The sequence below is a fragment of the Tasmannia lanceolata genome, unplaced genomic scaffold, assembly GCF_043159265.1.
Source record: "Tasmannia lanceolata isolate RefF3 unplaced genomic scaffold, GAP_Taslan_0.1 ptg000004l, whole genome shotgun sequence".
Classification (NCBI taxonomy): domain Eukaryota; kingdom Viridiplantae; phylum Streptophyta; class Magnoliopsida; order Canellales; family Winteraceae; genus Tasmannia; species Tasmannia lanceolata.
Genome location: NW_027518681.1, coordinates 4,238,611 through 4,526,968, shown reverse-complemented (window position 1 = coordinate 4,526,968; position 288,358 = coordinate 4,238,611). Strand labels below are relative to the sequence as shown.

At 38.7% G+C, this 288,358-nt stretch overlaps 13 protein-coding genes, 1 long non-coding RNA gene and 1 pseudogene across 24 annotated transcripts; 9 read left to right on the top strand and 6 right to left on the bottom strand.

The window, feature by feature from the left end:
* The first annotated feature begins 3,803 nt into the window (after positions 1-3,803).
* NPGR1 (no pollen germination related 1) lies at positions 3,804-11,347 on the top strand. Of its 3 annotated transcripts, none has more exons than XM_077377711.1 (6): positions 3,804-4,009; positions 4,852-5,133; positions 6,089-6,347; positions 8,553-9,772; positions 9,933-10,080; positions 10,574-11,347. In XM_077377711.1, the coding sequence occupies exons 2-6, from the start codon at positions 4,942-4,944 to the stop codon at positions 10,882-10,884; spliced, it is 2,130 nt and encodes a 709-aa protein (XP_077233826.1). In that variant the 5' UTR covers positions 3,804-4,009; positions 4,852-4,941; the 3' UTR covers positions 10,885-11,347. The 3 variants fall into 3 exon arrangements, with proteins under 3 accessions (XP_077233826.1, XP_077233828.1, XP_077233827.1); XM_077377713.1 differs by lacking the exon at positions 3,804-4,009 and adding an exon at positions 4,232-4,247; XM_077377712.1 differs by lacking the exon at positions 3,804-4,009 and adding an exon at positions 4,254-4,417.
* A 10,128-nt stretch (positions 11,348-21,475) lies between these two features.
* On the top strand, positions 21,476-28,513 carry LOC143875738 (uncharacterized). The gene is made up of 9 exons (XM_077377341.1): positions 21,476-21,885; positions 21,986-22,170; positions 23,667-23,942; positions 24,046-24,104; positions 25,446-25,482; positions 25,928-25,999; positions 26,564-26,714; positions 27,654-27,824; positions 27,984-28,513. The coding sequence occupies exons 1-9, from the start codon at positions 21,712-21,714 to the stop codon at positions 28,341-28,343; spliced, it is 1,485 nt and encodes a 494-aa protein (XP_077233456.1). The 5' UTR covers positions 21,476-21,711; the 3' UTR covers positions 28,344-28,513.
* Positions 28,514-31,422: 2,909 nt separating this feature from the next.
* On the top strand, positions 31,423-44,345 carry LOC143876085 (Arabinanase/levansucrase/invertase). Of its 3 annotated transcripts, none has more exons than XM_077377710.1 (3): positions 31,423-31,716; positions 32,738-33,228; positions 43,233-44,345. In XM_077377710.1, exons 1-3 carry the CDS (start codon positions 31,677-31,679, stop codon positions 44,085-44,087), a joined length of 1,386 nt encoding a protein of 461 aa, XP_077233825.1. In that variant the 5' UTR covers positions 31,423-31,676; the 3' UTR covers positions 44,088-44,345. The 3 variants fall into 3 exon arrangements, with proteins under 3 accessions (XP_077233825.1, XP_077233823.1, XP_077233824.1); XM_077377708.1 differs by having other exon boundaries at positions 31,424-31,716; positions 32,638-33,228; XM_077377709.1 differs by having other exon boundaries at positions 31,425-31,716; positions 32,659-33,228.
* Positions 44,346-50,408: 6,063 nt separating this feature from the next.
* LOC143876084 (protein SHORT-ROOT-like) lies at positions 50,409-53,266 on the bottom strand. The gene is made up of 2 exons (XM_077377707.1): positions 51,880-53,266; positions 50,409-51,460 (listed from the first exon to the last, which is right to left on the bottom strand). Exons 1-2 carry the CDS (start codon positions 52,645-52,647, stop codon positions 50,786-50,788), a joined length of 1,443 nt encoding a protein of 480 aa, XP_077233822.1. The 5' UTR covers positions 52,648-53,266; the 3' UTR covers positions 50,409-50,785.
* A 16,528-nt stretch (positions 53,267-69,794) lies between these two features.
* On the bottom strand, positions 69,795-81,151 carry PUB49 (plant U-box 49). The gene is made up of 11 exons (XM_077377340.1): positions 80,796-81,151; positions 80,619-80,681; positions 80,427-80,530; positions 76,356-76,447; positions 76,159-76,248; positions 75,996-76,071; positions 75,532-75,902; positions 74,731-74,987; positions 74,348-74,636; positions 70,332-70,445; positions 69,795-70,241 (listed from the first exon to the last, which is right to left on the bottom strand). The coding sequence occupies exons 1-11, from the start codon at positions 80,921-80,923 to the stop codon at positions 70,035-70,037; spliced, it is 1,791 nt and encodes a 596-aa protein (XP_077233455.1). The 5' UTR covers positions 80,924-81,151; the 3' UTR covers positions 69,795-70,034.
* Positions 81,152-87,981: 6,830 nt separating this feature from the next.
* On the top strand, positions 87,982-105,281 carry LOC143876083 (CHY-type/CTCHY-type/RING-type Zinc finger protein). 2 transcript variants are annotated; one of them, XM_077377705.1, is made up of 12 exons: positions 87,982-88,246; positions 88,342-88,438; positions 88,536-88,592; positions 88,779-88,811; positions 88,914-88,991; positions 89,140-89,183; positions 89,290-89,330; positions 92,897-92,979; positions 93,058-93,149; positions 93,239-93,308; positions 104,349-104,390; positions 104,865-105,281. In XM_077377705.1, the coding sequence occupies exons 1-12, from the start codon at positions 88,197-88,199 to the stop codon at positions 104,988-104,990; spliced, it is 813 nt and encodes a 270-aa protein (XP_077233820.1). In that variant the 5' UTR covers positions 87,982-88,196; the 3' UTR covers positions 104,991-105,281. The 2 variants fall into 2 exon arrangements, with proteins under 2 accessions (XP_077233820.1, XP_077233821.1); XM_077377706.1 differs by having other exon boundaries at positions 87,986-88,246; positions 88,342-88,429.
* Positions 105,282-106,840: 1,559 nt separating this feature from the next.
* Positions 106,841-148,093, top strand: LOC143876082 (uncharacterized). Its single transcript, XM_077377704.1, has 12 exons — positions 106,841-106,991; positions 107,750-108,067; positions 116,116-116,244; positions 123,056-123,207; positions 123,352-123,445; positions 131,472-131,542; positions 131,643-131,749; positions 135,683-135,804; positions 140,117-140,205; positions 144,881-144,940; positions 145,894-145,998; positions 147,589-148,093. Exons 2-12 carry the CDS (start codon positions 107,833-107,835, stop codon positions 147,706-147,708), a joined length of 1,284 nt encoding a protein of 427 aa, XP_077233819.1. The 5' UTR covers positions 106,841-106,991; positions 107,750-107,832; the 3' UTR covers positions 147,709-148,093.
* LOC143876319 (18S ribosomal RNA) lies at positions 143,608-143,873 on the bottom strand (annotated as a pseudogene).
* A 5,360-nt stretch (positions 148,094-153,453) lies between the features above and the next one.
* Positions 153,454-172,130, top strand: LOC143876081 (Pentatricopeptide repeat (PPR) superfamily protein). Its single transcript, XM_077377702.1, has 3 exons — positions 153,454-155,966; positions 171,410-171,504; positions 171,627-172,130. Exon 1 carries the CDS (start codon positions 153,469-153,471, stop codon positions 155,866-155,868), a length of 2,400 nt encoding a protein of 799 aa, XP_077233817.1. The 5' UTR covers positions 153,454-153,468; the 3' UTR covers positions 155,869-155,966; positions 171,410-171,504; positions 171,627-172,130.
* A 1,104-nt stretch (positions 172,131-173,234) lies between these two features.
* On the bottom strand, positions 173,235-187,561 carry LOC143876079 (adenylyl-sulfate kinase 3-like). Of its 6 annotated transcripts, none has more exons than XM_077377701.1 (9): positions 187,433-187,514; positions 187,200-187,228; positions 186,989-187,094; positions 186,490-186,630; positions 175,143-175,292; positions 174,774-174,892; positions 174,600-174,684; positions 173,785-173,831; positions 173,235-173,664 (listed from the first exon to the last, which is right to left on the bottom strand). In XM_077377701.1, exons 3-9 carry the CDS (start codon positions 187,074-187,076, stop codon positions 173,566-173,568), a joined length of 729 nt encoding a protein of 242 aa, XP_077233816.1. In that variant the 5' UTR covers positions 187,077-187,094; positions 187,200-187,228; positions 187,433-187,514; the 3' UTR covers positions 173,235-173,565. The 6 variants fall into 6 exon arrangements, with proteins under 6 accessions (XP_077233816.1, XP_077233814.1, XP_077233815.1 ...); XM_077377699.1 differs by having other exon boundaries at positions 187,200-187,261; positions 187,433-187,506; XM_077377700.1 differs by having other exon boundaries at positions 186,989-187,228; positions 187,433-187,561.
* Positions 187,562-195,746: 8,185 nt separating this feature from the next.
* Positions 195,747-197,571, top strand: LOC143875736 (Galactose oxidase/kelch repeat superfamily protein). Its single transcript, XM_077377339.1, has one exon. The coding sequence runs from the start codon at positions 195,923-195,925 to the stop codon at positions 197,021-197,023; it is 1,101 nt and encodes a 366-aa protein (XP_077233454.1). The 5' UTR covers positions 195,747-195,922; the 3' UTR covers positions 197,024-197,571.
* Positions 197,572-208,539: 10,968 nt separating this feature from the next.
* LOC143875735 (uncharacterized) lies at positions 208,540-216,339 on the top strand. Its single transcript, XR_013250180.1, has 3 exons — positions 208,540-209,118; positions 210,181-210,421; positions 216,111-216,339. It is a non-coding gene; the product is annotated as an uncharacterized LOC143875735 (long non-coding RNA).
* Positions 216,340-217,341: 1,002 nt separating this feature from the next.
* Positions 217,342-241,550, bottom strand: LOC143876078 (mitochondrial outer membrane protein porin 2-like). The gene is made up of 6 exons (XM_077377695.1): positions 241,410-241,550; positions 241,241-241,317; positions 218,908-219,018; positions 218,733-218,819; positions 218,396-218,604; positions 217,342-217,919 (listed from the first exon to the last, which is right to left on the bottom strand). The coding sequence occupies exons 1-6, from the start codon at positions 241,456-241,458 to the stop codon at positions 217,613-217,615; spliced, it is 840 nt and encodes a 279-aa protein (XP_077233810.1). The 5' UTR covers positions 241,459-241,550; the 3' UTR covers positions 217,342-217,612.
* Positions 241,551-246,587: 5,037 nt separating this feature from the next.
* LOC143875734 (pentatricopeptide repeat-containing protein At2g33680-like) lies at positions 246,588-249,547 on the bottom strand. The gene is made up of 2 exons (XM_077377338.1): positions 248,884-249,547; positions 246,588-248,484 (listed from the first exon to the last, which is right to left on the bottom strand). Exons 1-2 carry the CDS (start codon positions 249,307-249,309, stop codon positions 247,159-247,161), a joined length of 1,752 nt encoding a protein of 583 aa, XP_077233453.1. The 5' UTR covers positions 249,310-249,547; the 3' UTR covers positions 246,588-247,158.
* Positions 249,548-273,649: 24,102 nt separating this feature from the next.
* Positions 273,650-276,836, top strand: LOC143875937 (uncharacterized). Its single transcript, XM_077377519.1, has 2 exons — positions 273,650-276,703; positions 276,828-276,836. Exons 1-2 carry the CDS (start codon positions 273,650-273,652, stop codon positions 276,834-276,836), a joined length of 3,063 nt encoding a protein of 1,020 aa, XP_077233634.1.
* Positions 276,837-288,358: the final 11,522 nt, after the last annotated feature.

Sequence of the window (288,358 nt, the reverse complement as noted above, 5' to 3'; positions counted from 1 at the left end):
CCTGTCTATCCCGTCTTTTTCGAATTGGGTCAGGTTGAATTTGGTTGGGTTTAGGTTGGCCTGCCTGGGGCAAAAAAAACAACAAAGAAAAGAAAACACAACCCTAAGATATTGAAAAACGAGATAAAATCAGAAGATAAGGCTGGGATCGGGTCGGGTGGGGTTGCCCAAGGGCCAAGACCTCAACCCTAATCCTACTCAAAATCAAATTGGGTTGGGCTTTCTCAACCCTAACTCAACCCAACCTGAGGAAATGTCAGAACCCGAGGAAATTTCAACCAAACCCGAGCTAAAATAGTGTTGAACTTGTCGGCTTTGGCTCAGATCAGGTTGCCCAAGACCTCAACCCGAACCCTACCCAAAATCAAATTGAGTTGGCTTTCACCAACCCAACCCAACCCAACTCAACCTGAGCTGAAATATGGTTGAACTAGTCGGGTTCTTGTTGAACCCAGTCCAAATTGCACCCCTAATTTGCACTAAAAAAGGTTACTAGCAGTTATCCAAAAGCACCTTTAGTTTGAATTTGTAAGGAAAATGTATCATATGACATCAAGAGGACAAGATCTGATAGTGTACTGGTATTGCCACCCTTGCGACAAACTGATAAGGGTGGCAATTTCTAGAAAAAGACATTGAATCTGATCAGCCCATGCTCACACGTGACGATCATAATCCTCGAGCACCGTGTAGAGTTTAAAATCAAAAGAAAATGGAGGCTCATGGGTAATTATCACCCATTTCTAGTACTACATTTCTAAAAATAATAAATAAATGATATTTTCACCCCTTTTATTTGACGCTTTTACGTGGGGTGCGAATTATCCTACACGGGGTGCGAATTTTTCATTGCCATATTTAAAACCCTAATAAAATAGACAAACAACATCTCAATATTTCCCTTAACATTTCAACAACAGTCATAATAGTTGCAAAACGAGTGTTGCTAATAAGAGTGTGGAACCGAGAGTACAACCTAACAAATCCTTGCATGCCACATGGCACGGAGGGTAGTTGTGCTAAGAGGCTATTTGTTCGGTTCCACTCTTGGTCCCCAACTGGGTTACCATATCATATTCCTGAAAAAATGATAAACAAATGGCTTCCAAAGAGGCCTTAATGTCGTCCCATTTAATTTTAAGTAGGTGTGGCCAAGGTTTAAAATTTCGGTTTCGGTAACCGTTGCGGACCCCACAAAAAATTGAATTTTGGAATTTTTCGGTTTCGGTCCCGACCGGTTTCCGAAATTTTAAACCTAGATGCTCAAAAAATTAAGCAGGTTTTAGACATTATTCAATTTTCACTTGGTTTTGGTGTTCATTCTAAGGAGAATGATGCGAAGATCATGTTTTCAGATTTTCCAAAACTAATGATATCACGTGCAATGCCAATTTGTGAGTCGTAATTATAGAGAATTCATATGGTGGATGCACATGCAGCCCAAAAATATGGTGGAGCCCACATTATTTGGGTGATCCAAACCATTCATATGTTGGGCCCTGACATAGATAGGACGTATCCAGCAAATCTTTTCCATAGGATGATCCTAACCCTCTGACCCGTGGTGGTTTCTACATTGTGCCGTCAATTTTAAACCTCCACAAATCGGATGGTTAGGATTATCCCATGGAGAAGATTTTCTTGGCACACCCTATCCTCATCAAGGCCGAACAAATGAATGGTTTGGATCACCTAAACAATGTGGGCCACACTTTTATTTCTGGGCTGCACTCGCATGCATTGCCTGCCCACAATATAATATCTGGTAATTATACGGCGATATCTAAAAATATATCTTGGGGATGCTCTAAGGCCCTAAAGTGCTCATGGTATCATCACATTGTAGCTTAGGTGTTTTGATCTCTCATAGATTAAGGAGCTCGATAAAAAAAAGAGATCTTACTCAGTCGAAGTTGTAGGATTGTCTGAAACTAATAATACAATGTGCACGCACAGATGTCTGGGTATGTTTTTAATTTTTGGGATTAAAATTATCAATGTAGTGTTTGGCACATGGCACAGAAGGATGGCCCTTGTTTAAACAATGAAGATCTTCTTATTTTACATTTTCTTAATGAGAAACGATATCTCTACCCCCCTTTTCAAGAAATTTCACCCCTCTTGTTTGTATTTTTCTAAAAATGGCTGTATTTCCACCTCCCTTTGTTCGTCTTTTCTTCATTTTTACGAACATACAAATAAAAATATGGTCACACTCATACGTCATATAACAACTGAATTAAGAAAAGTAAATGAGGTGAAATTACCATTTACTTATCCTAATTCAGTTGTGATATGATGTACGAGTATGACCATATTTTTCATTTAAAACATATGAGCATGCAAGTGCAAGCAAGGTTTAAAATTTCGGTTTCGGTACCGGTTTCGGACCCTAAAATTTTGAAATTTCAGTCGAAATCTGGTACAAAATCCGAAACTAATATTTTATTTCGAAATTTCGGTGAAATATTAAATTAATATTTTAAAAAAAAAACAGATTTTTTGGGTCAAATTTTGGAAAAACTGAAATTTTGACCGAAATTTCGGCCGAAATAAATGACCGTTTCGGTTTTGATCGATTTCGGTGTCGGTCTCGGTCGAAATTTAAAACCATGAGTACAAGCAGATCTCAATTTCCTTTTCTTAATTCAGTTGTTACATGATGTAAGACCATATTTTAGATTCAAAATTATTTATTTGCAAGGTCATTCCCACAGATAGGTGACTTTTTAATGTTATTTTTTTCATAAAAAAGCTAAAACAACACAAATGTGTTTTATAAAATGAGGAGTTTCATTATCAAAACAAGGGGATGTCGATATCAAAACTTGGGGTCACACTCAAAATTCTGGTCATGCACAATTCCCATTGGTGCAATCAATGTAACCTATCACAAATACATAGGGTATCCCCCAAAGGTCAACCCAATGTCAGCAGGACCACCTTAGATCTCCATATTTCCTAGATTCTTATAGTTTATTATTTTAAAAAGAATAGGGGCATTTTAGTCATATCAAAAAGTGTCATTTGGGGCACCCCTTGTCAGAAATCCTCTGTTTTCCATACCCTCTGTTCAAACATAAGCGGGGTTTCTCTCTTTTTGAATTCAAAACCATCATCCAAAATCCCAATAAAGAAATTAAGAAGACTAATATTGGCACTACAATGTTTTAATAATTCCACAAAATCAGCTTGTCTTTTCTTGTTTAATTGGCTTCTGACTTCTGAGAACCTTTTGGGAACTGTATAACCTTTAACAGGAGTTAAAATAATAAAAGACAGGATGAGTTAGTGTCATTATCAAAACATTGTAGTGCCAATATCATTACCTTACATAAATACCTAAAATAGGCTACTGATGTTGGCACTACCATGTTTTGATAACTGCATAAACTCAGCTTGTCTTTTCTGTTTTAAATAGCTGTCAAGTGTCGATTACGGTTCCCAAAAACTATTTGGTGATGATAAATTCGCACCCCCTGCTGGATGATTCACCCCCCCTGTAATGTGAATTGGCGTGAAAAAAAAACGTTAAAGTCTAACGCTTTTTTATGCTTTTTGGCGTCAATTTAGGTTACAGGGGCGCGAATCATCCTACAGTGGGGGCGAGCTCATAATCTCCCAAAGTCTTTGAAGGCAAATAAAAAGAAAAGTCCAGTTGAGTTCGTGCAATTATTAAAACATGGTAGTGCCAATATCAGTAGGCTAAAAATAAAAATAAAAAACACACAGAATCTGCTGCAGGAACTGCCTGCAACTACCCATTTTAAGGAAAGTTTGAAATAAGGTTAACCAAAAAACAGAGGAAGGGCTCCCTTCAGTCTAGAATTCCTCACAAAAAAAAAAGGGGTAAAATATTTCTTTAAGAAACAAACAAAACAAGTTCAGTTCTTTGGGATGTTCAAATCAAAAGAGGGAGAAAAAAGCAAGAAAAGGGGAAACACATAGAAGGTGAAAATCTCCAGAAAGTTGCTTTCATGGCAATCACATCTATTCCCCAGATTTCATGGTAAGTCTTTGCTTGTCTCGCCCTTTTCACTCTTTTACGTTTCGTTTTCATCTCTGTCTCTTCTTGTCATATTATGTAACTCTTTTCTGTCCGTGAATTACTTTTCTTTTTACCATTTGAAAAAGATTCCACCTTTGTCTATTCTTCTCACTGGGTTTTGCATTTTTGAGGGTTTTCTTGTATTGATGAATGTTTATATATTGTTTGGTATTTTGAAAGGGGGAAGGTGTTTTTGAGGGTAATTTTTTTTTTTTGGGGGGATTTTGGAAAATGGACTTGATGGAAGAGTGATTCTTTTGACTGGGAATGAGAAACTTGATTTGGATTTCAATCACTGCAAATGGGTTTTTTTTTGCTGATAAATGATACTGCAACTTGAAACTTGGAGCTTGATTTTAAGTATTTTTGGTGGGTTTTCTTTTGTAAGCTTTAGCATGGTTTTAAATTTTAGTTCTCAAATTCTACATCTTAATGGTGTTTTTGTGGATTTTGTTTTAGATTTTTGGAAAATAGACTTGATGGAAGAATGATGCTATTTACTGGGAATGACTAACTTGCTTTTTTTAGTTTTTAAAGAGAAAAATACCAAACTTTTAAATGAGAAACTTGCTTTAAGGAGTACATTTAGTTATTCGACTTTTATAATTACAAATGGGTTTTTTGGCTGATGAAGATACTGGAGCCTGATTTTAAATATTTTTGGTGGTTTTTCTTTTGAATGCTCTAGGATGGTTTTAATTTCCAAATTCCATCTCTTGATGGTTTACCTTAATGATTAGTGAGACTCTGATTGGAAATCTGGAAATGGGTTCTGACGGGCATACATTTGTTTCAATTTTCAGATGTCTTAATTGGAGAATTTGCTGAGAACGGATTGGTTTCTCTGTTTCTTTTACGTTGAGTTCGAACTTTTTGGTTAAAGATTAGGCATTATGTTGTGTGCTTGCTCCGGAGAGCAATTCAAGTTTGAGGAATTACCTCAGTCTCCAGAATCACTGGCGACTAGGGATTTCTCTGTGAGTGGCCTCTCGGCGAGAACTGCGGATTGGGAAACAAGGTTTGATGATACCCAAGTGGATGATGTAGAATCTACACTGAAGGAAACTCTCTCTCTAAATTATGAGGTGTGTTTTTCTATAGTTTTTGGTCTTCCAACTCTATGTCCTTGCTGTTTTTGTTGAAATATAAATTATTAAATAACACCAACTCTAACAGCTTAAGCTCTTGGAGTAATTGGTTGTTTCACATGGTATTAGAGCCATTGCCTCGCGGCAGGTCCTGGGTTCAAAACCCAACAACTCCTTCATGTTAAAAATCCATGTGCACGGCCAACCCAAAGAGAGGCCGCATGTGCCACGTGCCAACCCAAAAAAGAGGGGTAATTTGGGTGCTTAAGAAGGAAGAAGAAGAAATTAGAACTCAAGAACACAAAGATGAGAAGAAAAAAATTAGAGCAATGCTCAACCCAATTGATTTTTTTTGTTGAAATTGCTGCCCAACCCAATTGATAGATTTTTCAATTACATAAGTTTATCAAAATCCAAAATCCCCTTCTATAGATGGTTTTTAACTTTTTATCCCTTTAAAAGAAAAAACCCGAGAGAAAATTCATTCAAGCTCCTCCACTAGCTAACTTACGGACTTACATATCATAAATTGCTTTGGAACTCACAAAACTTGCCTAGTTTGAGAACCCACAGACAGAGTCTACTAAAACTACCATAACTCTCTAACTACTTGTCCGATTTTTGAGCTCCTATACTCGTTGGAAACAACACAAAAATACCTACAACTTTCTAGTTTACCATTTTTCAAGATTCTTCCATCTAGAAGTCCAAAAATCAGTTTCAAAATCTGGCTGCTGCATTATAGCGGGAGTGCACCTTGGAACTCCACCCAAGCCACGTAAGTGTGACATGGCTGCCATGTTGGCACCGCATCAAGGGGCCACACTTGAGGGGGGGTGTTGAAGTATAAATGATTAAATAACACCGACTCTAACATCATATGCTTTTGGAGTAATTGGTTGTTTCACAGTTTTCAGTTTGATTGTATTAGTTTGTTCTATTTCTGTTGCAGGAAGCCAGGGCATTATTGGGCCGGCTGGAATATCAGAGCGGAAATTTTGATGCGGCACTTCAGGTATTTCAGGGAATTGATATACGTAGTTTAAAACCAAGAATGAGCAAAGCAATTACAGAAAGAACTCGTCAAAGAAAAGGGAAATCCAAAGGAGAGAACTTGCAGTTGACCACAATGTCACTACATTCTGTAAGCCTGCTTCTAGAAGCAATCTTGCTTAAAGCAAAATCATTGGAGGAACTTGGGCGCCCTAAAGGTATGGTTTTGTTTTGCCCTGGCTTAATTCATTGGTTCGCCATGAACAATAGTTCCTTATTTTCAATTACGGATCTTAGAATGCCTTATAAACTTTCTTATACTTTGCTGAGTACATACTGGCTTTTTTTTCTTTATACCTTAATTAAGTTTCAGTGTGTCCTGGACCAATAGTTTGTTTGGACTTTGCTTCTTTTTTTTTCTTGTTAATATTGTAATTCTATTTCTGGCCTTTGAAGAGATAAATTACTTCAAATTGAAACTTTATTGAAGGTGAATTCATGCTGTGGATTGGATTTGGTAACGTTGATGTGATAAGATTTTGTTGGGCAAGTTTAACTTGACCTCAGCAGTAGGGGGAACTTGGTACAGTAGAATGCAGAGCCATACCCATCCTTTGATGATTCAAATCCCAACTATTTTTCTTTTTATTTATCCTCATAAATTTTTTATTATTTTGAAACGAAAACATTAAGGCATAAGAGTGGACATTGCTGAAAGCAGTGTTCTTCTTGACAACATTGAAGAATCCACAGCCTTTACCTAACCATTTAAAGAGGTTTTAGAAATTTCATAACTATCCTCAGTTATGGTGTTATCTGTTTTCTGGACATGATTGACTGTGAACCTGGTTTAGCAAAAGGGTTACATTAAACAGTTGTTAAGAGATGTCCACCTTTTGTAGTTACTATATTTTCTGTTGGTTTTAAAAAACACTGCTTCTTTTGGTACCTTGTGTCTGATCTCCAGGTATTTTAAGCGATAATAATTTGTTTAGCGTCATTTGGGTGATACTAGTTTCAGTAAATTGTCTTTTATTTTTTTGAAACGTTGTCAGCGATTTATTAAAAAGCAATGAAGAAGCAACACATATCGGGACCATTCTAAAAAAGAAAAAGAAAAAAGCAACACTTATCCGAAAAAGGGATCTTTAAAGCTTGAAATTTTGAATCATAGATAGCATCAAGTGAAACGGACTCAATTGAGCGAAGATTGTGTACTTTAAGCAATGTTATGCAGTCATGTGCATACATGGAGATGTAGTGTTGGATTCAAATGTGAAGTGTCTGACCCACTTTCAAATATGGGTGCAATCTTTTTTTATATTAAAAGAATTAATATTGAAATAGTCATTATTTGAGAAAATTGATAGAAAGACTAATAACATGAAATGATATAGAATGTAATGTAGTTTGCCTTCTATCATAATATTGTTGAATCTATATTGTATACTGTTCCGACATCTGGACTCTGGAATGCAATGTAAAATAATGTTTTCATGTTTGCATTTTCAATGTTAAACTTAGTTATTTTAATAAGATCTAGGGAGTTTAAATTTCTTTGTAATATATAATTTGCAATTCCTTGTGAACTTGTCATTAATGTTTAGATGCACATGCCTATAATACATGTAAGTATGCATACATGCCTATATATACATGTTTATTAAAATCAGTTACAAAAACAGCTTAGGCCGTCTAATGCCATTTTTATATTCCTAGATCCGTAGTAGCCACGTGGTGTTGTCCTTCGTGACATTGCTAGGTAGTAACTTTACAGCATTGTAAAGTGTAAACTATTGCACTTTTGAAAACATCAGTGAAGACCATTTCATTGTGCTTAAATGCGTAACTGTGCGCTCCTCTCTGTTGATATGCCATTTATGCTACTTAATGGTGGCTCGGTATAATTTATCATTTTTTGAATAATTGGACTATATTTTACTACTACATTTCATTTTCGTTAAGTTTGATGTTTGACTTTTACACCCTTTTCCAGTATGCATTGACTTGTGACTCTGTAGCGAACATTGTATGTCAAGGATATATAGCTCCATAGTTACTGTAGTAGTCCTTTATCCATACTTCTAATCTGAATTAGGAGTGCAACTTGGGTCGGTCGGGTTGAGCTGTTGCTAAACAATGAATTGGAATCAACCCAAACCAGCTTGACATTTTATGGTAAAAGCTTAACATGAATTCCCAAAAGCGACCCAAGTTGCACCCCTAATCTGAATACTTGGATGCTTCATGAGCTTGGTGATCCACTTCTTTTAGTTTTTAATAACAAAATGGTTAATGCTGTAGGAAATTACACCATAGGAGAACACTAGTAGGTGGTACAATCCAGATATAGACTTTTACTATTGTTTATTATGATAGTCAAATTAAATTTCTCAAATGATTTTGAGTTTTGAACTTGGCAGATGCTGCGATGGAATGTAAAATTATTCTGGACACAGTTGAATCTGCACTGCCAAACGGAATGCCTCAGGGTGTTGTTGATGATTGCAAGTTGCAAGAAATGTTTCACAAAGCATTAGAGTTGCTTCCTAAGCTGTGGAAACAAGCTGGATTTCTCGATGAAGGTATTGCCGCATATCGGCGAGCTCTTATTAAACCCAGGAATTTGGACTCCCAAAAATTGGCTAGTATTCAAAAAGACTTGGCTTCACTTCTACTTTATGGTGGTGTTGAAGTAAGCCTGCCTCCAGAGTTGCAACTATGGTGTGGTCCTGTCATCCCTAAGAATAATACAGAGGAAGCAATGCTGTTGTTATTTATACTCACGAGAAAGATAGCTTTTCAGGAAATACCTTGGGATCCTGAAATCATGGATCATCTGACCTTTGCATTGTCAATATCTGGGCAATTCCAAATATTGGCGGATCATATCGAACAGACACTGCCCGGTATCTATAGCCGAGTTGAAAGATGGTACCTTCTTGCTCTTTGTTACAGTTCTACAGGTCAAAATGACATTGCATTGAACCTTTTAAAGAAAGGCTTATGCCTTTCCGAGACGAATCACAAACACCATCTCCCATCACTTCTATTAGGAGCAAAATTGTGTTCTCAAAATTCAAATCATGCCAGTCAAGGGATTGAATTTACTCAGAGAGCAATTGAATTTGCCAACTATCAACAAGAGGATCATTTTATGGATATTGCGGATCACTTGCGTGGTGTTTGTTATGGAAATAGTGCTAGATCTTCTGTCTCCGATTCACAAAGGCTATACTTTGAGGATCAATCTTTGAAGACTCTTCATCATGCTGCCGAGACCATGAAAGATGATCCAGAAGTGATATTTAGCCTTGCATTGGAGAATGCTGTCCAACGAAACCTAAATGCAGCTTTAGAAAATGCAAAAACTTATTTAGACATGGTGGCTGGAAGCTCGGCGCGAGGATGGAAGCTATTAGCCCTAATAGTATCTGCAGAACAAGGGCTTCAGGACGCTGAAGCCATAGTTGATCTTGCTTTAGATGAGAGTGGAAAACATGATCAATTAGAATTTTTGAGGTTGAAAGCAATACTTCAAATAGCCCAGGAACAGCCCAAGAAGGCTATAGAGACCTACACAGTTTTACTTTCTCAAATTCATGCACAAAGACATCGTCAAATAGGAGAATCTGACTGCGAGGTAAGCAGCATTCGTTCTGTAAATAGCCTATTGGTTTGGTTCGTTTTCATTTGATGATTGTATGGTTATATTACCAAAATATATATATATATATATATATATATATATATATATATATATATATATATATATTCTGCTAACTTTTTCTCAATTTCAACAGTCAGTAGCTGGTGGAAGTTTAGAAATGCAAGCATGGCAGGATTTGTCAACCATTTATACGAAACTTGGATCATGGCCTAATGCAAAATTGTGCCTGGATAAAGCCAACCCTACTGGATTTTATTCTCCGAAAACTTGGCATGCAACAGGTTGTGATATATATTTCCTTTCGGAGTTTGATGAGCTATATCACTCTTACTTTCATGTCATTCTGAACATAGGAACTATGCTGCCTCATGGTTTTTTTTTGAATGGCAAAGAATTATATTCACAGGGCGAAGGAAAACCCGGGGAGCACCTCATGGTTTCTTTGGTCCCAATTCCACATATTTTTCTTTATTCTATCTAGTTAAACTTTTCATTTTCTTCATTTAAATATTCATTGGGTAGTCAGAATTACTTGTTAATACCATCTACTTATTGATGAGTACCATCTGGTTAATATGCCTCAGTTTCTTTTTCTTTTTTTCTTTCTTTTTATTTCTTGAATTTTAATTCACTTGATACTTATCGAACTGGTGCAATTTAGTGAATATTTTCTGATACAATCATATCGCATTCAGAGTCTTTCAGTTCAATTTCAGTTTTCATTTTGTGCCATGGATCTGTTCTTCATACCTGTTGCTTGAATATGTTTTGCAGGAATGCTGTTCGAAGCCCAATCATTATATAAGGAGGCCCTTGTGGCCTTCTCCATCTCATTGTCAATCGAACCGGATTATGTTCCTTCCATTGTATCAACAGCCGCACTAATTAAGACATTTGGGGGAAATTCGCTACCAATCGCAAGAAGTTTCCTAATGAATGCTTTACGATTAGAACCCAGGAATCACGATGTATGGTTGAACCTTGGATTCGTCTTGAAGATGGAAGGCTCGCTACAGCAAGCCGCAGACTGCTTCCAGGCAGCATTTGATCTCAACCACTCATCTCCTGTACAGGATTTTGTATGATCTCCTTCCATTTGGGCACACTAAAGAGAATGTCAGTATTTCTATAAGGATTTATCATTCGTATGGAATAGTCAAAGAACCTTGCAACCGTAATGGAAATATGGTGGACGGCGAGGAGGAATGTGAGAGATGAACTCTCCAAGCATTGTTATCGAGGCAAGAGGATTGGGTCCTTCAGTTTTCCATTGTTGAATCTAAAATGTACATAATTTAGTTTCTATGTTACTTGAGTGCATGTGACTGAAACACAGTACGGACTATTTTAGGTGGAAAGGAACTCATTCTTGGACTAGGGTTTGGTCCAGCCAAGCAATGTAATGTAGTTTTCAAATTATTCAGGTGGAAAGAAACTGAAGGTTGGCCTTGGGTTTGATCAAGCAAAGCTATGTAATATAGAACTCAGTCATTCAAATCCAATCAATATATAACCAGTGTCTGTTCAAGAGGGAATTTTTTTCTTTTTAACGGAACTTGGTTTGCCGAATGGGATGTGGACATATGCATGCACTGTACTGTCTCCTCTCATCTCTAACAGAGAATGACTGGAAACCAAAGCTCAGAAAAAATGGTGGTAGGCCCCATTTAGATCAACATTCATTTGGCACATTGCCACTGGTCTCACGTTGATTGAATGATCCTACCTCCTTTCATCACCACCTTTGTCAAAAAGGTGCAACTCTTAGGCCATGTTTGGCAGCCATGAATTTTTTTTCTAAGGAATATTGGTTTATGAAGTGGTAAGAAAGGAGTGGTTGTGGGGAATTTAACCGGGTAGAACTCACCCCTAAAAGCTAGCCATTAGAGAGCATTCCCTTATAACCCACCCACATCCACGACAGAGTGTGATCAAGTTTGCGGAAAGTCTAGTGTTTCATGCCAGAACGAAGCACGTGGAAGTACGTCATCACTTTGTCAGAGAGAAGGTGCTTCATGGAAAGATTTCTCTCATGTCAGTTAGTTAAGAAGATCAAGTTGCTGACATATTTACCAAATGGCTGAACTACAAGAAGTTTGTGAAGTTTCGAAAGGAACTTGTCGTGACTTGTAGAGAGTCAGCGCTGAGGAGTGTGGAGAGTCATCGCAGACTCTACACACATGTCGGAGGGGCCGGCCCGGCGTGATGCGGTGCGGGTCAGTGTGGGCCCACATGGACTAACATCAACCACATGGGTAGTCGAGTCCTAGTCAAACTAGGAATTCTAGTAGTTGTAGGATTTTGCTTGAGTTTTAATTAAAGATAATAAATAAAAGTTTTAAAGAAGTGGGCGTGTGGTTGTTAGAGTCACCGTTTAGGATAGAACTATAGAAGTATAGTTATATAAGGAATCAGTTAGAGTAGCAATCTATTTGTTTTGTTTATAAAAGAGGCACATGTGCCATAATGTGAATAGTGTAGACAAAGAGGATAATAGCAGTGAAGAGAAGCACGTCAGTGTGAAACGTGAACAGATAGAGTAGATTAAACGTGGAAACGTTATTTGGAAGAGAAGGGTGTGTACGGCTCCATTGGAATTATATTAAGGTATCTCTCTCCTTGTAATTTGTATTTGGTGAGCTTTGCTTTTATTGCGTTGATCGTGTCTTCTAGAAGTGGTATCAAAGCGTTGGGTACTTTGGTCTCTTGATTTTCTACATGTGATATCAAAGCTCTATTGCTTGCTTTGATCCTTGATGTTGAAGAAGCTACTAGTCAGGGACTAGTGAAAGAAAGCCAAAGGAATGAAGATCATGTTAGAAAAAATGATGTGCAAATCTGTAATTTAGGATTCGAGAATACTTTGAACAGAATTAATCTCCTATCTTGTGCAGTCAGAAATCAACAGTAACTATTCTGCCAGAATTAATTGTAAACAAATAAACAAAAGTCGTTAGATCACTTATTGAGTTGAGGCACGAAGGATGTTCGCTGTCCTTAACGCAAATCTCGCCCCCACTATGACAAATCAATGGTGCAGATGGACATCTTGGCGTATGCCTCCAGGATTCAACAACTCTCGCTCCAGGGGTGTGCCTCACGCAGCCCGGATGCCTTAGAACTTACTTATATGAGCCAAATCGCCTTGATAAGAAAGTTTAGGGAAAAATAGAAGTTCCAGAAAACAGGAAAACGGAGAGAAGAACAATAGAAAAACAAAAAGTCGTTCAAAAAAAAAATGTCTTTCTGTTTTCCACAAATCTGAATAAATAGACAACTAAGAGACACGTTAGGTTGAAACGTCGCACTCATTAGTGGGTGAGAACGTTTCCCAACGGTCACTAAACCACGATTAGCGTTTTCTTAAACGGCAAAACTAATTAAATAATTAGTAAACCAAGAGAAAAGAAATAAAAGAAAATTAAAAGGCTTTGGGCCCACTCGCGCGGCCGGGCGAGCCAAGCTGGGCCGGGCGGCGCGCGTGTGTGGTAAGACCAAAAGCCAGCCGGACCCAAGTGGGCGATCCGTGCGCGTAGGATCCCCATAAGCTCTTGCTCATTCACAAGGCTAAGAGAGTGAAAGTATATGTATGGCCACTCTCACCCTCTCACACTTCCCATCTAGGACTAAAGTTTTTTAATGGCTTTAGTCCTTTTGGAGGGAAGCCCAAAAGTATAAAACAAGAGAAACATATAATGACTAAAAACACCCCATTATAAGTTTGAATTACAAAAATACTTTTTTCACATAAAAAGTCAATAATCCCCCACTAATTCAAAATTACAAGAAATAAATAAATCATAAATGTAAATAGATTTGACCAAGGCAAGATGTGTTATGCATCAGTAGAGGTGTCTTTTGGACTTGAACCTTTACTTAGTATAGGTATATCGAGTTTATCAAGTACTCGGTGAACATACGTCTTGAACCAAGCACTTTTAGTAACAAACTGAGACAACATACCACACACACAACACAGAAGACATAAGCAAGTTCATACGGTGTCGCACTTTTCGGCCATGTACTTTGTCCTGCTTTCATGAGCGCTCTAGAGAAATTAGCCCATTCTCATAGGAAGCAGCCACACTTCCACACTCATATAGGTGTATCTATCAAGAGTGCCATGTAACTACGCACCCCACTGACAATCAGCTACTCAGCTAGTCAGCTATAGATAACATTAAGAGTCCTACAACTCATCATCTTTTCGTTACAGGTTGCACCCACACCATAGGAATAGGCTTAGTGAACTTAATTCACATACAACTTGGTGCAAGACAGATCACTCAAATAACTTGTTTTTCCCATTGAACCTACTTCTTGGGATCTCCAGTCAGATAGGTTGGGTTCCTGTTATAGGTGATCTAAACTGTGGGCTTCAGCCCCATCCCCCTCGATGTGCTCATGACTAAATTTTTATTTAGTCCTTTTGTAAGACAATCTGATATATTATCAATTGATCTTAAATAATCTATAGTTATCACTCCATTCTTCAACAACTGTCTTATGGAGGTATGCCTCTAACGAATGTGTAGGAATTTACCATTATATACATTATTACCTGCTCTTCCAATAGCAGCTTGACAATCACAGTGGATTGTAATACCCGGTACTGGTTTCTTCCAAAGTGGAATATTAGACAGAAGGTTTCTAAGCCATTCAGCTTCCTCACTTGCTTTCTCTAAAGCAATGAACTCAGACTCCATAGTGGATCTGGCAATACACGTTTGCTTGGTAGATTTCCAAGAAACCGCTGCACTTCCTAGAGTGAAGACATATCCACTCCTAGATTTGGTCTCAAATCCAGATACCCAATTAGCATCGCTATACCCCTCTAGTACAACATAATATTTAGTAAAAATGCAAACCATAGTTTATGGTTCCTTTAAGATATTTCTATACTCTAATTAGTGCTTCCCAGTGTTCACTACCAGGATTACTGGTATAGCTACTGAGTCTACCCACTGCATAGGCTTTGTCTGGCCTAGTGCAGTTCATCAAATACATTAGACTCCCTATAACTCTAGAGTATTCAAGTGGATTTACCCCACTTCTTTTATTCTTACATAATCTTATACTAGAATCATATGGGGTAGCCACAGGTTTACAATCAAATTGATTAAACCTCCTAAGAATTTTTTCTACATAATGAGACTGAGTTAAAATTATTTCTTCTGGGTTTCTTTTTATTTTGATACCCAGGATTACATCTGCCTTTCCCAGATCTTTCATATCAAAATCATTTGATAAAAAATTCTTAGTGTCTTTAATTACACTTATGTCTGTTTCGATGATCAACATATCATCTACATACAGACAAACAATAACACCACTATCCCCACTAAATTTGCTATATACACACTTATCTGATTCATTTATTATGAATCCATTTGATAACATCACACTATCAAACTTCTCATGCCATTGTTTTGGAGCTTGTTTCAAACCATATAGAGATTTTATAAGTTTACACACCTTTTGCTCTTGGCCTTGGATTACAAAGCCTTCAGGTTGATCTATATAAATCTCTTAATCTAATTCACCATTTAGAAATGCTGTTTTGACATCCATTTGATGGATTTTCAGGTTATAAATTGCAGCTATGGCAATAAGGATTCTAATAGTGGCTATCCTGGTTACAGGTGAATAAGTGTCAAAGAAGTCAATTCCTTCTTTTTACTTGAACTATTTAGCTACTAGTCTAGCTTTGTACTTATCTATAGTTCCATCAGTTTTTAATTTCTTCCTAAAGATCCACTTGCAACCAATAAGTTTGCAACCAGGAGGTAGATCTGTCAAGATCCATGTCCCATTATTCAAAATAGATTATATTTCACTCTTGACAGCTTCTTTCCAGAATGAAGAATCTAGAAGTGATATTGCCTCTTTATATGTCTTTGGATCTCCTTCTAAAAGATATGCAATAAACTCTGGATCAAAGTTTTTCTCTACTCTTGCCCTTTTACTTCTTCTAGGCTCTACTGATTCTTCAGACACATGATGATCTTTATCTATAGATTCAATGGGTCTTTTAAGTGTGTTCTCACTTAGACTAGTCTTATAAGGGAATATTGTTTCAAAGAATTCAGCATCTCTGGATTCTATTATAGTATTAGGTTGCATATCAACATGATCTGATTTATAGATTAAGAATCTATAAGCACTACTGTTTTGTGCATATCCAATGAATGTACAATCTACAGTCTTAGGACCTAACTTAGTACTCTTAGGATCTGGAATCCTAGCTTTAGCTAAGCACCCCCACACCTTAAGGTATTTAAAATGAGGTTTTCTATTCTTCCATAACTCGTAAGGAGTTTTGTCAGAATCTTTAAAAGGTATCTTGTTCAGAATATAACAAGCAGAGAGAAGAGCCTCAACGCCACACCTTAAGGTATTTAAAATGAGGTTTTCTATTCTTCCATAACTCGTAAGGAGTTTTGTCAGAATCTTTAAAAGGTATCTTGTTCAGAATATAACAAGCAGAGAGAAGAGCCTCTCCCCATAAATTTTGAGGTAATCCTGAACTTCCTAACATAGAATTTACCATGTTCATTAGAGTTCTGTTTTTATGTTCAACAACTCCATTTTGCTGTGGAGAGTATGGTGCAGCAACTTGATGTATTGTGCCATGGTTTTCACAACTCCATTTTACCATGTTCACAAAATACACCTCTATCAGATCTTAAGATTTTGATCTTATTTTCTAACTGATTCTCAACTTCAGTTTTATATGTAATGAATTTATTAAAAGATTCATCTTTGTTTCTAATAAGATAAACAGTACAATATCTAGAGAAATCATCTATAAATGTAATGAAATACCTTTTACCTCCTCTAGTTAAAATATTGTTTGAGTCACATACATCACTGTGAATTAAACTAAGGAGTTCTGTTTTTCTTTCTTCTACTTTATGAAAAGGCTTCTTATAGTACTTTGATTGCACACATACTTCACATTTATCTACTGCTTGATCATTCGTAGGAATTAGACCTATGGTCATCATTTTCTTTAAAGATGCATAGTTAACATGACCTAGTCTACCATGGCATAAACAAGAAGAATCAATAATATAAGTAGAAGAAGATGAAGCTTTATGCATAAGGTTCTCAGTTACATTCAGTTTGAATAAACCCTCACTAGAGTAATCCTTTCCCACAAATTCACCACTCTTAGTGATTACAAATTTATCAGCCTCAAAAACTAGTTTGAAACCTTTCTTGATCAGGAGTGACCCAGACACCAGATTCTTTCTTATATTTGGTACATGAAGGACATCACAGAGCTTCAGAACTTTTCCAGATGTAAGCTTCAACAACACTGTTCATTTACCCGCCACAACAGATAATGACGAGTTTCCCATGAAAAGCTGCTCTCCATCACCAGTGTCCACCTACCAGTCCTTCACGTTACTAACCAGGTCCACTTCAGATACTACGGTTGAAAGATATTGATCTTCAACCATATTTGCCTGAGGCGCATTGCTTCCTTGAGGATTTTTCTTCTTATCATTTTTCCGACAATTTTTAGCATAGTGACCTGCTTTCCTACACACAAAGCAGTTACCCTTCTTCTTCTTAAAATCCTTATTATTTTTCTTAAAATTTCATTTTCCTGATCCAGATCCAGGTTTAGAAGAGGCTTTCTTTCCAGATGAAGATTCAGTGAGATTTGCCTTAGAGTTAAACTCATAGGCCTTCGACTTCTGTTTTTTGAAACGATTTTCATCTTCAGTTCTTAGATAAACAAACAAGTCTTGAAGAGAAAAATCATTTCTGTCATGTAATAGGGTGTCTTGAAATTTCTCCCATGAAGATGGTAGTTTTTCTATAACTGCACAAATTTGTATATGTTCTTCTATTTTGATCCCTCTAGCAAATATATCAGAAACAATCAACTAGATCTCATTCACTTGATCCATAATAGATTTTCCATCTACCATCTGATATCAAAAATATTTTTCAATAAGATGTTTCTTAGAATCCGCTGCTTCGACTAGATATTTATGCTCTAGAGTTTCCCACAACTCTTTTGCAGACTCAATTCTAAAAAACACATCAAACAATTGATTACTGAGACAACTCAGTATATGTCCTTTACAGAGATAATTATCTCTTTTCCTCTTTTAAGAGAGATGGGTTCTTGCAGGTTCTTCCTCATTAGGTGACGGTTCATGATCATTCAAGATATAGTATAAGTTCAGAAAGGTCAGAAAGAATCGCATCTTTTCTTGCCATCTACTGAAATCCGATCCGTCAAATTCTTCCAGTCTTTCGGTTTGGGAAGCCATGATGATTAATTTCCAATAATCGAAATCCCAAAATTACAGATCACAGATCAAGATTTGCCTTAAGATTGTTAGAAAAAATGATGTGCATATCTGTAATTTAGGATTCGAGAATACCTTGAACAGAATTAATCTCCTATCTTGTGCAGTCATAAATCAACAGTAACTATTCTGCTAGAATTAATTGTAAACAAATAAACAAAAGTCGTTAGATCACTTATCGAGTTGAGGCACGAAGGATGTTCGCTGTCCTTAAGGCAAATCTCGCCCCCACTATAACGAATCAACGGTGCAGATGGGCGTCTTGGCATATGCCTCCAGGATTCAACAACTCTCGCTCCAGGGGTGTGCACTCACGCAGCCCGGATGCCCTAGAACTTACTTATATGAGCCAAATCACCTTGATTGGAAAGTTTAGGGAAAATAGAAGTTCCAGAAAACAGGAAAACAGAGAGAAGAACAGTAGAAAAACAGAAAGTCGTTCCAAAAAAAAAGATGTCTTTCTGTTTTCCACAAATCTGAATAAATAGAAAACTAAGAGACACGTTAGGTTGAAACGTCGCACTCATTTAGTGCGTGAGAACGTTTCATAACGGTCACTAAACCATGATTACGCGTTTTCTTAAACAGCAAAACTAATTAAATAATTAGTAAAGGCTTTGGGCCCACTTACGCTGCCTGCCGGCGCGCGTGTGTGGTAAGACCAAAAGCCCGCCGGACCAAAGTGGGCTATCCGTGCGCGTAGGATCCCCATAAGCTCTTGCTCATTCACAAGGCTAAGAGAGTGAAAGTATATATATGGCCACTCTCACCCTCTCACACTTCCCATCTAGGACTAAAGTTTTTTCATGACTTTAGTCCTTTTGGAGGGAAGCCCAAAAGCATAAAGCAAGAGAAACATATAATGACTAAAAACACCCCATTGTAAGTTTGAATTACAAAAATACTTTTTTCACATAAAAAGTCAACAAATCAAACCCTCCAGGGACAAGATCCGACATGTCTGCGCTAAGGGATCAGACGTCGAAGTTGTAGATCCGGGATCCAACTTCGAGATTCGACACGTCTGCACTCAGGGGCCAGACGTCGAAGTTGTAGATCCTCTTTGATCAAGGAGATGGATTTCGTTAATTCCGTCAACGGAATTGAAAAAGTGGAAGAGATCAAAGTCGGTAAAGCTATGTTCGTGTTGAAAGCTAGCCATTAGAGAGAGGGTGCCCATTCCCTTATGATCCAACCGTGTCCACCCATTTTTTTTTCGGATGTGGGACTATTTGCTTTTGCGTCGAACCCTAACAATCTCCCCCTCCACGCTAAAAAGCAACATGGACAATCTCGCCCCTCCACGCGGGAACCACGAGATACTACACTGGGGTTTATGAGATCTTTCCCGAGAGACATTCCCGCCCTCGGAGGCAAACCGGTGTTTCCACGCCCTGAGCTCTGATACCATTTGTAGGGATTTAACCGGGTAAAACTCACCCCTAAAAGCTAGCCACTAGAGAGAGGGTGTCATTCCCTTATAAGTTATAACCCACCCACATCCACCCACTTTTTTCGATGTGAGACTATTTGCTTTTGCGTGGAACCCCAAGGAGGAGAGATTTGAGAGGGTATGAATGACTAGAGGCATTTTTTGAACCAAATAACGGAACCAAGTAGAATCATAATAAGATACTGATTCCATTACCTGATTCACTCATTCAAAATGCACACAAGGAGCAATTACTCAATGCCTTTCACAAAACAAAATAAGATCCTATACAAAGATTCATATGAATATTCGGCGTCATGATCCATAGATTTATTTCCCATTTCTTCTTCGCTCAAGTTTCTAGCGACAAACGCATTTGATGTGAACATAGGAAACTGAGATATACGTTTGCATTGTAATCATGCGTTGGAATCAGCATCTTATTCCGATTCCGATGTCTAGTTCAAAAATGAACGGAATCAAGGGGCAGAAATGATACGAGGGCAGAATTAAAGTCGGGAAAATGCTGGAATCTATTTCCTGCCCCACGACGTGGTATTCTGATCCTACATCAGCTAATCAGAATGAAATTTTTATAAGAATTTTATTGAATTATTATTATTATTTTTATTTTATCTATTTTTTTCTAGAATCAGAATTGGATACCGATTCTGATTCCTTAATCTTAAGTAGTTCTCTGAAATCCAAACATCCATTTGGGTAGTTTGTTGTTCAAAAACTTTCATTACCCAACTCCATTTTGGATTCAAAATCAATTTTCAAAATCCAAAAAAAGATGGTCTAAAAAGATTCTAAGGTTTTATGGAAATTTATTCCAACGATTTGTTTCCATAAAACATGGATATCTCAAGATAGCAAGTAGAGCTTGTTTGTAAATAAGATTAATTTATGTTAATCTTTTTCCAAATAGGATATTAAAACCTCTTAAGAATCCAATAAATAAGATAGATATAAGAATTTTATAACCATAATTTGCATATAAGATAGCATACAAATAATGGGAAGTTGGGCAGCATTTGATTACCATATTTTAGTGATTCTCTGATTTTGTAGGTACACAAAATGGAAAGCTGAAAAAGTTATCTTTGGTAAAAAGTGATTTTCAAGAGCTATTTTTCAAAATTTCAACTTCTTGTGAGCAAAGTTTGGCCACTTTTACTGCAAAATGGAATGACTAAAAAAGTGATTATAATAATTTAAGAAACAGAAAGATCAGAAACAAAATAATAGGTACAAAGGAAAGACCCATGGGGAGATCCCCAATTGTGTCTTGCCCAATTTCTATAGCAGATGTAAGAACTTATGAGTTAGTGAAACAATATTTGCTAGCGTCCATCGCAGAAGGCATTTCGCGGATGGTCTGTTGCATCTGACAACAGCCACCTCCTCTGTGGCTGCTGTCAGATGCAACAATGCAACAGACCATCCGCGAAATGCCTTCTACGATGGACGCTAGCAAATCCCTTTTTAAAAAGATAATAATTTCATTAAATAAGAAGGGATTAAAAGAAGTTCTGGGTTAAGGATTTCCCCACATAAAATGAGGCCCAAGAAGCTCATAATTTGGTTAGACGATAAGCCAGACCGTTGGTGCCTTTTTAGGAACAAGTAAAAAAGGGCAAATGGACGACTATGATCATTCCTATCATCAATTTTTTCAAGGCCCATTCACAAATAGGACCCACAATTGGATGGTCTAGATCATATGTAAGGAAAGTCAGGGTCCCAAAAAGAAACCATGTTAGAACTTGCAAAGGACAAAAGTAAAAAAGCAATCACTAAAAAATCAACAGCTCCCAAAAGCAACCTTTGAAAGCGGAAAAAGGAGACCAAAAAAAAATTAAATAAAAACAGAGATCTTGAATAAAATGTGAGTCAATTCCTCGAATCTCATGAAGCCAAAATCTCGGGCTCTATTCATCACCTTTTACCAGTTTTTTCTCATATTTGAAGAGTACAAAGAAGACCCAAACCGGAGCCACAAGCTATCCTTAACTTGCTCAATAAGTCAAAAAATCCCCACTTCTCAAATCCCCTGTTTTCCTCTGTTTTTCATAATTCTCCACTTTCATGGAAACAAAATTCCATGCCCTTTCTCTTTCTCCACAAAAACCCACATCATTTTCACCATGTTCAAATCAAATAGAATTCTCCTCCCTTTGATTCTCATCCTAATCTTTTTACCAAAACCTTTCTCTTTGGGTTCCCCTGTTCAAGAACAGAGCTTAAACAGACCTGATCCTTCGCAAAAATTCAGACCTTATCATGGTTATTACGATGTCAGGAACCTTCATTACTGGACTGTAAGTTTGTTTTCTCTACAAATTCCATGGAAATTATTGAAAATGTGGAAATTATCTTTCTTTGATGTTTTAAAATGATGGGTTTTTTTTTTTTGGATAGTCTGCAGTATTTACAGGAGTTCATGGTTATGCAATGGCGGGTTTTTGGATTTTGTGTGGTTTTGGATTTGGGATTTTCGTTATGGTTTCGAAGAATTTGAATGTGGATTCTGCAAGTACAGAGCATTCGGATTCTTATAATTGCATTCTGGTTTTTATCCTCGTTCTCTTCACCTCTCTCGTCATGTAAGTAGAAGATTTTCGTTTTCTTGTTCTTTTTAATCTTTTTGGTTGTAGAATATATGATATCAGCACAACCATGTTTTGATATTTGCACTAAACCTTCTTGTCTTTTATTATTTACAGAGCTGTTGAAAGTTATTATTGTTCCCAAAAAGCTCTCACAAGCCAATTAAAAAAAAAGATAAGTTGGGTTTGTGCAATTATTAAAACATGGTTGTGCTGATATCATTTTGGGCCATGGTTCTTTCCTAAAGTCATTTTGGGCCCACATTTGCTACGTGGACAGGTTCAGATCTGTTGATCTGATCAGTGAGACAAGCCCGGCCCATTGACAACTACACTGCCTTGTTTTGATAATGGCACTCCTAATCTAGTTAAACTCCTATTGATTAATTGTTAATAGCATTTTGGGATCATAGCATCCTATAGTAATTAGTTGGAGAAATTTCAAGTAAGGCACAGAGTGCTATTAGCAAAAGATGGGGGTGCAGGTAATGTTTCCCCTAATTAGAAAAGCGTAGTGATATATTCGCCCCTTTTTCTTCCCCGCCACCCCTTCTAGTGTATCTATGACTACTTTTTTTACACTACAAGGAGGTGGCTAGGGGAAGAAAAGGGGGTGAGTATTCCCATTAGAGGAAAGTGTTAAATAAGTAGGGAGTGCAATTATTTTAGCAAATGAGTGCTGTCCCTTGTTTTAATATTGGCACTCCTTTCTTTTATTTACAATTCTATGATTGGTCACCATAGACTGCTACAATTCCTACAAACCAAAAAAAAAAAAAAAAACAATTCCTACAAAACTAGGGATTTGCTAGGGTCCATCGCAGAAGGCATTTCACAGATGGCATGTTGCATCTGAGAGCAACCACATCATAAATGAGGACAAAACCTGCTGAGAAGTGAGCTGGTGTGGCTGCTGTCAGATGCAACAGGCCATCTGCGAAATGCCTTCTACGATGGACGCTAGCAAATCCCAACTATCAAACATCTGATAGAAAAGGAAAATGATATCAGCACAACCATGTTTTGTTATTTGCGCTAATGCATCTTGTCTTTTATTAGTGTTAAAGAGTTGTCAAAAGGTTATTAAACTTCCCCAAGAGCTCTTACAAGCCATTTTTTTTTAAAGATAAGCTAGGTGCTATTATTAAAGAGAGGAGCACCATTATCAAAACCAGGCCCTTGATTAATTTACTCCTGTTTTCATTGTATGCGCGCGTGCTTACTCTTCAAATGAAAATCTAATTTTTTGGCAAGCCATAATTTAGTTGACATTTCTTTCAATTAATACAAAAGAATATTTGGATTTCTATAATAAATTCTCATAAATATAGGTTAAATTCCAATTATCATCCAATTTTTATTCTTCTTTTTATTGAATAATTGAAGAATTGTAAGGATATTTCGATTTCTATAATAATTTTTTTCATAAATATAATTCAAAATCTCATGTATCATCTAATGTTTTTTCTTTTTTCTCTCTTGAATGATTAAAGAATTGTTTCCGGCATCGTCCTTGCCGCGAACCGAAGCTATCATCGGAGAGCATGGAAATTGAAGCAAACCTTGTTAGGGGGTGTCGATGATGCTCGCCGGACTATTCGAAGAGTGACGGGCGCCATGAACGAAATGCACCAACGTCTGTACCCTTATGACGAAACCATGTGTTTCCGCTTGAATTCAACATCCATTAAGCTCAAAAATGAATCAGAAACCATACGAAGAATAGCAGCTAAGAATCGGCATTCAATTGATTTAGCTCTAAGAATCTCGTACTTGTTCAATCCTCTAACTTTCTTTCTTTTTTTCTTTTTTTACCATATTTTCTTAGTAATTAAGCAAGTTTTTCTTTTTTATTTATTTACTTATTTTCAGGTATGGAACAACTGCTGGAGTGGTATCCATTAGCCTGATCACGGTTGTTGCAGCATTAGGCAAGTTATTTTGCCAAGGAAAAATAATACAATTTTGGGTACTTAAATTTTGAGTAATAACACAATCGTTTTCTTTTATTTATACCATTAATAAAGGACTCGGGCCCAAGGTTATATAGAGATTTTATACGGTGAGTGGCCTATAGTCCGATATCTTTCAAAAGTAATGTACGGCCCACAATGTAAATAGGTTGTCTCCCCAAAATCATTTCCATAGGATGATCTTAACGCAAACCACAAAGTAAATGGGTTAAGATCATCTTACGGAAATGGATTTGGGGCACAACCGATTTACATTGTGGCCCAACAAATGAACGGTTTGGATCATCCTACGAAGTTGGCCGTACCTTACTTTTTGAAAAATATTGGACACACCATATTGAATCTTAAGTTATTTGAAACCTTATAAATGCAAAGTTTCCTTTAATTATTAAATACCTTATAAATATAAATTCCTTTATAGCTATTATTAAATATCTTGTACATGTAAATTTCTTTGTAGCTGTTATATAGCTTATGTGTTGATGCTTTGGTCTATATTTATCTCATAAAAAATAGACCTAAAATGACGTATTTTTTGCATGAAATGTGCAATTTTATATTACGACTAAGAGGAATGCTAGACTCACAAGCGCCCTTGCAAAAAAAAGGGGTAAAAGGGCGCCCCTATTGGTCATTATCCATTAATACACATATGATCGTAATTTTCTGTGCCATTATCTGGTCGGGGTCGTGCTTAACCGATCTTACTCATAAAAAATTAATAATGTTGTGCCATGTTAAGGGAAATGATAAATGTGCCCCTTTTCATCACTTGGGACACCCAGCTACGGCTGATGTACTTCACATTTGAAAGAGTGAACGGGCCTGATTGCCACGTACAATGCAACTGGGTGTCAAAAGTGATGAAAATGGGCGCATTTACCAATGGAGGCGCCCTTTCACCCATTTTTTTTGCAAGGGCGCCTATGAGAGTCTAGCATTACTCTATGACTGATATAAAACGCCCTTGGCATTAATCTAAGGGGTTGATATCTAAATCATGGCTGATCAGATAGACGGTTCCGATCAACTGAAGGTGGGGGCAAAGTAAGCCATAGTGTGCCCACATTGTTTTACAATGAAGTGGTGCCCTACTAAGGCAAACCTCTACTAACAAAAATCCCAAAAAAATCTGATATCTACCAGATATTTTTCAACATATCATCAATTCATCATCTTTCTCGTAACATGGTGTGATCCAAAATACGTGAAGCAATTTCAATCTTTTTCATTATAAATTTTGAATTATTTGGCTATTGTTAAATTATTATTTTTTTTTTCTATTTTTCATGGGTGCAGTTCTGTTGTTGCTACACTGGCGCCCCGGGTTCATCATGTAAGAAAAGATTAGAAATTTCATTTTGTAAAATTGGTTTTCTTTTCTTTAGATTTCTTGGTTGATCAGTCGCCTTGCCAATGTACAGATGAGATCAACGCTCATGATTTGCTGGGCCACCACTAGACAATACAATCAAAGGTCATCAAAACTTTCAACAATAAATGTTCCAAGTACATATATGAAAAACGCCTCAAAAAAAAAAAAAAATTCATCTTAATTGAAAGGCTAGGATTATCCTTTCAGTGTGGGACTTGCAAGCTTCTTATACTCCGGTGGTGGCCCGCCAAATCAAAGCCGTTGATCATCATACATATCTACACTGAATGGCAAGGGGAGCAAGCAACCAAAAATTGTAAGGGAGAGTGATATTAGCAAAACTCAACTTTCATTTTCTATAACAGTTTAGTCTATTTTTCTCACTATTTCTATTTTTTTGGTCCAGGATTATTTTCATTTGCTGGTTCTTAACAGCTCTATGTTGGGCCCTTGCTGGTTTTCATTTCTTTCTCCACACGTAAATATATAGTTCTGTTATCAAAGTTTTAAGGAAAAAAGAACTACATAATACTAAGGCGAAGTAAAATTTTTTTAGGGGAAATGATATCAGCACTCTCTTGTTTTAATAGTGGCACTTCTCTAATTAGCTATTACAGCTAATACAATCCCCAAATAACTATCAACACTCAATTAAAAAAGTGTTCAATTGAGTGAGGGGTACCTTAATCAGACAAGGGTGTCTAAATATCATTTCCCCATGTCAACATATAATGAGGAATGACAGAATGAAGGGCACCCTTGCAATAATTAGCTTCAAAGGCTGATTTTTGCAAGGCCGCCCTTCATTCTATTATTCCTCACATATAATATACATATGAATAATATGGTGCAAATACTTGCACCACATTTTCAGCATAATCTATTATTGAAAACCGTTGTATATTGATCAGACGGTTGTCATATGTGAGGATTACAATAACCTTCACTGATTACACTTGATCATTTTTTAGAATAGAACTTGTTTGGTTAATTTTTTTAATAAGCACCACATGATGCAAAAATTCCGATTTTGATCTTGCAGTTTCACCGAAGATACTTGTGCGGCTCTCGATGGATTCGAGCAAAGTCCTAAGAACAACAGCTTAAGATCGATCCTACCATGTGTCAACCATGTCTCAGCGGATTCTATCATGATCGAAATCGGATCTGGAATCCATAGTTTTGTTAATGAGGTGCTAATTAGAACTTAAGTAATGTTTCTTTTTAATTTACTAAATTTAATCATTATTTTTGGTTGATCGACAAAAAGGTTATAATATGGTAACTCAGCTAAACACTTGATAATGACTCAGTCAACTCGAACAGGGTACGGGTCAACTCGTGTGGATCGAAGATTCGGAAATTTCATAGCATTAATAGCATATGTAGTACTTTTACTAGGTTGCAACTCTGGTTGATTTTTGGAAATTCGGGTTGAGCTTTTACCAAAAAATTGGGTCACGTTGGAGCTGAATCCAATTCAATTTTTTTTTAGCAAAAGCTCAACCCGACTCGACCCGAGTGGCCAAGTTGAACCCCCAGCTATTACTACTAGTAGTAGTATTTTATGCTGAAGGTTAAGAACATCATTTTGGATTTTGAGTCCAAAACTCATTATTTAACCCTACAATCGGATGTAATAATCTTAAAAACGAACAGGGCCTTAGACAGAAGGGGGTATCAATTATTTGTGTATCACACTACAAGGAAACAGCCTCTCCGCAAAGCAGGGGTAAGGCTGCTTACATCTAGCCCTCCCCAGACCTCGCAATGGCAGGAGCCTCTTGCACTGGGCCGCCCTTTTTTTACTACAAGGAAGTAGGGTTTAACTAGCTGCCATAACACCCTGTAAAGGTTCTACCAACAGTTTTCTGGCGACCCAAAATCTGCTGCTCAAAGTATCATCAGGAGGGTTCTATTGCAAGACAAGATGGGTCGCTGAAAATATCAGAACATAATTGTGGTGATATCATTTCCCTTTATTTATTATCCATATATAAAGTTTTAACCCCCACTTAAAGTTAGATCCATAAATTTAATATTTCGCTAAAACGAAGAACAATTCTTTGTATATAGTCTAAATAAAGGATGGTTTGTAACTTGGACCTGATCCTTGTTGTGGGTTTATGCAGTTGAACAAAAAAATTACAAAACTAGATGGTCTGATGGGGCTGGATGACCAACATGAAGAACCATTGAGAAAATTTACAAAGGTGTGTAACCCTTTCTCTGGCGCGCCGGAGTACAAATTTGATCCGGGAAGATGCTCCAAGGATACAATTCCAATCGGCGAAATATCCGAAGTAAGTTAAATCCACTTTCTAGCAAACTCCATGCTTTAGAAGTATGTTTTAAGATCTGTTACGTGCCAAGATGGGTCCCACTAAGATCATTGGATTACTTGGATGGTAGATTAGGCAGGTAGCATATATTAGGCAGCTAAGATCATTTCATCTGTGTAGGTATTGGAAAAGATCACATGTCCAAGAGAGAATTCAGCCGGAATTTGCGACGGCGGCCGGAAATTTCTATCTGAGGCCTCTTTCATCATGGCGCAAGCCTACACTCTTTCGATACAAGGATTAATAAATGTTCTTCCGGATTTGCAGAGACTAACACACTGTTCATTCATTGAGGAAACCTTCTCTGATGTTCTCCATCATCAATGTAGGCCTCTTAGGGTTTCTGTTAGGTTGCTTTGGTCATCCATGGTTTCTCTTTCAATTGGGATGATGGTTTTGGAGGTGGGTTGGATAGCTAAAGCTTACCAAAATAAAGGGAGAAGCTTCTCCATGGGGTCCATCATACCTAAAGCAATATAATAAGGAAAGATGTTGTACAGATGCATTTTGTATTTTATTTTTAGGTTTAGTAACAGCACAGTCCTTGGGGGTCGTAAGACTAGTTAACCATGGACAAAATTGTATATGATATGTATTAGTTATAAATGGGAAATCATGTATGCACTCCTTGTTTTAATAGTGACACCCTTTTTCTACACTTTTGTAGTTGTTAGAATTCACAAAAATCTATTATCAATGACATCTAGGAGAATTATATGGTGCTTTGAAAAATAACTAGAGCAAAAGTAGGGTCAGATTGTTTGGTGGTCCGAACTATTACAATAGGTGCAGGTTCCTATTAGACTTGAATCTACATTTAGGGTAGGTAAGTTTATTTATGAAGGGGCCACAATGAACAAAATCTTGAATTAGGTCATTGAGTCACATATAGTATAGGCAATTAATTGAGTTCTACTTGATTTTGTACTTTATGGTCACACACATATTGTTTTTTTATGAGCATTGTTAGGGATTAGCTCAGCTTCCCATAATAGTAACCTCACTAATACACTTAGAGAGTTGAGTCCTTCAATGGTGCTCAGCGTCCTACATCATGCAGAATTCCGCTTGAGTTCATAGAGATTTAATACTCATCCTATTCACCGTTACCACAATAAGCATTGTAACTATAGAAATGAGTCTATGGAATACGTCTCAAAATAATCAATACTCCCCCCAACTAATCTATCCCTTCCGTTTTACCTTTTGAACCTCATTCATGGGATCTCTAATCACAGGTCGTGACTAACCTTTACACTTCAGTGTCGTTCCCTTCGATTATTTTATAATTGGTCATCACACTAGTTCTTTTGTAAGTGGATGGTTTGGTTTTTTTTAAAAAAAATTCCAAAATTCAAAGGGGATTATGGGATTTGCTAGTGTTGTTGCATGTCAAAACAGCCACACATGCTCACTTTTCAGCAGCTTTGGTCTCGATTCACGGGGTGGCGGATCTGAAATGCGACAGACCATCTGCAAAATGCCTTTTGCAATGGATGCTAGCAAATCCAAATTCAAAACTATCACTCCTTGATTCTAATATGTCTTACTTCCTCATTAAAAGTAGCATTTTTAGCTCCTGCTATGATAGCTTGACTATTTAATTGTAAGATGACCGCATGCATGGGCATGCTCCACCAATATTGTGGTGTATCTAATTAATTTTATGGGCTCGCTCAACAGAATATTGTTATGTGACTATTAAAGTATTAATGTGTTGTGTATCTAATTAATTTTCAATGAGATCATTCCCTACTTAATCAAATTGTCATAATGTAGGGATTTTTTCCATGAAATTTTTTTTTTTCTAGTACATGTAAATTTATTTCTAATGGATTTTTTTTTCCAAAATAGAAATTTTCCATTCTTTCAAGAAAAAAAATGCAAACCTCTTAGAACTTGAATTTTATTTTCCAAGGAATATTTTTTTATGAAAATATTATTTTCCATATTCTTTCACTTGGGGCAAGTTTGGAAACCATGGAAAAATATTCCATAGAATATTGGTGGGGCCAGTTGTGAGAGATAAGCCAATAGGGACAGACTTGAGAGGGTGGGAGATAATTAAAAAAAAAAAAAAACCCACTAAAAAACAAAACAGAAAACCTTAATCTGAAGTAGCTTATATTTTTCACTGTTTTTTTGGGATTTCTCATGCTCTGAGTGCTCTCTCCACTCTTCCTTCCTTCTCAAGTCTCTCCCTTTATCCTCTTCACCTGCTATCTCATCATTGGACAAGCGGATATTCCATGAAATATTTTTTCATGGTTTCCAAACATGCCCTGTATTCAAACACCCGTAAAGGGAGGTGACTACTTTATCATCAACTTGTAAATTAATAGGGATTTGCTAGGGAACATTGCAGAAAGGCATTTCGAGACTGGCTGTTGCATGTGGGAGCAGCCACCGCAGTTGAATTAAATGAATAAGACAAAATCTGCTGACAAAGTGAGCAACCACCTCAGATGAATTAAATGAATAAGACAAAATCTGTTGACAAGTGAGCTCCCACATGCAATAGCCAGCCGCAAAATGCCTTCCTGCCATGGTCCCTAGCAAATCCCAAATAAATTAGGATACATTGTACAGAGTCTTAAATTCACTCATGAGTCATGACACCTAAAACGAAATCAAATAAAACAACATGACACGGTCGAAAATATCTAAATTTATGGGTGCCAATAGTAATTCCCAATAAACAAACTTGAAACATTGGGAATATAGCTTCTCTTATAAAAAAAGACTCTGGATATTATTTCTCTTAATGCCTAATTTCCGTATAAAAACTAAACTTTTAGGGCGGGGATAAATTCACCCCCCATTTTTTCAAAATGGTATGTACAGCCCACACCATAGGATGATCCAAACCGTCCATTTAATGAGCCACAACGTAAATAGGCCGTGCCCCAAAAATCATTACCATAGCATGACTCTAACCCTATGATCTAATTAGGGACTCACATTATGGAAACTTCTATAGATCGGATGGTTGGGATCATCCTATGAAAATGATTTTTGGGGCACAACCTATTTGCATTGTGGCCCATCAAATGGACGGTTTATATCATCCTATGGTGGTGGGCTGTATAATCCATTTTGAAAAATAGGGGGTGAGTTCATCATAGAAGGGGGTAAAATTATCACTGCCCAACTTTTAACTCACTATAAAAAAATAGGGAAAAATACACTTAGGTCCCCTTTGGTTTCTGACACATTCAACTTAACCCTAATGTTTAAAAAGTTACAAGTAGACCTCCTGTGGTTTCAATTTGTGCAAGGTAGACCCCCTCAGTGACGGTTCGTCCACAGATTGAAGGGTTAGGATGATCCTCTGGAGCTGATTTTTTGGGCACACCGTATCTATTTCAGGGCCCATCAAATGAACGCTTTGGATCATCCGAACAATGTGGGCCCACTGTGTTTTTGGTAGTATTAGGGGTCAAACTATTTAAACATTAGGGGTTAAGTTGAATGTAACTTTTTAAAAATATCTGTCTATGTCTTCTATTATTAAGACCAGATATATGTTATCTTCCCCAAGTACCCCAATAAATGATCATTGAAAAACATAAGAACTTAATAAAACAAGAAAAAAAAGAGGAGGAAATCCTACCTCTACTATTCATAAAATGAGACATGAGACCAAAAGGAGAAAGACCCTTGGTTTTGAGTCATGCCCAGATCCACCAATGAACAAAATCTACCCTTCCTTTACAAAACCCTGCTTCCAAAAAAGCTGAACTGGGGTTCTTTAGAAATTTCACAAACCTTGCTGTAAATAAGTTATCTGAATCAGCTAAGCTTGGATTGCCCATGTCTGCAAATGCTCCATTCATGATCAGGATCTTGTCAGGTAGGTTCTCTAAACTATTCAGCTTCTTCCTTCATTTATAGAGATGATTCCATGCTTTTATTAAAGCATCTTTTTCTTATGTTTTGTTTGATTGGGTTTGCCTCTCTTTCTCTTCCCTGCTTTTTTTTTCTCTCTCTTTTTTTTCTTTGTGGGTGTGCATGCTTTTTGTTTATTTCTTATATCTGTAATCTGGGTTTGAAATTTATGCTTTTTGTTTGGTTCTTTCAAATGGGTACCTGAACAATAATGATAAAGCATGTTTAGTTGTTGATCTAAGTCTTAGTTGCAACTTATGTAAGGGGAAATTTGATATTTCATTTTAATTCTAGAGTTATGTTTGATTTCTTCCTCGAATGGCTTTTTTCTCTAGCATAGTTCAAGGTAATATCATTTTCTATTTCAATTAATGGATTAACTATCTCTACATTTCGGTGCGTTCTTAATTGGATTGGTGCTTTGATTTCAAGATTTGTTCCATGTTATTTTTGGTAAGAGGAAATTCAATGGATGAATGTCGCTACATTCCTCAAATGAAAATTAATTGTGGAAATTTTTGTGTCTTTGATTTCTGGGTATGTGAATCTGTTAGATTTCCAATGATTCCATGTAACAGATTTCCGAGTGTTCTTACGCAAGGCTGGAAATTCCTTTTTATTTAGCTTTTATTGGGTTGTTGTGAGTTTTGCTTCTCAAGTCAGCACTAGTCAATTTAGGGTTTTTGTGTTACCATATGTAAGTGAATTTCTGCTCACTGTTTTATTCAATGGTATTAGGCTAGTTTCATGGGGACATGTATTCAGCAATTCTTCTACAACGAGTGCTATAGATTTTTTTTGTTACAATACGAATCTTGTGCCTTTTCTTTTCACTCTGTTGAAAATATAGATGCCGGGGATGTAACTTCGATTCGGATCTATATAGGTTGATTTTTCTTTAATGCAGCATTATCTAGAAGATGAAAGGGAGAAAATGAGGGTGAGGAACAAACAGAGGAAATCATCTGCTGTCCGTTGCAATGCAGGAAGCAGATGTACACTGTCTACATTTGTCTGGAGCATGGTAGGATGCATTCTTATGATTCATTTTTATTCCCTTGTGAGTCACAAGGATGGGGGAGAGGTCCACGTGCGCGTGCATCATCATCCGTTGGCCAGAGAACTTGAAGAGGTTGAGGAGGAGAACTTCACAATCCAGCATAGAGTCAGACGGTCCCCACGTGCTGCTAAACGATTGGGAGGAAGGCAACCGTCGCTAATTGATGAATTCCTTGATGATTCTTCTCAAATCAGGCTTTTGTTCTTCCCTGATCATAGAACGGCAATAAATCCGATGAAGGGAGGGAATGATAGTATGTATTTCTATCCAGGTCGGCAGTGGTTGGATACGGATGGGAATTGTATTCAAGCACATGGGGGAGGAATCTTGTATGTTGAAAATTCTAGGACATACTATTGGTATGGAGAAAATAAAGATGGTCCAACCTACCAAGCACACAAAAAAGGACCTGCACGGGTTAGTCGCAATTACTTTTCTAAATTTTGCATGCCATTTCCTTTTCAGAGGAAATATGATATATCATATTATCTGAAAATAAATTTTCAATTCTTTTTAAAATGATGTCATTGTTTTTTTTTTCCTTCTTTAATTTACTCTTAATGAGAAGTCTGGTGCAACCTATGTTTTGTCTCAACTTGTATTCCGTTTCCTTGTGTATGTTGATTTGAAGTCCTGTTGGTTCTGGTTTTTAGAATTTTACCTTGCATCTGTAATTTTACTGCCTAAGTCTATGTCTTTGATTTCCTCATCCGGTCATACATGTTAATAGTCTCTGATCATGGATCATGTTTATTCCTCTGGTCTTTTTGTGTCACTTGGTTGTCATTGATTTTTTTTTTTTCTTTTTGAATGGTTGTCATTGATCGTTATTGAATCTATTTTACTGCTATTTGATGCTGGTACTCGTCAGTATGCTTGAACATTTTAACTTTTATATGTTGGAGAGAGAGTGAATCAGAAAAGTCATATTGAGGGTCTTTTCATATGGGTTAGGAAGGAGCATATGGATGTTCGATGAAATCATGAAATGATGTGGTTAATATAACGATTTTCTGGTTAGCTGGACACTGCTATCTATATGCGTGTCTCTGATCTGATCCTGGCTTGCTTGACACCATTCTTGTGCCTGATCTCTAACTACTTAACAGGCAATTGAATTCTGGATAGAATGTGTTGCAGTTTGATGGAGCTATACTGATGTATAAAATCTATTCGAATGATGACGAGACCTGCAAAATAATATGTTCTTTGATCTATGCAAGTAAAGAACTGTTTCACCTTGCGCTATAAATCTTAGTAGTAAGTTAAATGAAAACATTGAAGAGAACCTACAGGAATGCAATCCAAGCTAAACTGCTGTAATTGGACCTGTATTTGATCTAATGGCTCATTTTACTCCCCTTGCAACTGGATTAATTTTCAACTGACCAAAGTAGATTTTGGCTACTTGATCAATTTTCTTAATCTAATATAACATTTTCCACTTCTAAAAATATCATTCTCCCATAGGAAGTGGTATTGCACATTATTATTTTTCATGGAAGCATGGAACAGTGTACTTGGGGCCGACCTGTAACTGACGAACGATGGGGGCGAAATGATCGATACATGAGTGATATATCAGCAATGATAGTCCAAGGACAATCTCTCTCTCTCTCTCTCTCTCTCTCTCTCTCTCTCTCTCTCTCTCTCATGCTGTCCATGTGTGTGTGTGTGTGTGTGCTCGAGCGCACCAAGCTTATGGTGCGCTCGAGGGCCCAATCACTTGTGGGCCCACTTTGTTAGGATGATCCAAAGCATTCATTTGAAAGGCCCTTACATAGATGGGGTGTGTACAAAAAATCAGCTCCATAGGATCATCCTAACCCATTTAAAGTGGAGGGCAAAATGGACAGACACCGTTTGCCTAACAATTTGGGCCCTCGAGCACACCATAAGCTTGGTGTGCTAGAGCGCACAATCTTTTTCCTCCTATATATATATATAGGAGGAAAATGATTGTAAGCTTGAGCGCACCAAGCTTAGGTGAGCTTGAGGGCCCAAAACTCGTGTGGGCCCACATTGTTAGGATGATCCAAAGCATTCATTTGAAAGGCCCTTACATAGATAGGGTGTGTACAAAAAATCAGCTCCATAGGATCATCCTAACCCATCTAAAAGTGGAGGGCAAAATGGACAAACACCGTTTGCCACAAATCTGCCCATTTTTTCCCTCCGCTTTTGGAGAGGTTAGAATGATCCAATGGAGCTGATTTTTGGTACACACCCTATCTATGATGGGGCCTTGCAAATGAATGGTTTGGATCACCACAAAAGATGTGGGACCCATGAGTCTTGGGCCCTCAAGCTCACCTAAGCTTGCTGCGCCAAGCTTACAATCATTTTCCTCATATATATATATATATGTGTGTGTGTGTGTGTGCACGCGCGCTATACTAATTAGGGCTGATAGGCCATAGGGCTCAAAAGCGCCCTATCACCTTTTTTTTCCTATTAGTACGGAAGGTACTATAGCAGTTGCACCAAGCTATGCTCAAGCAACATAGAAAGAATCTGACTCAATGGCAATTCCATTGGGGTAAACTTACGATGTATTTCATAAATCAAACGACTTTTCTTCCTTCAGAATCGTGCTTTTTTTACCGAAGAACAAATGTTGCTAGGCACTCCATCCAGCCTAAGCATTTAGATAATCTGGAATGCGATGTGGCATACCCGAAAGTCCTAAGAAATGCATTGGAAAAAGGGTCGGTGTATCCCTTTGCCAACACGCTATCCAGCGGAGCCACTGCTATTTTGGTTGTTTAGGTCGACAATTCCTAAACCCAACTTTGGAGGAGCAACCGTTTAAGACTCGAGATTCATTCCTCATTTAGCTAACTGTCCATTTTGAAGAGTAGAGCGGAAGAACTTCGTAATGACAAAGAAGGCAGTGCCTATATATGCCTATATGTGTGTGTATAAATTTGTGTATGCATATATGCATATAAGTGATAGGGGCATGTTAGGTCATTTATAATTAATCACTTAAGTAGTTAAGTGACCACAAGGGCCACGTTGCAACATAAGAAAGTCGTTGTATTTGTGGGGCTTGAAGTGATTTTGTTTCCATGATGAGTTAGGAGTCCTAGTGGGTTTGAAGAGTAGCAGGGAGAATCCGTATAATAGTTTTATTTCAATGAAGACATGAAGAGTTAGTAGTTTTAAGTATAGTAGAAGTCCTAATTAGACTAGGAGTTGTTTTTTTTTTTCATTTTTTTGTATGAGGATATGTTGGTTGAATCTTGCAACCTTTGGCAAGTTCTTTATATCCTTTACTATTAGGGGTAAAAAAGTGATTACTATAGTTCTTGTTCATACAAATTACTATACTGAAATTCATCATTACGAATTTTTGGGTATTATTTTGCTCTCTCTCTCTCTCTCTCTCTCTCTCTCTCTGTGGAGTAGAAAACGTCAATAGATTGATTCAAGTGATGCTGAATCTCCAATTATCTTCATGCTGTCTCTTTTGACAACATAATGTAGGTCTCACATATCTGAGGTTTCTTTTCTTGTTGTGTTGTTTTTGTCAATCTTTTCCTTCAGTAAACATGCCCAAGATCTAAAAATGGTGTTGATAATGGATGTCAAGTTAGAAAAATGGTGTTAATGAAAACTCGTCCACAATTTTGTTGCTCCATTTTCTAAGCATTTTCACTTGGACAACATCCTAGCCCTTGGACGTCTATAATCAACTATGTTCTTATTTTACTCAGGATTTGAAATATTGGCTGATACATATCCCTATTTGTAGGGTTCAATATGATTCAGAGCATCCCTATTGGGGTTCACAAAAAAATGACAAGTGTATTCGCCGTCTAAGATGATTTGGGGCCAATCTGGGGTCTGTATTGGGCATGTGAATTTTCTGAGGTGGCTTTGTGATAAAGGGCATGGACACAAGAAAATTCCTAATTGAGGTAATAGGAAATGCAATTTATACCCCTTAGATGCACCCAAGCTAAAAAGCTTACTTCTCCAAGAAAAATTGTGTAGCAATAGTGGAAATGTCGCATGGGCAGTTAGGGCCCACAAGATAATATTGAGCTTTTTTTTGAGTTTATTGAACTCGCCCCCTTCGAATAAGTTTGTCGGTTTGTAACAATTGTCAATTTGGAAAGATAGTCTATTTACCTTAATTTCATGTAAACAATTTTTGATGAACCTATTGCTACTATTCATTATGATTTATAGGATGAAACACTTGTTATGTTATTCGACAACGTCATTAAGCAGTTATCTCAATGAATGCACTGGATTTAAGTGGTTTTATTCCCTCAAATTTAATTTAGATTTCTTTCGAAGTTCTCTTAACTTTCAAGATTTGCTTGAATGACAATTTAATATCAAAATCAAAATATTCCAATCTATGGATGAAGAGAATATTCATATGGAAAATTCCAATCATATTTGAACAAGAATGGAATTTGCACCTTATATCTTATCCAGAAACCTTTGAAAATAGTGGCTCAGAAAGAAAACATCTTAATCCTATGAAACTTCGGCTGACAATGCTAGATAACACTAATATAGCTAGGCACTTTTGGGTTTAGGCATTTTTCAAGGAAGTCTTATTGATTACCATCATCAGTTTTAAATATGCAATCTCCATATCAACGGCAACGACTATTTGGGAAAACTCTGAACTTTGATTTATTTCGAGTTTTTGGAAGTGTGTTCTCTTTATTTGAAGGATTATGCCCCAAAAAAGTTTAGATTGAAATACTTACCATGTGTATTCTTGGTTAAAGTAATAGGCACAAAGGATGTATGTGTTATACCCTCTTGCCACCTTGCTTGTCGAACCAACAATTATTAGGCCAGCACTCAATCATCACGGATGGGTCGCGGCCATGCAAGAAGAGATGCATGTCCTCCATCATAACAACAATTGGGACATTATCCCAGATCATCTTATCATGAAAATTTCTCCAATCATCAAGCCGAAGAGTATCATTCTCTTCCTTACCATTGCTATAATCTACAATTAGGATATACTCCAGATTAATGTGAAGAACCTACATGGGCTTCTCCACGAACGAGTATTTATGGATAAACCACTAGGGTTCATTACTTCATTGACTCTTCTAGGCCCAATCATGCCTATAGATTATGAAAGGAACTCTATGGTTTTGAACATGCATTGTGGGCTTGTTCATTTTAGTGGATACCTTCTTTCTCTTGGCTTCTATTGAAGCGCTATAACACCCTTGGTACATTGGTTCTCCTTCAATATGTTTAGAATATGATCGTTACCTGATGGTGGAGGTGGCCAACCATTCAGGTAAGTTTTTTTTTTCATAAAATCATGTCTATGATTTTCAAGTGATGCATAGAATCTGGAATGAAAAACAACAGTAGGAATCAGATGTGGAATGAAAGGCTACTACAAGAATTAGATCTGAAATGAAAAACAGCAGCATGAATCAGATCTGGATTGAAAAACAACATCAGGTATCAGATCTGGAATGAAAAGCAGCCGCAGAATCTTGGATGATTGTAAAGAACAATCTTCTATCCCATGACGAATGATCTTGCTATGATACCATGTCAGATCAAATCTAGAATCTTGGCTTTTTACAGATCAGAATGATCTTTCTATGATACCATGTCCGATCAAATCTAGAATGATGAAACTCTGAAAGACGAAGGAGAGGAAAAGGAGTGTGTGTGTGTGTGTGTGTGTGTGTGTGAGAGAGAGAGAGAGAGAGAGAGAGAGAGAGAGAGAGGAGAAACACATTTAGTCAATTAATTAGAACAACTAATGTATATTTATTGCTAGGCTCTGTAAAAAAATGAAACAGACCCTCGGCTTAATACACACATTACATCATGCTTTGACATCTTGTAATTTAGGTTGAATCTATTTCCACTTTTAGTAAACGCTCAACCAAACCAGCTACCTCTTTAACTATGGTCATAAGAAAGTGGATTGATGGCGATGGGATAGTCCAAGATGGATGCACATGCAAGTATGACCAGCTATAGGTTTGCCCTAAAATTGAAAACTTGGAAGTCTAAGATCCAAATATGGTGGAAGGAAAATCTTGACCATGCTTCTCAAGAACGAAATAAAGTTTTTAATTGAAATGGTGGAGTTGATACGAAGATTATCTTTGAAGTAAATGTTTGAAATAAACGATGACAACATTGGTGAGAGAGCATGTGGATGGGAGCAAGTGAATTCATGTCATTTTTATTTTTTGTTGGTAATCCATGGTTATCGTGTTTTTTCCCTTTTTTGTTGATAATTCATGATGAATGTGTAGGCTGTCAATTGCCTGTTGGAGCCTTGGAGGTACCAACGTTCCATGGCAATTAGTCTTTCAATGGCTGCAATGGAGGGCGGAAATGGGTTTGGTAATTATAGAAACTATTGGTTGGCCTACTGACAATAGCAATTGTGAGCACTGCTATGGATGCCAGTGACAGTTGGTTTGCTGTTGGTAGAAGTGGCTATCACTGGTGGGGATTCCTGATGATAATATTAGTAGGTGGCAATGTGCATGTTAGTGGGGGCAACAAGTGGTAATGCCTTCAACATTGTTCTCTACGGAAGAGGCCGAAGGTGTTGTGAAGAGCATGAAGGGCGGTAGAGCTCTTAATCATAATGGATTCTGCATTGCCTGCTTCTAGCACTGTTGGGACTTTGTGAAGGAAGATATTATAGCGGTGTTCAACGAGTTCTATGAGGACGCTGGCTTGGATAGGAGCATTGGCACTTCATTCACCACCTTAATCACCAAGAAAAAAACAGGATTGAGTCTCTTAGGGACATTCGGGCTATCAACTTGGTGGGAAGTATCTATGAGATTCTTGCCAAGGTTCTTTCATTGAGAATCAGGGTAGTGCTACACCATGTTATGTCCATATATCGGAGTGCCTTGTGGCTGGTTTCCAGATTCTGGATGAGATCTTGATTGCCCAGGAATGCATTGACTCCCATGCCAGGAGTAGAATGGGAGAATCATCTCTAATATCAACATTGAGAAGGCATATGATTGTGTGAAAAAATACAAGTTGTTGGGAAATACCATATTGCTGACTGAAAGATTGTCCTCCCAAAAAGATGTGAATATTTAAACTCTTACTTTTATGAGGGATGTTGATCATAGTGTATTCCTCTTCTGTAGGGATTTCTTTAAGCATGAGATCAACTCAGTGGTTGACCTCGTGCCAACCTGGATGCCATCTAATTAGGGACAAAAGGAGGATTGGAAGATTTGGATCCCTCCCCCCTCCCCAAACACCAGCATTACACCCACCCACCTCGAGATCATTCACAGCGAAATTCTGTATGCAATTGCCTGGTATTTGGTGCCTATCTTTCTTGGCTTACTGACTCTAGATGATCCTTCTTTCCTTGAGTATTGTGGCCTTCTGTTCAACAACGTGCTTTGACGGGATCCTAGCTGTGGAACACCTAATTAACCACAGGAGGAATTTTTTTCAATCACTTTGTTATATGTGTGATTGATTCTATCTGTGGACCACCTTCATATCCGTTCTTCGGTTGTTCAAAGTTATGTGCTCACATTGTTTAATGTGGAGTGAGTCATGTCCGGTTCAATGACTAATCTAATTGATGCTTGGTATTTCTCTTTGTGGAAGGCACTAGGGGGAAGCTTTATGGAGTCTTTGCCTTCGGCTGTTCTCTGGACATTGTGTAATGAGAGGAAGGGGAGGGTATTTGATAGTCCGGTCAAACCTATCGATGTTCTCAGGCATGGCATGTTTAAGCCCATCATTCAATCGGCGGTCAACACTAAGTTGTTCGCCTCAGAATTAAGGAGAAAGGGGGATGTTTAGAGGGTTGGCATTATCAGTAGAGATACCTCTTTCTCTCATTGAGTTTCTCTTTCATTGGGTCCTCTGAAACTTAACTTTGATGAGTTCCGTCATCAACAATTCTGAGCCGATAGGTGTTTGTTGTGTGTGTGGGGTGAGGGTGGGGGTGGGTGGGGTTATCTTTAGAGACCTAAAGGTTGTGGTCAAGCTAGTAGGAGCCTACTTAGCCCGATTGGCACGAAAGACTCCAATGAAGCCGAGGGTCCTGTGGAACTAAACTTTGACGAGTTCCATCATCAACAATTCTGGCTCTCATGTGGGATATTATATTCTAGAAGCCTAGCCTTTATGATAACTTGATCTTGGAGGGAGATTCAAGAGATGTGATTAGGTGGGTAGAGGATAAGGAGGGCTATACGCGAATTTCGCAACCCCATCTCTGGCTAGGGATCTGCTTCCTCACTAGCAGATCGACAGATGTGTTGAAAGATCATAGGGTACACATTGTTTTTTCTGTTGGAATCAATTTAGTGATTGGTGTGTTTTGTTGTTTATTTTGAATGTGACAGCTGGTGAGCAGTGTGTTGTTTCCTATTTCTTTAATGCATTTCTACCATTCGAAAAAATGGCACTTGGATACCATAGTCAATTCTATGTGATTGAGGAAATGCATAGATATGTGTAGGCGCATTTCACATGAGCATCCCTATTGTCATTCTCTACATAAGCCCTTATAGCTCATTAGTCAGGCTTTTTCGTTGGTCTTAGCTTAGTAGTTGTAGTTTCATGTATTTTTCATGTCATTTTACATTAGTAGGGGTAGTTTGGGCATGACATTTGCATTAGGGCTATTTCAGACCTTTTATGTAGTATTAGGAGCTGCCTGTATACAGCCTCTTCCCTCTCATTTGTAATTGGTTTTTGAGATTTGAATTTGAGATGGTAAAGATTCCTCCTTGGGAGAAATTAGAGAGATTTTCTCATCTTTTCTATCCTTTTCCTTTCTATTGAAATTGAAAATTGACATTAGGCTCTTCTAATCTTTAATCCTTTTTCATCATCTTTTATCTTGTTTTCCTGTATCCCCTTGCAAGAATTGAGATTTTTCGCCGAAGATCCGTTCATCCTCCGAAGATTGAAGAACGCACTTCCGCAGCGACCGTCATCAATCACACCTATTGACAACATGTGGAAATATACACATGCGATGGTCTAGGGATTGTAAAGTAATTCAACAAAAATATAGGGTTATGATGTTCTTTAATTTTTTTCAGAATATGTTGAATTACCTGCACGCTGGAATACACTTAATTAGAAAAGCCATTGTGATGAACTCTAGCGTGCGACATATAACACTAAACTGAATTGATTACTGATTGCCCATGTTGTGACTCATCGAAATGTGGTAATTGACATTGAAGAATTAACTGTAGAATTCCCATTTTTCATATTTAATTGTATATGATTTGAGTTAGTTAAGAGTGCTCAATAGATGCACGAAAAATAAATCCAATTTCTTTGATAATACTTGATAATTAATCATATCAAAATGGGAATTCGAAAAGGAAAAACATATTACTGATGTAATTTTAGACATTGATAATACTCAATAGAATTTTGTTTTTGGTAGATTTTTGCAAAATATTACTGATGTAATTTTAGAAAAAAAATAAAATATTATTATATATTTATTTTCATCAAATAATTAAGTCATGAAATTTTTTTAAATACCAGTTACATTATTTTGGATGGTCAAACGAAGGAACATTTTAAATAGAGGAAATTCAGAAATAAACAGATAGATGGAAGAAGAGCAAAAAAATCTCATATTATATTCAATTCAAACTGGGGGCAATTACTAATTGGAAAATTTTTGAGGGAATTGTGCACATAATGGTACTGTTTGTAATTACCAATTTTATGATGGTTATTTTGGCAATTGCAGTACTGGTGATGCGATGCATTTTTTCCTCTCAAAAATGGTAATTTACTAGTGGAATTCTATAAAATCTATTATTTCTTCCTGATAACTCTGGAAAATAACACATCTCTGAAATCGGATTGGAAGAGAGCACCACGGATCTCGAAGATGGACATGGACTGGATTGAAGTCAGTGACAGTTCAATCTCCATTAGTTAAGTTTTCCTCTGTGCGGATATCTTGAAAACCTCCGTTTCATTTGAATCCAACATCTTTTTATCATGTCTCCATTGTTTCCCATCTTTGTATGAGAGCAATTTTAGAATAGGAATTTCCCTAGCTAGTTTTGGTTGTTAAATGCTTTAGTTCCTAGCTTCAATACTTTGTGTTTCAATTTTCATTTGTTCATTAAGTGGATTTCAATCTTTTTACATTATTTTTCTTTGTATGTATATTTTTGCTAGCGATATAACAGTGGGAAAGACACTGTCTATTTTTACCAGCAATATCAACAGTGGAAAACTACCATTCAAAAAAAAAAAAAAAAACAGTGGAAAACTGTCCTTTTCTTCCACTTTGATACTTGGACTGAGTATGAACTACGAAAAAAAATGAAAAAAACTAACATTTTGCATGTGGTTCTTTTGGAAACTTGTTCTATTCCAGTACCAAAATTGTAGTAGTAATGAATGTTGTTGGTTTGCACCAGGTTGACATTATGGGAGTCAGTTGCTACTCTTCTAAGGACTTGTGGACGTGGACGCATGAGGGTGTCGTGCTTCCAGGAGAAGAAGAAAATATCACCCATGATCTGTACAAGTCCAATGTGCTCGAGCGGCCAAAGGTGATCTACAATGACCAGACAGAAAAGTATGTGATGTGGATGCATATAGATGATGTTAATTATACCAAAGCCTCTGTGGGTGTGGCCGTTAGTGACTCTCCTACAGGACCTTTCAAGTATCTCTATAGCAAACGCCCACACGGGTTTGACAGTAGAGACATGACTATCTTCAAAGATGATGATGGCAAGGCCTACCTTATCTACTCTTCGGAGGACAACAGCGAGCTTCACATAGGCCCTCTCATGGATGATTATCTTGACGTTACGAGAGTAATGAGAAGGGTTTTAGTGGGGCAACATAGAGAAGCCCCCGCTGTTTTCAAACACGAAGGGACTTATTACATGATCACTTCAGGTTGCACAGGGTGGGCTCCTAATGAAGTATATGCCCATGCGGCGGAGTCTATGATGGGTACATGGGAGACAATGGGGAACCCTTGTGTAGGTGGGAACAAGGCCTTTAGGGCAACTACTTTTTTCTCACAAAGCACTTTCGTATTGCCTCTGCCAGGGTTGCCAGATTCTTTTATCTTTATGGCGGATAGGTGGAATCCGGCCGAGTTGAGAGACTCAAGGTATGTGTGGTTGCCTCTGACCGTCGGGGGAGCGGCAGACGAGCCTCTAGAGTACAATTTTGGGTTCCCATTGTGGTCTAGAGTATCTATATACTGGCACAAAAGATGGAGACTTCCAGACTGGTGGAGAAGAACCCAAGGTTGAGTAATATCTCTAGAGTTTATCTAATACTTGATGCTTTTGTTTACTGATTACAATTACAGTGTGTATTATATCTTCAGTCTTGATTCCAATGCATTGGTGTTGTGGCTCAGTAATCTCCCTTTTTACAGTAACTTTTGTAATGTATTTGGATATGTATCTCCTACTGAAGTCATGTTTATATACTTGAAGAGGGGTGAGGGATCACCCTTGTCATTAAAGATCATTTAATAATCAAACCATGGCTTTGTTCTTGCCTTACACTGGTGGGTGGATTTAGTGTCAATCATGATGAAAACTCCATTGATCCTTTGTTATGTACTACAATATTTCTTCACCCAATGTTATGTTGGCCAATTTTTCTGCTTGAACAGGCACCACTGAACAAAGACAATTTTCCTTTCTGTCAAATTTAAAGAATTGGTCTGCGCACTCCATTATTTGATAATGGCACTCTATTAATTAGGATTTTTTATAGCCTTTACCTGCTAACTACAACAGTTAAAATAAGAGTCATCATTAACACAAGGGATCGCTTGTTTTTTGGGGGTGGTGATTTGACAGCAGCAGGCTGTAAAGTTGCTTTGTTACTCATTCCATTAGGAACAACACATTTACCATCCACGTGACTAAAGATACTACTGAAAGGTGTTCTATATGCCTATAGCTCACGATCAATACCTGATAATGAAATTTTTTGTTTTGTTTCCCTTGTGATGGACCTAGAACTCTAAAAGAAAGGGGACATGCCATGCAGTCATTATGGAAATTCCATTCTCGGGACTATTGGCATCTTTCCTGTAAGAAAAAAAATTAGCAAAATCTCATATACTATCAATTCATCTAATATTTCCCTAGAATGGAAATCATCTTTCATACTTCCCTATCTATCTGGAAATATTGGTTCACACTCTCCAACCATGGGTTTACTTTTTAGAATGTCTCTTATGCATGGTTTTAAAAGTCGACCGAAATTTTGGGTTTCGGTCGGTACCGACACCGGAACGTCACATACCCGAAATGGTATTTTATTTCGTCCAAAATTTCGGTATTTCGGTCGAATTTTTGTTTTTTCCAAAATTTCACCCAAAAATCGGTTTTTTTAATTAATTTAATATGTTACCGAAATTTCGACTGAAAATTTGCTATCGAATAAAATATTCTTTTTATCGTTCAGCCGGATTTCGGTGAGGTCCGAAACCGGTACCGAAACCGAAATTTAAAACCATGCTCCTATGTCATGCAAGATATTTCAAAACCTGGGCTTACCAGTCATACCCATTTGTGGAGATTCAGGATCTAAAGTCCCATCAGGTAACCCCTATATGTTACAGTAATGAACTTTCTCATTTTTGTCTTTCTCATGCTACCAAGTATGGTCTGGTTCACAGGGCACATGTGTGCATGATCTAGTCTATTCATCTAGTGAGCAACCAACAAAATAATAAAAGACAAGGGGACTTGGCGTAGTTATCAAAACATTGCAGTGTGAATATCAATAGCCTTCTTAAAACCATAACAACAATAATAACACAAGCACACTCCAATCCTTCCCAAAGGGGAAAAATCAGGAGACCATTGTGCTGTCCTATTAGAGGGTCTACAGGACCCTTGACAAAATTAGTGGGGTGACCTATATCATTTTAGTACTATGTAAAGGGCTCCCTTTCACCTTTATGAAAAGGAAAAGGGAAATGTATATTTGCCCCTTTTTCTTACTTGGGCTAGAAGCGTAGACATACATACATTTGAGGGGAGTGGGTAGGGGTTGGCCCAACGAAAAAAGGGGTAAAGTAGATTCCCATTTCTCTTAGGGTCCGTTTGGATGTACATTGTATAGAAGTAGATTCCCATTTCTTCACTTCCTTTTTCCTCCAAGTTTGAGAGGAAAGTCAAACAGTGAAATCGACTTGCATTTGGAAAATTTGCATCCCACAAGGACTCTCGCTTGATGGCAACCAAACAACCTTAGGAAAAGGAAAATATGGGCATTTTTGGCAACCATGAAAAATATTCCATGGAAAATTAGAGGAGCCAGTTGTGAGACAGGGCCAAGAAGAAGAGTCTTGAGAGGGTGGGAATGAGGGGAGCTTAAAAGGCCTCAAAATATAGGAAAAAAAACCAAATTTGAAGCAGTGCATTTTTATTTTCCGATATTTTATATGGTGGATGCGCATGTAGATCGGTACTGGCGGTACTGCCCTTGATATTTGATTCGACAGCAGCAGCAGCTGCTGGATCAAATATCAAGGGTGGTACTTCCATCGTACAACCGATACTGATTTACATGCGCATTCACCGTATAATTTCTCTTATTTTTCATTTTTTTTGGGCATTTCTCATGCTCTCTGGATGCTCCCTCCACTAGTACCTTCTGAAGTCTCTCCCCTCCTCCTTTCTCAACTCCTTTACAATTACGCAAATGAATATTCAATGGAATAATTTTTTATGGTTGAAAAACGCGCCCTATATCTTTTTACTTTGATTCTCCCATATAAACATAAGTGCAACCAAACGGACCCTTAAGGGCTGTTTGGATGTAGAGAAAAAAATTCCATGGTAAACTAATTTTCAATAGATTTTTCTAAAATAAAATACTTTCCATGTTTTGAAGGAAACCTGCACACCTACGCGTCCTTCGTATTTTTTTTTTCCAAAGAATATTTGTTCCATGAAAAACATTATTTTCCATATTGTTCTTTTCCTGGATCCAAACAACCCCTTGGGAAAGTCAGTCTAAGCAAAGGTGTGTTGAGTAGTTAATTTTAAAAGATGTTTGTTTATTCCTCCACCCTCTAACTGACGCACTCCACCATACCTAATCAAACTTAGTTTAATAAAGTTTTATACATATGCCCTCTATGAGAGAGGACCTTTTCATAAATAAAATCCTTAAACCTAACTCAAATCTCTATCCCAAACCTAACCCTAATTTAATTTACACTACAAAGAATACAAACCTAATATTGTCTATACTGTCATGGTGGTTGCCATTGTTTTTCTATTAATTTTTCACTAGTAGTACTAAACTTTTCTAGTTAACTCGAAACTCAATGAGTTGATTTGATTTGCTAGTGAAACTACATGACTTACTAATAACTCGTCTTAAATGAAATGTGAAAAAATTCACTACATGTTTTGGACACTAGGGGCCATGTTTGGGAACCATGAGAAATTATTTCATGCAATATTAATGGGCCCAAGCTGAGAAGGAAGGAGGAGGCGAGATTCAGGGGTGGGAGTAGAGCAGGGTTGCGAATCGGGTCGATTTTTCAGCATTCAGGTTGAACTTTTACCTTAAGATCAGGTCAGGTCCGGTTCTAGTTGATTCCAATTCATTTTTTAGCAAAAGCACTACCCGACCCAAGTTCTCAACTCAACTCAACTAAGCCTTTGTCCCAAACTGCACCGATAAAAATCCCTAAAAACTAATGAAAATAAAATACCTATTTAGAATTGGTTTTTTGTTTTCCTGATTTTTTAGGAGCTTTCCATGCTCCCCTCAGTCCCACCCTCTCAAGTCTCTCCATCTCCTGCCCATCTCTCACAACTGACCCCGCAAATATTTCATGGAATTTCTTCCGGCCAAATATGGCCTAGACCTCCTATTTGGTGTAAAAAGAGCATAACAACTAGGGTCTATTCTTTAATTGTGATAGAACGTTTGAACAAAAAAATTTATCTATAAAATCTCTCTACATTAATGGGGTTGGGCATGTAGCACAATGGTTGAGGCTTTGTTTCTCAACCTTGAGATCGCTATCCCAGATTACCAACCAAAAAATAAGTAGGCATTTACTCATTCGAGTTGACTCAACTTGAGTCATTTTTCGAGCCATTGTCGGTTGGACTCGGTTCTAGTCTTTGAAATTTGAACTACGTCCACGCGCCTCTTTGGATAAGTTTAAAAATTATTGGCATATAATCTTATACATCAACCATTTTGAATATTTACATGATTATTTTCAAATAATGGTTATAATAGTCACAGAAATAACGTAATTTATGGCTTTTGGAGACGCATTATAGTCACAGAAATAATGGTTATAATATTTTTCTCAGATTACCTACTTTTGAATTAAGCGACATGGACAATAGTATACCAAAAATTTTCATTAATTAACTGATTAGTATATAATAGTTTAAAATCCTCTTGAGTCAATAAAAAAACTCGCTGCACCAATCTTTGACTTGTCTGAGTCAACTCAATTTTACCTTGAGCAAGTTTCATCTGAGTCCGAGTTTTTAAACATTGATTAGATTGATTGATTGGGGCCATGTTTAGGTTATATCCCATCCAAGAGGTGTCTGCCGTCCCGATTGACGAGCATGTACATTGATTAGTGTTAGAGATCGCATGTAGTTTAAATACATGATTAGAGCTTTCTTCTGCCTTATCACTTCTTTTTTGCAACTTTGTTTGATCTCCTATTGTTAAGAAAGACACCAACTTCATTTGCCAGCTAGAAAGTTAAAAAGACTAGGTTCCCAACACTTTCATGGCCTAGTTTCAATACAAGAACAAGGAAAAGACTAGAACAATGAGTTTCCTCAAAACCCGAGCAAAGGAAGAGACAGGGGCGATGGCACTTGAAAGGGAAGGGGGGCAATTTGCCCCCCTTAAAATTTTGGGAAAAAAAAAGAAAGAGGAACGCTAGCGTCAGGCGGGTAAATACACTCTTGAACGTACTCAGGACTCTATTGGCCATAAATTGCCTTGTTGGCACTCCCTTCTTTCACTACGATTAATAAATCGGCATAATAATCCGTCAAAATAGTGCTAGCATTCCCTTGTTTAATGAGTTTTTCTCGTTAAAGTGATATTCTTGACGGTACCCACTGATGGAGTAAGTATATCACGTCTCAGTTTGTTGGGGGCTATTTCAGTCAACAAAAAAAACCATCAAACGAGATTATATATGGTGGCCGGCCCCACATTGTTTGGGTGATCTAAACCGTTCATTTGTTGGGCCCTAATGTAGATAGCGTGTGCCCAAAAAATCTTCTCCAAACAGTTAATCATAACCCTATGTTATGTGGGGATTTCTGTACTGTACCGTCAATTTTAAACCTACATAAATTGGAGGATTAGGATCATCCTATGGAGAAGATTTTTGGGGCACACCCTATCTACATTAGGGCCTAACAAATGAACAATTTGGATCACCCAAAAAATGTGGGCCCACAGTAATTTTGGGCTGCACGTGCATACATGGCCGGCCACCATATAATTTCGGGCACACCCTATTTATGTTATGGCCCATCAATTGGACGGTTTGTTTCATCCTGTGGTGTAGGCCGTACAGTACTTTAAGAAAAATAAGGGACCATAAGGGCTTACACCATATAAAATCTCATTTTGAGGATAGTTAAAGAGAGATTTTATATGGTGTAAGCCCTCACAGTCCCTTATTTTTCAAGAAGTATTGTACGGACCACACTATAGGATGATCCAAACCGTCCATATGATGGGCCATAACGTTAATAGGTTCTCCGATCGATAGAGTTTCCATAATATGCAGTTCATCTATAGAACGAGGGCTAGGATCATCCTATGGAAATGGTTTTTTATGCACTACTATTTACGTTATGGCACATCATATGGATGGTTTGGATCATCCTATAGTGTGGTCTGTACAATACTTCATGAAAAATAAGGGACTGTAAGGGCTTACACCTTATAAAATCTCAGTTAAAGAAGGCCACAGATTGAAAGAAGCCTAGTGGTTTACCGTAACTCATTAAGAGAAAATTGCCGACATTTTAGGGATTCTATTGATGGTATTTTCAAGAAAGATTTTATTTCTAAATTAATGCCACCCTGTCTGTTTTATAGTAAGAGGAAGTGGGCGATTATTTTGCCGTTGTATAAACCATAGTTAATGCCAGCAGGGTGTTTTATGGCCAATAGAGTCCCGAGTAGCTTCAAGCGGCTTTTAACCGCTTGACGCTGTATATTTTTTTATACTTACCCCCTTTTTAAAAAAATATGCCCTCCTTTCCAATCATCCCTAAGATAGAAAATAAGTTTAAAATTAAAACTTACTATAATTTTTGCCCCCCTTGTGCAAAATTTCTGGCATCGCCCTGGGAAGAGAGAGAGAGAGAGAGAGAGGCATGTGTCTTCATCAAAGGACTAAGCATTAAAAAAACACTAAAAAGCAGCTCCCACTATTAGTCTTGTGGGCCAAAGACTCTCCCCTCCTCAAAACATGCCAATCAAGGTTGTGGATTGTAATGGAGTCTTTTGAGGGTGAGGGACCCATCCCAAATCCACTCACACACAAAAAAAGGCAAAACAAACACCCCCACCGTGCTTCCCACTATAACAAACCTCTCTTTCTTAGATTCCTCTCTCTCCTCTCTACAAGAAAACAACATATTTTCTCTCTATACTCATCATCTAATGCAAACACAATTCCATAATTAATGTCACTCCCCACAGTATACACCTTCTCTTCGGAGTGTATAAACTGAAGAGAGTAGTCCCATTATTTAAACTCAAACCAAGGTGTAAATAACTAAACATATAGCACATACCAATAAAACAATACCACTAACATTTTTTCTTTTCTTTTTTCTCAATCAATCCCTCTCTTCTTTTTTTTATCTCATGTAAACTCATAAAAAAAACATACCAAATTCCACCCCATGCAAGTGCCAATCCTCTCCATCCCTTCGCCGGATTCCGGCCGAGTTTGTCATATTCCGGCCTTCCACGCCGAAGCCCAAACCACCGGTTGTTCCTTCCACGCAAGGAATATTCCGGCGGCATCTCCGCCGGAATTCATACTCCACCCCTCTTTATACCTCCTCAACAACGCTCTCACGTCATCCGCCACGTCATCACTAAACACCGCCGGAGCAAACCCGGCTCGTAGGAGCCTCCCTGACCACCGCCCCGCCACCTCCCTTCGCTCCCTCGACTCCGCCTGAGGACAGGCAATAAGATCCACAACAGCTCGGCCCGCCACACGCTCGAGCATAAATCTCTCATTGCTCGCACGTGGGAAACTCTCCTCCAAAGCCTCCAAATAAACCCCAAACCACCTCAAACACTCCTCAAACCCCCTCACAAAATCATCATCCCCACTATTATTCTCATAACAAAAATCAGCTTCCTCTTCCACCACCGTCACAATCTTCGGCCGGAGATGCCGGAAAGCTGACATCACACCATCCCGCCGGGACGCCACTGGTGCAACAGAGTGCAATGTCCCCACACAATTTATTGCCAATGCCTCATCCTCATTGATCTCTAACATATTAAAGTTCAACTCTGATAAGTCTCCTGCATGGCGCACTACATTAAATTTGAACGGAACACCCATTAATCTTGCAAACTTCTCCATCCTGTTTCCAATTTCTTTCATTACCTGTTGAAGTATATAAAAGTATAAAATGATTAAATAACAACTCTAACAGCTTAAGCTTTTGAAGTAATTAGTTGTTTCATACGGTATCAGAGCGCCTATTTGCCTCACTACAGGTCCTAGTTCAAAACCCACCAACTATTTGATATTAAAATTCATGTGTAGGGCCAACCCAAATACAGGCCACACACACGTAAGAGAGTGTTGAAGTATAAATGATTAAATAACATCAAACTCTAATAGCTTAAGCTTTGGGCAATGATAAATTCGCACCCCCTGTAGGATGATTCGCACCCCTTTGACGTTAAAATAGAGTTAGAGCCTTCCACATACCCTCCTTGATAGGGTTGCGAGTTATCCTCCAGGGGGTGCGAATTTATCAACTCTCTAAGCTTTTTGAGTAATTGGTTGTTTCAGATCACCTTCTGGACTCCGGCGGCATCTCCGACCACTGTCGTGAGACGAAGGTGGGGCGTGTCGTCGTTGCGGGTGGCCAAGGACTCGAGCAAAGTGGGCCATTGTGTGCAAAATGTGTTACTAATATCAATAATATGAAGTTTGTTCTCTCCTTCAAAAGCTTCAAGAATTGCACCATTAGAGGCTACATGGCCAAAAGTAGTCCATGGGCTAACTTCTTGGAATTTGAGAATTGTTTTTCGGGTTGATTCGAAAGAGCAATTCTTCTCCGAGGCTGCGGTGAGAGTGTGGTGGGTCCGCTCGCCGGAATTGGTGATCTGGCAGAAGATGGCTTGGAGGAAGTAGGCCGCAAGTTTTTGATCGGTGTCTCCATAGGGAGAACTGAGTTCATTGAGCATCCACATAAGTTGTTGAACTCGGTTGCTATTTTTTTCGGCCATTGCGCGGCCGCATTCGAGGAGGAGACTTGAAGCCCATTTGTTAGAAGATGGGAATTGGAGGTTTGGAGTGGAGGAGAAGTTGAATTGTGAGGGCTCAAAGGGAGGGGTGATGGGAGTAGAATTGGGGGGGTGAGTTGGGGAAGGTCGGAGGTGATAAGGGTTGAAGTGTTTGGAAGAAGAAGAAGAGAAATCGTCTTCATCCATGAAAAGATTGATGCATTCTTCTGGGTGGTGGTGATGGTTTTGTGTTGAGGATTTTGAGCTGGTTGAGGTTCTGCTTGAGTTGTAAGATTGGTCGGATTGGAGACTGACTAACCTAAACAAGGTATCCATGTAAGCAAACCCAACTCAAAACTTACAACAACCCATGTAGGAATGAGACATTTTGGGTTGGGGGTGTGAGTGTTTTGTGTTTTTAACAGTGGAATGAAAAGGGGAGAAGAGAGAGGGAAAAGGAGGATCTTGGGGTGTGATTCTGGTTTGGCTTTTAACATTTTAGGGTTAGAGAAAGAGAGGGGAATCTGAGTGAGTTGGTCTTGCCTTTCTTTTTGGTGGAATCGATGAGAGATGAGTGGGGTTTCTTTTCTATATGGTAGGGAATGAATCTTGCCTTGAGAGACCTTTTTCTTCTTTCTTCTCTGTCACTCTCTTTATTATTTTATGGTGGGATTACAGATATGGGTCTTCTGTTAAAACTTAGATTGGGTGGAGAGACTACCTGGTTTTTAGAAATCGAATTTGCTCTGACAAACTAGCATGAAAAATATATGAAGGGTGAGTGTTTAGTGGGCTGTTTTTGCTTTCATGTAGAGAGAGAGAGAGAGAGGGGGGGGTTGTGAGTGGGAGTAGGCGTGCCAAAAGGTTTTGGGAGGAGGACGTCAGAAAAGTGACAGGCGTGCATCATCATCAAACCCACCACCACTCCACCCTTCAAATTCCCTTGCCCCCTAATCCCTCTCCAAACTCTGCCAAAATTCCCACCTTTTTCCTTTTCTAGACATACCATTGCAGCCCATACATGTGTAAATATATTTATAACATCTACCACCCTTGGCTTTGAATATTTATTTCTATGAATCTATCTCCAAAATCGAGGACATCTTCTCTCTCCTCGTCTTTTCCTTTTTTTCCTACATGTTTTATCTCTCTTTTATTCTACTTTTTAGCAGTATATAGTATTTATAAAGTCCATTCAAGTCTTCAAAACCTAACTCTAAGCTACCCATCTAAGCTCTAGCGGCTCTCTCCATCTCAAAACCCTAAAGCTAGTCTTCCCACAAGTAACTAGAACATCTTGAGAGCTATGAATCTCCACATTACTTCTCCATCATCTCTCTCAGAATCACACCACTATCTTAATCTCAAATTCCAGTTTCTCTCTAAGTAATTAGCTAGGCCTTCGTAATCTAAGAATTCTTTCAAATTACATTGAAAAATTTACTACAGTCCAGTAGTTTCGTCGTCGAAATCCAATCCTTATCGTGGACATCGGAGGGGACCCGCCGATCATATTCGAATCGAAGTATTTATTTATTTATTTAATGGAATAGACAAAACATGGATGGAGGGTCTATATCTGTGTAGGTTTAGGGGGACTTTCCTATTCTTGGGTTCCTTCAATCATTAGAGGGTATCCATGCTTGGGGATCTTGTCCCTTGTTATTTGGATGCTATCATGGCTGTTATCTGGGAGAGACCTTACCTACCTTTCAATCCAAGGAAGCCCAGGTACATACACAAAAGAAATGGTGTGGGTCAAGGGCATTTTAGGATCACCATGAAAATTTTGGACGGTTTTGTCTTTGCCTTGACTATTTTGAACTCCATGACAATGCATCTTAAGAATTATGTGGACATATTCCTTATGTCACCTATCTCTACTTGGTTTATAAATACATTTGGCATTTTTTAGGTTATATACAACTAATTTTAGTTTTAAACTTAAGGATATGTGTGGATGTGATGTGGGTCCCACTCAGTTACTAAATTGATGAGATGGGTCATGTGGGTCACACCAGTGCTTGATAAATTGATGAAAAGGATTATAATTGTGTAGATGAAACGTCATTGCATTAACAATAATATGATTTTTGTTTTGGGATTATCTTTTTAATCTATTAAATTTTAAAAGAACATTGTTAGTATGATGGATTTGAGGGTAGAGACAGAAGTGGTATTCCCATAATCATGTTTCTTTGAGGACATGTTGGGATTATGTCTTGTGAATGTTGTTTTGAAGTCCCCTACATCTCCATCCTCATATGATAATTTTTTTCATTTTTATTTTTTTATTTTATTGTGGAAGGTGTGTTGAAAAAGATACCTTAGTCAAGCTGATTATGGATTAGAAAAATAAAATAATAAAGAATCAAAAGCATACTATTGGGAACGCGCTCATGTCGGCCCCATATGAGGAATTTTTATATGGTGTTCGATTTTTTAAGAGGCTTTTGTTGTATCAAATATCAAAGGGTAACGCACAAACACCATATCATTTCACCCAATATCAGATCCTGTAAAAAAATTCAAACCTTTTGTATAGCACCACGTGTCAGTTGAGTGGGGAAGGCGTGGGAGGGGGCGGGGGCGGGGGGGATGTAACTCCCCTAAACAGAAATTATATACTAAAAATTGATATTGCCTTCAAGAAGTCAAGGCAAGTGAGGCCCACTTCCTATCACATTCTATCATGATCAGAGGATGGATGAATGATCAAATCCCACCCGGACTTGTCCTTATGCACGCGGTTTGTGGGCCACTGCGTGCATCCGTATGGGAATAGTCCTACTCCCAAAGGGGGAGGGGACACCAGGGGGAGGGGAGTAGGGGACACCCTGCTTCATCAAAAAATTAAAAAAAAAAAAAAAATGATCAGAGGATGAAAAGATGTCAAGATTTTGAATTACATGCTAACACTCAGGATTAATCCTAATGTTAAATTGTTGGGTCCCATATGGAGACATGTATGTGCAAAGTTCACTCGAGACCGTTGACCTTGTAGGCCATTTCAACGTGAATCACGTGATCTTAGTCCCACCCCGAGTGGTCATTCCATCCACAAGATATAGGGCAATAAAAATAAGCAGTTTGGCTTTTCTCTGAAAAACTCGATAAATCGGCGTCTTGAAGTGGAGATGAGGGTGATGTCGCTAAAAATCAGGAAACAAAATCAAGAAAACTAGTGTATCTGGTGATGAGAAGTTGCTAAAAATCTTCGATCCGATTTGGAGTATAGTTTTTTGCGGACATGATTATTGCCACATGGGACACGTGGGATACAAACAGTCAGTTTAGCATTTACTTTTTGAGAAATGAAGTTGTGGGGTACACGGTAGAGATTCCTTCTTATTTGAGAAGCAAGCTCTCCTGTTTTGACAAGTGGATCGTTCAAATCATCTCGTAGATGACCCACAACATTATATTTTTTCCTTTTGAAAAAAAAGTACCACCACTGTTACTTAGTCTATAATCAGCCTAATGACGTGTTTGACTGTCAGTCGACCTTTGAATCGCCTAACGTCTTTGATTGTAAGATAGTTTAATGACACAAATTTTCGCTTAAGTTTGATTCCACTAATCAGTTTTGGGGTTTTTTACTAGACCAAGGAGGTCGGGGGAGTGGATACAGCACAAGTGAGATGATAAAGGAAAAGAAGACCACAAATTACGGGGAAAGGAAATAAAAAATCTCCAAAAATGCCAGATTCACCCCATCCCTAGCTAAGCGATCTGCCTCACTATTGGCCGAGCGGCCGACATGCTGGAAACAGACAAGATGCCCATCAACACGGTCACGAATCTCGTCCATCAAATCCACAAATCTCCCACGACATAATGATGTTACGATAATCTCCATAAAAAATCAATCTATCAAAAAGCCAATCGTCTACTATCCTCTCATGCCCTAAAGAACAACTCTAACACCTGTCGCATTGGCATTCTTATCCCAATAGGTCCCGAGAATGCCCATTTAACTACACCCTTCTCATCTCTAAAAAAGCCTCCTACTCTAGCTAGCTCAGGATTTCCCATACTAGACCCGTTAAAATTTAGCTTGAAACATCCAGGATCGGCACCCATCTAGTGATAATCAGGTCCTCCATCCCTTACTAACTCAAAGCAAATCTCCTTCCAACTTCTATTAATATCAGAGCTAGGAATAGAACTTGAAAGGCGATGGGATCCTCACCCGAGAAGAAACGATGGCAATGATATTTGAGAATGTAAGAGAAGGGCTTTTAGCTCGGTTCTTGAATAGCCTGGCATTTCTTTCCTTCCATTACTATTGGACGTTTCCTAAGTTTGGAGTTTCCAAACTTAGAGTTTTCTCTTTGTTAGGAATTCTAGAACATGGGCTTCTAAGTTTTAGAGTTGCTAAATTGAGAGTGACCTCAATTCCATGCCTTCCAATAGAGTAACATAAAATGAGGCCGCTTCTTCGCGTTTTTCGATCATTCTACTCAGAGCTTCTGCTGCTAACAGGAAAAGGAAGGGGGACAAGGGATCGCCTTGACGGAATCCACGGGAGGATTTGAATTAGAAGAATCATTCACTAGAATTGAGAACCAAGCTGAAGAGATGCATATTCTAATCCAACTTCGCCACCGCTCATCAAACCCCATATGACCTAGTACATAATCAAGGCATTCCCGTTCAACTCGGTCATAAGCTTTCTCCGCTTGCACACTATTCCTTTCCTCCCTGTCTTAGAATAGTAATCCACTAATTCATTAGCTATTAATGCACTATCAAGAGTTTGTCTTCCCGAATGAAAGTCGATTGATGTGATGAGATAATCTTCGACAACACCTTCTTGAGTCTGTGTGCCAAAACTTTTGCTAGCAGTTTGTAAAGGCACCCAACTAAGCTAATCGGCCGAAACTCCCCAACTTTGTCTGCACTATTAACTTTAGGAATTAACATCTCAAATGCCTTTTTATAACCCCAATCCATCGTAAAAATCCTTTAAAAATTGCAAATATCACTCCACAGCATCCCAGCAATGTTGGAAAAAGGGTAGGCATAATCCATCAACAGCCGGGGCACAATCCTGGCTCAAAGAAAAAAAAGCTAGCTCTGATCTCCCCCTCAAGAAATGGTTTTTCCAGGTTGCAGTGGTCAGACTCTTTAATAGTTTCAAATTCTACTCCATCTGGCTTTAGAAGGCCTTCATTTTCAGATGAATATAATTCTAGAAATCAACTATATCCCTAATGATGATGTCCTTATCCTCGCATCTGGTACCATTCACCTGAAGGGCACTGATCATGTTTCCTCTTCTCCTAGCACTTGTGATATCATAGAAGTAGGGGGTATTTTTATCTCCCTCTTTCAGCCACTTAACTCGGGATCTTTGTCTCTAATGGATTTCCTCCTGTAAGATTAAACGCTTGAATTCTTCCCTTAAAAGGCCAAGCTCATATAAATCCTCCTGACTTGCTTCAGCACGCTCTTCTACGAACTCGATCAAACACCCATGCTTTTCTTTCCCCCTGCACTCTAGAATTGTTCTTCTTTTTTTTTTCCACTCCTTTAGCTTTCTTTTGATGTATCAGAGTTTTTGGGTGGGATGATCACATCCGCCTTGCCTACACGTGGAACGTGTCATTCCACCAGTCAGCTAGCATATCTTCCATTTTAGGGGTTTCCAACTAAGCAGTTTCAAATCTAAATGGCGGTGGGCCCCATGACTCCAGTCGGGGATCCAATGATCAGTTTTGGATTCACAATGATTTCTCAAAATCCAAAACAAGCAGCACCTTAAGATTATCAACCTACTCCTCTTCTACATGACCTTGAATAAAGATGTGAGTGCCTTCAATTCTAAAGTGGTTAGGAAGGACAACACAGATTCTAGGACCATCCATTTTGCTGAAACTTCTTCGGGCAGGCTGGATTTGGAGGCTGGGTTACTGGCGAGGTATGATCTAACAGTAGGAGTGAGCGCAGATGGCCAGCTGTGGAAGTATAATCTGAAGTATAATTGTGGTCCTATAGTCGGCCAGCAAATAGAGGCCGAGGACCTGTTCGTTTTAGATACTAAAACCGATTATAATTTCGAGTCCAATAATCGGTGGTTTTAGACTCACAATGGGTCTGTCCCATACCAAAACAGCTAACTCAAATGTAGCCTGGATTATCCCACTGTAAAAGCATGCACAGACAAGAACTTGGTCAAGGTAAAAGAGTCCACCTGGGTGAGCCAATGATTAACTAGATTAATTTCCCTATAACTCGAACAAGTCAAAGGGGTTTTTTGGTAGACTTGGTGGGGCAAAACTTGAATAACAACAAGAACTCGGCCAAGGTATCGGAGTTGGTGACTGACTCGAGTTCTTACACAGAAATTATACACTAAAAATTGATATTGCCTTCAAGAAGTCAAAGCAAGTGAGGCCCAGTTCCTATCACATTCTGAATGATCGAATCCCACCCGGACTTGTCCTTATGCAAATGGTTTGTGGGCCACTGCGTGCATCCGTATGGGAATAGTCCTACTCCCAAAGGGGGAGGGGACACCCTGCGTCATCGGAAAAACAAAATGATTAGAGGATGAAAAGATGCCAAGCTTTTGAATTAGATGCTAACACTCAGGATTAATCCTAATGTTAAATTAATGATTAGAGGATGAAAAGATGCCAAGCTTTTGAATTAGATGCTAACACTCAGGATTAATCCTAATGTTAAATTGTTGGGTCCCACATGGAGACATGTATGTGCAAAGTGCACTCGAGACCGTTGATCTTGTAGGTCATTTTGACGTGAATCACATGATCTTTGTCCCACCCCGAGTGGTCATTCCATCCACAAGATAAAGGGCAATAAAAATCAACAGATTGCTCTCCTGTTTTGACAAATGGATGGTTCAAATCATCTGGTTGATGACCCACAACATATTTTTTTCCTTACCACCACTATTACATAGTTTATTTATTATTATTATTATTATTACATAGTTAATTAGTCTATAATCAGCCTAATGACGTGTTTGACTGTCGGTCGACCTTTGACTCGCCTAACGTATTTGATTGTAAGATAGTATAATGACACAAACTTACGCTCAAGTTTGATTCCAATAATCAGTTTTGGATTTTTTTTTCCTAGACCAGGGAGGTAGGGGAGTGGGTACAGCACAAGTGAGATGATATAGGAAAAGAAGACAACAAATTAAGGGAAAGATAGTAAAAAATCTCCAAAAATGCCGGATTCACCCCATCCCTAGCTAAGCGATCTGCCTCACTATTGGCCGAGTGGCCGACATGCTAGAAACAGACAAGATGCCCATCAACACGGTCACGAACCTCGTCCATCAAATCCACAAATCTCCCACGACCATGGCTTACTGTCATCCATACATATAATGATGTTAGGATAATCTCCATCAACAATCAATCTATCAAAAAGTCAATCGTCTACTATCCTCTCATGCCCTAAAGAACAACTCGATTGAAGAGAGATTGGGTTTTTGTTCATGAAATATGGACGTTTCCCCCCCTTTTTTTTTATAAAAGTCGTTGGTACTTCTGTCGCATTGGCATTCTTATCCCCAATAGGTCCAAAGAATGCCCATTTAACTACACGCTTCTCATCTCTAAGAAAGCCTCCCACTCTAGCTGGCTCAGGATTTCCCATACTAGACCCGTCAAAATTTAGCTTGAAACATCCAGAATCGGCACCCGTCTAGTGATAATAGGGTCCTCCATCCCTTACTAACTCAAAGCAAATCTCCTTCCAACTTCTATTAATATCAGAGCTAGGAATAGAACTTGAAAGGCGATGGGATCCTCACCCTAGAAGAAACCATGGCAATGGCTTTTAGCTCGGTTCTTGAATAGCCTGGCATTTCTTTCCTTACATTACTATTGGACGTTTCCTAAGTTTGGAGTTTCCAAACTTAGAGTTCTCTCTTTGTTAGGAATTCTAGAACATGGGCTTCTAAGTTTTAGAGTTGCTAAATTGAGAGTGACCTCAATTCCATGCCTTCCGATAGAGTAACGTAAAATGAGGCCGCTTCTTCGGCGTTTTTTGATCATTCTACTCAGAGCTTCTGCTGCTAACAAGAAAAGGAAAGGGGACAAGGGATCGCCTTGATGGAGTCCACGGGAGGATTTGAAGAATCCTTTAGAAGAATCATTCACTAGAATTGAGAACCAAGCTGAAGAGATGCATATTCTAATCCAACTTCGCCACCGCTCATCAAACCCCATACAACCTATTACATAATCAAGGCATTCCCGTTCAACTCGGTCATAAGCTTTATCAGCTTGCATAGTATTCCTTTCCTCCCTGTCTTAGAATAGTAATAGTAATCCACTAACTCATTAGCTATTAATGCACTATCAAGAATTTGTCTTCCCGAATGAAAGCCGATTGATGTATGAGATAATCTTGGACAACACCTTCTTGAGTCTGTCTGCCAAAACTTTTGCTAGCAGTTTTTTTTTTTTTTTTTGAAAAGTAACTTTATTAATGAGAATAGCACCAAAATACATCAATCGGGGACAAGATGTTCCCGAACATCAGAAGAAAAAACAGAAGCCCCTAATTGGGATGAGATTCAGATACTTTTGCTAGCAGTTTGTAAAGGCACTCAACCAAGCTAATCAGCCGAAACTCCCCAAGTTTGTCTACACTACTAACTTTAGGAATTAACAGCTCCAATGCCTTTTTTAACCCCAATCCATCGTAAAAATCCTTAAAAAATTGCAAATATCACTCTTCACAGCATCCCAGCAAGATTGGAAAAAGGCTAGGCAGAATTCATCAAAGGCCAGGGCACAATCCTGGCTCAAAGAAGCTAGCTCTAATCTCCTCCTGAAGAAATGGTTTTTCCAGGTTGTAGTGGTCAGACTCGTCAATACTTTCAAATTCTACTCCATCCGGCTTTGGAAGGCCTTCATTTTCAGATGAATATAGTTCTAGAAATCAACTATATCCTTAATGATGATGTCCTTATCCTCGCATCTGATACCATTCACCTGAAGGGCACTTGATACCATTCACCTGAAGGGCACTAATCCTGTTTCCTCTTCTTCTAGCACTTGTGATATCATAGAAGTAGGGAGTATTTTTATCTCCCTCTTTCAGCCACTTTACTCGGGATCTTTGTCTCTAATGGATTTTCTCCTGCAAGATTAAATGCTTGAATTCTTCCCTTAAAAGGCCAAGCTCATATAAATCCTCCTGACTTACTTCAACAAGCTCTTCTACATAGCATATTTCCTGAACTCGATCAAACACCCATGCTTCTTTCTTTTTTTGAAATATTAATATATTGAAAGAAAGAACCGAGGAGGTTCACAAAATACAAAGAAAAGGAAAAAGAAAATACAATTTACGGAGGGAGATAATCAAACCACTCTAAACTAGCCCTGCTAACCCCAGATTTGGCAAGGGAATCAGATTCGTCATTTGCCGATCTCCGAATATGTGAGAAAACTGCAGCCGAATCAGAAACGTAATCCGAGATCTCATCTATAACTAAGGAATCTCCACGGCGGCGGAGCAAAACCCAAAAGTCATTTTACCACATTTGTTGAGTCCCCTTCTACTATCACCTTGCCCAGGATGAGATTATCTAAATGTAATATTCCGGAATAAGCCGCTTTTACTTCCGCCTCAGAAGAATCGCTTATACCGATTGGACCGGAAAAAGCCCAAACCACTTCACCTCTATCATTCCTAAGAAGACCACTAATTTCAGCTGCACCCGGATTCCCAAAAGAAGCACCATCAAAATTAAGCTTGAAAAAACCAACGGGAGGAAGAGCCCACTTTTGAATCACCTTTGATTTGGAAGACGCCTTATTGCATATGATCTGCCAACCCTCCCACAAATCATAAGCAGAAACGGAACAGAAAAGAGGAGAACTTTTCGCCCATAGAATAGCCAGGGCAATAATCTTCAAATATAGACCATAGGAAGATTTTGCCTTTCCATTAAAGATTCTCTCGTTACGCTCTTTCCAAATGAACCACTAGACTGCCAATAAACAATTTTTTCAAAGAACCTTGCCTTTTTTCTTCCAAGGAACAAAATCCCACCTTTCAAGAACTTGATCAGTAGAGTACGGAAAAAACCCACTGAATACCGAATCTCACCAAAATCAAACCCCAAACTTCGCGAACATAACTACAATGTATGAATATATGATCAATTGATTCTCCATCCTTAAAGCATAAAGAACAATGATCAACTAGCCACGTACCTTTCTTTCTTAAGAATTCAATAGTCTGAATGCGACAGCAACTAACAAACCACCCAAAGAAACTTACTCTTGGAGGACAATAGAAATTCCAAACCTTGGCCGATAAGGATTCCTCAGAGTCGATAGTACCCCAATCATAAAATGAATTAACCGAGAAAAATCTGGACGAATCCAACATCCAAATTCTTTTATCCGAACCAGACTTCTTTATAAAGCATTTTTCAATTACATCAAATAATGAAGAGCCACTCTACTTTCTGATCCACTCTTTCGAAGCAATCGCAGACAAGAACATTCTTTTCCATAGCTACAATAAAAAGATCAGGGAAAACAATATTCAGAGGGTCCTTTGAACACCACGAATCAATCCAAAATCTTATCCGATTTCCATAATAGACTTTGAAGCAACACCCTTTTTTGAATTCATGGCTCAAAATAATAATATCCCTCCAGGTAGTTGTACCTTTCTTTTCAAACCAATCGTCTGACTCCCAATTTCCGGAGAGAAAACCATATTTACTCCCAATAACTCTCACTCATAAAGCAGACCTCTCTTCTCCAAATCTCCACAATCATTTGCTCATAAGAGCGAGATTGAATTGCTTAATTCTACGAATACCCAGGCCTCCATTTTTACGAGGAAGGCAAACTTTATCCCATTTTACTAAAGCAATTCCACCCCCATGATTTGATCCGCCCCAAAGGAATCTACGCTGGATTTTCTCAATCCTCACAACCACACTAGCCGGGCACCTGAAGAAAGATAGAAAATAAACTGGGATGTTAGCCAGCACCGATTTAATCAGAGTTAATCCCCCCCCCCCTCCCCGAAACTAATTTTCTCTTCCAAGTTTCCAATCTCCTCTCAATTCTATCCACAATTGGATCCCAAAGACTTTTGTTGGTCTTCCAACTCCCAAAGGCAGACCAAGATAAGAAGATGGGAAAGAATCCACCTTGCACCCCAAGATTTCTGCAAACAAACCAATTTCTACAGAAGAAATATTAATAGCAAAGATTATGGATTTTAACAGATTTGTCATCTGCCCTGTTATCAGTTCATTGCATCTTAGGATCGCCTTAAGGTTTAAAATATTGTTGTTCTTCGGCACACAGAAAAGCAAGGTGTCATCTGCAAATTGCAAAATAGGCACTTCCACTTTATTCTTACCAACTTCAAAACCTGCAATTAAACTCTTCTCGCAACCTTTTTGGATGAATTTACTGAGAGTTTCTGCGACTAGAACAAAAAGAAAAGGAGATAGTGGATCACCTTGCCTGAGTCCTCTGGATGATTTAAAAAAACCTTTAGGAGAACCATTAACCACGATAGAGAACCAAGCCGAAGACACACAATTTCGGATCCAACCTCTCCAAATACTTCTGAAACCCATTCTCCCCAGGATATAATCTAAATAAACCCATTCAACTCTGTCATATGCCTTCTCCATATCCAACTTACAAACCACTCATTTTCCACCACTTCTCGAAAAGTAATCGATTGCTTCATTCGCACTCAGGGAACAATCAAGAATTTGTCTGTTGCTTACAAAACCACTTTGAGTATCGGACACCACCATAGGAAGAACAACTTTTAAACGATCAGCGAAAACTTTGGACCAACAGGATTGGAAGAAAGCTAGGCAGAAACCGTCAGGACCAGGAGCCTTATCTCTCTCCATAGAAAAAAGGGCAACATTCACCTCATCCTCTTCAAAAGATCCTTCCAAATTAGAACTCTCTTCTAAAGATAAACTATTGAACTCCACATCCTCCGGAATTGGACGAGATAAATTTTCAGAAGTGTACAGGGATGAGAAGAATTCAACAAAGGCTTGAGAGATATCATCCTTATTTGTGATCAAATCATTACCAGCATTAAGGACTTTAATTTTGTTTCTTCTCCTTCTAACACTCGCCATAGCATGAAAAAATGCAATGTTTTTGTCCCCTTCCTTCAACCATTTAATTCGGGATTTCTGCCTCCAAGATATTTCCTCATGTAGAAGAAAAGCCCGGTGTTCTTGATTAAGTTTACCCAATTCTTTCCATTCCTCTCCCCCCCCCCCCCCCCCCCCACCCTAAAGCACTATCTTCTAGAGCTTTTAATTCTTGCATTCTATTTTCCAGTACTAATTTTTTGTTTAAAATCAGTTTTTTTCTTCTCCCACACACACTTTAATGTTCTTCTTCACAAATTTGAGTTTCTTCCCTATTATCACATCCGTTGGACCTTCCACATGATAAGACGACCACCATTCTCCCAGCCTGTCTACCATCTGTGGACAATTCAACCAAGCAATTTCAAATCTAAAGGAGTTGGGCCCCAAGATTCTAGCCTTGGATCAAGCAAAATAGGGGAATGATCTGAAACTGAATGAATCAAAGCCTTTTGGAGGATGTCCGGCTCCATAGCCATCCACTCAGTACTAATAAGAAATCTATCAAGTTTGCTTCGACTTTCTCCTCGAGATCATGTAAAAGCTGATCCCGATAAAGGAAGATCGATCAGTTCATTAACCGCTATGAAATTAGCAAAAGACCTCATACATTGATAATATGATTGCATCCCACCCTCTCTCCTATAGATTTTATCTCATTAAAATCACCCCCAATGCACAATGGATAGGAACATAAATCTCTGATTCTACCCAACTTTGACCAAAAAACCTCTTTGTCTGCCCTTTGAACCGGCCCATAAACAACAGTGAAGAGCCACAAAGACTCATCCTCCAGCCTCCTAAGAGCCACTGAAATGAAAAAGAAGCCTTTCCACACTTCAATACTTTGCCAACTCACTTCATCCCAAGCTACAAGAATTCCACCAGAAGCTCCCAAAGAAGGAACAAAAGAAAAATCCTAATCTGCCTTTACACCACAACTTCTAATTATTTCTCTAGAAATATCTTCCAATTTTGTTTCTTGAATGCAGACTAGATCCGGCTTTGAACTTCTAATTAACTCCTTTAATTGAATTTTTTCCCCTGAGACCGCAAACCGTTTGAATTCCAAGAAATTATCTTCATAATGGACTAACAATTGTGAGTGAACCTCCCCTTTTTACCCCCTTTTTTCTCCCATTCTAGTCTGATTTTGAAACTTCTCCCGAAAAACCCCCTTCATAATTAATACCAAATTTCAGACGTTTCAACTCTCTTGCCTTTTTTTTAATCAGATCTTCAGCCTTATTAGCCGAAATCCGAGCTTTCAATTCTCTGATCTCAGCTTCTTTTATTTGCGCCTTGAAATCTTCCATACCCCCAAAATCTGGCATACACCTACCGTGTGATTGACTACTAAATCCACCCCTCCTTCCAAACAAAACTTCCCTACTTCTTAAGAGCAGACAAAATCATCCTGCTTCGATACCAAATCCCCCGAAACACTATTCACAGAAGATTCCGGTACATCCTTAAGCTCTACTGACTGATGAGAAGACTGCAACAATCTTCTTCCTTTAAGCCATCCTTGAATTTAAGAGAAAGGAAATTTGAGGTATGCTAAACCCTCCCAAAAACTATTCATCAAGGCAATAAGCGAAATAACATAAAACATGTCTCCATCTATTATATCCATATTAATCTTAAAACAAGAGTTGGACACAAATCTGGAATCCTCCCAATGAAAGAAACTCGTCTGTGACTTCTGATTCTTCCTATGAAATCCCTCTATTTAAGAGAACCTATCATCCCTAGTGAGTATCGGAAGATGGTTCTCGCACAAAACCCCGAATTGGACTTCACCAATCTCAGCGCAGTCATCCAAAATTTCTACCGAGTCAAAATCCAGGTGTGAGACTATCTCCTTTGGAAAACTCCTTTGAAGATCAGACTCGTCGTTGGAAATTTCCTGAATAATGACTGAAAGGCTTTGACTGAATTTCACGGGATAGGAACCAGGGACCTAACAGCCCAGACCAGAACAAGAAAACGAAATACTTGATTTGATAGACCCAAAGCCAGAAGAGGTAATTAAAGTGGATCCAGAGATATAACTTATTGCTGGGCTTTCTTCCGATCCAGGTTGATGTAATAAAGAGTCCAAAGCCCATGGAATATTGTTACTTTGTGGACTAACAAAATCCACGAGCTCAAATATAACCATAGATGATGAAGGCTCTGGAACAAAACAGCTGGCCTCAATAAAAGATTCAAAATATTCGTTTAATATAGAAGTGGGGTCCACCACAGTCGCATCACCAGAGCCTTTCCCAATCAAGCTTTTCAACCTGTACTCTGCAGGAGAAAAGTCATTTCGAAATTCAGAATCACCGTCATAAGGACAGATATTAACTTGCGCCACATGCGTAGGATAGCCAACAGAGCTAAAATACGCTTCTTCGATTTCTCCGGTCGCCTCTGGTTCAACCAATCCCCCACCAGCCTCATTATCGATGACTAGAAACCCGCTTTGAGACTCAATTTCTTCCTCTTCTTGATAAGAACTAGAGCCATTCAAGCTACTAGATTGATCACTTTCCTCTGAGAATACTCTTATGGGTCCTTTAGGTTCATCTTCTTTGATCTCTTTGAAAACCCTCACCCATCTCAAAGACCCCTTCAGGGAAACCCGAAAAGAAATTTCCTTCCCCAAAATCCCTTCAGCAGATATTAAAATTTTAGCAATTGAATAACCCTTACCAGCCTCACAAGAAGAATCCAAGTCCAAAACTTTCCCAACCCGTTCTCCAATTCTACGAAAGTTTTCTTCACACCAAGCATCAGGGGGAACGCCTTCAATACACCACCATTGGCTCCTGTCAACGTCCAAAAAAATTTCCGTCCACAAAGAAATCTCAACAAATGGGGAGTTGATGGCTTTTTTCCACTCCTCCATCGATTTATTTCTATCTCTGAAATCCTATAAACTAGAACCTCCCCCTGAGAAAAGTTCCTCCTTGTCGACCATAATTCCATAGCAACAAAATCTCCAGACCAACCTGGGCTAAGTTTACCCCAGATACCCAAATTTGCTTTGCAAATAGATTGAAGAGGTATTGCTTCCAGATTGATAGTAACAGCCTCAGAGATCATTGGATCTATTTTCCTTGAAATATTCATGACAGACTTGGGCCTTTCAAAGGATGTGGAACCAACGTTCACCATTCTTAGCTGCGATGGGAAATTAAAGTCTCTTCCTAACCAAATCTTTTTGCAATTCCAGCATTCCAACCGTTTTTTGAAGTTTCTGAAACTGCATTTGCAACAACGCCAATCCCCAAAACCAGCTTCCCTTCTCCTAGTTGCAACCCTGTCAATCCTCTTTGCTCTTTTACCTTTAGCTTGAATCCAGTGACTATTTGACCCAGAGGCTTCTTCTACTCTCACAGTTCATAGTGGCACTAAATTAGCCCCACTGGCGAAACTGGGAGGGATTCTAGCAGACATCCTTCTCTAATAGGTTACTTGAAGGGCTTGGGCCCTAAACCCCTTGGAAAAAACACCAAATAGCCACCCGAGGAAGCTCACTCCGCACTACCCGAGAATATGTGCAAACCACTCCTTTGGGGAGATCCACCAGGGTCCGAGTCCGACACCAGTGAGGACTCCCAAGCAGAGAATGATTCCGAAGAAGACACAGAAGAATCAGAAGAAGAGCTCGATGAGCCCTTTGTGTACGAGGTTGAAAACTCTGCAACAGAAACTTCCGATACCGATTCTGAATGGGAGGAAATTATGGCTAAAATGAATGAAACACCAAGAGGGGAGGAACAAAACACCACAGCCTCGATAGGAAATCGCCGTCGAAGAAACCCGTCTCCTCTACCACCCGATTCCAACACCAGTGAGGACTCCACCTAACCCTGCCGTCGCAGAAACCCCGCCGTCGAGCACATGCCACTATGTGTTTGACCTTTATTTCCCGTTGCCGCCGTCGAAAAAACACCCATGCTTTTCTTTCCCCATCCACTCTAGAATTTTTCTTCTTTTTTTCCACTCCTTCAGCTTTCTTTTGATGTAGCAGAGTTTTTGGGTGGGATGATCACATCCGCCTTGCCTACAGGTGTAATGTGTCATTCCACCAGTCAGCTAGCATATCTTCCATTTTAGGGGTTTCCAACTAAGCAGTTTCAAATCTAAATGGCGGTGGGCCCCATGACGCCGGTCGGGGATCCAATGATCAGTTTTGGATTCACAATGATTTCTCAAAATCCAAAACAAGCAGCACCTTGAGATTATCAACCTACTCCTCTTCTACATGACCTTGAATAAAGATGTGAGTGCCTTCAATTCTAAAGTGGTTAGGAAGGACAACACAGATTCTAGGACAATTCATTTCGCAGAAACTTCTTCGGGCAGGCTGGATTTGGAGGCTGGGTTACTGGCGAGGTATGATCTAACAGTAGGAGTGAGTGCAGATGGCCAGCTGTGGAAGTATAATCTGAAGTATAATCTATTAGAATTCCTTCTCGGTGTGGTTCTATAATTGTGGTCCTATAATCGGCCAGCAAATAGAGGCCAAGGACCTGTTCGTTTTAGATTCTAAAACCGATTGTAATTTTGAGTCCAATAATCTGTGGTTTTAGACTCACAATGGGTCTCTCCCATACCAAAACAGCTAGCTCACATGTAGCCTGGATTATCCCACCACCGTAAAAGCATGCACAGACAAGAACTTGGTCAAGGTAAAAGAGTCCACTTGGGTGAGCCAATGATTAACTAGATTAATTTCTCTATAACTCGAACAAGTCAAAGGGGTTTTTGGTAGACTTGGTGGGGCAAAACCTGAATAACAACAAGAACTCGGCCAAGATATCGGAGTTGGTGACTGACTCGAGTTCTTAAACGTGGCATAAACTACAGGAAAGCATATTCTACTACTAAAAATTTAGTCTGATGCTGGGAGATGGGATGAAGCTACTAAAGTCAGGAAATCCACCAGAAAAGGGGGCTAATAAAGTTGAAAGGGAAGAAAAGTTTCTAGAGCATATTTCGATTTCGTGCCGGGTGAAGTGGGGAAGGAACAGGTTTCTGGGATCAAAATAAGAAACAGGCTATTGCTTTCTGGCTTATGGCCAGAAAAAACACGTTGCTTCAACTAACAATTAATGAATTTAATTCACCAGTAAACCATCACATGTTATTTTTTCTATATTAAGGCCCTGTTCGTTTGAGATTATGACAACCGATTGAGAGCCCCCAAACCGATTATTGGACTCAAGGGGGCTCTCCATCGGTTGTCATAATCTCAAACAAACAGGGCCTAAGAAGGGCTAGTTGAATAAAGTCCAAATGCTGACAGAAAAGAAAAGGTAAAATGTAAACAACAAAGAATGAGAAGACATCTGCCAACTAGAGATTCCAACCAAAAGAGAAAACAAACAGAAAATCTTCAACATAAACCAAAACTGAATCATGTGAAGTGACTGCATCTCATAAAACAAGGAGATACAGCCTAAGAAATCATATATTCCAAAAACCTATTAACTTTACAAGAATGACTATATCACAGTTTTGCTCTACCCACTTACAAAGCATTTGGGTTCTAACTATGGTACAACTTTGGGAATACTTACCACCCAGAAAAATCGCTATACTCCACTGCTGAAACACCCAATTTCCTTTTCTTGGTAATGCTCTTTCCATCCGACCCAATGTCAGCCGCGGCTTCAGTCTGAGTAGTCCGTGCTTTCAAATACTTTCCCACTCCATTACCGATGGCTGTGGATCCCGCCATTCCTGGTGTAACCGGATTGCTATACCAAGACCCCACCTTATCCTGAAGAGTACCAAAAGATAATCAAAATCAACAGGATTTCCAATACTACAGAGTAATCTAATATTCTGCAATTGAGTGCATGCAACTTACGTTTTCCTCATCACCAGCATTTTTCTCTTCACCTTTCTCCTCTTTCTCTTCATCTTCATCTGGTTCAGTGTAAGGATTAACGAATACTGTAACACTATTTATCTTTATGTCTTCCTGCACAAGAACACGGAAAAATATAAGTAAAACAAAACAAAGAAATATGGAATATGCATAGGATCCAGAAAGCTCAATCAGGTTCGGAATTAACCAGTTACATTAGACATGACATGCAACTGTGCAAGTAATTTAAAGAAAGGCTGATCTTAAGAACGGCACGAATAGAAGGATTGAAATAGAAGCAAACTACTCTGGCAAAAGAACAGAAAGCATGAAATAGGACTCTATATAAATAAGAAATATTTAAATGCTACAATTGGATATTGATAGGAGAAGCCAGGAAGAAACCAGGGAGAAAGGTTACATAAAGCAAAAAAGGGACAAATCAGGCAGTATATAAGCTTCTACTTCCACTCCATCTTCTCTATAATTATATAAAGACTTACATCTTATAGAAGCCAATTAATTAACACTCTTCTAACAAGCATCAAAATTTAAACTGGAAATCCTAGGTTCATAATTAGTACTCAAGCTGAGAATGTAAGGAGGATTTCAAAAATGAAAAGAACTGCTCCTTTCTAATCTTTTGCTTCAGTAACACAAGTGATGAAAGGAGTCAAAGGACTATGATGCACTATATTATATATAATACATACTATAAAAACTTCATGACCAGGAGAACCAATAATGGCCCCAAGTACAACAAAGAAAAGGTAAATGCAAATACATGACGAGCCCAGATACTGGCAATAATATCCTTCTGCCATCTCAACTGGAGCTCAACTGATAACTCAAGGATCTCCAAATGTATTTGCTGGCCTCCATAGATACTTGCCCCTTTTACTCACCCAACTTATCAAATCAAAAGAACTGCCTACCGTCTCCATTTACAACTTAATGGGAGGCAAAAGACTCGACTTTATGCACGAGAGATGGAGCTTCCTCCTTGCTAGAATTTTTCATGCATAGCCAAATACAGGTCAAACCCCCAATATTGGCTGAGTCTAGATTACCAAGGGAGCTCCTGCTAAAAGTTCAGTGTTAACCATTCTCTAGCTTTCATCTCTCAATGACTTGGTTCAACATTCTCTAGCTTCCATCCCTCAATGACTAAGTTCTCTCTCACCACTCCACATAACATCTACCCACTACCCAGCTTCTTTGGAAGCCCTCACATTCTTAAACCACTAAACTCTTTCCACACTAATGCCCACCAAATGATCCGTTTATCTCCCTTTTACTTCTGCAACACATTGCTTTTTCAGTCCTAAAAGTCATATCAGTCCTATAAAAAATCCTATTATTCCATTCCTTCCGAACGGATTATAACATAGCTACTAGACAAGGATGTCATAAGATGATTCATTTAACTGGAAATGGACTGCTATAGTAGACCAAGCATCCAATAACAAATCACAAATCAAACAGGCTACCATAGCCAAAGCCACATCAACAATGCAAGAACAGATGACAATAATTCTGTCACAGATGGACAGTGCATAAGAAAATGATCCACTATTTTATTTTATTTTTGAGGCCACACAGGTGGATCCATCACAAACTTCTGTTGCGTAGATATATGTTACTTGGATACATTTAAGGGATCAAGTACAAGGGTCCCTTGAAGACCAAAATGTTCGGATACGGGTACAGTACGGATCCGATTTGCTTTTGCTGGATTTGGGTAAGAATCCTTGACACCTAGCATATAAGGATACATTTTAACTACTAAATGAACAAAATATTACAATTGATTCAATTTTCAAAATAATCATTCATAAAAAACAAAAAAACAAAAAAAAAATCCAAATTCAAAATTTAACCTATCATTAGCAGAAAACAACGAAAGGCAAATAAGAGCCCCCGAGAAATATTGAAGCGGTCCAATCAGGTATGACTAACAGTACGATTCTTTGATCTAGCACTGAACTCCAAAACCTCAATATATCCGCTCATATACAAGGTTTTAGTGATGTGAGAATACATGAATGCAATTTTCGCTAAACTCTTGAGATGAGATAATGATATCTTTCTAAAATACAAATAAAAGGAAAAAATATTCTTGAGGAAATTCTCTACGAGAGTCTGGACGATGAAGGGAAGCTTGAAACCTGAAGATAAAATATTCTACCCCAACAATACTCTGAAAACAGTTTCGAGCTGAGCAAGAAATTCCAACTGAAACAACTCTTTTGTGGATCTCAAATCCATGCTCTGAAGATCTAAAGTATCTGGAGCTACCACTCGCGATGTACAAAAATCCGAAAGGCGCAAGGATGCCCTTGAGCGAATGACTTAAAAACTTCATGGGAAAACTGGTTCTAAAGAAAATAAAGAACGGAACGAATACTCAAAGTTGAAAATAACGACAATTAAGCCAAATAAATGTTACACCAAAGAAATGGCAACCGGTCAAAGAGATCCAAACACACTTTATGCAATCCTATAGGTTTTCAGATGACTTTATGGGAATTTAGGAGTAATGTGCGGATTTTAACTCAACAAAACAGCAACATTCATTCCGACTTCAACATAAACAGATCGTTAATAATTAAATTCATCAAGTATTTTCAAAGAAATGAAAGCTTAAGAGTTCGAGCATCAAAGAAAATAAATTCATCCAAATTATGTTCCATACAATAATCCCCAAAAGAGAAAATAGCTCTCTAATGAATAAAAATCAGATCTCGGTAATTTGTCCCATAAAATCATGTCTAAAAAAAATACCTAAGAACCAAACAATGTTAATAGGGGGACGTAATGAAAGGATCAAGGTAGGTTGTGTGGGTAACAAGGGAAAGGTATATTGGGTTAAATCGTAATGTAAAAAATGATGAAAAAGGGTTGGCTTTGTAGAAAAGAAAGGAGAAAGTTCAAAGTATGAGATTTTAGGAAAAATAGGTTATAGAAAATAAAAGAGAAATAGAAATAGTAATTGGGAGGGCATGTCGGGCTCCTAGCGATAGATCACTTCAATTCCACTCATGTGGACATATATAAAGAAGCTTTGAGGACATATATAAAGATATGATAGAAGGAAATAATTAAACTATTCTCAACAAGGAAATGAAGAAAAAAATGTCACTCTTGAGATACATATGCTGAACTAATGGGAAAATGGTTTCAAAGAAATTAAAGCCGCACAGTTAAGTGAGTTCAAGTAAAGAACAGACCAGAAAATGTCCTATCTGAGTTAAATAGGCATAACAGAGATAGGGATTACACTAAGATTCGACCGAAATCCATAACTAGAAATAAATCATAGTGTTAAAACTCATAAGCAGATACCACATCAGGAAAAAAAAAAGAGTGCAATGGACATTCAGTGCTTCAATGTTGAATGGAAGTATGGAGCCTATAAGTACAGCATATGGAAAATAATATTCACTGCATAACACACAAGCAACCAATTGGATGCTTGCGTTTTTTCTGTTCCAAAAAAGAATCCAATTGGCATTGCCATTCACTTATTGCGAAAAACCAGGATATCAAAAAATTTGAAACATGACAGTACTAAAACATTATATGTTAAATTCTATTCAACTTCGTTGAATACCCAAAAGAAACAGCATAATAGAGATTAGTTCTCCGGGACTTCCACAAAACTTGACATAAATATAAGAAAACCCAATGCTTGCTTATATCCCGAGAGAATGAAAGAGTAATGTTTTCTATCAAAAATATCAAATATGTAAAGACAATCTAATCATTAAGTGAGACAGTGATGCAGAATCAGATGAAAAATTTGTTGTGAAAAAAAGCAGGGAAATGATAAATTTAACCTTTTATTTACCAGGGCCACCCCTCCTAGTAATTTCATAAGTATGGAAAGATGTCACAAAACAAAACTAACGAAGGGTGGTCAAGGTTAAAACCGGGGGAACATTTATCACCAGCCAAAAAGAAATACCCAGACCTTTTCTCATATAACAGAATATAAACCAAAGAATTTCACTTACCAAAGGCCGGTCATCGTCATCCACAGGCACCTTCTCCATCAGTGCAAGGGTGGTCAAACCACCTACAACTCCACCAAATACTGTATGTTTAAAATTCAGATGATTTGCGGACTTGTACAGGATAAAAAACTGGGATCCATTTGTATGGGGGCCACTATTTGCCATACTGACAACACCCCTGCCTGAGTGAAGCAATTTTGAGTTGACCTCATCTTTGAAAGGCTTTCCCCAAATAGATTCCCCTCCTCTTCCAGTGCCAGTGGGGTCACCACCTTGAATCATGAAGTTTCTACATAAGGCAGAAGGTGAATCCTCGTCATTCAACAAAAATTGAAAAGAAATATAATATAAAAAATCTAAATTGAGGCAGTTTGATACTATACCTAATGCTACGGTGAAAAGCTATTCCATTATAATAGCCACGTTCAGAGTGTGTGATGAAGTTTTCGCACGTCCTTGGAGTTATATCACAATGCAGCTCTATGTTCAAATCTCCATGTGTCGTATGCAACTGAACATAGCCTTTCTTCTTCGGATTTTTTTCAACTTTAATGTACTCAAAATCATTTTTGGTGACAGGATCATAAGAAGTAGATGTGAAGGATCGTGACGCAGCACCAGACGTGAAACGGCTTTTAACCTGAAAGACACAAAATACCTTCCAGTGAGAATCCAAGTGTCAAAGAAAGAAGTGAAAGATATTGTTCATAGAAGTCAGTTCTCTCATATGTTTGAAACTCAAACAACTTGGAAGTATGCAATTGACTTTCAAGTTTAGCCATCCTTTCAAAAACTGTCACAAATATCGTTCTCGGAAATTTCTCGGCAAGGGAAAATCTTGGGATTGATTAATCTTTTTTTATTTTTTTCAAGTTTATATCGGGAAAAAACGATAAAATAAAATTATTTAAAAATATATAAAATATATAAATAAATAAAAAATAACATGATATTATCGCGGTAAATGAAAACATCGCTACATTTTTTAAGTTCTGGGGATTATTTCGGGATTTTGTCGTTTTATCAAAATATCGAGATAAAATCGCTATATTGTGAAAATATCGGAGACATTTGTGACATAGTTCAAAAACTCCAACTTTGGTGTTATGTCCCTGCCTCTGATCAACCACTTTTCCTATGTCTCAAGTCAAAGCGTTAGAACTTTTACTTAGAGAAAAACTAACCATTTTTGCATTCACGGGCATGCGTTCACCTGCCATGTGCATAGCTATGCGGGCAGCGGTCTTATCACTAGATGCACCTTTGGCTGCTTCTGCACTCCTACCATGTACAGAAGCAGATGCAGCATCCACAATGCTATAGGACTGAGTGGCTTTAGGGCCTCCATTAGGGCTTGATTTGGAATCCTCTTTGATGCGAGACCTCGAAGATAGAATGGCAGCAAGTGCGGCAGCTCTTTCATTTTGTGCTTTGTTGCCACCTCCACCGTGTAAGGCAGTTTCCCTCCCCTTATCAGTTCCAAGCTCCTTCAGCATCTGTTTAAGATCTCCCGATGATACATTTATGTCATGTGATGGATCTGCATTTTGCAACTCTGTTGAAAACAAAGAAAGAATTGTAATAATGAGAGTAGAACAAAAAAAAAGATAAAGATAAAAAGTGGGAAACACATTTCAAACTAACCCACCTTCATCATCAAGTTTCAGACTATTTTTCACATGGTCAAAATCCGTGAGGACCTTGCTATCGAGATTATTTGGATTCTACATAGACAACCAGAAAAGCATCTGTAGGAATGTTGGAAGATTGATTGTCAATGAATAGAGAAAGACAAAATTCAATTTTATAACCTGGATTGTTATCAGGTCATCTTTAGTGAATGGATCATCTGTGAGGAGCTCTTTCCAATTCTTTGTTTTCAAGTTCAGTTCTTTAATTGCCTGCAGAGAAAAATCAACCCCAAAATGCTGAGCTGTAGAGGACAACGTGTGTAAGAGAACTATAAAGAAAAGGATATTTTCAATGATGAGCAGCAGCAGTAACAAACCTCATAACAAAATACGTTCCCTGTTGTTTTCACGGCAACTATGTGTGTAAATTCAGTAAAGACTTTGTTCAGAACAGGGCAATGGTACTCGCCTATAGTGACATAAGAGCATATTTGAACATCATATCATAAAAAGTAAAGACATACATTCAAGCAGGCATCAATTCAAAAAGATGAAAAGAAAAGGGCAGACAAGGATCAACAAGCAATAGAACTACTATAAGGAAACTATAAGGCAAAACTCAGCAACATAAACATTTGTAATTTAGTGAATCAAACAAGCTCCGCATACAACCTTCTACATCAATATGTGTTACATAATTATATTTATATGAGTTGCATGTGATATGTGTTGCATGTATTATGAATACAAATTTACATGAATTACGTGTGAAATGTGGTGTGCATTGAATTATCGATCGACTATGGAAGCTATCTTCTTGATTAGGCGGTTAATGAAGAGAGAGAAAATAAAAAGGACCTTCATATGGTTTTCATTGATTTGGAGAAAGCGTATGATAGGGTTCCCAGGAGTGTTATGTGGTGGGTCCTTGAAAGGAAAAAAGTGCCTACTAAATATGTTGATGTGATTAAAGATATGTACGATGGAGCAGTAACTAGTGTCAGAACCACAGATGGCACGTCTAGCGAGTTTCCAATTACAATAGGATTGCACCAAGGATCAACTATAAGCCCTTATCTTTTTACGCTAGTTATGGATGAGCTTACAGAAGGTATCCAAGATGAGGTGCCGTGGTGTATGTTATTTGCAGATGACATAGTATTAATCGACGAAACCAAAGCAGGAGTAAATGCTAAATTAGAGTTATGGAGAACTACTTTGGAATCCAAAGGTTTTAGACTGAGTAAGACTAAGACAGAACATATGGAATGCAACTTTAGTAATGTAAGGATGCGGGACGAGGATGTAGTAAATATGAGTGGTCAGAAGGTACCTAAGAGGGATATCTTTCGCTATCGTGGTTCAATTGTACATAAGGAAGGAGAGATTGAAGAGGATGTTAACCATAAAATAAGAGCAAGTTGGTTGAAGTGGAAGCTTGCCTCAGGAGTTCTGTGCGACAGTAAAATCCCTACCAAGTTGAAGGGAAAGTTTTATAAGACAGTTGTGAGGCCAGCTATGTTGTACGGCTCAGAATGTTGGGCCACGCAGCATGTGCATAAGATGGGTGTAGCGGAGATGCGAATGCTTAGATGGATGTGCGGCCACACAAGGTTAGATATAATTAAAAAAGAAGACATTCGTAAGAAGGTAGGGGTGGCACCAATTGAGGAGAAGATGAGAGAGCACCGCTTAAGATGGTTTGGACATATCCAACGTAGGCCTTTGGATGCTCCGGTGAGAAGAGGCAACTTGTGCCAAATTGATGGAGTAAAAAGAGGTAGGGGCAGACCGAAAACAATTTGGGTAGAAACAGTGAGGAAAGACTTGATAGCTAGGAACATAACTGAGAACATGACCATGGATAGGATAGAATGGAAGAAAATGATCCACGTAGAAGAACCAGGATTAGAGCCAGGTAGATTCCTTTTACCTTCTTTTTTTTTTTTGAAATGGCGCAATATATTGAATAAAACGGAACAGAGATGGTCCACCAAATACAGAGGAGCAAAGAGCATAAGAAAAAGGAAAATACAAATACAATCAAAATAAAATCAGGGCGGCAAATAATCAAACCACTCCAAACACTGCTTATTCACTCCTGATTTAGCTAGATTCCTTTTACCTTCTTCATGAATTTCTTCTAAAGGATTCATTTAGCCGACCCCAACTAGTTTGGGACAAAGGCTTTGTTGAGTTGAGATGAGTTGAGCTATAACACTTCACAAGTTGTTCGATGTTAAACCATTATGGGTAGTTGTCTTGCTTATGTGATGGTTTCTATATGAATTGCATGTGAAATGCAGTGTATTTATCATGAATACATGTTTACATGAATTGTATGTGAAATGTGGTGTGCACTGAATTATCAGACATGCGCTACTGCACATGTCACGAGGTGTTCAATGTTAAACCACTATGGACTATGGGTAGTTGTATTTCTTATGAGATGGTTCCAATATGTTTCCTCTCACTTTTCCAAAGGGGAGTAATTTTTTCTCATTGGATAATTGGTACGCAGAATCGCTGGTTATGTCATTTCCTTACCTTTTCGTTCGTACAGTCTACCCTAGGGCCTCGGTAACTAACTATATTGATGGAGGGTCCTTGACAAGTTATTACCCCACTTTTGCAGGAAGGTAACTCCCTCAAAATATCCAACAAGTTCTAGATGCTATCTGCATCGATCCGTAACCAATACTTATCTATTGTGGATTATGAAGACAAGTTTTTCTGGGCTCCAGAGAAAACTGCGTATTTTCTATTAAGTCATATGTGATGACTAATTCTTGTTTCCCTGGTTCAAGATTCCCCAATGTTTGGAATTATCTCGACTCTCCTAGAGCCATGGTTTTTCTGTGGTGTCCGCTTCATGTTAAAATTCTTACCAGGGACCCAACTTGTCAAGAGACATACTTGTGATGATTGGGATTGCGTGTTCTGTTGCTCTCCATTTGAACCCCCCCACTTATCTGTTTATTCTCTACACAAGAGAGCAGAAAATATGGAGTTATTTATTTGGTTTGTTCAATGTATGTCGGGATACATCTACCATATCATCGGTCAAGGCCTTGTGGGAGTTGTGGCGCAAACCCGCAAGCAATAAGAGACATGACAGCTTGTAAAAAAAATTGTTTCCTTCAACAATATGGATCATATGGAAGAATAAAAACAATTAGATCTTTAAAATTAAATCCAATTTGGTTGGTCAGTTTCAAAAAAAAAAATCTAATTTGGTTGGTAAAATTATAAACTGGATTATAATCAAAGTTTCTGAGCAGGTTTCTAAAGCTAAGCAGTTTGATGGTGTTGCAATCCAAGATATCATTTGTAACCGGATTCATATTAGCATGGATCCCTCCCCTAGCCTCTTGATGTTTGGGATCTCCAGTTGTTGACTGATGGATTGATATGAATTTTGATGGTAGTAGTAAGCTCCTTACTTGGAGTGGCACTACGACCAATACGGCGGGCATTAGGGGGGTCTGCTCTAACCCTAATTACCAGATTGTTCTCTCCTTTTTACGCCCATGTGGTGAGTGTGATGTGGCAGTGATTAAAATTTGTATTGTGTGGAATGACCTCAGATTGGTGTCTTAGGTTCAAGCCACAAAGTTGTGGGATGAGGGCTCTCAACAATATTCGGTGGCTTAGGAAGGAGGCCCCTTCTCCTCGAAGATTTAGGAATTTATTTAGGAGAGAATTTTTATGTATTGAGGACAATTGAGTGTTCCTTCTCCCATATTCATTGAGAAGGTAACACTCCTGTTCACCATCTAGCAAACTCTGGAGTGTTCGATGTAGGATTGATAATTTGGCCAGTCAGGTTGTCTTCCGGGTTAATAAATTTCCACTTGTTTAAAAAAAAAAGCATAGTTTGCACGTTCCAAAACTTCCACACAATAGTTAATGAGATAAATCCTAGCTAGAATGTGATGAATATGAATAGATGAGAGAAGAAAAAATTCCGTGTGGGGTATCAACTCAATTCCATTCATCATCACGATAAATGTGTGCGCATGCACACACGCACACACGCGTGCATGCACACATAGACAAAACACATGCACACAAACACATGGGAGTGGCTAAAATTATCAAAAATACCCCCAGTACTAATTTTGAGGAGAGTCATGGTTCCTCTCGAATTGAACTCTCAGGAGGTACGGGGTTGCCCCTCCCCCCCCCCCTATTTGAGTTACTGCCAATTAGGCACGTAACAGATACTTCTTCCAATAAGTATTAATATGATTCAGAATTTAACAATGACTTTTGACTTTTAAGAGTGTTGCGTGGCACGAAGTCCAATGGAGAACAGTCTTCCTCGAGTATCATAAATTATTCACCAAATGCAATTTCTATATCACCAGGGAAATCAAATACCACAAAACAAAAGAATACGCAAAGATGATTGGCATCATGAAATGGACAGAGAAAAGGCCAATTACCTTCAGAATTCTTGTGGAAGGTAAGAGGGATAAGATCCTCCACCTTGAGAGGAGCTCCAGTTACAGGATGCTTTCCATATTTTTTTATGTAAGGGATTATATGCCTGAACCCAAAAACCAAATCAAATTCAAACCAATGAAGATAAGAAAAAAAGGCAAATTGTAAATTCATGAATTGAAGAGATAACTCACACTACATCAAACACACTGCCGTCTATCGTACAAACTGCGTCTTCGAATGGAGTGAATACAAGCCTAAATCAAAATCCCCAAAAAGAAGTAAAACCAATCAAAACATAATGAAGAAGATAAAATATGAAGCTGGGAAGAAGAAAGGAAATGAAAGGGAAATTAGGGTTTGTGAAGTACGCGCAGCAATAGAAGGGGAGGCGCTTGAATGGGGTGAGAACTTCTTTGGATTTGGCTCCGCCCCATTCGGTCGCCCACTCCGTTTTCGTTATGAACATCCGATCTTTGCTGTGTTGTTTCTTCCCCATCTCTCTCTGTGAAAAATTAAGGTTTTTTTCTTCTTCTGAATCTGTGAGCAAAGCTCAAATTAGGGTCTTTTTTCTTCTTCTGAATCTGTGAACGAAGCTCAAATTATGGTTTTTCTTCTTCTTCTTCTTCTTCTGAATCAGTGAAAAAACTCAAATTAGGGTTCTTCGGAAGGGTGATTGGGGGAACGTATCTTCGCCCAACTTTTAAAGACCAATGATATTTGCACTACCATGTTTTGATAATTGCATTATCTCGCCTTGTCTTTTAGTATTTAACCAGTTGGCAATGGTTATAAGGGTTGCAACTCGGGTCGGGCGGGTCGGGTTTTCTAAAACCCTATGCTACCCGATAAACTATCTCGGGCCGGGCCGGGCCGGGCCGGGTCGGGTTTTCTCATCTCATCACCTTTTGAAACTTAAATTGCATGAATGAAAAGATCCCAAATATCAGAGTTGGATGAAGATTTTTCATGACATAATAGTTGAAGAAGAGAATTACCAGTGAAGAAGTTTCTTAATTTTATTCATCATGCTACCAAAACTCACTCTTCCCAAGCCATAAACAGAATGCCTTGCTTAAATTGGAGCCTATGGAAGCATGATTGCATAAATGATTTTAATGAACTGTTGAGACAGAGACTATGAGAACTTGGAACCAAGATGATATAGTATGAGAAATTCAACACAAAAACAAAGGAATAATCCACCGGAGACAAACAAGGTTCTAAAAATTGTTTCAACACAATAATCCATCCATCCAATTGGTTCTATCCAATAATCCAACCAATAATTAATTATGGGCTCACAGTTGGTTCTAAAAATCCAAACAAACAAAGCCTTATAGACACGAAATTAAAACTGAAAAGGACACAGAAAGCAAACTTATAGTAGAATTGTGACAAATATCTTCTCTGATGTATGCCTAAGCTCAAGAATCCCCCTTGTCGGATTCTGGAAAAATCCATCGGAGAAGATGGTCAGAGGTTGGAAATGGGTAGCCGATCTTCTCTACTCTTCTCTCTCACATTTTTATAGCAAAAATGAAGAAGAAGCCCCCTTCTCTATTTCTACCTCTCTATTTCTCCCCTCTCTAGTCTCTGATATTCTCTTGGCTCTTCCCCAGCTCAAACCTCTCTTAGATCTCTCTACTCCCTCTACGATTAGGGCCTGTTCAACCCAAAAATCCAAAAATCCTCTCACGAATTCCCTCTCTGGTTTTGCAAAATGGAAGAGGGTTTGATACTTTGATGAGTTTTGAAATGGGTTTCAGAGACAAGCTGAAAGATTGAAAGGTCTGTTAAATAGAGTTTGGTGAAATTACCGGTCACCAGAGATGGTGGAGATGAGGGTCACCAGAGATGAGGAGGGGCGACAAAGACTGCAAGTCGGAAGTCGGAAGTCAGATATATATATATATATATATATATATATATAGAGAGAGAGAGAGAGAGAGAGAGGAATGAAAACTAAGGGAATTATTTCAATTTCTCCCAAAAATTTGTAGGAATTACAGATCACTTTTTTGACTTTTTTTAACAAAGGCACCCATTCAACCCACATATTTACAATCCTACGCCCTCCTTTATGCTTTCTAACAAAGGCACCCATTAAAGCCACTTAATTTCAATCCTACCCCCTCCTTTATACTTTTTAACAAAGGCACTCATGAAAGCCACATAATTTCAATCTTACCCCCCCTCCTTTATGCTTTTGTAATAAAAAATCTATAGGGTGATCTTAACCATCCGATGTAAGAGGAACAACATATTATGGAAAACTCTATCGATTGGACGGCTAGGATCAGCATATGGAAATGATTTATGGGGCACAACATGTTGATGTTGTGTTCCCTCACATGGACGGTTTGGATCAACCTGTGATGTGGTCCGTACAGTTCTTGGGCCGGGTACGGGTCCAAGATTTGTGACCCGTAGATTTTCCTCGATCATTTTCACCTGGCCAGTGTCACCCGGACCCTTACGAGTCAGGTCAAACCCTCCCATATTTTTTAAAATCATTTTGATGGGCCCAAAAATTAATCTCTTCAAATCTTTGAACTGGTCTATCCCCCACAGTTGGTGAGCCCAAATATTAATTTCTTCAAATCTTTGAACGAGGTAGGCCCCATCTGTATTTTTCAAAATTAATTGTACGCACCACCCCATGATCCAAACCCTCCATTTGATAATCATAGCCCTCTGATCTAAAGAAAAACTGCACATTTCGGAAACCTCTGTAGATTGGAGAGTCGTGATCATCAAATGGAAATGATATTTGGGGCACGACCTATTTACATTGTGGCCCATCAAATGAATGGTTTGGATCAACCTATGGTGTGGGTCGTGCATTAACATTAAGGCCAAATTGTAGGCCCCACCCAGATTTTTCAAATTAAGTTTGCTATCAACGCCATAGGATGATCCAAGCCGTCCATTTTATGAGCCGCGACGCAAATAGGTTGTGCCCCTAAAATCATTTCGATGGGATGATCGCAACCCTCCGATCTATAAGGTTTCTGTAATATGCAGTTTCTCTATTGTCTATCATGAGAAGCTAAATATAATGTTTTCCCACTCCCCGTGCATTGCATGGGGTGTCCCACTAGTGTGTGTGTGTGTGTGTGTGTGTATAGAGAGAGAGAGAGAGAGGGGGGGCTAGGGTTACGTTTTTACTTTTTAACTTACGTTGATATAACTTTATAATTTTTTATAATTAAAAAAGGAAAAATGCGAGTTCTCGGGTCGAGCCGGGTTTTCCACCTTTAAAACCGGCCCAGCTTGATAATCACTCGGGCTTTGTAAACATAAATCCGATCCACCTCGTTACCAAAGCATTTTGAACCAGACCCATGCTTTTTTCGAGCCAGGTTGATGGAGGTCGGGTAAAACCCGACCCAAGTTGCAACCCTAGGTATAACAATTTCCAAACAGAAATGATATAGGCACGACCATGTTTTGATAATTGCACATGCTTAGATCGTCTTTTCTTTTAAAATTGGCTTGTGAGAGCTTTTTGGGAAGTGTTATAATTTGACAACTCTTAAAATAATAAAAGACAGTATGGATTAGTGCAATTATTAAACATGGTTTTGCTGATATAATCTCCCTTTTCACGAGGCTATTAATATTGGGACTGCCATGTTTTAATAATTGCACAAACTTAACTTGTCTTTTATTTTTAAATTGATAGCTTTATGGGACCTGTATCAACCTTTGACTGATGTTTAAATAATAAAATAAAAGACGAAATGAATCAGTGCAATTCTAAAATCATTACATTAATAAATTTTAGGGAAAAATACAATTAGACCCCCTGTGGTTTCTGACATATTCAACTTAACCCCTAATGTTTAAAAAGTTACAAGTAGATGCTCTGCGGTTTCAATTTGTGTAAGGTAGACCCCCTCAGTTGACGGTTCGTCCACAGATTGAAGGGTTAGGATGATCCTTTGGAGCTGATTTTTTAGGCACACCCTATCTATGTCAGGGCCCATCAAATGAACGCTTTGGATCATCCAAACAATGTGGGCCCACTCTGTTTTTTGGTAGTGTTTGGATTCGGGTATGGGGTTTGGGCCCACTACCAAAAACACAGTGGGCCCACATTGTTTGGATGATCCAAAGCGTTCATATGATGAGCCCTGACATAGATAGGGTGTGCCCAAAAAATCTGCTCCATAGGATCATCCTAACCCTTCAATTTATGGACGAACCGTCAACTGAAGGGGGTTTACCTTACACAAATTGAAACCACAGGGGGTCTACTTGTAACTTTTTAAACATTAGGGGTTAAGTTGAATGTGTCAGAAACCACAGGGTGTCTAAGTGTATTTTTCCTTAAATTTTATTGAAATTTTACTCTCAACTCAACTCAACTTTTCCTTAAATTTTATTGAAATTTTACTCTCAACTCAACTCAACAAACCCTTTGTCCCAATTTTCTCTCTCAACTAAACTGAGCCTTTTTCCCAAACCAGTCGGGGTCAGCTAATGAATCCTTTAGAAAATTTTCATGATGAAGTTGAAAGAATCTACCCCGCTCAAAAATGACTAAGTCTAATCCTAACACTAGTTGGGTTCATCTACATGGATCATTTTCTTCCATTCTCTCATATCCAAGGTCATGTTCTCTATTATTTCCTAGTTTTTTCTCTATTTTACAAAATTACCATTATGGTTTTAAATTTCGATTTCACTAAAATTTCAGTCCCGGCCGAAACCGAAATTTTGGCCGAAATTCTGTAAAGAAATAAAAGGGTTTTTCCGAAATTTTCCCCAAAAAATCTGTTTTTTTAATATTAATTTAATATTTCGATTGAAATTTAATATTGAATAAAATATTAATTTCGGGTTTTGTACCAGATTTCGACCGAAATTTCGAAATTTCAAGTTCCGAAACCGGTACCGAAACCGAAATTTTAAACCTTGATTACCATGCCATGGATATTTTTCATAAAAAATAAATTTCATGGAATTTTTTCCCCCCATAATCGTATTTTCATTGACGAAAACATCCCTGCATTCTCCAACTAAATCTATGCGTAGTATGGGGCCCACAACTTTACACCCCATGTTCTAATGGGGTGGGGCCCACCCTATGCAATTCTAATTTTACGATCAATGCAATGTTTGTTTGTTGGATGTTAGCAATGGAGCAATACCGACGATCAATGAAACTTGCATTATTTATTATTTAGTTTCTCTTAATTGCTCAATTTTAGTTCCTTTGGTTGGCCAAAACAATCCATAATTTTATACCATGACTCAGATATGGGTTAGCAGTTTATATTGAGAATAGACTATGCAAACCAAACTGTGAGATCAATGGTGACGGTGGATTATAGGGTCCCACATGGACTTGTTTGTGCAATCAATACCGTTGAACTTGTACATCATGAGCCGACCCAACACATGCATAAGATAGAGAACTAAAAAGAATCAACGGTTTAGATTTTCTTTGCAGACCCTGTATAAGATTTGTTTGATCTAGGGGCCTAGAGTCATGGGATAGAGGTTGATATCAACCGTCATTTGGCTGGCTTTATAGTTGAATTCAGTCAAAGGATGTGATCATCAGGGGGTGCCTACTAATTGTCTTTTAGGAATGATTGTGAAAGTGACTTTCTTGTAAGCATATTCCATTTTTTTAAGGGAAATGATATCACCACTACGGTATTTTCTCTATAGATCGGAGGGTTAGGATCGACCTGTGGAAATGATTTTTGGGGCACAACTTATTTATGCTGTGGCCTATCTAATGGACGGTTTGGATCATTTTACGGTGCTGGCCATACCGTACATTTTAATAAAGTGAGGAGTGCGATAAAAATATGATAGCGGTGATATCATTTCCCTTTTTAAAATTCAATTCTTGTTTTTTTTGTCAAGAAAAATATCCATTTGTTTGAATTCCCTTTCCACTCCTAACTGTAATCAGTTGCAGAATTAAGACTTCCAATCTTCCTTTCCTTCTACGCCATTTCCTCTCTTCTCTCCTTTTTTTGTGCTCTCATTCCAACTCATGACTTCAATTCCCAACAGACCATTTACTATTTTATTCATTTATTGTGCTATATCTTCTGAATGACATCTTCAGGATCTGAACTCTTCTGCCTTTCAATGTAAACTCTATTCAATGCAGATTGCAACCTAACTTCTAGAAGTCAGAGCCAGAGATTCTGTTTCTCCCCTTTTCCTCCTTGATTTTTCCTAGAATTAGAGAATTTTCGGTGTTTAGCAAAGCCAAAAGAAATCATCCAAAAGTGGTGTGCCTTCATTGTCTTGCAATAAAGTCTCACTCTACAAAGCATTCTTTGTAGTTAATAATACCTTAAAAGTGCGTATCTTTGAAGATGAGCATCGTTTCATTTTTGTTAACATGACCATATACCATATAGCGTGTATGACAATCACTTTCATGAATATTACTTCCCATCACAAGTCTTGCCTATTGCTGTTGATCCCACCTTGGTCAGAGGATTCAAGACCTTTGATCAAACATGATAAAGAAGACTTCCTAAAGATGTCTTTCAATCTTTAATTGTTACATGTCTTAATCCAGTAAGATTCTATTTGTATTCCAACTAAAAAAATTATCATAGATGAAGGTTGCTCTAAGTAAAAATCAAATGGGAAAATTGCATAAATATTGTTTCTTTCGAAACTTTTCCAAAAAATTCCTGCAATCCAAACAGGGCTTAAAACTTGGATCTCTGTATTGGGTCACCTTGTGATGGCCCATTAGATCAATAATTCCGATCACCAAGTAAATATGACATGTGTGCATTGGATCACGATATCTTTGTTCATCAGAGCGAGATCATCTTAGTAGTAGATCTCCACTAGAAAAATCAAACATCCCATTCTCTACTTGCACTAATTACACGGGTCCACTATAATTACTAGATCGTTTTATCGATTAGGCCATACCATGGTTGATCAGTCACAGTGTCAGAAAGAAAAGAAAAAACTAATCAATCCAGGATAGTGAGGCGAGCCCAACCCGACTCAAGGAACCCATTTTTCCAACCAGACGAGGTTCAGCCCCGACCCGAGGAACCCTTTTTTCTGACCTGACCCGACCCAACTCGAGTTTTTAAGCCTAAAAAACATAAAAAATCATAAAAAATGTCAGGTTACACATGGGTCAGGTTATCAAACCCTCAACCCGACCCAAACTCAACCCAGATCGGAAAAGTCAACTCAAACCTGAACCTGACCCGACCTTTTTCCGAGTGTTGGGTTAGGTTCAACCCCACCCGAGTTGCACCCCTGAATCCAGGATCATATGTTTGGTTCCAAAAATGCCCTTCTTAAAAGACCTTTGCCCTCTTCTAAAGTAATTGAAAAGTTACAGGGACCTTAGTGCCAAAAATGCCCTTCTTAAAAGACCTTTACCCAACTCAAGGGGGGCAGCTCCCCTTACGTTACATGTAGCTCCGCCCCTGCCCCCGGGTCCACCTTTCTTTACAAAAATACCTACACGAATCCATTTGATTTGGACCGTAGAATTGGGAGGTTTGTGTTTGAACCATAAAAAGGTCTTTCTTCCAATCCGCAGAGTCCTGTCTGGTACATTTAATGGGATTTCAACTGTTTTCCCTGGGCCCCATTCAAGGGCCATAACTCTCCTTTTTTTAATGGAAAAATCTCATTGGATTAGAACACGGCACCTCCAAGTTGGTTTACAGATACCGAACCAATCCCATATCTTTCTCTATTTTTAAAGTTCTCTGCTCAACCCTCTTTCCTCTTAGAAATCGTTTTCCAAATCAATGGAAGGTTCTGCTAATCAGCGTCTTGATTTTGGAAAGATGGGTTATGGGTATATTTCATAAACTCTTCTAAACTTGTATTAGAAACTGGTTATCTTGTTCTTCTTTTTTCATTCAACATAGTTTTTTTTTTTTGGGCATTTAGATGCAAGCACTATAGAAGAAGATGCAAGATCAGAGCTCCATGTTGTAATGAGATTTTCCCTTGCCGGCACTGTCACAACGAGGCAATGGTAAATAGGGTATTCTTTCTTTTTCTTGTTTGGTTTTCTCATAAATTTGAATTTAGGAAGGTTTGGTTTATGGGTATTGATGGATTTGTTGATTTGATTGTTCTAGAGCACGCTGAGCAATGTTCGCGATCGACATGAACTTTGTAGGCATGATGTTCGGCAAGTGAGTTTAATCTGTGAAACAACCTATTAGTCCAAAAGCTTAAGCTGTTAGAGTTTATGTTATTTAATCATTTGTATTTCTACAGAATCCTATGTTTTTGTTATGTCTTTTTTTTTTTTGTTTAGCTTCTTGGTTATTCAATTCAAGCTGGGGTCTGATGGTTTTGGATTTCTATTGATATTTCAGGTCATTTGTTTGATTTGTGATACAGAGCAACAGGTGGTGTTGGCGTTATTTGGATTATAGTTTCTCTGTTTTTTTCTCTATTGTTCTTAACGTAAAGAGTCTAGCTCCTGATCTTTTATTTTTGTTTGCCCATAGGTGGCACAAGTCTGTACAAACTGCGGTGTTAATATGGGAGAATATTTCTGTGAAATCTGCAAATTCTATGATGACAATGTAAGATAGTTAATGTTTTTTTTTTTCTTTTTCCTTCTTTAACTTTTTAGAAACATCATACTTTGGGGAAAGATATCGAGTTTCATGTGGGGCAATTATGCTTGGTTATAGTAGAATTTTGATGTTAAAGACTGTTCTCTCGTTGCAGACAGCAAAAGAACAGTTCCATTGCGATGATTGTGGTATTTGCAGGTTAGTAGTCCATGCCCCCTATTTTTGTGTTCAAGGTCTTGATACATGCTTTCTATTCACTGAGTTCTAAGTCGTGGACTGATCTTTAATTGTAAAACTCAATCAGAGTTGGTGGGCGAGAGAACTTCTTTCACTGCAAGAGATGTGGTATGCACACTTCACGCTGTGCCATATTCGATCATCATTCATTTAAATTTGTTGTTGTCATAATTTGGAGTTGAACAAAGTCCTCTCCGCAACAGCAATTTGGAAACAGATTGTTAATGGATCTTAATTCCTTATCCAGCTCAGAAACCAAATGATGTTTTATGGTTAGTTCGAAAAAAGAGTTAGTGCTCGCTCCAACCAATATGACCACATAAACCTCCAGCAACTAAGCCCTTAAGTGGCCAATATGATGTCTCCTTTGGTGCCTTATCCTACCAGATCTTTTGACTAATACCAGTCCTGATATTTTTCCGTGGTTTCATTAGGATTGGGAAGACTAAACTGAAATTGTTTCCCATTCGTCCTCTGTCCCTAGGCCATAAACAAAATCATACGAATTTCTATGTCCAATGAATCTTTCTCATGGGGATCATTCATGACCTATTTGGGGTTTGAACTATTGGGAATCTACGTTGTCTCTATTTTGTTCCCCTACTCCTTTAATTTCGTTTTAATTTTTAAGTTTATATTTCGGGATTCAATTAACGACATACAAATAAAATAAAATAAAAAAATAAGAGAAAAATCTTTGAAAGACATTACTATTATTTTTTTAAAGGGCAAAATATATAATATATTTATAAACGAGACCGAGGAAGTCCCGAAGGGATTACAAGATAACAACAAAAATAAATATAAACTCTACATATATCAAGAAACCGGAATCTTAAGGGGGAAGATAGTCAAACTATTCTAAAACCTCCCTAAAAACTCCTTCTTTGGCTAATTTATCTGCAGTCCCGTTTGTTGATCTTTTCACATGATATGCCTGAAGATGAAACCCTCCAATCATGTCTTGAATCTCATCAAAGAAATCCTCAAATCTCCAAGGAGGTGAGTGTGATCCATTAATCCAACTTATGACATTTTTTGAATCACCTTCAATCTCCACCCTATTTAAGTCATTGTTAAGAAGTTTGATACCATGGTGTACTGCTCGAACCTCCGCCTCATTCGAATCCGAGATCCCAATTGGACCCGAAAAGGCCTAAACGACACTCCCTTGATCGTCTCTTAACACCCCTCCAATACCAAATGGACCATGATTTCCCATGCTAGACCCATCAAAATTAAATTTCAAAAGACCTTTTACAGGTGGTTCCCATACTTGATCCACCTTAGGATTTCCCATAACTCCATTGCATATCACCCTCCAACCATGGCACAAATCAAAGCCGATACAAAAGCAAAGCTGGGTATGAGTCTCACCAAGGAGATGATAAGCGCTACCACTTTATTGAAGTGGAAGGAGGGGCACCTTGAAAATCCTTTGAAAACTCTATCATTTCTTTCCATATCACCCATATTATAGCTAGAAAGGAGACTCTCCACAGAAATTTTCCTTTACCATTCCATGGACACCATTCCCAATGTTCAAACAGGTCTGATAATTTTGCTGGGTGAACCCATGTAACACCAAATCTAGATAACAACCTATTCCATAACTCTGTAGCTACCTTGCTATTTCATATTCTAGATTTTTGGTAGACAAGCTGGGATCAGACTTGCAACCTCAACGTCGAGGTCAATCTAGTTTATTATGCTATTAGCTCTATTCACATTTGTTTTCTGCCCCATTATTTTTTGGGCATCATATCAGAACTTTGATATAAATATATGCCCAGATTCAACCTCCTACATATGATAATGAGTTTTTTCATGCTTATTGCTAAATTTCTATCATAAGACAGTATAGTGTCAATAACCACTTTTCCCTCTAGTATACCTTGTGCTCATCTATAGATACATTTTTGGTGTGAAACCTTCAAGTTGTTTTGTAGGTGAATTGAAGGAAAATGTGTGTCCCTCAGCACATGCAAGATTCAATTCTGTCTCCTTTTTCAAGATTGTACTGAAATCTGGGGTCGTTTTGGATATAATAACCAGTGCAACATCCGGGACTGCATGCGTGAGAAACTACTCAAGGCGTTATTGTGTAGCTAGATACTCATTCAAGGCCCACACCTTCCCTATATTTGAGAATTTAGATTTTCCTTTTAAAAGGCATAAGTAGATCTCATCAAACAAACTATCAAATCTCCATGGTGGTTTTAGTATTTAAATGTCTTTACTATTTTTATGTTCATTTACTTAAGATTTACATGTAAATAAGGGAGCACTCCTCATTTGGATCTATTAAAAATAATTTCAAGACCCAAATCTGAAAGGATAAAAAGTCAACTTTCCAGTTCTAGTACAAAATTCGTAAAAACGGGTCGGGTCGAAATCTTAACTTCCAAACGATGAGGTATTTTTTCAATTTTAAAAATTCATAAATTCTATCATGTCCAAACATTATTAAATCCCAAAAGTTCGGTAAAAAAATCTCATCATTTGGTCTCTAAATTTTTTTCCAGCTTGTTAGGCACTGGTCAACACAGCTATTTCAGCTAATAGTGATTTTCCTTTAATTAAATATTGGATCTTTTATATATTTGGTTCATTTAATTATTTCTTATATCTTTTTAACAATTTGTGAGTTTTTTCATATTTTTAACTATTAAAAAAATTTAATCATCGTAGCGGAATGAAAAGTTTCGAATGAAACGGACGAAACACCAAAACGTTCCATTCTGGTCACCAAAACAAAACAACAAATGAAACAGAAATTATGACTAAGGTCATAGTAGTACCAGGAACTGTAGGAGAAGAAACTGGCATAGGAGAGAGAACAAGACTCTTCAACACCACTACTCTTCATATGAAGAGAGTATTGTGATGAAAATAAAGGGGTAGATTCAAGGAACGTGACAATCATAGTAATAAAATTCTTACCAGTGGAAGGTTCATATCGCTTATACCCTCTTTGGATAGGAAAATAAATCAGAAAGACGCCTTTAATAGCTTTATGATCCATTTTTTTTCTTCGATTAAGGCACAAAGAGGGGGAACAATGAATGAAAAGTTAGTGTTTGCTAACAAAGAAGAAAACATTGGCTTCAATACTGATCACAATGCACATGTGTGGAGTAATATGTACAACTACAGAACTTGTTCAGTGGTATAGGGTGCTTTAATGTACATTGGCCTCGTAGTTAATAAATGGTTAAGCAGCTACTGTTCTCTCAATCTGTTCATGTCAACATTATGGTCCTTAATTTGTTTAACATGGGTTATTTGTTGTTGGGTGTAGTAATATTTATAAAGTTCTTTTTGTTCTTACCAATATTTGTCTCTCCCTTTCATGAATTAGTGGCTTGCTTATGTGATATTGTCATTATTGCCAAAATTCTTCCTTTTTTTTAATGGCGCTAAAATTCTCTGTTATTCTGACAATGATTGAAATCTCTTATTACTTAAATGGCTCTCTATATTAGCCTATTGCACACGCCATCAACTACTGCACACATGTTATGTGTAGGCAATGGATATACTTATATACCTTTGCAGACTTCCTAGTAAAAGTCCCTGTGCATGCACCAAAATTATGTTTACTCCAAATTACAGTGTTCCTGTTCAAATATATGTTTCCCTTTCCCTCTAATAAATGATTTATAAGTGCACAGGATCTTGCTACTCGGTTGGCCTGAACAATAATCACTTATGTGTGGAGAACTCAATGCGGCACCATTGCCCAATCTGTTATGAGGTTTGTGTCTCTTAACTGATTCCATCATCTTTTGAAAATTGGAATTTTGTGCATTAAAGTTTATTCCAATATGTACAGTATCTTTTTGACTCGTTGAAAGATACAAGAGTTATGAAATGTGGGCACACAATGCATTCCGAATGCTTTCATGAGATGAGAAAGCATAATCAGTAAGGCACCATATCGCCTTGAATTTTATTTCATTTTATTTTATCTTCTAGCATTTTAGGCAAATGTCACCTTTGGTTTTGTCATTCAGGTATGCATGTCCAATATGCTCCAAGTCAGTGATTGACATGACCGGAATCTGGAGGAAAATCGATGAAGAGGTAAGTGCATGATGAATACTAAGACTCTAATATCTTTAGTTAGTTTCACTAAAAAACAAGTATGAATTGATTAATAAAGTCTTAAAGAAGCAGATTTGTATTGTTTCTTAATAATATGCATGCCACTAAATTGAGATATGCTAGGAAGATGTGGGTGGCTCACCCTTGTGGCTAACATTCCTCGAAGAGACTCCACGTTTCCAACAACAACCAGAATGTCTAGTCTAACCTGTTGTTATTCCTTTTTTAATCTTGAAATGGACAAGTTGCCCAGCATGGGTGCCGAATTCAGTGCTCCTGCTAACGAAGGAGGAGTTTCAATGATTCATTGTCACTAATTAGTGACCACAAAAGCCACTAATGGGAGTTTTTTTTCCATGGACTCCAACATCTGTCCATTAGATCAGGCCAGTGCCGGCCTGGATATCTTCATATGGTCAGACGACGGAGGAGACTGTCTTCATAAGAGTGGCTCACCGACTGGCTGAAAATTTTTATCCACTAAGAATATACAATCGAAATTGGTTAGGAATTATGAAAACCTAAATCTAAATTGCCAAACACTAAACCTGAGCCCATAAACCCCCCCCCCCCCCCCCCCCCCCCCCCCCCCCAACACACACACGCTTCTCTCTCTCTCTCTCTCTCTTGCATATATATTATATATCTTTTGTCACCTATCGCAAGTGCATCAAGTGTAACTTTTTAATTTTTTTTTTATATCTTTTACTTGATTTGCCAATTTGTTCAGTTTTATCTAGACATGTGACCTAAATTGAAGCACTAAATCTAAGCCCTAAACCTCTCTTTCTCTTGCAAGTGCATCAATTGTAACTTTTGATTTTTTTTTATATCTTTAATCGGTTTTGCCAATTTATTAGGTTTAATCTAGACATGTGGCAATGACCCATGGCAGTTAGCCATGGTGGTCAACAAATGTCACTTTATCCTTTCGGGCTGAGTTCTGCATGTTCTAAATTTAAAAAAAATCTGAAATTTCGTGTGGATCCTGCATTTTTGAAGATCAATTTTTATCTATGCTTGGATAGATTTCAGTGCTGAAATTCTGAGATCTAGATTTCAGCAAAATTTGAAGTTATTGATTTCTTGAAATCTTAAAACATCTGGGGGAGACATTTTGTATGAGGCGGAAGATTAGAAACTTACAACAAAATTGTTTAAGTAACCCTTGGATTATTTGTGAATTTGTGGCTGTAACTTTCATTAGGAGCCCCTTGCTACGATTTACATGATTTAGTTAATGATTCCATCTTGACAAGTACATAGACAAGACCGATGCAGCAAAATAATTCAATAATAGAACTGGACCGTGGCGGTTCCGAATCCTAGGGAACATAAAGTAGATAGAGATTTCCTCATCTCGATCATCTAGTAATGAGCTCACCCATTCGCAAAATCTTCACGAGATCACAGAATGAGTAAAAGCATAGTAACATTGCTATTTTGAGGTTAACTCATATGGATGCAATAAATTCTTTTGAATCCTAGGAACAACATTACCACCTGGAACATTAGGAAATCCAATAGAAGAACTAATAGAGGGCGGAGAAAAATGAGTAATGGGAAGAGAGATCTTCTCACCCATAATGATCCTCGAAGAACTGAATACAGAACAATAGGAGAGAGAATATTTAAAGAGCTTCAAACATGGAAAGTGAAGACTACCGATCTAAATGTGCCAGAGCTGTCTGGACATGATGTTGATAGTTGTCAATGAAGCAAAGATAACATTCTACAACAGATTTATTATACTTCCCACAGCAAGCCTTCTTGTGATGTTTGCATGGTGGGTGTCTTAGACTTAAAGCTTGGGAGGCAAGAAGTCCAGCATATTGAAGTAAGACTACTCGAATTTGGAAAATTTAGGAAGCAATGTCTAGGTGAGGATAGAAGTGTTGATGATCATGCAATTTCCATCAAGGCTATTGAGAGCAAAACACACTTTGTACTTCTCATCAAGTGGACATTGTATGACATCAAACTGTTACTAGAGAGTCTTATGCTTGTTTAAGTACCCTTGGATCAATGAGGTCCCTTTTTTTCAATTATGTAATTATGATGTGAACTTTATAATGTGGGATTCAGGTTCTTGAGCATAAGAGTTATGAAGCACCTTCCAAATATCCAGGAATGATGAATGGTTGGCAGTCGAGACCTCAAGAATGATTGTGGAATTTATCTATGAAACAATGAGTTATCCTTGTCATACCAAGCATCAAACCTAGGGGTTTTCTCCAAGTCAATCAAAGATGGTCAAGATTACCCTAAGCTCTACCTATAGGAAGGATATGTCTGATTGCCCTTCAAGACTAAAAAATTATCATGAGATAATTTAGTAGTCACAAGGTTCGGAAGAAAAGAGAAAGATGATGACAAGGAATAAGAGAACAAGGCGGCTCTGGAGATGTTTGCTCCCCCCCCCGCCCCCCACACACAGACCCCCACACACACCCCCACATTTCCTTTTGTGTTTTATAACTCTTCCTTTGTGGGGGGAAGCTTGGTTTTAATCTGTATTTTCCTTCTCTTTGCTTTCTTTCCCTCTCCCACCCCCCACACCCCCACATTTCCTTTTGTGTTTTATAACTCTTCCTTTGTGGAGGGAAGCTTGGTTTTAATCTGTATTTTCCTTCTCTTTGCTTTCTTTCCTTCTGTATTGACCATCTCGGTCTTTTTTCTTCTTAATAAAACTTCTCTGCCATTAAAAAAAAGAATAATAGAACAAATAAGTAGAAGTTGCCATCATAAGGCAAAGAGAATGGGGACAAAGGACAATAGGAGAACCCTTATCTTGGTTTTTTTTTTCAAAATTTTTTCCGGTGGAAAATAGAGAAGAGGTGTGGGTTTGTGTAGGGGTAAAGGAGGGTTTTTTGATAAACCTTACCACCGAATAGTGGGGTTAGGAAATTCTGTTTTTTAAGGAAAGAGAGACAAAAACCGTACCTTACTTAAGAATGAAAAATATAGGCTAGAGAATCCCTACCTTACTAACAGAATGGGTTAGGCTTATTAATCTTTGGGAATTTTGGGGAGGATCACTAACTTTAACTTATTTTGGCTAAAATCAAACTGAATTTAGTGAGGGAATTGCTCAAATGGCCCTAACTTAAGCTTATATGACTACACTACATCTAATGAGTGGGCTCTTTTTTGGATTAAGCCTCCATGCTAATGTGGCCTAACTTAACCTTTGATGCTGGTTAGCAAGAAAAGAAGGGAAGATTCGACCAAAAACGGAAAAGCGGGCAGGTTCCATGAAAATCAAGAAAACCCTAAATGAAAACAAGGAGAGAAAGATACGAAGAAGAGTAGGAGACACCAATGTAAAAGGTTGTGTTAAAGTATAAAAGATTAAATAACGCCTTCTCCAACAGCTTAAGCTTTTGGAGTAACTGGTCGTTTTACATGGTATCAGAGCAACTGCCTGGGTTCAAACCTCCTTGATAGCAAAATCCACATGCAATGGCCAAACCCAAAAGAGTGTGCCACGTGTAGGCCAACCCTAAAAAAGAGGGGCCACACGTGAGGGGGAGTGTTAAAGGAGCAACTGGTAGTTTCACAGGTTGAATATTTGAAGCACTTCTATTGAAAAATATCCAAGGGATAAAAATAAGAATAAGCGAGCAAATAATTATTTTTTATTTTTTATTTCTGAAAAACAATGGAAGTGAATGAGGAAAACGAGTCAAAAAATCTTGTAGGGGAGTAACTCTTTCTAGGATCGAAGCTAACTTTTGTATCTGATGCATCCATCTATTACCATATAAATATTATTTGAAAAATGTAGGAAGATAGAGAGAAGAAATGGAGATTTTTGTGAGGTGACAAGGGAGCAATCTCTTATTCATAATAATGTTAAAAGTGATACCAAGCGACTTGTACGCAAGCAATTTACAAGAAGGTAATGGCTACATCTTCTCGGATGGAAAACCATTTGTCAATCTAAATGTCAACCCTATTACCATATAAATATTATTTAAAAAATGTAGGAAGATAGAGAGAAGAAATAAAGATTTTTGTGAGGTGACAAGGGGGTAATCTCTTATTCATAATAATGTTAAAAGTGATACCAAGCGACTTGTACGCAAGCAATATACAAGAAGGTAATGGCTACATCTTCTGTCAACCTAAATGTCAACCTAAAAGTATCCTTCCTAGAAGCCCCAATCAAACCATCTGACTCCTCAGTTTAGAAACACATCCTACGGGCCAGAACTATAGTTCGATCCAGCCTTTATTGGGTGGTCGGTAATGGGGACTCAGTCAAGTTATGGACAGACCCTTGGACCCCCTTTACCCTCTCATCTATCATCCCTATCGCGCAAAGATCACCCCAAATCTTATGACTAGGGTGATTTAGTCCATCACCATTAAAAAAGAAAGGGTGATATAGTCCATCACCATTAAAAAAGAAAGGGTGATATAGTCCATCATTTCAACGAACTGAAGATCCAAGGATGGAGCTCAAGCATGTAAACAGAAAGGGTGGAGTTTTCAACATCAAAGCAAGAGGGGAGGAGTTTGAACCCCACGAAAATGGGACCCACTCTTTATTTCCCTAGGAGTGTTATTTGGGGTTTTATTTTAAGTTGTTTGGTTAAGTCATATGGCCTACTTTCTTTTATATCATTCACTTATAAGTTAAGTTAGTTAGGTGATAGGGCCCATGTCTTTTAATTTTTTTTCAAGTCAAGTTAGTGAGGTCTATTGAGTTTTAAGTGATTTATTTTCATTAGAAGTAGGGTTTAAGTAAAATATCTACTAAATTCAAGGGAAAGTTTTTATAAGACAGCTGTGAGGCCAGCCATGCTGTACTGCTCAAAATGTTGGGCCACCAAGAGGCAGCATGTGCATAATATGAGTGTAGCGGAGATGCGAATGCTTAGATGGATGTGCGACCATTCAAGGTTAGATCGAATTAAAAATGAAGACATCCGTAAAAAGGTGGGCGTGGCACCAATTGAGGAGAAGATGAGAGAGCACTGCTTAAGATGGTTTGGGCATATCCAACGTAGGCCTTTGGATGCTCGTGAGAAGAAGTGACTCGTGCCAAGTTGATGGAGTTAAAAAGAGATAGCGGTAGACCGAAAACAACTTGGGTGGAAACAATGAGGAAAGACTTGAGGGCTAGGTACATATCAGAGAACATGACCTTGGATAGGATAGAATGGAAGAAAATGATCCATGTAGACGAACCCAAGTAGAGTCAGGATTAGACTTAGTCAATTTGAGCCGGGTAGATTCTTTTAGCTTCTTCATGAAAATTTTCTAAAGGATTCATTTGCCGACCCCAACTAGTTTGGGACAAAGGCTTAGTTGAGTTGATTAGAAGTCGGATTTAAGTAAGAATTATTTTTATTTTAACAGGAATTAAGATTTTGAAGTAAAAGTCAAGGTAAAAAATTGGTTCCACAAACGCTCGGCATTCATTGGAATTTCAAATGCCAATGAATGCTGATTCCTTGTTTAGTTGCCAAAATTGCAAATAAATTCCACTTGACTGCCCAACATGTTTCAGACATCTTTATTGCTTTTTTTTCCCAAGTAGCGCCCATGTGGCACTAATGTCCCCCTATTCATCTTCCAACCAAATTCTACCAAAATGGTAAAATTTAGGTAGAAGAATAGTGGAAAAGGTTTTGTCTTTTCTCTCTCTCTCTCTCTCTCTCTCTATTTTGGTAATGACACCCCTACTTTTTCCACTACTCTCCGATAGGAATGCCTCTCAACCAAACACTACTTACCACTATTCCACTTTTCTCCAAGTGGTAATTCTATACATCTTCCATGCTTGGCTCCTCTCTTTTTACTTCTTATTCCACTACTCTCCTAGCCACCCCTGCACAACCAAACATAGTCTAAATACCAATGTAAGCCCACTTTTGGAGTGGTTTTGAGTTGAATAAGAAAGGTTGTTTTTTAATTATTTTTTTGCAGCTATGCTATTTCTTGTAGGATTTTGGAGGAAGCTTCTATGTTTGAAGACTACAAGGCTTTGGAGAACTAACCTACAATTGTAATCAACCTAGGAAGGGTCTTCATTTACCAAATTTCGCGTGTGGATTACTATCATCTGTACAAAACGTTGTCTTTTTAAAAAAAAAAATAGGACTCTTGGTATTGTATTTGTGCTTAGAAACACAAACTGATTACTTTTTTGTAATATCAAGAATGGTTTGTATTATTATTATTATTATTATTTGAAATTTACACCATTAAAAAAATACAATATTGATATCACAAAATAAAAAGGGGAGTGATAAATCGACCCCCATTTATCTTAAATCGACCCCTATGTGTCTTTCTCTCTCTAACCCAGAGGAGAGAGAAAGAGACATAGGGGGTCGATTTAAGATATTTGGGGGTCGATTTATCACTGCCCAATAAAAAATACAACAATTTAGTTCAAAAAATTTACACCATTGAAAAATACAATCTTGATATCACAAAAAATACAAAAATAATTCAGTTCCAATTTTACAAAAATTACAAGTGTCATTGGTCTTCGATTTTGAATCAGATTGTTCCACGTCGATTAGTATCTGATTATGTTTCATCATTTGATATCAGAGCATCCATAGTAGGATCTGCCTTGCATCGTAGGGTCAGTCACATCTTGAAAAACAATGGTGATGGAAAGGGTGGAATTCCCCTCGTGTCAACCAAATCTGATTCCCAGCTATCGTGAATAATATTTTCACTCCTTTCATTCAAACCAATCTCTAAAGGATAGATTGTTCTAGAAGCGGATCCTGGATGGCCGGTTCTCTATCAATCCGATGTACATATCGATCCTGAGTCCCCAGACAGCCTATCTCCCTTTCCAATTCAATTGGAAACTTCTTTAGAGGACCAAAGCCCGTTCGAAGATTTAACTTCTAATTTGGAAGGGCTAGGGGTGTCATTGGACCCTCGTAAAGGATCTAGACATGGTACTAGGATACATGGAGTAACGCTATTATAGGATCCGAAATTATTGTCTACCGGATCCAGACAACTAAGAAAAGCCCGTGGGCACTCCTAAACCCGATTCTATTGTACTATTTTATGAAAATACCCTCAAATTTTTCATAACTTTAATTGCTGTTTCAGGGGTATTTTAGTAAAAATAAGCCACATGCATTTTTTATACTATTCCTAATTTTGGTATTTTCCTATTCACCCTTCTCTCAAGTCTGGAGTCACTCTCTTCTGTTCCTTCTCTAACCATTGATCCTAAGTCCCTAAACCACTACGTTGTTGCCACTGCAGCTCACTCCTCGCAGCTACCTGTCCTGCTTGCACTTGCCCTCTAATGAGAATTTTAACTTTGTAAAATGTGAGTAGGACCTGCTAGGACGCTCAGATGGATGGTCCGAGTTCAAATGGATCGCGACTGAGACACATTAAGTAGTAATCAAACAGCACTCCGAATCCGGATCCAACCAATAAGAGATTTGAAAGGAACGGGACTAACACATAGGTGGATCCGATAGGAAGAGGATCCATTGACACCCCTCGGAAGGGCATTCATGATAGACTCCCAACTAAATCTTCAACTTAAGAATTGAAACACCGGCCAAGATCCTCTGTGTCCTAGGTCGTCCCAACACCCGGAACTGCTTCTCACCACCTTTTCAAATGCCCTTCCATGCAACACTTGTGCCATTACCTGTGTCACAATTGGGACTGTAGCATTAAATGGCTGGCTACGCTGAGAGTTGATCTTCAAACGGTTTGAGCAAGGTTCCGAGAAGTTGAAATTCAAGTGGTTTGGACCTTGTCCCTTTTATTCCTGATTTGGCACATATGGCTGGACTGCAATGAAATTATCTTCCACCAGGCTCTGAATTCCACCAAGAGTATGGGACAAAGCTATAGCAGCCTGCGAGGGATTCTGTGATGCAATGGAGACCCACTCTGACTCTAAGGATACAGAAATCTCTACATATCTTTTGATGAAACCAACAGAAGTTGTAGATAAATAATTCCTCTCCAAAGCTAGTTCTATGGATAGCACCTCGCCCTGTAATACACAAACTTAACTTCGATGATGGTATCATCAGATACCAAGTTGGTCAGCCAATATCTGGCTTCATTTTTCTCGGCCATCGAAACAGTGTCATGGCAGCATGGAGAGCTTCTTTTGAAGTATCAACCCTTGCTAACAATTTTTGAATCCAAAGCCTTCAACAGCAAAAAGTTGAGGTCATGGGAGGTGACCTACGATCTTACATGAATGTAATTTGTTGCATTCCCGGCTATGCAATTCTTCAATCGTGCATACTTACAAGTTACAAGGGGGCCGACAGGGTGGCCTCCAAGTTGTCTAGGAGAGCCGCAGAATCAAAAAACAGTTTTTGTTATAGGGGACACCCCCCCCCCCCCCTGCTTTTTGTTAAAAAACTATATAGCAGAGGACATGTGCCCTTGTCCAGTCAAGTCTGTCTAGATTCTAGTAATACAGTTTTTTTTTTCTGCACCAAAAAATAAAGGAGACTATTTTATCCTTCATGAACAACAACCATGTATTAGTCTATTATTTCGATCGTAAGGGTGTAACGACCCAGATTTTTACTGCACGGATTGCTACGGGCAACAAAATATATTTATTCCTGTAATTACATAGCGGAAGGTTAAAGTACATCCTGAATTTACAAAAATCCCAAGTATGACATATTCAAAACCTTTTTACATATGAGGAGATTGACTAGGTTCACCATTTCCGTATTTCCTCAAGTGGCTTTCACACTTCTCATAACTAAGGTTCCTCATTGACAAATACTCCCGCATCCAAATTTTCAAATCCTGGTGGGAAAAAGTGGGTTAGGAGAGCAGGTATATAGAAGCTTCGACAAATAGCTGAAATCAATAATAAGAGATAGTTCTGTTAAAGTATAAAAGATAAATAACGCCTTTCTCCAACAGCTTAAGCTCTTGGAGAAGTTGGTAAGTTAACATGGTATCAGAGCCAAAGGTCTCGAGTTCAAACCTCTCGGATAGCAAAAATCCACATGCGATGGTCGGCCCAAAGTGGGACCACATGTGCCACGTGTTTGCCAAGTGGGCCACACGTGCGGGGAGTGTTAAAGAATAAAAGATAGATAACGCCTTTCTCCAACAGCTTAAGCTCTTGGAGAAGTTGGTAAGTTAACAAGTTCTATAAAATTATGCAGTTTTTCTATAGAACATAATGTGAATTTAAAACTAATACTAATAGGATTTTTTATAGAAACAATTTAACCAGATAGTAAAACAAACCATTTAAAGTCCAATAGTTTCCAACTGTTTCTATTTCTGAAGAAGTTTCCTGTAACGATCCGCCTCACCCTCGTATTGTCCGCTTTGGACTTGGCCCGCTTCCGCTTTTGGGTAAGTCGACGGCTCAGAGGTACAAACACGTCACACGAGAGAGACTGTCGCACATTTACCTCTTCCATTTCTTTCATTTCTCATTTTCGTTCAAACTTTTCGTACATATGAAATCCCACATTTCATTTCATTTTCCAAAATGAAACACATTTCACCATTTGGAAACAAATATGATTTGATATTTTTCAAATGTAAAAAATGAATATTTGAAGTAAAACGGATAAGAAATATTTAAATAACACAACATATAATCATATCCCTATCACTTTCATTGAGAAAAGATATCAGTCGAGTCTAGCTATCACCTGCTTATTAAACCTGAGAAGTGGGAATTTGAAGATGCTCAACTTTGAAGATGACAATGATTAGGGAGAAGTGATTCCTCTAGCCATTTCCTTATTCTCCCTCTCTTCCTCCCTTTTCTTTCTCTTTCTTCCTTTTCTCTTCCTGACTGCTCTATTTATAGGAAAAACTAAGGGGAATAGTAACATGTAAATAGTTTTTATGCATAATGACTGTTATTTTTTTCGGGTATTACAAAGGGTTTGACGTAGGAATAGTTACTTTGGTTTCAATTATGGTTATGAATTTCTACTTTTGATATCTTTATAGAGAAATGATGTATGCACTCCCTTGTTTTGATAATGACGCACCTCTCTTGAGTGACTTATTTCGAATTACCTGTTATGAGTCTCCAAATGCTATCAACAACAAGGGCGTTCCGCATTCCGATATGACATGCATTTTTCTATTGTTCTCTTTGCTTGACCGATTTGAATTTATTGCGGACACGCAAGTCGTGTCCGACACGGCCCCGTGTCCACATGTGTCGACACTCCTTTGGACACTTCTAAATGTTGCTAGTAAGTGTCAGACTTAAGGTGGGTATGTCGACACATTTTTGTACCATGTCAAGTTCGACATTCTTTTTTATTATTGAATATTGTGTTTACCTTTTTATTATAAACTTTTCATTTAGCTCTTCTTTAACTAATATTTGTTTTTATATCCCCTCTCCTAATCCTAAAACCCTAAACAAACTCGTATTCCAATATTTTATTCATTGTATCCTATTGGTCTCCCTTTCTAGCTGCATATTGGACACTAAAGAGAATATATTAAATTGATGAATGCGTTGTTGTTTGATTATCTCATATTTGTTTTAGATTATAGTTGATTAATCGTAAGACTTATTAGTTTGTTTACCGAAAACCACATCTATATTGTTGCAAATTATGATAGTAAATAGTAATGTACGTGTATAGGTTTGTCATCATTTCTAGATTTTTAGGAGTTGCCACGTTAGACACTTTGTATTTGTGTCGAAACTTGACACACAAATCCGTGTCCACAAATCACGGTTATATATGCTTTCTGTTTTAGCCGTGTCCCTCTTTCTAAATTTTGGAATTTTGCCATGCTTGACACTTTGTGTCGTGTCGACACTCGTGTCCGTGTCCATAAATCATAGGAAAAATGAATTGACTCTTCAACCAAAAATATGAAACATTTTAATATTGCATATTGCTTTCACCAATAATCACTCCTTGCTTTTCATCTATTGTAAGCTTTCTCCTAGTTCCTCTCTTGTTATTAAATTCCTTATTGGGTTTTTTCATTCAAAGTTCTATTCTGTATACTACTAATTTTCCAAACAAACTTTCTCAGATACAAGCAACCATCATGCCTGAGGACTACCGGTACAAGAAGGTGCACACTTGATTTATGTCATTTTTCTCTTGACTGGGTGAAAGTTGCAGAGACCTACATAATGGCAAAATCACCTTGGATTTCTTAAACCATACTATGCCCCCACAATGACAAAAATGCCACCATTAATTTAGAAACTTACCTACAAACCGAGCAAAAAATCTCGAATAGTATTTCATGAATCGGGCATTTCCTCGATTTAAAAATCTAGGATAATGTGTTCATGCTGCTTGAAGCAATCACTTTTTGTATTTTTTTTGTTGTAATTTTCGTGTTGCAAATCTGATAAATTTGCCCCCATTTTAAAAATAAAATATGCCCTTGAAACTTCTTCGAATTGGATCAAAACATCCAACTTCCTCCAGGTTCATATTTGTCAATGTCGAACCAAGATCACCTGCTAGCCCTTGAAACTTCTGTTATGTTTTTTGTCAACACTGGTTATGAAATAGTAATATTTTTTTTGTTTGGCAGGTGTGGATCCTTTGTAATGATTGCAATGATACTACTGAAGTGTTCTTTCACATAGTTGGGCAGAAATGCAGCCATTGCCACTCCTACAATACCCGCACGATTGCCCCGCCTGTCATCCCTCAATGACAAGATTCCATTCTCCGGCCAATCTAGTTAAAATGAATGCCAGGCCCAAATTATTACATTCTTCGTGGGCTAGCTGAGCTTCACTTTAGCAGGCCCTCTTCTGTTGTATGCATTTTGTCAACATATAACTGAAGGGTTCTGCTTGTGTGTTCGACTAGTTTCCATCTTTATTTTTTGATTGTGTGACATTGGTTTGTGCTTCAAGAATTGTTATGTTGGATTTACATGGTGCAAGTAACAACTTTGGTTTTATGTCCTCATATGGATAATTTAAAGCACTGTTCAGCTGAATTCAATTGCTTCATATGCATAATAAATGCGTTAGTTTATATTAGAAGTTGATGCACTGTTCATACAGAGCAAATGATAAGATACACATGTAGGCATTTGTTGTGTTTACATGTGGATGAGGGGCTTATCTGAAGTCAATCAATGCGCATCTTAATATAATATGGGCTTGTTCGTCAACGATTTTCATTCTCCCACTGTTTTGAGTGGAAGAAATGGGCAGAAACGGGAGAATGAGAATTCCCCGAGGCAGGTCAGTGTGGTTTCAGAAAAATGGGTGGAAATCTCATTCTCTTCCGCCATTTTGTGGTGATTTGGAGAAATGAACATTGCTGGTCAGCTTTTTCGAATTTCCTCTTCCCATTTGTTTTCTCTCATTCTTCACACACAAAAAACGGAAAGAAGCCTGGCTTGGAGGGGAGAGGTTTAGGAGCAAAGAGCGTGAAGGAAACTGCCAGAACTGTAGATTTCCAATTACTTGTTTCCACAACATATTTGGAAATCTGATTTTTCTCACTGTCAGTCACTGATTTCGAAATCTAAGGATTTGATCCGAATCCAAATGACAACATAAAAGTCAAAAGGGGCTGCTAATGTGAGAAATCCAAATCAAAATCTTCTCAGCATCCGAACAGGCCCTCGGGGTAATTCAGTATTTTCAAATTCTAGTGCTTCTCTAGATAACCAGCAGAAAGTATGTAGCTACCTAACAACAAAACAACTTCCTCTTCGAGCAAATGTGTCATAAATAAACGCGATTGATATTTTCGTGAAAATGTTTTGATAATGAGACGATCCCACCTTGTTTTACATATTTTAACAGGCTGTTAAAGGCTAATACAATTCCTAAAAGGCACTCTAACAGCTCGTTGAAACACGTAAAACGAGATGTGTTCATCTCAGTATCAAAACACAGTAGTCTTAGTATAAGTAGCCTAAATAAAATGTAAAATTAGTTAGTCTTCTTTCTTCCAATTTATCTATCTATAATCTATCCATCTAACTATCTAACTAATTGTCTATCTATAATCTATCTATCTATCTATAATATATGGAAAACACCTCCGGAACGGGATTTCGTTTGGAAAATAAAGATCAAAGTGGAATTCAGCGACAATTTGCACATGTGTCACCGCATTGGATTTGTCTTTATCTTCCAAATGAAATCCCATTTTGCTAGTAGCCTTCGTAATATATGCTAAACATGTTTCCTTCCATTATCATTCGCTTTCTTTCCGAGAAAAAAATGTTACTAGAAAACCTTTTCTTTTAGGAAATGTTATCAGCACTACTGTATTTTGATGAGGGGATTCCCCACTTTATTAAAAATAAGGTATGGCCCGCATTATAGGATGATCCAATCCGTCCATTAGATGGGCAACAGCCTAAATAGGTTGTGCCCAAAAATCATTTCCATAGGTTGATCCTAACCCTCCCATCTAGATATTAGAGGGTTAGGAGCAAACCCTCGATAGATCAGAGGGTTAGGATGAACCTATGGAAATGATTTTGGGGGCACAACCTATTGAGTCTGTGGCCCATCTAATGGACGGTTTGGATCATCCTATAGTGCAGGCCATACCGTACTAATGACAAGGGGCGAATATATCAGCTATTTTTCCTGATTTCCCTCTCATTTTTTTCTCCTTCAAAATCGACCTCGCCTCTCTTCGCTCATCTTGCCCTAGCTTCTCGCACGGAGGCCAACAACAGGTACTTCCTCTCTCTCATGCCAAAACTCCATTTCATGAACATAATCTGATTTTTCTTATTTCAATCTCGAAACCACGCTGTTTAATCGATTCTGAACTTGCAGTGTAAAATCCCTGTGTTAATTTCACTTTATTTTTTATTTATTTTTTGGAATGGCTTTATTTTTTTATTTTTTTTGTTCCCATTTGATCGTTCGTTTTGCCACTGTTCTCCGTTAGGTCATGTTAGCTACCGCTGATTTAATTACAATCTTTATTATTGAAGGAGGCCTGTTAGGTCATGTTAGCTACTTTTTAATTCAGTGGATATGTAGGATGCTGTTATTTTGAATAACTTCTTGATTTACATTGAAGTAGTTCATACTTGCACATTAAGTTCATATTGCCTTGCTATGAGAATCACTCATGTTTCATTATGGTTTCTCTGCCTGTCAGACTAGGCGTGCAACTCGGGTTGTTTTTTGGGAATTTGGGTTGAGATTTTACCATAAAATTAGGTCGGGTTCAGGTTGATTGCAATTCATTTTTTTTAGCAAAAGCTTAATCCGACCCAACCCAATTTGCACCCCTATGTCAGACATACAAGCTTAGACGATTTTTAGGACTTTTACATTTGTAGATCTGACACTTGCTAGCTGGTTTATTTGCTTACTTTCCCATGCCGTAATCTTATATTTTTGTTTATTTTAAATAGGGTTGATTCCTAGTAACTGAACGCCTATCTCACATATTTCATTTCTTTACCTTTCCTCTCCGTAGAAGCCAACTGAACGGATCCAAAGAGAAAGCGGAAGGGAAGCAGGAGAAACAGGAGATAGAAGGAGAGTAAAAAAGTGCAGAGGATGCAAATCTCTTCAAATGTTCCGCGACTTTCTTGGGTTTTTCGAGTTCCGGTTTCCACCCATTTTGACCGATTTTTCGTCCCTCCTGTGGAGAGACCCGATGATTTTTCCACTTTGATGCCATGGGAACAACACAGATTTGGCTTCCCTCACGGCGACAGACCCGACGATTTTCCCACTTTGATGCCATGGCAACAACGCAGAAGTTTTTCCTTTCAAGCACTCCTTTCCTCAGGTATTATGTATTTTAATGCATGGTTGTTTGTCCTTGTGTTTTCTATTTTTTTTTTCTCTTTAACATGAATCAATGCTATGTTTGTTTAATGAGTCGGGTCTTTTTTATTCAATCTATTTTTTAGAAACGTAAAATGCTGAGGGGATGGACATCCTTTGATGAATCAAGCATATCTTGGAATCTTATGTTGGTTTTAAAAAAAATAAAAATAAAATAAAATTTATTTTTAGTATTCCTTGGTGGTTCAATGAAAGATTTTGATGCGCTGAAGTGTCGAAACCCTTTCCAAGTTGCGATATTTCACCTGGCAATGTGATGTACTGAGTCGATTTGAGCTTGAATTGATCATATGGGGATTAATATTACTCAACAGTTTTGTATGTTCACAAGCATGGACACATGCTAGAAAATGTAAGAGAGTGAGAGGTTCTTATCTATTGTGCATTGGCTGAATGGGTTTGGCACTTCTTGTAAAATTTTGCGATGTGTGCGCCTTTCTTGAAAAGACAGGATTTGTTAGGAGAGTGGTAGCTGGTAAGGGGCTCCATTCTGTGTTAGGGGGTATATATTGTGGAGAAATGATTCCTTCACTGCAATTAAGAGTGTTTTGGATTTTGGTATTGTTATCCGGAGAATCGAAATTGGAGAGAACGTGAGTAGGATAGAGAGAATCTTATCTTCTTCTCCTCCCCACTAATGTATTTATATATGAATAAAATGACTGATATACTCCCACTTGGGTATAATACATCCAACATTCCCCCTCAAGCTGGAATGTATATGTCATACATTCCTAGCTTGTTACAAATATCGCTCAACTTTGCCTAACTCAATGGCTTGGTAAACATATCAGCTAGCTGATCCGCTGATCGAGTAAACACTGTGCTTATCTCGCCCTTCTGAATCCTTTGACGGATGAAGTGACAGTCCACTTCGATATGTTTAGTTGCTCATGAAAGACTGGGTTCGTAGCTATGTGAACAACAACCTTTTTGTCAAAATAAAACTATGCTGGAGACGAGGGTGAAATACCCATTTCTGATAAAAGAGAATGCAACCAGATTAGCTCTCCACGACTCCACTTGTATGTGCCATGGCTCAGTATTCGGCCTCTACACTTTATCTAGCAACCACATTTTGCTTCTTGCTTTGCCATGCCACCAGGTTACCTCTAACGAAAGTGCAATACCCAGTGGTTGATCTTCTATTTGCTGGAGCTCCTGCCCAATTTGCATCACGAAACCCTTCTAGTCTCTCATGACCATGCTTCTTGAACAACATGCCTCTCCTTGGAGCTCCCTTCAAATAGCTGATAATTTGAATCATAGCTGCCCAATGGGAAGTATGTGGTGAGCTCATGAACCGGCTGATCACTCCTACTGCAAATGAGATGTCAGGATGAGTGACCGTGAGATAGATTAGCTTTCCAACCAACCTCTTGTACCTGCCAGGGTCATTTAATACGTCTCCCCGATCTAGAAGAAGCTTTACATTCGGGTCCATAAGGACAACAACATGTTTCACTCCCAGAGAACCTGTTTCCTCTAATATGTCCGGTACATATTTCGTTTGTGACAATGAGAGGCCACTGCGAGAATAGGCTACCTCAATTCCCAGAAAATACCCTAGACGTCTCAGGTCTTTAGTGGAAAATTCTCTCTGCGGGAAGATCTTCATCTTCTATAATATCATCGAGATATATTATGAAGAAAACATATCCAACATCAGATTGATGGCTAAAAACTGAGTGGTCGACTACACACCGTTTCATGCCAAATTGCAAGAGCGCATAATTGAATCTCCCAAACCATGCTCTAGGAGATTGTTTAAGACCATAAAGAGATTTGCGTAGACGGGAAACTGAGAAGCGCATCTCCTCCTGAGCAACATACCCAGGATGTTGCTCCATGTATACCTCCTTAGTAAGGTCACCATGGAGGAAGGCATTCTTAATGTCGAACTGATATAACAGCCAACCCTGCTTAACAGCTAAAGATATCAACCCGTGAACTAAAGGGATTTTGGCAACATGAGAAAAAGTCTCAGTAAAGTCGACACCGAATGTCAGAGTGTAGCCCTTCGCAATAAGATGCGCATTAAGGCGCTCAATTGCCCCAACTGTTTGAGCCCCAAGAGGCAACGAAACCAAGCCCCAAGTATGATTGGTCCGAAGGGCGTCCATCTCCATATCCATGGTAGCATGCCAACCTGGATGGGCAAGAGCTTCTGCAACATTCTTCGGCAAACTGTCAGAAGACAACGAAGACACAAAACTACAAAAATAGGGGTGAGACTATCATAAGAGACAAAATGAGAAATCGGATGAGCAATACTACATGAGCGAGTACGAGAAGCAATTGGAGAATCAACATGAACAGGAGATGGTGTACTATCAAGTACCTAAGAAGTGGGTACGGATCTGTTCGGCTGGGAGGATGATGTTTCGCATGCAGAAGGGTGGACGACTTGTTTAGGACCACGCTGATACACCTGTGTAGGAGCTGAAGTCATATCCATAGCCACAGGCAGAAGAGGAAGGGGTAGGCGAGTGTCATCAACATCGCCATCTGTCGATGATAAAAAGAATGATGTAGACTCAAAGAAGGTGACATCTACAGAAATGAACAACTTGCGTAAATGAGGACCGTAGCACCTATAGCCTTTCTGAGTACGAGAGTACCCAAGCAAGACACATTTTTTGCGTGAGGATCCAATTTATCCAAACCAGGAGACAGGTTATGGACCAAACAGACGCAACTGAACACCCGTGGAAGTAATGGGAATGGGTCACTAGTGGGATGTAGAACAAAAAATGGAGACTGACCGGGCAAGTAGACAACAAAAGGCGATTTGCTAGGAAACATGAGGTGAGGACAACATTGCCCCAATAAATCTTAGGAACCCTCATTTGGAATATAAGAGTTCGAGCCATATCTAAGAGATACCGAAGTTTCCTCTCAGTTACACCATTTTGTTGAGAGGTGTAGGCACAAGAGGACTGATGCAAAATACCATGGCCAGTAAAAAAATCCTGAAAACCATTACAAACAGAAAAGTATTCACATGCATTATCAATGCGTAGACATTTAAGAGTGCAATGATATTGGGTGATAGTCTCAGCATAAAATCTACGAAATGTAGCAAATACTCTCGAGCTATCTTTAAGAAGAAACAACTATGTCATCCTGGAAAAATCATCCACAAAGACAATAAAGTATCTGTAACCAAATAAAGACAGTCCGTGAAAGACCCCATACATTAGAATATACCAACTCAAAAGGTCTGGAAACACGATTAAAGACTCTAGAAGGAAACGACATTCGATAGTGTTTTTCAAGTTCACAGGGCTCGCACTGAAAAGAACTAACAGGCCTAGAAATAAAAGAAGACATTCGAATCTTTTGAAGTGATGGATGCCCAAGACGACAGTGCCACTGAAATGAGTCGATTGAGCTACGCAATGCTGCACAAGTGGTACCACAATCAAGGTAATAGAGGCCATCCACTTCTCGTTCCAAACCAATCTTCCTCCTAGCCTTCAGAGCCTAGAAAACACAATAAGAAGGAAAGAAAACACAATAAGAAGGAAAGAAAGACAGAACTATTTAGATGCTTTGTTAACTAACAGAAAGTAAATTAAATATAAACTTAGAAACACAAAGAACAGATGATAATGTAAGACTGGAATGAGGAGAGACAACACTGACATCAGAGACGGGTGTAGTTGTCCCATCAACCAAAGTAACATTATGGGAAGTAGAGGAAAACGATTGAAAGGAGAGCTAAGGGAAGCAGAATTACCAGCCATATGATTAGATGCTCCTGAATCTATGAGCTAAGAGTCGGAGCTAGAAAGAAAACAAGAAGGCTGACTACCTTGCTCGGCAAATGTTGTAGTGGGCTGCTTGCCTTTATCTCGCAGGCGCAAGAGCTCATCATTCTCGTCACGTGAGACAAGTAGAGAATCGTCCTGTGCAACAAGACCAGAAGGAGATGGGGAGGACACCTCAGGAATACTAGCAGAAACATGGTGAGCTGAACGGGAGTTACGAAGCTCCGGATGTAAATCGTAACCGTAATCAATAGTATGGCCCTCCAAGCGATAATGAGTACAATAGCGAGAGTTGCGACCACCAGAGCCATGACCTCTCCCTGAATCACGATCACCACCACTACCACGGCCTCGATGGCCTCGACCACGACCAAACTGGCCACCCCCACGACCACTACGATCACCCCCAACATACGTCGCAAGAGCAGGACTATCAATAGCCGGGTCACTGGGCCCAACAACCCTCAAAGAGCACTGTACGCGTGAGAACACGTCATCAAGAGAGGGAAGGGTCCAGGAGCCAACAATTTGTTGCCGAATCGGCAGAAAATCAGAGCCTAAGGCATCAAGAAACTTGACAACGCGTAAGTCCTCTTGACGCTCGTCAAGAACAGTAGGATCCACAGTGAATGGCATGTAAAGGTTAAGCTGCTCACGAAGGGCTACATATTGATAGTAGAAATCTGATACCGGCTTGTCTCCATGCTGGAAACCCATCCACTCAGAGGAAATATCACAAATACGGGTGATGTTGTTCAACCAGAAAACAAAGTCTCAGCTCGCTGCCAATGTCTCAAGAGGACTTAAGATACATCATTGGGCCATCCACTTTTGTCTCTATAGTATTTCACAGAGTTCGAATCACATCATCTTCCTTGCGCCACTTAGCAAAGGATTTATCATTAGGAAGGGGGGATCATTTTATATAAACTCGACTCAACCCCGAGCAAGCAAATAAGTCTCAAACCACCGTATGCCAAGGTGGGTAATTCGACCCATCCATCTTAATAGAGGTCATCTGAAGGTTAGGAACATCCGAACTCGTAGAAGAGGAACTCGGAGGGAGAGCCATAATGCTAGTGATAAATCAAACCACTACATGAACAGCTAAGAAATCAACAACAATCAGAAGCCGAAGATGCCACCAACAACAAGAAAGAAAACAACGACAAAGAACGGAACGCTATCTCACACATCACCACATGACTCCGGGGCATGAACAGAACCTGACAAGCACCACCACCATAAATAACATTGTAAAATCAGCAGGCATAATCATCCGGAGCCGCCAAACACAAGGAGGGGTTAGAGGATTTAGGTCATCGAAGAGAAAGAATTAGGGTTAGAGTTAGGGATTGGGTATGGGGATATGCGAAAGGGTTAGGGTTAGGGGAATAGAGGAGGATAGGGAGTTTGCTAGTTTGGGTTACTTCAAGTGGCGATGGTTATGGATTGGGTTTTGGGGAATAGAGGGTTAGGGTGAAGGGAGGAGTTGTGTAATGGAGGGAGGAGGATAGGGGATATGGGGATGTGTTTTTGGGTTACGGTGATAGATGTGGGAGAATGGGCTGGGGGGGTGGGGGGGTGGGGGGGTAGGGGTGCAGCAATGCAAGAAGGGAGGAGTGGGGGTTGCGGTAGTGCAAGAAAGGAGGGGTGTGGTTTGCCGCAATAGATGAGGGGTGGGGGTTGCGGTAATGAAAGAAGGGAGTGGTGGGGGTTGCGGTAGTGCAAGAGAGGAGGGGTGGGGTTTGCGGCAATGGATGAGGGGGAATAGGGGTTGAGGGATTTAGGGTTAGGGGTTGCGGCAATTCAGGAAAGGGTGGGTGGGGGTTGCGGCAATGCAAGAGAGGGTGCGTGGGAGTTGAGGAGGGTGGGTGGGGGTTGCGGCTTCCAAGAATGGTCCTTAGGGCATCGAAACCCTAAGGCTCTGATACCATGTTATCTGGAGAATCTAAATAGGAAGAACATGAGTGGGAGAGAATCATAGGTTTCCTCCTCACTAATGTGTGTGTGTGTGTGTGTCTCTCTCTCTCTCTCTATATATATATATATATATAGTACAACGAATGATATACCCCCACTAAATTTGGAGATAGTATGATATCCGCAAGAAAACTAGCTGTGAAGATATGTGGCATGATAATTCAGTGGGTGTTGGTGAGAGAATTTTGGGATGTTAAATTCAAGAAATGAACCTTGTGCAAGTCTCCTTAAATTAAAACTAACCCACCTCTCCCCTTTTTCCAAATAAGAAGTTCACACCCTTTTTGCAATACATTTTTATAAGCAATAAGCAAAAAAATAACTAGGAATTAAATTCTTTAAAGTTTTAATCTAGAGCCCTATCATTGAAGGTGATTCTACAAATGTCATTGCTTGGGCGCCTAAAAAATAGTGGGTCCGTGGAAACTAGCAGAAGTTATTACTGAAATTATTGATAACTGTTCTAAAGTAAATCCGAACTTTCAGCATATGTTGAGGCCTATTAACGAACAAGTGGATGAACTGGCTAAAGAAGGGCCGGATAAGATCAAATTGGTTATTGTTAACTCCATGTCAACCGATGGCGTGATGTAGGGTATCTAGATAGTCTTGGTTATTATCAACTCCATGTATCATGTATAAATATTTATATGAATTACATATGAAATTTGGTATGTACCATATTATCAGAAATGCATGACAGTGTATGTCACTAGGTGGTCGATGTTTTTTAAACCATTATAGATGGCCGTCTTGCTTATATAATGATTTCTAATTGTGTATTTGTGCTTATTCTAGTATTTCCCGAATTTTCCCATTTCTGTGGCGATTGAAACCGAAATTTAAAACCTTGTTGGGTTCACAAGCTAATGTTAAGGAAACATGTAAGGTTGAGAGGGAATGTTAGAAATAGTCGCATGTATAGTACTGCCCTACATTATTGGTAATATTGTCTTTTGTTCGTTGGTAGTATTTAAGTTACTTTGTATTTATTTCATTATAATTATTAGGGATTTGCTAGGGACCATCGCATAATGCATTTCGCGGAACGGCTGTTGCATGAGAGAGCAGCCACATATGCTCACTTTTCATCTTATTCCTTTAATTTATCTAAGGTGGCTGGGCTCACTTTTCGTCTTATTCCTTTAATTTATCTGAGGTGGCTGCTCGCTCATGCAACAGCCGTTCCGCAAAATGCCTTCTGCGATGGTCCCTAGCAAATCCCTAATTATTATGGAATACGAGTTCACTCCCTTCTCACCATGCACAAGTCTCTCTCCCTCCCTCCCTCCCTCTCTCTCTCTCTCTCTCTCTCTCTCTCTCTCTCTCTCTCCTTTACACATTACTTGGGTAAAGATTTCTTATTGAGTACTGAGCCACGAGCAATGACAAGGTGCATGACCACTTTTGTTTTTTTATTAGTTCTAGTATAATGATTAATGAGAGATCTGGGTTATGGAGTACATTTACACCCATTTAATTTGCATTGTATACTTACAACCATGGTTTTAAATTTCGGTTTCGGTTTTGGGACTCAGCTGAAACTGAAATTTCGGCTGAAATACCAAAATTTTGGCTGAAATTAGGTAAAAAGATACAAAATTTCAGTTTTTTGGGACGAAATTTCGGTAATTTCATCTGAAAGAAATTTGGTAAAAAAACAAAAAAGAACATTTTATCGATATTTCGGCTGAAATTTGGTAAATTTCGGAAATTTCGGTTTCGGTCTTGACTGTTATCTGAATTTCTGATTTCGGTCGAGATTTAAAACCATGCTAACAACTTGCCTCAATCAAAAGGCATAACAGAGAAGTTACCCCCCAAGTGGTGATCTTTGCAATTCAGTTTTTTTATTACCTAATTGTTTGGACTCTTGTCACTTATTTGACCATATATTTTATAAACTGTCGGAATGAAACTGAACTCTTCTGGCCTTCTCAGCTGCTTATTTCTGATCAAATTGATAACATTTTTCAACAAAACTTAATCCATTGGCAATTTAATGTTATTTGGACATAGGTCATGAAATTTATGTAATGGATAGGATGAACTCCGGAAGTATTTGCTTATCTTTCAAAAAAAAAAAAGGCTGAGGCAAATTTTACATTAACTTTTGCTTAAAAAACAAATTATACATTGAGAACTTGGTTAAGGAACATGCTTGATTCCTTTGAACCTCATTCAACTTGTTGCTGACTAAACTCGTGCGTGTTTTCTTTCTTATATATTCCAGAGACTATTCACGGTGTTCGCATACCTTCTACTGTCAGTTTCCAACACCTGGGGCATCAACCTATTTGCTTGACGATGACAAAGGCTTGTTTAACTTCTGAAGCAAATAAAGCAGATGGAGGTCCTACAGGTTGCTTTTTTATTCATTTTTTCAGTTTATTTTCTTGTTTATGCTCTTATATTTTCGAGTTTCATGTCCCTAACTTTATCCTTATAGGAACCATTTGATGGATCCAATTGCTTCCAAACATATTTTGTAGCATACCATAAAAAATGATTGGCATATTCTTTTCTGGAATAGTTTTCAACAATTTAAACAGTTTTCATCACAATTATTTAACATTTTTTTACATTGGTTTGTACAAAGATGTATTTTTTCTCAAAGCAATGAAAAAGGTAATAAAAGAGAAAAAAAACACCTGGGGCATCAACCTAATTGCTTGATGATGTCAAAGGCTTGTATATAGTGGTAGAATTTGCCCCCAATCCTCAGATCTAATCTGGATAAACCTCTTTCATTAAATTTTTTGCCGGCTCATTAACTTCCCTTCCATGTAAATTAGGACATTTCAGAATGTTTAAAAACTTACAACCTGGCCCGAGGTAAAACCGATTCGACTCGCTGAAAGGACTTTTTTACTGACTCAAGAGGGCCAAAATTAAGCTTACTGAGGGGAGTCAATGATTGACTCAGGGTATTGGTTCCTATCGACAATTAGCAGTCTTCCACGAACCTAGAATTATGGTTCTAAATATTTCACGTTCTCTCATATTGAGAGATTCATATCGAATTTTTGAAGCATCTAACATGAAGTGGAGCCTATATCAGGATTTTCCAAAAATCATTCTGTATCATTTCGATATGGGGCCATATTGGCCTATATTAGCCAATAGAGTATTGATACCTATGGCATAAATATATCCAACATATTCAAAATACCGTGATTTTATCGCCACATTTTGATAAAACGACAAAATCCCGAAATAATCCCGAGATTTAAAAAAATAGTGACATTTTCATTTTTACCATTTACCTTGAAAATATCACGATTGTATTGGGTTATTTTTATGATATTTTTATTTTAAATTACTTACTTAAATTATACGTTTTGACTAATTTTATTTTATCATTTTCCTGATATAAACCTGAGAATAATAATAAAATTTAATGTATCCCGAGATTTTCCCCCGCCTAAAAATTTTCGAAAACGCTATTTGTGACTTAGATTGCTACAACATGGTATCGACAAACACGTGACTTCTATGTTGTGTAAAATGCAAAATGCAACTGATGGGGACCGTGCTCGACCAAAGATAATCAAGTAAATCATCCTTGGAAGCTTCAGAAATATTTAGATGGAAGTGGGGCCATCAAGAATTGAGCCCAAAAAATTGCCATGAAGGGTATTTTGGTCATTTGGACAATTGACATGGTTAAATGGGTACATGTAGGAATTTAAATCCCTTTGGCGTTTTTGTGAGGTTTAATGGGACTTACTTTGTGGTAAACTATGGTTCTATCGGGTTTTTCATTTAAGTCTGCTTTTAGAGTTTGGTCAACGTTTCTAAATTGAGTTGCTTGTCTTTTAGCAAGTGATAACGGTCTTAGGTTACTTTCTGATTTCAATCAATATTGTTTTAGAAAGAGATAATAGAGTCCTGGTTTTAAGTAGGATCTTTCTTTTTTTAATTGGGAGAGTTAGTGGTTTAATTAGAAAGTCTAAGAATAGAATTTTTTTTTGGGTAGGTAAGCTGGGAATGATGATTTGATTAGAGAAAATTGTTATGCTTGTTTGCTTACACTTTGCAGTCATGGATGTGACGTCCATAGATCTAGATGAGACCATCGATGTGATGTCTTTGGGTGCCTAAGGATTGATGCCTTAGATCCTATGGTGTGATGCCCAGGACGCCCTTGGTGTAATTCTATGTAATTTTCTTTCCTTAAACATTTTGTTTCCTATCTTCTTTGTCTTCTCTCCTTCATTATTTTCTTTATTTTCATAAGCGTTCAACTATGATCACCATCCCCAAATTGATAACAGTCCATAGCCTTTTCCTGCAACCAAAGCCATCAGCCTACATTGCCTTCAATAAGTTCAATCTGCCCATTTATTACCCGAAGCCCATCCTAATAGATCCAGATGCCTTTACCCATTACCCTTGATTACCTTGCTGTTATAAAATCGGCATACTTCATTTTCTTTCCCATCCTACATCAGTCTGGTATTAGAGCTAGATTAGAAATGATTCCATAGATAGCTCCTGCACTAGCAACCCAAAACCCTTTTCTTTTCACTATTTTCGAGTTAATGGTCTACCATGGAATGTGTTGAGAAAATTGCCGGGCAAATTAATCCGATCGTGCACAATTAAACGGAAAAGATAAAAGTAATAAACAAGGCACAAGATAAACACCAAGATTTTACGTGGTTCGGCAAAGCCTACTCCACGGGCGAGAAACACGATCTTCCAGTATGAGAAAATCAATATACAAGGATTACAATGGATTAGACCCAAACCCAAAACCCGCAACCCTTTCCTTGCTTCTCAACCCAAGACCGTGGAAGAGAGTAATCCAAGAGAAACCCACAAGAGAAACCCCAAGAGAAACCCAAGAAGAAACCCAAAAGAGGAGCCCAAGAAAAAACCCACTTTCTCCTTCCCAATTTCTCCTTTCCTCATTCTCTTTCTCTCTCTTTCCTCCTCTTGGCAGCCGACACATCAAGCCTCTTTTCCACTCACCACACAGGAGAACAAACTCTCTCTTCTATACTTATGTTTCTAAAAAATCCCTAAACGGCTACTTTCTTATTTTTGCCTCTGCCTTTCCCACCACACCACACAACGGTGGTGGGAAATAAGGCAACTTTCCCAACAGAATGTCTTCACTGTAATAATTCGTGGCTGTCTGCAAGCCACTTTTTGTTTTCTTTGTTCTTTCCTTGCCTTATTTTTCCTTCACGTATAGTTTTTTTTTTCTTAGGCTATGTTCCAAACGAAGTAAAAGTTTGGTCAAAAAAAGATTTATGCCCTTGTGCAAAGTTTAACATGTTCCAAGCATAGTGGATCTTTTTTTTACGCCCATAACCCTGAAATTAATTTCAGAAAGGGGCTGACTTTAGCTTAAAGTAATTTCACTGTATTAGGGCTGAATTAAATTCCAAACTCGCATGATCGACTCTCAAACCCTATTTCCGTTTCTCAACTTTCATCTTTGCGAGGACAAGTGACTTCCGCGACACTGTTTACCATCTCCAGTCTCTCACCAACCGGCCACTCTCTCAACCAGGTAACCCTACGCCTCTTAGCAGGCGACAAACCAGTCAAAGATGCTCTTTGGCGATGGAGATCGATCGCAGCTTGTGGCCATTTCTCGCCTCCCTTTCATGGGCCATGTTCCCAAATCTACAGTTTTTACGAATGTCTTTGAGTATCACATCAAGGCACTGTGATTTTGGTGCTCCTGGCTCATAGTTTTAACAGTTGAGTTCATCACTGGCAGTGATTTTCGCCGGATCTTTTGATTAAGCTTGATGGGTTCCAGATTCCCACCCCACCAACTCAGCAATGGCGTTTATGTTTCAGGGCGGCCTGAGCAGGCAAAGGAGAGGCCTTCAACCATGAGCCCCACAGCTATGCCATATACGGGTGGAGATATCAAGAAATCTGGGGAGCTTGGAAAATGTTTGATATTCCCACAGAAAGCTCAATGACAAGGAGATCTGGACCTATAGCTAATGCTCCTTCATGGACTGGATCATTTGGAGGTGCATCACACTCAGGAGTAAGGATGAATTATGCCCAATGCTGCGTATCGGGCTAGCGCAGTACTTCTGGTGTTTGTGATGGGATTCATTGCTGGCGGTTTCATCGTCGGAGCTGTCCATAATGCCATTGTTCTCATTGTTGTTGTGGTTTTTTTTGGGGCGTTGGCTAAACTTTTCACTTGGAATACTTGTCGGGGAAAGAGAGCTACACAGGTTTCATTGCCCGTTATCCTCATGCTGAGCTTAAAACTGCTAAAGATGGGCAATTTGTCAAAGTTCCTGTGGTAGTTAGTTCCCCTTGAGTCATCCTTTCAGAAGGTTTCTAGATTAGATGTGTGTACACATCTACAAGTTTAAGTGGGCCTGCATGAATGTATGATTTAATCTGTTTATGGTCCCTACCCACAAGCATGGTCTAGGCCGTTCATTAAGTGGTCCCTATTGTGGATAGGCCACGGCCCAAAATTTTTCTAGAAAAGGTGATCCTAACACATTGATGTAATTGTAATAGAAATAGATGGATAAGAGAATTCCGACTTTTACGCAGTAAAAGTGGTGGTAATTGGAACGTTGTATTTGATTTAAATCTTGTTTACTGCGTGCAATGGATCAACATAAAAGGAAAACTTTATGATGGAAAAGTTTACCCTGTAAATGTTTTACTCAGGAAATTGATTTACGACAGTTTTACTATGATTGGAACGGACCTTTAATAAAATTCATATGTACAAAAGCATGTGGAAGGTTGGCAATATTTGCACCCTCCAAATTCTCAGGCACATCACCTTGATTGGATTCCCTCTCATGACCAGCCATGATGAATCCAAAAAAATCACAGATTTAGAGGTCCTAATACCAACTTTATTTTGGAAGGTAAGTTGGCTTGTTTAACCCATGTCCTTGGGGTTCTACATGAAGCATCTTCCAATTGATAAGGGCTCAAGTCCGTCCTAATACCAACTTGATGCAGCCCCAAGAAGAAACCAAGATAAACAGAATAAAAATAAGCCAAAACCTAGAATATTTTGAATAAAATATTTCCTGTAAGTTACTTGGTAGCAATTTTTAATCTTAACCAAGCTGACCAGAGTTCAAATCTTGGGTGGTGATGTAAATTTAATAAAATATTTCCTATAACTGTTTGTATAGCAACTAGATGTAAAACCCAGAAACAATCCCTATGGACAGTGATTTGAGTAGTAAAAATACCCTTCCCCAAGTATAAGAGACTCCTAAATCCTAATTGTAAAAATATTTGAAGAGTAAAAATATTTCCTATAACTAGCTAAGAGACTCATAATTGTAATCTCTGTTTAACTTACAGATCACATTCCCAGCCCAATACTAGTATTCAAATCCCATAAACCACATACGAATCCAAAAATACTAGTCAACTTATCCAAAATCGAAACCATCTTTCCTAAACTGAGATCTACAAAGGAATCCATGCAGAACCCAACTATTTCACTAAAAATAGCCAAACTCGGTCTAAAATAAGAAAGACTGGTAACCGTTCAAAATAAATAAATAAAAGACCAGTTCCTTAAATTTCTTTGCATACGACCCATGGTGGGCTATAACATCAGCATTCCGTCATGATCAAAGTTAGCAAAACGTGATACGGCAAAAAAACAGAACGGGAAAAATTCGAGTTTAATATGGTATTAGTTTATAAAAATAATACGTTCCAAAGGTGTTTTAAACTTGTTTAAAATGTTTTCCTCAAAAAAAAGTAAAAGTTTGAAACGGCAAACCATTAAAACATGTTTTTTTTTTGAAAAAACGCAGTTTAAAACGGAGTTTTGCTAACTATGGTCATGATAAGTTCAATAGTAAGTCCATCGCATGGTTTTAAATTTCCCTGAAATTTCCTCGAAGCGACCAAAATATTTCCATTTCTATCCCCACTGAAATGAAACCTACATGATTTTCCTTTCACGTCAATATTTCCCTGAAATTTTGACCGAAATTCCTTAAATTCGATCGAAATGGTCAAAACAATAAAACAACAGAAAGATATTATTTGCATTTCATTAATGCAGAGAATGATATTTGGTATGGAACAACATTGATAATGCAGATAATGATATTTGGTAGGCAACATCATTGATAATGCACAACAAAGTAACCGTATCTTATGTATGGGATGTCAGATCGGCATGAGACCAATAATATCTCGTAACTCTATGTGGTATTGACAGAGAGTTAGGGTTCTTAGAGAGGAGACTGGTCATTGTATTTTCTTATACTTCATTACATTGTACTTCTTTATCGACTTTACTTTTCTAGAAATGAGCAACAACGCATGTAACTAGGTGTTCGATGTGATTAAGCCATTATGGGTGGTTTTGTTGCTTATGTGATGGTTTCTAAGTACGTATTTGTCCTTATTCTAGCATTTCCCAAAGTTTCATCTTAAAATTTCATCATTTGCATGTGTTTTCTAATGGGCGATTTTATTTTCACCCCCCTGCCGTACGCATTCGCCCCCCTTTTAACGTGATTTGACGTCAAAAAGTGTTAAAGTTGCCCACTGTTCACGTTATAAGGGGGGAGAATGCGTACTACCGGGGGGCGGGGGTGTGTGAAAACATCATCTTCCCTTTTAAAAGATTAAAAATTTCATCAATTGCATATGTTTCCATGATTTTACAAGCTTTCCACTGAAATTGAAATGTTTCCATTTTCGTACCAACCGAAACCGAAACCAAAGCCGAAATTCCTTGGTCCTTACTGGGTCTCCTTTTTCTTGATGCAGCTGTATGTCTTCAGGGATCTGTGGCCGGGTTTTTTTGTGGCGTTCGGACCACTTGGATTGCATCACCCTTTGAACTCTCTTGTAATTTACACATTAATTGCATGACCGGTTAAAGCATTACTGTTGGCAATTTGAGTTGGTACTTCTAGGAGATGCATCATTTTCATGCAGTACTGTAATAGGTCACAATGATTTTGTTGATATGTTGAGTTTGTTTCTTATTCTTTGCTCGCATGTCATTAGCAAATAATTAATTAGAGTTCTTGGGGTTCTATTGGTGGCTGTAATAGGTCACAATTATTTTGTTGATATTTTGACTTTTTTCTTATTCTTTGCTTGCAACTCATTAGTAAATAATTAATTAGAGTTCTTGGAGTTATATTGGTAACATCCCTTCCTGATATTGACTGCAGAGGCTGTAAAGGAGCTATACCTTAAGATGCTTAAATCTGTTGAAGCTGAAACCATGCCTCCAAATGCTTGGTTATGGTCACTACTCGAAAATTGTGCAAACCGAGAGGACATTAAGCTTCTGTTTCAAATATTGCAGAATCTCCGAAGATTTGTTAGTTATATTCTGACTGCTTAATAATTCTACTTCTTTCTCCATGTTCTTTCTTTTCTTGTTTTGACATATGCAACTTGAGTTTTGCTTTCATTTAGAACCAGTCAGTGATACTTGACAGTTTGAACTTTGTGTTGGCCGCAGAGGCTATCAAACCTTCGTATCCATGCAAATTTCAATTGCCAACTATGTTTAAGAGTTGCCGAGGCATGTGCCCGTGCAGGCGCCCTTGACTTTGGTATGCCATGGAAAGTGTTTCTGATACTCTAATTCATATGATCTTGATTGTGACTTATTCCTCATATTAATATGCTAGATGGTTTTGTGTACATCATTCCTCATATTAACTTACTTGTGTAGGTAAGTTACCTACACACTAGCTTAAAATACAGTGGGGGCCCACATTGTTTGGGTGATCCAAACCATTCATTTGAATGGTCCTCACATAGATAGGGTGTCCACAAAAAATCAGATCCATAGGATCATCCCAACCCTACGATTTGTGGAGGTAAAATGGACGTGTATAAACCTTCACAAATTAGTCCATTTTTTGCCTCCATAGTTTGAATGGTTGGGATGATCCTATGGATCTGATTTTTTGTGGACACCCTATCTATGTGAGGACCATTCAAATGAATGGTTTGGATCACCCAAACAATGTGGGCCCCCACTGTATTTTAAGCTAGTGTGTAGGTAACTTACCTACACAAGTGTGTAGGAAATGTTTTCTCTCTCTCTCTCTCTCTCTATATATATATATATATATATATATATATATATATATATATACACACACACACACACACACACACACACACTTGATGGTTTTGCATAATAGACTGGTCATTTTTTGAGCTCGGTTTTTGGTTATAGACGATTAGTATTTTTAGATCAGTAGATTAGTCAACAAATTCAATAATTATCTGATGTAAGTGGCATTTAAGATTGTTTGAAATTATTTCATCAACATGATTCTGACCTCATGCATCAGACAATAATTGAGAGGCATCTATGTGGATGGAACTAGGACCAATTTTGGGAAAAGGGGTAGGCATGAGTTATATTTCTTCTATGTTTCCTTTTTTTCCATTTTTGACAAATCTGAAAGAATGGAGTAGATAAAACTCAGACTAAAAGTGAGATTTATGGAATTTTTTTATTAATAATACTTCATGAAAAAGCCATCCAAAATCAATAATTCAACATTATATTTGAAAAAAGCTAATTATTAAACCTGAATAAAGCAATTTACATAAATATTATAATACTAAACAATTTGGATTTTTTTTTGAATGGCTAAACGATTTTGAATTGAAAATAAAACTATAGGTCTTTTTTCATCCATGACATTATAAAGAAGGTAATGATCATCTCTGGGGTGCCTGGTGGTGGTTTGGGAGGTCATTTTTTGGAAGAGATATGGCCTATTACATGATTGCCAACAAATGCTGTTGGCTTAGACTTTGACAAGACGGTTCAAGGATAGTGGATGTGTGCCAGATATGCCAAATTACAAAGGGATAATATCAAGAGATTGGGTTGTATACACCATTGCCTGTACCTAAAGTGCTATGAGAAGACATGGATTTTGTGTTGGATTTGCAACAAACCCAATGAGGCATAGACTCTATTGTTGTGATTGTTGATCCATTTTCCAAGTTGTCACACTTTATTGCTTGTTTAAAATCTCTATATGCAACTAATGTGGCAAATCTTTACTTCTAAGAGGCCGTGCCTGTGCATGAAGTGCCAAAATCCATTACCTCTGATTGTGACCGAAAGTTTCTCGTACTTTTGGAGGACTTTGGTGTAGGGATTGGAATTTCGACTTCAATATAGTAGTGCTTACCATCCACAAACTGAAAATCAAACAGAGGTGGTGAACCCGAGTGGGTAATTTTCTAAGAAGTCTTATTGATGGGAATTAGCCCACAACAAGTTGCACTACTGGAACGAGCCCATGTAAGATTGTGTATCCAAGGCAGCCAAGTCATTATTACGGCTCGATTCCTTTGCCTAATTCGAAGAATGCAAGTGAAATAGCGGAATAAATGGTCTACACATGAAAGAAGTTGCATGAGGAAGTCCGTAAAAAGATCAAAGACATTACTGCAACATGTAAGGCCAAAGCAGATGTTCATCGTCAACGACAATTATTCGAAGAAAGCAACATGGTTATAGTGAAGTTTAGGACTTAGGAGCACACATCCTAAGTTGGCAGATCGTCGCATGAGTCCATGCAAGGTGTGAAGCAAATCAATGACAATGCTGATAAGATCGAGCTACCCAAGAACTTGGGTATTGACAACACCTTTAATGGCGAATGACTCTTTCCTTATCAAGGCACCATATGGTAAGAAGGTATTAGTGGCATCCTTGAGAAGTGAATGGTTTACGATGGTGGTGGAGATTTGGCTAAATTTTTAGTGGAATGGGCTGACATAAATTTAGCAAAAGCATGAGTTTCGATGGAAGTGGCACAAGACATTACGTTAAAGACATTGGAGGTATTTGAAGCATTGAACTTGAGGGAGAACTCTTCCCAAGGAGGAAGGACTAATGTAAATGTAATCTTCTATGCGGTTGATGTAATCTGGCTATGTATCAATGAAATTAAAGAAGAAAAATAAAGTTCAACTCAAGAAACAATGGGATAATTTGCATGAGCAGACCTGAAATCTGGCCTAACTTCAGATAACTACCATAGGTTCCACATTGGAGCATATGAGCTGAAGCTTTTTATTTTTTTGAATTGAAACTTATTCTGGAGGATTGCCATGAAGTCAGCTATACTTGGTTTAATTTTGGTGTGAAACATGTCACAATTTGCTATAGTTTTGATGGCTACAATAGGACTCGTTTCTTAATGACTGCAAAAGGGGCAGATTTGTCATTTTCCTTAAAATAACTTTTTTTTTGAATGGCAATGGCCGCAGATTTATTAATCAAATAAATGACCGAGATGGTCGATACAACGAGAGAAAAAGAAGGATAGCACAAATATGAAACAACCCACAAGAGAATAAGAAGAAATCTCTCGGGGATGCAAAGAATCAAACATTTCTAAAGATTCCTTTACCATCCCCTCCCTGGCTAGACTATCTGCAACACCATTTGCTGATCTTCTAACATGCTGAAACACTATAGCTGAGGACCCCGTCCAATCTTGAATCCCATCGAAGAAGCGATCAAACCTCCATGGGTGATGATGGGAACCGCTAATCCAACAGATGATGTTTAGAGAATCCCCTTCAACTACAACTTTATCCAAGCAATCTTTATCTAACAACTTTATGCCTTGGCGCAATGCATGCACCTCCGTCTCACTTACATCTGCAATGCCAATAGCCAACACCCAAAAAATCTCCCCTGACTGATTCCTAAGACACCTCCGATTCCGGCGGGGCCAGGATTCCCCAAACTAGACGCATATGCAATTTTCCTTAAAATAACTTACGGGAGGAACTTCAGTAACTGAAAGACAATTCATCTGGAGGTGGCATCAAACCTAGGTCTTTCATATATATTAGAAAGAACAAGAAAGAAAAGGGGACTTTGCTTGGCTATTGCTTTGTTTTCTATTGGTACCATTAGGATTGTTCTTTTTCTCTTCGTCTTGTACTTTATCTTCTTCTTGGATCTATTGTTTGATGTATTTTCTTCTTCTTCTTTGACACTACTTTACATTATATTCTTAGGAAGGATGGCCGGAAAAATGAGTGCTATTCCTTGTATGAGTTCATTTCACTCCTTAACTAGTGCTATGAGAATTCAAACAGGGTTTTTTCCCTCTGACAACAGGAGGTCTTAGCTTATGTTGACAATCATAGCTATAATGAAAATATTTTACTTGATTTGCTGCTCATGGGGCATATTGTTGACAAAGGCAGACATGGTGTACTTGAGTGAAAGTGTCTGAACTACCAAACAAAGTACAGCAGGGAGCCTTATAATCTACCTCGAGAATTCTGATGCAGCAAATATTTTAACTAATGGACCAATAATGCCGGTTCTTGTCAAAATTGTATGGCAATCAAATGCTTCTGCCTTTCGTAATAAACTTGTGTCACTGATTGACTTGTTGATTCATCATTCCCCCTAAACAAAGTACGACAGTGAGTCTATAATATACCCCGAGGGCACTAAATTATCTTAATTAATGGACCAATAATGCTGGCTCTTGTCAAAAGTGTACGGAAATCAAGTGCTTCTGCCTTTCATAATAAACTCGTTTTACTGATTGGCTTGTTGATTCATCATTCCCCTTCTACTAAAACTGATTTGGCAAGTTCTGATTTATAGGTGCATTAAAAGAAGGCCTCATAGATAAATAGGACACAGTGAGGAGGTTTTCTATGGTTACGCTGGGTGAGTTGCTACCTTATAGAAGGCAAGCGATGCTAAAGATTGATCCAAGGCATAGCCTTCATCAAAGGACAGCCGATCTACATTACATTGGAAGTTAGAATTCAATTATTTTTCGTCGGTGATTCCGGAGATTGGTCATTCAATAAATTAATTGAGTTTCTTAATATGCAATACATATTGTAACAATTTGTGACTTGTGTTCTTCAATGGTTTGGAATGTCTATAAATGTCAGAACTGAGTTCTCTAAAGTCTAAACCAGGGAAGCAGGATTCGTACCTGAGGGTGGGGATTCACGATTCCCCGAATCGCGAATCGGAATCGTGATTCGATTCGATTCCCCGATTCTGGGGAATCCCGAATCGATTCCGTTGGAACCCCGATTCCCAATTTTGGGAACCCCGATTCCCAATTTTGGGAACCTTGGAAACCCCGATTCCCACTTTAAACCCAGATTCCTAGGCGATTCCCTGCGAATCCCCAGTGAATCCCAACTCCCCAGCGACTCCCGGCTATTCCCCGACGAATCTTCGGCGATTCCCCGACGAATCCCTGGCGAATCTCCGTCGACTCTCTGGCAAACCCACGATTCCCGCTTCCAACCATCCCATGAGCCTTTGATTCGCGCTTTCGATTCCCGCCCTGGCAACCTTGGTCTAAACCATACCTCTGTAGGCCTTGTTATAGATGGGCTTACACAGTGAATGTGGACCATTCCCCAGAAATCTCTCCTGTCCAGCTGTCTTTACCATATGATTGGTGGAGGTTCCACAGTGAATGTGGTTTGTTGTCTTATTTTCTTACTGTCCATTTAGGGCATTGGTCATTTCTTCTGTGAGATTTTGGGCCATGGCCCATCCATAGAGGGACCAACATGTGAATGGGTTGGATCATCAAGAAATGTGACTCCCGCTTGTACTTTTGCCTGCTCTTGTATTTCTTAAGGAAATGCATGACAGCTAACTTTAAGTATGCATGTTTCTTGGATTTCAAGAAATTTTTTTGCACATTGTCGAGCTCAGGTAACATTGCTGTCTGCAAAACAAGTGAGAACTCAGGTCACCAAATAAGAGGGGTTTGGACTGACTAGTAAAGCAGGCGGAACCCATCAATCAGCCCATTCAAACACACATATTTGGTTTTCCCCCGACTATTTTGATCAATTTTATTAGTGATGGCCCATTCATGTCTTAATTCATGCATCGACAAATAATTCATTTCCTGAAAAAAGGTAGAGTGTAGCGGAGATGCGAATGCTTAGATGGATGTGGGGCCACACAAAGTTAGATCGAACTAAAAATGAAGACATCCGTAAAAAGGTGGGAGTGGCACCAATTGAGGAGAAGATGAGAGAGCACCGCTTAAAATGGTTTGGACATATCCAATGTAGGCCTTTGGATGCTCCAGTGAGAAGAAGTGACTCGTGCCAAGTTGATGGAGTAAAAAGAGTTATAGGGGTAGATCGAAAACAACCTAGGTAGATACAGTGAGGAAAGACTTGAGGGCTAGGAACATAACAGCGAACATGACCTTGGATAGGATAGAATGAAAGAAAATGATCCATGTAGACGAACCCAACTAGTGTCAGGATTAGACTTAGTCAATTTGAGCCGGGTAGATCCTTTCATCTTCTTCATGAAAATTTTCTAAAGGATTCATTAGCCGACCCTATATGGTTTAGAGAAAATAAATTGGACCTTCATATGGTTTTCATTGATTTGGAGAAAGCGTATGATAGGGTTCCTCGGAGTGTTATTTGGTGGGTCCTTGAAAGGAAAAAAGTGCCTACTAAATACGTTGATATGATTAAGGATATGTATGATGGAGCAGTAACTAGTGTCAGAACTACGGATGGCACGTTTAGTGAGTTTCCACTTACAATAGAACTGCACCAAGGATTATCTTTTTACTCTAGTTATGGATGAACTTATGGAGGGTATCCAGCACGAGGTGCCGTGGTGTATGCTATTTGCAGATGACATAGTATTAATTAACGAAACCAAAGCAGGAGTTAATGCTAATTTAGAGTTATGGAGAACTACTTTGGAATCCAAAGGTTTTAGACTGAGCAGGACTAAGACAGAGTATATGGAGTGCAACTTTAGTAAGGTAAGGAGTCGGGGCGAGGATGTAATAACTCTGACTGGACAGGAGGTACCTAAGAGGGATATCTTTCGCAATCTTTGTTCAATCCTTCACAAGGAAGGAGAGATTGAAGAGGATGTTAACCACAGAATAAGAGCAGGTTGGTTGAAGTGGAAGCATGCTTTAGTTCTGTGCACTCGTAAAATGCCTACCAAGTTGAAGGGAAAGTTTTATAAGACAGTTGTGAGGCCAGCCATGCTGTACGGCTCAGAATGTTGGGCAACCAAGAAGCAGCATGTGCACAAGATGAGTGTAGCGGAGATGCGAATGCTTAGATGGATGTGCGCTCACACAAGGTTATATCGAATTAAAAATGAAGACATCCGTAAAAAGGTTGAGGTGGCGCCAATTGAGGAGAAGATGAGAGAGCACCACTTAAGATGGTATGGGCATATCTAACGTAGGCCTTTGGATGCTCCAGTGAGAAGAAGTGACTTATGCCAAGTTGATGGAGTAAAAAGACGTAGGGACAGACCGAAAACAACTTGGGTAAAACAATGAGGAAAGACTTGAGGGCTAGGAACATAACAGAGAACATGACCTTGGATAGGAGAGAATGGAAGAAAATGATCCATGTAGACGAACCCAACTAGTGTTAGGATTAGACTTTGTCAATTTGAGCCAGGTAGATCACCTTCTTCATGAAAATTTTCTAAAGGATTCATTAGCAGACCCCAACTAGTTTGGGACAGAGGCTTAGTTGAGTTGAGTTGAGTATTCATTAGCCAACCCCAACTAGTTTGGGACATGGGCTTAGTTGAGTTGAGTTGAGTTGAAAGAAGGTACAGTGGGAATTCTCAAGCACTCTTAATTTCATATTGCTCTGATTGGGCATGAGCCGACCCCAACTAGTTTGGGACAGAGTCTTAGTTGAGTTGAGTTGAGTATTCATTAGCCGACCCCAACTAGTTTGGGACATAGGCTTAGTTGAGTTGAGTTGAAAGAAGGTACAGTGGGAATTCTTAAGCACTCTTAATTTCATATTGTTCTGATTGGACATGAAACAGTTTTTGTCCATTTCCGCTAACAAACGGTTTGGATTTCTTTTTCAGCCGAATTGTTGATCTTCACATGTATATAAATATGCTAAATGGTGTGTGCGTGTGAAGTAAAGTTTTTTTTTCAAAAAAGTACAGTGGGATCTACTTCATAGGATGGACCAAACCGTTCATTTGCTGTACCACATTGTAAAACAAGGTTATACCCCGTAAATACATATGATTCATGCGTGCACACACACACACACACACACACACACACACACACACGCGCGCGCACATGCACTCATACAAACACACGCACATATATGTGTGTGTGTGTATTGAATGGCAGTTTTTTAGAAATTATAATAGCTTTTGATAGCTGGTTAAATAATAAAAGACAAGGTGGGTTCGGCAATCAAGACAACTTCTGCATGGAAATGTGCGCGGGGGCATATATATATATATATAATGTCAGTTTACACACACACACACACACACACACACAATAGAAAGCTGTTTTTTCTATTCCATTTAAAGAAACTCATTTTTCTGTTTCACAATGATTTGTTCTTTGCTGGATGGTTGTCTTTCCGGCATTCTGGAAGTGCATGACTAGGCATAGTCTAATTATGTTTTTAGTATTAGATTATTTCTTTTTTTTAATTTCTAGCATTATGCAGTTGCTTGAGTCATATTCCAACGAACTCATTAAGTTGGATTGAGAAAAGTATTCTGGAGTATGTAATTCAGTTGTTACCCTGCACTTGCAGGGAAGAAAACACTATGGAAGCATAACATTTACGGGTTAACTCCAAGCATTGGCTCTGCTCATTATTTACTTGTAAGAACTAAGAAATAGTTTCATTTATCTTTTCATGTTCAGTTATTTTTCTTTACTTATTTTAATCTCCATGTCTAACATTTACATTATGAGGATGCAGTTGTATGCCAAAGAACACAATGATGCTAAGCTGATGGTAGATATCATGAAAATCCTGAAAAAGAACCAGTTGCCACTGCAGCCGGGTACAGCAGACATAGTTTTCAGGTAGAATGACTGTAATATCTACTTCGACTTATATTCTGTGTAAGATCTATGCTATTAGAAACCTGTAAGCATTTACTTTTTACAAGGCAAATACTATCTGCTCGATCTTGATTGAAACTATTATTCACTTGTTCATTTCTACTTCGAGAATTTCACGGTCCAATACGATATGTAGGTTCATAAAAAATCACGTGTATCGATCGATAGACTAGTGTATCAGTTGATCTGGTGTATACACGGCCTATTAAATGGCATATCATATGGAGGCATGGTGATCTGCCTAGGAGTTGAGCACTAGATCTTCAAGTACAAAAAGGGAAAGTTCATGCTTAAGAGAAATAATCATGAGCCAGGTAACTTCCTAAGCAGTATCACAGATTGAGTTTCATGGGATGATAGGTGAGGATATCCATAGAAGTTGCTTACAATTTGTTCGAAGTGGGGAGGGATTCGGGTAAAGCATGGGAAGATGGAACGACGTAAAGTGGAAGAGAAGGAAATGGTTGGGAGATTCGGCTTGGTGCTCACTGAACTTCCATAATATCTAGCAAGTCGAGTCTTATGTCGGTCATATAGAACCCCAACACATATAAAAAGGTTGGAGGAATCGGTCCATGACATCGGTGGAATGCTACCTCTTCCAAATCTTATGTGTTTGATAGAGCCAAATATCCTCCAACCCCTACTTTCGGAGTATGGCGATAATCCCCCGAACCGTACAACATAGTTGCCATGTGTCATACGGCTTTCTAACTCCACTTATTTTTCTGATCGATCTGCTCTCAGATCGATGGTAGTAATTGATAGAGCCAAATATCCTCCAACCCCTACTTTCGGAGTATGGCGATAATCCCCCGAACCGTACAACATAGTTGCCATGTGTCATACGGCTTTCTAACTCCACTTATTTTTCTGATCGATCTGCTCTCAGATCGATGGTAGTAAAATTCTCACGGTGTTAGGACCGAGATTACACCAATTGCTTGTGTTGATAAGGAGAGAGCTGCTAATGACGACGTTGTGGATTTGGGAGTCGTAACAAAAGAGTTGGGTGGGCTACAGATTCCAGAGAAGAAACATTTGGATGAGAAGGAGAGTTCAAATGTTGGTTCTTCGCAGATTATTACAGGGAGTTAGTTCAAATATTGGTTCTTCGCAGATTATTACAGGGAGTTCATATCTTACACATCCTGTCCCACCCCCAAAACCTTTAGTGGGGAACTTTAGTTCCTAGAGCAAAGGGCTTGGCAGTCAAATGGATTGTAGAAGATGTAAATTGCCTATTCCGTGCTATTGTAGATCGAGTTTCTTGGGACATAATTTGTATGATTTGACCAGACAGGTGTGCATTGATTGATTATATGGAGAGAGTGAGGAATCACTTCTTGTAGTTCTTAACAAAAGGTTTCACATCATGTTGTAAGTGGAAGAGGCATGCCAAGGTCAATGGAAATAATGTGGAGATCCAGGCTTTATTATAATAGCCCTCTCCACATATATTCCCAGAGTCCAGGTTTTAAATTTCAATTTCGGTTTCGGTTTCAGTCGGCATGAAAATGAGAACATTTAAGTTTCGGTGGAGATTTCGGTGGAAATCTTGTAAAATCACAGAAACGTATGGAAACATATGCAAATGATGAAATATTTTAATCTTTTTCAAAAAATATGCTAATGATTTTAAGATGAAACTTTGGGAAATGCTAGAATAAGCTCAAATACGTACTTATAAATCATCCCATAATTGACAAAACCATCCATAATGGCTTAATCACATCGAATACCTAGTGACATGCGTTGTTGCACATGTCTAGAACAGTAAAGTCAATAAATAAGTACAATGTTATGAAGTTTTTTTTTGAACTGGTTTTTTATTTATATTTATACATATATTTTTTTTCATGTAATGAAGTATAAGAAAGTACAATGACCAACCATTCAAAAAAAAAGGTACGATGACCAGTCTCTCCTGTAAGGACCCATCTCTATGTCAATACCACATAGAGTTAGGAGGTATTATTGGTCCCATGCCGATTTGACTTCCCATGCATAAGATACGGTTACTTTGTTGTGCAGCTCAATGATTTTGCGTAGCAAATATCTTTCCCTTCATTAATGAAATGAAATGAAATGCAAATAATACCATCTTTCCATTTTTTTTGTCTTTCCGACCATTTCGGTTGAATTTCGGAAATTTTGGTCGAATTTTGGGAATTTCGATCAAAATTTCAGGGAAATAATGCCATGAAAGGAAATCAAGTAGATTTTGTTTCGGTAGGGATGGAAATGGGAACATTTCGGTTGTTTCGGGAAAATTTAAAACCATGTCTACAGTACAGATCCCGTATCAACATTTTCTACAAACTGTAATACATATATACACCACCGATCTGAATGAGCTGTCACCATGTGAATCATTACAACTCGCTTGTTGATCCACGCCGTTTGAAATTGGTGCGGGTCATGGATTCATCATTCTTCTAGGGACAAACATTTACAAAGAACATGTAAAAGCGGCTATCAGAGCTCAACAAGACTTGGAAATTGATCATGAACTTTTAGCCGTGGACCGCTTCTGCTCAGATATGGATATGGGGCTCACTGAGAAGGAAATGGAGTGCACGGTAATGGAAACTCTCGAGCTGAATACCTTGTTGATGACAATTTCAATGGCGGACTCTCTCAATGTTATTCTGTGGCTTAGAGGTTTGAAGGTCGCTCAGTGGTGGTTTATCTGTCGATTCAATCGTAGTCTCGTTATTAGGTGCCCTTTTGATTGATAAATATTGCAATGCTCTCTTGTTGGTTAGTCATTCTTGGTTGTGCTAGTATAGTGCCCTATAGATGAGTAATGGGGAGCAGAAGCGAAGGGATTCCCATCTTGTCCCCCCGACGCGGTAGTAGGCATATCACGGGGAAAGAAAGTACTGGACTCGGGTTTGAGCTAAGCAAGATCGAGCCGACACAATCTAACTCCCCACACTCACCTCAACCTCACTGGTAGCCTACCTAACGGCTCCACAGAAAGAAGACCAACTTCTATTGATTGAATCCCCCCACACGCCAAAGTCATTGGGGGGACCCTGTCGGGCTTCTCCCCCCCACCCATCCACCGAAAACAAACTGTACGTGGGAGTTTCCCTTTATATGGCTCGAATCATCATTCTCTTCTTTCTCATTTACTGGAAAAGGTTTGTGAGGAAAAGGAAACAACAGAAGGATCCACATTGGACCTAAATGGCGCAGCTCCTCTCAACTGAGCAGGTTGGTATATTCAACCGGATCTAGTTACATCGTTGATGGAAACAGAGGTCGAATAAGGCTACTTCGACGAGATCCTCATTTAAAGAATTGTCCTCCGTCATAAAAAATTCTTTTGGGTTACCAACTAAGTACCTTCATAGCAATCTTAATCACCCCATTAAACCCATATGTTGGTATTCTTTGAATCTTAGAAGCCAACGTGATTGGAGGAATCTTATTTGAATTTTATAGTCTCAATTCTCGAACATGCCATGTCTTCAGTTTCTCATAATATGTATTTTATATTCTTCTCTAATGCGCAAGCTCTTATTTCTCATCTTAGTAGATGTTAAAATTGCAATTTGTTGGTTCCATCTAGTAGTTGATATTATTCACTATTATTCTACCTTCAAGTTACCAAGTGTGGCGTCCTTTCACTAGTGCTCTAAATTTTGATCTCGGTTTAAGATAACCATTATTCATTATTGAGAATTGCTAGCGTCCATCGCAAAAGGCATTTCCCGGCTGGTCCATCGCACGTCAGACCAGCCGCAAAATTACTTTTGCGATGGACCTTAGCAAATCCCTTCATTATTATTCCATTGTTTTGGTTGAGGTCACGTTCTGTTTCTGGAATTTCAGTGTTATATTTCCTATGCATTCTGATTTCAAATTTGGAGTTATCCATCGCAGTATCTGTTATAAAACGGACAATTGGGGCTTGATCTCAAAGTATTCAAAGAAATTTATCCAGGCTGGTGTAAAACTACGTCGAACAACATTTGGCATATGGATGGAATTTGCTGCCAAAAGAGGTAATGCACTATATTTTATGTTGTCTTGGAGAAGGATATGTTTTTGGTCTATTTGCTGTCATTCAAGATACCGTTCCATGTAAAGAGAGCTAAGTATTGCTAATTGAATTTTTTTTTGAAAATTGACAATTTTATTGATACTATGGAAATTACATTGGGGACCAGAGGTCCCATCCTGCAATACCTAGAATCAATTAAGGATGGGCAGGAGCATACTCCTAGACCAGCTGAAACCAAAGAAGAAAATCTACTAATTCATCCGCTACGGGGAGGACCACGCTTTCATGCGTTGCCATCATGTCAAGTAACTATTCTACTTCCCTGCCAAAATCTTCACCTAATATCACAGTCTAGAATGTCCTCACCACTCCCCCATTATTCCAAGACACTACCCAAGGCCTCAATTGAATCGAATCCAACAAAAAAAGCCATATTGGGGAGCCTCTCATGCAAGGCTTTCCTCAAAAAAGACTTGTCATCACCATTTAGATAGTCATTTAGTTTGGTCTTCTAGACAAGCCATCAAAACCGGAAGAGACTCATCCATGCTATGTTGGATCTGGGACTCTAGCAGATATACAACCCCGGAAATCGGGAGGAGACGCTAATCACCAACCTCTCCTCCACCAGACGGCCACCCCCCGCCAAAATCTGGAACCGTTTTTGTCTTCTTCCAACACATAATCCGATCCCCAAATTGGTAGTGAACTCCCAGAACAAAAGAGTAAGGGAGAGCCGACTCCTTAGGGAAGCTGGTCTTCCCGGATCCTCAGGGGAAGCCATTCCAACTATGACACGTAAGTTGTCTTCAAAGGAAGTGTGTGTGTGTGTGTGTGGGGGGGGGGGGGGGGGGGGGGCGCTGCTTTTTAATAGCAAACTTAAGGGCTTAAGAGCCTAGAAACCTCCGCTCCTAGGGAAGAGTGCTAGGAGCCTCATGGTACGTTTCCCCAACTACCGAAGAAAGTACGAAAATTATTACATCCAGATACTTTAAATGCCATAGCCTTTTTCAACCCCAAGGACCCCAGCTATAGATTTAGCTATAGATAGGGCCAGACCTGGAAAAGAACTTTAGGAGCCTAAACAATCTGCTAAATTTCTTCCTTAGACCCGGTTTGGAACCCAAGATAGTGACCATTTTGTTCATAATGAATTGCTCTTGGAAACTAAACTCCCTAATTGGGAAAATTGGACCTTTGTAAGAATCGCCAAGGGCGCGATAGGCGAAATTCTTCCTCGCGTATGGGTGAGGTGCAGCCAGCAAAGCATGCTTCCGCCTAATTGCTAATGGAAATTTAAATTCTCACCAAAATCAGTGGGAAGCTTATAGATAGTTTGTAACTAGTTGTGTAACTTTTATGAAGTCTAAAAGTAACATGCTTTGTTATTTGTAAGGGATTTGCTAGGGACCATTGCATAAGGCATTTCGGGGGCCGTCTGTTGCATGAGAGTGCAGCCACATAGGCTCACTTTTCAACAGATTATGTCTTATTCATGAGATGGCTCCACTTTCATGCAAGACAGCCCATGAAATGCCTTCTGCGACGGGCCTTGGCAAATCCCTATTTGCAAACCTTTGTTTTTTTGTTTTTCATTTCTTGATGCCGCTTGCTAAGTTATCATGGTTGATTTTTTATTCTAAGCAGTATACTTCACTTCTACATAGTCTTCATGCTAGTTATGGATGTGTCTTTATGTTAGGTTTTAGTTTTAGTCATTTCATATGATTCTTTTGAAGAGTAAAAAGCCTATTATAACACCATGCAAATGCATAAGTCATTTTAATTGTTTCATCTATCTTGTGATGTCTTTTTACTCCTGGTTGTTTCATATATTTTGTGATGCCTTTTTATTGTTTTCATTTCTAGAAGGAACAAAGTGTGTGCATGTGGCTTTTTTGATTGTTTGTTTGTTTGTTAACATGTCATAAGTTTTTTTCTGCGACCCTCAAACAGAAACACGTACAAACGACAAAAAAAAAAGAAAGAAAAAATCTAATAACCTTGTTTAAAGACTCTAGAGCTCTTTTCCCTACCCACTCCCACAAAATCTAATTGGTTAGAAAGTTATATCATAGTTACCAGAACCTTCTTAGTTGGATGGGAAGCTCGTTTTAGAAGCTAAATTCTTCTCGCTTCCCAAATTTAGGGGAAGCGCGCTTCCCAGCTGCTTCCTACTCGCTTCCTCTTAAATAAGAGTATGTTTCCTATTTAGGAAATTTTGTCTTCCTAAAAGCATATTTTATCATTTTTTGATAATCTTGAATGAGCGTATTTAAAACTTGAAAGCTCATCTCAAGTTTCAAATGAAAGCTATGTGGATCTTTTCCGAAAAGCTTGACATTAAATATACATGAATAAAACTTGTGAAATTGTAAATTCCTAAAAAGAGTTTTCTTATTATTACTCCATCTGATGAGAGGTACAATTCCATGGTTCACGGCATTCCTACCTTTGGGTTGGTTATTGCTCTAGTTGGAGCAAGACCCAATTCCGATTCCATTTGGAGGGGTAGCAGTGGATCCTGTCGATTAACTGGGTCCAGCAGCTCTTTTATCCTTTAGGACAAAGCAATCCTTAAGCTGGTGACTGATCAAGCGATGGAACCAATTGTATTTCAGGTCATTAAATTTCCCAACCTCATGTGATCTCTTAATCTCAGGAAGTTCGATCCAATTTTGTTGTAAGAGGTCGTCGAATAAATCTTGGATCATGTCATCTGAGAAATAATATTTCTTCTCTTTTCGACCCCGCAATGGGGGAGCCTCGTGCACTGGGCCGCCCTTTTTTCGACCTTTATGGTCATTTTCTTTGTCTCTTTTGATTTCTTTCCTCCAACAACCACACGAGACTTATTTGTTTTAATGATTGCCGTTGTCGAAAGCTCGAACCTGTCTGCGCCTCGAGGACGCTGCTGTTTGCTAAGCTGTGCTTCCACATCATGATCTTTAGTTGCGGAGTCTTCTTTTCTACTTGTAGTGCTTACCTGTTTTATTAATCCTTCTTTTCTACTTGCGGAGTCTTCTTTTCTACTTGTAGTGCTTACCTGTATTATTAACCCTTCTTCCTTTATTTACTACAATCCTACTATTTGTATGTACTTCTTCACTTCCAATGAGGTTTATTATATGCTTCATACGTGACTTTCAACGATGCTTCTTGCATAGTTTTTATTTACTTTCTTTAGAGCTTTTCGCTTCCTGTATTTTCTTTGTTCTAAACCCCTCGCTTCCCGTTTTCGCTTCGTGCGTCGCTTCTCGCACTCGCTTCCCACTCTGGCAACTATGGTCTATATATTTAGTATACTGCTAATTATCATGCTACTCATTCTTAAAAGGTGAAAGGTACCATTTAGGGGAAGTTCCACACAAGCTAATCAAACAGCTATATGCCTATATGTTGCAGATTATGAATTTTGGAGTTGTGTTGATTATTTAGTGATCGAGGCCTTATTTTTAAGTAAATTCAAGTCAAATAGGGACATGTGCCACCTCAATACCCAAGTGCGATTCTATATGTAAATAGATCACCTTGCAAATTGTGTTGATTATCATTTAGGAAATTAATATTATCAGGTAGTGGGGGGACATCAGGTAGTGATACATTTGCTTCTCCAGATCTTGAGGATGAGCTTCTTGGGTCAGACCGTGGGTTGTCCTCAGAAAATCCTTATGGATTTCTTTATTAAAGTTCCCCTAGCTAACCGTTCTTTTTGAAGGTTCATGGAGTTCTACTGATGCATTATTGAATATTTTTTTTTTCAGAAAAAAAGGAAGGAAAGAAATGAAGAACATATGTCAAATGAATTTTAGGAAAAAAAAGGGTCCTAGTTTTGCGAAGTGTGGTCTGTACTAATTGAGGTAGTGGGAACTTTTCACGTGATATTTTTTCCTTTTCCTAGCATTTTTTTGGTTATCATTGACTATTCACATGACAGTTTGTGTCGGCTGTGAATTTTCCAAATGCAAGCCCTTTTTTATTGTTTGAATTCCTCTCAAATCAAGAGGAAAGGAAAGTAAAGAAATGTGAATCTATATTTCTTTCCTTTTTTTTAATGGCTATATTCTTTCCTTCTACTTCTATATTATGTACTTCCAAGTTGATCCTTACGGAATAAGTGTGGTTTTATATAATCAGTCCTGTGAGGTTTAATTAACTGTCAGACATCTTGGATCATTTGGTTGTGCTGTTTGTGTTTTGGAACTTTTTCTTTGTTGTCAATGGGGGGAAATGACTTTATATGAAGATGATTGATTATGGTCTCCATATACTTTGCATTCATATCGAAAATGTTGTAACATGTACTTTTGCAGGAGATGCTCAGTCTATATGGAAAATCGAAGAGCTTAGATTAAAGACTGTGAATCAGCACAATCTTGCGACTGGCTTTTCATGTGCTAAGGTGATGTCCCTTATCATCATGGCTCAAACTTGCCCGAAAACTTTGGATTTTAGTTTTTTCCATTAATCTCTGTTTCAACTCACTTGGATTTCGAATGGCAGCTTCAGGTTAGCCATGAGAAATTTTATTCTGAATTCAGTGTTAATGAAGTTTTGAAAATTATCAGAGCATGGGTAGCATAATTTAGACCCGTAAATATATCCTAATTCCTAAAAGTTTTGGTTTAAAACTTTGTTATTATTTGTTTAATGCGCATATTTTTTGTGTGGGTTAAAGTACGCGTGAGGGCCTCTTGTTCATTGATCGAATCCATTTATCAGCTAGGCCTTGCTGTGGATAAGCCATGCACCAGAAGTCTCCCATCAAAACTGTTCTAACCCTTTGATTTGTGGAACCTTTTTTGATTAATTTATACCCTATTTTTTCATGTTGTGGAAATCAAAAGAAGAAAAAGAATTAATGAGAAGACCATTAAGAAAGAAAAATTAATGAGAAGAGAAGATAAGAAACAAAGGGTTGTAGTGAAGTGAGAAAAGCCGTGAGGTTTGAAAGTCACTGAACATCATCCCACATGACTCTTTCTTAAACTTATAAAATAGCAATGGAATAATATTACAAGAGTGTTATTCATAAGTGGAAACAAACAAAAAAAGACTAATCTTACCCCTGTACTAACAATATTGATAAACATTATGGAAATAAAGTTCTCCTCCGCCCCTCTCAAGTTGGAGCAAAATTATCTCCCATGCCCAACTTAGTCCTCATGTAAATTGGATTGCTTGATATATGACTAACTGCTTAGTGATCACGATACATCTTCATTGGTTTATCAACCTTAGAATCCATCTCAAGCATTAGAGTTTTTAACCCCCATTAGCTCACAAGTAGTATGAGCCATTGCCAGGGACTTTGCCTTTGCGTCAGGCCTGTCAATCACACCGCCTTTTTCTTTTCCAAGTCACCAAGTTGCCTCCAAACAATACCCAATAGTGGACCTTCTCTTATAGGTAGATCCTACCCAATCAAAATCAGAGTAACTCTCAACTCTCAAATGGCTATTCGGCTGAAAAATGATGCGTTTATCGGCCGTACCTTTAAGATGTAAGATGAACAAACTGGCTACCAGTTTGGAACTCTAATCCGTACATATCTGGTCATTACATGTAATAATGATGTCATCAACATACACAACCAAGACAGTTATATTAGCAGATCTCCTAAAAATAAGCACAGAATGATCCGCGTGGATCTTGCAAAGCTTATATGCAGTGAAAATAGTGTTAAATTTCTCTGATCAACCAAGAAGAGATTACTTTAAACCATTAGTAGCCTTCTTCAATGTGCAAACCTTAATTGAGTCACCCTAATGAACAAACTCAGGTGGTTGCTCAATATAGAATTCTTCTTGTAGATCGTCATTCACGAGAGCATTTTAACATCAATCTGCCATAATGGCCAATCCATATCAGCAACATAAAAAATAAACACTGGGACAATTAAGTTTTGCAATAGGAGCATCTCAGATTAGTCAGTGCCAAAGGTTTGAGTTTACCCTGGCATTGAAAAAAAAAGGGTTTATGAGCATCCACTTTAGCTATTAGTCTAGCTTTTAGCTTAAACTTTGCCATAAAGGAGATACTGAACTGTATAGACCATGGAAGCAGGATTCTTCCCTGGGAGCCTTCGATTCCCGCTTTCGATTCCCGCTCTCTGGCAACCTTGAGTAGGATTTTTTCCTGGTAGCCTTCGATTCCCGCTTTCGATTCCCATTTTGATTCCCATCTACAATCAGTAACCTCATTCATTGCCATTTTCATCCATAATTAGAAAGGGTTCTTGGCACATCTTAGGCAAAGAGAAAGGAAAAAAAGAAATGGAAATGCAAATTGCTTATCGATCAACACAATTGGGAACGTAACTAGGATGTGTATATGCAGAAAGTCATTGATTGGCTTGTTGACTCATGACATTTAGTGTCTCCTCGCGTAAATGTTTAGGGACGTCTTATAGGATACATTAAATGGATCAGAGAAAACCACTACACAATAATGATGGAGACAAAGGAGTAACTTTACAAGAACTTTATAACTATATATAAGTGGTCGTTGGATTATAGTTACAATCTCCCCCCACCCCATCTGTTCTTTTCTTTCTTCTCTTCTCTTTCTTCTTTTTTTTGTTCTACTTCCATACAAATTGGATGTGGCTGGATTGTTGAAGGATCAACATGGTATCATAGCCATCCTAGAACTTGATGAAGAACTAGAAGAGTTAAATGATCTAGAATAGGTATTTTCTCCAATTTGAACTCCTAATTCCATCACCTTCAATTCGAAACATAATCCCCATTTACTAGTATTTCGTCATCCACGTTATTTAGTTCTTAATCCTTTTGTGTACCCAATCCCCATATGGGCATCCATCATATAACAACTCTAAACTTGATAGGGAACTCGAGAAGCTAACTACGTCAACTGGACTTTGGATAATTGAACAAGTGGCCTCACCCCCATACATATCAGAAGAAAAATATGGGCATCCATCATATAACAACTCTAAACTTGATAGGGAACTCGAGAAGGTAACTTAGTCTCCCGTATTTGGTTAAGATTTTGATTTACACTCTTCTAATAGGCAGTTACAGGTTGGTAACATTTTCAAAAAAGCAACCGACGAGAAAATTGTAAGGGAATGAAAACAGAGCGCCAAAGCAAAGGAGTTTGGGTTTCTTTTTCCTTATTATTATTTCTTTCTTGTGGAGAAAATAAAACTTTTGTCTATAACCGTAAGATTGTATTTTATCTTTCAGAGAAAAAAAAACAGAAGATGATATTTTGAGTACGGATCTATTTTTCCAAGTTTTAACTATTGGAATTGGTTGAACTTGACCAATTCTCAGGTCGACTCAACTCACTCAACTCATGAAGTCCCAATTTAGTTTTGAATTTTTAAACTTGCCTAGAATTACAAACAATGATCTAATAATAAATCAGCATATCCTTAAATAAAATTTACATATTTGTTAAGAGCACTTCTTCAATCCATTGTGGGAGGATACTTTGGTGTCTTCTCTTCCTACTACTGGCCCTATAACAGTAGAATGGTTGCCCATTTCATGTCAGGCTGGTCCTATCACTTCCACCAATGAGAAGTGTGGAGGACACCTGCAGAGGAGCAAACCTTTTCCCCTTACATCGTTTATAGTATCTATGAATGTATTTTTGTCTGTGTGGATTTGGGATTATGCTATGCTGATACTGAATCTCTCATCTCACAACGAACAAAATTCATTTGAGATGGGAGAATAGAATATGTTATTACTATTATTTTATTTTTTTTGAAATGAGAACAGAATATGTATAAGTAGTGATCAATGCCAAATTGGCGGAAAATTCCCCAGTGCTGCCTCCCGTAGGAGTCTGGTCCGTGTCTCAGTCCCAGTGTGGCCGATCATCCTCTCGGACCAGTTATTGATCATCGCCTTGGTAAGCTATTGCCTCACCGACTAGCTAATCAGATGCGAGCCCCTCCTCGAATCGATCCTCCTTTTGCTCCTCAACCTATGGGGTATTAGCAGCCGTTTCCAGTTGTTGTTCCCCTACCAAGGACAGGTTCTTAAGCATTACTCACCCGTCCGCCACTGGAAACACCACTTCCCGTCTGACTTGATGTGTTAAGCATGCCGCTAGCGTTCATCCTGAGTCAGGATCGAACTCTCCATGGGATTCATAGTTGCATTACTTATTGGCTTCCTTGTTCGTTGGCAAAGCTAATTGGAAATTGTCTTTCATTCCAAGGCATAACTTGTATCCATGAACTTCATATTAGCGTAGAGTTCGTTCCCAGCAATATAGCCATCCCTACTCTCTCACGTCAATCCCACGAGCCTCTTATCCATTCTCATTCGACCAGGGCGGGGGAGCAAGTAAAAATAGAAAATCTCACATTGGGTTTAGGGATAACCAGGCTCGAACTGATGACTTCCACCACATCAAAGTGACACTCTACCGCTGAGTTATATCCCTTCCTGGCCCCCATCGAGAAATAGAACTGACTAATCTTGAGGCAAAGGGTCGAGAAACTCAACGCCACTATTCCACTATTCTTGAACAACTTGGAGCTGGGGCCTTCTTTTCACACTATTACGGATAGTAAAATAATGGAAAAATTGGATTCAATTGTCAACTGCTCCTATCGGAAATAGGATTGACTACGGATTCGAGCCATAGCACATGGTTTCATAAAATTCGTAAGATTTTCCCGATCTAAATCGAGCAAGTTTTACAGGAAAAAGATTTTGTTCAGCATGCGTGCATTCTTTAGAATAAACCTCAATAGTTAATATAATACCCTGAGTTTTGGTTGTTTCTTATTTAATTACTTGCCGAAGTGCTTGTCGTAAACCAGCTATTTTGTTTTTATTTCTGATAATTAAGATTTGTTTAAAGCTTTTAGAGCCTATGGACTTGTAGCACATAAATAGTATCACAACTGTAGAAGTATCATGGACAGCCCTGGATGGACATCTTGGTCAGATGATGCTCATATAGACTACAGACTAATGAGAATGAATAAAACAATGCCTGTTTTGCAGTCTGAAGCTTTTATTTTGGTATTGCATCTATAGTATTCTTCGAGAGATCTGTAATTGTTCTTTCCTTGCTGCTTATGACAGGCATATCTACTTGAAAATAAGCCTGAGAATGCTGCTTCCATCATTCATATGCTCAACGAGGTGGGTTTTGGTTTGCAAGTCTAAAATGTGAGAAAAATATCATAGAGAACTTTTTGAAGTATAGTAAAAAATTTTCTCACTATAAAATTTTTTTTTTATATACATTGGGGTCAATTTTCCACCCAGATTGTCAACTAGCAGGTCCTCATAGCTATGTTTTTGTCATTATTGTTTGGTGATTCTTATAACTTCATTGGTTCAGGAAAATTACCAGTGTGTTGCTATTTTTCAACGAACAGATAAAAGCTAAATCGGAATGACCAATCTCAGTTTATTAGGAACAAGTACCACTCTAAAAGATGGGTTGGGAGTTGGGAGCCATAAGGGTGTCTGGTGTTCTCGCAGTTGCCATTTCTGTCCAAAAAATCTGTGCTGCTTCGTTGAAAAATCTGTGGTTATTTGAAAAAAAAAAAACTATCTATTTGAATGAATTTATGTTACCTGGATATAGCATGTGCACAGTTCGACACTTCAATGTGAAGTGCCAAGCATGGGTATTCATATGTCTAGGTGGTAACTGTAAATCTAAATGTGAATGGGAAAGAAAGTTTTCGGTACTAGCTTACTAGGGTAGCAATGGCCAGGGTTGGGCTCTGGTTTTCTTACAAAGCAAATGGGCTTGAGCTGGATCCCGCTCGATTACAAGATAAATTTGGAGCACTACTGGCCTGTCAGTTGTCCATTTCCCTCATGTGTCGAGTTGCTAACTGTAAATCTAAATATGAATAGGAAAGAAAGTCGGCGGTACTAGGGTAGCATTGGGGGTTGGGCTTTTGGTTTTCTTAAAAAACAAATGGGCTTTGAGCCAGATTCCATTTCTCATCCTGATGTGAACTTTTAGTCCGTCCCATTTTTTCCCAATTTTTTCAGTTTAATCCCATCTTTCTGGACTGGACAGCCAATTAGAAATTTCTATAGTAAAAGAAATCTTTAGCATTATCTTTGTGCAACAGAATATGCCTGATCGGAAGAAGCCAGATGTTACAGTTGAGCTTCAGAAGCTGGTGAGCAAATGGCCTTTGGAGGTGATAAATCAGCAAAAGAAAGAGGACAGAAAGGTAGTTTCGAACCTACACTATTCTTAAATTTTAAAACTTAAAAGAGTATACTTTTGTCATTCATTGAGTGGTGATATTATATTAAACAATTGCTGCGTCAATTTCATTCTGGAAAATTTTGGCTTCAATGTATAGTTAATGTCCAGGAAAAAATCTTAACCTTCATTTACTGGTTTTCAATTTTTTTTTCACAAGTTCTTTGAAACATTGGATGGGTTTTATACTGTTGAAGACTCCTTTATGTCCCTCTCAACGGAGATCTTAGTTCTCTTTTTTCCTTTTTTCTTTATGCCCATCAATTTCCTCCGGTGGATGTTTTCTTATCCCTGCACCAATACTCTCTTTTACTGAAACTGGATTTCTCTCCTTGTCTCCTCTTTTTCCTTTTGTTTTTTTCTATGCTGTCGTTAACTTTTGCTGCAACAGCTTCATTATTCACATCGACTTGTTCTGCTGATGGTAACAAATTTTGGTTTCCGAAATGCTTTGGTTTCAATGTCAGCTAAAATGAAATTACAGTGAATTCAAATCAGTACAAAATTTCAATTGAAATTTCGGTTGTTTTGGTGCTGTTTCGGTCACGTTGACTGAGACATTACACCATAATGTTACATTGTTTTACCTCGAAACTTGTCGGTCTTGGTTGGAAACTTCGGTGATGGAAATTTAAGTTGAAACTAATGGCTGGAAAAATACTTATTTTATTCAAAAATAGAGAAAATAATTAATTTATAATATTAAAAATAGGGAAAACTGTTTCTGAGCTCGAGCTCAGAAACAGGGTTGGCCCACATTTTTGGGGTGATCCAAAGCATTCATTTGATGGGCCCGTCCATTTGTTGAGGGAAAAAATGGGCAGCTTTGTGGATAAACAATATCTGCCCATTTTTCCCTCCACTTTTGGATGGGTTAGGATGATCCTATGGACCTGATTTTTGGTACACACCCTATCTATGTAAGGGCCTTTCAAATGAATGCTTTGGATCACCCAAAAAATGTGGGCCCACATTAGTGTTTGACGCTCGAACTCAGATAAGCTATCTAAGCTCTAGCTCAGAAAACTGTTTTCCCTTAAACATATTAGAAATAATAATAATAATATTAAAAAATCAGAATGGACAATGAAATTAGGGCCCGTTTGGATGCCGAGAAGATTTTGGTTTGGATTTCTCACATTTGCAGCTCTTTTTGCATTGTGATTTGGATCTTGATCAAATCCTTGGATTTCCAAATCAGCAACTGACAGTGAAAAAAATCAGATTTCCAAATTTGCTGTCGAAATAAGTAATTGAAAATCCACAGATATGGCAGTTTCCTTCAGCCCCTTCTCAACCTCTCCCCTCCAGTAGAAAGAACCCCTTCCCCCACTGTCTCCCTCAACATGAGCTGGCGGATCTATTCAATTTGTATTCAAAACTCAATTCCAAATCCAAATACAAAATATGAGGGATCCAAACGGGCCCTTATATTATTAACACAACTACCAATGACATTTTATGCTACTGGAATTTATTTTGCTTTCCTCGCTTCTCTTTACACTCCTTTGTCTGCGTGAGTTAAAGCAAATTGTTGAATTCCTTTTCTGTGAAGGCATTGGGTAGTTCCTTAAGAAAAGACATCCCGGCGATGCTTGGCTTCCTATCGGAATTGGGATTAGAGGTTTTGGTGGATATGGAAGATCTAATCAGGGAAGAAGTGGTTTCATCCTGAAGAATCAGCCGACTGGAAGCTGAAAGAATCACCTTTTGGAATTGGCACCCCCGATCAGAAAACAAACAAGAACATAGAGAGGATCCACCTATAGGTCAGTATTGCACTTTTTTTTCATCCTTGATTCGTGACGGATGTTTTGGGCATCCCTTTTACTGATGCCTTAACAAACTGCTGAATGTCCAAGTTTCTTCATTATTCTAGTGAGTTATCAATTTTTATCGTTGTTAATTGTATCCGCTTATGCTTTAGAGCGCGCATTAGTCTCTTGCAATGGCACCTTCAACTTATACTTCCGCTTTCTGGGAAAGCTTCTTAAACCCATATCTGCTGTAACTAAGCCTTCAATACCCCATATTTAGAAGAGAAAATCTTCCAATTTGCATTTCTGCATTCTCTTTGCCGAGTTCGCTTCCCTGTAGTCGCTCTTGTTTGGGAGTCGCCCAGCAAAACCATGGAAGCGATTTATCAGATAACCTGTCTTTGCAGGTGCGAATGCTAGTTTGTACAGAGTTATTAGTTCAGTGAAGCTTCCTTTTTAAGTTTAAATTTGCTTTAGTACTATAAACCAGAATTAGTCTGTTATGTTAATATTGAAATTATCGATAATGGTGCATAACGATGGGACCCCACCTTGTTTAGTTATCAGTGCACACAATAGATGGTGAACTTTGATGAATGGGTTTCACTAGTTAATCATCTTGAAACTAAAACCATGATTCCCAATGATGAAGCTCATGCATCTCCTGGTCGCCTTAATTGCTGGATTATTACATTGCCCACCACGATCTTGTCTGGCAAGCATCATTACCAAGTTTATTGAAAGATTTTCATTAGTTTTTTTTCCCCTTAAAAGTTTTAGAAAATTTACCAAATTTTTAAAGAAAAATCCTAGGTCACTTTTTCACTTTTCCTGTAAAGACACTTGCAGGGGCCTTCTACCTCACTATTGATGAAATGGCGACATAACGATGATCTTGATCATAGGCCTGTTTAGAGCTCCCCCAGGAAATGTAAACTGTTGATTTTTGCAACCCTTTACGCATGAATGTGTGAATCTTTTGAGAAATTAGAATTTCAATAGAGAAACAACCATTGAAGTAGGTTTTAAAAGTTAATGTAAAGAGTATCCATCGTTTGTTGAACTAATTTTCAAAGACTAAAAGTAAGATTGAAATCACCTGAAAGTTCCTGAGTTTTGGGTTCAGCCTCTATTTCAATTTGCCAGGGCTTTGTCCTTAAACCTTGTGGTCTGAGGTTTCATCTCAGCTTACTAAAAAAAGATATTCTAAATCTAAACCCTAAACTGAATCTATTCACCTCAACATAAATCCCTTTTCAAACTCCTCAAGAATGATCTTTTCTCCAACTATCCATTAGTCAGTGCTAGTTAACTCAGTTGGGGTGACACATAACAACAATCAATGGCATCTTAGCCAAAGTGGAATGCCATGTCTTATCTTTATTCCATAAAAGCTTGCGAACATACATTGAAGTAGTAAGTTCTACAGCATTGAAGCGAACACACCAAAACCTAATTGAAGATTTCAATTTGTAACCCACAACTCTACACTCTACAGTGTGGGTTTCAAGAGAGCCTTCAGGATGGCTAGTTTCAATGTGCAATCATAGCTACTAAGTTCAGATTAGGGAAACAATTGGCAAGCTAATTTTTCATAAAATGCATGTAGAGTTTGAGAAATTTTCTGGAAAATAAATGCAAGCATTTTTATTGTAATGTCTATTTGAAAAATTATATGTCAAATTTCTGTTTAATTTTTAAAAAAAATCGAGTTGAGTTTGAGAATTGTACAATTAATTAAAAAGACGATTTTTTTAAGGCTACTGATAATGGCAATACCATGTTTTGATAGTTGCACTAAGTGCGTGTTTGGCGTACCGTTTAAAATACCGTTTGGGGTTTGAAACATCGTTTTGGGGCCGAACGGCCATTTGGTAGTGTTTGGGTGCGCAGCCATAGTTTGAAATGCCGTTTGAAATACCGTTTTGAACCCTCAAAACGGTGTTTTGCAAATGGAGGGGGGGAGGTTCGTTTGCAAAACTCCGTTTTGAACGGAGTTTTTGGGCTGTGGGTTTTTACGTGTTTGGCCTCTCCAAAACCCATTTTTACACTCTTTTTTGCCCTAACACACCTTCCCCCCCCCCCCCTCTCTTTCACTCTCTCTCTCTTTTCTCTGAATCTTCCCTAAAACAATTCCCTTTTTGTTCATTTTACCACTAAAACTCCGTTTTGGGGGCATTTGCAACCAAACACACAATACCTCCGTCTGCTGTTTAAAATGCTGTTTTGATCTGGCCAACCAAACATGAAAACGCCGTTTTGCAAAACGGCGTTTCAAACGCTATTTCAAACTGTACGCCAAACACACCCTAACTCATCTTGTTTTTTTTAAATTTAAACAGCTGTCAAAGGTTATTACAATTCCCAGAAAAGCTCTCACAGGCCAATTAAAAAAGAAATGACAAGCTGAGTTCGTGTGATTATGAAAACCTGGTGTCAGTATCATTAGCCTTTTTAAACTTCAAAACGGGGCATCGAAACTCAGTATTAGTTTAATTATTTTGAGAATTTTGTTACTATGTGCAATCTAACTGGATTTAGGGCAATTTGTATGTAAACTTGCCATCTGAAATTTATAAGATTTTAATGAATTATTCAAGAAAGATTTGATAAAAAAAAAATCTCAGAAATCAAGGAATTTGAAAGAAGAGAGTGAAGTCAGCTTGATGAGCTACATTTACTTATGAAAAAACATCCTAAGCTTCATAAGATATCTTCGATGCTTTTGAATCAAGAAAGTCTAGATTGGGCCAAATTTAATCGAACTTTAGTTCTTGATAAAATTCTATGGGCATGTTTTGCAACCATGAAATAAGAAATACTCCATGCAATGTTTATGGGGCCAGTTGTGAGATGAGCAGGAGAGGGTGGGTTTGAGCTGTGAGCTTGAAAAGCCCCTAAAAACAGGAAAAAATTGCAAGGTGAACTTTGTAATTGCATGTTTGTACCGGAAGCAATTTTCTGATACAGCCACTGCTCATGAGCAAGACCAATCCAATGGGCATCCCAAGTCCTAAACCTTGTGGAGGTAATTAAAGTCACTTTATGTTCTAGGTAATAGATCATTCAAATTCATGTGAGCTAACTCTTGTACCTTGTGTGTGGTCAAATAGTGATATGCCCACCTAAAACATTAGCACAATTAATGGTCAATAGGAGATTCAAATCAGACCCACAATGTGATATTGGGTGTGCTCTTTGTATTACAATGAGGTTGGGCCCCTACTAAAGCATAGCTATGGCCTATGGGAAACGATATATTTGCCCCCTTTTCTTCCATGTGCCACCACCTCTAGTGTATTTATGACTACTCTATTATGCTAAAGGGGTGGCCCGGTGAAGAAAGGGGGTGAATATGTCATTCCCCCTCTTTTCACCCTTATTTTACACCCATTCACAAGATTTGCATTAGGTTTTACAATTCCTAAAGACCTATACCATAATGTATGTAAATATTTTTACAAGGAAAAATAGCAGCAGGAAAAGTGCACATGGGGTCTACTAGTTTTGAATCAGCTCTCGTGCATTGGATGAGTCTTAAACCAAAAACTATCATTTGAACAATCCTAACCATCCAATTTGTGGAGAATACTATGCCCTTGTTTTCTTTAAAACTTCCTGAACCGTCCATTTTACCACTAAAAATAGATTCGTTTAATTTAAAATTTTTATTTCTGGGCACGACTAAGGGTGGCAAAATCAATCGAACCGAACCGAAAATTCGGTTTCGGTTTGGTTAAACCAAACCAAATCGATTCAAATTTCGGTTCAGTAGAACCAAACCTTTGATCGGTTCAGTTCGGTTCGGTTTGGACAATGATAAATGCGCCCATTTTCATAGGAAAATGATAAATATGCCCCTTTTCATCAGTTCGGTTCGGTTCGGTTTAGAGTTTATGATCGGTTCGGTTCAGTTTGGAGGTAAGCATGTTCGGTTCGGTTTCGGTTTGAGGGTCAAACCGAACCGTTGCCACCCTTAGGCACGACCCATATATGATGAAGCCAACGAATGAATGGTTTTGGATCATTAAAGAAGTGGTGCTTTTGAGGTCCACCCTTAGTTTCCTTCTTCGTAGCAAAGAAAATAAGCTATTACATAGGAGGTTGTTCCACCTCCATTGCAACTAAGTGGGTTGCCCAAAGATAAGCCTTCCATTTTTTCGTGAAGGGTTTAGATTATTGTCACTTTTTCATATCAGAGGGTTGGGACCATCCTATGGGGATGATTTATGGGGTACAGCCTATTCACGCGGTGGCCCATAAAATGAACGGTTTGGATCATCCTAAGAAGTGGGCCCCACTGTACTTTATGAAAAATACTCGAGGTCACGCGCACACATATAAAACCTCTAGGCATCAATTCTCAAGCCACAAATCAAAGGGTTAAGACCATCTGAGATATGTGCATTTGATCAATCAGCATCATCAAATGTGAGCCCCTTTTTTCTGCGTTTTCTTTTTCTTTTTGCTTATAATGGCCCGGCTAGAGGTGAATGGATCCACTTCGGATTGAATCCATCAGTCTTAGACACAATCCCTTATCGGTCGGATCGGATTTGAAGTATTCTTCGGATTCTACTTCCGTTGTCTTGGTCATGATCCATTTCAAATTGGACTGTCCATCGGAGTGTCCCATTTAAAATTCTCAAAAGAGGGTGAGGGGTGCTTAAGAGCAGCAGCAGCAACAAGGGGCCATTAGATTTGGGACTTAGGGTTAATAGTTAGAGAAGAGGGTGACTTGAAACTAGAATGAGATGAATGACAAAATAATGAAAAGGTGTATCATACCCAAAAAAATACATGACTTATTTTTACTGAAATATCCCTAAAATAATACTTAAAGCTATAAAAAAATGGACCTTATTTTTCGTAGATAATAAAATAAAGAGATTTTATATGGTGTAAGTCCTTATAGTCCTGTATTTTTTAAAAAGTAATGTACGGACAACATCATAGGATGATCCAAACCGTCCATGTGATGGAACACAAAGTAAATAGATTGTGCCCGAAAAATCATTTCCATAGGATAATCCTAGCCTTCTGATCTATAGAGGTTTCCATAATATGTAGTTCCTCTATAGATTGAATGGCTAGGATCATCCTATAGAAATGATTTTTCAGGCTCAACCTATTTACGTTGTGGCCCATCAAATGGATGGTTTGGATCATCCTATAGTGTGGTCCGTACAGTCCTTTTTTTTTTTGGAAAAATGGGGATGGGCTTACACCATATAAAATCTCGTAAAATAAAATCAGATTTCGGATCCTATAATAGGATACAAAATGTCTCCATCCATCCTGGTAATGTGTCCATATCCTGCCCCTTTAAGTTCGGATTCAGATGGACCATCTGTATGTCATTGACACTCTTCGGCTAAACATTTTCTGACTACTAAGACTAAAGTCGGATCCTGGCATCCTGCAACCCCAAACCGGACTCAGATCAAGACCCAAGATTGACCTGTATCCGGCCCGCTAACAGCAGCTACCTTTGGCCAAATCTCTCCCTCAAAATCTATAGACTCTGTCTGTATCATATCAGACTTGCAAAACCCTACACATTCTCCCTCAAAATCTATAGACTCTGTCTGTATCATATCAGACTTGCAAAACCCTACACATTCTCCTCTCTCTCTCTCTCTCTCTCTCTCTCTCTGAGTTGGAGCAAAACTAAAACAATGGAAACCCCATCACCCCCAACAACAGAAGAATCCAAAACCCAACTCATACAAACCATCTCTTCAATCCTCACCACCTCAGAAAGCCCCTCCTCATTCCAATCCCTCCTCACCCCTTTCATCCCTCATCTCACCTCATCCCTCATCCCTCCCATTCTCTCCTCTCTCTCTTCCTCTCAAACCAAACCCAACACAAACCCCATCCTCCTCTCATTCTTCAATTTTTGCCAAACCCATATCCCCAATTTCACCCAACCCTCCCAATCCCTCCCATCTCTTATCACTCTCCTCCCAACTCTATTCCACTTCAATAACTACTCCCAAGCCAAAACTTTAATCCTCTCCTTCATACACAATGACCCTCATCACCTCCTCCACCAATCCCTCCTCCACCCGCCTCGCCGCCTCCCTCCCCCTTCGCGGGCCCTCCTCGACACCGCCATAGGGGCCTACGTCACCGTCCGTAGGCCCCACCTCGCCGTCCAACTCTTCAAGAAGATGAAGCGATGCTGCTTCCGCCCTACGCTTCTCACTTGCAACACCCTCCTCAATTCCATGGTAAGGTCCCCTTCACCTTCCTCAATTTTACTCTCTCGCGAAATATTCAATGACATGATCACACTCAAAGTAGCCCCAAACACCAACACTTTCAATATAATGATTTACGGGTTTTGCTCCAAATCGAAGTTTAAGGATGCTATGGAGTTTTTTAGATTGATACAGCATGATAAGTTTTGTTGTGTGCCGGATCACGTTACGTATAACACTATTCTTGATGGGTTTTGTAAGAAGGGTCTGTTGAATGAGGCTAGGGATTTACTTGATGATATGAAGTCTAGAGGGTTTTCGCCAAATAGGAACACGTACAATACATTGGTGGGTTCGTATTGCCGGTTGGGTTGGTTGAAGGAAGCAGCAAAGATAATTGAATTGATGACGCAGAGCCATTTTTTACCTGATTGTTGGACTTATAACATGTTGATTAGTGGGCTGTGCAAGGAGGGGAGGATAGAGGAGGCTTTTCGGCTTAGGGATGAGATGGAGAAGCTTAAGTTGCTGCCTGATGTGGTCACTTATAACACACTAATTAATGGATGCTTTGAGTGGAGGAGCAGTTCCGAGGCGCTCGAGATTGTAGAGGGGATGGTAGAGAAAGGTGTGAAGCCAAATGCAATCACACATAATATAATGGTTAAAGGGCTGTGTAAAGAAGGAAAGATGGAGGCAGCGATCGAGTCCTTGGGGAAGATGGAAGATAATGGGTTTTCGCCAGATTGTATTACTTACAATACATTGATTAATGGGTATTGTAAGACAGGGAAGATGAATGAAGCATTCAAGTTGATGGATGAGATGCTTGGGAAAAATTTGAAAATGGACACGGTTACGCTTAACACCGTTCTTCATAACCTGTGTAAGGAGAACAAGCTTAGCGAGGCGGACGAGTTGTTGCGTAGGGCTCCAAAGAGAGGTTACACGCTTGATGAGGTTAGCTATGGCACATTGATGATTGGGTATTTCAATGATGAGAATGTAGATAGCGCTTTGAAGCTTTGGAATGAAATGAAAAAGAAAGAGATTTTTCCAAGTATCATCACCTACAATACAATTATAAGTGGGCTTTGTAGGTCAGGTAAGACGGATGAAGCGATGGGCAAGTTGAATGAGCTGTTGGAAAGTGGTTTGGTGCCGGATGAAACTACATACAATACACTCATTCATGCTTACTGCAGGGAAGGTGATTTGGAAAAGGCATTCCAATTTCATAATAAAATGGTTGAGAATTCATTCAAGCCGGATGTCGTTACATGTAACATTCTTATTCATGGGCTCTGCAATGAGCGAATGGTGGACAAGGCTCTTAAACTTTTCGACATGTGGGTCTCAAAGGGAAAAACAGTTGATACTATTACCTACAATACACTGATAATTGGCCTCTGCAAAGAGGGAAAGATTGAGGCTGCTTTGGAGCTTTTTGTTGAAATGGAAGAGAAGAAACTAGGGCCTGATGATTTTACTTACAATGCTGTTCTATGCGGTCTTTCGGAGGCAGGTAGAACAAAAGAAGCACAAGAATTATTGTCGAAGTTGATTGAAAGTGGAAAATTAACCAATAAATTCACTTTTGGTGCATCGGGGAAAGTTCTTCCGGAAAGTGGGCAAGTGGGCATCAATCAAGAGGTGCCTAGTGGAACTTTGCAGGGGCATTCTGAATCTACTATGGAAACTTACTCAAAGCGCATTGATGAGCTATGCAGCAATGGGAAATTCAAAGAAGCTAATTCCATTTTGGATGAAATGATGCAGACAGGTATTGCTATCAAGAGTTCTACATATATCGTTTTGATGGATGGGCTTATCAAGAGGCGTAAAAGGACGACATCGAAGGGAGCGGGATAAAGCTTTCCTCGTGGCCGCCTTTTCTTCCACAATGCCAAATGGTATGCCGAGGGACTAGAATATTCTGGCCTGTAGAATACATCAGCTGGACATGGCAAGTAAGTACAGATGCACAATTCTCTTTATCTTGCAAAATGAAAGGAAAATATAAAGATTTTGCTTTCTTTCCCTTCTTTTTCTTCCTACATGAAGTATCTGTCCTATTTTCTGGTCATTCTAGGGAATGAGCTACGGAGCTAAGCAAAAACTACTGCTTTTGTACAGTGTCATAGTATGGATAGAGTACTTAGTTAGACTAAGGCTGGGCTGCCTTGGCCAACCATTAGGCGTGAGCAGGGGCACTGTTCCCGGCCGATGGCATTGGCGTTGGTTGAGTTATAGTACCTATAAGGTGAGATACGGGACATTCCATGCACCATACTGCGTTGTCATAGGAAATGACAACATTGGCGACCAAGGGATGGCGAGAGCAAGACAAGAACTCATAAATAGGCCTTGTCCATTGGGCTACTCAGAGTGTTTTGGAAACTTTTAACATGAAACTGTTAACAGTCCTCTATACTACCTGACCTATCGAAATTCCCGACCCTGTTATTTTTTCTACTGGAAGATTTCCACAATATAGTTTTAAGTTAATTTACAATAATACATAAATGTATTTTTTCCGATAGTTGCTTTGGGAGGAGTTTTTTTGTTGCAGCCAGCTTCTAAAGTCAACTTACGTAAGAGGGGCTAATAAGGGCGTTTATGGTGCTAGCCCCTATTAGCCCTTATTAGGTTAGTTGCGTGTAGGGGGGTCTTTGTCGCCAATCTACACCACATGCATCATTCTCTCCTAGAAGAACTTAACGCTCAGTGCTGCCAGGCTTCGCTCTTCCTCAACTTAGCATATTGTTCACGCCAACTGCGCATGTTGTTCAAGGAGAACAAACGTTATCTTTTCCACTTTTTGGTTTCAATGGGAAAGAAAAAAAAATACATTTATGTATTATTGTAAATTAACTTAAAACTATATTGTGGAAATCTTCCAGTAGAAGAAAATAACAAGGTTGGGAATTTCGGTAGGTCAGGTAGGAAATTTTTAACATGAAACTGTTAATGGTCCTCTATACTACCTGGCCTACCGAAATTCCCAACCCTATTATTTTTTCTACTGGAAGATTTCCTTCGTTTAGGGTTTAGGTAGGGCGTATATATCATATCTAAACCGATCTTTCTTATGAAGAGTGGGACTCGCTAAATAGTTTAACTCGCTGGGTCCAAAACTCGTTCATAACCAAGGGATTCGTCAAATACATTTATGTATTATTGTAAATTAACTTAAAACTATATTGTGGAAATCTTCCAGTAGAAAAAATAACACGGTCGGGAATTTCGGTAGGTCAGGTAGTATAGAGGACCGTTAACAGTTTCATGTTAAAAATTTCCTACCTGACCTACCGAAATTCCCGACCCTATTATTTTTTCTACTGGAATATTTCCACAATATAGTTTTAAGTTAATTTACTATAATATATAAATGTATTTTTCACTACACTATTGAATAAAAAAGCATACTATACTAATAGAAAATAGCACGGGGATTCGGCCTTGTACCTCTAGGCACTCCCCCTTCCGTTCGGGAGGTCTGTTTTTGCGATAGGGATATACCTTGTACGAACATAGGGAGTAGTGGTCTTGCCCCGATCTTGATTGATGGGGGCATCACAGCCGAGTGACACTGAAGCCGCTCTATTTGCAAGCGATCATCGAGCTTCCATTAGGCGCTCTTGGCTAGCAGTGAAAACAAGCTAGTCCAGGCAAGCAAGCAAGGAATAAGGCGTACCATCTTGCTGCATTCTCTAGCAGCTCTGGAAGCTTCCTGCTTCTGCCGGGTATTTCTCTTTCTAGCCCCACTCAATGGTGGGAGTGAAAGCAAACCATGCTTAGGGGTTGCCTTCGTGCCTTGAAATCACCTTAAATGGACCGTAGGACTAGTAAAGTATTAACTTAAAACTATATTGTGGAAATCTTCCAGTAGAAAAAATAACAGGGTCGGGAATTTCGGTAGGTCAGGTAGGAAATTTTTAACATGAAACTGTTAACGGTCCTCTATACTACCTGACCTACTGAAATTCCCGACCCTGTTATTTTTTCTGCTGGAAGATTTTCACAATATAGTTTTAAGTTAATTTACAATAATACATAAATGTATTTTTTCGATCATGCCCTTTTGAATAGAGTAATAGGCTTCGATTTAGGTGAAAGCAAGAAGGATTTATTTGTGTAACCTCATTGCTGCTTTCCTAAAAACGGAGATTAAAGAGTTGGAGGGTCAGGCTTTTTTGTTGTTTTTCTTTTGGCTAAGAAGCCCTTAGGTTGTACGCCAGCCATACGTAGCTTGAACTGTGATTGCCACAATGCTTAGCTATTGCCGATTCCCAAGACACCTTTGGTTGAATGTCCGACGCGCCGATAAGGGAGAGTGAATAAGAACAGCTGAAAGGAATACTAGAGAAGGCGAATCAAACGACTCTGTCTTGTTCCATGGAATCAGAATCGTTCTAATTCCGCTTCCGCCTAGTCAGAAGGAATAACAAACCACAAATCATCACTTGCTTCGGAAAGAAAAGAAAAGACAAAAAATACATTTATGTATTATTGTAAATTAAGTTAAAACTATATTGTGGAAATCTTCCAGTAGAAAAAATAACACAGGGTCAGGAATTTCGGTAGGTCAGGTAGGAAATTTTTAACATGAAACTGTTAACGGTCCTCTATACAACCTATACAACCTGACCTACCGAAATTCCCGACCCTGTTATTTTTTCTACTGGAAGATTTCCACAATATAGTTTTAAGTTAATTTACAATAATACATAAATGTATTCTTTTGATATAGTTCCAGACTTTGACACTGCTCATTCACTGGAATTTTCTTCACCACAGTTATGTTGCCTAGTGGGAATGTAAAGTAGCATGTGATACCCATAGATTTTTTCTCTGATGGCACTTGTATGATATTTTGGGCCATCAGTTATAATTTTAGGGCCATTTGAAAACTTCAAATGCTTCTAAATGATTTCTGAATCCAGTTTTGACTGAATTCTAGAGAACACTGAAACCAACATTACTTATTTGCTTTTGCACGATTCAATTTCCCTCTGACCTGCAACAAAGCCATGCTCATGCAGATATTTGTAAAATGAAACACAACACTGACGACCATCTATGGGATAGCTAGCTGTTTACTGTGAGCTTATTAAGGGTTTCCACAATCAATCTGTTCATTGTGAAGTCTGCAAGTTGCTATTCGTCGTCTCTTTTGTAGATCAGCATTAGGCTAAAGTGGATCAATTATTAGCTTACATAAAGATGAGCCAATCTTTATTGTATGTCATCGATAAATTTTCTTGGGATACATATTCAAAGTTCAAGATCTATGACCTCTTCCTCAAGAAATTACCTCAACCCACCCAAGGGACATCTTGAGTTTCTGCCAAAGCCATTTCCTTATCAATTCGAAGTTTCTTACCCATATATAGGTGCCACTTAGCATGGCATCAAACTTCAATGTAAACCCTAAACCCTAAACTAAGTCGATATCATTTCGGTCATATTGAGCAGAAGGTTACAATGAAAGCGTAATTATTACATTATGTCACTCAACATTTTGAAAGCTCTACGACATCACTCAAAAACTTGGTTTTCCACATTTTGAGTTTAGGTATGCATTTTTTATGTTTTCTTGTTTTATTCTTTCTGCAATTAACAGTCTACAGCTAAGCCCTCATATAATACGCCAACCCTAATCACATTAAACGTGTTTCATTCAAACATAAAAATATGTGATTTTCACATTACAAAAATACTACTGTTTTGTGCTTTGGGGGCGCTGCCCTTGACCACCCAAGGCCCATATTGTAATAGGAGGCTACAGGAGTATACTGGGTATAGAATTTGAGATGTAACCGTAATAAAAATAATAATCCATTTAGCAAATTCATTATTTTATTTATTATTTAATCCATTAAAAATAGAGAAAATAATTAATTTTAAATTAATTATTTGAAAACTAATTTTTTTTGAAAATTGTAAAACATAGAATAGACAAATATATATATATATATATATATATATATATATATATATATATATATATAAAACAATTGTAAAACATAGATAAGTTCCTACTCCCTAGAGTAGATAACTTATCTACTCCCTAGGCTTAAAATACAGTAGGGGCCACATTGTTTGGGTGATGCAAATGATTCATTTGATGGGCCCTCACATAGATAGGGTGTGCCCAAAAAATCAGCTCCATATGATCATCCCAACCCTTCGATTTGTGGAGGTAAAAATGGACGGGTATACACGTTCACAAATCAATCCATTTTTTGCCTCGACAGTTGATGATCCTATGGAGCTGATTTTTTGGGCACACCCTATCTATTTGAGGGCCCATCAAATGAATGGTTTGGATCATCCAAACACTATGCCCCTACTGTATTTTAAGCCGAGGGAGTAGATAAGATATCTACTCTAGGGAGTAGGAACTCTTTTCTTATATATATATATATATATATATATATATATATATATATAGAGAGAGAGAGAGAGAGAGAGAGAGAGAGAGAGAAGGTACTCCCTGGAGCAGATAACTTATCTACTCCCTACCTTAAAATAACAGTTGGGGCCGCATTATTTGCGTGATCCAAAGCATTCATTTGATGGGCCCTCACATAGATAGGGTGAGCCCAAAAAATCAGCTTGATAGGATCATCCTAACCCTATGAACTGTGGAGGCAAAAATGGACGTGTATAAGCCTGCACAAATCTGTCCATTTTTTGCCTCCATAGTTCATAGGGTTAGGATGATCCTATCGAGCTGATTTTTTGGGCACACCCTATCCATGTGAGGGCCCATCAAATGAATGCTTTGGATCACCCAAACAATGTGGCCCCAACTGTTATTTTAAGGTAGGGAGTAGCAGGGCTGTTCATTATTCGGGTTTAACCGAAATAACCGACCGAACCGAATTCGTTCGGTTATTTCGGTTCGGTTGGAAGATCAATCGGTTCGGTTTTCATGGATGCCAAATTTCGGTTTTCGGTTTCGGTTATCTCAAAAAACAATTCGGTTAACCAAAATAATGATAAAAATCATTATTTTTTCAAAAAAAATTGTGATACGGGCACTCCAAAGGATGATCAAAACCGTCCATTTGATTGATCACAACTTAATTAGGTTGTGCTCCAAAAATCATTTCGATTGGATGATCCTAGCCCTCCGATCGAAACCAAGATTTTGCATTTTCCCCTTTTTTCCCACTATTTGGTTATTCGGTTTATTCGGTTATAACCGAATAACCGAATTTTTAATCGGTTCGGTTTCGGTTCGGTTTTGAAAATTTTCGGTTCGGTTTCGGCTACCGAAATTATTTCGGTTCGGTTATAGCCGAATAACCACCCCTAGGGAGTAGATAAGTTATCTACTCCAGGGAGTACCTTGTCTTCTCTCTCATATATATATATATATGTATATATATATATAGAGAGAGAGAGGAAATTGTTTGTGTGCAGCTGCACAGAAAAGCCATCTGTGCATGGCTGCACAGAAAAGCCATCTGTGCATGGCTGCACAAACCATGGGGGGGCCACATTTTTGGGGGGATCCAAAGCATTCATTAGGAAGGCCCTTCCATTGATAGGGTGTGTACCAAAAAGCAGCCCTTTAGGATCATCCTAATCATGCCATTTGTGGAGGGAAAAAATGGGCAGAAACAGTGTCTGTCCATTTTCCCCTCCCAACTTTGATTGGGTTAGGATGATCCTATAGGGCTGATTTTTGGTACACACCCTATCTATGGAAGGGCCTTCCAAATGAATGCTTTGGATCCCCCAAAAAAATGTGGCCCCCCACTATGGTTTGTGCAGCCATGCACAGATAAGCTATCTATCTGTGCAGCTACACACAAACCATTTCCTCATATATATATATATATATATATATATATATATATATATATATATATATATATATATATATATATATATATATAGAGAGAGAGAGAGAGAGAGAGAGAGAGAGAGAGAGAGAAGTGTTCCTACACGATCGTGTAGATTAGTTATCTACTCCATTGGCTTAAAATACAGTGGAGGCCCACATTGTTTGGGTGATGCAAACCATTCATTTGATAGGTCCTCACATAGATAGAGCATGAACAAAAAATCAGCTCCGTAGGATCATTCCAACCCTTCGATTTGTGGAGGTTAAAATGGACGGGTATAAACCTTCACAAACCTGTCCATTTTTTGCCTCCACAGTTTGAAGGGTTAGGGTGATCCTATGGAGCTGATATTTTGGGCACATCCTATCTATGTGAGGACCTATCAAATGAACGGTTTGGATCGCCCAAACAATGTGGGACCACTGTGTTTTAAGTCGATGGTGTAGATAACTTATCTACACGACCGTGTAGGAACACTAATCCCATATATCTACACGATTGTGTAGGAACACTAATCCGATCCAAATATATGGGATTAGTGTTCCTACACGATCGTGTAGATAAGTTATCTACACCATCGGCTTAAAACACAGTGGTCCCACATTGTTTGGGCGATCCAAACCGTTCATTTGATAGGTCCTCACATAGATAGGATGTGCCCAAAATATCAGCTCCATAGGATCATCCTAACCCTTCGAACTGTGGAGGTAAAAAATGGATAGATTTGTGAAGTTTTATATCCGTCCATTTTAACCTCCACAAATCGAAGGGTTGGAATGATCCTACGGAGCTGATTTTTTGTTCATGCCTTATCTATGTGAGGACCTATCAAATGAATGGTTTGCATCACCCAAACAATGTGAGCCTCCACTGTATTTTAAGCCGATAGAGTAGATAACTTATCTACACAATCGTGTAGGAACACTTTTCTATATATATATAGAGAGAGAGAAAAGTGTAGCTACACATACGTGTAGCTAACTTAGGTACACCGACGGCTTAAAATACAGTGGGCCCCACATTGTTTGGGTGATGCAAACCATTCATTTGATGGGCCCTCACATAGATAGGGTGTGCCCAAAAAATCAGCTCCATAGGATCATCCCAACCCTACGATTTGTGGAGGCAAAAATGGACGTGTAAAAACCTTCACAAATCTGTCCATTTTTGCCTCCACAGTTTGAAGGGTTGAGATCATCCAATGTAGCTGATTTTTTGGGCACACTCTATCAATGTGAGGTCCTATCAAATGAATGATTTAGATCACCCAAATAATGTGGGCCCACTGTATTTTAAGCCGTCGGTGTAGCTAAGTTAGCTACACGTATGTGTAGCTTCACTTAACTCATATATATATATATATATATATATATATATATATATATAGAGAGAGAGAGAGAGAGAGAGAGAGAGAGAGAGAGGATGATCCAAAGCATTCATTTGAAAGGCCCCATCATAGATAGGGTGTGTACAAAAAATCAGCTCCATTGGATCATCCTAACCCATCCAAAAGTAGAGGGCAAAATGGATACACTTTTTGGCCACAAATCTTTTTTTTTTGAATGGTAGCAATTATATTAAAAGAAGACTGAGGGTGTCCCCCTTACAACACAGAAAATAAAACAAACTATGGTAATACAATTAGGGCGGGAGAAAATCATAGAGTTCTAAAGCCTGCAGCGATACGCCAACTTTTGCTAACTTATCTGCTACGTCATTAGCAGAGCGCCTCACATGATTAAAAGTTACCGGCCGCCCCTGTAAGATATCTGTAATCTCGTCAAAGAATTTAAGAAAGCGCCACGGGGGAGTCCGAGGTCCCCTGAGCCATCTTATAACATTCAGCGAGTCACCCTCCACAACACAGCTGTCTGATATTTCCCTAACCAAGCTTACAATGCCTTGATGCGCTGCCCTTACCTCAGCCTCATTCGAATCCGCTATGCCGAGTGGGCCAGAAAAAGCCTTCAGGACGACACCGTTGCTATCTCGTAATACTCCACCAATCCCTGCAGGGCCTGGGTTGCCCAAGCTTGAACCATCAAAATTTAATTTAAAGTGCCCTTCTTGAGGAGGGCTCCAATGCTGAATGGATACCTGCTGAACTTCCTTGCTATGGCACACTACCGTCCACCCTTCCCACAGTTCAAATGCCGAGACGAAACGGAATAACGGCAGGGCTCTAGCCCAGGAGATAGTAAGCGAAATGACCTTAATAAATAAAAAGAACGGAGATTTAGCTTTCCCATCAAAGATCCGAGAGTTCCTTTCTGTCCATATTACCCATAAAACCGCCATTAAGGATAGCCACCACAACCTCTTTCCCTTGCTTCCCCAAGGTATACATCCCCAGCCGGCAAACAGATCTTGCAAACATGAAGGGAACACCCATATGATGCCAAATCGGCCTAAAAGCCTCCCCCAAATCTCCCTTACTACTCGACAGTGTATGAAAATGTGATCTACCGACTCCCCTGATGCAATGCATAAAGTACAGTAATCGACAATCAGCATGTGCCTTTGACGCAGGAAGTCCACTGTTTGTATTCGATTCCTTAATGCCGCCCAACCGAAGAAGCATACTCTAGGGGGCGCCTTTGTTTTCCACACCTTTGCTACCAGATGATTAACCTCAAAAGGCACCAAACTATTATAGAAAGACTTTACCGAGAAGCTGCCTGAAGACGTTGCTGCCCACAACCGTTTGTCTTTCCCAGAGACACTAACATAATTCTGCTCCAGAATCTGAAATAAGTTCGTCACCGATGGCAATTCGCGGTCAAAGAAATTCCGACGGAAAGGAGGCTGCCATATAACTTTTCCTCCAACGTATTCAAAACAATCTTTCACATAGAGATACTTATCCGCTGCAACTAGAAAAAGATCCGGGAATAGGGCTTGGAGCGGTATAGCCGAACACCACCGCATGGGCCAGAAAGATATCCGCTCGCCGGAGTTCACACGATACGTGATTTCACGATCAAAGAGCGGTAAGAGGCTGAGGATATCCCGCCAAATCGTCACCCCCGGTTTGTTGAAGATATTCAAAGAAGTCCATTCACCTGGAGCAACACCATATTTACCTGAGATTACTCTAGCCCATAGTCTTGACTTCTCTTCACCAAACCTCCATAACCATTTACCCATCAGTGCTTGATTGACTTGCTTGATCCTCCGAATACCTAGGCCTCCCCCTTGAAGGGGCATACACACCGATTCCCAACTCACTAGCGCCAGGACCCCCTGCGACGCTAAACCCCCCCACAAAAATCGTCGTTGAATCTGTTCAATGCGCTTGACCACAGACACCGGGCATTTGAATAATGATAGCTGATAAATGGGTATATTGGCCAAAGCAGCTTTGATCAAGGTTAATCTGCCACCTTTAGATAATAAGTTCCTCTTCCATGTATCAAGCCGTCGCTCAATTCGATCCACAATGTGATCCCATGCACATTTTCGAGGTCGACCTATTCCCAGAGGCAATCCCAGGTAAGAGGCAGGCAAACTCTGCAAGGAACATCCCATAATAGTCGCTAGATCGGAAGCACCTTCGGCGGACATATTCAAAGCGTAGAGACGAGATTTTGAGAAGTTGGAACGAAGACCTGTCACTAACTCATAGCACCGGAGAATAGCCTTAAGATTAAGAATCTTTAAGGCCTGGGAAGAACTAAAGAGTAAAGTATCGTCCGCGAATTGCAAATGCGAGACCTGAAACCCAGACTCGCTACAATCTACCCCGGAAATCAACCCCTCCATTCGACCTTTCTTCAACAGCACGCTAAGGGCTTCCGCTATAATGACAAATAGAAAGGGAGAGAGAGGATCCCCCTGTCTTAATCCTCGAGACGATTGGAAGAACCCGTGTGCAGAGCCATTAATCAGAATTGAAAAGTGAGCTGAAGATAGACAACTACGAATCCACCCACACCATGTTCTCCCGAAACCCATTCTTTGTAAGAGGTAGTCCAGACACTGCCAATCCACCCTGTCATACGCTTTTTCCATGTCTAGCTTACAGATAATACCTTGCTTCCCTGACTTTGCCATGTTATCCACCATTTCATTGGCTACCATCGAGCAGTCTAAAATTTGTCGCTGGGCAACAAAAGCACATTGATTCTCTGAGATGATAAAGGGGAGGACCCTCTTGAGCCGGTCCGCCAACACTTTAGACAAGAGCTTATATAAACAACCTACCAAACTGATAGGCCGAAACTCGAAAATCTTCACAGCTCCCTTAACTTTGGGGATGAGAGCAAGAAAGGTGGCACCTGTTCCCCGATCCAGCTTCAACCCAGCATGGAACGCTTGAAAGAAGGCCATGACATCTCCCTTTACGTACTCCCAACAATCCTGAAAAAAAGCAATACAGAAACCGTCTGGCCCCGGCGCTTTGTCACGATGCATGGAGAACACCCCTTTCTCCACCTCTTCAGCCAAAAAGGGGCCTTCAAGCCCCGAGCGACTAGAAGCATCAAGCGAGGTAAAGCTCACCGCATCCAATGTAGGTCGTAAAATATCTTCTGCTGAATATAACTGCTGGTAGTAGTCCAGAATTTCCTTAGTAATCGCCTCTTTACGATCCGAAAGGGTACCCTGCACTTCTAAAACCTCAATCCTATTATTCCGCCTCCGTGCACTGGCTATGTTATGAAAGTAAGCAGTATTTTTATCTCCTTGCTTTAGCCAACTAACTCGGGACTTCTGTCTCCATAAAATTTCTTCCTGGAGGAGGCATCCTTTATGTTCCTCCTTAATTTTTCCCAACTCATGCAACTCATCCTCTGAAGCTGACCGCGCTTCATCGGCCAATGATAAGACCCGCATCCGATTTTGGAGCCAAGATTAGCGATCGCGGAGAGCCTCTTTTCTGAGAGAGTCCCACTCTAACATCTTTTTTTCACATAACGAAGTTTAGCCCCTATGACCCAATCGGCTGCCCCTTTCACTTTCTGTGATTCCCACCATCCGCCCATCCGCTCAATCATGTGAGGAATTTCTAACCATCCTAACTGAAATCGAAAAGGTGATGGACCCCATGAATCCAGTCGTGGATCCAGAACTATCGGGCAATGATCAGACACTGAATGTACAATCGCCTTCTGACACACTGACGGGAACAAGGAAAGCCAACCATTGCAGAACAAGAAGCGATCTAAACGGCTTTTCTGGGAGTTTCTGGACCAAGAGAATTTAGCCCCCATTAGTGGAATATCGAGGAGTTCAGATTCAGCAATGAAATCGGAAAACTCTAACATATGTTGGGAAATTCTGCGACACCCTTGTCTTTCTTCTACCCGTCTGATTTCATTAAAGTCGCCCCCTAAGCACCACGGATGTCCCCATTTACCCCTGATCAATAGAAGTTTTGACCACAACTGTTGCTTCGCTGATCGGAGTGTTGGACCATAGATGCCTGAAAAGGTAAGAACTTTTTGTGTGCTCATCTGACCAAGAACTATTGACACTGAGAACTGGCCTACCCAGGAATCCTGAATCACCCAATTGGATTGATCCCACATCACTAGAATGCCTCCTGCTGCCCCTATAGCGGCCAAAGAGAGCCACTCCCAATTGGAGTTGCCGCCTAGACTTCGGATCAAAGCACTATTTGCCACCCCCATTTTTGTTTCTTGAATACAAACTATATCCGGCTTATGTCGTTTCACTAAGTCTTTAACCTGTGCCTTCTTCTCCAGAGACCCCAGCCCGTTAACATTCCAAGAAAGAATCAGCATGGGCGAAAGAGCACTTACCCGCAGACTCATCCGACTGGAACCTCTCACATGGCGAACTCCTTTTTTAAAGACAGGAGATTTATCATAATTGACATCCGATTTCAACTTGGATAGCTCTCGCAGCATCTTCCTGACTCCTTCGACGCTGGAAGGATCAGAAAAGGTTCTGTGATCCATTTCACGGCGCTCCGCCACTCTGAACATAGAGCGCAATTGGTCTTCCGGCCCGGAGTATGATAAGCCCAGAACTCTGCTAGTTGAAATTATATGATTCACAAAAATTTCCAAAATTTCTGATTGAGGATCTACCCATGAGAGAGGAGAGATATTCTCCTCCACACTCAAAACTAAAGCTAAGTTGTCACTTATGAATTCCTCATTTGAATCCGGAACTCCGCCACCATTAACGCCTTCCACCGAAAACTTCCAACTCCCAGATGTAGAAGGATCGGACATCAGATTGTCATGACAGACATCGATTAATCCTTGGGTGGAGGAATCACCCCGATCTTGGCTGCAGCAAATGTCTTTGCCCGATACCACACCCCGTTGGGCCTCCTCATAGATTGAAACACACAAGATGAATTAACGATAGCTGGGCAAGCTACACCGACCGGGTCCACCACTTCCCTCCGAAGCAAAAGGTCACCTTCCTGTATTCCGTCAACCAGATGATCCACAGAGGAAACACCTACGGTAGCCTCCGCCAGGTTGACCAAGAGACGAGATTTTTCTCCTTCGTGAATTCCTTCTATGAAAGGATCAAAAGAGGAGACACCAGCGAAAGCCTCCGCTAAGTTGACCATGAGTCGAGGGTTTTCTTTTTCTCGCCAATCACCGAGACGAAGAGAACGGGATTGCGAAATGAGCGAGTGATCCCTCAGACCCGATACTAGTAGAGTAGGTGAAAATGGGCTATGGACTATTGCAGAAAAGCCCACCAGCTGGGCCATGACCGAAGGAAAGGTTTTGAAGGGCGAGAGCTCAATGTTATCTACATCAGACAGGCCCACCACCTTTGACTGAAAAGGATGGTCCCATAGCTGCTGACGCCCTTGATCCAACGGATAGGGCGAGTCCATTTGAATGAAGGGAGAGATGAGAGCCTGGGAAGTTGAACCGGGAAAGCTGTTTGTCTTCCAACTACATGCAGTCTCTCCATCCGCCACGTGTTTCTGACAGAGAAGACTAGCCGCATTTTGTCTTGGTCCCTTCCCCTTTGCAAGCCTGCTTACGCTACCCCTCTCACCTAATTCCACGTCAACAGTAGAACTAAAGGACGAAGCGTGCTTTAGACACTTCACGCCTTGAGGACTAACCTGCGCCCTCTTCTTCTCCGACCACTTCTTACCGGAAAAACCAAGATTTTCCGGCCAGTTTCGAGAAACTTCAGATGCCGGTACAACTCGTTGTAGCCGAGTAGTAGGATTTCTTGAGGCCGACACCCAATGCACCAACTCATCGATGTAAACTGGTAAACGCACAGAATCTGGGGAAGCTGAAGAAGTCATTAGGAGAATGGAAGCTTTCTCATACCCTCTACCTTCATCACAGGAATCAGCTGTTGCTAGCACTCTACCGATACGACACCCTATTTTCCGGAAATTTTCCACCAACCATGCTTGAGGAGGGAGTCCATCAATCGACCACCAGGAGTACGTAAAGTTCCCGGGGAATTTATCCTTCCATGCACATATCTCTGTGAAAGGAGTATCCGAAGCATTCATCCATCGACGTCGGCAATCTACCACGAAGGCTTCCGGAGAGGAGGTTATAGCCACCTCCCCAGGAGCTACCTGAAATATCTCAAACTCGGCTGAAGTGCCCGAAACACCTTTTAACCACATTTTGAGCTGATAGTGGTCCGTCATAGATTTTGTGGCAAGGTTACCCCAAAAGGTGCTGTGTAAATCAAATCTAGAGCTCAGCTCAATGGATGCAGCCCATATTTCCTCCGGGCACTCAAAGATATTTGCCGACTCCTTCGAGCCGATTTCAATAGCAACCGACTCACACTGAGGCCCGGCAGCCTCGCTAAGGTGCCTCTGAGGGACCCCCGTCACCCTCTGCTCCAGAAGATTCGGCGTAAGCTTCGACTGCACAAAATTGGGTAACCTGGACAAAAGGGGACGCTGTCCACCACCTGGGAGATTAATGTCGAATCCAGACCAGACTTTCCTACATCTGTAGCATTCCGGTCGTCGGCGGAAGTTGACAAATCTGCATTTGGAGCAACGCCAATCCCCCAAATTACTAGCTTTCCTCTTATCAAGTACTCGTTGGAGCCGCTCTTCACGGCGGCTCTTTTTCAGATGCCACCTGCCATCTGAGGATCGCTTGTCAACGGGAATCCGACTACCAAAATCAGGGCAGAAGTGAAAACGATTCCACTCCGATCCACTAGAGCGCATATTCTTCGTGAATTCCTCCATACTACCCTCCTAGGAGTCCCGACTACAACCACTACACAATGTGCAGACCCCTGTCTCCGTCAACTTCCGAGGATGGCACAGGAGAAGAAGAAGAAGTTGATGGGGAGGAAGAGACAGAAACCGAAACAGAAGAGACGGAGACCTAGTTTCCTGTTTCCTAATTTTTGGCCACAAATCTGCCCATTTTTTCCTTCACTTTTAGTGGGGTTAGGATGATCCAAAGGAGCTGATTTTTGGTACACACCCTATCTATGATGGGGCCTTGCAAATGAATGTTTTGGATCATCCAAACAAAGTGGGCGCCTTATGTTTTGTGAGCGCCACCTCATATAAGCTTATATGAGGTTAACCTTAGGAACTCTATTGTCATATATATATATATAAAGAGAGAGAGAGAGAGAGAGAGAGAGAGAGAGAGAGAGAGAGAGAGGGGCATTTTTGGGGGGATCCAAAGCATTCATTTGGAAGGCCCTTTCATGGATAGGGTGTGTACCAAAAATCAGCCCTATAGGATCATCCTAACCCAATCAAAGGTGGAGTGGAAAATGGACAGACACTGTGTGTCCATGTTTCTGCCCATTTTCCCCCTCCACAAATGGCAGGGTTAGGAGGATCCTATAGGGCTGATTTTTGGTACACAACCTATCCATGGAAGGGCCTTCCAATTGAATGCTTGAATCCCCCAAAAAATGTGCCCCCCTATGGTTAGTGAGCTCTGCTCAAATAAGCTTATCTGAGCAGCTGCTCACAAACCATTTCCTCTATATATATATATATATATATATATATATATATATATATATATGGAAACAGTTCCTTCCCTCGAGCGCAGATAAGCTTAGCGCTCGAGTGCAGGAAACATGATGGGCCCACATTTTTGGGTGATCCTAAGCATTTATTTGAAAGGCCCCATCATGTATGGGGTGTGTACTAAAAATCAGCTCCATTAGTATTTAGAGATTTTAGGAAGTCTTTGAAAAGATTATTTTTATTTGGAATCTAAAGCATGCATCTTTCTATATTTAGAATGTTGCGAGGATGAGAATTTCTGTCTTTCATATGTATAAAAGATGTAAGAGGATTTCTATTTGATTTTATGAAATTATATAAAGGAGAAACGTGAATGTTTTCCTTTTATCTTCTCCAATTTGCACTAGTAGTGTGATTGTCGTTCATCCTTCGTAAAACACCTATATGCACTTTTTTAGCAACTGTGTTGAACTTCATTATCTGAAGATAGGTCATAAAATGATTCAGACCGTTATAGGCAAAACAGATTCTTTTCCTGGTCACTTTCTGATCTAACAAAATGCATTCTAAATGTCGGAATAAGATGATACGTGATTTATCTTTTAATCAAGTTTCACTTGTGCAGTTATGAACTTGTGGTGGATGTTCAACTGATGTTTACACAACTTCTATAGCTCCGGTTGACGATATTTCATTTGCTCTAGAAGAGTATACATCTTGGTAAGAACTCTTGTGCCAGCTTCTATTTACTCCCTCATCTTTTAATGGTTTTTATCAACTTCTAAACCAAATTCTTGTTTGTTGGGGGCGACCGACAAATGTGTGATTCGATCCTTTTGCAGAACATGGAGCACATAATTAATTGGGCACTGTTAGTGCAGAGATGAGAATCTGATGTGTGGATGAATTGAAGGAGATTCAATGGTTTCCTTATAGATTGATGCCATGGTTTCATTTCTGCTGCAATGGCGAAGTGGGGTACAATTTATGAATGATCCTTGTCATTTGTTGTGGAAAGAACTACTCGTATGCAATCAGCGCCCGAGTTTTTGCCCATTGCGATAGGGATTAAGTTACTCATTGGAGCACCTCAGATGAAGCAATGGATGGAGAAACATTCACTGCAATTCATTGCCATGATTGGCTCTGCAATTCATTGCCATGATTGGCTTTGGTGTGGAAGGAGAAGGAGAATTACTGGAGATGCAGTAGATGATGGCTTTGGTGTGAACTATGGCTCCAAATGTTTTTTTTTTTGTCTTGTATATTTCTTGTCATAACCTATAATAGCCTGACTAATTGTGTTCTATCAGATTGATGGGTGCCTTCTGACAAGGCCTGTTCTACTTCTGGCAGGACTTATGTGGGACCCACCATGATGTGGTTTGCTCCTCATTGAATGATAATGTGGTCACACCCTAATGAAGCAATCCTGTGAGTGGGATTGGCATAGACGTATGATCTTGTGGTGGTCCACATGATCAATGCAATGATCACACAAGTTCCATGTATACGGTAGCCTACAAGATCAATGAAAAAATATCGTCACTCCAATGTTATAATAAGCCTACAAGATCAATGAAAAAATATCGTCACTCCAATGTTATAATAACATGACCTTCTGACAACCCTTTAAATACTAAAGGATGAGATGCTTTCACCCATCTCATTAAAATGTGGGAGTGTTGATATCCCTTCCCTAAAAAAAGGGAAAGAATCAAAGGCACAAATTTTGTGATTGATGGGGTTCACAACACCCATCAGCTTATGATCAAGCACACCAGTCAGTCATTCTTTCGGTGACAAACCCACCGGGAATCCGACCTAGAACCCCTTCTCAGTGGCAAGGCAACCAAAGTTTTCCTTCTCCCCTCAACTGTCTCTCAAAAAAGACGGAGAAGAAAAACAAAGGAAAAAAGAAAGATTAAAAATAGGAAAAAAGAGTTCACAACCTTCCAAGTTGAAAACCCGTGAGAGGATCTTAGGAAAAATTAGGGTAATCAGCTTACCAAATCAAAAACTTGAAAAATTAGTTATCTTTTTTGTTGCACAAAAGCAGGGATGGCTTGGGCTTTTGCTTGACATATAGGCGCCACGTCGGCAAAACCCCTTGTTTGGCTGCCAATAAAGCATTGAAATCCCTAGAGACTGCTAAGGATGTTTTCTGGTTAATCATTGTTTGTCTGATTTGTTGCACTTGTCTCTTCCCTAAAAAAATTTAAGCCAAAAATCATAAAAAGGTGGTTTTTGCTTGGATTTCCGGGGAATGGTACTTTCTCTATCTCCTTTGTCTTCTTTCTCTATATTGGTAATGACACTCCCTACGACTATGCTACAAGGTTGACAACCAAACACTACATAAGCCAAAATCTCGAACAAATGGGCCAATTGTTTCACACAATAATGGTCTAAAAATTCCAGCCACATATTCCAATTGCTTTTCCAAAGGGTAAAGAAGAAACTTAGCTTAATTAAATTGGATCCTTCACGCAGTTGTCTTGAACAATAGAACTAGACTCAAATCCTATATCTTCAAGGAAATAAAAACATGCCAAACACAAGAATTAATACATAATTTACATACAGCGAAGAAGGCCCTCAAATGGAAAATACAATTTCCCAGATGGGCCATATTATTTGCCATCAAACGGACGAAGCATCACAATATGTGACGAAAGAAAAATCAACAGGTTCCGGGGAATGAAATATTCCACACGCTTTCTTGATGCTACACTGTGAAACAGTTGTCCGCGAGATGCGGACTGATACTGTAGAAAATCATTAGTCCTCCAGGAAGTTCTTCTCCTCCAAGAAAGATATCACTTGTTCGGCCATGCCACTCGGGGAGGAACAAACCCCATCTTTCAGCTCTATTTCAATCTGAGTTCAAATATCAGTTTAAGTTAGTAATAGATAATTTTTTATGGTTTGGACTTCGAAAAGACATTTTTTTTAGGAACATATCCTATTTAGACTGAGACAGCTTACTAGATTACACACCTCACATTTCAATGGTGGCTCATAAGGATCATCTATACCAGTAAAACCTGCAAAGAAAAATGAATAGAGAAGTTTACACTTGTCAGAACATATGAGCAAAAAAAAAAAAGATTACAGATATCGCGATTTGTCTGTTGTTAAAATTTTATACAAAGGATTCCAGATAGAATTGGATATTAAACAATTACTGATATCAACATTTCCAAAAAACCTAGATGACCAGGTAATTCATTGTTGAATTAAGGAATAGATTCCTTAACATTGCATATGATTTGCTCATAATTGATGAAATGTTTTATCAGCAGTGGATTTTAGAACAATCTCCTAGATCAACAAAGAACTTAAGAACCGTAACAGGATATCTGATGGTAAATGGGAACAACCAGAACCCATGACATCAAGCTCCCACTTTGGCAGGGCCATCCTGTGTAGCTGAATATAGCAGCCACCCTGCATAGATTAGACATACAGGCATTCGAACCCATCCCACTTTAGTGATGTAGTCCTTTTGACTGGTAACCTTGTGTTGCTGATGCAGGGTGTATCATTTAAAGATGTAATAGTTTTCCATTAGTGAAAATTTTACGTCATATTACAGATGAAAGGCTATACATCCAAGGACTGAACAGTATAATGGTATAATATCTGATCTTATCTACTATATACATGTAAAGAAAATGACAATTAAGATTAAACCCGACTCAAAAGTGTTGATAATAATAATGTCAGACATGAAACTCCATTGTAAAGCCAATACATGTCAGCATCAGTATCGGAATAATTGCCCTGTGCCAGTATACATTCCTAGACCATACCTTTGATCTTTCCTGCACGTGCAAGCTTGTACAGCCCTTTTGCATCCCTTGCCTCGCAAACTTCCAGTGGCATGTTCATGAAAACCTTTACAAACATATGCCAGCCGATTAGCTGAATCAAGAAACATTTCAGTGGTGTGTATAAGATAGGTCATTATAAGAACAAACACCAACCTCAATAAAATCCCCCTTTGGTAATATTTCACGACAGGCATCCCTGTCTCTTCTATATGGAGATATCAAACTAGCAATACAAATAATGCCAGCATCTGCAAAGAGCTTTGCCACTTCCCCTAAAATCAGAAAAAACGGCAGATGATGGGAACAAAAGATTTAGCAGAAATATTCCATTTCCCAACATCCAGTGGCTGAGTTTGGCTTAAGAATCCACATGTTAGTATCAAGCTAAGAACAATTGTGTCAAAGTTTAAATCGCAGTGTAATAGTAAAAACACTCATTCAGCAAGAGTTGCTTTTATAATTTCTACACAATCTTCAAGGAGGGAAAAAAGAAGATAAATAACCTTTCAAGCAGACACTCACCCATCCTACGTATATTTTCTGCACGGTCTTCTGTTTTGAAACTCAGATCCCGATTTAGCCCATGCCTAACATTGTCACCATCAAGGATGTAAGAAAGTTTTCCTCTAGAATGCAACCCTCGACTCAATGCGCATGCCAGGGTACTTTTCCCTGAAATGTGGGTGGTAGGTTAAAATTAAAAAAATACTGAGTACAATAACATGACAACGGAGAAACAGATTTTCCAGAAGAGCAAAATAAAGTCCAAAAACACACGGAAGCCATTCCAGGTCCACGAAAGCTTCCACCCTCACTGAACAGAGAGAACTGGCAGATCCATAAAAAATGCATGCTTGCATAGTCATACCTGAGCTTCTGTCAAACTATTAAGAGATAGTGGTAATTTTTGAATTCATACCAGCACGCGTGTGCCCGCCCGCCCACACGCACGCGCGCGCGCGCACACACACACACACACACACACACACACACACACACACACACACACACACACACACATATATATATATATATATATATATATATATATATATATATATATATATATATATAGAGAGAGAGAGAGAGAGAGAGAGAGAGAGAAGGGTTGTTGTGCTCGAGCGCAGAAACAGGGGGGTGGGGCCATTGGGGGGTGATCCTAAGCATTCATTTGGAAGGCCCCATCATGGATGGGGGGCCTACCAGAAATCAGCTCCATTGGATCACCAATGGGTGTCCATTTGTGGGGCTAAAAATGGACAGATACTGTTTGTTCACAAATCTGTCCATTTTTTGCCCCACAAATGGACACCCTAAGGTGATCCAATGGAGCTAATTTTTGGTGGACACCCTACCCATGAAAGGGCCCATCAAATGAATGCTTTGGATCCCACCCAAAATGTGGCCCCACCCTGTTTCTGCGCTCGAGCGCAGCAAATGCATGCTCATATATATATATATATATATATATATATATATATATATATATATATGAGAAAACGGTTCCTACACATGTGTAGAGAGTTCTCTACACACTAGCTAAAAATACAGTGGGGGCCCACATTGTTTGGGTGATCCAAACCATCCATTTTAAAGACCCTCACATAGATAGGGTGTCTACAAAAAATCAGATCCATAGGATCATCCTAACCACAAGTGTAGAAAACGGTTTCTACACACAAGTGTAGATAAGTTATCTACACACAAGATTAAAATACAGTAGGGGCCCGCATTGTTTGGGTGATCCAAACTCGAAAGCATTCATTTGATGGGCCCTCACATAGATAGGGTGTGCCCAAAAAATCAGCTTCATGGGATCATCCTAACCCTTCGAACCGTGGAGGCAAAAAATGGACAGATTTGTGAAGGTTTATACACGTCCATTTTACCTCCACAAATCGTAGGCTTCGGATGATCCTATGTAGCTGATTTTTTGTGGACACCCTATCTATGTGAGGGCCAATCAAATGAATGGTTTGGGTGAGGTTTGGATCACCCAAACAATATGCCCTTCACTGTATTTTAAGCTAGTGTGTAGATAACTTATCTACACTTGTGTGTAGAAACCGAAATGGACAGATTTGTGAAGGATACACGTCCATTTTACTTCCACAAATCGTTGGCTTCGGATGATCCTATGTAGCTGATTTTTTGTGGACACCCTATCTATGTGAGGGCCAATCAAATGAATGGTTTGGGTGAGGTTTGGATCACCCAAACAATATGCCCTCCACTGTATTTTAAGCTAGTGTGTAGATAACTTATCTATACTTGTGTGTAGAAACCGTTCTCTCTCTCTCTCTCTCTCTCTCTCTCTCTATATATATATATATATATATATATATATATATATCATCCAAACCTACGAAATCCTTTCTTCTGTCTTTCTCTCCTCCCCTCCTCTTCTGCTCTTCTCTCTTTTCCTTAGCTTGAGTTCTTTCAATAAGCCTCTGTCTTCCATTCTTTATGCATTAACATGTTATTAGAGCACTGATCCGATCCATGCATTCTTCTCACCCATCTTTTTTCCCCCTTCTAGTTTCATCTATTAGAAACCTTATATCTGTCTTGTGCTGAATAGACCACTAGGTTTTTTTCCATCGATTGTGCACAGAAACCTAAGAGCAAGGTTTAAAATTTCGGTTTCGGTACCGGTTTCGGACCATGGAATTTCGAAATTTCTAAATTTCGGTCAAAATCTGGTACATAACCCGAAACAAATATTTTATTTAATATTAAATTTCGGTCGAAATTACTGAAATTTCGGTAAAATATTAAATTAATATAAAAAACAGTTTTTTTGGGTCAAATTTCGGAAAAACTGAAATTTTGACTGAAATTCAGAAATTTCGGCCGAAATAAATGACCGTTTGGGTTTTGGTCCATTTCGGTGTCGGTCTTCACCGAAATCCGAAATTTCGGATTTCGGTCGAAATTTAAAACCATGCCTAAGAGGATATCTGTGCTTCTTGATAGGGTGTCTACTACTAAGGAGTTCCTACTTTCCATACTAAAAAAAAAGATGAATTTTGACCTAGATGGCTAGATGCTTCCCTAGTCGAGGAAGGTAAGTGTTGCAATTTGTATTGACTATAGACTGTACTGCCCATATGCATGGAATGTCATTAAGGCTTGCCTTCATTCTGTTTGTGTGTCCCAAATTGTATCTTTTTGTGTTAGTGAGTGTTGTATGATCCACATGCTGCCTCCTTTTTATCGATTGATTGTTGGGGTCTTCATGAATAGTAGATTGCTGTCCTTTTCATAGACTTTCAAGCTATGTCACAAATATCTACAATATTTTCAAAATATCATGTTTTTATCGCGACATTTTGATAAAACTACAAAATCCCAAAATAATCCCGAGATTTTAAAAATATAGCGATATTTTCATTTTTATGAGAAAATATGGAGATAATAGCACGATATTGTCCCGATATCTTTACGATATTTTTATTTTATATTTTATATGGTTAGAGCCGGGTAGAGTCCTTCTTCATGAAAATTTTCTTAAGGATTCATTTAGCCGACCCCAACTAGTTTGGGACAAAGGCTTTGTTGAGTTGAGTTGAGAATATTTTATATTGCTAAATGTACATGTGCCTAAGGGCATAATGGTCATGTGCAATATTCTCCCTTTTATGTAAATACATAAGCGGGGGGGATTTCCCAAACTCACATTTTCTCCTCTCCATTTTCTCTCCAACATAGGATCAGAGCCGTTTTGATCCCCGACCCCCTCCCCAACCTCCTTCCTTCCCATCCCTCGGCACCCATCTCCCATACCTTGGCCTCACATCTCTCCATCCCTCTCAATACGGCAAAACTCCCTCTTTTCCCCTCGTAAATTCAACCCCCCCCACCTCTCCTGTAACCCAACCCCCCCCTCCCCGTGTTGTTGGAAAACACCATAGGGTGTCCTTTCCTTCTAGGCCTGTTAATCGGGCTTTGCACCCTTTTGCTTTAGTGCATTATGATGTATTGGGTCCTGCGCGGACTACCTCTATGTTACGACATCGATATTTTGTTATCTTTATTGATGATTATTCACGCATGACTTGGCTTTATTTACTTAAGGATTGTTCAGACGTTTTCTCTGTTTTTCATATTTTTCATGCTGAAGTTACCAATCAATTTAATTGTACTCTTAAATTTCTTCGTACTGATAATGCACGGAAGTATTTCTCCAAATCACAAGGTGTTAGGAATTAACAACGCAGCAGAATAACGATGCAAAGATAAAACGAAAGATCACAGACAGGACACACAGATTTACGTGGTTCACCCAACCAGTTTGGTATGGGCTATGTCCACGGCAGAGCAACAAGCCAACGATTCTACTATTCTGAAGAAAAGATTACAAACCCTCACACCTCTTTACGGCGTCTCCTGATATCACATCCCTTTTATATGGCGTTCTAAGACGCGTTACAATAAAGAGAAAAAAAAACCCTAATTCATGAAAGTACGAAACTACCCACAGTCAGGGTAGAGTGTACAGTACTTTCCAGATTAGACTGAGATCAGGCTTCACTAATAACACAAGGTTTTGATGAGTTCCTTTCCACTCATGGTATTCTTCATCAACCTTCATGTGCTCACACCTCTCAGCAAAATGATGTAGCCTAACGGAAGATGAGATCCTTACTGGATGGGGCCCACACTCTTCTTCTCCAAATACGGGTTCCAAAGACTTATTGGGGTGATGCAGTTCTTACTGCAAACTACCTTACCAATCGGCTTCCTTTCTCCGTTCTTGGAGGTTCCACACCTTTTGCTACTTTACGTCCTCATCACGACTCGCTCCCTCTCACTTCTAGGATCTTTGGTTGTGTGTGCTTTGTCCATAACGTTGATCCTGGTTTGGATAAGTTAGATCCTAGATCTGAACGATGTATCTTTCTGGGTTACTCACAGACCCAGAAAGGTTATCGTTGCTACAGCTCACGCCTACATCGGTCCTATGTCTCGGCAGATGTCACCTTCTTTGAGACTGAGTGCTACTTTCTCAGCCCTCCGGATGCTACCCACCTCTCTCCTTATTCACACCTTCCTCTACTTGTTCGTGTTCTTCCTGACCCGGTAGTTACTCCTTCTCCATCTCCTCCATTACCAACGCCTAAGATTGTCCCTGTTTATGAAACTTTTGTTCCCTTAAAGGTACCTGCTTGTCCACCGCCAGTAACTAAGAAGACCTATCAAAGCCGAATAAATCTGCAGCTCATCCCTCTCCGGCAGGGCATCGCCAGCTCAGTAGGAGATCCCTCCTTCCACTTCAGAGTTACCTGTCGACTCCCCTATTTCTTCTCATACTTGTTCTCATAGTACTGCTCAACCTATTTTTTCTGTTCTTTCCTATGATTCTCTCACCCATGGTTTTCGCAGTTTGTGTCTTCCTTGTCTTATGTTTCTTTGCCACAATACTTGCCTACGGCACTTGATCACCCGGGGTGGCAGGCAGCTATGAATTTGAGATGGAAGCCCTTCAGGCCAATCAGACTTGGGATTTAGTACCTCTTCCTCTTGGTGCTCGTCCTGTTGGCTGTCATTGGGTTTACATAGTTAAGTAGTTGCCTGATGGATCTGTTGAGTGCCTTAAGGCGCGCTTGGTTGCCAAAGGCTATTCTCAAACCTTTGGCGTCGACTATGGTGAGACCTTTTCTCCAGTTGTAAAGATACCCTCCGTTCGTGTTCTCCTGTCTCTTGCTGTCAACTATGGCTAGCCTCTGCATCAGTTAGATGTCAAAAATGCATTCCCTCATGGTGAGCTCACGAAGGTGTACATGGAGCAACCTCCTGAATATATTGCTCAGGGGGAGATGTCCTCCGTATGTCGACTGAAGAAATCCATCTACGGCCCCAAGCAGTCTCCTAGAGCATGGTTTTGGAGGTTCAGTGATGCTATCATGCGCTTTAGCATGAAGCAATGTGCAGTTGATCACTCTGTCTTAAGCCGTCAGTCTGATGTTGGTTGTATGCTATTGATAGTTTATGTCGATGACATCATCATTACTGACAGTGATTCAATGGGGATCCAGAATTTGAAGACCTTCTTGCAAAAGGAGTTCTCTATCAAAGATTTGGGCCGTCTGAGATGCTTCCTTAGCATTGAGGTAGCGTATTCTACCAGGGGGATCTCCCTCTCATAGAGGAAATACGTCTTGGACTTACTTAAGGAGACAAATTATCTTGGAGTGAAACCTGCCTCAGATTCCATGGACCAAAATGTAAGATTACTTCTTGAAGAGGGAGACTTATTGGATGATCCTGGTAGATACAGGAGATTGGTTGGTAAACTTATATATATCTTACAGTCACTCGCCCAAACATTTCCTTACCAACATATAAGCTCACCTCGTACTTCACATTGGGCAGCAATTCTTCAGATTCTTCAGTACTTGAAAAGTGCTCCAGGTAGAGGTTTGTTGCTCAAGAAGTATGGACATCAGAAGATAGAAGGGTATAAGATTTAGAAAGGGGAGATATGCACAGTGTTCACTAGATCGGTGGACCGATTAGCCGATATGTTGACCAAGCCATTGAACAAAGTATAATTGAGTGATGGTTGTAGCAAGCTAGGAATGTTTGACATTTACATTCCAGCTTGAGGGGTGGTGTTAGATGTTTGTATATGCCTAAGGGCATAATGGTCATGTGTAATATTCTCCCTTTTTCTTTTTTTTTGAAGAGGTAATCAATATATATAAGAAAGAAAAGGGAAGACCAAGAAGGTCACCCAGAGAAAAACAAGGAAAATAAAAAACTCAAAAATACAAAAGCCTTAAGGGGGCAGATAATAAAAAACTCCAATCCCGCACTGACAACATCTCTAGCTAAAGAATTTGCGTCGCCATTTGCCGATCTACGAACATGAGCAAAAGCAATAGATGAGCCCTCAACAATATCATGGATCTCATCAAAGAAAGACCAGAATCTCCAAGGCGGCACCGCAGATCCCCGAAGCCATCTAACCACATTCAAAGAATCACCTTCCACAATAGTATTATCCCAAACCTCCTAGCAATTTTTTTAATACCTTCAAAAGCCACTCTAACCTCAGCTTTACTGGAACCACACACGCCCAGCGGACCAGAAAAGGCCCAAAGAGACGCCCCACTGGAATTACGAAACAGCCCACCAATACCCGCGGGCCCTGGATTACCAAAACTCGAGCCATCAAAGTTAAGCTTCAACCAACCAGGAGGAGGAGGGCTCCATTTTTGCACCACCTTAGATCTGACATCCCCTGCCAAACACAAAACTCGCCAACCTTCCCATAAATAGTAGGCAGAAACAAACTGGAACGGGGGCAAACACCTGGCCCAAGCTATAACAGAGGCAATAATATTGATATAAACTCTATGGGCTGGTTTGTGAACCCCCTTAAAGACCCTAGCATTCCTCTCCTTCCAAATCACCCAGAAGGATGAAAAGAGGCAAATATTCCACAAGATCTTACCTTTCTCTTCCAAGGCACCAACTCCCAACACGACAATACCTCCAAGATAGAAGAAGGGAACACCCAACAAATCCCAAATCTCTTCAAAATTAAACCCCAAACCTTTCTAGCAAATTTACAGTGCAAGAAGAGATGACAAGCCGACTCACCATCTTCCAAGCAAAGATGACAGTGATCCACCAAAAACATACCCCATTTTCGGAGAAAATTAATAGTTTGAAATTTTGAATCCTGTCCCTACAAATATATTCTCCCTTTTATATAAATATATACGTGAGGGGGAGATTTCCCAAACTCACATTTTCTCCTCTCCATTTTCTCTCCAACACATATCTTTATTTATTTTTTAAATAATTTTATTTTTTATCATTTTTTCCGATATAAACCCGAAAAAATAAAAAAAGTAATATATTCCGAGATTTTTCCTTGCCGAGAAATTCCCGAGAACGATATTTGTGACATAGCTTTATAAGTAGTTATCTTGTTTATGTTGCCGCCCAGTATTTTTGTGACTTACCTGCTGATCTATTTGTGTATATCTCTTGTTGCTCTATTGGTTGCTATTTTCTTAATGAATTTGAAAGGTTACTTTCCTAATTGTGTGATCTTATGTGCTATATTATTGTTTGAATCAGCTGCTGCCCTATTCACGATTTACACTCATGAGTGACCTAACCTTAACCAACGTTATGGAGATACCAGGAACAAAACTCACATCAGTTAAGTTGAAGGAGCCAAACTGTCTTTTGTGGGCTATCTGTAAAGATAGCATCGGAGCAAGTGGTAAGTGAAAGTTTATAACTGAAGAAGGTCCGGATGAATCTGATTGTAGATATGAAGATTGGTTCAGGGAGAACAACCATGTCATGACCTAGTTGTGGAATAGCATTGGATCAAAAGTTAGTGCCAGTGTAATGTTCATAGACACTACAAAGGAAATTCGGGACAAAGTTAAGGAAACTAATTGTATGGTGAAAATATTTCTCATACTTGTGAACTCTTCCAGTCTAATTGCATGTCGTAGAAGGGAAATAAATCCCTTAATGCTATAATACTTTGATAAGTATGTGAGAGGGGCTGAATGCATATCAGCCCTTTTCTAATGATCTAGAATTTCTCAAGAGAGAATAAGGATGTTTAGGGCGGCCAAATTCCCCCTTGGTATCGCTCAGTTTATGGAAAGATTTAGGCTAGTAAAGAGATCCCCTCTCTTACTAACCTGTACTCTCCACTTAGTGTATATCGGAGTGTTGTCAGCTTCCAATGGCAGTGTCGGTGATGGATCTGCACTAATGATTGCAGAATACAGAGGTGACAGTGTTAGAGGTCAAGGTGGAGACTAGGCAGAGGTTATGGAGTCATGATTCAAGGGGAGAACATGCTAGAGGTCATGGAATGAGAAAGTGCATTCATGACAACAAAATGTGATCCATGATCAGCATCTCAAGAGACTAAGTAAAACTAATAAACATGCAAACACATTAATACATCCTATGCTAGTACCCAAGATACTTGAAGTGGTAAACAAGGCACTAGTTGGAAGTAGAAAATGATACGCAACAGTTTAATTTTCGCCAAATATAAAAAGCGTAGGAAGAGCCCTGGGGGGCTGCGGATGGATCCTGCATCTGGAATTCTTGGAAACAAGAATTCTTTGATTTTAATACAAAAAGCGTCCAAGATGTTGCACTTACCTCCTTCTAGTTCAATGAGTGGTGTTGGCACTCCATCTTCTTTGTGTATTCCCAGAATTTATTTACTGAGGTGGTAAATCCTTGTGCCTTAACATCTGATTACGTGAAAAACTCAGATTCCATAAGGGGATCAGTCCAATTTTAAGAGAGCGATTATCCTTGCAATATTCCAATGAATTGAATCTTTATTTTATAACCTTATAGGATGTGGTGTTTATTCTTTCCAACAAAAAAGGCTTTCAATGACGAGACTATTTGGACCGCTAAGCAAAATGGTCATTACTCAATAAAGTCCCACTATGTCATCTCTAAACACACACACCCCAAAAAACACACGCAGCACCGCCGCCATGATGTCACCTTTTTATTGTTGGTTCTAAATGGAAAAAATCTTACTACAAAGCAATTTGTATAGGAGAAAATTTTGTGACTTGACAGATGTGTATTCAATGTTTTCTCAATGGAAAATGTGGAACATATTTTCATGTCATGTGAAAGTAGGTTTGCATTGAAGAGAACAAAAGGGCGATTTCTTCTCCCCCCTCCCTAGGTCGATGGAAACCCTAGGGAGGGAGGCAACTTCATCTCTCTCTCTCTCTCTCTCTCTCCTTTTCTTTCATTTTTCTGACCTCTCCCTAATCTCTCTCTTTCTGTTCTCCCCTCTTTCTATCTCTTTGGTCTCTCTTCCTCTTAGATCTATCTCTTCTACTTTCTGATCTCTTCCTTTATCTCCCTTGATGGGCAAGGGAGGTGTTGGTGGCCGAATGATGCCCGGAGTTGGGCAGATCTCGCAGGGGATGCAGCAATGGTGGCCGGAGGTGCGGAATGGTCGGATCTGGGTCCGAGTGGGCCGGATTTAATGGGGAAATGATCGGAACTGGGTAGGGTGGATGGAGAAAGTGGATTGGTGAGTCGGAAGTGGTGGACGTGGCAAGAGTATGAAAAATGGTGGCCGAATTCGGGGGAAAAAATGAAAAGGTTGGATGTGGAGGTGGTGGTGGTGGAGAAAAAGTATGATGGAGGATGGGACGACGGTACTGAGACGGCCGGTTATTCCAAACCCTCATCTCCCTCGTAAAACGCAAAAGGCAGTGGGATGTCGGAAATGGTGCAGCGGAAGACCGGCAAAGAGTTTTGGGAAGCCGTGGGTCGCCGGATCTGGGGGCCATGTTGAGTGGCGGAGGCGATGGGTAGCCGGAGATAGCGTTGGAGTTGCCTTCTGGAGTTTGGGAGGTAAAAGATGAGTTCAATCGAGGTGCAAGGTTGGGGTTAGAAGGGCCGGGGAGTTAGGTTAGGATAGTTGTTTTGGGTTGCAGGTATTTAGCTGGAGTGGTGACAGGTGGTGGCTAGAGATGTAGTGGTTTAGGAAGGAGGTAAGAATAGGGTTACGTGGAAGGTAGGGTAGGGTTTGGTGGAAGTGAAGAGAAAGAATGTTAGGGTGAACAACGTTGGTCTCTAGAGTTAGGTAGAAGAAAGGTTAGGGTTAGGGTTTTAGGTTCTGGTGGAAGTGAAGAGGAAGAAGTTAGGGTGAACAATGGTGGTCTCTAGGGTTAGACTAGGGTTTTTGACTTGGTGGTTTGACGGAGATCCCCCGGGACGGGGCGGTGGCCCAAGGTGGAGGCCGCCGAAGATCGGATTCGATTGGTTGGCTATTGTGAACGGTTAGGGGCGCACAATAGCTTCAGGCCTCTGAGCGGGATTTTTGAAAATCGAATTCGCCAGTTAGAAAGTGATTGAGAAGTCTGTGTGACATGGCAGGTCATACATATGACTTGATGGGGGCCACAAATAAGGCACTTTTTTGTTGGATTCGATTCATTGAGAACATTGGGCAGTGTAAAGGAAAGGAAGGGGGAATGGTGAAGGCACTCTTGGCTGCGGTAGTAGATGAAGAATTCGAAAGGAAAGTGAAATAGTAAACAAAAATAGAAACAAAGGAAAAAAAAAGATGATAGATGCAAGGGCCCTTTTGAAGGGCCCTTGCATCTATCATTCCTCATATAAATGTAGATATATGTAAAGAGGGCCCTTGCATCTATCATTCTTTTTTTCCCTTTGTTTCAATATATAGATGTGTGTGCGTGCTTGTGATAGTTTCTGAGCTCAAGCTCATATAGGTTTTCTGAGGTGGAGTTTTTAAATAGGGTGGGTGCCTATGTAGTTTGTGTTATGTTAGATATTGGTTCTATAGGACCTAACATAGATAGGGTGTCCCTAAGAAATAATCTCCATAAGGTCATGGTAAGCGTTGATTTGTGGAGGTTTAAAATGGACGGCTAAAATATAGTGCATTTTCTACCGGTACAGATCGAATGGTTAGGATAATCCTATCGAGATGGTTTCTTAGGAACAACCTATCTATGTCAGGTTCTATGAAATGAATGGGTTTGATGAGTCAAACAAAATGGGAGATGCCCTATTTAAAAACTCTAGCTCAGAAATTCTATCTAAGCTTGAGCTCAGATACCGATATATGTATGTATATAAATGTGTGTGCGTGTGTGTGTCTGTATAGGGACATCAGTCACACAAGCTCACTTTTCAGCAGATTTTGTCTTCATTCACGAGGTGGCAGCTGTCATATGCAACAGACCATCCGCAAAATGCCTTCTGCGATGGATGGTAGCAAATCCCTATACATAAACAAGCAAAAACACAAACCTACTAACAAGATAGTTATGGGTACATTAATGGCTATGAAAGTTTATCAACAAACCTGATCCACTAAGACCCGTAATCCATATAACACATCCTTTTTGCCCAAGTAACTTTTGTCTTTCAAGTTTTCCAACTGGACATTCTTGCCAGACGATGTTTGTCGACTTTCCAACAGTAGACATCACAACATTGTTTGTTCCTAGTCAAATTAAGAATGGAAACTATTTTAAGATCCAAATAACAGAAATAGATGCTTTAAACATATGAAATTGAAAATCAATTTGAGATGCTCAAAGTTGATGCATTAGGAACAATATTAGAAAATATAATAATAGCTTATGAAACCTTGTAATATTATCATGAAAAATTTGAGTACAAGAGATTGAAGCCATTGAAGTTCCAATTACATGTAAGAGATATGGTTACAAAACGTCACTTGTCCTAGATTCTATCATGCTAATTGAAATTTTTATGCAATAGAACATACAGTTTTATAATAATAATAATAAAAAAGGATTCAAATTTGAATTGGATCTACCATTCAAAAAGAACATTACCAGAAATGGCGGCACAATCGCTCTCCGCCGCGGCCTCTTCCAGTCCCAATTCACTCGAATTCTCCTCCTTTTCGCTCACATAAACCATTCTCGACTCCTCGATCGCCTGAATCGGCGGAAAAAACTTCAATCTCGCAGCAGAAAACCCTAAATCCTTGTTCTTCAGATCAAAACAAACAGAATTCGAATCCGCCACTTGTACAATCCCTACCTTGACAGAAGATCTGAATCCAAAACGACCTAGAACAAATTCGGATCCGATCGAAGTCATATCTTGATCAGATCAATTAAAGAAAGAAATAAGAAGAATGAATTTGGCGGGAGAAAAAAAAAAGATGGGAGAAAGAGGAAGAGCATGAAAGGGATTTGAAAATTGAAATGTCGGTGGTGGGAGGATTTGGAAGGGCGTATAGATAGAGGAGAGATAAGGAGGAGGATTTTTACCTTTGAAATGAGAGATTTAATGGCCGTTTGATTAGGGTTTGTTAATCTGTTCACCGGATTTTTAGATTTTCTTATGGCTTTCTTTTCATTATCTTTCCTTACTTTGTAGTGGGCTTCATTTAATTGTTGAGAGAGAGAGAGAGAGAGAGAGAGAGAGAGAGAGATTAGGGGAGATGATTTTTTCACCCCCACTATAGGATTATGCGCCCCCTTGTAAACGCTTTTTGACGTCAAACTAAGTTACAGGGGGCGCATCATTGCCCTAGATTAGTTGTCTTTGTAAGTGCGTCCTATCCAACGACACTTTTAATTCCCGTTTTAATAGGAATGACAGGTACTGATATGACACACCGACAATGCAGGTAGAAAGGCCCTTTCTGGGTCCTACAGTGTCAGGGGGCACGTATGTGAAATCACAACCGTTGATTTTGTAGTAAAGGCTAATTTTAGTATGATGGGAGTAAAAAAAATGGGAAAACTACTTGAAAGTTGAAACCAAGGTTTTAAATTTCGGTTTCAATAGCGGTTTCGGACCCACCAAAAACGAAATTTCGACCGAAATCCGGCGAAACAAGATAAACAGTATTTTATGCGCGCTGATATTCCAGTTTCAGCGCGGATCCAATGGGGGTCTATCTAGTATCGATGATGTATATACATTTTCTATTATGGATTTGTTTGGATGAATGAAATTTCTTGGAAAAATATTTCCATAGAAAAAAAAGTTTCCAGCATATGGTAAACTCGGTTTCCATGGAATTCTTTTCCAAACTTGAAAATTTTGGACTTTTTTCAAATAAAATTACAAACCTACTAGACCCTGATATTTTCCATGTAAATTGTACTTTTTCCATAATTTTCCCTAGATCTAAACCATAGTTTCAAAACTCCCGAGCTTTGAAAAAAAAGTTTCAAAACTCCCCCAACCACACATTCGACTCCGGGAGTCGACCCCTTTTTCTACCTTGGCCGCATTCTTTTCAGACTCCGCATTTTGCTCTACAAAGTCGATCAAAACTCCTTTTAACTTCCATTGTTATGACTGTGTCAATCAAGTACTCAGCTGGTCAACCGAGTACTCAACCGTATCATGTCGTGTCGACTAGGATTTACTTTGACTGCGTCTTCAAATCCTAATATATATAAACAACTCCTTAAGGTAATCTTTTGTGACCCCTGTATGGAAGTTTGCTATTTGATCTGACCTGAGGTGCTTCGGAGATTTTATAATTGGCTTTCAGTGAGCAAAGCTTGGTCGTTCCCCGCTTGCAATAATTGGATGAGGCCTCTCTTCACCCCAACACTGCTTTCATAGGTGTTGTTGCTATTAATTGTGGGGAGAAGGGGACATGCTTCTGAGTGACCAAAAGGCTTAGTTCTTTGATCTAACCTCTGGTTCTTCAGAATTTGATCTTTGGTGTTGAGTGAGGCAAGGGTGGTGGTCCTCCATTTGCAGTATAAAAGACCCTTTTGGGAAGAGCTTCTATTTCTAAATGATGACCGTGGATAGAATATTATTAGAGAAGCTACAGTTATCTTCCTATATTTCGTGTTTAATTTGGTGGATAATTGTGATATATGGAGGTCTTCTCAAAACCAGGGAGAGAGTACTCTTTAGCATGATTTTAAATTTCGGCCGAAATGACCGAAATATTTTGGTTTCGGCCGCGACCGAAACGAAATTTACATTAAGTCGTTTCTTTACAAGATTTCGGCGAAATTTCACTAAAATTCCAAAATTTCGCCAAAATGTCACTGAAATTTCCTTTTTAGCATTTTTTACAAAATTTCCTCCGAAATTTTAAAAAAGTCCACCGAGATGTTATGATTCCCACCAAAATTTATGAAATATTCACCGAAATAGCAAGAATTTCCACTGAAATCGCCGAAATTTCGGTTGAAATTAAAAATAAAAACGAAATCATAATCATATTTTTACTTGATTTCGGCCCGAAACCGCCGAAACCAAAATTTAAAACCCTGCTCTTTGGTCAGATCCAACCATGGTTTATAATTTCGGTTTCGGTAACCGTTTCGGACCCCACCGAAAACCGAAATTTCGGCGAAATCCGAAAGTTCGGTCCGAAATTTGGTAATTTGGTTCCAAATTCCGGACCCAAATTTCGAAATTTCGGCAGAAATTTTGTAACACTTTAAAAAAAATTAAAAAATAATGCCATTAAATCGAAAAATTTCGGTTTCGGTCCGTACCGAATTTCAGATTTCGGCCAAAATTTAAAACCATGGATCCAACCACTGTGCACGTACCTCCAAAACATTAGCCTCCTGTTTGTATGCCTGCATGCCACAATCTGGTGTTGGTTTGAGACTATCTTTTAATGCCATCAGCTGAATCTATCTGGTTTTTCCTTCTTGGAGGCTTATATTCTACTTTATTGAAATGTGGCATTTGCTTTCAGAATTGTGATTTTAAAGTTCATCTCTGTCGGTAGGTAATATCAGTTGCTATTTGCTGATTGCTTGACCAATTATGCTTGGTAGTTTTGTTTATTTGTAGAAAAGATGGTGATGGCTTACTCCTTCGGTGGCTAACAATTGCAATTGTCCAACTGCGACAGGAACCTTTTTGATTTCAAGGATAGTTTGATTTGGATTTACTGTGAGACATTCTAATTAAATCAATGAGACTGTTTATATTTGTTATGCCACGCAGTAGTCGTATCTTCCACAGGAGAACCTTGGCTCTTGATCTTATAATGGAAAACATGGATGGGATTTTTTCGTAGAGAGATTAAAGTGACTCTAAAAAAAGCCGGTGCGAATTACTATTCAAAAAAAGAAAAAGAAAAAAGATGGTACTAATGCCCGGTATTAGTTGAGGGCTTGGAGCATAATAGAGAACATGACCTTGGATATGAGAGAATGGAGAAAAATGATCCATGTAGACGAGCCCAATTAGTGTCAGGATTAGCCTTAGTCAATTTGAGCCGGGGAGATTCTTTCACCTTCTTCCCTAAAATTTTCTAAATGATTCATTAGCCGCCCCAACTAGTTTGGGAAAAAGGCTCAGATGAAAAATATGTGTGGGGCCTACGATTGGGCCGTAATGTTATTGTACGACCAACTCCATAGGATGATCCAAACCATCCATTTGATGGGCCATAATGTAAATAGGTTGTTCTCCAAAAAATCATTTCCATAGGATGATCGCAGCCCTCCAATCTATAGAGGTTGCATAATATGTAGTTTCTATTTAGATCGGAGGGCTAGGATCAGCCTATGGAAACTATATCTTGGGACGCAACCTATTTACATTGTAGCCCATCAAATGGACGGTTTGTATCGTCCTATGCTGTGGCGTTCATTTTGAAAAGTATGGGCAGGGCACGTTTCCTGTTGGGCCCACCAACTGTTCCCGTTGGAGAGAGAGAGAGGTAAAAAGGTTGGAAACGCAAAAAAAAAAAGTAAAAATGTTTGAGTTTTCAAATTGAGGGCATTTTCGTCCAAAACCCACCCAAACCTATCAACATCACTTCAAATTGGTAGTTTAAAAAACAACCCTAATAAAACTAAGTCCCTTTTTTTGTTGTTGAACATGTCCCTTTTTTAGTTGTTGAAAGGGCGTTATTGTTGTAAGGCCGACCCAATAAATAAAACTGATAACTCCTTTAAGAAATCCAACGGAAGTACTAAGTGGACACCATATGCAATTAAGTGGCTAAACAGTACAAAATATAAGTATGCAACAATCTAGTGTAAATGCCCAGAAAATCCATTCAGGCATGAATCAAATGGTTGATTTTGAGGCAATGGTTAAAAAAGCGCAACAAAAACATGATTTTGAAACGGTTGATTATTTAGTAATGACTATCTGAGGTGAAGCCGTTCCGAAAAAACATAAAAAAAACCTATCTGAGGTGAATCATACCATGTGAGTTGTTCATATCATTAAATGTGAGCCTCATGTCTGGCATATGAGGCAGGAAAGATGGTCGTACATTACTTATATAGGATCATATGCTTGGCTATTTTCCCAATATTTTTCTAAACTTCTCTTGGATTATTTTGATCATTTGCCTCGCCGAATTATTACAAAATCCAACCTTGGTAGGGGTGCAACTTGGGCGGGCTCAGCCCGAACCCGACGGGTTCAACCCGGGAAAAAGTTGGGTTGGGTTGATTGCAGGTCGGGTTCGGGTTGGGTTCTCTGAACCCAAGGTTGAGTTCGGGTTGAGGGCTTGGGCAACCCGACCCGAGTGAACCCGACATTTTTAGTTGTTATTTTTATTTTTTAAGCTAATATATTTCTATTGGACCCTTAGACTTATCTTTAGGGAAATTAAAATAGAGTATTTTGGTATTCGATGTGTCTTTTACGTGGTATGATACTTGGACTTTTCAAAGAAAAAAATCCAAATATTCACTGAAGATAATATGAGAAAGATATTTATATAATATTGAGCAATGATAGACACAAGGGAGCCCTTGCATAAAGAGTGGGAAAAGGGCTCTTCGTTGGATCCACATCATTTTCAGTTACATTTTAAAATCGGTTGAAAAAGAAAAATCAGTTACATTTGATGACGTGGATCCAATCATGAGTCCTTTTGCTGCTCTCTATGCAAAGGCTCCCTTGTATCTATCATTCCTCTTATATATTATAATGTATTCAGACTAATTAAATTTAGATAATTCTCAAACCCGAACTTGCCGTATCATACTATCTTATGCACGTATTGTACCTTGGAAAATATAATTGTATACCAATAACATGGACATTTTAATCTACCCACTACTTCGAAAATTAAAGGCCTCTTTAGATGGGATACAAAAAAAAATTAAGGCTAATGATATTGGCACTACCTTGTTTTAATAATTGCACCTATCTTTATTTTTAGCGCGGGTCCGCTGTTTTCCTTTAATCGGCTTCTGAGAGCGTTTTGGGATCCGGAATAACATTTGACAGCTGTTTAAGTAATAAAAAACATGATGAGATAGCACAATTATCAAAACCTGCTAGTGCAGTAGTGCCAATATCAGTGGCCTTGCAAATGGGACATTGAGACCTCTTTGGAAGCAATAGAATAGATCATTTCTATTAGTATCATATTTAACTTCAAACCCATTTGCATGTAAAATACTCTGCAAAATAATTTTAGAAGTATCCAAAGGGCTCTCGTGGGCCTCATGATCAAAGCTTGATCGTTAAGATATAAAAAATAACAAAATAATGGAACTGGCATGCCCTCCAAAGAAATAACGATAAAATAAAACACTAAATAAATTTGTGCTTAGGTCATTGAGGTCATGGGTTTGATCCCCAACTAACACAAAGGAAAAAGAGGGTAGAATGAAATAAAAATTAGAAAAACCATCTAAGCCATTAGAACTTGGTCTTATTTCTTGAGAATATTTTAAGATTTCTTAAATTATTCTTAATTTTTAGAACTTTTGTATTGGAAATTGTAGCTTCTTTATTTATGAGCAGGGATGAGATGGAAAGAAAGTCTAAGAAAAGGTGATAAGTTATTATGAAAGGGGAGTGATAAATCGACCCCAATGTCGATAAGTTATTATAGAAGTTTCTATAATGTAAGTCCCTCTTTAGACTAGATGGTCAGAATCATCCTATGGAAATGATTTTTGGGGCACAACCTATTTATGTTGTGGCCCATCAATTGGGCAGTTTGGATCATCTTACGGTATGGGGCCTATTGGCTGTGTAGTCCATTTTGAAAAATATGGGCTGAATTCATCCTAGAAGGGGGCTGTACAATGGAGTTTTACCAAAGGCAATGGACTTTCAACACTTGGCGTGGGGAAGAAGAAGCTAAAAAAGGTTAATAGGGTATGTGAAATGTATTGGGATCCGTTTCTAAAAAAAGTGGAGGGAAAAGCAACTCAAGGGCATTCTTGTCTTAAAACATGCTTTGGGATGCGTTTCACCCATTTTTGAGAATTTAGCCAACTCAACCCTTTTTTTTGAGATTTTCAGTTAAAAATCCCATTTTTTGAGAATTTTCCCAATTTTGTAACCGACAAAATATTGGTTTATATGATTTCGTTGGATTTCAACCGCTTTGGGGCAAATTTTCGGTTTTGGCGAGGACCGAAACGCATTCCGAAACTGAAATTTGAAACCATGCTTGTAACTCTAACGGACCCACTATGTCTCACCTGACTGACCCAAATCATATGGATGCATTGGACCGTCTAGGTAGGACGGCAGTCCCAGATACGAGATACAAAAGGCATGAAAATGATGAAAGGGGGAGAAGATATCATTTGACAACTATTAAAACAAATTAACCAGACCGTCTACATACCACTTTATAAAATTGGAACCTCAGATCCAGGTTAGGAAACAGAAAGGAAGAAAAAAAGAATCCCTCATCTTCCACAAAATGATGGCCATTTGAATCCTAACTTAGTTGGGTCCTACTTGGTTGGATCCGTCAATCATATTTTTACTGTGCAGGTCACAGTCTCATTAAGAATCGAACCTTCCATCAGCATCTCCTAAGTCTTGTTATTATTTTTACATTAAAAACTTAGAACAGATTTGGAATTTTTAGTAGACTTTGTCAATGAATTAGCATGTTTTCAGTCGCATACAAGGAAACTATATGCAAGAGCCAAGAGTGTCAATATATATCAAGACCGCTTATCTACACAAGTGTATTCGAATTGACAGTACCAAAAAATGGTCGATTCACCCACACATTTTCAATGAAAACCATTCTCTATCTCTGAAATCACAATTAAAGATAGGATTTGCTAGAGACCATCGCAAAGGCATTTCACGGATGGGCTGTTGCACGAGAGAGCAGCCACACATGCTCACCTTTTTTGTCTTATTCATTCAATTCATCTGACTTGGCTGCTCTCTCGTGCAACAGTCCATCTGCGAAATGCCTTCTACGATGGTCCCTAGCAAATCCCATTAAAGAAATATTGTACCAATAGTTTTAAATTTTAGTAAAAATTTCGAGCACGTAAAAAAAGAAATTGTTCTAAGAAACATATAAGAGGAATGATAGATGCAAGGGCCCTCTTTAACCCAATGGCTAAAGAAGGGCCCTTGAATAGATCAATGACATGGATCTATTCAAGGGCCCTTGTATCTATCATTCCTCAACTTTTGGACTATTCAAGTGTTATTCAAGGGTTGCATCTGCGTAGATAATCAGGATCAAGAAGCATTCAAACAACGTAACATTATTGATGAGGAAAATGGGGCTGGTGAAAGAAGATCGGTGATTCAACGAACAAATACACTAGGGAGACCGGCACTTCGGAGACTAGCAATTTGGACTAAGACTGACGAACACATTAACAAGACGAGGGAGATGAATGGAATCGCGATCGACGGTCTGTAATTGAGAAATTAAAAAGAGAGCTCAATAAGATGAGAGTGATGGTCTCCTTTTTTTTATTCGAATGCGACATTTTCTCCTTTATATAAATTTTTATAAGAAGAGTACTCCTCATGTTTAGCCTTCTAAGTTTAAAAAATATGAAAGTTATTTTCATAAGTAAGAAAAAAATATGAGATATAGGACACTCTTAAGACATTTTCAACTGTGTTTGGGTCATATTTGATTAAAAATAGGGATCTGCTTCACATGGTACCCCGTGCGGACCCACATCGTCCGTTCTATGTTTCCATCCACTGGACCTATATGGACCCAGTCTAGGTATGACGACAGCCCTAGAAAATGAAAATGATGAAATGGGTGGAAATGTCGTTTCACAACAATCTATAAAAATAATCAAGGGCATTGATAAATTCGCCCCCGTGTAAGATACTTCGCACCCGTTCAACGTGAATCGACATTAAAAAGTAGGGGTGCGACTCAGGTCGGGTTGGATCGGGCTGAGGCCAGCCCTAACGATATCACTCCCTCAACCCTAACCCAACCCAACCCATCTAACCAGAATCGGTTCGTGTTGAGTCGGGTTGGGTCGGGTTCACCTTAGGCCAAACGGTAAAAATATAATAATACAAAGAAAATCAGGATAAAATTAGAGGACGGAGGTCGGATTGCAAAGGCCTCAACCCTAACCCAACCCAAAATTAAATCTGGTTGGCATTTTGCAACCCTAACCCAACCCAACCCAACCCAAGCCAAAATCGGGTTGAACCTGTCGGGTTTGGGTTGAGCCCGACCTAAGTTGCACCCCTTATAAAAAGCATTAAAGTCTCCTTATAAAAAGCATTAAAGTCTGCCCTACGCTCCTTTCCAGTGGAGCGAATTATCCTACAGGGGGTGCGAATTTATCATCTCTCATAAACAATACCATCTTGCAAGTTGCAATCTTCTTCTTATAAGGAAGCGACTGATTCGCCCATTCTCTTCCTCCTCCCACACTCCTCTAATCTATTTACAAATTACAACCACTCTATTACACCACACGGGGGTGGCCAAGGAATAAAATGGGGTCAACACATCATCTTCCCTTTATAAGACCCAAACCTTGGATCTGAATAAGAGAACAAAAAAAAAGAAGAGAATCTCCTCATAAAAAATGCTAGCCATGAGCAGATTTCAGATCCCGGCAACATCCTCACCGGAAATGGAACCAGAAATCTGGAGAAGGTTACCAGAAGAACTCCTAGAGCGTATTTTAGCACGACTCCCTTTAGAAACCTTCTTAAACCTTCGATCTACATGCAAACGCTTTCATTCTCTTCTCTTTTCTCCATCTTTTCTCTCCCAAACAAAAACCCAATTCCTCCCCCCTCTTCTTCTCCTCTCCCACCCCCAATTCCACAACAATTTCCCCATCTATGATTCTTCCCTAAGCCGATGGCGCACGTTAACACTCCCCCTTCCACAACCTTGTGGACCCCATCTCATCTCCACATCCAACGGCCTCCTTTGTTTCTCCCTCCAACACTCCTTCTTAATCTGTAATCTCCTCACAAAATCGATTAAAACAATCGATTTTCCCACATACCCATTTGTCTTAGCAACCCTAATTTCCCCTCCTTCTTCCACTTCTTACAAAATCTTTCTCCTCTCTTCTTCCTCTTCTTCATCAAATTCAGCTTTTGTGTACGACTCTAGGATCCGAAACTGGGCCCGATTTAAAGGCCATGATCCGATTTTATCAGAGAGTTCTCATCAAGAAGGGGTTTTTTTTAATGGGTCTTTGTATTTTACAACTCGTGAGCCTTTTTCAGTGATGGGTTTTGATTTGGAGATTGGGAAATGGGAGAGAATGAATGTAAATCTACCAGAAGAGCTAGCTTTTGCGAGATTGGTTAGTGATTATAAAAAAAAGAGGGTTTTTTTAGTGGGTGGGATTGGGAGAAATGGGATTTCGAGAAATGTGAAGGTTTGGGAATTAGGGGAAGGAGCGAGAAATTGGGTTGAATTAGTGAGTTTGCCGGAGTTAATTTGCAGGAAATTTGTGTCGATTTGTTATCATAACTATGAGCATGTGTATTGTTTTTGGCACGATGGTTTGATATGTGTGTGTTGTTACACATGGCCTGAGATTTTGTTGTATAAGGTGGGGAGAAGGACTTGGCATTGGCTTCCTAAATGCCCTTTGTTGCCTGATAAATGGAGTTGTGGGTTTCGTTGGTTTTCGTTTGTTCCTGATCTTTTTGCTTTGGCTTGAAGAGATTAGGGTTTAGGTATGATTTTCTTTGTTTGTTTGTTTGTTGTTTTTTTTTTTTTTTTTGCTTTTTTTTTGGGTTTATTTTGATTTTTTTTGTATATAGATGGGATCTGTTGTCGGTTGGTTTTGTAAATAATATGGGATTAATTTGAATGGGTTTTATGAAATTTGGCATGAAATTTGATGGGAGAGATAGATTCTTGTGGTGGTGCCGACGTGCCGTGTTGGAATGGCTGAAGTTTGGTTTTTAGTATGCTGGAAATTGATACTGCCACTCGGAGGAGTTTCACGCGAGGTTATAAAATTCCTTGGGGCTCTGTTCACTTGTTTTCCCGGGAAAAGAAAAGAAAAGGGTTCACGGGAATCTGACGTGGCATTAGGAAAAGAAATCCAAGGAAATTGTGAAAGAAAAGGTTTTCCGCACCTGTTCACTTGCGCATGAACTTTGCAGGAAAAGGTTTCCCGAGAAACTGTTTGCCCACCTTTTTTCACTAGTTTTCCCGAAAAAGCAAATCCGACCAAAATAGTGGGATTTGGTTTCTCACACTTGTGAGAAAAGAGACATTTCTACATCATTTTTGGCAATTTCCATGTCATTATTTGACATTTTTCACCTAAGCTTGTTACTTTCTCAGGAAAGCAACTGAACACCAGAATTCTTTCTTGTTAAGGTCTTGTCAAGGAAAAAAGACTGTTTTCCAGAGATTTGCTTTCCCGGGAACGCAAGTGAACAGAGCGAAGTATTCTTGAAAAATAATCTTGAATTTTTTTTATGCTGGGTTTGAATTTTTAAAAAATATCCCAAATAATTAAAAAATCTTTTATTTTGTTTAGGAATTTTTAGAAGTAGACAAGAATTCAATGAATAATTCATCAATTTTTCATAGGCTATTTATACATATCTTGAAAAAGTAAAAAACAATTGATATGCAAAATTCCATATTTTTACAATCAATATTCAATAGTAAAAGACAATTTTTGGGTCGTGTAGGAAGAGACACAGGGGAGCATTTTTCTTGGATTAGATGAGAAATCCAAATGGTAATAGACTAATAGGCAATTTGACATGGAGAAAGTATGTGAAATCAAGACTGTTGATCTTGTAGAACATGAGAATCATGGGGCAACCTAAATGGTCTTGATTCTTAAAAAAAAAAAAAAGTTAGCTCTTCTAGATGGATTAAGGATTTTTTTATAAATTGAATTGGCATTTCTTCTGTAACTTGCTTCTAGAAGTCAACTTTTTTGGGATGTTTCAAACTTCTAATGAGGTGTCATGTAAACTCGGGTCGGGTGGGGTTGGGATAGGTTCAATCCAAATCAAACGATAGAGACCCAAATAATCAATGTAAGAAACATAAAGGGGAATTGATTATTTTAAGATGAAACCCTAAGCCTTGGAGAATAAAAAGACATGAAGGCACCCTTTCACAACAAGTATCTTTTGATTAAACAACATACCCTTTTGCAACAGAAGTGTCTATTGAATGGAAATATCATTGCACAAAAGAAGTGCCCCTTTCAATAAATCAAAAAACAAAAATATTTTTTTGCCATGCCAATCCAAGCCAATCCCAACAAAATTCATGAAACTTAATTAGCCAGAACCCTAGCCATGTCAATCCAAGCCAACAACACAACAAAATTCATGCAAACCTAGCTAGAACCCTAACCATGTCGATCCAAGCCAATCCCAATAAAACTCATGAAAGCCTAACTAAAACTAAGCCCATGTTTCTTTCACCGAGTCAAATAAACCAGGGCTGTTCACGTTGATCTTTGTTCCTAGATAAAAGACCAGAAATTATATAGTGGCCGACCGGGACTAAGACTAGAAATTATATAGTGGCTGACCGTGAATTCCCATCAAGGTGGCACGTCAAACGTACCACCCTTGATATGTAATCCAACAGCAGCATCTTAAAAAGTGCGCGGCTCTTGGATCAAATATCAAGGGTGGTACCGTTTTGACAGTACTTGTCGGTCGGACACCATATAAAAACTCGATAAAAGACCACCATAATAGGAGAACTGGTGAACAGTGGAAAAGATAATATCAAGATAAATGTATCCAATCAGGAACAGCTTATCCAAAGATCTCATCATTTACTATATTCACGTGATTCACATGGAAACTCTATATCGCATTTAATGTTAAAAGCAATCAATCAATAGGGAATTAAACTTCGAATGTCATAAAATGGGGTGGAAATGTCACCTACATTTACATTCTTGTTTAAATAATAAGAAATTTTAAGAATTAATATCTAGCATTTTAAATTAATATTTGTTAGGGAAACATACTAAAATCCTCCTACATCAAAACCTATCTACAAGAATCCCGTAAAGATTTTATTAACTACCAATATCCATGGTTTTAAGTTTCAGTTTCGGAATGCGTTTCGGTCCTCACTGAAATCGAAATTTCATCGAAATCTGATGAAATCTATTAAGCTAATTAATATTTTACCTCATACGAAATTTCAGCCGAAATTACCGAAATTTCAGTAATTTTGGCCAAAATTTTAGGAAAATATTAAATAATGAAGAAAATCGAGATTTTAGGGTGAAATTCCTTAAACTTCAGACAAAATTTCAGGAAAAATAAAATTTTGACTGACGAGATTTCGAACGTTTCGGGCATGCCCAATTTCGGTTTTTGTCTCGACCGAACCCGAAATTTCGGATTTTGGTCCAAATTTAAAACCATGCCAATATCACTGTCTTAGGTCTTAAATAGCTTTTAAATTCTTTCTTTAATGATTCTAACCTTTAATTGTAGATAAAGTGAGAAATTATATGATGAAGGGCCTTATGAACAGGTACTCATCATCCAATCCTTGATATTTGATCCAACAGCAGCTCGCTTACCTTTTGAGGAGCTGCCGTTGGATCGAATATCAAGGGTGGTACCTTTTTCCTACCAGCTTTACATCTTTATATGGCCCTTGATCATATAATTTATCAGATAAAAGTTTCCTTTTTGTTAGAAGATAAAGATAACAATTCTACAAATCCCTATGTCTCTCAGTCCATCATTACTATTAGAAACACTAATAGGGTGAGAAAAGACTCTTAACTACCTTGTTGGTACATTCATTAACATGTGGTAACCGAGAATCATGTTTTGAAATTTCGACCGAAATCCGAAATTCCGGATTTCGGTCAATACCGACACCGAAACGATCGAAATCCGAAACATACGAAATTTCAGAAATTTCGGTAATTTCAGCGAAATTTCACATAAAATATTAATTTTTTATTCCTTTACAAAATTTCAGCCCAAATTTCGGCCCAAAAAACCAACATTTCGAGTGTCTTCACCCAATTTCAACCGAAATTTCAGGATTTCGGCTGAAATTTCGGTTTCATATAGGTCCGAAATATATACCGAAACCGAAATTTCAAACCATGCCGAGAATAAGACTGATGGAGAAATCAGCAATTCGACTGCACCATGTGTACAAAAAATTCACCTTTTTATAAGTTTTTTTTTCTGATAGGTAAGCTGGGATTGAACATCCGACCTAAATGTTGAAAACCAAATCCTTAACCAAATGAGCTAGAGGCTCAACCGTAAAAAAATAAAAATAAAAAAAAAAATTAATTAATTCACCTTTTTAAGAGTTTCCTAAAACAATGGGTTGCACATCACTTGTGTGATGCAGTGGCAATAACCTATTACTTTGTTCAGTTTCTTGGTTGTAAAATCGGTTTCGCTAGCATACTTCATTAAAATGAAGTCTCTCTCAGTCCCCTGTGTGTTGAGGCTCACAAACTCTCACACATACAAACATGTATGTACATACAAATGAAGCGTATATTGATATATAATGGAGTACAACAAAATTAACATGGGGTTTATCTGAGTTTTCAAATGGTGTCTCCACGTACGTGCAATTATTTTTAGAAATACAGTAGAGCCCACACGGTTTGATGATCCAAAACACATTTGTTGGGCCCTGGCTTAAATAGGTCTTTCCCCAAAATTCATCTCCACATGATTCCAAACCCTTCGATTTCTAGAGGTACGGAACATTATATAAAACTTTATAGAAATACAGTAGGGTTAGGATAATCCTATGGAGATGACTCTGAAGAATGACACATTTAAGGCCCAACAAATGAATGGCTTAGAACATTAGAACATATTGGCCCCATCATGTTTTTCAAAACACTTGGATATAAGCACGAAGCACGAACACCATATAAAAAAAAAAAAAAAAAAAAAAAACGCGGTAGTATAACTATAAAAATAAGAAGCTCAAAATATTACACAATTTGAAAACCATGTCCCAACACATGTTTAACGTGTATTGTAGTGACCTAGTTCTAATTAGAATTGGGATCACATGATCTTCACCAGTACACATAATCAAGACTAATATTTTAAATTTCAACTTTGGTTTCAGTCGCTAGAAACATTTCAGTTTAAGTCAGAACTTTCAGTGGAAATATTGTAAAACTACTAAAATATATTGAAACATACGCAAACGATAGAATTTAAAAATGAAACTTCCAAAGTTCTAGAACAAGCACAGATAGGCACTTAAAAACCATCACATATGAAAGACAATCATTCATAATGGTTTAAGAGAATTTATATGATGCCCGACCGTCAAAATCTCAAGGGCTAGGTGGCAAACCACCTGGCCCTTATATTTTGATCTGAGTGTTTTGACCGGATCAAAATCCAAGGGCCAGGTGGTTTGCCACCTAGCCCTTGAGATTTTGACGGTCGGGCATCATATAAAAACTCTTGGTTTAAAACCATTGAACACCCAGTGATATGCACTATTGCCCATGTTTGATAATTTAGTACATACCAAATTTCACATGTAATTCATATAAATAAAAACATTGAACACCCAATTACACATATTACACTACAATTTTGGTATTTTGGTCGTTTTGGTTTCAGTTTTGACGGGGATAGAAACAGAAGTATTTCAATCGTTTTGCGTGAATTTCGATGAAAATTTAAAAACATGATAAAGAACACATGTATTTACATAGGTCATGATTGAGCCCAAAACCCTTATAAAATGAACAAGTACCTTTAAGGACTAACACAGAATGCACGATTATGTTGGTTAAGTTTGGTAACCATGAGTGATGTACTCTATCTCTCTCACAAGTGGGCGGAGTGGCCCCACCATGAATGGTTCTATGATACGAAACTTTAATCTATTCATGAGATCCCCTCTGTTGATTTTAGATTTATTTTGAAATAATCATTGAATAAAAGACAATTATAATCCACTTGATGTTAAATAAAAAATAGAAATTTAATATAGATAATTCATTTAAATGGGTGCTTTGCATGTTGCCTTATTATGAATGGGAACCTTGCATCTGCTACAGTACTGCAATGGTCTTTGATTTACTTCTTCTGAATTACTTCCTTTTTGGAGGATCTGGGGGAGTGTGAGTGTGTTAAACAACATCATATGGAGTTTCTTGTTAATCAAAACATTGATCTATATGGTAATTCTTTATAAATACAAGTGATAATGAGTCTTTCAATCCATGATATTTATCTAATATAAACATTACTGGATCGGTCATTGGCAAAACTTCTTTAACTGCATTAGAAATAATTGCCAACCCTCATAACTTTATAATTCTACAACAAAAAGGCAATCAGAAAAACTCCATCACCTTCATCCAAAACCAGTTAGCTTTATATGGAGACTTCAAAAATATCCTATCTATAAAAAACAATAGCCAATAACAAGGTTTGAAGCCAAACAACATTGCATGAAATTATATAAGAAGGCTTTTAAACCTAGAGTCATCCACACTAGTAACTATTACATCACTATCAGGATTCGTATCCAATACACTACTTTAGGAAGATAAACGATAATCTATCCAAGTTTGAGTGTCTTTTTCTATCCAAGTTTTTAAGCAAATTTTGGAGTAGCATTCCCAAATTTGATTGTCTGGCAGGAGTTGCCCAATTGGTAGTCTTTTTCTTCAAATGTTTCTTGTTTTTTTTAGTTGTTAGGTGCTTTCCTTAGCCCTCTTTTTTGTTATTCTCTTTCTTAATGAATTAATTGTTTAAAGAAGAAGAAGAAGATAAGCTTGATGAATACTAAAAGAGATTATTTTGCTATGAATCAATGTCGGATGCGCGCCTTCAGCCAGGAGTAGATTTAGCAATATTCTAGTAAAATAATTTTGGGCTTAATTAAATAAATTTCTGAGCCAGTTTCAATTGAAACTCTTTTACATGCATCCAAAGAACCCTTAAAAGACATGCCTCTATGAAATGTTGATGAATCGATTACGATCATACTATCCGATTAATGTGGGGTGCAACTTGGGTCGTGTTGGATTGAGTTGAGGCCAACCCTAGCCCAACCCGAGATAGCATGTAAATAAAACAGAGCAGAAAACAGAGACTTGAAACTAGCTTTTCTTGCTTAATCAATCGAGTGAAATGGATTACAAATAAATAGACTAGCAACAACTTTAACAAATATAAAATATCTAAAACTACTTCACTAAAGTCTTGGTCTTCCTCCTTTTATTGAAGATAGCAAAAGATTTCATATGATAGCAACAACTTTAACAATCATAACAAACATATACTACTTCACTAAAGTCTTGGTCTTCCTCCGTTTATTCTGACTAAAGATAGCAAAAGATTTCTCATGCAACAGAATCTGAAGGCTCAGTCAACATTCCTTATTTCTTTAGTGAGAAGTTGGTGATGATCTTCAACACTTCCCCTCAGCACCAACTCTCTTTCTATGACACCAAACTTCTTCCTGAATTTCACAAATTTCTTCAAACACAAACCTTTTGTTAATATGTCAGCTATTTGCTCATCTGTATGAACTGATATGAGGGAAATTTCTCCACGAAGAACCTTTTCTCTTATGAAGTGATAATGTATTTCTACATGCTTTGTTCTAGCATGAAACACGGGATTCTCAGCTAGTTTAATTGCACTTTCATTATCACAATAAATACTAACCACACAACAAGTGATTTGATTCAAATCTTTCATCAATTGAACTAGCCATACGCTTTCCTGCGCTGCCATTGCTGCTGCTCGATATTCTGCTTCAGTTGTAGATAGCGATACAGTGGGCTGCCTCTTACTGCACCATGAAATAGCACCGGAACCTAGGCTGAAAATATAACCTGTTGTAGACCTTCGAGTTGAAAGATCTCCAGCGTAATCCGCATCGCAGAACCCAACAATTTCACATTTCTTCCCTGCTTCATAAAGTATACCAAAATTCAATGTTCCTTGAATATACCTTAGAATTCTACGAATTGCATCGAGATGTGGCTTCCTTGGTTTTTGCATGAAACGACTTACAACCCCAACTCCTTGGGCTATGTCAGGCCTAGTTAGAGTTAAATAGATTAAACTCCCTACTAGTTGCCTGTACATGATTGGATCATCTAGTTCCTCTCCATCATCTACCTGAAGCTTTGCATTAATTTCAACTGGGGTTGTAATGGTGTTGATGCCTCATCAAAAACAACATTTCTCGAGACATGAGCACGTCCAGTGGATGGATCTACACACCTCCAACCTTTCCTTTCTGAATCGTAACCGGTAAAAATGCATCTAACAGCCTTCTTTTCAAATTTGCTGCGTAAATGATCAGGTACAAATACATAACAAACTGAACCAAAAACACGTAAATGACTTACATTGGGCTTAACACCAGACAATTTTTCAACAGGTGAAATGAAATTGAGCTTTGGTTGAGGAAGACGATTAATAACATATGCAGCGGTCTTCATACATTCAGCCCAAAACCTGGTTGGGACATTTTTTGCATGCATCATGCTTCTACATGCTTCAGCCAAATGTCTGTTTTTCCTTTCTGCTACCCCATTTTGCTGGGGTGTATTGGGGCAAGTAAGTTGTCTGCGTATCCCATGCTCTTTCAGATAGGATGAAAACTCATTTGATGAGAATTCACCTCCATTATCAGATCTTAAACATTTGATTTTATAGCCAAGATCATTTTCTACTTGTTTGTGAAACTCCACAAACATTTTGAATACTTCAAGTTTTTCTTTCAAAAAATATATCCAAACATATCTTGAAAAATCATCTATAAATGTTAATAGATAACTTTTACCTCCAATGGATGGAATTTTCACTTTGCCGAGGACGTCAGAATGCACTAGCTCAAGCGGCTGTTTTGCTTGGAACCCAGATTCGGTGTATGGTAGCTGATGTGCCTTCCCATATTGACATCCAGAACAGACAATGTCAGGTCTAACTTCAAGGTCGGGAAGCCCTCTTACCAATTGCTTTTTCATCATGACTTTCAGCTTCATATATCCAACGTGTGCAAGACGAGAGTGCCATAAATCAACAGTCTCATTTTTTCGAGTTCTATCAACATATGCATCTTGGGCTGTCATAACATAAATTGATTCTACCCTCTTTCCTTCCATGCAAGGCGTCCCAAAAATCTGCAATTCTTTGTAGATTTTTACATCATTTGGACCAAAGATGACAAAATTACCTGAGTTAGTAATTTGAGATACTGACATCAGGTTCTTCTTCATGTTGGGAACGTGATAAACATCTTTGAGCAGGATATGCTTATTGCTGGATCTTGGAATGCAAGCGGCATCTCCTACATGAGCAATTGGCAATTTTGCATTATTTGCTGTCACTACCATCTTCTTTCCAGTGTACTCTGTCTTTGTGAGGAATTTTTGCCCATCTCCTGTCATATGGTTTGAACAGCCTGAATCAATGATCCAGTCTCTAGAATAGTCTGGTTGATCTGAGACATTTTCCTCCATAGAGCTTGTAGATACCACGTGATTAGAGGCTGTTAAAGCCATCTCAATTAACTCTAACGGTTTTTCATCAGAGATAAGGAGATCTCCCCATCCTTCTAACTGATCTTCATCAATGACAAGAAAATCTGCCCATTCTTCTTCATTGTCCTGAAAATTTTTCTTTTCAGCCACCAAGGATTGGTCTTCAACAATGGAGACAAAATCTGCCCATTCTTCTTCATTGTCCTGAAAATTTTTCTTTTCAGCCACCAAGGATTGGTCTTCAACAATGGAGACAAAGGCGCTCCATTCGTCCTCGCTATTATCATTCTGTTGAACATCATTCGATGTAGCAGAATTTCCTTCTTCAGATTTCTTCTTTGGTGCATAGCAATCCCTGGCAAAATGACCAGGCTTGCCACAGTTGTAGCATGTCCATGTTTTCTTTGAACTTGAGCTTGATTCACGATTTTTGTAAGCTTCCCCTCCTTGAGTGCTCCCTTGCCAAGGCTTTGATTTTGATTTGGGCTTGCTTCCCCGACCTGTGAAGAGTACCTCTTCATTTTCTTTCAAGGATATACCTGCAATTTGTTTTGCCAAACTCTCTTGATTGGCTAGAAGACTTTCCAATTCAAGTAGAGATGGCTGAACTGGCCACCCTTGAATAGCTGTAATGAACCCATTGTATTCGGATTTTAAACCTCGAATAATTATCCTCCGTGTACGTGCATCGGTGATTTTGGATTCTGCATCAAGTTGGGTGATATCATGACAAATACCTTTTACTTTCATGAAGTATTGGGATATTGTCATGTTCCCTTGAGAGACTGATCCAATCTCATTCTCTAGCATCTGGAGTCTTGCATCATTTGTTTTAGAAAACAAAACAGCAAATGACTCCCAGGCTTCCTTAGGCGTCTTGACTTCACGAATATGGCCTAACATATCCTTCTGAATGGTGGCCTTCAGAACAAACAAAGCTTTCCCTGCTTTGATCTTCCACTTACGTGAAGCATCCTGGGAATCGGGTGTGCAGTTGGGAGGGACGGCATCAGCTCCATTCACAACCTCCCAAAGATCTTGACCCTGAAGATACGACTCCAGGCATGACTTCCAGTAGTCATAATTCGTGTTATTTAGCTTCTCGATTCCACCTACTGAATTGGTGAGATCCATGATTGCAGCCAAACAGCAGGTCTTCGATCACAGCTAGATACGATCGCAGCAAACAGCAGGTCTTTAAATCTCCAAAACCTCAGCAACTCTCCCAGAAAATTGCCTCAGCTCTGATACCAATTGTAAATAAAACAGAGCAGAAAACAGAGACTTGAAACTAGCTTTTCTTGCTTAATCAATCGAGTGAAATGGATTACAAATAAATAGACTAGCAACAACTTTAACAAATATAAAATATCTAAAACTACTTCACTAAAGTCTTGGTCTTCCTCCTTTTATTGAAGATAGCAAAAGATTTCATATGATAGCAACAACTTTAACAATCATAACAAACATATACTACTTCACTAAAGTCTTGGTCTTCCTCCGTTTATTCTGACTAAAGATAGCAAAAGATTTCTCATGCAACAGAATCTGAAGGCTCAGTCAACATTCCTTATTTCTTTAGTGAGAAGTTGGTGATGATCTTCAACATAGCATTCCCTCCATTCCCTCTACCCTAACTGATGCAGGAGCATACGGCAATTTGGTCTAGGCCCACTTGGCTTGGATTGACCACCCTAAGAGGACCCACAAGCAATGTCAAATTTACCTTTCCTTCTAAATTGGCATGTCTGTTATACTTTTCCTCTAATTTGGCTATTACTCGTTAGAATCGGTGAAGAGGAGAATATAGCAAGGCATGCAAGGGAACTTACTATTTTTTTGCTTCGGTAAAATAAACAACTTGCCATTTGAGAGTGACTGCAATAGCAAGTACACTAGCATATTAGAAAAATGAGCTGGAAATGCCTCATTATAATTTTGTAATTGCCTTTTACACCTCATCCAAAACAGCCATTTGCTTTTCTGCCCATGTTCTTTCTTTAATTTAAATTGTAAAAGGAATTGCCACTCCTGTTAATGGATGTGGATTCCATTTTAATGCTTTTTTTCTTCTTATTTGCTATTTGTAATTAGAGGAAACTCTCTCTCCTATGTATATGGATAAATACAACAATGGAGGCGGCTTTTGGAAATTAAATGAAAATGTGTTTTATTTCTTGTGGAGAAAAGGTATGTTTACACTTCTTTATTGGAGTTTCCCTACGACATGGGTTAGCTTTTGAGCACCACAATTATTTTTGTAATTTTCGATCGGAACTGATCGCGTGACCCTCCTGCATCACTAAACCTACACAACCCCAGCCTTGGGCCTAGGATGGTCAACCCTAACCCAACCTGCCTCTAATTCTCTCAACCCCAACCCAACCCTTCTAACCTATTTTTACCAAATCGGGTTGGGTTCGGTTAGACCCTGGGCTAAACAGACAAAAAAAATAACCCTAAAAAATCACAGTAAAATTAGAGGATGGAGGTCGGGTCTGGTTGCCCAAAGGCGTCAACCCTAACCCAACCCAACCCAACCCAACCCAACCCTAGGAAATGCCAACCCAATGCGAGCCAAAATTGGGTGTAACCGGTCGGGTTCGGATTGAGCTCGACCCAAGTTGCACGCCTGGATTAATGCCACACATGGTGGTTCTCCTGTGTTCTCCTTAAGGAAGACACTCTAGTGTCTTCCTTAGTTATTATCAATGAGATAATCGTACCCAACTGTTTATTTTCTGCCACAAGCAGCTTAGCATGGACAAAGTGAAAAAATGGCATTCCTTCACACCCCATGTTCCAAAATCTCTGTTCCAAATCTAATTACTACAAAATCCCACTTCAAATTTCCTCCTTCAACCACGACTCGAAAACCAGTTACCACAAAAACCCTCGTGAATTCTCTCAATAGCAACCTACATGTGAGTAATGACAAAGTAGAGCTCATTCCAACCATGTCTGAAATCATGGGTTCCTCCAAAGCCCAAAATATCCACCTTGAACTCCAAACTTTTGGACCCTTTTTCAGAATCAGAGCCAGTAGTTTGGAAACCAAGCAGGAGCTTGGAAGGGCAGAGGGTCTGATTAGGGTCTGGTTAGGAGGGAGAATTCTACACCTTGACTCCATTAGAATGCGCAGAGAAACATTGGGCATGGAAAAATCTATATTTGGACTTGGTTTGTTCATTGGCGCTGTCGCGATTCGTTACGGGTTTGATTGTGGATGCAGGAAAGCAGAGCTTCTTGCCATTAATGACTCTGATCTCTACCACTCCAAGGTTGTTGATTTTTCTTCTTTAGGTGTTCATTTGTTTGGTTTTTGTTACATGCCTAATTGGCCTTAAAGACAAGAACAAAGTCATTTTCATTGTAATACAACTACTTAAATGCAAATTCTCTTTGCATTTCCATTTTAATTACAAGACACATCATAAAAAACTAACACCCACTCCCCTAAAACGCATAAGCCATAAACACATAGTAACTGCATTACAAGTTTACAACTACCCCATAAACACCATAAAGTATGCACTAATGCACATATCAGTTTTATGCTGTTGTGTTGTATCAGGTTCTTGTTTACATGGTTAGATGCTGAGAACTGAACAATAAAAGAAAAGAAAATAATAGTTTTTGGATTGTCATATTAAGGAGTTGGAATTTAACATTTTCATGTTACTTTTAAAAGAAAGATAACTATATTCAGAGCAAAAATTAATTAGAATGGGGAGAGAGGACATCGATAGGAAGAGAGGACATGGAGTGAATTGAGTCCCTCAATGCTCCAGATTTAGCCAACCGATCCACTAGATCATTGGCACTTCGAGGGATATGAACAATCAAAACGAAACTGTCATTAATCTTAGACCTAATCTCGTCCAGAAACTTAGCTAATCTCTATGGTCCAACGCTCGTGCCTTGAGCCCAAAAAAATGACATTTGAAGAATCCACTTCTACCTCCAGCTTTTAAAATTATGACTGCTCTCGTTTCACTGGTGGTGTGCTTTTTTAGCTTAAGAAATTGGATATGGAATATGGGGTTCTGGCTGGGTATCTTCTGATGGTCTTTCCACAGTGTTCTTGTTTCATCTTTTCATTTCACTGTGAGAGGGAGGGAGAAATCTCATTCCTTGGGTCTTTTTGTTTTACAAATGAGGACGAAGTGGCATTTGATTTTATACAAGATAGGGTTTTTGTTTTACTTGGTGTCCATATCAATATTAAATTTTGAGGAAATAAGGATTTTTCTTTTTATTTTCTTCCAGTCTTCAATTGGTTAACTTTGGAGTTTTTATTGATATTCTTTTTTTTCCCTTGGTGGTTGGAACTTTGGACTTAGCTTGTTAGGTTTTACACGAGAATTGGGTTTAAGGCTGTGCATGAAGTGTCTGGTTCGTCAATGGGAGACCTTGCTCACATGTTGGTATGGGGTGGAAGGGGGACTAGAATGGATGCTGACATAGAAGAGCTTCTTATTAAATGGGGAAGGAGGTTTAAGACTAACAATTGATTGTTCAACCCTTCGAAGTTTACCGACCTAACAGACCAAGCAAGCAAAGTTTGCCACACGCATGCTTGAGGTGAGTGGTTCCTTGTTTTAGTTGGAATACATACTTTTGGTTTCAATTATCGTGTTCTTGTTGCTCAAATTTTTAAATCTCTAATAGTTTTGACTTGTCATTCACAATTACTATGAGTTATCGGCAGAATTTTGATTTAAATTGTATTGGTAAGGTCTCAAAAGCTGAATATAACTGTTGATCTTCCAAGCTATGGTCATATGACATTAAGGCCATCCCCTTCACTTCTAAAATATCACATAGCAGGCCAGATTGACTTTCTATTTAAACTGTTGGTAACGATGGCGAAGTGCGAGTCAGACTCTGTTGCAGCTTCACAAAAAATCTGAACTGAGTAAGGGGAGAGGAGATAGCGTGAGGACTAGGTTTGGTGCACAACTCTATGTTGGCCATTACATTTAAGACAAACAAAATGAGAGGCAAATGCAGTTTGCAGTCTGATGTAATCGTAGAAGGGATTACAGCAAAAACCGCAAGAAAATAGGCAAATCAAACTCTGATGGATCGGAACTTATTCGGAAAACCTAGTAAGACGTTAGATTTCCCTAAAATATTCCAAGAAATTAGATAAACAATGAACAATCAAGCGAATCACAATTAATATGTTCTTAGATTCTTAGTAGAATATTAAGAGCTCAAGCCAAGAGGAATTCATAGATCTAAAATTTCCAAAGAGAATGAATTTTATTTCTTATCTTCAAATCAAAGAAAGCAGTCCAAAACTACTATTACGGTCAGTTTCTAGGCTTTTATAGCCTCAATCACAAAATAGCAAGCTCAAATAAAAAATTAGAAATCCCAAACCAACTAGGAAAGTAGAAAATCTGTCTAAAAATAAAATAGGAAAATAAATAAAATTGGAAAGCTGTGGAAAACAGCTAGGAAAAGAATCATGCTCGGATCCTGGTTCTCCGTGGTCGCCTAACCTGGTCCAACTTATCCCAAAAATCCTCAGCAAGATCCCGGTTTGCATCACAGTCCCAGCTAATTGGTCTGTCTTTTCTTTCTATATCCCAAAATGCAATGAGATGGAATAAATGGGTTAAAGAGCTCAAGTAGTATAGGGTCCTTTTCTTTTTCCATCCCCGTTTCCTGTTTCTTCTGGACAGAACAATCTAGAATTCTCAATTTCTCATAAAATTTCCCTGTCTGTTGCCCAATCTGTAAAGGGAATGGGCCAAGCCCTAACTGAGCTGATGCAGATCAAGTCAACAAAGATGGAGAATAACCTAGTACCCTTCCTTGCCTTCAGCAATTTCTCTACTAAGAAAATCCCTCTGGTAATCCTTGTTTCCACAATTATTTGGTAATTTCCCGGAATATCCTCAGATATCAAATATAAAATTTATTGTTCGCTGAGAAAGTATAAATAAATGCTCTTAACCAAAGCAAATAATCACGAGAAGAAAACATCACTATAAGTGAATGCCTAGAACAAATCATCAAGAAAACCATGTCTACTTCACCTATCTGAAAGTTTTATGTAAAATGGTTGACAATAACTCTCCCGGTGTTACCTTAGACAATTGACAGAGCCAATCAGAATAAGCCTTAAAAAGTTAACTAATGTTTTCCTGTATATATTAGATTTTTTTTAAGTTTTTTTTTGGGGATGGGGGCTTCCTAAAGCAAGGTCAGAACCCTGACAAACCCAACCTTAGCGGTCCACAATAGCATCATCATCACTAGAACAAAGGCCCAATCTCTAGTATAGAATATACTGCCAAAATGGCAACTCATCGCTTAAAGTTGGCACCGTTACATTGTGCCTATAGGTTTCTAGCATGTAAACCAGAAAAATCTGTGGACCACCTTGCGAAAGTAAACTAACCTCGAATCACTTAAAGAGAGAATGAGTAGGTACTACTTCCTGAGAGCCATTAAGGACCACTCTCTAGATCTCCAAACTCATCACTTAAAGTTGGCACCGTTCCACTGTGCCTATAGGTTTTTAGTATGTAAACCAGAAAATTCTGTGGACCACCTTGCGAAAGTAAACTAACTAATCACGAATCACTTAAAGAGAGAATGACTAGGCACTGCTTCCTGAGAGCCATTAAGGACCACTCTCTAGATCTCCCAAATCAATCAGCTTAATATCACTACTGTTGAGAACTTTAGCGTGCAAGCAGAGACTATAATGGACAAAAACTAAATATTCCAATTCATTTACGTATGAAATTGCTAGTTTGCTATTCCTCTCTCTTGTATGAATATCAAAAAATGTATTGAATTCTTAACACACTGTGACACATTGCAAGATTGGAAGCATACCATGACCATGTAGACACTGCTATTCACTTGAAATGAAGAAAAAGCAAGAACTATGAATCCTTCTTATGATATATTATAACCATAAGTCTATATTAAAATAAAATATTGACCAAAATACCTGGGTTATTTGTGAACATTTCTTACCAGAAATTTCAAATGTCAGTGATGTAAAAGGAGTTTCTTTGACAAATTTCAGTCTATGCCCTGTATCAATAGACATTCTCATCAAAACTTTATAACCTTATCTCACATTTGTTCTTGGTTTATAGAAAATAGCTAGATGTGCAAATTCTCTTGCTCCAATTAATGGGCCATTGAGCATGTATTGCATCAAATATTATCAAAAGCTTCAGAGAATATTTTGTTTCATCCCAATGTTATTACTGCCATTTATTACTTTTTGTTTGGTCTTCTCCATATTTATAAAAAGCTTTCCATGGAAAGTTTATCTCCTTCCATCCTGCTCAAAACCTCCACAAGGGGCTCAAACAATAGAACGATCACACCTGCTGACACCCAGATCAACCCAATTGAATGATCACACTGCATACATTGCATCATACTATCCTTGCATCCCTTAACGTCTGTTTATACTGTGTTAATATTTTATTGAAGTATTTTTTTTTCTGCACTAACATATTGGATCCTTTCATATTTGTATCCTAAGATATTATAACTTGGAGGATCCCTGTACCATAATCCTTGCAGTATCTGATACACTTACCTATATCCAGGTAACATAGATTTGAAAATAAATAAATAAAAAGAATTATACCTCAACCTCAGGACAGAAGAGAAAATTCAAGCAGATATTGTGTTCATCTGTTGATCTTAAAATAGTAGTTCCTTGGGAGAATCAACCAGAAATTTAACATATGTTCGTGATTTACCTTAATCCATCCATTGGCCACAATTCTATTGGCTAATTTTTCCACTCTTCTCTATATCCTTGACAATTTTTCATTTAATTCTGCTTTAGTAATGTCAAGCTGACTTGTTTCATTTCCTTGAATGATTAGGGTTTAAGCCCCCCAGACCCCCCCCCCCCCCCCTCCCTCTTCTCTCAAAATAGATATTTTATCTACCATTGATTGAACATAGTGAATGGATAGAACTAGAATAATTTTAATTTCTTCCTGCTCTCGACCTTTCTCTTTGTAGCATTGTCCAAGGGTGGTAGAGTCGTCTATGTCCTTGGGAGCATGAAAGCTTAATCACCAAAGTTTTTTGTTTTTTGAGCAAGTTCTCAACATATTTTTGTGAAATAGTAAAACCTTTGTGTGGTGTTGCCGAGATTCTGGCTTCCATTAAATTCATCATATTTTACCACCTAAGGCATGGTCAGCACCTATCTATATTGTCCTGTCCTTTTGTGGGATTTTAGTAAGTTGGTTTCCATTATACTAAATCTGATATTCTTTCTAAAAGTAATTAAATCAAACATTTTGTCTCACTTTGTCAGTTCAAAGGTGTGATTGTCCCAACATGTTCTTTTCTCAACCCTTATTCATTATCTATGAACCATATATATTAGTATACAGTTCAGGTTATAATATCTTTAGAGATTTGCTACTATATCTTACTAGCAATAGATGTCTCTGTCATTCACCCCTCCAACAAAACACATGGCATGTGTGTGCGGTGATCAGACATTTGCTGACCATCTGGCCAGGTCTAGGGTGGCTAGAGCGGAGTTGGAGATTTTCGATCCTTCCTCGTGGTTTTTTTTTCTATTTTTTTCCTTTTTGTTTTGGTTATGTTTGACATCTTGCTTGTGAGCTTTGCTATTTTTAATAAATTGCCACCATTCAAAAAAAATCCATTTGTGCAAGAAAGACCCTCTTTTTCCATATAAAGATCGAGTTTTCTTGAAAGCACCTGTAAAACTTTGACTAAGCGGTGAGCTCATTTGCATCAGGTTTAGGTTGTGGTTGCCTGTACCATGGTCTAGGTATACGTAGTTGCTTTATGCTTAATAAAGGTGAGTTGAATACACAAGTAAGTTAGGTACAACTTATGCTCGCAAAACTTCCTCTTTTTTTTTACAAAATATGTGTTTTTTAACCCTTTTTTGGAACATATTATTGATTTTTTTTTTCAATGAAACTTAAAAACTTAGGAAAAAAAATCTATTGTATTCATTTTTTCATTAAAAACTTTTGAATAAACTTTAGATTGGATAAGTAATTCTGCCCTCATGATTTGTTTTCTCTTTACCTTTGGCTCTTTTCCTTTATGCTTCTCATTTTCCTTTCGATTAGGAGACTTTTGTTGATGAAATTCATTAAGATCAAGAAAATTAAAGATTTTTCAAAATAACCCCGAGGTGTTTGGTGAAATATGTGATGTGTTGGACTGAGATCTAGAGCTAGATGTAAAACAAATTATTGTTAGATTATCTGAATTAGTGTATACTTAAAAATAATCTAAATTGTTTAAATTCTGGTGTGTTCCAAGTGCATCATAGGAACTACAAACGTAAGGTTCTTCCTTAGTCTTAGGTGGGGAAGACTCAAACGTTGAAATTCTTCTGTCCATGTGAACACTCCATTGCATTTTCCTAAGTGTCAAAATATTTTAATCTTTTATGCGTTGGTTAGTTAATATGATGAGAGATGAATGAATTATAGGTTATTATTTTAGATTTTCGAATTTGATACCACATATTGACAATTATTTTAGAATTTTGGATGTATGTAAATAAGCTTATTAGCACGATGCTGTTTTAAACCCATTTGTTTCACCCACTTTTTTTTTTTCCTTGTTTGCTTTTTTCACACCTTTTTTTTTTAATCCAGAGATGGTTTAAACCCATCTTTTTGGCTTAGCCCCGCATGTTTGCCAACTAGGGGTACAACTAGACAACCAACCCTTTACTTGGGTTATGGCTAGAGATGCTACAAATATATGCTTCTGTTCTTATTTTCCTACGGTTGGGTATTATAACCTTGCATGATTATGTTTGAGGAAATTATCCCCCAAATGTATCAGTGACCACAAACATGAAGAAAAGAGAAGCTGATTTTCTTGCTAGAATCATTAGACCCATGTGCAAGTAAACCCGGATCTAGGAAAGCAGCATGCATGCATGCATTTGATTTGACCTCAATGGATCCATGTATAACACACATGCAATAGAAGAGCAGTTAGTAAGCTGTTATGGTGATCCTTTAATCAAACTTCTGCATTCTCTTTGAGTCCAATGTGGAATTTGATACTATTAGAATGTGAGTATATTTTTGCTCACAAAAGTTATAACTTTAACTATCCATCTGAAGAATCAATATGTTATATAGTAATGTAGGTTTATGCTGCTGATTATTTGGTATGCTTCGTTGAGACCATTTTCCTTCAATGCTCAATGTATTCTTACTTTTCTTGGTTGCTTACATCAACTGGTTATTGGATGATGCAGGTTATTTTCCATGACTGGTGTTGTTAGAAGGTGCTTACCATAGCTCTTTGGATTGTTACAGTTCCTTTAATACCATATCACATTCCTTGGAAAAAATACAAAACAAGTAGTCGCAGTTCCTTCGCCATTCCTCTTCCATGTAGATTTCAGGCATGTATATCTTTCAAGGCAAATAAGATATTTAGGGAATGGTATCAATATCACAATTTCAAAGCAAATAAGATATTTAGGGAATGGTATCATGCTCGCATGCTTTGATAGTGGCAGTCCTATCCTTACTCTTTTCTAATTAGAGGTAGCACCGGGACCCTGACATCCGTGCTCATCCATGACTTTTTTGAAGAAAGATTACTAAATTCATAGCAAAAAAGTGATTACAGATTCCCATCAAGGCATCAATGGGGAGAGAGGACATAGAGTAAACTGAGTCCCTCAATGCCCCGGATTTAGATGACTGGCCCATGAACAAAAGGGATCATAGAACTAGTCTTATCCTCATTCATGACTAACAGACACCATATAATTTTGCTCTGTTATAGACTGTATTACAATTCACAAAAAGCAATCTACACCCAATCAGAAAAGGCAGTTGCTGGAAAAAAAGCACCAACAGAAAAATTTTCTGAAATTTTTTCTTTCCACAGAGGGAAATGATTTTATAGTAGCTAATTTAAGGGAATGTCATCTTAAATTGAAGGCTCCTCTTAAGTAAAAATTGAATAGGGTTGGCTCAAGTCATTTTCATGTGTAAAAAAAAGTAGTAACTTTTAGAGTTATTTTTCCTTTCCAAGCTTTTTCTGAAAATTCCTTCAATCCAAAGAGGGCCATTAGGTCAGTGGAGACATCCCTTTATGTTCTAAAAGATTATTTTAAATGGACTAGAACTATAATTCTGAATATTTAGATTTCCTATCTAAAGTTTACAGGATTTTCTAATTTTTAGACCTGAAAGTACTGATCATACACAGGGGAAAGGATCCCATGTCATCTTTTTTCTCTCATTATTGGATCTAAATCGTAATGCAACGTGCATGAAGGTCGTCCCTACAATGCATGGGTCATAGCCCAGATAATACTCTGATCAAACAATCCCAACCCTCCAATCAAAGCATGTTTGAGGGATGCAAAAGAAGGCAATTATCTCATCCAATTTGGACTTCTTTTGGGGGTGAGAAGGATTGCTAGATGAACACATCAAACAACTCTTTAAAAGGAAAATGGCAAAAGTAAATAGGCAAATTACAGTTTCTCATACAAAGGAAAATGAAATCCTTCCCAAGAAGGATAGAAGTGATTACAAAATGTATAATACCTGCTGAAAAAAATAAGACCACAAGAGGGTGTGGGCACCCAATCAAATAATCCACAGTAATACCCAACTTAAAGAGGAAAGCATATCTGTGGAATTATTATTTCTTGTTTTCTTTAAAATACCAAATGCCAAAAATAGAAACCGAATTTCGGGTTCTGGGTTCCATCTATAGTATGGAGAAGAGACCAAATCAAGGCTTGAGAGCAAGTGACAACCCAACCTTAGGATGCTTGTCCAAGGCCTTGGTGTCGAACTCCCCGGAAATTGTCAGAATTGACTTTTGCTTCAGTTCATGCTGCATAAGTGCCCCGAGTTTCCCATGATTGTTAAGCCTTGTTTTGATCAATGTCAGGGGATCAACGGCATACAAAGTTCCAACAGTGAATGTGTTCTCGTTCGTAGAGAACCGTCGGGTAATCTCCGCTACCGCAGCAGTCTTCTTTGGGTAATCGAGATTGTGCAGATAAGATGCCCTGAGCACATCTCCCTTGTTGGACCTGGAAAAAGGTATCGGTTATAACAGGCAATCTGGTTTATCCTATGTTACATGGATTCTTTTGAATGGGCAAATAATCCGTGTCGGACAGGTTGATTGCAAAACTTTAGTATTCAGATCACATTTTAATTTTTATTTTTTTTTCCGAATACTACTACCACAACCTCACAATTACTGCATGTTTTAATTTTATCAATCAGTAGGTTTTTTATATGGAATAAAACATTATATTTACTCAACCTATTAAAGATTTTAACATATTATTTATTATAATTAAAATTTCAGAATTAATTAAAATATTTTGGCAAATCCACGAATCTTTCTTTTTGAGGTTTGCCGAATCCGACACTCGATACCCGTGTCGGATTATGACACTTGTACCAGTACTGATGCAACATAGGGTTTATTTCTTTCTTCCTTTCTTCACTAATCCAGTAATCCTGGGTTTTGAATAGTATTGTTAATATCTAAACTTACAGGATCACGGAGGCACTGGACTCTGGCTTTGTAACGCTAATCCCGGCATTATACTTGGTAAAACAACCAGCCGTAGTGTCAAATCCTGCCTCCGCACCAAGGGCAAGGCCATGGGCACCGACAGTACCTGAAAGGTCCAAGATAGGGGACTGGTTCAACGCCGTAGCTGCTGTGAATGTTGCATGATCATGGAAATATTGTACCTCCAGCTGGAAAGGAAAAAAGAAGAGAAAGTTGGTATTTAAGTTTCATAATTGCTTGGTGTGATTAACAAAACCATCAGGGTTGACCAGTATTAGCATCGAATCAGGGCTTAGAAGAGAACGAACTTAGGTACCTTGCCGGAATTGTAATCTGGCAGCTTAAACGTAGCAATAGTCTTCGTGGATGGCAAAAGTTCAGTAAAAGTGAGGGTTGTTGATACCTGGTTGAAGTAAAAGGGAAGCTAGTTAAGAAACCAGAGAATGCAGTTCTAAGTTTTAAGGGGAAAAAATAATGGCAAAACAACACACATTTGATTCTGTATCGACTTTGACATCGATGATGCTGTTCTTATATTTGTATTGCACCGCAATGTCACCAGTAGACAATCCCCCTTTCTTCACTGCAGTTGAAGTAAGGCCCTGAAAATAAAGCAGAAATCATTTATTCTTTGCTGCTTTCTAGTATATAGAGATACATAGGGCAGCTACATTCAGAAAATGAATTTGATAAATCCAATATACAATAAAATGCAAGCAGAACATGAGAAAAATTAATAACAGGCTTTGTAGTGAATTTATGCTACTTTAGTTTATTGTAATTAACACTTAACAGAGCCTAATAAATCAGCGAAATATTGATCAATGTTGACAAAGAAGTTAGAATTAAGCACTAAATAAACAAAGATGGGCTCCGAAGCAATGAAGTAAACAAAGACAGGTATATAGGCTACATTCCTTGGTGAATTTGAAGTTCAGGAGGTTGCTAGAATCCTGAACCTCAATAATTTCATGACTAATTTGGAAGGCAACTAAAAAATCTGGTTGCTGTGGAGCAACTCTTTGCAAATCAGTCTGGCGCCTTCTATCTCGCAGGCTATGTTGGTGAAAGTCAAACACCTATCATCTGGAAAGGAGGGCTTCCTTTCTTTTGTCTACGCTAGTTGCTCTGTAGTTGAAAGGAGAGCTCTTTGGACCTAACTTCACGAATGCAGTCAATTTTTTAACAAAGTCTAGTTAGCACATAGGGACTTCAAAGTCATCCTCAAAGTGGGGGAGAAATTAGGGAGGAATTCTCCGAATTGTATCTCCACTAAGGACTTCCAAGAGCCCAGTGCAGTGCTGGCCTGATTGATGCAGGATACTCGGGCAGCAGAATTACTAGATGCAATAACAAAATGAATGAAAGATGAGTTTGGGCCAGATTGGACAGGGTTCTGATCAATTTGAGATGATTAACGGATTTCCTTTTCACCAAGGTGACCCACCTTTCCTGGACCTGCTCAGCCCATTGCCCGTTGTTGGTTAATTTTGAAAATAGCTACACCCCTTCAATCAGTCGATTCAGATTCTAAAAAACTTAGAGAAGGCATGCTCAACCCCTCAAGGTTGTGAAGCAAGCTTGGTCCATCCAGTCCGTCGGAAATCCTCTAGAGGTGGTTTCCATCAAGCTAAAGAACACAGAGGTGCTTGAGGACCTGGAACAAGTAGGTGTTTGGAATTTTTTTCCAAAATGTTAAAAATGAAGAGGATGCAGTGATCATGGCTGAAAAACACTCACTTGGACATCCCAAACCAAGCCAATGCTGATGCCCTAGATGCAGCTAGATACAAGTTCAATGAAGCTATTCTGCAGGAAAATATGTTTCTTATTTGCAGGCGTACATCTTGGATCTGTCGATTATGTTATGGTCGGAGTCCCACTCATGGTGACCTAGTCGAATTGGGAGAAGCACAGTAAGTATCATTGCGGGTCAATCAATTGGAGAACCAGGGACTTAACTAACATTAAGAAATTTGCATACCATTATTCACAGGTGGGTACTGCAGAACATGTCGAGCCCATTCTAATGGAAAAATAAAATTCAATGAGGATTTGGTTCATCCCACACATACATATCATGGGCATCCTGCCTGTAATAAATGGGAAACCCAACTGATTTTTCAAGACCACTAGAGGGGTGAGGCAGGGAGCCCCATTGTGCCCTTGTCTTTTTCATCCTAGCCGAAGAGGTCCTATAGAGGCTTGAAGAACCTATTCACTCAAGGGTAAGCCAGCTACTACGAGGTAGCACTCCTATCTCATCTCCTATTATGTAATTAGGAGCTCCCCTATTCTCGGCCAGTATTTATGAAGGGTAGTTTCTTCGATGGCCTCATAGACAAATCAGATGCAAAACCTAAGGATAGAAAGGAAAGCTATTGTCGGTGGGAGGAAAGCTTGTGTTGATCAAACACGTGCTAAGTAGCATGTTAATCTACATTTTATCTGCTCTTAGCCCTCCAAAGAAGTTCATTAAAAGAATGGACTTTTTCATCTCCAACTTTGGTGGCGCAGCACCGAACTGGGACCGAAAAAGCACTGGCGGCCTAGAATCGTACCTCAAAATCAAAGAGGACTGGACAAAATATATATGTTAGATTACTGCACTGCCTTCAGAATTAAGGCCCTCCATAAACTGCACAAAAACCATCTGTGTGGAGTCCTCTCGTGCTATCCAAGTGTAGCAGAGGCCAACACCTAAACCTTATGAAGGTCACTTGAGGCAGCTCAATTCAGTGGCACAACATAAAGTCCACCAGAGACTTATGGCAGGATTGTTCAAGATGGGTACATGGAAAAGGAACATCTATATCTGGAAGACCTCATCTCAATTGTTCAACCCGACCCAAAATGAAATTGACCCCATCCCCAATTTTATCACTACTTTCAAAATTTAGGATTATGTTTATTTCGTTTTTTCTTTTCTTTTTTTGCCATGGGCCAACCTGACCCGATTTGGAAAATCAAGTTAGACAAGTTGGGTTAGGGTTGACAGATTTCGAGGCGCGTAAGGTTAGGGCTGACCCTCCTCGTACCTAGACTTGGGTTGGGTTAGGGTTTAGGTAATGCTACATCGGGTTGGCTAGGGTTGGCCTCAACCCAACCAGAGTTACACCCCTAAACTCTGCAGCATTAGAAAGGCTGTAACTTATATTCTCTGTAGCCAGAGTAAAACGGAAAGGAAAAAGAGGATCTCCCCATCTAAGATCTCTACAACTCTTTGGGCACGTTTGGCTACCATGAATTTTTCTTTTCATGATAAATCGGTGTCTCCAAGTGGAGATGAGAGTGAAGTGGCCAAAAATCAGGAAACTGGTGTCTCCAGGTGAAGAGAAGTGGCTAAAGACAAGGAAACAAAAAACTCTACTCAAAATAGGATTGACTTTTTCCTGATTTCTAGCCACTTCTCAGGCTCATCTCAATCGTGCCCTCTCAAATCTCTCTCCTTCTCCCTCTGCCCTGCCCCTCTCTCACCACTTGGAGACACCGATTTATCATGAAATAAAAAAAATCCTGGCTGCCAAATATGGCCTTAAAGTATCCTACTCGGCCCATTTAAAAAATTGAAAATTGAACTGAGGATATGCATCATTCTATCCACTTCCTCCACTTGAGGCCAAAAATCATTTTCCTCAACATCCACATCAAGAGCAGAGATCATAAGCTTTCTCAAGGTCAAGCTTGAAGAGCAAACCTTTAGAACCAAGCATTTTTTGTGAAATCAATAACTTCATTGGCCACAACGATTCTATCAAGAATTTGTCTACCACAAATAAATCACTTTGGTTACCCACCACCAAAACAGGCAACACATGCTTAGGACTTATAAAAAGGACTTTGGAAATAATTTTGCACTTGATAGGCATAAAATCTTTTATATCTTCACCATTGCGAACTTTAGGGATAAGCAATATAAAAGAGGCATTGAAGGCATTGGCAGTTGATAGAAATAAGATTCCTCCATCACCAACATAAGATCAAGCTCAATGACCTTCCAAAATTCCTCGAAGAAGCAAACAGGGAAACCGTTAGAGCCCGGGGCTTTATCTTTATTTATACCAAAAGCTGCTCTATGCACCTACTCGGAAGAGAACGAGCTTCGAGGAGGGGAAGATCATCTTCAGGAACTTGAGTCAAATCACCATATATCCACGGATTGCTTACCCACTCCGATTTGAATATATTATTGAGATACTTAACAACTGTATCCTCAAGACCATCCTTAGCTTCAAGGATTTGACTAGACATCTTCAATTTACTAATGAGCTTCCTTTTACCAAGGTGGAAATAGCTTTAATTACGATCTCAGACCACCAGACGCAAATCCCTGGTCCTTTGTCTCCCAAAAATTTCATCCTGAACAGTGATCCGGATCCACTTGCTTTTCAGCGCTTCTCTAGCCAACATTTCAAAGGTTGTAAGAGGACCACATTCCTCTTTTCTCTTTAACTAATCAATTTCTAAACTAACATACTCTTCCTCACCCCAAAATTTTTTAAAGAGACTTTGTTCCAATTTCTAAGGATGCCTTTGAGAACCTTGACCTTACGAAAAATGCGTATACCAAGGCTCCCCTCAAAATGAAAAGGCCTCCATCACTCAGTCACAAAAAAGGTTTAAACTCGCTATGGGTGAGCCAAATTTGTTCAAACTAGAAAGGAGTCAGACGCCACAACTCATCCTCAGTTCCAAAAATAAGTGAGCATGATCAGAGATAGGGTGAGGAAAACTCCTTTTGAAAGACCTAGGAAAGAAATCCTCCAGTCCTGCAAGATAAGAAGCTTGTCTGATCTAACACAAATCATTCTCTCTATTAATCCAAGTGTGCTTCCCTCTTTGCGAAGGAACATCGATAAGGTCATGAATAGAGATGAAGAAAACCTGCAGAGCCCAACAAGAAGCACTATACTTTTCACCCGGTCATCCGACAATGCTTAAGTCCCAAGCAGTACACCGAGGTTCATCAAATAGGGACCGAGTGTGGGACATATAAGCCCATAGCAATTCCCTTTCTGCATCATAGCATAGGGCATAAAATAGCGACATCAACCGGGATGAAGAATTGTAAAGTAACTGGATTGAAAGAGATCATCTTCCCCTGTGTATTTGACCAGTTTGAATGACGGACAGGTCATTACACCCAAATGCCCCCACCAAGTCCAATGAGGGGAGTGACAGTAGCCCTAGCCCCCATCCCAACGAGACCCCTGAGACCTGACATTCCATGAAAGATTCATGATGAAACTATGCAGACATTGATTATCTCCCTAGGGCCCCTTTTAATGGATTTAACATCTTTGTTTGATGAGATTCAGGACAGGATTGGGACGGCATCTATTTCTTTCAACCATGTAAGGAGGTCAGCAAATGGTGAGGCGGATAAATTGGCCAGAGATGGGGTTTCTAGGGAGAGTTTTGAGTTCTTTGATTTTCTTCCTCCCTAGTTTTTGTACTTCCTTAGCATTCTGGTTATCCTATTTCTATTGTATCTTTCCGATGTAATTGTGGGGATCGTCTTGGTCCTTTTGTTTTCAATAAAATTATCTTTACCATTCAAAACAAAATGGATTTAGCACCTTTTACCATGGAATTCGAAAGGAGGAACGATCAAACTCTCTTTAGAAACAAGAATTCCTAACTTAGATGCCCAATCTAATAACCATAGCATTAAGCGAGTTGATATCTTCATCAGACAAAGATTGAGACTTCGAGAATACCTTGGATTGAGACTTCAAGAATGGAGAAGGGGACAATGAGCCTCCCAATAAATCACCATAATCCATTTTAAATCGGACTGATAGGGGAGTCTCACATGAAATTTTCCATCTCCCTTTCTTGATGGCTCTAGTGGAATTATCACAATTAGTATTATTGAAAATAGCTTTATCCGAAGACAGAGCAAGATTCCATACCACAAAAATATGTTGCTGAGTAACCATAGGATGAACAATCGCAACTCCTATGTTTTGATGAAGACGATTGCACTTTCTTATGGGAACTTCCCCACCTTGTGACACGCAAGGGTTGTCAATAGTAATGTCCTCCAAATGACAACTGAGATCAGAACCACTAATGACATAATTGTCCTCGACCATATGCCTCATTGAGTCACAAACCTCACCAAAAAACCTGCATCACATTCAAGGTCTTCTCCGGGGCAAGGTCCACATTCGATATATCTATGACGTCTTTAGAAGCCACATCACAACATCAACCAAAGTAGGGAGAAAATATGCCAACAGTTTCCATATATCCTTACTATCAAAAGCATCCTACCCTTCACCCCGTATCCCTAGACCACATACGGCATCTTCAAAGTTTATCACTTTATCTTGTGCCAAGACTCCCCGAGGTACGCATGCCTGCACCCTCACCACCCCTCTCGAGACCAAAATGGAATTGAGCTTCATAGAACTAGCTTGAAAGGAGCCTGTCAAAGACCCACGAGGACGAACCCAATACCCAATCTAACATTTTTTATTTTTTTTTAAAAGCTCTACCAGACTCGCCTCACATTCTGCAACACTTCTTTTCTGGTTCACTAGCCCGAATAACACTTCATTATATCGTTTGTTACCAGTCCACTACTACCAATTGACCTAATATTTTACCTCCATTTGATTCAACGCCTAGGGAACCTTCACTATCCACAACGTCGCCCACTGAGTTTCCATGTGTCACATCCTTGCAAACAGGAGAATGGTTTTCCCTCCAAAACAACACATTCTTCCTTATCATTTGCTTCATCTGAACCTCTCAAGAATGATGTCTGCGAAAAGACGAACAAGATACAATCTGTCCATCCGTCTGTTGGACATCTTATCCCTGTAAATGCAGCTTATCCCCCTCGAACTCCACAATCTCCATTGGAACCAACTAGTGATCTCTCCAGAGCAAACACTTTGCACAAAGACTGGCCATTTCCTGACCTCCCTTGCTCATCTCTAAACACATCTTATCCCTCACACAATAGCCTTCAATTTGAGCATCAAAGCCGGTCCCTGCCACCTTCAACAGACTTCAAAGAGGGGCATCCATTGAGTCACTATTCATGCTTCTGCCTTTAAGCAACTTATCATGCTTCACCCTGACTAAAGTAGCAGGACGAGTTGGAGTAACTTTCTCAAAAGAAGCCCCAAACTCCTTCAATGTCACAGGGTATTCAATACCACGATTCCCCATGAATAATTGTAATCTATGTCACAAATATCGTTCTCGGGAATTTCTCGGCAAGTAAAACGCTTGGGATATATTAAATTTTTTTGGGTTATAGGGAAAAATGATGAAAAAAATTACTTAAAAGTACATAAAAATATAATTTAAGACAAACTATAACATAAAAAATGGAAAAATATATTGATATATTCTTGTGATTCCAACCCAATTTCCCTTTTGTATTCTATCCCCGCTGAAACGAATACCGAAACCAAAATCGCAAGCGTATTAGTGGTATACCGTATACTATATCAATATGTGTTACAAATTATATTTATATGAATTGCATGTGAAATGTGAAGTGTGTATTATGTTATTTATACGAATTACATGTGAAATGTAGTATGTATGCAGACATGCATGATAGCACATGTTACTGGGTGTTTGATGTTGTTAGACCATTATGGATGATTGGCATACTTATGTGATGGTTTCTAAGTGTGTACCTGTGCTTTTTCTAGCATTTCTTGAAGTTTCATCTTACAATTCTATCATTTGCATATATTTCCATGATTTTACAGGATTCCCACCAAAATTTCTAACCGAAACTGAAACGTTTCATTTCTGTAGCAACCGAGACCAAAATTTAAAACCTGCTCGCATGCTTCTTGGCTTTTTTATCTCCCACATGTATTGGATTAAGAATGATATTTTTTCCAATCAAAAAATATTTTTTCCATTGAATATGAAATCTTAGGCAATGTTTTAAATTTCAACTTCGATTTCAGTTTCAGTTGAAAATTTTGGTCAAAATCATGTAATATCACAGAAATGTACGGGAACATAATGCAAATGATAGAATTGTAAGATGGAAACGCCAGTAGATGCTAGAATAAGCACAAAAGCATACTGAGAAACCACAGAAACATATGGAAACATATGCAATTGAAGAGGGCAGAATAGAAGGGAGGTGAATGGGGCCTCGCATTAGGAGGGGAGTCTAGAGAACGGTTGGAAATTTCTGTCAAAATCCTATACAATCACAGAAACATATTGGAACACATGCAAATGATAGAATTGTAAGATGAAACATCAGTAAATGCTAGAATAAGCACAAATACACACTTAGAAACCACATAAGCAAGACCATCCATAATGGTTTAACAACATTGAACACCTAGTGACATACGTTGTAGTGCATGCCTGATAATTCCGTACATGCCACATTTCACATGTAATTTGTATAAATATTTATACAAATACGCACTCGGCTCAACACTTAAATATAATTATGTAACACATACTAATATAGTATACCACTAATACACTTCGATTTTGGTTTTGATATCCGTTTCAGTTTCAATATGCATTTTGGTGGCGTGGAGATGAAAACATTTCGGTCATTTTGTATCAGTTTTGGTGGAAATTAAAAATCATGTATGTGAGTACGAAGAAGGTTGAATTGATGAAACTTCTTATCTTGGGCTCCCTTTGGGAGGTGGCAGACCGAAAATAGGTTCGTGGGCGCCCATTGTGGAAAGAATCGAAAGGAGACTAGATACATGGAAAAGGAATTTGGTATCAAAAGGGGGAAGATTGACCTTGATTAAAGCCGTGCTGTCGAACATTCCTATTTACCAATTATCATTATTCAGGTGCCCTGTTTCTATCGCAAAGCGAATCGAATTGATTCAGCGGAGGTTTTTGTGGGGAGGTACAAAGGAAAAAAAGAGTCTCTCTTTGGTCTCCTGGGAAGATGTTTGCAAGCCGGTACTCGGCGGAGGTTTGGGGATCCGTAAGATCAAACAGGTAAATGACGCTCTCTTGGGGAAATGGTTGTGGAGGTCTGGCGAAGAACAGACTCAGTTATGGGCGAAAGTTATTGGTGGTAAATATGGCGCAGACGTGGGTAATTGGAGATCCCTAAATCGATTTAACAAACCAGGCGTGACTCTGTGGAGGGATATTTTGCGATTGAGTCCAGGTTTTGACCGCGGCATAAGATATAGAGTATACTCAGGGGATAGAATTTCTTTTTGGAATATGGCATGGTGTTCCGTCATCCCTTTAAAAGATTTGTTCCCTGCTTTATATGTGGTGGCCAGGGACAAACACGCTTTAGTCAAAGATTGCTTTGAGTTTCGGGCCAAGAAGGTGATATGGAAGCCGATGTTCCGCAGAAATTTCTTCGACAGGGAATTGCTCTCGATGGTTTCTTTTCTTCAGGTCTTAGATGACAACTACATTAGTTCATCAGGGGCGGATAAGAGGATCTGGGTGTGGGACTCATCGGGTTATTTTTCGGTTAAATCTTTCTACAAAGGAATGTATCCGTGTGCGGCAAATCGGTCTGTGGCAAAAATGTGGAAGATGAAGGTTCTTCCTAGAATTTGCTTCTTCGGTTGGTCGGTGATTCAAGGCCGTATTCAAACGGTAGATTTTTTTAGGGCAAGGAATATGATCATAGTCAATCATTGTGCTATGTGTATCGAAGCCGGAGAATCTGTGGAGCATTTATTTATCCATTGCAAAGTCGCTCGAGAGGTATGGGGAAGGGTTCTGGCGAGATTCGGCATCGAGTGGGTATTTCCTTCCCAAGTGAAGGATCTATTTGAGGGGTGGGCGTTTACTCCATGGAGGTCAAAAGGTAAAGTCTTGTGGTCGATTTCATTAATGGCTACGCTGTGGGTTTTGTGGTCGGAAAGAAACAATAGGATTTTCGCTGGGCGTTCAAATTCTCCCTATTTCCTGTATATCAAGGTAGTAGCTTTATCGATTTCATGGGCAAGGGCACTGCCCATGTTCAAATTTGTTTCGGCTTTCGACCTGTGGGAGGGATGGAAAGTGGTATGCAACAGTCAAGTACCCGCTCCTAGTATCTCTCAGCAATGGGTCAATCCTCCAGTAGGTTTTTCTAAGCTGAATTTTGACGGATCGAGCTTGGGTAACCCTGGCCCAGCTGGGATAGGGGGTGTCCTTAGGAATTCAGAGGGGGATGTTGTGCAGGCTTTTTCCGGGCCTATAGGTGTCGCAGATTCTAACGAAGCTGAAGTCAGAGCTGCTTATCAAGGATTCCTGATGTTTGGAAGCGAGAGGGTAGCGAACACTATCGTGGAAGGAGACTCTGTCAACGTCATTACGTGGCTTAAGGGTTCGGTGAATCCTCCTTGGAGATTTCTTCGATTTTTTGATGAAATAAAGGATATATCGGTCGGATGCTCGGTAGATTTCCTTCATGTTAGGAGATCTGCCAATGAAATCACTGATAGTTTGGCTAAAGAGGGTGTGGTCAAGCAGTCTCTGGAGCTTTTCGACTTTCTTCCTCCTTAATTTATTTTTGTTTTGCTTTTCCTTATTTCCTTTCATCCTGTGTGTAATCTTGGCCTAGTGGGGGTGCGGGAGGCCTTTTTTTTTGTCTATCCCTTTTTAATATAATCAGTTACCATTCAAAAAAAATAAAATTCTTGGTTTTTTATTTTTAATTCATGATCTTAATTTCTTGAATCGGAAATTTTTCATATATTTGTATTTCTTAGATCTAAACCTTTAGAAGTGATCCCATGCCAGTTTTGCTTCTTTCATATTCTTTTTGGTTTGCACTTAATCTGTATTGTTTCAGCTGAGATTCGCACTTAAGAGCCTTCTCCTAAGGTTATTCATCCCCTTCGAGTTGTCCTACATCAAGAGGGCATGAAACATAGGGTTTTAAATGGAAAAGAAAGAAAATGAGAGAAAATGAGATTTTCTTGGATATTTTTTCCTTTCCACTGGGATTACTAAGATTTACTCAATTTATTTTCCTCTTCAATTTGATAATCTTGTATCCACTATTTATTGAAACTATATTTCTTCCTTGATACTACATCGCATTCGTTGGTGATTTTTGTGGCCCATGGCAGGAGAAGGAGATAACCAACCAAACCAATCAAGAGAGAAGTTTCAAGCTTTGCAATAATTGAGGGCAACTTTGCCATGATTGTAGAAAGCAGGAATATATGGGACTAATGAATTCATTGGAAACCCTAGAATCCCTAGTGCACTCGTCACTCCGCTTAATGATGGGAATTATCAGGGTTTTGTGCATGGAGGAGCACAATTCCAATAACATGGGCGTGATGGAAGTAACGGGGAGTCTGGGACTCTTGAGATAAAGAACATGGAGCAAGTACTCAATTGGTTAACTGAAGTAGAAAGGATTTTGTATATTTGGGGAGATGTCCAAAACCAAGAAGGTAAAACTTGTAGATATTAAGAATTACATATCCATGTGACAGAACAAGTCCAGTCAACTAGAGTTCAAAGGTGCAAGGACAAAATCAACGCATGGTAGAAGAGCCATAGAAGGGGAGAATCTGAGTTGGCCTTATCCAATGTGAATCAGTTTTGATCAAGTACACCCCAATTGGCCACTCTGGTTTCACCCGGATGTTGCTTGCTCCGGCATCAATGCACATGCTTCTGCCATGTCTTGGTAGTACCACCACCAGAATGACCTACCTACCTCACTCCAACCCCATTTGAGAGTTCTGACTCATTTGATGGACATTTCTCCCTTCCGAATATACCTGTTGGTCCGGCTCTGCATGCCGGTGATCATGGCCAAATGATAAGTTACAAATAGCAGCCTTAATACTATAGGCCCTCCATTAGTGAGGGTGTGATTGATACATGTGTACGTTTTACAAGAGCTCATAACTCAACCTAACAAAGCCTTTTTCCCAAACTAGTTGGGGTCCGCTAAATGAATCCTTTAGAAAAATTTCATGAAGAAGGTGAAGAAATTTACTCGGCTCTAATCCTAACTCTAGTTGGGTTCCTCTAAGTGGATCATTTCCTTCGATTCTATCCTATCCAAGGTCATGTTCTCTGTTATGTTCCTAGCTATCAAGTCTTTCCTCATTATTTCTACCCAAGTTGTTTTCGATCTACCCCTATCTCTTTTTACTCCATCAACTTGGCACGAGTCGCCTCTTCTCACTAGAGCATCCAAAGGCCTACGTTGGATATGTCCAAAACATCTTAATCGGTGCTCTCTCATCTTCTCCTCAATTGGTGCCACTCCCACCTTTTTACGAATGTCTTTATTTTTAATTCTATCTAACCTTGTGCGGCCGCACATCCATCTAAGCAATCGCATCTCCGCTAAATTCATCTTATGCAAATGCTGCTTCTTGGTGGCCCAACATTCTGAGCCGTACAGCATGGCCAGCCTCACAGCCGTCTTATAAAAATTTCCCTTCAACTTGGTAGAGATTTTACGGTCGCACAGAACTCCTGAGGCAAGCTTCCACTTCAACCAACCTGCTCTTATTCTATGGTTAACATCATCTTCAATCTCTCCTTCCTAATGTAGAATTGAACCAAGATAGCGAAAGATCCCTCTTAGGTATCTCCTGTCCAGTCATATTTACTACATCCTCGTCCCGCCTCCTTACATTACTAAAGTTGTACTCCATATACTTTGTCTTAGTCCTACTCAGTCTAAAACCTTTGGATTCTAAAGTAGTTCTCCATAACTCTAACTTAGCATTTACTCCTGCTTTTGTTTCGTCAATTAATACTATGTCATCTGCAAATAACATACACCATAGCACCTCATCCTAGATACCCTCCGTAAGCTCATCCGTAATTGGCGTAAAAAGATAAGGGCTTAGAGTTGATCCTTAGTGCAGTCCTATTGTAAACTCACTAGACGTGCCATCCGTGGTTCTGACACTAGTTATTGCTCCATCGTACATATCCTTAATCACATCAACATATTTAGTATGCACTTTTTTCCTTTCAAGGACCCACGACATAATACTTCTATAAACCCTATCATACGTTTTCTCCAAATCAATGAAAACCATATGAAGGTCATTTTTATTTGCTCTAAATCTCTCCATTAACCGCCTAATAAAGAAGATAGCTTCCATAGTCGATCGTCCGGGCATAAAGCCAAATTGATTCTCTGACACCTTAGTCTCTTTTCTTAGTCTATGCTCAATTACCCTCTCCCAAAGCTTCATGGTGTGACTCATTAGCTTAATTCCCCGGTAATTGGTGCAACTTTGAATATCCCCTTTATTCTTATAAATAGGTACTAATGTACTCTTCATGAGCTCATATGACTATATAATCGCACACAGACCTTCGAACTAGGAAAGTTACCTTTTCAAGGATCCAGTCCCACAGTGTTTCTATCTGTAACTCATTCCATTCCCTAGGTTGGGGATTACCACGTCCTTCTAGAGGTACGGGTTATGTTGGAGGATCAATTGTTGCAGAAAAAGGAAGACTAAGAATTGAATGAACTTCCTTCCCTCTCCCTCTCCCTCTCCCTCTCTCTATAGGCCTTCTTTCTTTACAGGAAGGGGAGTAGGTCAGGGCTGTTTTTCCTTCATGCCTTTCCTCCCTTTGGTCGGTAAGTCAATAATCTTTCCTTACCCATCCGGTCGAAAAGTCAATCCTGTCTTTATGCGTTTGTGCATTCTCATTCGCCATGCCATGAAATTACATCGATGATGGGTTGTTTCTCAAACAAAGGTTCTCAAACAAATTTTAGGATTTCTGCAAGTGATAGGGAAAGCATCATAACATTATACAGCCCTTAGCAATGAATTCCATTCCGTTCCGACCGGAATGGCCAAAACGTACCGTTTCATTCGGGGTTCCTGAATGGAAACCCCCTCATACCGTTTCGACCTAAATTCAGCCTCGGTCCGGACGAAACACGCCTTTTCAAAAAAATGACAAAAATGCCACTAAAAAGGATAGTTTTCATTATTGTCCATTTACCCTCATTTTTGGACTTTTTATCATTTTATAGTCGCATGAAGGGTATTTTGCGTCTTTTTTTAATCTATAAGCACCTACACCTCTATATAAACCCATCTAAGCCTTTTTTTCTACTTATATTTTTTTAGCAATTCATGATTTTTATTTTTATTTTGGTTTTTTATATTTTAACTATTAAAACATTCCGGTAGCATCTTTTTCGAAATGGCTGAAATGCCGAAGCGTTCCGTTCCATTAGCCAAAACGAAACGGAATACATAACTAAGATACAGCCACATACATCTGCTTCAAATAAACAAAAAATGTAGAGAAAAAGCCACTCCATTCATTAATTTTATAAAAAAAGTACAATATAACGAAAGAGTACAATATAATGATAGGAATTTAAAAGACTTTTAACATAAACAATTAGAATAATTTATTTTTAAAATGAATAACTTATTAAGCGATAGATCGGGCAAAAATAACTCTCATACAAAAAATTGAAGTCAAAATGCATAAGGTGAGCCCTTAGTGCTTAGTCTTATTCTCAATTGGAGAAAATTATTGAGATTTAGTTTGGTGTTACATATTGTATAGTGAAGTTTTTCATTCATCATTGGGTCGACCTTAGCAGTTTGACAAAAAAACACACATGATAGGAGAAGAGCACCTACACCTCCAAGGATGGTAATAAAAAAGTTCTTTTTTTGCCACCATGCATGACATCCCAAAGTCCGTTAAGGGAGAGGGGAAACAACAAAACTTACTGGTGGTCAATGACTTTCTAAAATAAAAGGCAAGGTGAAGGGGCATATGCACTTTCAGTAAGAGAAAGGGATGAAAGGACTCACGAAATTCCCAAGGACTGGGAACCACTCATGAAGGAATACGCGAGTGCTAATGCACCAATGGGGTTGCCACCTATATGGGACATCGTAGACAACATAGAACTAGTGCCAAAGTCAAGGTTGCCTAACTTACCACATTATAGGATGATTCCTAAATTGCATAAAGAACTACAAAGGCTGGTAGAGGAATTGATAAGGAATGGGATTTACTAGATAGTTGATGAGCACATGTGATGTTCGGCATTATTGACTTCAAAGAAAGATAGAACACAGTGCATGTATGTGCATAGTTGAACGGTTAATAAGACAACTCTCAAATATTGCTTTTATATTTCAAGATTGGATGATAAATTAGATATGTTGTATGGTGCCAAAGTGATCTCTAAAATCAATTTGAAGATTGGATACACGAAGGAGATGGTTGGAAGAGGCATTATGAGATGGTTATGTTGATTGGTTTGTCCAATGCACCAAGTACTTGTATTTGTTTGATAAATCAAGTACTCAATCCATTAGCCTCTAGGATGACAAGAACAATGTACAAGCTATCCAATACTAGCCTACACCTTCAAGCATTGATAGTGTTAGTAGCTATGGTTTGGTAAAGTTTTATAAGCAGTTTATCCGAGACTTCAGCACCATCATCGAGCCAATCTAATTGTAAGAAAAAAGACAAATTTGGGTGGACAAAAGAGGCAGATAAGACTCCACATAATAAAGGAAAGAATGTGCAAGGCTCTAGTGTTAGAGCTGTCATGCTTTGATAAGCTATTCAAAGTGGAGTGTGATCCAAAGTGGTGTAAGGGTTGAGGGACCGACTGTATCTTTTTTTTAGTAAGAAGCTGAAAGGTTAAGGAAGAATTATCACACCTATCACAAAGAATTTTATGACATCTTCCAAGCTCTTCAATCGTCGAGGCACTACCTTACACCAAGGGAGATTGTGTTGCATCCATACCATGAATCGTTGAGGCTTACTAATGATCAATTCAGGCTTTATCAAAGACATAAAAAGTGTGTTTCTCATCTACAAATGTTCGCTTTGTCCTCAAGTATAAATCAAGGGTACAAAATAAGTGATGGATGCTCTTAGAAAAGGGCCATGTTGATCGGAACTATGTCCATCAAAATTTCCAGCATGAACCATCTCAATGAATTGAATGAGTATTTCATGGAGAATTGGGTTGATTACAAGAAGGGGCAGCAAGGTGATTATGTTATACAAAAGGGAACCCAACTCCGCATTCTTAATTGTTCGATGAAACAGAGGATCGTCTTTGAGGCTTACGGTGGTGGCTTAGGAGGTAATTTTGGAACACACACTTCGAAGGGATGTTGCATAATAATGAATGAGTGCCGGATATGCCCAATTATACAAATGGACAATCTCAAAACATAAGGTTGTATACACCATTCCGAGTACCTAGAGAACTATGTATTTTATGTTGGGATTGCCACGAACCCAACGAAGAAACTATTCTCTCATGGTGGTAATTGATCGATTTTCTAAGGGAAGTGATATATCTGCCCCTTTTTTTACTTGGGACAGCCATCTCTAGTGTATCTATGACTTCAGAGGGGCTGATATACTTATATGGGGAAAGTGTTCAATGGGCATGATTGCCACGTACACAGCAGGTGGCTGTCCCATGTAAAAAAAAAAAAGGGATTGACGGGGGGGGGGGGGGGGGGGCGTGGGCGTGGGGGGCGATTTTATTATTTCCCTTTTCTAATGTGTCACACTTAATTGTTTATAAAAAGAACTCTAGATGCAACCAACATTGCAAATCTCTACTTCAAAGAGGTCATGCTCCTCACAGAATTCACAAAAACCATTAGCTCCAATCGCGACTAAAAGTTTCTGTTACACTTATGGAGAACTTTGTAGAAGCAATTTGGAACATGACTTCAATATAGTTGGGCCTAAAACCCACAAAAAGACGGCCAAAGAAAAGTAGAGAACTAGAGCTTGTGGAAGCTTTTATGAAGGCTGTTCTATTGGCAAAAGAGATTTTATGGAAGACAGCTACATCATTATTATGGCTTGGCTTCCTTTCCTAATTTGGAAAATGTAAGCGAAGCAGAAGAAGAAACGGTTGAACGCATGAAAGAGCTGCATGAGGAAGTTCGTAAAAGGCCAAAGTGGATGTATATCGTCGTTGATATGTATTTGAAGAAGGTAACATGATTATGGTGAAGATTCAAAATACTCGATGGCATGGATGAGAAATACAAGGTTGAAGATGGTGGCAAAGCGGTAACTGAATTTTTAAAAGAATGAGCTGACACAAATTCAGCAAAGAAATTGTTTCAATAGAAGAGTTACAAGACATTGCACCAAAGACATTGGAGGTATTTAAAGCCTTGAACTAGAGAATGAGTTCTTCCCAAGGAGGAGAGAGTCGAGAGACTGATGCAAATGTAATCTCTATGCGTCGAAGAAATCAAGGAAGAAGAGTAACGATCAACTCAAGAAGAAACAAGGTGTTAATTTGTGTTTGCAATTATAAAATCTGGCCTAACGTAATATTACTATTGTGGGCCCCACATTGGATCACATAAGTTGAAACTTGGCATGGGGGACCATCATCATGGGAACTACCTATGATCCGAATTTGGTGTCAAACAGATCACATTTGCTATTGTTTTGGTGGTTAAAAGAGAACCAACTTGCTAATTACTACAAATAGGAGCATGCTTGTCATTTTCCTATAAACAATTTACGAGGGGCATTTCAATCATTTTAGTTTATTTTACTTTCACAAAAAATCACATGAAGGAGGCATCAAACATAGTATTTTAGATATGAAAGAAAGAAAGAGGGAGAAAAATGGACTGTCTTGGCTATTGTGTTCTTCTCTATTGAGATTGTTAGGGTTTACCTATTTCTCTTCCTCTTCAACCAGAACTTCTTCTTGAATCCATTGTTTGATGTATTTGTTTCTTCTTCTTTAATAATACTTTGCATTAGGTAGGCCATAGAAATCATTTTTCTCAGCTTTGCCCCTAATGGTTTCAATCTTGATTTCTGTTATAAGCTTTTCGATGGACTTGCCTTTCGACTTTGCCTTTAAAACTTAAATATCCATATCATCCTCTGTTGCATGTGCATTGTCTCCTTGTCTAGATTTTTGTACCACCTACCACGTCTTTCGTTCAAACTTTAAATAATGCCTTCGGTAAGATATAGAACCAAAAATTCCAACTAACCTACCATAAAAGCTGATGACACTCAACCTGCAGACAAAGAGTAGAAACAATGTTTCTCAGGCTGTGGGGTGGACCATCTCGGTCTTCTCTCCTTTTCTTTGTATGAATTTGCAATCATTCAAAAAATAATGTTTCTCAGGCTCCTTATCTACAAACCAAGTTGTGTGATCTCATAGAAAATTTTCAAAAATGTGAAATCAGAGGCCTAACTGCAATCGAAGTTAAATGCTCCATGAAGGCAGTCAAGCTAGCTAACAGCTCATGGGTAAGTCTTAGCCATGCCAACAAGGACGGTTCCAATGTTAATAATTTATTAATTTAAGACCAAGATCGCTCATGTACATTTTTCATTCTTCCTACCAAACCATATAGCACATCCACTGTAATTCCACATTCTTACATCATAAGGACTCTCAGGGTCACGGACATTTATAAATAATCACATCCCGCACATTTTTAAATTATCTCACCTCCTTCGAGTTGATAAAATTGACCCCACTTTCCAAATTATAAATGGTCTCATGAAATATTGAAGCTGCGATAGTTAATACTTAGGTGACATTCTGAAGAGTCACACAGTCAATTGGTAACATACAAGTTCTACACAAGTAGGGTAACCCATGTTCTCAGAATCATACTGGTCAAAGTAACCCTAGCAAGATAGGTTCTACCTTCCCTTGGCAGGAACCTGGTAAATCTGCCCAGTAATCTTGCTCATGTGCTATCATACACGTGTAATACATATACTATGTAAATTGTGCACATATAAGTAGATAATATGAGTATATTTTTATGTAAAACATAGGCAGATTCCAACTTATTTCCACCCAAATACATGTCCCTGTCTGCTTTTTGAACTTTACATCAAGTCAAGGCAAACCATAGTTGTCAGAGTAAGAAGCGAGTGCCAGAAGTGAAAGCAGGGATCGAGGGGTTTGGAAAAGAGAAAATGATGGAAGCGAAAAGTTTTAAAGAAAATAAAGACAAAATGTGTGGGAAGCATCATTAGAAGACAATATGAAGCATGTAATAAGCCTCATTGGAAGTGAATACGAAATACATAGAAAGACTAGGATTGTAGTATGTTAGGGAGGAAGGGTTATATATGTAACTAGGTAAGGATTCCAAGTAGGAAAGAAGAATTTGCAACTAATTAGAATTTCGAATTTTAGGAATTTATAATTTCATATGGTTTATTCATGTATATTTACTATGTTTTTTGAAAATGATTCGTATAATTATTATTTTTTAAACTTATGATGTGTTTTAAAGTTTTAAATGCACTCTTTTTTTAAATACAACCCTTCAACATTATCAAGAGGAGAAATATTGTTTTTTTTTAAATGGAGAAAATATTCTTTTAGGAAGAAATAATCACCCAAATAAGAAGCATGCTCTTAACTAAGAGGAACACGTAGGAAACATTTGGGAAGCGTGCTTGCCCTAAATTTGAGAAGCGAGAACTTAGCTTCCAAAGCAAGTTTCTCGCCTCCCATCCAACTAGGAAGTTTCCAGTAAATATAAGGCAAACAACCATAATCTGACCACCATTCAAACAAAAAAGAAAAAACATAATTTGACAAGAAGTTTTTTTTTCGTAAACAAAGGCAGATTCCAACTGATATCCACCCAAATACATGTCCCTGTTTCTGCTCTTTGAACTTTACATACAAGAATGCCTCAAGTCTAGGCAAACAAGCACAATCCGACCACCATTCAAACAAAAAGGGAAAAAATCTGACTTGACAAAAATAACTCGATTTTTTTGCGTGTCATGATAACTACAATCGAATCAACAATACATAAATCTTATCAGAGTTTCAAATTTGAAAAAAAAATGAGATTTCTTCAAAAGCAGAAACATTATAGCCAGAATAACACACCATCGATGATCAAATCAAATGACGAAAATTGCAAGTTTTTTTTTTTTTTTTTCAATAGCAACAAAAATTGCAAGATTCAACTAAATAAAAATGTTGAGAAAATCCGGCGGGCAAATCCGATCCGATTGTACACAAATAAACAAAAAAGTAAAAGAAGAAAACAAGGCACAAGATGAACACCAAGATTTTACTTGGTTTGTCCACGGGCGAGAACACGATCTTCCATTATGAGAAAAAAATATATATAACGATCACAATGGATTAATCCCAAACCCCAAAATAAAAAACCCTCTTTCTCCTCCTCTCTTTCTCTCTCCTTCGCTTGTTCTTTCTCTTTATCCCTTCCTCACGCCTCCACTCTTGCCTCCCACAATTTTGGTCATGTGAGTAAAAGAGACTTTATACTAGTTTTTTAGAAAACCTAAAAAACCCCTTTCCTATTTTGGTTTCCCACTCCAACTACCAACCCTAGTTATAATTAGGAAACGTCCACCGTGGGAAACATGTTACTAACCCAATTCGTAACGATTTTGATCTATACAAGATCAGCCACTTGATCCACTTTGAGGGAAGGAGAATAAAAGACACAATTGCTAAGACGATTTCTTCATTGATGAAATAGAAGATTACAACTTTTTTTTTTTTTTTGAAAATTGACAATTTCATTGATACTATGGAAATTACATTGGGGACCAGGGGTCCCTACTTGCATTACATAGAATCAATTAAGGGTAGCCAAGAGCATACTCCTCGGCCCGTAAAAACCAAAAGAAGTGATTTTTGGGTCAACCGCTACGGTTAGGTCTACAGTTCCCTGCGGTGCCATCATTCCAAATAACTTCTTCACTTCCCTTTCAGAATCTTCATCTACGACCGCAGCCGGAAGTACCTTCATCATTTCCCCTTTACCATGCCCAATGGTCTCTACCATATTTGTGGGCCCCCTCCAGTCAAGATTGTGACCTACCACGTCACATAGACTTGTCCACCACATTTCAGCTGGCGAATTCAATTTTCAAAAATCCCACTCAAAGGCCTGGAGCTATTGTGCGCCCCTAACTGTGCACAATAGCCATCCCTATATTACCTTGCCTACAATACCCAATAACCTCAACTTTGTCATATTCAACATAAATAGCCATATTTGTGGGCCCACAAAGTCAAGAATGTGACTTTTCATGTCACACAGATTTCCCCACCACCTTTCAGCTGACAAATTCAAATTTCAAAATCCCGCTCAAAGACTCAGAGCTATTGTGCGGCCCCTAACCGTATACCGTACACGGCAACCAACAACCCATCACCATCATCCGATTTCCGGCGCCTCCATCTCGTACAACCACCAAACTCCGGCAGCCTCCACCTCGCACCACCACCAAAACTCCGGTGGATCCCCATTGATTATTCCTTCCACCATCCTCTCCATTCCTACATCCATTAACCTAAAACTCAAAACCAAAATCCTACAATCTCCATTACCGCTAGCCGCTAACCCAACATTAGGCCATCTCCCACGGTCCTAAGTCTGGTCTCAGCAGTAGCCCCAATCTAGCACCTCGATCGACTACCCTACATCACCCCCAGATCTCCTGCCAGTAATCCTAATCCTATCTCTGGCTACCTATTGCCTCCTCCACTCAACACGGCCTCCAGATCCAACGACCCACAGCTTCCCAAAACCATTTACCGGCATTCCATAGCTCCATTTCCGGCATCACACGTGCCTGCGGCATTTCTCTAGGGAGAAGAAGATTTGGAATACCCGGCAATCTCAATGCCGTCAACCTCCATCATTCTCTTCATCCACCACCATCACCACCACATCTAACCTCCTCCTTTCTCCCCCAAATCCGGCCACCCTTTTTCATAATCCTGCCACGTCCACTACTTCCAACGACTCACCAGCCCATTATCTCAATCCACCCCACCCATCTCCAGACCTTTCCCAATAAATCCAGCCCTTTCGGACCCATATCCGGCCATTCCGCACCTCCAGCCACCATTGTTGCATCACCTACGAGGTCTGCCCAAACCTGGGCATTATCCGGCCACCAACACCTCCCTTGCCCATCAAGAGAGAGAGAGAGGGAGAGATCAGAGCATATGAGAGATAAATATCAGAGAAAGAGAGGCCAGAGAGGGAGAAAGAGGAGGGGATCGGAAAAAAGCAGACAAGGAGATCAGGGAGAGATCATGAGAATATAACAGGGGATAAAGGGGGAGAGAGAGAGATCAGGAAGGGAGAGGGGAGAGAGACGATCGATCAAAGCGAGAGAAAGAGGGATCAGCGAGAAAGGGGAGATATAAAATCGCAAAAAAGGGGGGGAGAGAGAGAGAGATTCCATCGCCTCCCTCCCTAGGGATTCCATCGACCTAGGGAGGGGGCAGCAGTATCGCCCCAAAATCCCCCCAAAATCGCAGAGACCTTTTTTTAAAAGCGCTCCCAAGGGATTCGATTACAACTTATTTATAACCCATAGATCCTATGTAACTTTCCTACTTAATAAGAATCCTACGCAAATCTCCTTCACAATTACATAATCGCTTGCTATTCTAAGATCCTAGCAAATATGCTAACAGTCCTATCAAATCTCCATCTACTAAATATAAAATAAGGTAACTACTAAAAATATTGCCAGCAGCCACATTAATCCAAAGTCCAAACTAATTTATTCCACTCTAAGTGGGACCCATCTAGGCATGTATCAAAACAAGGCAACTTTCCCAACAAAAAAGATAAGTGGAGAACAACATAAGTGAAAATTCATCTCTAAAATCAAATCCAAAACAATGAAATATAAACATTCAACCCAATCCATACAATTGTACACAATATACATCTACAGAAACCTCAAAAGAAGCAACGAGAAGAGCAAAACCCTAAGATAACGATCTCAAGTCAATTCTTCGCGGAAACAAAAGAAAAGAGAAGAAATCAGGATCTGAAGAAGAAATAAAGTTCTTACAACTCCGCAATCGATGTCGCGGCTGTAAGTCGAGACAGTGAATTTCTGATCATAGTTATAATCCTTCGTGAGCAGATCTGCGTAGATCATGCCAAAAACATTAGAAAAAAACATAAGATAAAGCGCAGAAATAGAATTATATAGAAGAATGGAATGTTTTGAAAATCACCTTTGGCAAGTTTTCCAATGTCAGAGAAGAGTCCTGGGCCCTTGCTCATGGCTACGCTGAGAGAGAGAGAGAAGGAGAAGAGGGTTTTCCAATGTCAGAGAAGAGTCAGAAATACAATAGATAGGGCTGGCTGAAGGTGGGGAGGGGGCGAATATATTATCTCCTAGTATATAATTATATATAGCAGTACGGATATTGGCACTACCTTGTTTTGATAATTGCAACAACTCAGCTTGTCTTTTCTCTTTAATTTGAGCTTTTTGAACTGTAACTGTATTAACCTACAACCTTGACGGCTGTTTAAATTACAAAGGTTAAAATGAGTTACTGCAGTTATCACAATATGGTAGTGCCGGTATCAGTAGCCGTACCATAAGTGTGCACTGGAGAAAATTAATGAAAACCCAATTGGCTGTAGTTTTACAATGTACACATGGAGATAAAAATTGTTATTTCTTATTGTATCTTTCGGGCAGCATTTTATACATATCGATTCTCTTCATGACCTGGCCCTCGAATAGAAATCCTACTATTAAGAACAACTACGTTATTAGTTACACCGGCAACATTTCTCAACGGGTTGTTGCCAACCAACGAAAACCTTAAACTAAGAATGGCAATGTTATTAAGTATACCAGCATTATCTCTTTCACTTAATCCAAGTTGATTAAGATAAACAGTCAGTCGCTAGATAAAAAACGGCAACGTTATTGCATATATCGCCAGCATTTTTCCGACACCAACTGTTATATCCACTGATCAAACCATCGTTGATTAATTAATCGCCCTAATAAGAAATGTCAACGTTATTAAATATACCGCCAGCGTTTTTCCTACTCCAACCATTATATCCACTAATCGAACCATCGTTGATTTGAGCTGGTCAATAGCCTTAGTCAGAAACTACAACATTATTAAATATACAGCCAATGTTTTTACCAATTGGACCGTTATATCCATTAGTCGAACCGTCACTGGTTAAGGGGGTCGATCGACCCAATCAGAAACGGTAACGTTATTAAATATATCGCCAGCGTTTTTTCCACTCGAACCTTTATATCCACTAATCAAACCTTCTTTAAGAAAGGTAATCGAACTAGCGTTTTTCCCACTCTATGAACGGCAACGTATGTTTCTTATAGAGGCGAGCTATATGTTGAGGTGTACTCTCGTGCAACAAATCCGAGGAGGCTATCTGGGCTCCGATGGTGTCAGGAAGGGCAACAGGGTCTTTGCACCTCCACTTTTTCAAGATTTGTGCGTGTTTTGTAGTGAAGCTCAAAACTAAGTGAAGTTGTAGTTTGCAACATTTATCTGCATGCTGTCATTTTCTCTTTTACAACCAATCCCTTTTTAACTTTGCATAATAATAACCAAAATCACCTCCAATCTACCAAAATGTCTCATCTCAAATTAAAAAGCTAATTATAACCTTTTTAATAATTTAACTGAGTTAATTAGGGGGGAATTTTGGTAAGGTAAATGATATCAACACAGCCATGTTTTAATAATTGCACTGTCCTTGGTTAAATAATAGCTTCTCAGGAACTGAAATAACCTTTTTATAGCTCTTTAAATACTACAAGACAAGATGAGGTAGTGCAAATAACAAAACATGGTTGTACTGATATCATCTCCTTTGTATAAATAGATCTAGGGAAAAGAAAATTACAAAAAATAATAGTTTGTATGGAAAAAGGTTATCCTAGACTCCTTCCTAATTAGGAAACAAAATGCCACTCCCACCTTTGTGCTGGCCAACTATCCTATTCCTAGACTTCTAAATAGGAATCGAATCAGCAATCAAACTGAAATAAAAATTAGACCTATTTGACTTGACTTCCTAGGCTTAGACTAACTCAATTAGGAAATTAACTTTTAACTGTATTCCCAAAAGATACTAATACGAGCTCCTAACAAAATAAAACAAGACCCAAATTGATATCATCAAGTGCCAAACCCCCTTCTTTAACCTACAAAAGCCCAAAAGAAGGGAAAGTGTGACTAGTGATAGTTTTGTCAAAGTCAAGCTTGTAAAAAATGAAACTTCTACCCTTCCTCCTCGTGATTCCACTTGGATGTTCTAGCCATGTCCAAAAATAATTAGGTGCAACGGAATTGTCAGTCAGATATCTTCTTCAATGCCCATGAAAATGAACTAGCTCTAACAATAGACCACAACACTAGGCCGATCAAGTCATTGCACCAAAATCTAAAGGACATCACATCAAATAACACAATTGAAATTTTATAAGCTCTATTCATTTTACATTTAAAAGAATGGCCTGGAGCTCTGGATGGATACACCACTTTACTGTTAGAACTTATTCCATTTGCTTTGATACATGGAAAGAGGATTTCATTTCATCTTGTTTTCTTGATTGGAGCCTCTTGTAATTTGGTGGACATTGTTTCTTACATTTCTTGGAATTTCTCTCTTACTTGGTGCCTGTTAGAATATGTGAGATCTCACCGTTGGATTAGGTTGAGATCGGATCATTGTGGTGGTGGATTAGGCAAGTAGATTAGAAGAGGTAACCTTACATATTAGGAAAGTAGATTTGATTTGATTTCATTCGATAGACTAGGAAAGTAGATATGATTAGGATTATTTCCTTCTATAATTATCTTAATTCCATTCCATGTTTATCATGTAAGTGCTCTATATAAGCACACCTTGAGATTATTGTAAAGCATCCAAGAAATTCAAGAATAATAGAAATTCTCTAAAATTCTTCAGTGCCTGAAACAACTACGATTACTAATTTACTACTCTCATATAATCTCTCACGCCAATTGTTTCAATGTTAAACCACACTACAAAAGTATCCCATCATGGGTTGAACTGTTTCTAACTGGGAGACTCAAATAGTCACTACCATATTGTTACGTGCCTAATCGGCCGTAACGGAAATAAACAAAAAGAAATAGAAGAGAGGAGAGAGGTTGATTCGAGGCAACTGGACCTCCTAGCGGCTCGATTCGAGAGGAACAGTGACTCTCCAAAACAGAGTCTCCTTTGCTGTTGTAAAAATCTTCTCCTTTCATTTCATTGAAATAAAGAACTTAAATACAAACACAAAGAGAGCCACATCATCAACCCATTTACCCCACTAACATGACACATAATTAAAATTAACACCCATAACCCTAACATAAACAACCATCTAATAACTACCTTTAACTACAGCACATACACCATAAGAGGTGCGTATCATTCCTTCCCCCTTACAAACGACCTTGTCCTCAAGGTCGAATTATTGAATAAAACACGTTAATCCACCGGGATCCCAAATCGTAATGGACATGATTTGCTTCAACAATGCAATTAACATCGGACTTCCGTCTTCAAAAATAACAATCGCGATCCGTTGAACTCCACTTTCAAAATCCGTCGTGATCAAACTAAAAAAGAAATACAATTTTTCATCTTTTTCGGTATCAATTCTTACACTTTTCTCTACACGAACGTCAGCCTCAAGTTTCAACTTTTCATCTTCTCTGTACATTTCTTTGATCTCTTTGCTGATTTTTTCCAAGCCTTCCGCAAATCGTCGGTGTTCTTCCATCATTTTCATAAAAAGTACTTTGATTTGCCGGAAATCATCACGTAGGGATTCCAAAAGCTCCGAAGACATACCCATGGCGCAAGATCGACGGCTCTGATGCCAATTTGTTACGTGCCTAATCGGCCGTACCGGAAATAAAGAAAAAGAAAATAGAACAAAGGGAGAGAGAAGGTTGATTCGAGGCAACCGGACCTCCTAGCAGCTCGATTCGAGAGGAACCGTGACTCTCCAAAACAAAGTCTCCTTTGCTGTTGTAAAAAACTTCTCCTTTCATTTCATTGAAATAAAGAACTTAAATACAAACACAAAGAGAGCCACATCGTCAACCCATTTACCCCACTAACATGACACATAATTAAAACCAACACCATAACCCTAACATAAACAACCATCTAATAACTACCTTTAACTACAGCACATACACCATAAGAGGTGCGTATCACATATCACAGTATGCTTGATCAGGCACCTACAAATCTACAACCAAAGAAACACTGACTACTCATTTGTTAATTCAAGATGTAACCAAAGCTAACTGGAAAGGCATATGTAGCACTGAGGCAGCTGATAAATGCAATAGTTACTACTTTCTGTTCTTCGTAGAAAATGTTTAGTCTTCTGCAACAAACACTTTGGAACCGATATTTGTGTCAAGGTCCAAGGCTCCAAGCTTCATTAACAGAGCTACAGGTGATTCTTCATTCTTTCACTGATCAGTTATAGATTCACTTTGTTCTCTTTTTCCTTGTAATTCCTTTGCAGTGTCTTATTTTGCTTTATTCTCTGCGCAGAGCGTGGCAAGTGGAGTGACCCAGATCGATCAAGTGATAGAGTAGGTGACAAAATAATGGCGCACAATATGCAGAAAAGAGATGAAAGGACCCAATCTCGGGCTGATGGCAGTAGTGTTTGGCACCATGGTTCTTTGAATTACAGGCAGAGGTACCCCATCAAGGAAAAGACCAGCATTTAGAGAAAAGAAAATGCCACTGGAATTGGGACATGCTGTAGGTGCAACAGCAACATAATTTGTTAAGCCATTTTGTTATGTTCGGCCTATGTATGGTAATATAATAAGGGAGGAAAGAGGAGCCTACCATCCTCATAGATTGGACAAACCAGAAAGACTGTTCATAGAAGCAGATGAAAGAAACGCAGAAACTGCTGACTGGGTTCGAGAGATTTCACGGCTGGCTTTCTACCAAGAGAGAGGTTTGGCACCATCGGTGGCTTTAGGGGAAGAGAGAGGTTTAATGGAAAGTATGCTGAAAGAAACTATTGTTGCCAGGGCGGTTTACAAGTCGAGAAGTGGAAGCACGATCTATTTGACGAGGCTTTTCGGAGTCCAACCCCTGAGAATGAAGAAGATCAGATTGCAAAGATCGAAGCTCTCTTGGATTTGTAGCAGTTTCTTGTGGTGGCTACTTTTTTGGATGTAATGTGTTTATTGATGATTTGCTACTTTATTCTTAGAGGTTATCGTTTCAGCTCCTTGCTTGGTCTAGTATCGGACAGTTATATTTCAAGGCCGAAGTAGAAATCTTCTGTTTTTTCTGACTCTTACTGAGTTGAAAATTTTGTTGGGATTTTCTCTCACAGAGAGACTGCCTTTTTTTTTTTAGGAAAGATACAATTTTATTCAATGAAAGTGAGATTGTAGTACATGAGGGGGACGAGGCATCCCACGAGTAGCAATACAACTCGATATACAAACATAATGTATACGTGATGCTACCAGTTTCCTCCATTCGCCTATGAGCCAATGATTTCCACGTAAGTCTTGTCCACGCCATCCTTTGCCAAATGATCAATGACTTTGTTCACCGACCGTTTCATATGCAAGAATTCAGGTTGTATCTTTTCTCATATATCTCCTGCCTCCATGATGACATTTACCAATTCCCATGAGCCCTATGATTTATTTTGAGCCCAAGCCAATTCACTTTCAATGATTAAGGGCCCCAACCAGTGATTCATGAACCATCTTAGACCCCCATAATAGGGCCCTCGCCTCCGCTTCATTAGAGCCACAAATTCCAGCCGATCCGGAAAAGCATATAATGGTGTGGCCATTTTTATCTCGAAAGACTCCCCCTATTCCCGCCCTCCCTGGGTTTTCTTTAGCCCTCTGCACATAATACTATTTGACGATCAATAATTTAAATTGCAACTCAAAGAGATTAACAGGAAGAAATGCACCTCCCCATTTGTTTCTTCATCCCAAAGACTTGAACTTTATTCTCAACTTCAATCCAGCTGCACCCAGGTTCCTTCTTCATCCCTTTCTCCTTCATCTCTTCCCTCAGTTTTTCAACCTCTTCCCACCTTCCTGAGGCTGCAAATACATTTGACAAGAGCACCAAAGTTAGCGGCTCTGTCAGAACCCCCCCTCTCATGATCTTTCCTGCAACCTCCAATCCTCTCTCCCATTCACCCAAATTTCTACAAGCAACCAGAAAGCTCTGCCACATTGACTCTCTATACTCTACAGGAGAACTACAAATGAATTCCTCAGCTTCTACAAATCTTTCTCCCCCTGCTAAGAGGTGCACCATGCAAATAAAATGGTCGGCCTCGGGTTCGATCTCCATCGAGTCAAACACGATCCTCCCAACATCCACAAGCCCACGATGCCCACACGCAGATAGGACGCAGGTGTATGTGACTTTGTTAGGCTTCACCCCTTCTCTCTTCATCTCTTCAAACAACTCTAAAACCTCATTTGCTTTTCCATGTTGGGCCAGTCCTCCCATCATTGCTGTCCATGAAACCACAGTCCTCTCTCTCATTTGTCTAAAGATCTGAATCCCATCTTCTAAACTCCCACATTTTGCATACATATCTATCATGGAATTTTTGAATCGAATTTTTCCATCTAGGCCAGTTTTTGCAGTTAGAGAGTGCACTTGCTTGCCAAAGTGGAGCATAACTAAACTGGTACAGATGCCTATAATTGCAGTCATGGTGATTTCATCTGCTTTCATTCCTGACTCCATGAAAGCCCCAAAAACACGCAAGCCCTTTTCTCCATCCCCACTTTCGCTATACGCTTCGATCAAAGAGTTCCAACAGCCAACATCTTTGAAATTGAGCATCTGAAAGACTTTGAACGCATCTCCCATGTTCTTGAATTCAGAGTACATTCGAATCAGTGAGGAACCAGTGAAGCAATCCAAATCCAAACCCAGTTTAATTGAGAGCCCGTGAATTCTTTTCATGTTGATCTCATCCTCGAAGCAGGATGATATGGCGGCAGAAAGGGCAAATGAAGTTATTTTCACATTCAATTCTCTCATTCTCTGAAAGTTTTTAATTGCACTTTGGAAGAAACCGTTTTGTGAGAGCCCTGAAATGAGGGAGTTCCATGAAACTTGATCTGGTTCTGGAATTTCTTGAAAGACGAGCTCGGCTTCGGCAATGCAGCAACATGCCATGTATAGAGAGATGAGGACATTGGAAACCAAGGGGTGGTCAAGGAGGCCTCTCTGAAGAGCATGGGCATGAACCTTGTATGAACAAAGAATGACATGGGAAAATTAATGACAATCAGTGGATTTCAATCATTTACAGTAGGGAAACTACAATCATTAACATTGTCATAGATTTTCATGATAATTCCATACACTAGAAGTAAGAAACCGACCCCATTATGAAACTAGACCAACATATGTTATGTGTCTAGATGGGTCCCACTCAGAGTGGAATAAATTAGTTTGAATTTTTATAATTTTTCCCTCAAAGTGGGTTAAGAGGCTCATATTTCCTCTAAGAAGATCAATCACATTGCAAACTGATTCGGGTTCGTAACAATTGGTATCAAAATTATAAAAATCCAAATTCCAAACTAATTTATTCCACTCTAAGTGGGACCCATCTACTAGACTAGAGGGTTCGCCAACACGGACCTGCATTCCTCGAGCCAAGCATTCTTGCTTAGTGCAAGCACTGACTGCACTTGCGTAGGTGAATTCATTAGGAATTGAATCTGGGTCTTGAGAAATCATGAGGGAGAAGAGATCCAGAGCGCGATCGCCTCTCCCACATTGGTCGTAGCCTGAAATAAGCGCAGTCCAAGTGACAGTATTCCTTTTGGGCATTTCATCAAACACTTGGTGGGCACACACCATTCTCTTGCATTTAGCATAGAAATTCATGACATGATTCTGAAGGTAGGGATCGGAATGCCACCCATCTCGTTTTAGTATCTCGGCGTGGATCGATCGGCCGATGTTATGAAGACGGAGCTTAGAGCATGTGCTCAACAGAGCTCCAAGTTCAGATGGTGTCAATACTAATAACTCTTTGCAGAGAATGGAGGGTATTTTGGTCATTTACGGAGTACAAGGGAGAGACTAGAGAGAGATGGCGCTGTTGTGGGCTTTCTCGGATGAGAAATTATATGGTGAGTGGGCCTACAAACACGTACTCATCATCCCATCCTTGATATTTGATCCAACAGCCAGCATTACACCATATAAAATCTTCAAGAAGAACTGTAATGGGGCAAAAAGCCAAAAACCAGATGTCGATGGGCCCTCTATGGGAAAAGCCATGACCGAAGAATCTCTGATCGGACTCTCACGAATGGATGGCAAAGAAAAATCCAGCATTTTGTTTAACATTCAAGTCCTATGTTTGGATTGCAGGAAAAACATTTCTTGTGGAAAAAAAAGTTTTTCTAGGAAATTTTTTTACTTTGATGAATTAGAGGGAAATGTCAAGGTTATATCTTATTCAGAGAGATATCGTTATAAATGAAGGCCCCTATAAATACAGCTTGAATTAAGGCAGCTCAAGTTTCTTTTGTTCGTGGATAACAAACAACATAAAATCAAAAAATTTTGAAAAATGATTTCTTTTCCGAACTTTTCCAGATAACTAATGCAATCCAAACAGGTTTGCAATGGTGGATTTGCAGCTTCTTTTATAAACATACGATGACTTTTCATCCCTAATCATCAAATCTAACCGTTAGATCGTGCCTTATCGCAATTCTAGTTTCTAGATCGTCACCTTTGTCTAGAGTAAAACTCTATAATATCGGATTGCATTATTTGACCGTTGGACCACAGCCCTAAATAAATGGAATCAGAACGAGAGAATTTATATGATGGGTGGCCGTGAAAACACGTGAAGTCTAAAAAAGTAGGTACGGCCCACTTTTTTTTATGATCCAAACTGTTCATCTGTTTGGGCACAACGTAAATAGGTTGTGCCCCAAAAATCATTTCCATAGGATGATCCTAACCCTCCGATCTGAACTGATCTGAAAATGGAGATTTCCAAAAATCATTTACGAAATCTTCTACAGATCGGAGGGTTAGGATCATCCTATGGAAATGATTTTTGGGGCACAACCTATTTACGTTGTGCCCAAACAAATGAACGGTTTGGATCGTAAAAAAAAGTGATCCGTACCTACTTTTTAAGACTTCATGTGTTTTTACGGCCACCCATCATATGGTTTTGTTGGTTTAATCTAGGGCGGTCTAAGTCTAACATATGGTCTTATTCAGAATGCATCTTGACCCAAACATTAAAAATAGGATCATAGAATTCTCCTATCATATATCTACTATAATAAGCTGGGATGAAAAGAAGAGAGCTTTTTCCATTTTTTTGAAAATTACATGAGAATTAAACGTCATATTTTTTGACTTTTTTGAACAAATGCACCCATTCAACTCATATAATTTCAATCCTACCCCCTCCTTTATGCTTTTAACAAAGGCACCCATTAAATCATATAATTTCAATCCTACTCCCTCCTTTATGCTTCCATTCAACTCATATAATTTCAATCCTACCCCCTCCTTTATGCTTTTAACAAAGGTACCCATTAAATCATATAATTTCAATCATACCCCCTCCTTTATGCTTTTAACAAAGGCACCCATTAAAGCCATATAATTTCAATCTTACCCCTATCCTTTATGGTTTTTTAATAAAAAATGTATAGGGTGATCTTAACTATCCGATTTAAGAGAAATTATGGAAACATCTATAGATTGGAGGGCTAGGATCAGCCTATGGAAACGATTTTTGGGGCACAACCTATTTATGTTGTGTTCCATCACATGGACGGTTTGGATCAACCTATGACGTGGTCCGTACAGTTCTTTGTCGGCCCGTGCATCGCACGGGTTTTTTACTAGTATATAAGTAAAGCGGAATCCTCTACACCGTGGTGCTGCCACGTGTCAGCCCCTCCTCCATCCCGCAATTTTAAAAAGCATCTATTATACCGAAGAAAGCTATTAAATCTCCTATTAAAAGCTATTAAATATCCTATTATATCTCTTTCTCTCTCCTATATCGTCTACATTGAAAATTAGTGGTATACGTCTCTTCAACTGATATAGATCGCTGATTTACCTCTTCAAATGGATATAGATTGCTGATATCTTTCCATAAATATAGTGCCATTTTTTATTTCTATAAATATAACGTCTGTTTTTATAAAACAGGTCTTCATTAGGAGACATTTGATCCCTAAATAAGTGCAATCAAAATGGTATACGTCTCTTCAACTGGATATAGATTATTGATTTCTTTCCATAAATTGGCAAAAAATGGACTGTGATCGATGAAATAATAAATCAACAACTGGTATTCAATGCTACAAATTGGAGGGTTAGGATCGTGGAATGGGAGACGATTTTTACGCATGGCCTATCCATAGTAGCAAATAAAAAGTACCTCCAATTTCACGCTTTAAGCCGTGGTGCTACCATGTGGCACACCCACTATATACGCAACTTTTGTGTATAGCCAGGTTTCACCTCTACGTTTGCATTAAATAGCTAATAACACCCCTTTAATTTTGCAGATAAATCCTCCAAAAATCTCTCTTTCCTTTAATTAGGCATTAATACTCCTTTAATTGATAAAACCTCCAAAATCTCTCTTTACTAAAAGAAGAATGTGAAAAGGCTTTTGTGAGTGCTCAACGTGGCCTTCTTTATATTTTTTTCGATTTCCTTTGATATTTCGGAATTTTTTGGATTTTCTAATAAAAGAAGAATACGAAAAGGCTTCTCTTGACTAAAACGTTTATCTTCAAAACATTTCTTCTTCCACCCCACAATTTATTAGTGGATTATAGCCTTCTTAAACACCCCCTAAATCCCTTAAAATCACCAACAAATTTTCCCCCTCAATTTTCCTCTCCCTTTGCATTGTAACTTTTTGTTCTACTCTTCCGGTGAGAAGAAACAAACTGGCAACAATACAAGGTGCAATGTATGTTCGTTTTAAATTTCCTTTCATTTATGTTTTGAGACAATTCTGATGTGATATTTGATTTATTTGTTTTGATGAAGGCATGGTTTATTCTCCAAATTTTATGGTTTCTATTGGTTTATTCTCCATAATTTTTCCCTTATACCTTTTAACTCCACAGTATGTTATGTGATATTGGGTTTTGAATTGGAATTGTACAATTTTTCCGTAAAGTTATATGGCTAAGATATTCACTTCTGCAGTTGCATAATCTGTTGGAGATGAGGAAGCATCAATAAGTGTTGGACAAATTAGATGTTGTCCAGTAGGGTCTGATATATGGCTTGATTGAATCCAGAAATTAGAAATGTAAATAAATCAGTACTTAGCTTTTGTAGAAAACGTTTCTGTAAAACAGATCGAGAAGAAGAAGGCTGAGTCGTGCCACTAGTCACTCTCCTTAAGAATCGTATCCGCCCCCTACCGGTGCAAACCGGGATCCGCGAACCGATGCTCCAAGATAAAACAGCCAAAGTTGGCTCCAGTCCACGTGCACTCGCTGACTGGTCCACCCAGAATCACCGTAGAACTGTGCTCAGATCAGAACGGAGGAAAGGAAGAAGACAAGCAGAAACTTTGATGTTTTTTCTGTAAAAAACTATATCCTCCAATGGTGTTGTTCTCTTCTTTTTATAGATGAGAATATGACTGTTGGAGGATAATTAATCACCATTAAAAGACCAAAACGTTTATCTTTTAATCACCATTAAAAGACAAAAAATGTTTCTCTCTTAATCACCATTAAAAGACAAAAAAACGTTTCTCTTTTAATCACCATTAAAGACAAAAAAACGTTTCTCTCTTAATCACCATTAAAAGACAAAAAACGTTTCTCTTTTAATCACCATTAAAAGACGAAAACGTATCTCTCTTAATTACCATTAAAAGATAAAAACGTTTCTCTTTTAATCACCATTAAAAGACGAAAACGTTTCTCTTAATTACCATTAAAAGACATAAACGTTTCTCTCTTAATTACCATTAAAAGACAAAAACGGTTTTGGTTTTGAAAACACACCACAAGCACACTCACCAAGGTCTTGGGTTCAAGTCCCCACATATGCAAAAGTCTTTTGCTTTAAAACAAGAGAGGGAAACATAATTTGAATCTTCCCTCCAAAATTTTTTTTAAACAAAAAGAAAAAGCATCTTTGACTTTTCAAATCTTTTTATTATTTTGTTTTAAAAATTCTAACAATCCCCCACAAGATTCAAAATACAGTTGAAAATTGAAAACGGAAGTATCTGAGCACATTAGAAAATAGAGTGGATTCATACCGGTGTCTTTTGGACTTCAACCGATATTTAGGATAAACAGATTACGTTACCGAGTACGGGTAGAGTTAGACTCCTTCAACCTTTCCTCGTGGGTGTAACTGACTAACCTGTTATCCACACTCTACATTCGATTCCTTGGTGATTCATTCACAGTTTTTGAACATTTTGGCCTTGTTCCCCTCTTGGTTCTCATGAATGTTCTAGAGAATTACTCGTTAAATTCTCATAGGAAGCGGCCTTACCTCCACATTCACTTAGGTCAGTCATCAAGTATGCACTTGTGGACCCCGATCCTGAGGACGGTTGCCGAGGGGCGCGAGATCCCTCCTGCGATCCTCTAAGATCTCCACAATGTGAAGGAGAGCTCTGCCAAGGAACTCTCGAAACTGATGCCACCCTCACAGCATAGCTCGAGTGGCGATATAAAAAAGAAAGAGATATGTCTCGATCCGGAACCGAGGTTCGAAACCGAGACATACCTGAAATAAACTCAGAGTCACCATCCATGGATGCGCCATGGAACCAAAACAAATGCTCTGTTTGCAATGGATAACCAGAGATACAAAAGGTCCGTGCCTGGTGACGAATGGAGAAGGTCCGAAGAGCGCCCCCAATTCGCCCGAGTGCGAACACTTGGTCTCTTATGCCATTTATTTATTAACTTCGAAGAGTTTCGGGCAAAAATCATGTGAAATGGGAATAATCCTCAGGAATCGTCTACCTAAACATGCATTTCATGAGGATAAGCATACAAAATGAAATGAAAAAATGTGTCACCTAAGCAAAGCTAGGTTATGAGTGACATACCTAACTGGTGTCTAAGTTCTGGTGGACGAACACATGCATGCTACAGGTAAAGGTATAGGTCTGCACAAGAAAGTAAGAGAACATAGCAAAATAAACGATGACTACACAACAAATCCTAAGATTCTAAATGATTAGCCCGAGTCCTCGGATGGTCTGATATTCATCCAAAGAAGCCTACGTATCACCGCCTCCACGAGAATCAAGGCAACGTAGTTCTTCGCACTTATTCTAAACTATGATGCCTAAGACACCTAGACCTCTATCTTAGACTCGATCTAAAAGACCGGACTAATTATTAAAGCTTCTTGAACGATTATTTAAATTCCAGTGAATTGTGAATTTTAGGACACCCTATATGCCCTAACTAAATGCAGGTTAGCCCTAAGCTAATGCAGGTGGTTCCTACAGCCTACGTGTAACTAGGCTGTATGCCCTAAGGAAAATAATAGGATTGCTAACGTATCCAAGACCTAGTCATCAGTCGGCGATGTGAATCGCCAACTGACCGGACGGAGGCACTCCTAGCTAGGACAAACTCCTAACTCTAACACAAACACACAACAAGCACACAACAAAAGACAAACTCCTAACTCTAAAACTCTCTATCTAGGACAAAGTCCTAACTTTAGAGGAAGATCTTTTTGAAAAAAAAACAATATTTTGGAAGGTTTTTATATTTTTTTAAAAGGGTTAAAAGATTTATTTACAAAGTTTGGCTGGACTTGGGATGAAGATCCCAAGCTGCACTACGTACCTCTTAGAAGAGGATCAAGCCAACGTAGTTCGAAACGAACTCTCTACCTATCAAACACTTACAGCAAATCAACTATTTTTTCTGTTTTAAGTTTCTAATGTTTTTGAGATTTTTAATGATTTCAATGCTTATAGATTTTAAAATTTCTGATGTTTTCACCCTTTTGGTCAAAGACCGGAGGGAAAATACCAAACAACACACTAGGGACAAACCCTAGAGCTAAAAGGAGAAACTAGGCTCTAATAATACCATTATAAGAGCAAATGAGTCAAAGACTCTCTAGTAAGAGTAACTGATAACACTGAAAATCAGATAACAGAGTCAAAGACTCTCTAATGACTGCAAAAGGAAAGGCGAGTCAAAGACTCTCTAATAAATCCAACTGAAAGTACAAATGAGTCAAAAAAAAAAAAAACTCTCTAAGAAAACTGTGAAAGAGATAAATGAGTCAAAGACTCTCTAATAACATCACCAAAGAAATAAATGGTTCAAAGATTCTCTGAAAGAAATGGAAATACGATTCAAAGACTCTCTAAGAGAGACTAAAACACGAGTCAAAGACTCCACTGACAACAACTAAAGGATATACGAGTCAAAGACTCTCTAAAAGAAAAGGACACACGAATTTGCACATTTGGCAGAGGTAAAACACCCAGCCGGGCCGGACAGCTACCTAGCCCTAGGTTGCAACAAATGTGCTACCCAATACCCATAAGGATAGGGGTATGTTGCCAAGCCGAGTAGGGTGTTCTCCCAAAATCAAACGATGCACAGAGAGGAGGACTAACGAGAGAATGAGACCGGGCGGGTCTCCCAAACACACACAAAGATGGGCTCTAAGTAATCTTATCATTGCTCTTGCAAAGGGGGAAGCAAGGCTAAGACAACTAATTGAGAGGATTCTACAAATAAGGCCAAGCAGGCCTTCTAAAGGCTAATTACTTAAAAAGCCAAGACAGATGACTCCCTAATAACATCAATAAAGATCAAATGAGTCAAAGACGCCCTTGATATCATCATCACACAAACGAATGATTCAAAGGCTTTCTAAATGAGGCAAGGCATGCCTTCTATGGGTACACCTTTTATCAAAATCAAAGCAACCTCCTTGAGGTTAAGCTAAAAAAGAGGCGTGCCTCCAAAAGATGATCGCCTAACGAGACAAAGTATGTCTTCTAGTATAGGTTCTAGTATCTAAAGAAGTCTAAAAGAAATCTAGAAGACTGTGTTAGTCTAATCAAAATAGAGAAGAAAAAGGCTACCAGGTAATCTCAAATTTCCATTCAATTATTATAAAAAAACAAATCAAGTATTAGCAAAGTATGATTTACAACTAAAGAGTGTACAATCTGTAAGAATAGCAATCATAAAATGATAAACAACATTAATTAGTCCAGACCAGCCGCTGGATAGCCTAATAAAGTAAAAACAATATCAAACACTTCAATGCCAACCACAAACCCCAATAAAGGGGACTCCAATGAAATCAGATGATGCCAAAGTAATCATCTGATATCATATACACATGATAATATTTCTAATCCCGCCTTGAAATCAGACAGTACTCATGTCGATAATATCGAATAGAGTAGTCATCTGATTTCCTTCTTTCCTAAAACAGGTATATATGGCACAACATGACATTTGAATTTATCTGAATATATTTTAAACTGAATATGTACAGAAACTGTGTTGAAACAGTGAGCTGAAACATAAAAAATTCCATTGAAACCATGAGCTGAAACATTGACAGGATTATGCTAAATACATGCAGAAAGTCAGCTAATACTATCAAAAATAAAGTAAAATTGAATTGTGCCACAACTGGGAGCATTTTAATGAACAGATTTGTGTCCGAATTGGGGCCAAAACAGAAACAGATTTGGGGCTAAAAGTTGGGCTCAAACAGGGGCCAAAATGAGTAAAAATTGTGCTCAAATGTAGACAAATTCTGTGTGAAAATTGGGCATGAAATGGAGTTAAATCTATATTGAAACGGGGCTGGTTTTTATCCAAAACAGGGGAGCAGATTTTGGGTACAGAAACTTTCAGATTTTGCGAACCAAATCTGTGCAAGAATTAGGACAGATTTCATGGGCTAAACTGGGTAAAAATTGGGACAGATTCATGCTTAAAAATGGGACAGATTTATGTTTAAAACCTGGACAGATTCGTGGGTAAAATTTATGTTGAAATAGTAGGCTGAAATGGATGAAAACTGGGCTCAACAAGGGGCTGAAGTAGGTGGACAGAATTATGCCAGAATTGGGGTCAAAACAGAAATAGATTTTGTATGCGTGAACCTGTGCTGTACAAAGATAGAATTGTGTGTGCTTGCACTGTGTTAAACAAAGACAAATTTATGAGCAGAATTTGTATACATGAATTTGTGCTAAATCAGGGACAGATTTGGCTTTGTGACAGTAAAATGGCCATTGAAGTAAATTGTTATGGGCATCAATATGATTCAAAACCAATAGAGGGCTGCTATGGTTATCCAATTTAACCAAACTCTCAATTATAAAGTGTACAAACTTAAGGGACAGCAGCTATGCTTCAAAGCAAAATAAATCTGGTTTTTATATAAAAAACATATTTCAAGGACAGCAGCCCTATTGGATATCCTAAAACTGACAATTTGGTATCGAATCCCATAGATCTACACACTGTTTAATCCAATTATAGTAAAAAAAACGATTTTCTACATTTGTAGGAAGAAATAGCCTCACAAACCTAGAAACTTCGAAGGATGAGTTATGCCAAAACAGGAGGTGATTCATTCAAACAAAGATCAAGACAATAAAGTTCATACATCTGTGGGACAGAAATTATGCAGTGATGAACATCAATCGTATGCACTTTAAGTCATCTAAAATTACAACTCCAAAGCATACAAGCTGTAGAACAGCAACTATATTGTGCTAGGAAACAATATATACTTCCATCCCAACACACAATCATAACCATATAACATTTAACCTGTTGAGATAGCACTTAAACAAGTTTAAGCAGCCATTATGCTTCTATCCAGGTCCAAAGTCTTAACAGTTAAGTGCATTTTGATAGTGAAGCAGCAGCTATGCGCTTTTGAAACAAGTGAAGATCACAAATGTGAACTGATCAGTTAATAAAATCGACACTATGGCTAGTTTATATCCAAAGTCCAATGATACTTAATGAAAGAACCTATTAAGAAATGCAATTACCCAAGTGTGATAGGACTGTATCACAGATGAATTAAAATATGTATCATCCTATCTCAACCATCCAAACATCATGTGATTCTATCCAGGTTCTGTCATCAAAGCTCATTTTAAAACTAAAGAAAATATGCAGACATCATCGTCAATTAAATTCACACAAACTTACATACTTGAGAACAAGAAATACCCTTTCCTTATACCAGATGAGATGGACCAAAATAATGTTTTCAGATTATACGTTTCCACTCAATTTCAAGATTTATAAGAATATGGTAGAGCCTTAACCAACAAAGGATAGCTCCTTTCCAACATGAACATACATATCCACATAACATATGTACCTACACACAGTTATATGCACATGTTCACACACAGTTACACAATCAGCCATATGTATTCACACAATACAAAAATCCAACCAATCTTCTTTTCTTTTGATGATTAGATGTCAAAAGATTCAAATAATTTTCATAAAAGAGATGAGCCAAATAAAATAGAAAAGGAATAGGCATTAGAGTGTAATCGAACAGAACATGATTATTATAATATCTCTTCTCAAAGAAACAGATAGACAGATTCTCTTTATTACCTATGGGATTCGGGAATTTTGATTAAGAGCATAACCGGTCCCTTGAATTTCCAGACTTAAATGGTAAAACAACATAACACCATAGACTAGCAAAAAGGGCATGATTTTCATTCATTTTAGCAGTTATTTAACCTGATCCAAATCCAAACAACCTCCCTATTGTTGAAAAGCATTTCTTCAATCAAAATATTTTCCAAAATGTAAAATGCGAAGTCCAAAATAAAAAACCCACACACAATGACATAACAGTATTTTTTTTTTAAATCAAATAATTCAATCAAGAGAAAGAAAATTAACAAGGGAAGAAAGGAAACTATCTTGAAATGATATTGCCTTTTGATTGTCGCTTTTTCTCAATGAAATTTTAACACTTAAATTCCATAATAAAGATAAAAATCATGGCTTTAAATGTTTACAATGTCAACAAAAGAGATTAAACCTTCTCAGATAACTAAACAAATAAATTGAACATATACTTCTTATCTTTTCATATTTTGAAGACTTAACAATCACTTTAATCATAATAGAAGAACTAGATCACTATTTTTTTTTTACAACAGAACATCTTCATTGAATAGTAATTCCAAACATATAATGAGAAAACAAAAGTGTAATAAATAACCATGCATTGCCATAACTTGCTGAGCTAGATAAAAAAAAAACTATACACATCAAAGAAAAGATCAGCTATGAAATTCAAGTATAATTCCGTTCTCTTCTACGCAGGATCAAACAAATCAAAACACTAAAAATTAGCTAAGGCATTTCACACACGATTTAAAGCATCACTAACTCTAGAAAATTTCACAACTGACTACTGACATAATTCAAACACTCATGAGGCCATTCTAGAAGAATAAAGAAACAACCTGCTTCTAAAATTAATATATTTTGATTTTGAAGCAACATATAAATACTATATCTACAGATCGAATATCCAGCATTCCAAATAGATTTAGAACTTTAAGAAATTTCAAAAAATAAACACAAGACATTCAGATCTAAACGATGAGATTTTAGGAACTTATAGTATATGATTCACACTATATATATATATAAAGAAAATCAAGCAAGGGATGAAACAGAGTACAGAATCAAAGAGAAATACCTTTCACTAGGTTTTTATACCCGCGGCTTGAAATATCAGCTTGAATTCCTTTGGAATAAGCTTGATGATCCCACTAGAAGCTTATAGAGTGCAGAGAATCTTGCAAATTTGATGATTTTCAGAGAAAATTGCTAGAAGAGATGAGCAACACTCCAGGAACAATCGTATCTGCTGATTGCTTGAATCTGAGCTTAAGAATGTAAAAAAAAAATCTGAAATTTTAAGCTTCAACAGCTAGGATTTAAACTTGAGAATGATCGAATCCAAATATAAAAATGCTCAGATCTGGAGTCTCAGCTAGGGTTTAAAGCTCTAGGATGATAGATCTAGAGTTTTTAATCACAGATCTAAAGCTTTAGAGGTTGAAAATGAAAAAGTAAGGAAAGTAAGAATTAATAATGAAGGAAAAAGAAGACATGGCCGGAGATCCACCGGAAAATGGCCGGAATATGAAAATGATCAGAAAAATGGCCGATGTAAGATCAGAGAAGATGACTAAAATGATTAGGTTTTCGAGGATTTAGGGATTTCTATCTCTAAAAAAAAAAGAACTCTAGATCTGAAAATGAGAAAGGATCTTAGGGTTTTGTGCTTGAAATAGTAAAAGAAAAAAGAAAAATAAAAGCAGCTAAGGTAATACGGAAGGAGAGCAAGATGATCGGATCGTTGACTAGCCGAAAAACTCGTCGGAGGTTCGTCGGAGAAGATGAAAAGAGGGAACAAGAGTTAGGGAATTTGGGGAAAAAGAAATCTCTCGCTCTCTCTCCTTTACGAAAATGAAATTTTTTTTCTTTTTTTTTTCGTTGATTTTCTTATATATAAAAATACAGCCGTTGATATTGGCACTCCTAAATTTATAAGCGCACAAAAAAATGATGGGCGCGCGAATCAAGCGTGGCCCAGACGGGATTATGTACCCCCTTCCTTCAAAAAAAATAATACTTCTATCTCCTTTTCCCCACGGACAACCCCTACCCTGATTAATTCAACCCCCTTCTGAACACTGATACTATGGTCTTCTCCTGGCTCGTTCGCTAAGCAAACATGCTCGGATTTTGACAAAATTTTGCAGAGACCTTGCTGGGACTCTAATCTAGCCTAGGGTGAAGTTTGGGACCCTACTTAGCTGAATTGATGTGGTTTCGCACAATCATGGGAGGTTAAGGGTACGGTCAAAATGGGGTGTCTACAGCACTGCAAGTAACATACCACCCAATACAGGTTATGATCTGATTAAGAGTCTATAACTCATCCTCTCTCATTTGCAGTGAACACTATCTTTCATCATTTTGCATCTAGGAGTAGGGGGTGATAGTGTTAACAAACCATCTGGTGACTTGTTAGTACCCATTGAACCAAATTCCAGGGATCTCCTTTCACATTGGTTGGGTGTCAATCATTAATGGTTCATGCCACGAGTTTTAACCCAATTCCTTGCGATGTCTCATAAACCACCTTGTTTATTTGTGGCTTTGTCAGAGGATCTGCCAGATTCCTCTCCGACCTTACAAAGTCGAGTGCTATTGTTCCCTCACTCAAGTATTGCTTTACCAAATTATGCCTCAGGCGTATATGCCTTCTTTTGCCATTATAGGTCTTACTTTTGGCCTTGGCTAAAGCAGCTTGACTATCACAGTGTAAAGACACTGAGGGAACCGGCCTTGGCCATAAAGGCACATCTGCCATAAAATTCCTGAGCCATTCGGCTTCAGCTCCTGCTAGGGCTAAGGCTATAAATTCTGCTTCCATAGTGGAACTTGTACTGCAAGTTTGTTTAACCGATTTCCAAGAAATCGCACCACCACCAAGGGTGAATACATATCCACTGGTAGACACTGAATCTCTTGAATCAGAGATCCAATTCGCATTACTATAGCCTTCTAAGACAGCAGGATACCCCTTAAAATGCAGTCCAAAGTTTATTGTACCCTTTAGGTACCTTAACAACCTAGTCAAAGCCTGCCAGTGTTCATGTCCTGGTCTATGAGTGTGTTGACTAGGTTTTCCAACTGCTAGAGCAATGTCAGGTCTAGTACAGTTCATCAAATATGACACTGAACCTATAATCCTTGAGTATTCCTTTTGGGATACCAACTCACCTTTGTTTTTCTTTAGGTGTACCTGACAATCTAAAGGTGTCTTTGCAGGTGAACTATCATATTGTCCAAATTTCCTTAGAATGCTCTCTACATAATGAGACTGAGACAATATTATTTCATTTTCTTTTCTAATGATCTACATCCCTAAGATTACATCAGCCTCACCCATATCTTTGGTTTCAAAATTTGACATTAAAAATCTCTTAGTAGATTTTACTATGTCCAAATTAGTACCAATAATTAGTATATCATCTACATATACACAAAGTATTACACCTTTATCCCCATTAAACTTACTATAAACACATTTGTCGGATTCATTTATCTTATACCCATTTGTAATTAAGACACTATCAAATTTGTCATTCCACTGTTTAGGTGCTTGTTTCAAACCATACAGTGACTTAATTAGTTTACAAACTTTGTTTTCATGACCAGACACAATGAATCCTTCAGGTTGTTTAATGTAAATTTCTTCTTCTAAATCTCCATTTAAGAAAGCTGTTTTTACATCCATTTGATGTATTACCAATTTATGAATAGAAGCTATAGCTAATAATATCCTAATGGTGGACAACCTAGCAACAGGAGAATAGGTATCAAAATAATCTATCTCATTTTTCTGTCTAAAGCCTTTAGCTACTAGTCTTGCTTTAAACTTGTCAATTGTCCCATCAGGTTTTAGCTTCTTTTTAAATATCCACTTGCTATCTAGTGCTTTTGTTCTAGGTGGAAGGTCCACTAGTTACCAAGTGTGATTTTCTATTATGGAATCTAATTCACTTTTAATAGCTTCTTTCCAAAATACAGCATCTGGAGATGTTACAGCTTCAGAGTAAGTTACAGGATCTTTATCTATTAGATAGGTGAACATCCCATCTCCTAGATTTGTTTCTTTTCTTTGTCTTTTACTTCTTCTGAGTTCTTGAAACTCAGAATCCAATTCCTTTTCAGTTTCAGGTTGATTTCTTGAATCATTACTAAGTTCTTTAGGAATTTCTTTCTTCATAGGGAAGTGATGTTCAAAGAACTCAACATCCCTAGATTCAATTATAGTGTTATATTCAAGGATATTTTCAACTGATTTCAAAACTAGAAATCTGTAGGCTGTACTATTTTGAGCATATCCTATGAATACACAATCACATGTTTTAGGTCCTAGTTTTCTTTTCTTAGGTTCTGGTATTCCAACCTTAGCCAAACAACCCCAAACTTTCAAATGAGATAAACTAGGCATTTTGTTATGCCAGAGATCATATGATATTTGACCCTTTTTCTTTGGAGGTATCCTGTTATATATATAACAAGCTGAAAGAAGTGCTTCCCCCCACAAGTTCAAGGGTAAACCAGAACTTATCAACATAGCATTAAACATATCCTTTAATGTTCTGTTCATTCGTTCTGCTATACCATTTGATTCAGGTTGGTACGGGGCTGTGGTTTCATGGATAATACCATTATCATCACAGAACTTAGTTATAGAGTATTTTGTACCTCTATCTGTTCTAAGTCTTTTAATTCTTCTATCTAACTGATTTTCCACTTCATTTTTATATTTGATAAAGGCTTGTTCAGCCTCATCTTTAGTTCTAAGAAGATATACTTTAGTGTATCTAGAGTAATCATCTATAAAGGTCACATAGTACCTTTTACCTCATCTAGATTTGTTTCTTTTCTTTTCTTCGGTTTCAGATTCTTAGACCCATCATTCTTAGTCTCAACAATGTTTGCCTTAGAGGTATACTCTTTGGCATTTTGTTGCTTATCTTTTAGTCTGTTTTTTCTCTTCGATTTTAATCCGAACAACTACTTGGTCTAATGTCCATTCTTTTGTCTTGTGTTTCATTCCGATTTTAAAATCTTTCCAAGACAAAGGCAGTTTCTCAATAAGAGAACCAGCCACGAATGTGTCAGGTAACTTCATACCTTCCTGTAGACACCCCATTTTGACTAAGCCCTAAACCTTCCCGGCTCGTGCCAAATCCATCCGAATCTCAGCATTGGGGTCCCAAACTTCACTTTAAGCTTGATTAAGGCTTTATTTTAATCTCTGCAAAATTTCATCGAGATCGGAGTTCGTTTGCTTGGCAAACGGCCTGAATTGGTGTGTGCCGTGCAAAGAGAGGGTGGCCCACTAAAATTTCATTTTCTCCTAAAAACCTTGTATTTTAGGAAAAATCCAAGTCAAATCAAGCCCCTAAATACCCATGAATACATTTTTAGAAGCCTTAAAACCTCGGAAATGCCCCGGCAAAGTTTCAGAAAAATCCGACAAAAAAATTCGGAAAAGACAAGTGGAGTTTGTACAGTTATCAAAATGTGGGGGGGTGATTTAACCAGATGGGGTCGCGCATTTGTGCGCCCATCAAGCAGTAGTGCCATTATCATTTTTTCTCTCTTTTCTATATATACGGAAAAAAAAGCCGAAAAATGAAGAAAAAGAAAGAGACGATATTCGTTTAGAGAGAGAGAGTCTGAGAGAAAGTTTAGAGAGAGAGAGTAGATCCGGCTCGTCTTCGTCTTCTCCGATCGAAATCCGGTCACGATTCCGGCTCGAAACTCCAGCTAAGATCATTTCCTATTCCTTCTTTTCCTCTTCTTCTTCTTTTTCTTCTTCTAGGATTTCCATTTTCCCCAAATCATAAACCCTAGCTTTTTTTTTCTTTCTTTTCTCCTCCGATCATCTTTGATTATCAGTATTCTCCTTGAAATCACCTATTCTTCCACCAACGATTAGATCTGTACTCGTTTTCTCTTTCTTAAACCCTAGATCTAACCCCTAATACTTAGATCTGAATCGTAGATCTAGTCATTCGGTTTTTCAACCTGGATCTCAGATTTACCTGAGCTCCGGCCGGCCAGCACTTCAATCTAAGCCTTAGATTCGAGCTTGGAGCCATGATTTTATATATCAAATTTCAGATCCGAGCGTCTTTGATGGAAAAATATTGTCTTCTTTAAAAGAAAGATTGAAGAGGAGGTCTGGTAAGGAGAAAATTGAGGCAATTTAAAAAAAGGTGCAATGTTATTACCTTTTTATGTGTTTGCTGTTATTATATATGTTTATTTATTTATTTATTTTGTTCATGATTTGTGGAGTGTAGAATTATTTAGATATGGATTTGTTTTTTTTTTATATCTTTCTATTTAACGAGTATTATAATTTCAAATACTTCATTTTCTTTCACTTTTATGGGTATCTGTCATGAAATTCCATTTAGAAAATTCTTTCAGAACTTTGAGTTGATCTCGCATGCATTGGTTCTGTATCGATGTTGTCTGCAGTAAATGTGAGCTGAATTGAGTTCATTTCATTGGTTGAAAATATCTTGACTTAATTTCTCAAATCTTTGTGATTATGGTTGTGCAAAATGGCTGTATCTTTCAGTTGGAGTTTAATATCAGTACTATTAAATTCCAATCACCATACCTCGTTTTTTTTTTTGGAAATTTCAGTCGGCAAGAGTAAAATGTTTTACTTTTTGAAGTCCTTTATCTACTTGGTCTTAAAAAGAATACAGATGTTGTGGTCAAGTTTTATTTCTATATTCATAAATGTGTATGGGTGTATGTCTCATTTGTACCACTTCACTTTTCTCAGTTGTAAAAAATGGTCACTAGATGTTAGTGTAGAAGAAAATTGATGTTTCTTTACTCTTTTCTGGCTCAAGTGTTCCTTTACATGTGCAAATATGATGACTTATACTTAAGAGTGTTAGGTAGCTACTTTTATTCAACATAAGGTTTTGAACATCAGTCTTTTATTTTACAGTCTATGGTGGTTGATTCGAGTTTTATTACACACAGGTTTTATAATCTGATAAAGACACTTTTCTTTGGTTGGTCCTGAATGTAATAAATTTTTTTTTTTATGCAAATGCAAAGACATGATTGGACTCTCAAGCAATTGGAACCTTTGTTCTTTATGTGTTCAGTGTTCGAGTAAATGTTTGCAGTATATATATGCTTAGGGAAATAATGTCTAATTGATGGTTACTTCATGAATTATTTTTAATTTATTTGATCAGGTCAGTATAACCGAATGATAGATAAAGTACATTTGTTTCTTTTATTTGAAATACGAAATATGTTTTACATAAGTGGGGCATTCCATTGTCAGGATATCTTTTGAAGAGCAGAGTTCTGATAAATGTTTAAATATTTTGTTTAGGGAGTGAAAATAGTGACGCAGAAATAGTAATTCTTTTTTTTTTTTATATATATTCATTTGAATATGACAAAATATTTGATCTAGTTTCTTTTGAGTTACATCTTGTTCATGTTTAAGAATTCCAATGTGAGAGTTCAGAAATGTGCGTACTGTTTGTCATTTGTCTTGATTCTGTTTTGTTGAATTTCCTTGTTCAACTTTAGTTTAGGTATGCGAATGTCTGTGTAAGAGTTCTTAATATTATAGTACAACCAATATTTTAGGTTGATAGTTGATAAATACCTAAGATCTATTATTCTGAAAAGCAGATAAAGGTTTGGTTTTAATCCCTTGGTTGTACGTGTCCTTATTCAAATGACCAGGAAATAAGAAAATACTTATATACATGTATATTGACTTGGTGCTAATATGTATCTTCTACTATGCTAGTCATACAACCCAAAGTTGAAGATTTTACAAATTTCATTGTTTTGCACCTGTGTTGTTCAAATGTTTGGTTAAGGTAATAAGGAGTATATGTTTGAATTTGTTTGGTGCATGAAATGTAATATAGAGTGTTTTTTAGGATTGCCAATGTTTTATCTTTATTTTGTTTAGATATTGCTGGGTTGAAATATTGACATGATTCATGTTTGGTTTTTACTAGTTATTTAGCATAATGTATACCTTTATTTATGTGGAAATTATTTGTGCAACATGGTGTCTAGTTTTGATATGGTTAATGTGCAGTGATCTTATTCAGATTAATATAGTTTGGTGTAAAAAAGGTATCAAGTATATGAATTTCTCGCTGATCAATATTGTACAAGTTCATGAATAATGTAATTCTTGCTAGCTCTAAGGATAGTCAAATTACATGGTTTATAATTTAGCTTTAATATCATTCAATTCTGTTAGTGATATAAAGCCTGTTTAGTCAAGAGTTTGTGAGAAAACTTAAGTTACAATGATAATACACAAGAGAGTTTATTTTAGTGATATGAGTTTATGTGTGGTTTAAATTGCATTATCATATGCTAAATAGTTTCAGGTGAATTTATTTTAATAGAAGTTCAGCAATTAGTTTAATAATATGGTGTTTTGAATTTACTTTGTAATTGTTAGATTAATTTGAATATTGACTGTGAAGTCAAAACAGTAATTTGTGTGATCAGAATCTTTCCTTCTTCCTTTATTCCTTTTATAGATTAGAAAGACTGATTAAGTCTTTTACATAATCCCTTCTCTTTCATTGCAAGGGCGATGAAGGCGATAGCCCAAGCCCATTATTCTATACATAAACTGCTGCCCTTTGATCTTTTTCACTAGCATATAGCTCCTGTCTATTAATGGTTCATTACTTGCTACCTCTTATTTTGCATAAATTGCTGCCCATTGGTTGTTTCACTAGCACATAATTGCTGTCCACTGATTAGTTTACTACTTGCTGCCTTATTTTATTTAAATAAATTGTTTAATAGGAAGAAGGAGATCAGATGACTACTCTATTCGATATTATCGACATGAGTACTGTCTGATCTCAAGGCGGGATTAGAAATATTATTATGTGTATATGATATCAGATGATTACTTTGGCATCATCTGATTTCATTGGAGTCCCCGTATTGGGGTTTGTGGATGGTTTTGAAGTGTTCGATGTTGTTTTTACTTTATTAGGCTATCCAGCGGCTGGTCTGGACTAATTAATGTTATTTATCATTTCATGATTGCTATTAGATTGTATATTTTTCTTTGCTTGGCAATTGATTTACTTTTAGAATAAAATTTGCGATTATCTGATAGCCTTTTCTTCTCTCTTTGATAGACTAACACAGTCTTATAGATTGCTGTTAATTCTCTTTAGATATTAGAATCCCCTTTTCTTATAGGGCGATGAAGGCGCTAGCCTAAGCCCATCCTTAGGGGACTCTCTTAGTCCGAGTAGCCCTTCCCTCGTTTGTTTTTAAGACATGCCCAGTCTTTTGAGATACCCTTAAATTTTGTCATTTAAAGCCTCAATTTAGGGAGACAGGCTATGTCTCAGACAGAGAAAGTTGTATCCTTTAGAGACAAGCTTTGTCTCATTAGTGAGTCTATCCTTAGGAGACATGCCATGTCTTGTCAGCACCTCTCTTGGAGCTCATCTTTTGTTTAGGAGTCTCACTCAATCTCTTTTTTTCTTTCTAAACCTCATTTTTGTGCGTCTTTTGGTTTTGGGAGAACACCTTGCTCGGCTTGGCATCATACCCCTTACCCTATGGGTATAGGGTTGCACATTTGTTGCACCCTAGGGCTAGGTAGCTGTCCGGCCCGGCTGGGTGTTTTACCTAAACCAAATAGGCACAAGGTCTCTTTTTCCTTGTTCGCATTTTTTTTCCTCTATCCTACCTATATGTCTAAGAGACTTGCCCAGTCTCATTCTATTAGCATCCTCATCTTTGTGCATCATTTGGTTTTGGGAGAACATCCTACTCGGCTTGGCATCATACCCCTTACCCTTATGGGTATTGGGTTGCACATTTGTTGCACCCTAGGGCTAGGTAGCTGTCCGGCCCGGCTGGATGTTTTACCTTTGCTAAATATGCACAAGGTCTTCCCTTATTACTTGTGAGTTTTATCTTAGCTTGATAGTCTCACTAACACCCTTCTTTATCTCTTTTTCTTTTAGGAGACAGGCTTTGTCTCATTAGCACCTCCTTCTTAGAATCCTTTTTTCAGAGTCAGTCCTTAGCCTAGGAATCTGTCCTTAGCTAGAGAGTCTATTTTTCTTTCAGGAGTCAGTCCTATCATCATAGGGGTTAGGATTTTATCCAACCTCTCATCAAATCTTGTGTTTTTCTATCCGCTCTTGTAAGGTATAGGATGCTGTCCAACCCTTGCAGAGCTGTGTTTCTGTTCTTTTCCCCCGCAAAGCATAGGATGCTGTCCAACCTTTGCGGGATATCAGGAGTCTGTCCTCCCCTTATGATGATAGGATTTGTCCCCCTTGAGTCAAAAACACTTAAAAACATAAAAAACATTCCAAAAACCAAAAACCTGAAAAATCTTGAGTCTTTCAGAGTAGTTAGGAAAATCAATTCGAACTACGTTGGCTTGATCCTCTTCCACGAGGTACGTAGTGCAGCTTGAGATTCTTATCTCAGGTCCAGCCAAACCTTTGTAAATAAATCATTTACCCATTTTAAGAAAAAATACCAAAAATCTTCAAAACCTTGTTTTCAACAAGATCTTCCTCTAGAGTTAGGAGTTTGTCCTAGTTAAAGAGTTTTAGAGTTTTGAGTTTGTCTTTGATGTGTTGTGTGGTTTGTTTGTGTTTGTGTTAGAGTTAGGAGTTTGTCCTAGAGTTATAGGAGCGCCTCCGTCCAGTCAGTTGGCGATTCATATCGCCGAGTGATGATTAAGTCTTGGATACGCTAGTGATCCCATTGTTTCTCTTAGGGCGTACAGCCTAGCTACACATAGATTATAGGAACCACCTGCATTAGCTGAGGGCTAACCTGCATTTAGTTAAGGCATATAGGGTGTCCTAAAATCTACAATCCATTGGAATTTAAATAATCACACAAGAAGCTTTAAGAACTAGTCCGGTCTTTTAGATCGAGTCTAGGATAGAGGTCTAGATGTCTTAGGCATCATAGCTTAGAATAGGTGCGAAGAACTACGTTGCCTTGATTCTCGTGGAGGCGGGGATACGTAGGCTTCTTTGGATGAACATCAGATCATCTAAAGACTCGGGCCTAGGTATAGATTAGAGTCTTAGGGTTGTATAGTATCGAGTCATTTTTCTATGTTTTGCAGTGTTTTCTTACTTTATTGCGCAGACCTTATACTTTTTTGGTGTGTCGTGCATGTGTTTGTTCATCAGAACTTAGACACCCATTAGGCAATGTCACTTATAACCTAGCTATGCTTAGGTGACACATGTTTCTTTTATTTTATCTTGTGTGCCTTTGATTTCATCTCCGAGACATGCATGATTAGATAGACGTCTTCTCGGAGATATTCATTCCCATTCCATATGATTTTCGCCCAAAGCTCTTCAAAATTATTAAGTAAATGGCATAAGAGACCAGGTGTTTGCACTTGGGCGGATGAGGTGCTCTTTAGACCTTCCGAATTCGTAACCAGGCACGAACCTTATTTTATATCTCTGGTTATCCGTTGCAACAGAGCATAGTATGGGATCCAGGGCCCATTGGCCTTTTTCCTTGGATGGCGACTCTTCTTTGTTTAAGGTACGCCTCGAATCTGGGCTAGTCCCCGAATCGAGAGGTATCTCACCTTTGTATCGCCACTCATGCTGTGAGGGGCATTATTCTTTCGAGAGTTCCTTGGTAGAGCTCTCCATTCACGTGGATGATCCTGAGACTGACTCGCGTGGGGGAGCACGTCCTCCACCGCCGCCTCTCTCGGATCGAGGTCCACAGGCTGGCGACTCTGCTGGGGAGTTCTTGGAACATTGCCTAACTCTGTTAAAATGCCATTTGTTATTAATTTTGAAGAATTTTGAGCTGAAATCATTATAAATGGGAATGTAATCGCTTAGAATCCAGGGGCACCAGATAGGTGTTTAAAACAAGGGATTCACACATTGCACATCATACATCATTTTGTTCTTTATTTTCTTTTATTGATTTTCTTATTATTGGCTCCACGGGATAGATATAATGCGTGCCTCATGGGATATCACTATCCAGATGGTGCTGTTGTATCTATTACCAAGCTATGCGCCAGTGCTGCAGTCGTAAACACTCGGTGTACTTGTGTTTACAGCAGCCGGTGAGCAATGAAGCATACTGTATATAACACTCGGTGTACTTGTGTTATATACTTAAAGTATGGATCATATGCATAGTACCTGATAGAGTCCGGAGCTCTACTTTCATTTTACATATATTATGTACATGGATATATATGTTGATTTAGTAAAACCCAATTAGGATCTGCATGTGCTTATATATATATTGCATTCATATAAGGACAAACATGTGTTACTTACACATGTTGGAGCTTAGATTTAGGAGCCATGTCCTATCCGTAGATTATTGCAGTTCACCTTATGTGGCTACAGACGCAGTCCTAATACACTCACATGTCTGTCGTGAGTCAAGCTTCTTGACTCTATGGGATCATATTTAGGGCTGGTGCCCCTGGTTAGGATATATATGTATATATCTATATTTTGATTATCAGATTAGAGCCTACTCATTAGTGAGGCTTCCTTATCTAATCAAATTAGTCATATCAGTCTGTTCTTCGGATCTAGACCCGACCAGTGGCTTTTACTTGCCCTCTCATGGTCGTGGCCTATCTTTTGCTCTAGTCGTGGAGATTTTGTCCATATATCTTTTGATTATAAGATTAGGACCTACTTTCTAGTAGAGATTCCTAGCTTGAATCAATCAGTCGTGTATATTCATCTCTCTGATCTAAACCTAGCTAGTGGCTTCTACCTGTCACACTCATAGCTATGGTTTATTCCTTGACCTAATGATGATAAGTATTACCTGTTTTCATCCTTTAAATTCAAGCCTAATTTATCCATTCTTTTGTTGTATTACTCAGATTATTGTTCGTCCTGTCTTAGATATGGTTGATAGCCTGTCTGCTGTCTCTATGACCATAGTCTATCATTATTGATCTTCTTGATCGTACATTTTTGTCGTCCACCTTTCAGATTTAGATCCGGTCTATGATCTACTTTTGTCATTTTATGACCGTGGTCTCTTCCCTGAGTTTCTGATCATCTTTGATCATCAATGGAACATTTGATGTCGCCAATTATATCCTTCTTGTGATTATTGGTTAAGTCCATCTTTATTCTTTGTTTATTCCAAGTTATTCTCCATTCCCTAATTATCCCATCCTATTCTTTGTGTTTAGGTTAAATCATGGCGAATAATTTGTTGAAAGGCTGGATAAGCGAGACTATTGGGGCTCTTCCGCTAGAATCCTCGGATAGGAGTATGGCTGATCGGTTCATCTGTGCCTTCAGTCATTTGAGTGTTTCCGATATAAATTGGAAGTTTCTCCAAGCAGCCGCTAGATTCTGGGATCCTAATCTTCATGTTTTTCGATTTGGATCATTCGAGCTTTGTCCTATATTCGAAGATTGGTGTGCTTTATTAGAGCTCCCAACAGATGGACTTTGGATACAATCTTCGAACATAGATTCCTCTCATTCCATTTTTTGCAAGCTATTCAAAAATCAAACCGTTGATGCACTTTCATGCTTAACGGATACGTGTGTGCAAGTTCAAAACCTCATCACCCTTTTTTCTGAAAACGTCGATCCTACTAACTCTCGTTTTCAGAGTTGTCGACGCAATGCTTTGATTTTTAGTGTCTTTGCGCGATATGTCATTCGGAAAAACCCTCGTGTTGCTCCGTTAACCTTGTTAACTGTGGTAGACCAAATTAACAAAGGGAGGAATCCCATTCCTACCATGTTAGCAGAGACCTTTTTGGGACTAGATCTTATTGCTTCCCAAAATATCAAAGACAATTTCTGTGGGTGTGTGAAGTTGTTGTATGTCTGGCTTGGTGAAAAATTTCAAATTCTTCAGTGACAAAAACAAAATCCGTATACCCTGAAGAATTTCCATACATGGAAACCAATAGCCAACCAACCTCAGTCCGTTGATGAATGGCACAATTGGTTACAACATGTAGAGGAGAGCCAATTTCGCCGGGTAAGTCATTCATGTTTCCATGTTTTTACTAGCACTTACCCACATTCATTTGTTTACCTCATGGGTACCGAGAAGTCTTCCTTTTATGCACCCGTTCGAATTCTCCATCAGATTACGGGAATTCCATGTCCTCCCGGAATCATAGTCCCTCCTCTTTGTGAAGATCTTACTCCTGATCTCGTCCGATCCATTGTGGCTGCTTGGGGAAACAAAAATATAGAAAGGAGGTTAGGTCTATCTCGCAAATTCCGACGTGGAGAAATATCGGAAGAGCCCGCAAGCCGGCGAGCTCGGATTGAGGAACCTTGAAGATCCATATCATGTTTTGTTATTCCGATTTCTGCATTTCCCATTCTTGTCAGTCTGTTTATCCAGCTGTGATCAGAGATTATTTTTTTCATCCATTGTAATCACAATTTGGATTTTATTAATGAAAGTGTGTTTTTGTTTCTTTTGTCATTGTTTGATCAAGATAGTTTATCTCGATTATCAAAATTTTAATCTAGTGATTATACTTCCATTTCAGGATTCTTGATTGAGTAGCCATTGCTCCTAAGAAAATCCTCGTTTCAAAACCAACCTGGTCCCGTCAGACATCTGATTCCAGGCTGAGCCGACAATCCTTGTCACCTTTTTCTTTTACTTCTCCTTTATCGCCTTCCTTGAATTTTCAAGAAATACTTTCACCCGTCCAACCAACCCCTGAAGCGATGGCAGAGAATGGGCAAAATAGTATGGACACCAATGAGATGATGAAAGCGATAATGTTACAATTGAGTACCATTAATGAAGAAATAGCCCGATTAAAGAATGACAGAGAATCTACTTCCAAAAATCCTGCACCTCATCAAACCCCAATCATGCCTCGCCCACCTCCTATGATGGCTCAGCCTCCTGTGTTGCCAGTCTTTGACAACTTTGATGACGAGCAGTATGAAGAAGAGAACTGTCTCCCCCATCTGAATAAAGGCAAGGGAATAGTCGATAGGTTGGATAAGATGGCCCAGGAGATGGAGAGCATGAAAATGCAAGGTCCGAAAAAATTAAACATGGCCGAGTATATGATAATACCGGGAGTTGTGCTACCTCCTAATTTCAAGATGCCGGATCATGATAAGTATGATGGGACAGGATGTCCCAAGAGTCATCTGAAAGCCCTTATTCCTCTCTTACAGCAGCATGGGCTTACTCCAGAGCAGATTGCTCTTCTTTTCCCTAGATCTCTTACTGGAACAGCAAAGAAATGGTTTTTGAGCTTGAAAACCGAAGAGATCAGAACTCTGGAGGATATTGCCAATAGATTTGTTGAGCAATTCTCCATGGAGGAGGGAATAGATGTGACAAAAAGAGATCTGAAGGCGCTGAAACAAGGGCACAATGAAACCTTCACTTCTTTCATTCGCCGATGGAGGCGAAAGGCAGCGCAGATGACTCACCGTTTGCCTGACTCAGAGCAGATCAAGATTGTTGTGAAAAACTTATCATCTCAATACTATCACCACATGGCAATCCAGTACTTCATTGATTTTGATTTTCTAATCAAAACCGGAACTCAAATCGAAGATGCTTTGTCCAAGGGGCTGAGATCAAGACCTTCGTCTGATGTGAGAGAAGGAAAAAGACCTATTGTGGCATCGAAGGAGGTGCACAGTGTTAACTATACCGGGCCTCCCAGTTATGCCAGACCACCAGGTTATGACCGACCACCATCCAGAACGGTGACCGAGGTCAGGAGGCCGATGGAAAAGAAGGTCTTTCGTCAGTTCGACCCTCTCCCTTACTCCTTATCAGTGGCTTTGAAGAAGTTACTGAGAGATAAAAAAATCACTTTGTTGGAACCTAGAGAGCTTCCTAACCCTTTGCCCAAGTATTGGAGGAAGGACCAGTACTGCGATTATCATCAGAATTCAGGGCATTTGACTGACAAATGCATGGCTTTAAGACACAAGATCCAAGACATGATAGAAGCAAAGGATCTTGCCGTTGAAGCACCGAACGTCACTCGAAACCCATTGCCTACACATGCAATGCCTCCCCCGAACGTGTATGCCATTTTCACTGAAGAAATCCTCTTAGATCACTCCCGTATTTGTGCGGTTATTTCTGATAGACCGTATGTTCTGAGATGGGATGATGAAGATGAAGCGATCGAAAACAAGAAACCTTATATACTATCCCCTCTAGATGAAGGATTAACAGGATCCTCTGAGTGTTCTTGTTCTTATGTCCTCAAGAGTGAGGAGGAGGAAGAGATGAAAGAAAAGATCCCTTATGTTTTAAGATTGGAAGAAGAAGACTTGTTGCTTCTGGAAGATCAGTGTGACGAGCTCCGCCATGTCACACGAGGTGGTCGTGTCTTCAAACCTGCAGAACTCAGAGCAGAAAATCCTGCTGAAGTTGTAAGAGCTGCAGAGAATCTGAAACAGAAGCAGACTGTGGATGAAGAGGAAGAAAATTTGTTGAAACAACTGAAGAAGACACAAGCTAACGTGTCCATCTGGGGTTTACTAATGGCATCACCGAAACACAGACAGGTTGTGCTTCGAGAATTAAATGCCTCTCAAGTATCAGTTGAAATTACCCCCGATGAGTTGGTCAATCTCGTGGCAATGGCCAGGGTTTCTAGAACATTGTCATTTACTGATGAGGATCTGCCTCAAGAAGGAAGAGATCACACAAGACCTCTCCGTATCACCATACTGTGTAACAAGAAGAGAGTCCCCGAGGTATTAGTGGATAATGGGTCGGCTTTAAATGTATGTCCTTTAAGCACCGCCACTACCCTGGGATTCGGGCCAGCCGATTTTATCCCGTCGGAACAGGGGATATTGGCATATGACGGAACCAGAAGAGATGTCATCGGGACACTCGCCACAGAAGTCGAAATAGGAGGTGAAACTTTCGAGATAGAGTTTCAGGTTCTTGACATCAAAACATCTTTCTTTCTCCTGCTTGGCCGGCCGTGGCTTCATAAAGTTGGAGTCGTTCCTTCCACACTTCACCAGAAATTGAAATTTGTCCGAAACAATCGGGTGATCACGGTCCGAGGAGACCCTGAGCCCGAAGTTGGACAAATAACATCTGAACTGAGCACTGAAAAATCAAGAGATGTTAGTTTAACCGGTTTTTCTTTAGAAGTCTCTACTATTTCCTTTGGGGAAGCAATGAATGAAGAAATAATGTTTCTCTCAAGCACAAACACCCAAGTAGTAAAGATAATGAGAAAATATGGTTATGTCCCAGGAGCTGGCCTGGGAAGAAATCTACAGGGCCCTACTGAGTGGCCAGAGTTGAAAGCAGTCGGCGGATTATTCGGGTTAGGGTACGAGCCAACTCCGAAAGAGGTTCAAGAAATGAAGCGTTATATGATGAAGTGGGCTGAATGCCGTCGTCGAGGTATAGAATTTCTGACAGGACCGTACAGCATGATTATGAACGGCCGATTCAGAAGAGAAGGGGCAGACTGTCCGTTCTATGGTTTTCCTGAGACCTGGTGCGATAAGACTGGGAAGAGGCTTCCAGGGTTAGAGATCTTCTTCACAGATGAGTTGTCAGAAGATTTCTACAGTGAGCAGTTTGCCTTGGCATCGATAGCAGAAAAACCAGCTACAGATTGGGCGGAAAATATTGAGCCGCATCTCCTAGACTCCCTATATCAGGTTGAGGCCCCAATCGTCGCTATGATTGGAGGAGATGTGCCCTTCACGAGCCCAAGGGATTGCATTACTCCAGCCACTGGACCCTTAGACAATTGGACCGCACAGGTTATACCCCAAGTAGTCCTCCAGTATAGTCCAGTCCTTTCAAAAGAGTCAGTCATTTCAAAAAATGTGTCAGTTTCTGAGTTCAACCCAGAGTCTGTCATTTCTAACTTTTCTTTTGATGCAGGTACCATAGAGGTCGGAGTAGTTCTCGGAGGTGGTGAAGAGTCGGTCCCTGTCGAGTCTCAGTCAGAGGATGTTTTTGCTGATTCTTCATTTGTACATAGTCCTGTCTATGTTGATACTGATGTCGACATGTCATTTCATTTGAATTCTGAGTCTGTAACGCCCGATGTGGGTGAATCATTCGATGTAATCATCAATTCTGCAAAAGAAATAAAAGATTCATTTGTGTACGATCCTGTCTTTATTTCTAATTCTGTTTCTGATTCTGCTTCAAAGCCTGATCAAATAACTAATAATAATAATAATCAAGACTCCCCCTCAAACGAGGAAGCCGACGAAACTCCTTTTGAAATCAAATACATGATTCAACAAGAGGAGATTCGCCGAGCAAAACCACTCGAAGAAGAAATTGAAACCGTAAATATAGGTGATGAAACTTTAATTCGGGAGATTCGGATTGGCAAAACTTTATCTCCTGAGGAGCGCGAAGAATTAATCACTTTACTAAAAGAGTTTAAGGAGGTTTTTGCTTGGTCTTACGATGACATGCCGGGATTGAGTGAGGACATTGTGCAACACAAATTACCTCTAATTCCGGGCATCAAGCCGAAGAAGCAAAAACTTCGAAAACTCAAGACAGAATGGGAGTTAAAGGTTCATGATGAGGTGAAAAAACTACTTGAGGTAAAATTCATTGAAGTAGTGGAATATCCCGAATGGCTTGCAAATATAGTTCCTGTGCCCAAGAAAGATGGGAAAGTCAGGATGTGCGTTGATTTCAGAGATCTGAACAAGACCAGTCCAAAAGACGATTTTCCTCTTCCGAACATTGATATCCTAGTAGACAACACTGCTGGACATGCTCTGTTATCCTTCATGGATGGGTTTTCAGGCTACAATCAGATCAGGATGGCGCCCGAGGACATGATGAAGACGGCATTTATTACTCAGTGGGGGACATATTGCTACAGAGTGATGCCGTTTGGTCTCAAGAATGCTGGTGCCACCTATCAGAGGGCTGCGACTACTCTTCTTCATGACATGATTCATAAGGAGGTCGAGGTCTATGTCGATGACATGATTGTCAAAGGCAGAACTCGGCCAGAGCATACAGTCGCTTTGAGAAAGTTCTTTGAGCGAATCCGAAAGTTTCAACTTCGCTTGAACCCAAATAAATGTGTATTGGGGTCACGTCAGGGAAGTTGCTTGGATTCATGGTCAGTGAAAGAGGAATCGAAGTGGACCCTCAGAAAATCAAGGCTATCCAAGAAATGCAACCACCAAAGACAGAAAAGCAAATTCGTGGATTCCTTGGCAAAGTGCAATACTTGAGGAGATTCATATCCCATTTAACTATGACGTGTGAACCCATCTTCAAATTATTGAAAAAGAATTCCTCCAAGAAATGGAATGAAGAATGTCAGGAAGCATTTGAAAAGGTCAAGCAGTGTTTGTCTTTGCCTCCTGTCTTATCCCCAGTCATTCCTGGTCAACCATTGTTGATGTATTTGTCCATCACAGATACAGCAATGGGTTGTATGCTTGCTCAGCAAGATGTAAGATCTAAGAAGGAGAAGCCTATCTACTACATCAGTAAGAAAATGCTAGAGTACGAGATAAAGTACACTATCTTGGAAAAGACTTGTCTAGCATTAGTCTGGGCGACTCAAAGACTTAGACATTATCTCTTGTCGAATAAGGTATTTCTGCTTTCACGGATGGATCCGTTGAAGTACTTATTCGAGAAGCCCGCCCTTACAGGAAGAACTGCAAGGTGGTTGCTATTGTTATCTGAGTTTGACATCACATACGTCACTCAGAAATCTGTCAAAGGACGGGTTATTGCTGAGCAGCTAGCTGATGCTCCTGTTGAGGAGAATGCTTTTCTGAAGGCTGAATTTCCTGATGAAGAGATCATGGAACTTGAAGAAGAAATTCCAAGTACCAGATGGACAATGTACTTTGATGGAGCCGTTAACAATCGAGGACAAGGAATAGGAGCAGTGCTTGTATCTCCCAAGAAAGAATACATCCCAATATCCATTAAGTTACAATTCGAATGTACAAATAACATGGCAGAGTACGAAGCTTGTATCGCAGGACTTGAGGCAGCTTTAATTTTGAAAGTCCAAGAGATTGATGTATTTGGAGATTCAATTCTGATAATTTGTCAAACCAATGGTAATTGGAAGACAAGAGAATCAAAATTGATCCCGTATAATTTTTATCTCGAATCTCTGGCCAAGAAATTCAAGAGTATCACATTTACCCATCTGTCGAGAACCAAAAATCATTTTGCAGACGCCTTGGCTACCTTAGCCTCGATGTTGGATATTTCTGAGACAATGGAGGTCCAGCCTTTAGCTGTGAGGTCGCAATGGGCTCCAGCGCATGTAAATGCCATTGAAATATCAGCGCGATGTCCAGATGGAAAACCGTGGTATACTGATATCCGAAATCTCATTTCAGGCAAGGGGCATCCCCCTGAAGCTTCCAGCAAAGAGAAAAAAACTCTTCAGAGATTCGCCGCTAACTTCATCATTTGTGGTGAAGAATTGTACAGAAGATCCTTTGATGGGATTCAGCTTCTGTGTGTTGATGAAGATCAGGCTGCGGAGCTCATTGAACAAACACATGAAGGTGTTTGTGGTCCTCACATGAATGGTAAAATGCTATCAAGGAAGATCCTTAGACTCGGTTTCTATTGGCCCTCAATGGAAACAGATTGTTTCGCATTTGTGAAGAAATGTCATAAATGCCAAGTCTATGCGAATCTTATTCATGTGCCTCCGTCAGAGCTGCATTCTATGACCTCGCCATGGCCATTTTTAGTATGGGGGATTGATATCATTGGCAAAGTCTATCCTAAGTCGTCAAGTGGGCACGAGAACATCTTGGTGGCCATTGACTATTTCACGAAGTGGATAAAAGCTGCTTCATATGCTTCCATAACTTCCAATACAGTTGCGAAGTTCATCCGTGCAAACATCATTTGCAGATATGGAGTACCTCATGAGTTGATTTCTGACAATGGATCTCACTTCAAGAAAGAGGTAGTGCACCTGTGCGAAGAATTTAAAATCAAGCATCACAAGTCATCTCCTTACAGACCGCAGACAAATGGTGCTGTAGAGGCGGCAAATAAGAATATCAAAGTCATAATCAGCAAAATGACTGAAACTTATAAAGATTGGTCGAATAAACTCCCGTATGCTTTGTGGGCTTACAGGACATCGATCAGATCCTCTACAGGTGTAACTCCGTACTCTCTAGTTTACGGAATGGAAGCAGTCCTCCCTGTTGAAGTGAGAATCCCGTCTTTAAGAGTTATGATGGAAGCGAATCTGCAAGAGTCTGAGTGGGCCAAAGCCCGACATGATGAATTGCAGATGATTGATGAAAAGAGGCTCAGAGCCTTATACCACATCCAAGGGTATCAGAGAAGAATTGAAAGGGCATTCAATAAGAAAGTCAAGGTTCGAGACCTGAAACCAGGAGATCTCGTCTTGAAATCTTATCGAGCACCGGTGTTCGATCCCAGAGGAAAATTCAGGCCAAACTGGTCTGGTCCTTACATTGTTGATGAAGTCCTGCCTGGAAAAGCCGTAAGACTCCCCAATGAAAATGGTGAAAAATTAACAGAACCTACAAACCTGGATCAACTAAAGAAGTACTATGCTTAAATACACCAGGAGGCCATCCTTGATCGATCAGAGTCAAAAGCTAACAATCCAAAAGTCAAAATACCGTTTGCAAACCCTTTGGGCCTATAAAAAAAAAAAAAAAAAAAATCCCTTTTTCTTGACAAACACAAACCAGGGGCATCTTTTATGACTTGCGTCATAAAAGATAGTAAGCTTGAACTACGTTCTGACCTGATTCCTTTTTACAGGATACGTAGGCCACTTGATTAATTCGGGTTCGGTCAAATTCTTCAAATCCTTCAAATCTTTCAAATCCTTGAAAATATGAAAGAAAGAACAAAACAAAAAAATCCTTGAAACCCCAAAAATGGGCGAACTACGCGGACCTGATTCCCATTTTCTTTGGGGATACGTAGGCAGTCTGGAGGGCCAGATTCGGTCAAATACATGAAAAATCACCAATATGTAACCTGTTTGAACCCAAGCCTACCTAAAAGTCATTCTGGTGTATTTTAGGTCCAGGTTTGTAGAGAAACAGAAAGAAAAGAAAAAGTGATGGAGTCTTAGACCCGCTAGACTGAAAACCCGAAAGGGCGGTCTAGGCAAAAATTAGGGTCATTCACCTGCTAAGTTGAAAACCCGAAAGGGCGGCTTAGGCAAAAATCAAGGTGCAAAGCCTGCTGGATAGAAAATCTGCAAAGGCAGACAGTCCAGGCAAAATATAAGGCAGGCGGTCCGCCAAATCAAAAACCCGAAAAGGTGATTTGGTCATGGCAGTGACTTCAAAAGGATAAAACCTCTGAATGCCAGCAAGACTTTTATTTCTTCTAAGGCATTACTCTGAAGTCTGAGTAAGCGCCAGTAGAGATTCTTCTGACACTCTATAAACTAAGGAGTTAAGACTAAGCAAACCAAAGGGATAATAACCATGACGGAAAACCTGAAAAGAGGAATGAAACACCTTTAAATACGGTTTTTGAAAGATTCTAAGAAGTGGTAGACTATACCATTTTAAAATACTTATCAGGCTGAAAAGCAGATTCAGTTTCTCTTAGAATCCAAGTCATGGTCGAAGTCCTCCTTTGTTGTTAGCCACAGTTCAGTCCTTGTCAAAGTCAAGGTTAAGCTCCAAGGTCTTGTGTGGGGAGTCCTGTGTGGTCAATGTCTCTCCAAGGTTGGAGTGATAGAAAAGTGATGAAGTTGTGGATCCTTGAAAATGATGCAGATTAGAACAGAGTTCAGAAGGATAGTACTCAGACCATTCGAAGTATTGGCAGCGGACAGAAAGAGAAGAAAATTATCAGATTCAGTCTGTTGTATTTGAAAAGATTTGTAACTTAAAAAATTCAGGAAATGAAAACCTTTTCTACAATGTTCCCTATGTTTGTTCTCCTATGAATTTGTCATGGAAGTAAATTCGTACTAGGGGCATCTTTTATAACCTGTTCAGGTTATAAAAGATATCAAGTGAACTCTGATAATTGAGATAATTATTTTCATTAAATGAAGATAAGAAGAACTTCAGTAGAGCTTTAGTCAAATTCCTCTGAGAGTTTTTCTTATCATCTTTTTGAAGAACCTATCTCATAATCCCCAGTGGAGTTTCTATCCACAAAATATAAATAAACCAAGCATTCAAATTAAATCATCTGCATCTGTGCATAAACCGTCTAGCCTCCGCGCTAAAAAAAAAAAATCAAGCTTTTATGCATAAAATTTTGCCTCTGAGCATAAAACCCTGGCCTCCGAGCATAAATTCCTTGCCTCTGAGCATAAATCTTTGCCTCTGAGTGTAAATCCCTGCCTCCGAGCATAAATCCTTGCCTCCGAGCATAAAACCCTGCCTCCGAGCATAAATCTCTGCCTCCGAGCATAAATCCTTGCCTCCGAGCATAAAACCCTGCCTCCGAGCATAAATCTTTGCCTCCGAGCATAAATTCCTTGTTTCCGAGCATAAATCCTTGCCTCTGAGCATAAAACTTTGTTTCTAAGTATAAATTCCCTGCCTCTGAGCATAAATCTTTGCCTCTGAGCATAAAACTTTGTTTCTAAGTATAAATTTTGGCCTCCAAGCATAAATCCTTGCTTCCAAGCATAAATCCTCGCCTCTGAGCATAAAACCATGATTTTGAACATAGAAACAAGCCTCTGTGCAAAGACTCAGGCCTCCGAGCTAAAATTCCCTAGCATCTAAGCTAAAACCTTTCAACCTCCGTGCATAAACCATTTGCCTCTGAGCATAAAACCATCCGCCTCTGAGCAGAAAACCGACATTCCTAACAAACCAACCCTTTAATAATCCAACCTTCACCAAGTCATTTTCTCCATCCCATTCTCTAAATCAATTTTGGGGCTAGTCAAAATGTGACGTCTGTTCAGCTTTGACATTCGCGCGGCAAGCACGCTCTGCCAAAGAGGGGCATCTGTAGACACCCCATTTTGACTAAGCCCTACACCTTCCCGGCTCGTGCCAAATCCATCCGAATCTCAGCATTGGGGTCCCAAACTTCACTTTAAGCTTGATTAAGGCTTTATTTTAATCTCTGCAAAATTTCATCGAGATCGGAGTTCGTTTGCTTGGCAAACGGCCTGAATTGGTGTGTGCCGTGCAAAGAGAGGGTGGCCCACTAAAATTTCATTTTCTCCTAAAAACCTTGTATTTTAGGAAAAATCCAAGTCAAATCAAGCCCCTAAATACCCATGAATACATTTTTAGAAGCCTTAAAACCTCGGAAATGCCCCGGCAAAGTTTCAGAAAAATCCGACAAAAAAATTCGGAAAAGACAAGTGGAGTTTGTACAGTTATCAAAATGTGGAGGGGTGATTTAACCAGATGGGGTCGCGCATTTGTGCGCCCATCAAGCAGTAGTGCCATTATCATTTTTTCTCTCTCTTTTCTATATATACGGAAAAAAGCCGAAAAATGAAAAAAAAGAAAGAGACGATATTCGTTTAGAGAGAGAGAGTCTGAGAGAAAGTTTAGAGAGAGAGAGTAGATCCGGCTCGTCTTCGTCTTCTCCGATCGAAATCCGGTCACGATTCCGGCTCGAAACTCCAGCTAAGATCATTTCCTATTCCTTCTTTTCCTCTTCTTCTTCTTTTTCTTCTTCTAGGATTTCCATTTTCCCCAAATCATAAACCCTAGCTTTTTTTTTCTTTCTTTTCTCCTCCGATCATCTTTGATTATCAGTATTCTCCTTGAAATCACCTATTCTTCCACCAACGATTAGATCTGTACTCGTTTTCTCTTTCTTAAACCCTAGATCTAACCCCTAATACTTAGATCTGAATCGTAGATCTAGTCATTCGGTTTTTCAACCTGGATCTCAGATTTACCTGAGCTCCGGCCGGCCAGCACTTCAATCTAAGCCTTAGATTCGAGCTTGGAGCCGTGATTTTATATATCAAATTTCAGATCCGAGCGTCTTTGATGGAAAAATATTGTCTTCTTTAAAAGAAAGATTGAAGAGGAGGTCTGGTAAGGAGAAAATTGAGGCAATTTAAAAAAAGGTGCAATGTTATTACCTTTTTATGTGTTTGCTGTTATTATATATGTTTATTTATTTATTTATTTTGTTCATGATTTGTGGAGTGTAGAATTATTTAGATATGGATTTGTTTTTTTTTTATATCTTTCTATTTAACGAGTATTATAATTTCAAATACTTCATTTTCTTTCACTTTTATGGGTATCTGTCATGAAATTCCATTTAGAAAATTCTTTCAGAACTTTGAGTTGATCTCGCATGCATTGGTTCTGTATCGATGTTGTCTGCAGTAAATGTGAGCTGAATTGAGTTCATTTCATTGGTTGAAAATATCTTGACTTAATTTCTCAAATCTTTGTGATTATGGTTGTGCAAAATGGCTGTATCTTTCAGTTGGAGTTTAATATCAGTACTATTAAATTCCAATCACCATACCTCGTTTTTTTTTTGGAAATTTCAGTCGGCAAGAGTAAAATGTTTTACTTTTTGAAGTCCTTTATCTACTTGGTCTTAAAAAGAATACAGATGTTGTGGTCAAGTTTTATTTCTATATTCATAAAGGTGTATGGGTGTATGTCTCATTTGTACCACTTCACTTTTCTCAGTTGTAAAAAATGGTCACTAGATGTTAGTGTAGAAGAAAATTGATGTTTCTTTACTCTTTTCTGGCTCAAGTGTTCCTTTACATGTGCAAATATGATGACTTATACTTAAGAGTGTTAGGTAGCTACTTTTATTCAACATAAGGTTTTGAACATCAGTCTTTTATTTTACAGTCTATGGTGGTTGATTCGAGTTTTATTACACACAGGTTTTATAATCTGATAAAGACACTTTTCTTTGGTTGGTCCTGAATGTAATAAAAAATTTTTTTATGCAAATGCAAAGACATGATTGGACTCTCAAGCAATTGGAACCTTTGTTCTTTATGTGTTCAGTGTTCGAGTAAATGTTTGCAGTATATATATGCTTAGGGAAATAATGTCTAATTGATGGTTACTTCATGAATTATTTTTAATTTATTTGATCAGGTCAGTATAACCGAATGATAGATAAAGTACATTTGTTTCTTTTATTTGAAATACGAAATATGTTTTACATAAGTGGGGCATTCCATTGTCAGGATATCTTTTGAAGAGCAGAGTTCTGATAAATGTTTAAATATTTTGTTTAGGGAGTGAAAATAGTGACGCAGAAATAGTAATTCTTTTTTTTTTATATATATTCATTTGAATATGACAAAATATTTGATCTAGTTTCTTTTGAGTTACATCTTGTTCATGTTTAAGAATTCCAATGTGAGAGTTCAGAAATGTGCGTACTGTTTGTCATTTGTCTTGATTCTGTTTTGTTGAATTTCCTTGTTCAACTTTAGTTTAGGTATGCGAATGTCTGTGTAAGAGTTCTTAATATTATAGTACAACCAATATTTTAGGTTGATAGTTGATAAATACCTAAGATCTATTATTCTGAAAAGCAGATAAAGGTTTGGTTTTAATCCCTTGGTTGTACGTGTCCTTATTCAAATGACCAGGAAATAAGAAAATACTTATATACATGTATATTGACTTGGTGCTAATATGTATCTTCTACTATGCTAGTCATACAACCCAAAGTTGAAGATTTTACAAATTTCATTGTTTTGCACCTGTGTTGTTCAAATGTTTGGTTAAGGTAATAAGGAGTATATGTTTGAATTTGTTTGGTGCATGAAATGTAATATAGAGTGTTTTTTAGGATTGCCAATGTTTTATCTTTATTTTGTTTAGATATTGCTGGGTTGAAATATTGACATGATTCATGTTTGGTTTTTACTAGTTATTTAGCATAATGTATACCTTTATTTATGTGGAAATTATTTGTGCAACATGGTGTCTAGTTTTGATATGGTTAATGTGCAGTGATCTTATTCAGATTAATATAGTTTGGTGTAAAAAAGGTATCAAGTATATGAATTTCTCGCTGATCAATATTGTACAAGTTCATGAATAATGTAATTCTTGCTAGCTCTAAGGATAGTCAAATTACATGGTTTATAATTTAGCTTTAATATCATTCAATTCTGTTAGTGATATAAAGCCTGTTTAGTCAAGAGTTTGTGAGAAAACTTAAGTTACAATGATAATACACAAGAGAGTTTATTTTAGTGATATGAGTTTATGTGTGGTTTAAATTGCATTATCATATGCTAAATAGTTTCAGGTGAATTTATTTTAATAGAAGTTCAGCAATTAGTTTAATAATATGGTGTTTTGAATTTACTTTGTAATTGTTAGATTAATTTGAATATTGACTGTGAAGTCAAAACAGTAATTTGTGTGATCAGAATCTTTCCTTCTTCCTTTATTCCTTTTATAGATTAGAAAGACTGATTAAGTCTTTTACATAATCCCTTCTCTTTCATTGCAAGGGCGATGAAGGCGATAGCCCAAGCCCATTATTCTATACATAAACTGCTGCCCTTTGATCTTTTTCACTAGCATATAGCTGCTGTCTATTAATGGTTCATTACTTGCTACCTCTTATTTTGCATAAATTGCTGCCCATTGGTTGTTTCACTAGCACATAATTGCTGTCCACTGATTAGTTTACTACTTGCTGCCTTATTTTATTTAAATAAATTGTTTAATAGGAAGAAGGAGATCAGATGACTACTCTATTCGATATTATCGACATGAGTACTGTCTGATCTCAAGGCGGGATTAGAAATATTATTATGTGTATATGATATCAGATGATTACTTTGGCATCATCTGATTTCATTGGAGTCCCCGTATTGGGGTTTGTGGATGGTTTTGAAGTGTTCGATGTTGTTTTTACTTTATTAGGCTATCCAGCGGCTGGTCTGGACTAATTAATGTTATTTATCATTTCATGATTGCTATTAGATTGTATATTTTTCTTTGCTTGGCAATTGATTTACTTTTAGAATAAAATTTGCGATTATCTAATAGCCTTTTCTTCTCTCTTTGATAGACTAACACAGTCTTATAGATTGCTGTTAATTCTCTTTAGATATTAGAATCCCCTTTTCTTATAGGGCGATGAAGGCGCTAGCCTAAGCCCATCCTTAGGGGACTCTCTTAGTCCGAGTAGCCCTTCCCTCGTTTGTTTTTAAGACATGCCCAGTCTTTTGAGATACCCTTAAATTTTGTCATTTAAAGCCTCAATTTAGGGAGACAGGCTATGTCTCAGACAGAGAAAGTTGTATCCTTTAGAGACAAGCTTTGTCTCATTAGTGAGTCTATCCTTAGGAGACATGCCATGTCTTGTCAGCACCTCTCTTGGAGCTCATCTTTTGTTTAGGAGTCTCACTCAATCTCTTTTTTTCTTTCTAAACCTCATTTTTGTGCGTCTTTTGGTTTTGGGAGAACACCTTGCTCGGCTTGGCATCATACCCCTTACCCTTATGGGTATTGGGTTGCACATTTGTTGCACCCTAGGGCTAGGTAGCTGTCCGGCCCGGCTGGATGTTTTACCTTTGCTAAATATGCACAAGGTCTTCCCTTATTACTTGTGAGTTTTATCTTAGCTTGATAGTCTCACTAACACCCTTCTTTATCTCTTTTTCTTTTAGGAGACAGGCTTTGTCTCATTAGCACCTCCTTCTTAGAATCCTTTTTTCAGAGTCAGTCCTTAGCCTAGGAATCTGTCCTTAGCTAGAGAGTCTGTTTTTCTTTCAGGAGTCAGTCCTATCATCATAGGGGTTAGGATTTTATCCAACCTCTCATCAAATCTTGTGTTTTTCTATCCGCTCTTGTAAGGTATAGGATGCTGTCCAACCCTTGCAGAGCTGTGTTTCTGTTCTTTTCCCCCGCAAAGCATAGGATGCTGTCCAACCTTTGCGGGATATCAGGAGTCCGTCCTCCCCTTATGATGATAGGATTTGTCCCCCTTGAGTCAAAAACACTTAAAAACATAAAAAACATTCCAAAAACCAAAAACCTGAAAAATCTTGAGTCTTTCAGAGTAGTTAGAAAAATCAATTCGAACTACGTTGGCTTGATCCTCTTCCACGAGGTACGTAGTGCAGCTTGAGATTCTTATCTCAGGTCCAGCCAAACCTTTGTAAATAAATCATTTACCCATTTTAAGAAGAAATACCAAAAATCTTCAAAACCTTGTTTTCAACAAGATTTTCCTCTAGAGTTAGGAGTTTGTCCTAGAGTTATAGGAGCGCCTCCGTCCAGTCAGTTGGCGATTCATATCGCCGAGTGATGATTAAGTCTTGGATACGCTAGTGATCCCATTGTTTCTCTTAGGGCGTACAGCCTAGCTACACATAGATTATAGGAACCACCTGCATTAGCTGAGGGCTAACCTGCATTTAGTTAAGGCATATAGGGTGTCCTAAAATCTACAATCCATTGGAATTTAAATAATCACACAAGAAGCTTTAA

Coding starts and splice junctions, on each gene's coding strand:
- LOC143876085 (XM_077377708.1), top strand. CDS start 32,653: ATGCAGCATTATCTAGAAGATGAAAGGGAGAAAATGAGGGTGAGGAAC. Junction 33,229..43,232: donor ACAAAAAAGGACCTGCACGG/GTTAGTCGCAAT, acceptor GGTTTGCACCAG/GTTGACATTATGGGAGTCAG.
- PUB49 (XM_077377340.1), bottom strand. CDS start 80,923: ATGGGGAAGAAACAACACAGCAAAGATCGGATGTTCATAACGAAAACG. Junction 80,682..80,795: donor CTCCCCTTCTATTGCTGCGC/GTACTTCACAAA, acceptor ATTTTGATTTAG/GCTTGTATTCACTCCATTCG. Junction 74,988..75,531: donor TGCCCGTGAATGCAAAAATG/GTTAGTTTTTCT, acceptor TGTGTCTTTCAG/GTTAAAAGCCGTTTCACGTC.
- LOC143875738 (XM_077377341.1), top strand. CDS start 21,712: ATGTTCAAATCAAATAGAATTCTCCTCCCTTTGATTCTCATCCTAATC. Junction 25,483..25,927: donor TGGCGCCCCGGGTTCATCAT/GTAAGAAAAGAT, acceptor TTTTTGGTCCAG/GATTATTTTCATTTGCTGGT. Junction 26,715..27,653: donor TCCATAGTTTTGTTAATGAG/GTGCTAATTAGA, acceptor GGGTTTATGCAG/TTGAACAAAAAAATTACAAA.
- LOC143876078 (XM_077377695.1), bottom strand. CDS start 241,458: ATGAGCAAGGGCCCAGGACTCTTCTCTGACATTGGAAAACTTGCCAAA. Junction 219,019..241,240: donor GCGACATCGATTGCGGAGTT/GTAAGAACTTTA, acceptor CTTTATTTTCAG/GGCCTTACTTCAACTGCAGT. Junction 218,820..218,907: donor AAGTCGATACAGAATCAAAT/GTGTGTTGTTTT, acceptor TACTTCAACCAG/GTATCAACAACCCTCACTTT.
- LOC143875937 (XM_077377519.1), top strand. CDS start 273,650: ATGGCAGAGAATGGGCAAAATAGTATGGACACCAATGAGATGATGAAA.
- LOC143876081 (XM_077377702.1), top strand. CDS start 153,469: ATGGAAACCCCATCACCCCCAACAACAGAAGAATCCAAAACCCAACTC.
- LOC143875734 (XM_077377338.1), bottom strand. CDS start 249,309: ATGACCAAAATACCCTCCATTCTCTGCAAAGAGTTATTAGTATTGACA. Junction 248,485..248,883: donor GCTTGGCTCGAGGAATGCAG/GTCCGTGTTGGC, acceptor TGTTCATACAAG/GTTCATGCCCATGCTCTTCA.
- LOC143875736 (XM_077377339.1), top strand. CDS start 195,923: ATGCTAGCCATGAGCAGATTTCAGATCCCGGCAACATCCTCACCGGAA.
- LOC143876084 (XM_077377707.1), bottom strand. CDS start 52,647: ATGGATACCTTGTTTAGGTTAGTCAGTCTCCAATCCGACCAATCTTAC. Junction 51,461..51,879: donor ATGCCGCCGGAGTCCAGAAG/GTGATCTGAAAC, acceptor ATACTTCAACAG/GTAATGAAAGAAATTGGAAA.
- LOC143876079 (XM_077377697.1), bottom strand. CDS start 187,259: ATGACTTCGATCGGATCCGAATTTGTTCTAGGTCGTTTTGGATTCAGA. Junction 173,832..174,599: donor ACGTGCAGGAAAGATCAAAG/GTATGGTCTAGG, acceptor TTTTCTTTGCAG/GTTTTACTGGTATAGATGAT. Junction 173,665..173,784: donor AGCCACCATTGAAATGTGAG/GTGTGTAATCTA, acceptor ATTTGAACTCAG/ATTGAAATAGAGCTGAAAGA.
- LOC143876082 (XM_077377704.1), top strand. CDS start 107,833: ATGCAAATCTCTTCAAATGTTCCGCGACTTTCTTGGGTTTTTCGAGTT. Junction 116,245..123,055: donor AGCAGATGGAGGTCCTACAG/GTTGCTTTTTTA, acceptor TATTGACTGCAG/AGGCTGTAAAGGAGCTATAC. Junction 144,941..145,893: donor TCATTCATATGCTCAACGAG/GTGGGTTTTGGT, acceptor TTTGTGCAACAG/AATATGCCTGATCGGAAGAA.
- LOC143876083 (XM_077377705.1), top strand. CDS start 88,197: ATGGAAGGTTCTGCTAATCAGCGTCTTGATTTTGGAAAGATGGGTTAT. Junction 88,812..88,913: donor TTTGTGATACAGAGCAACAG/GTGGTGTTGGCG, acceptor GTTTGCCCATAG/GTGGCACAAGTCTGTACAAA. Junction 93,150..93,238: donor GAGATGAGAAAGCATAATCA/GTAAGGCACCAT, acceptor TTTGTCATTCAG/GTATGCATGTCCAATATGCT.
- NPGR1 (XM_077377711.1), top strand. CDS start 4,942: ATGTTGTGTGCTTGCTCCGGAGAGCAATTCAAGTTTGAGGAATTACCT. Junction 6,348..8,552: donor GGAACTTGGGCGCCCTAAAG/GTATGGTTTTGT, acceptor TGAACTTGGCAG/ATGCTGCGATGGAATGTAAA. Junction 10,081..10,573: donor GAAAACTTGGCATGCAACAG/GTTGTGATATAT, acceptor TATGTTTTGCAG/GAATGCTGTTCGAAGCCCAA.